The sequence below is a fragment of the Saccopteryx bilineata genome, chromosome 5 (assembly GCF_036850765.1).
Source record: "Saccopteryx bilineata isolate mSacBil1 chromosome 5, mSacBil1_pri_phased_curated, whole genome shotgun sequence".
Classification (NCBI taxonomy): Eukaryota; Metazoa; Chordata; class Mammalia; order Chiroptera; family Emballonuridae; genus Saccopteryx; species Saccopteryx bilineata.
In genome coordinates, this window is record NC_089494.1 from 135,922,807 (window position 1) to 136,211,164 (window position 288,358).

General features: G+C 39.1%; 1 protein-coding gene, 1 long non-coding RNA gene, 2 other non-coding genes and 2 pseudogenes across 7 annotated transcripts; 2 read left to right on the top strand and 4 right to left on the bottom strand.

Moving 5' to 3' along the window:
* Window positions 1-59,932: 59,932 nt before the first annotated feature.
* On the bottom strand, window positions 59,933-217,875 carry ARHGAP12 (Rho GTPase activating protein 12). 4 transcript variants are annotated; one of them, XM_066280414.1, is made up of 20 exons: window positions 217,730-217,875; window positions 188,612-188,650; window positions 186,131-186,882; window positions 141,845-142,108; window positions 126,339-126,479; window positions 124,571-124,651; window positions 110,114-110,239; window positions 106,811-106,885; window positions 106,471-106,485; window positions 98,181-98,242; window positions 91,023-91,104; window positions 77,443-77,544; window positions 69,213-69,311; window positions 67,421-67,523; window positions 65,969-66,085; window positions 64,149-64,247; window positions 62,810-62,887; window positions 62,572-62,706; window positions 62,236-62,338; window positions 59,933-61,456 (listed from the first exon to the last, which is right to left on the bottom strand). In XM_066280414.1, exons 3-20 carry the CDS (start codon window positions 186,803-186,805, stop codon window positions 61,282-61,284), a joined length of 2,532 nt encoding a protein of 843 aa, XP_066136511.1. In that variant the 5' UTR covers window positions 186,806-186,882; window positions 188,612-188,650; window positions 217,730-217,875; the 3' UTR covers window positions 59,933-61,281. The 4 variants fall into 4 exon arrangements, with proteins under 4 accessions (XP_066136511.1, XP_066136514.1, XP_066136512.1 ...); XM_066280417.1 differs by lacking the exon at window positions 126,339-126,479 and having other exon boundaries at window positions 217,730-217,874; XM_066280415.1 differs by lacking the exon at window positions 106,471-106,485 and having other exon boundaries at window positions 217,730-217,874.
* On the bottom strand, window positions 112,704-112,864 carry LOC136306979 (U1 spliceosomal RNA). The gene has a single exon (XR_010725735.1). It is a non-coding gene; the product is annotated as a U1 spliceosomal RNA (small nuclear RNA).
* Window positions 150,626-152,934, top strand: LOC136338250 (nucleolin-like; annotated as a pseudogene).
* Window positions 217,876-217,926: 51 nt separating the features above from the next.
* Window positions 217,927-222,890, top strand: LOC136338253 (uncharacterized). The gene is made up of 3 exons (XR_010731936.1): window positions 217,927-217,967; window positions 222,366-222,532; window positions 222,615-222,890. It is a non-coding gene; the product is annotated as an uncharacterized lncRNA (long non-coding RNA).
* Window positions 222,891-231,066: 8,176 nt separating this feature from the next.
* LOC136306549 (RWD domain-containing protein 1 pseudogene) lies at window positions 231,067-231,774 on the bottom strand (annotated as a pseudogene).
* A 4,788-nt stretch (window positions 231,775-236,562) lies between these two features.
* LOC136307105 (U6 spliceosomal RNA) lies at window positions 236,563-236,668 on the bottom strand. Its single transcript, XR_010725795.1, has one exon. It is a non-coding gene; the product is annotated as a U6 spliceosomal RNA (small nuclear RNA).
* Window positions 236,669-288,358: the final 51,690 nt, after the last annotated feature.

The following is a 288,358-nucleotide window of genomic DNA, read 5'->3' on the forward strand; positions in this document are numbered from 1 at the left end:
CCTTGCCCAGAGCTCTGGGCTCCATTACTGCACTGAGACAGACCACTATCTTTCCCTCCAATGAGCAGACAAAAATCAGACTAATGCAAAATGCAAAGGCTGCGGAAAAGCACTCTCATGGATGTTGGCAGGAACACCAATCATTACAGATTTCCTATTTTTCTGTAGGCAATTTGTAATAAATAAATATTCCCTTTAAATGAACATACCTCTTCTATCAATGGACACCTATCCATATCTTGGCTATTGTAAATAATGCTGCAATGAACATAGAGGTGCATATATCTTTTTGAATTAATGTTTTTGTTTTCTTTGAATAAATGCCCAGAAGTGGAATTGCTGTGTCTTATTGTATACCTATTTTTAGTTTTTTGAGGACTCTCCATACTGTTTTCCACAGCGGCTGCCCCAGTTTGCAGCCCCACCAACAGTGCATAGGGTTCCCATCTCCCCACAAACTTACCAACACATTTGATACAGCCATTGACTGTGATACAGCCTTTCTGACTGGTGTGAGGTGGTAGCTCTCTGTGGTTTTGATTTGCATTTTCCTGATTAGTGATGTTGAGCCTCTTTTCATATGTCTGTTGGCCAGCTGTATGTCCTCTTTGGAGAAATATCTTTCATTATCCTCTGCTCATTTTTTGATCAGATTGTTTATTTTTTTGGTTATTGAGTTGTTTGAGCTGCTTACTGATAGATGAATGACTAAAGAACATGTGATATATATATATATATATATATATATATATATATATATATATATATATATATATGATCTTATTCAGTAATAAAAAAAGAATAAAATCTTGCCATTTGGGATAACATGAATGGATCTAGAAGGATTATGCTGAGTGAAATAAGTCAAGCAGAAAAAACAAATACCATATGGCTTCACTTCTATGTGGAATCTGAAAACAAAACAAAACAGAAACAGACTCATGGAAACAGAGATCAGAAGGGTGGCTGCCAGAAGGGACAGGGTGGGAAGGTGGAAAGGAGAAGGGGATCTAATTAATACTATTGTAATAAATTTCATGGTGGCAGATTACTAGAATTTAGTGAGGTGATCACACTGTAAGATGTAAAAATGTCAAATCACTATATTATACACCTGAAACTAATACAACCAATATAAGATTGTATACCAACTCTACTTGAATAAAAATACATTTTTAAGTGTCCTTTTTGATTAAGCATTTATACTTTTAGGAATCTATCCACATAAGATAAGCAGGGATGTGGCAAAAGAAAAAAAACGGGAAACAACCTAAATGCCCAATAATAGGGATGGAATAGTCTCTTGTACTTTGAGTCAACAGTTACATACCCCTATCAAACATATTTTGAGTACACATCCTGATAAATACATGTGTGTTCATTTATAATAAGGTATATATGGGTACTATTGGACTACAAATGTTATATATGCATTTAAAACATACAATATGAATGTTTTGAGCAATATTTAAATTTTTTAAATTTAATTTTATTCATTAATCCTACAGAAATACTTAAGCATGGCGAGAACAATGTGATTTTGAATATGTTCAATTATTAAAATCTTAGTCAACACTGCTACAATAGTTAAAATTTCAATATATATCTATACTTGCTTATAATAGTTGCCATAATTATAAAGTCAGGTAAAAGATAGGAGAAAAGAATAATTGGACATACTTAATAAATCTAATTTTTCATGCTTATATGCTAAGTATATGAGCTCTTTTTAGACTAAGTAAATTTTCTACTCCTATCATGTCAATCACAGGTCTTATATATTTTATATTTTTAGCAACTATGTCCAAATCACTAACATTTTACTGGAAGGTCTTTAAACAACTTAGAACATTCTGTTCCACGTTTTAAAATGGGCAAATAGAGTTTTTCTATAAAACTGCACTTTTTCTTCAGCAATAAAATCACATAACTTTGAAGTCAAAATTTCTTTCAAAATGCATTATTTTATTATTTATTGAAGGGACAGACCCCATGTATTTATTATGAAAGTTAAGTAACATAATATGGAAAGCCACAAAAACTTCAATTCTTCTTTCTATTTATTAACTCTTTAAAGTAATTTACTGCATGATACACATCCAACTTCTGTGTACATAAGATTTTTTGCTCATTTTCTCTGTTCTTAAAAAATGTTATAAAGATTCTAATATAGTTTTAAAGCTTCATTTTATAAACAAAATAATATGCTGGAATAATTTGTCAATAAATTTGAAGCATGGTGTAAATTATCAACTGGTATTTTGTTGAGCACTAATTATGTTTCGGGCACTTTACATATATTAGGTCATTTAACTTCTGCAGCTACCCATCATGTCGGCACAATTACCATCTCCATTTTACAGTGAGGAAACTGAGGTACCAGGAGGTTGCTAGAAAACTCGCCAAAGGTCACAAAGCTAGGAAGCAGCAGAACTGAAATTTGAACCAGAGAGCGTGGGTCCAGAGACAGTGCAGCTCCCTACCATGCTTGACCATTATCTGCGTGTCTATATTCACTGATGCTCGAGAACCTGTTGCAGCTGAAGCAGGCACTTGACCTGCACTTATATTCACATCACCTTTTGTTGCTGTTTTGACTATCACTGAAAATATCATTTAGCATTGAGAGTATACACCCTTCCATTATCTTTCCTGTAGTGGCTTAGAAAAACATAATTTGTGTGTTTTGTTTTTGAAACAGAATTTAGCAAATGCCTGTATCAGGTTGGAAACATATGTAATTTTGTCCAACTTTGTGTCAAAACGCCCACTCTACATTCTATATTCTAATACTTGCTTCTTCAAACGTTCAGCAAGTGTTTTCTGTGCATCTTCCAATAGGATTTTCTGACACAAGACTATATTTAAACTCATCCTCACATTTTTTTCCATGTGTTCCTTTGACCAGTTTCACCATGGTATGTGGCTTATAAGCTTCTAAACATTGATTAGTAATAGTTTGGTAAAAATCTCTAAGTACTGAAATATTGCATGATTTTAAACATAGGTAGGAAAATGTCAAAATTTGTCTTTGTAGTCTCTTTATATTACATTTTAAATGTCTTGCCTCTGGTGATATTCTCATTGGCTCTCAAAGTAGAATATACACTTTTGGACAAGATCATTATGAATGAAATGGCTAATTTGCCATTATTCTCTCAAAATGTTCATCTTCTCATGATGTTACTATATTTTTGCCTGACTTCTTTTCAGATCTGCTTATATCGTCATTGTTTTAACATCTAATAAGGATGATGATAAGCTCATGCTCGAAGCTGAAGAAGAATCCATTCCGCCATTTTCTTGTTCTTCTCCCATGTTCTGCATTTTCTCGGAAGGAAGCTTTTTAAGTCACCTGTCCATTTTTGTGAGGCTTTCTGGAAATATCCTTATTCAAAAACTATAGTAAATTGCAGTTTTTTAGAAGCAAATAGAGTGTGGGGTGCCGCTGTCCACCTCATGCTTGCCCCGGAGTCCACGGGCACCGCCAGACTCCCTAACCAGGGGCAGCCAGGGTGAGCTCAGGTGTCAGAACATCAAGAAGTCTTCCTTCCTTTCTTTCTTACCTTCGGATAAAAAGAAATATGAGAGCAAGTGGAAATTTTTCTTCCCTTACCCCGGTAGTTTATCTTGCAGGTGCCTGACTCTGAGGACCACAAGGAAATACTTTGCAGTCATTAAAACTTATGTTAAGAAGACTACATGTAAGAGCACAGGAAAGCAGTCACAGTATACAGACCAGAGACAGTCGGGTTCAAAGGCAGAACATACAGGTCAATTTTTATTTTATATATAAAAGCACACACAGCCTGGCCTGTGGTGGCTCAGTGATAGAGCGCCAACCTGGACCACTAAGGTCGCTGGTTTGAAACCCTGGGTTAAATGAAAAACTCAATTCACGAGCTGAAAAACGAGGTAACAAGCTTAGCTAATAGAACAGCCCAGATTGAAGATAGGATTAGTGAAATAGAAGACAAACAACTTGAGGCACAACAGAGAGAAGAAGAAAGAGACTCAAAAATAATAAAAAACGAGAAAGCCCTACAGGAATTGTCTGACTCCATCAGAAAGAATAACATAAGAATAATAGGTATATCAGAGGGAGAAGAGAAAGAAAATGGAATGGAGAATATACTCAAACAAATAATAGACGAGAACTTCCCAAGCCTGTGGAAAGAACTAAAGCCTCAAATTCAAGAAGCAAACAGAACACCGAGTTTTCTTAACCCCAACAAACCCACTCCAAGGCACATCATAATAAAGATGACACAAACCAATGACAAAGAAAAAATTCTCAAGGCAGCCAGGGAAAAGAAGAGTACAACATATAAAGGAAGGCCTATTAGATTATCATCAGATTTCTCAGCAGAAACTCTACAAGCTAGAAGAGAGTGGACCCCAATATTTAAAGCCCTGAAAGAGAGGAACTTTCAGCCAAGAATACTATACCCATCAAAGCTATCCTTCAAGTATGAAGGAGATATAAAAACATTCACAAATACAGAAAAGATGAGAGAATTTATCAGCAGAAAGCCCCCACTCCAGGAAATACTAAAGGGGGTTTTCCAACCAGATTCAAAGAACAAAAGAAAACAACACCACAAGTAACAGCTCCACCAAGAACACAATAAAACCAAACTTAAACTGTGACAACAAAGGAAAAAAAGGGGGGAGAGGATGGAGATTAACAGTAGCAAAGGACGATGAAGTGCAGAAATACTCATAAGATAGGGTACTACAATGAATATGGTAGGTACCCTTTTCATTACTTAATGGTAACCACCCTTGAAAAAACCACCACAAAAACACTTGACTTAAAAAAGGTAGCAACAGAGGAAAGAAGTATGGAACACAAACAAACAAAAACAAATGATAGAAAAACAAAAGAGAAGAATCAAACAAGATACAAAACTAACAGAAAGCAATTTATAAAATGGCAGTAGGGAACCCACAAGTGTCAATAATTACACTAAATGTAAATGGATTAAACTTACCAATAAAAAGACACAGAGTAGCAGAATGGATTAAAAAAGAAAATCCAACTATATGCTGCCTACAAGAAACACATCTAAGCAACAAGGATAAAAACAAATTCAAAGTGAAAGGCTGGAAAACAATACTCCAAGCAAACAACACCCAAAACAAAGCAGGTGTGGCAATACTCATATCTAATAATGCTGACTACAAGACAGAAAAAGTACTCAGAGACAAAAATGGTCATTTCATAATGATTAAGGGGAAGTTGTATCAAGAAGACATAACAATCCTTAATATATATGCACTAAACCAAGGAGCACCAAAATATATAAGACAGCTACTTATTGACCTTAAAACAAAAACTAACAAAAATACAATCATACTTGGAGACCTCAATACACCGCTGATGGCTCTAGATCGGTCATCCAAACAGAGAATCAATAAAGATATAGTGGCCTTAAATGAAATACTAGAACACCTGGATATGATAGACATCTACAGGACACTTCATCCCAAAGCGACAGAGTATACATTTTTCTCTAGTGTACATGGAACATTCTCAAGAATTGACCATATGTTGGGCCACAAAGACAATATCAGCAAATTTAGAAAAATTGAAATTGTACCAAGCATATTTTCTGATCATAAAGCCTTGAAACTAGAATTCAACTGCAAAAAAGAGGGGGAAAAACCCACAAAAATGTGGAAACTAAACAACATACTTCTAAAAAATGAATGGGTCAAAGAAGAAATAAGCGCAGAGATCAAAAGATATATACAGACAAATGAAAATGAAAATACGACATATCAGAATCTCTGGGATGCAGCAAAAGCAGTAATAAGAGGAAAGTTCATATCACTTCAGGCCTATATGAACAAATAAGAGAGAGCCGAAGTAAACCACTTAACTTCACACCTTAAGGAACTAGAAAAAGAAGAACAAAGACAACCCAAAACCAGCCGAAGAAAGGAGATAATAAAAATCAGAGCAGAAATAAATGAAATAGAGAAAAGAAAAACTATAGAAAAAATCAATAAAACAAGGAGCTGGTTCTTTGAAAAGATCAACAAAATTGACAAACCCTTGGCAAGACTCACCAAGGAAAAAAGGCACAGGACTCAAATAAATAAAATCCAAAATGAAAGATGAGAGATCACCACAGACATCATAGATATGCAAAGAATTATTGTAGAATACTATGAAAAATTATATGCCACCAAATACAACAATCTAGAAGAAATGGATAAATTCCTAGAACAATATAACCTTCCTACACTGAGTCATGAAGAAGCAGAAAGCCTAAACAGACCAATCAGCAGGGAGGAAATAGAAAAAACTATTAAAAACCTCCCCAAAAATAAAAGTCCAGGCCCAGACGGTTATACTAGTGAATTCTATCAAACATTCAAAGAAGACTTGGTTCCTATTCTACTCAAAGTCTTCCAAAAAATTGAAGAAGAAGCAATACTTCCAAACACATTTTATGAGGCCAACATAACCCTCATACCAAAACCTGGCAAGGATGGCACAAAGAAAGAAAACTACAGACCAATATCTCTAATGAATACAGATGCTAAAATACTAAACAAAATACTGGCAAACCGAATACAACAACATATTAAAAAAATAATACATCATGATCAAGTGGGATTCATCCCAGAATCTCAAGGATGGTTCAACATACGCAAAACGGTTAACGTAATACACCATATCAACAAAACAAAGAACAAAAACCACATGATCTTATCAATAGATGCAGAAAAGGCTTTTGATAAAATACAACACAATTTTATGTTTAAGACTCTCAACAAAATGGGTATAGAAGGAAAATATCTCAACATGATAAAGGCCATATATGATAAACCATCAGCCAACATCATATTAAACGGCATAAAACTGAGGACTTTCTACCTTAAATCAGGAACAAGACAGGGTTGTCCACTCTCTCAACTCTTATTTAACGTGGTGCTAGAAGTTCTGGCCAGAGCAATCAGACAAGACAAAGAAATAAAAGGCATTCATATCGGAAAAGAAGAAGTAAAGGTATCACTTTTTGCTGATGATATGATCCTATACATCGAAAACCCGAAGGACTCCACAAAAAGATTATTAGAAACAATAAACCAATACAGTAAGGTCGCAGGATACAAAATTAACATACAAAAGTCCATAGCCTTTCTATATGCCAACAATGAAATATTAGAAAACGAACTCAAAAAAATAATCCCCTTCACGATTGCAACAAAAAAAATAAAATACCTAGGAATAAACATAACGAAGAATGTAAAGGACCTATATAATGAAAATTACAAAGCATTGTTAAGGGAAATCGAAAAAGATACAATGAGATGGAAAAATATTCCTTGTTCTTGGATAGGAAGAATAAATATAATCAAAATGGCCATATTACCCAAAGCAATATACAAATTTAATGCAATTCTCATCAAAATCCCTATGAGATTTTTTAAAGAAATGGAACAAAAAATCATCAGATTTATATGGAACTATAAAAAACCCCGAATAGCCAAAACAATCCTAAGGAAAAAGAATGAAGCTGGGGGCATTACAATACCTGACTTTAAACTATATTATAGGGCCACGATAATCAAAACAGCATGGTATTGGCAGAAAAATAGACACTCAGACCAATGGAACAGAATAGAAAGCCCAGAAGTAAAACCACATATATATGGTCAAATAATCTTTGATAAAGGGGCCAACAACACACAATGGAGAAAAGAAAGCCTCTTCAACAAATGGTGTTGGGAAAACTGGAAAGCCACATGCAAAAGAATGAAACTCGACTACAGCCTGTCCCCGTGTACTAAAATTAATTCAAAATGGATCAAAGACCTAAATATAAGACCTGAAACAATAAAGTACATAGAAGAAGACATAGGTACTAAAATCATGGACCTGGGTTTTAAAGAACATTTTATGAACTTGACTCCAATGGCAAGAGAAGTGAAGGCAAAGATAAATGAATGGGACTACATCAGAATAAAAAGTTTTTGCTCAGCAAGAGAAACTGATATCAAAATAAACAGACAGCCAACTAAATGGGAAATGATATTTTCAAACAACAGCTCAGATAAGGGCCTAATATCCAAAATTTACAAAGAACTCATAAAACTCAACAACAAACAAACAATCCCATAAAAAAATGGGAAGAGGACATGAACAGACACTTCTCCCAGGAAGAGATACAAATGGCCAACAGATATATAAAAAGATGCTCAGCTTCATTAGTTATTAGAGAAATGCAAATCAAAACTACAATGAGATACCACCTCACCCCTGTTAGATTAGCTATTATCAACAAGACGGGTAATAGCAAATGTTGGAGAGGCTGTGGAGAAAAAGGAACCCTCATTCACTGTTGGTGGGACTGTAAAGTAGTACAACCATTATGGAAGAAAGTATGGTGGTTCCTCAAAAAGCTGCAAATAGAACTACCTTATGACCCAGCAATCCCTCTACTGGGTATATACCCCAAAACCTCAGAAACATTGATACGTAAAGACACATGTAGCCCCATGTTCATTACAGCACTGTTCACAGTGGCCAAGACATGGAAACAACCAAAAAGCCCTTCAATAGATGACTGGATAAAGAAGATGTGGCACATATACACTATGGAATACTACTCAGCCATAAGAAATGATGACATCAGATCATTTACAGCAAAATGGTGGGATCTTGATAACATTATAAGGAGTGAAATAAGTAAATCAGAAAAAAACAAGAACTACATGATTCCATACATTGGTGGAACATAAAAACGAGACTAAGAGACATGGACAAGAGTGTGGTGGTTACCAGGGGTGGGGGGAGGGAAGATATGGGAGGGAGGGAGGGTGAGAGTTAGGGGGAGGGGGAGGGGCACAGAGAACTAGATAGAGGGTGGCGGAGGACAATCTGACTTTGGGCGAGGGGTATGCAGCATAATTTAATGACAAAATAACCTAGACATGTTTTCTTTGAATATATGTACCCTGATTTATTAATGTCATCCCATTACCATTAATAAAAATTTATTAAAAAAAAAGAAAGAAACCCTGGGTTAGCCCGGTCAAGTACATACGATAAGCACCGAATGAACAGCTGCAGTAAAGCAGCTACTTCTTCTGGTGGCTGTCCCCCTCGCCCCAGGCACAAAGCCTTGAGCCAAAGAAACAACAAAATAATAATAATATCTATAGTAGCTGCGGTGGATTGAGCCCCAATAAAACAGCAGGCACTGCACACACATTCTTTCTTTTAAGCCTATCAGCAGCCTCCAGGGGATAGTCTTTCATTTTCATTTTTATAGATGGGGACACTGAGGCTCCTAGAGGTTAAATAAGTTGCCCAAGTCCTTCCAGCCAGGAAGTGGAAAAGTTGGGACCTGGTGACTCTGCCTGGGAATCCCGTGTTCCCCCCTCTAGGCAGCACTACTCACATTTGACCACACAGCAGGACATTCATTTTAGGGCCCCATTGCGAATTCTGGTCCCAAGGTTCACTTGGGTGGTCACAGAGGAAAGGGGCAGATGGTGAGGCACTTAACAGCCAGGGACTGCCCAACAGAGACACTGCGCACCCACTCTGTATAGTTTCACTCCACAGCCCAGGTGTGCTCTCCTACACAGACACCCCTGGGCCAGGTCTTACCAGGGGCTACCAGGTCTCCCCTGAGCTTCGGTGGGGACTGGGGACTGCGCTGAGATCTGGAAGCAAAGGAGGAGCCGTGAGGGAGGGAACAGAAGCCTGGGCCTGGACAGAAGCACTTCTGAACAACCAATCTGCAAAGAGCCCCGTAAGGCTGACACTCCAGCTTCCTAGACCTCAGAGCAGCCCTCTGAGGCCAATCTGTGCAGGGGACTCTGTGTGTCCATGTGTGGGTGTGTGTGCAGGTGTGTTTTGACGGGAACACTGATTCTCACCTGCCAAGTTGGGGTCTGTACTTTGAGAAACCAAAGGCCAGGGACGTGCTCTGTGCTCTGACCAGCCCTGGAGCCTCTGTCTAAAGCAGCCTATTTTATGGACGCGAAGAAAAGTCCCACACAATGTAAGAGGCCACCCAGAGAGTTATGATTTTTAAGAGCTAATGCTACCACCCACACTCACTGTTTAGGTGAGACATTTGCTCACCATCACTGTGGTACACTGTGTAACACACTGTACCCACGTGGGCCACCGAAGCCCTTGGCGGTGGGCCGGGCTGCGCTAATCAAGGTGTGGGAGGAGAGAGAGCCACCGCTGCCCTGAGGGTGAGGCCGAACAAAGGCCCCGACGCAGCTGGTCCTGCGCAGCTGCTGCCCTCTGCAGAGGGTGACAGATCCCGTTAAGTTATGCAGCCAGGCACACAAGAGGAGCGGTGCTGTAAATCAGCTGCAGGCTGCATCTTCCCGAAGGCCTCTGCAAGCCTGGAGGCTTCAAAGGGTTGGCTGGCTGGCTGAGGAGGGAGAAAACAAAGGAGGAAGGGGGTGTGAGGCTCTTCTGCTACACTGAGAGCAGGGCGCTGGGCGGCAGAGGTGGGGGTGCAGACTCCTGCTCCACCAGAGTCCTGGTGGAGCCAAGGTGCTAGGACCCGAGGGCTGCTGACTGGGGCCCCTGGCCACCAACCCGTGCAGACAGTCCTGCGGCCTGGAGGAAAAACGAGGCCGAGCAGTTTCTGTCCCTGGACCTGCCTCGGCTAAAAGGCACTTCTGGCCAAGAGCCACAATGAGCTTATCTGCAAAGTGGGGCCTGGATTAGTCCCCGCCCACTCTTCCCACTCCTTCCAACTCCCTGGACAGCTGGGAGCGTGGGGTGAGACACCCCTTGACTGGGAGAAGGACCAAGGTCCCTCCACTTGGGGCGCAGAGACAGCCCAGCAGGCACGGAGCCTATCTCCTTCAGCGTCACCAAAAAGCCCAGCGTTAACAAGGAGGCGGAAAGCAGAACCCGAGGACCGCGGTAGCCAGCCCAGTGCCCGATGCAGTAAGATGAGCAGCTCAGGGCTTGGCTATGTGTCTGCAAAATTTCCAAGGTGCACTTACTCTCGGAAACAGTGACACCGAAATCAAACCTAACAGGTTTATAAACTAAAGTAGTGATTGTTTGGTGAAGAATATACATGCCACCTGCTCCAGCTCTTGATATGCTTTGGCTTCCCCACCCCCAGCCTGTCACCCACTGCAGACAAAAGCCCGAATTAATCACTATTATTCACAGAGCAGCAGGGGTCCTGTAGGCAGCCTCCACGCCCTCCCCCCTTCCTTAGGGAGGAGACAAGCGCTTCAGGCTTTATCGACTTCCAATAGTATGGGAACAAAGAGGAGGATGAAGCAGGGGAGGAGACAACACCAGGAGAGATGGGCTCCAAGTCTGTGGCTCACACTCTCCCTTCAACAGCCCACAGTCCCATCCCTCTATTTTATTACAATGCTGTGAAAGTTTACAAAAATCACAAACACTGGGGAACAGCTGACTTCCTTAAGGTAAAACCTTTAGCATTTAGAAAGGCAAAATCGCTTTTAACCATGAATAAAGATCTTTTCAAAACAAATGGGAAAGTTGTACAACAATGTGAAGGAATAATGCCACTAAAATGCACACCTTTAAAGATGGTTAAAATGGAAAAGTTTATATTTATATAATGTATATTTTACCACAATTTTTAAAAAGGGGGGAAACGCTAATGTGAATAAAGAGAAAAGTGTTTAGTTGTGTTCAGATCCAGCCTCTGGAAAGATGTGTAGGTGTAAGCCCGCTGGTGCTCCCTGGAGCACAGAGAAGCCAGAGCTCGGGCTGGGCCGGAGATCAGCACCCGGGGCACACCTTGGTCTGGGGCACCGTGCTTCATCCTCCGGAAAGATGTGTAGGTGTAAGCCCGCTGGTGCTCCCCGGAGCACAGAGAAGCCAGAGCTCCGGGCTGGGCCGGAGATCAGCACCCGGGGCACACCTTGGTTGGGGCACCGTGCTCCATCCTCTGCCCTCACCCCTGGAATCCAGGGCAGACCTAAGGCTCCAGTGTCCAGGTGTCCACAGGGCCAGAGTTAGGTTGTGGCTGAGCTCAGATCATCCATTCCAGGCTGCTTCTGTACTAAGTCTAGGTGGAGTGGGGATTGATTTTCAGGGCTGTGTCCCAAGACCACACCTTCAAAGGGTATGCTAGACTAGACACAGACTTTCCTTACTGAGCCTCCATGAGATGCACGTAAACACTATCTGTGTGGTCAGAGCCAGGCTGGGCGTTATAGGAGCACACAGGAGGGACGCTGTCTCAGAGAGGATGAGGTTTAAGGACCTACGCTGGTAAGGGGTCCAGGGTCATTAGGTCATGTCATAAAAAGTGGCAAAAATACATGATCATTTCCTTCAAAAGTAAAACACAGATTTAATATATGACCCAGCAATTCCACTCCTAGTTATATACCCAAAAGAATTGAAAGCAGGCAATCAGATACCTATACTCCAGTGTTTGTATCAGCATTATTCACAATTGCCTATGTTATAAAGTACTGCAATCCATGGGTTACATAGAGATACTAAGGCAGGTTACAGAAGAAATTTTGAGGAGTTTATTAATTAGCTGGCTAGCTACATGAGGCCCGGTTCCAAATCACGTAGGCTTTCATACAGTTCTGAGCCTGCTTTTATACAAAATCAAGTGCTGGTTGGGGTGGGTAAGGAGGGAGCATGGTACAATAGTCAATTACTAACAAGCTTACAACATCTATCTATAGGATCTATTAAAAGGAAAAAGCATTTCCACATATCAAGACCACAAGATAACACAGTAGTGATAAATGTTTGACATACCTGGCAAAGACATTTCCAAATCTTCTAATATCTACCCCCCATCCCTGTCCTCACAATGAAATGTTTAGCTTAGGATAAGGAGAGAGGCTAAATGAAATCAGCTTTGCTAAAAGTGTTGCTTAGTGTACAAGTTTTATACATATAAAGAATTTCAGAAGGATGATTATTAGAAAGCATACAAAATATTACAAAATACAGGTTCTTCAAGCAAGGGGAGTGGGCTCTTGATCCCTTTGTCTAGAGGTATATGTCACTCTCAGGACGCCAGAAGGGGAGGAATAGTTAGAATCAGTGTAGGAATTTTTAATTAAGATATGTAAACATTGTCTCCTAAAGGCTCTTAAGGAAGGGGAACAGGAAGTTTCAGATAAGTTTTACCTTCCTTGCTCTGTCTAGCAAGTAGTGGACTCAGTCCTTCCAGAGAAGTATAGTTAAACTATGATTAGTTACTAACTAACTTTTGCCCTTTTAATCTCTCTCTTCAGGGGTTTTTTCTCTTCAAAAAGGAGGGGTAAGGGGGGCCTGACTATTCCTTTTAAAATACTAATGTTAACAATTTTTGCAATTCCTTGGCACCTTATCACACCTAAAGGTAGAAACAAGCCAAATGCTCATCAAGAGATGAATGGATGACAAAATGTGGCAGATGGAGATGGAGATATAGATATATAATAGAATTATTATTATTCAGCCATAAAATGGATTGAAACTCTGACACACACTACAACACGGATGAACCTGGAAAACATGCGACACGCAATAAGACATGTATTGCATGATCCCATTTTCTGAGGCACCCAGAGGAGTCAAGTTTACAGAGGCAGAAAGTGAACTAGAAGGTCTCAGGGCTGGCGCAAGTGGGGTTTGAGGGGTTATTGTTTAAATGGGGACAACATTTCAATTTGGGTGAAGAAAATGTTCTAGTGATGGGTACACAACATTGTGAATGTACTTAGTGACATTGAACTGTACATATAATGATTAAAATGGTAAATTTTATGTTATGCATATTTACCACAATAACACTTTTTGTTCAGTTACTGAACTCCTCAAGGGGAAAAACTCCATATCACTCCCAGCTTACATAAGGTCTCCACGGGCTGAGACAGAGACATGCACCAGATTTAGTTGGACCTTTGATTCCTACCGTGGCACACCAGATTTGCAGACCAAACTGCCCACAGGAAAAAAAAACTGGACAAAATGCAAACTCCTCATAAAACATCAATAAGCTGACCAGACAGTAACTACTAGGTTACAATCTAAAGGAAAATGGGAACCCAGAGAGGTGGAGGATGTCAAAGTGTTAAGTTGTTCTTACCCTGAGGGCTGCTGTTAAAATGGGCAAACTAAATGGGCTTTGGCTTTAACAAAGAAACAGAAACCAAGGCCCCAGGCCCCACCAAGACAGGGAAGCTACCAGGGCACCTTCCCACAAGAAGTCCTAACTGCATCCTCTTCCCCAGGTGCACACATGCCCCAGGACTCATTGGGAAAACTGCCAAGGCTGCTAGCAAGGCAAGGAAGGCAAGAAGAAAAAGGAAAGGGAACAATGCGTCCCAGCCACCAGCTCCAGAATGGATTTTCAACCTATATTCACAGGGAAACTGAAGCTAAGGATCTGGTGTCAGGTGGTTCCAGATGGGCCCAGCCTACTTAGGGTTCACAGGGTCAATAAATGTTAGCCACCACCACCACCATGACTGTGACCACCTTCCTATCGTCACCTCCACCCCACATCCCTGCCTCCTCTCTGCCTTTCCTGCCCCACAGTGGCTTCCTCCAGGGTATCAGAAGACACCCTGCTCTCTTGCCCCTGGCCCTTGGGCTCCACATCCTCTCCCTGACAGCTAACTTCTCTCCTCCTTTTGATCTGACTTCACTGGCATTTTTGTAAAGCCAGTTGCTGCAGCCACCATCACAGCAGCCTGGCCCATGCAGGTTCGCATTAGATTCAAACAGACAGTAAAGAAACAACAAAGCCAAAAACTGATGGTCCATCATTTTAATCCTAGCTTGCACCCGGCGGGCAAGTAAAAAACACACACTGGGCTCCAAAACCTACTCATTTAGTGCTCACACAGCTACTGACTTTATCCGAGTTTCCTAGAATCCAAGGTTTCTAGCTCACCAGCCTTATTCACCTCTGTTCCCCATGTCCTTCCTTCTCCCTGCACAAACTCTGCACAAACTGGCTTCTCCTTCAGCACTCCACCATCTCGGCTGCTTCTCCTGGCCTCCTCCACGTGGCCTTTCTTTGCTCTCCTCTCTAATGCTAATCTCAGGAACTGAAAGAGAGCAAGCTCCTGGTCTGTCCCACTTTATAGTGTAGAAACCAAAACCTTTAATCCAATATACAAACAAGGAAGTCTCTAATACAAAGTCACTTCTCTGGGGCATGATGGGATTGCACCACCCCACATCAAAAAAGGTGGGAAAGGATTAGTCCTAAAACCAAGCCCTAGGCTACAAAGATCCTGCCTGCCCACAGCCCGCCCCCAACACACATTAATATCACCTGGGCAACGGGTCTCTACGTGGGCAGCGCCATCTTTAACAAAGTGAGCATAATAAATTTTATCTGCCCAACAATCTACCCCATGCTCACTTTACTACTCACAATCTACATCACCGGGATCCCTGTGTGTAAAGCCAGTAGCCACGGCCGCCATCACAGCAGCCTGGCCCATGCAGGTTTGCATTGGATTCAGACAGTCGGTAAAGAAACAACGGAGCCAAAAACTGATGGGCCATCATCTTTAATCCTAGCTTGTACCCGGCGGACAAGTAAAAAACACATACTGGGCTCCAAAACCCACTCACATTCAGTGCTCACAAAGCTACTGACTTATCCAAGTTTCCTAGAATCAAAGGTTTCTAGCTCATCAGACTTATTCACCTCTGTTTCCCATCTCCTTCCTTCTCCCTGCACAAACTCTGCACAAACTGGCTTCTCACTCAACACTCCGCCATCTTGGCTGCTTCCCCTGGCCTCCTCCACGTGGCCTTTCTCTGCTCTCCTGTCTGCTCTCTCCTCTAATGTTAATCTCAGTGTAAGGCCAGGAGCCGCCATCGTGGCCATTCACATGCAGGTTCCCATTGGATTCGGGCAGACGATAAAGAAATGGCGGAGTCAGAGGATGGGGGGCCATCCTATTTATTGGTGTCTCACCAAGACAGGCAAACCACAAAAGAAGACAAGGGAAAAGCAGAAAACCAGCTCTTCCCATGAAGGGCCAGGGATCAGGGAAGCCCCTGCAATTGTGATAGCAGGAACTGTGTGTCCAAGCTCCTGGTCTGTCCCACTTTATAGTGTAGAAAACCAAAATCCCTTAATCCAATATACAAACAAGGAAGTCTCCGATACAAAGTCACTTATCCAAGGCATAATTGGATTCCTCATGAGAGTGCACCACCCAGATCATACAATCAGTCAAGGGTGTGGGGAAAAGCTTAGTCCCAAAACCAAACCCCAGGCCACAACGACCTGGCCTGCTCACAGGCTGTCCCCCACACCCAATATAAGTCACAAGCGAGCAAACATATATATCATATTTACAAACTTATTTGACCAACACTCAGGAACCAAGAGAGCAAGCTCCCTTTCTGCCCCTTTATAGTGTAGAAATCAAAACCTTTAATCCAATATACAAAATAGGGAAGTCTCTAATACAAAGTCACTTATCTGGGACATGATGGGATTCACCACCCCACATCAAAAAGGGTGGGAAAAGCTTAATCCCAAAACCAAGCCCCAGGCTACAAGGATTCTGCCTGCCCACAGCCCACCCCCAACACACATTAATATCACCTGGGTGACGGGTCTCTACGTGGGCAGCGCCATCTTTAACAAAGTAAGCATAATATATTTTATCTGCCCAACACTGTGCAAGGAAATTAGGCACATTACACAAATTACAAATACATGACAAATCATACAAAGTCAACAATTACAAAGGTACATTTCACCAGTCTCTGAGCACTTTGCCAAAAGTGCAAAATGTCCTCCACCTTTTTTATAGCCATGGGAAAAGCTTCCCGGGGCAGGGGAGTGCTTCCAGCAAAGCTGCCCTCCACCCCATCAGGGTATTTCACAATATCCAAAATCCATAAGTGCATCCAACAAAGGAGCCAGTGCCCATTCCGGTCATAGTCCAGGAAATCAGTCCACACACATGGGGCATCAGCCACCCCCCTCATCCCTGCTGTCCTGGCAGGTCTTACACTGTCCCAAAGAGGAGCACATGGCAATGGCAGTCAGCATTTCCATCTCTGCTCCAGAGAGCATGATGGCACCCACCCCTATGTCCCAAAATTGCAGACCTACCAGGGGCATAGTAAGTACTCCTTGCTGCTGGGCTCTCACCTTCTGGAGACTGCAGATTGCAACTCCAGCGTGATTCTCCTCATCCTTCAAAGAGGAACTGAAAACACCAGTTCCCACTGCCAGGATCGAGCCCCAGGCTGCAGCCGCCTTCTGCTCCACAGACCTTGCAGCCCCAGCCCTGGCCTCAGCTCTGGCCTGCTGCTGGCTCTCCATAACGTCCAGGGCAAGCTGCAACTCACGAACCTGTGATTCCTCCTCCAGCAGCTGCTCCATTTCCAGGTGAATCTCGCAAACCTGGTCGCCTCCTCCTCCAGCGCTTCCTCTAGCTCCAGGGTCAGCATCTCTTTCTCCCTCATTTGCTCCAGCTCCTTCCACTGCTCGGTTTGCAGGTCCCAGGCAGCCTCTTTCACAGAGCTCATGGTTTCCTCACACATGGCTGTAAAAGTCAGCCAGCCTACGGTTCCCAAAAGGACAGCCATGGGGAACCATAACAGCAACCAGTCCTCTACCATGCACATCAAGGGTGGTGGCTCCATACCGATCTCCAAATCCTGCCACAGACTATACCAAATGTAAAGCCAGTATCCACTGCCTCAGGGAAGCTTTCTCTGACTCAAGTCTATGCCAGATCCCTTTGTAAATATACCCATTCAGACCTTGGTGCTTGTTGGTCAAATAAGTTTGTAAATATGATATATATGTTTGCTCGCTTATAGTTTGCATTGGGTGTGGGGGACAGGCTGTAAGCAGGCAGCGTCATTATAGCTTAAGGCTTAGTTTTAAGACTAAGTTTTTCCCCACACCCTTGACTGTTGCATGAGGTGGGGTGGTACACTCTCATGAGGAATCCCATTATGCCTCAGATAAGTGACTTTGTACTAGAGACTTCCTTGTTCGTATATTGGGTTAAAGGTTTTGATTTTGTTGGGCAGATAATATATATTATGCTCACTTTGTTAAAGATGGCGCTGCCCACATGGAAGCCTGTCACCCAGGTGATATTAATGTGTGTTGGGGGTGGGCTGTAGGCAGGCAGGATCCTTGTAGCCTGGGGCTTGGTTTTGGGATTAAGCCTTTTCCACCCTTTTTGATGTGGGGTGGGGCAATCCCATCATGCCTCAGAGAAGTGACTTTGTATTAAAGACTTCCCCTATTTTGTATATGGGATTAAAAGGTTATGAATCTACACTATAAAGTGGAAGCAGAACGGGAGCTTGTTCTCTTGGTTCCTGAGATTAGCATTAGAGCAGAGAGAGCAGAGCAGAAAGCAGAGAAGGCCACGTGGAGGAGGCCAGGAGAAGCAGCCAAGATGGTGGAGTGTTGAGTGAGAAGCCAGTTTGTGTCGAGTTTGTGCAGAGAGAAGGAAGGAGATGGGGAACAGAGGTGAATAAGTCTGGTGAGCTAGAAACCTTTGATTCTAGGAAACTCGGATAAAGTCAGTAGCTGTGTGAGCACTGAATGAGTAGGTTTTGGAGCCCAGTGTGTGTTTTTACTTGCCCGCCCGGTGCAAGCTAGGATTAAAGATGATGGCCCACCAGTTTTTGGCTTCGTTGTTTCTTTACCGTCTGTCCGAATCCAATGCAAACCTGCATGGGCCAGGCAGCTATGATGGTGGCCGCTGACACTGGCTTTACAGATTTCTACACTATAAAATGGGGTAGAGGAGCCCATGCAGGGGGAGAACAGAGAAAGGCCACGTGGAGGAGAGGAGAAGCCGCTAAGACAGCGGAATGCTGAGGGAGAGGCCAGTTTGTGCAGAGAGAGGAAGATGGGGAACAGAGGTGAATCAGGCTGGTAAGGTACAAACCTTTTGTTGTAAGTTACGAAAAAGCTGAAAATTAATATTAATATTCTGGGAGAGAAGGTCAGGCTTTCCTGTCCTTTCTTTGGAAAATGAAGGTGTTGGGCAGATAAAATGTATTATGCTCACTTTGTTAAAGATAACACGAGGAGGCCATCGCCCAGGTGATATTAATGTGTGTTGGGGTGGGCTAAAGGCAGGCGGAATCCTTGTAGCCTGGGGCTTGGTTTTGGGATTAAGCCTTTCCTACCCTTTTTGGTGTGAGGTGGTACAATCCTATCATGCCTCAGAGAAGTGACTTTGTATTAGAGACTTCCCTACTTTGTATATTGGATTAAGGGTTTGGACTTCTACACTATAAAATGGAGGCAGAACGAGACTTGGCGCTTGGTTCCTGAGACTAGTATTAGAAGAGAGAGCAGAGGAGAGCAGAGAAAGGCCACGTGGAGGAGGCCAGGAGAAGCAGCCAAGATGGTGGAGTGCTGAGTGAGATGCCAGTTTGTGTAGAGTTTGTATTTGGGATAAGGAAGGAGATGGGGAACTGAGGAGAATAAGTCTGGTGAGCTAGAAACCTTTGATTCTAGGAAACTCAGATAAGTCAGTGGCTTTGTGAGCACTGAGTGTGACTGGGTTTTGGAGCCCAGTGTGTATTTTTACTTGCCCGCCGGGTGCAAGGTAGGATTAAAGGCTATGGCCCACCAGTTTTTGGCTCCATGGTTTCTTTACTGACTGTCTGAATCCAATGCGAACCTGCATGGGCCAGGCGGTGGCTGTGATAGTGGCCCTGGCCGTGCCTTCTGGCTTTACAGAAGGAAAGGGAATATAGAAGTCTCCTGACTTACAAGGACAACTAGGGTCATTTGGTTTTAAGTTCTCTGAAAGGATTAAGGTTATCTGAAGAACTCCCTTTCTTCCTCAGTAAGAGACAAAATTAATGTACCACCCTACAATGATTTTAGCTCTCCCTCCCTTCCTGGAATCTGAGATTAACGTGTACCTCTAGGCAAAGGAGGAGAGATAGATACTAAAAGGATTTGTAAATGTCTTTGATTGTATTACCTTGAAAGTTAATGTTTCTTGTAAATCCCCTAGAACAATGTTATAATCTTGTTAATGATTGTGTCATGCTGTCATGCCCCCCAACCTGTATGTGGTCAAAGGGTATATAACCAGCCCCTGAAATATACTCGGTGCACACGACTTGGGTCTGCAATTGCTCCGTGTTAGCCATATGCGGCCGGCATATTTAACAAATCTCCTCCTTCAATAAAACTCTTCAAAATTTATCTGGAGTGGGTGTCTCTACGTGGACTCGATGAAGTGAGGTATAGTGCATTTCAGAATCTGGGGTATGGTACTTTATAATACTTTGTTTCTAGGAAAAATCAGATAAATCAGTGGCTTTGGGAGCCCTGAATGGAACGGGAAGTGTTTTCTCACTGTGTGTATTTCTTGCCCGCCAGGTGCAAGCTAGGATTAAAAGGTAATGGGCCACCAGTTCTTGGCTCCAATGTTTCATTACCATCTGTCTGAATCAAATGCGAACCTGCATGGGCCAGGCGGCTGTGATGGTGGCCGTGACTACTGGCTTTACATTTAGCGTAGTCTGTGGCAGGATTCGATACAGATCAGTTTATAGCCTCCACCACCTTTGAGCAGTGAAGTAGAGGACTGGCTGCTGTTATGATTCCTGTAAAGCCAGTATCCACAGTCACCATCACAGCAGCCTGACCCATGCAGGTTCTCATTAGATTTGGACAGATGGTAATAAAACAATGGAGCCAAGAACTGGTGGGCCATTACCTTTAATCCTAGCTTGCACTCAGCAGGCAAGTAAAAACACACACTGGGCTCCAAAACCCACAGCTACTGACTTATCCAAGTTTCCTAGAATCAAAGGTTTCTAGCTCACCAGACTTATTCACCTCTGTTCCTCATCTCCTTCCTTCTCTCTGCACAAACTCTGCACAAACTGGCTTCTCCTTCAGCACTCCACAATCTTGGCTGCTTCTCCTGGCCTCCTCCATGTGGCCTTTCTCTGCTCTCCTCTCTAATGCTAATTCCAGGAACTGAGAGAGAGCAAGCTCCCAGTCTGCCCCACTTTATACTGTAGAAATCCAAACCTTTAATCCAATATACAAATAGAGAAGTCTCTAATACAAAGTCACTTATCTGAGGCATAATGTGATTCCTCATGAGAGTGTATCACCCTACATCAAAAAGTGTGGGAAAGGCTTAGTCCTAAAACCAAGCCCCAAGATACAAGGATCTTGCCTGCCCACAGCCCGCCCCCAACACACATTAATATAATTACACCTATTCCCAAGCAATCACCTGGGTGACGGGCTTCCACGTGGGCAATGCCATCTTTAACAAAGTGAGCATAATATATTTTATCTACCCAACTGTTCCCGATGGCTGTCCTTTTTTTCAGCCGTAAGCTGGCTGACTTTTACAGCCATGCATGAGGAAACCGAGAGCTCTGTGGAAGAGGCTGCCCGGGACCTGCAAACTGAGAAGTGGAAGGAGCTGGGGCGAACATGGGAGAAAGAGATGCCAACCCTGGAGCTGGAGCAAGCACCGGAGGAGGCCAGCCAGGTTCGCAAGATTCACTTGGAAATGGAGTAGCCACTGGAGAAGGAATCACAGGTTCATGAGTTGCAGATTGCCCTGGACATTGTGGAGAGTCAATCGCCATGGGAGGCCAGGGCTGAGGCTGGGGCCAAGGCTGCAGGGCCTGCAGAGCAAAGGGCGGTGGTTGTGGTGGTCTGGGACTCGAGCCCTGCAACGGCAGCAGGAGCTGATGTTTTCAGTTCGTCTTTGGGGGTTGAGAAGAATCGCAATCTGCAGTCTCCAGAAGGTGAGAGCCCAGCAGCAAGAAGTATCTACTACGCCCCTGGTAGATCTGTGATTTTGGGACATAGGTAGGGGTGGATGCCATCATACTCTCTGGAGGAAAGATGGAAATGCTGACTGCCATTGCCACGTGCTCCTCTTTGGGACAGTGTAAGACCTGCCGGAATGGCAGGGATTGTAGTAAGGTACCAAAAAGCTGCAAAAATAATATGGATATTCTAGGAGGAAAAGGTCAGGCTTTCCTGTCCTTTCTTTGGAAAGTGGAGGAAAAAGAATATAGAAGTCTCCTGACTTACAAGGACGACTAGGGTCATTTGGTTTTAAGTTCTCTGAAAGGATTAAGGTTATCTGAGGAACTCCCTTTTGCTTCCAATCAGAGGCAAAATTTACACACCACCCTGCACTGATCTTGGCTCTTCCTTCCTGGAATCCAAGATTAACGTGTACCTCTAGGCAAAGGAGGAAAGATAGACAGTAAAAGGATTTGTGAATGTCTTTGTATTACCTTGAAATTTTTAACATTCTTTGTACATCTCCTAGACAAATGTTATAATCTTGTTAATGATTGTGTCATGCTGTCATGCCCCCCAACCTGTATGTGATCAAAGGGTATATAACCAGCCTCTGAAATATAGTCGGGGCACATGATTTGGGTCTGTTATGCCCCATGTCAGCCATATATACTTGGCATATTTAATAACTCTCCTCCATTAATAAAACTCTTCAAATTCATCTGGACTTCGTGTCCCTACACAAACCCAATTGTAAAGCCAGTTGCCACGGCCACCATCACAGCAGCCTGGCCCAGGCAGGTTTGCATTAGATTCAGACAAATGATAATGAAACAATGGAGCCAAAAACTGGTGGGCCATTAGCTTTAATACTAGCTTGCACCTGGCGGGCAAGAAATACACACAGTGGGAAAACAATTCCCAAAGCCACTGACTTATTCGAGTTTCCTAGAATCAAGTGTTTCTAGCTCACCAGCCTTATTCACCTCTGTTCCCCATCTCCTTCTCTCTGCACAAACTCTATACAAACTAGCTTCTCCTTCAGCACTCAGCCATTTTGGCTGCTTCTCCTCTCCTCCACGTGGTCTTTCTCTGCTCTCCTACAGCATCAGCTTCTCCTAGAACATAATCACTCTTCCTCCCCTCCCCCTCAACAATGTGTTCTCTCTTCCTTTTAAAACCTTTTGGTGCAAAAGTCCTCCCCCAACATATATTAACATAATCACGCCCATCCCAAGCAATCACCTGGGCAATGGGCTTCCACGTGGGCAGCCCCATTTTTAACAAAGTGAGCATAATATATTTTATCTGCCCAACACCAATGAAGTGAGGTATTCAGAATCTGGGGTATAGTACTTTATAACAGGATGAGGGGGGTAGCTGAGGCCCCATGTGCATGGACTGATTCCTGGACTATGACCGGAGTGGGCACTGGCTCCTTTGTTGGATGGACTTATGGATTTTGGACAATGTGAAATACCCTGATGGGGGTGGGGGACAGATTTGCTGGAGGCCCTTCCCCTGTCCCGGGAAGCTTTTCCCATGGCTTCAAAGAAGGCCGAGGACATTTTTTTTTATTATTAAATTTAATGCAGTGACATTGATAAATCAGGGTACATATGTTGAGAGAAAATATCTCTAGATTATTTTGAAATTTGATTGTGCTGTATACCCCTCCCCCAAAGTTAAATTGTCTTCTGTCACCTTCTATCTGGTTTTCTTTGTGCCCCTCCCCTCCCCTAACCCCTCTCTCCTTCTTCACCCCAGACCCTCTCCCCCCACCCCCCACCCCTGTTGCCATCACATTCTGTTCATGTCTCTGAGTCTCATTTTTATGTCCCTTCTATGTATGGATTCATCTTAGTTTTTTTTCTGATTTACTTATTTCACTCCGTATAATGTTGTCAAGGTCCATCCATGTTATTGTAAATGATCCAATGTCATCATTTCTTATGGCTGAGTAGTATTCTATAGTATATATGTACCAAAGCTTTTTAATCCACTCATCCTCTGACGGACACTTGGGCTGTTGTGAACAATGCTGCCACAAACATGCGGGTGCATTTCTCCTTTTCGAGCCGTTCTATGGTGTCCTTGGGGTATATTCCTAAAAGTGGAATAGCTGGGTCAAAAGGCAGTTCGATTTTCAGTTTTTTGAGGAATCTCCATACTGTTTTCCACAGTGGCTGCACCAGTCTGCATTCCCACCAGCAGTGCAGGAGGGTTCCCTTTTCTCCACATCCTCGCCAGCACTTATTCTGTGTTGTTTTGTTGATAAGAGCCATTCTGACTGGTGTGAGGTGATATCTCATTGTGGTTTTAATTTGAATTTCTCTAATGATTAGTGATGTTGAGCATTTTTTCATATGCCTATTGGCCATCTGTATGTCCTCTTTGGAGAAGTGTCTATTCATCTCTTTTGCCCATTTTTGGATTGGGTTGTTTGTCTTCCTGGTGTTGAGTTTTACAAGTTCTTTATAAATTTTGGTTATTAACCCCTTATCAGATGTATTATCAAATATGTTCTCCCACTGTGTAGTTTGTCTTTTTATTCTGTTCTTGTTGTCTTTAGCTGTGCAAAAGCTTTTTAGTTTGATATAGTCCCATTTGTTTATCCTGTCTTTTATTTCACTTCCCCGTGGAGATAAATCAGCAAATATATTGCTCCGAGAGATGTCCGAGAGCTTACTGCCTATGTTTTCTTCTAAGATGCTTATGGTTTCACGGCCTACATTTAAGTCTTTTATCCATTTTGAGTTTATTTTTGTGAGTGGTGTAAGCTGGTGATCTAGTTTCATGTTTTTGCAGGTAGCTGTCCAATTTTCCCAACACCATTTGTTAAAGAGGCTGTCTTTACTCCATTGTATTTCCTTGCCTCCTTTGTCAAATATCAGTTGTCCATAGAACTGTGGATTTATTTCTGGGTTCTCTGTTCTGTTCCATTGGTGTATATGCCTGTTCTTATGCCAGTACCAGGCTGTTTTGAGTACAATGGCCTTGTAGTATAACTTGATATCAGGAAGTGTGATACCTCCCACTTTATTCTTCTTTTTTAAGATTGCTGAGGCTATTCGTGTTCTCTTTTGGTTCCATATAAATTTTTGGAATATGTGTTCTATATCTTTGAAGTATGTCATTGGTATTTTAATTGGTATTGCATTGAATTTATAGATTGCTTTGGGTAATATAGACATTTTAATGATGTTTATTCTTCCTAACCATGAGCACGGTATATGCTTCCACTTGTTTGTATCTTCCTTGATTTCTTTTATCAATGCTTTGTAATTTTCTGAGTACAAGTCTTTAGTCTCCTTGGTTAAGTTTACTCCTAGGTACTTTATTTTTTTGGTTGTAATTGTGAAGGGGATTGTTTCCTTAATTTCTCTTTCTGACTGTTCATTGTTGGTGTATAAAAATACCTCTGATTTCTGAGAATTGATTTTATATCCTGCCACTTTGCTGAATTTATTTATCAGGTCTAGTAGTTTTTTGACTGATTTTAGGGTTTTCTATATACAATATCATATCATCTGCAAATAACGATAGTTTTACTTCTTCTTTTCCAACTTGAATGCCTTTTATTTCTTCTTCTTGTCTGATTGCTGTGGCTAGGACTTCCAGGACTATGATAAATAAGAGTGGTGAAAGGGGGCACCCCTGCCTTGTTCCTGATCTTAAGGGGATTGCTTTTAATTTTTTCCCATTGAGTATGATGTTGGCTGTGGGTTTCTCATAGATGGCTTTTATCATGTTGAGGTATGTTCCCTGTATTCCCACTTTGCTGAGAGTTTTGATCATGAATGGGTGCTGGATTTTATCAAATGCTTTTTCTGCATCTATTCAAATTATCATATGGTTTTTCTCCTTCTTTTTGTTTATGTGATGAATCACATTGATTGATTTACGAATATTGTAATATCCTTGCCTCCCCAGAATAAATCCCACTTGATCATGGTGTATGATTTTTTTCATATATTGTTGGATCCGGTTTGCTAATATTTTGTTGAGGATTTTAGCATCTATATTCATCAGAGATATTGGCCTATAATTTTCTTTCTTTGTGTTGTCTTTGCCTGGTTTTGGAATCAGAATTATGCTCGCCCCATAAAAGGAGCTTGGAAGTCTTCCTTCCTCTTGAATTTTTTGAAATAGTTTGAGAAGGATAGGAGTTAGTTCTTCTTTGAATATTTGGTAGAATTCCGTTGTGAAGCCATCGGGCCCCGGACTTTTCTTTGTTGGGAGTTTTTTGATAACTGTTTCGATCTCATTTGTTGTAATTGGTCGGTTTAGGTTTTCTGATTCTTCCAGATTGATTTTTGGAAGATTGTATGTTTCAAGGAATTTGTCCATTTTATCTAGGTTGTCTAGTTTTTTGGCATACAGTTCTTCATAGTATTTTCTTACAATATTTTGTATTTCTGTTGTGTCAGTTGTTATTTCTCCTCTCTTTCTAATTTTATTTATTTGAGTCCTCTCTCTCTTTTTCTTGGTGAGTCTCATTAAAGGTTCATCGATCTTGTTTACCTTTTCAAAGAACCAGCTCCTAGTTTCATTGATCCTCTGTATTGTTTCTTTAGCCTCTATGTCATTTATTTCTGCTCTGATCTTTATTATTTCCTTCCTTCTACTACATTTAGGCTTTACTTGCTGTTATTTTTCTAATTCTTTTAGATGCAGGGTTAAGTTGTTTATTTGAGCTTTTTCTAGCTTCTGAAAGTGTGCCTGTAGTGCTATGAACTTCCCTCTCAGCACTGCTTTCGCTGTGTCCCATAAATTTTGAGTTGTTGTATGCTCATTGTCATTCGTTTCTAGGAATTTTTTTATTTCTTTGATCTCATTCTTAATCCATTCATTATTTAACACCCTGCTATTTAGTTTCCATGTGTTTGAGAATTTTTGAGCTTTTCTGCTGTGATTCATTTCTAGTTTCATGCCATTGTGATCGGAGAAAGTGCTTGATATGATTTCAGTCTTCTTAAATTTGTTGAGAGCACTTTTGTGCCCTAACATGTGGTCTTTCCTAGAGAATGTACCATGAGCACTTGAAAAGAATGTATATTCTGCTGCTTTAGGGTGAAAGGTTCTGAAGATATCTATTAAATTGAGTTGATCTAGTGTTTCCAATAAGTCTGCTGTTTCTTTGTTAATTTTTTTCTTGAGGATCTATCTAGTGATGTTAGTGGGGTATTGAAATCCCCTACTATTATAGTATTATTATAGTATTGCTGTTGATCTCACCCTTTAAATCCATCAAAGTCTGTTTTATATATTTGGGTGCTCCTATATTAGGTGCATAGATATTTATAATAGTTATATCTTCCTGCTGGATTACTCCCTTTATCATTATGTAGTGGCCTTCTTTATCTCTTACTATATCCTTTGTTTTAAAATCCAATTTGTCTGATATAAGTATTGCTACCCCAGGTTTTTTTTCATTTCCGTTTGCATGAAATGTTTTTTTCCATCCTTTTACATTTAACCTATGTGTGTCTTTTGTTCTAAGGTGTGTCTCTTGTAGACAACATATGTATGGGTCCTGTTTTCTTATCCACGCAGCTACCCTATGTCTTTTGATTGGATCATTTAATCCATTTACATTTAAGGTTATTATTGATATGTAGTTGTTTATTGCCATTTTCTTCTTTAAAGGTGTATTCCTTTTTTTGCTATATTTTTTCCCACTTTGATCTGTTTACAACAGGCCCCTTAAAATTTCCTGCAGCATTGGTTTGGTTGTAATGAATTCCTTGAGTTGTTTTTTGTCTGGGAAGCTTTTTATTTGTCCTTCGATTTTAAACGATAGCCTTGCTGGATAACGTAGTCTTGGTTGTAGGTTCTTGTTCTGCATTACTTGAATATTTCTTGCCCTTCCCTTCTGGCCTCAAGTGTTTCTGTTGAGAAGTCAGATGCCATCCTTATGGGGGCTCCTTTGTAGGTGATAACTTTTTTTTCTCTTGCAGCTTTTAATATTTTCTCTTTATCGCTTAGCTTTGGTATTTTAATTATGATGTGTCTTGGTGTAGGTTTCTTTGGGTTTCTCTTTAATGGAGTCCTCTGTGCTTCTTGGACTTGTGAGAGTTTCTCTTGCATTAATTTAGGGAAATTTTCAGCTATGATATGATTGAACAACATCTCTATTCCTTGTTCCTTTTCTTCTTCTTCAGGAATCCCTATGATGTGGATGTTATTTCTCTTCATGTTGTCACAGAGCTCTCTAAGAGTTTCCTCTGACTTTTTGAGGAAACTCTTTTCTCTTTTCTTCTCTGCTTTTATGCCTTCATTCCAGTTGTCCTCTAACTCGCTGATTCGATCCTCTGCTCTATCTATCCTGTTTTTAATTCCTTCCATTGTGGTCTTTATTTCTGATATTGTATTTGTCATCTCCGACTGGTTCTTTTTTATACTTGCTATTTCTTTATTTAGGTTTTCATAATGACCATCCATTGTTGTTCTAAGATCCCTAAGCATCCTTACAATCATTATTTTGAACTCCGCATCTGGAAGTTTGATTATTTCCATATCACTCAGTTCATCTCTCAAGCGTGTCTCTTGTGGTTTCATTTGGGTTGCACTCCTTTGTCTTCTCATCATGGTGTTTTATTTGTAGAGTTGGTTGAGTCTAGGCTTGGTGTTGTCTGCCTCCAGTTTTCAGTTGTGTTATTTCTAGGTCTTCTTGGGTTGCTATCAGCTATTATTTGTAATCCACTTTTGGATTTGGGCAGCTTTGAAGTCTTGATTTGTTTGTTTTCTTAACAGATGATAGTCTTGTTAACTGATCTCAGCAGGAGGCTTCCTTGAAACTGTAACCAGGAATGCTGTGGGTGTAACCTGAGACGCTGAAGGTCTCTTCCACCAACTAATCTCACTGGGGGCAGGGTTTTTTCTCAGCTTCAGTAGGGGGAGGTGTATCTCAGATCTCCATGGAGACCTGAGTTACTGCCCCTCCTCCCCACTTCTTGTTTTCAGCTGTGTCTTGTTGCGCTGATTGAAGCTGGATAGATGTCCGGAGATCTCTGATCCGGAAGCACTTCAGCTCTGTTTTGTGAAAGGTTCAGTCCCTCCTCCAGCTATGGCCACCTCCAGCATGAATGAGTCAGCTTTTTTATTTTGTTTCTTGCATTCCTTAGCCCCTCACAGTCTGTCCCTCTCCCTGTCCTTTCCACTTGGGAGATAAGCTGGTCTTTTCAACCCACCTTGCTCTCTGGTCGCCAGGTAAGTGGCTGTGAGCAGTAGTTTCTGCTCTTTTTCCTCTGTGAAATCCTCTCTGGGCTCTCAGTCTAACCCCCCCCCCCCCCGTTCCTGTAAGCAGAGGAGATTCAGGCACTCCTTACCAGGATTATTGTGGCTTCCTATTTGCTCCTTGGTTATTGGGAGCTGTTCTTGTAGTTCAGTGTTGGTTTTTCATGCTGATTTTTCCTAAATTGATTTGTATTCCAGTTTGGTGTTGAGAGCTGGGTGTCTGTGCGTCCGCCTACTCCGCTGCCATCTTGGAGCTCCCCCCGAGGACATTTTGCGCTTTTGGCAAAGTCCTCAGAGACTGGTGAAATGCACCTTTGTAACTGTTGAAACTGTATGATTTGTGGTGTTGTAATTTGCGTAATATGCTTAATTTCTTTGTGCAGGAATACCTGTGCTTTAGATTGTGAAGCAATCAAAAGGGGTGGAATGTTGGTCAAATAAGTTTGTAAATATGATATGTAAATATATGTTTGCTTGATTATAGTTTATATTGGGTGTGGGGGACAGGCTGTAAGCAGGCAGGGTTGTTATATCCTAAGGCTTAGTTTTAAGACTAAGCTTTTCACCACACCCTTGAGTGTTGCATGATGTGGGGTGGTGTGCTCTCATGAGGAATCCCATTATGCCTCAGATAAGTGACTATGTGTCAGAGACTTCCTTGTTCATATATTGGATTAAAGGTTTTGATTTCTACAATATAAAGTGGGGTTGAGGAGCCCATGCAGGGGGAGAACAGAGAAAGGCCACATGGAAAAGAGAAGCAGCCAAGATGGCAGAGTGCTGAAGAAGAAACCAGTTGTGCAGAGTTTTTTCAGAGAGAAGGAGATGGGGAACAGAGGTGAATAAAGCTGGTGAGGCAGAAACTTTGATTCTAGGAAACTCAGATAAGTCAGTGGCTTTGGGAGCCCTGAATGGAAACGGAAGTGTTTTCTCACTGTGTGTATTTCTTGTCCACTGGGTGCAAGCTAGGATTAAAGCTAATGGCCCACCAGTTCTTGGCTCCATTGTTTCATTCCTGTCTGTCTGAATCAAATGCGAACCTGCACGGGCCAGGTGGCTGTGATGGTGGCCGTGGCTACTGGCTTTACAGTGCCCTACTTTCAGAGCACTTAAATCCGTTTTGAGTTACTCATTTATTAGTAACTCATTCCTCACTACACTATAAACTCACCAATAGTAGGAAATATATTGGTAACGTTCATCATAAACTCAACTAACACCGCTTACTTGTGCCCTTTATCAAGCATTGATCTTTTTGAAATTTAGTTTCTCTTCTTGTATAATGAATAGTAAGACCTACCTACCTACCTTCTAGGGTTCTTAAAAAGACCAAATAAAAGCCAACATATGAAAAGTTTATGAGAGGATGGTAGCTGGTATAATATCAAATTCTGCTCTGTGACTAACACTGGGTTCTTATAAACTAGGCTCGATTTAAAGTGCGTCAGATTCTGTCATTTAATTCTTATTTTAAAAACTGCAAAGAAGGTATTATTGTCTGAATTCTACAGATGAAGGAACCCAAGTTCTAAAATGTTCAATGTGCTTCCACTCTGATTGAGCAATCTGGGACCTGAACTCAGGCCTCTTTGACCCCAGCACACTCTTAACCCCTTTTCCTGGCCTCATCCCAGAGCTCCACTCTCCCAGGCTGCTCTGAGGAGCAACGGCCCCTGGAAACATCAGAAGTCTCCTTTTCCATGTTCTTCCCATGAAATACATTTAGAGTCACAGAAGCACAGCATCTCCTGGTAGAAAGGCAGTTTGGTCAGAACCTGCATCTGCAAGGGAAACCCAGTTCCATGAAGCATCCTGACGCCTGCCACCCCAGAGTCCTCCCTGTCTTTGGTGATGGAACCACCTGCCCCGTCATGCCCAAGAGCTGTGTCAGCTCATGACAGCTTCACAATCACCCTCCACTCACAGGCAGCTCTTGAGAGTCTAAAACATCATTGGAGGAAGGGATGACACCAGAGGATGTTCTTTTTCAACAAAAGGTTGAAAAAATGATCTTGCAACCTTAAGACCAAAGCCCACTTTAAATTTCTACCACTGTCTCCAGATCCAAGTCCTGTTCCCTAAGTCCATGGAGAGAACTGCACTTCAATGTGCGTTAGAACCAGTATGCCGTTTCCACTCTGTTTTTTGGAAGGCCATCCTGTATTTATGGCCAAGTTGTTTTCAACTTCAGGCACTCATGGAGCAGCCTTTGTCTTTGGTGCCAGCCTAGAAATGGACACAGGTATGCCCCTCAAATCTCTCTGGTGAAAAGATGCAGGGTGATCACCACAGAGTTTCCACGATTGTTCTCTAGGACACTGAGATTAATTATTTTAAATAAGAGAAAAGTCAAAACAGTAAGAGCTTGATGATCATTTTTTGAACATCTATCTAGATCATGAGGTACATAACTATTTTATTTTAAATTTAAACATACTAAGTTTACTTTCTGCAAAGAGGTACTTCCAATGCCTACTTTAAGCTCAAGGAATTTAACCGCCCCCCCACACACACACACGCATGCATGTATACACAACCATCTCAGCCATATTTTCACCAAAAATAATGAACACAGCAGACAAATCCATCTGACAGGTAATTTACCATTGCCAGTTTGACTTTGTCAGTCTAGCCACCATGCATTATGAACCAGGAAAATGAAGTCAAGAGGATGATAGTATCAGAGCTTAATGTTTATTTTTTATTACCTGGCAGCACAATTTTTCTCAATAAAATATAACCATTTTCTAAGAGAAAAACTTGAAGCAGCTCAGTTAATAAAATAGTACTATTAAAGTTTCAAGCAGATTCAACTACCTGGAGAAATAGACCGAGTGCCTTTTATTGACGACTGGTGTGAGAACTGAAAAATCATGCAGATTTCTCTCTCTGTTCAGGTGAGATGAAGGAAAGCAGGGCATTCTCCAAACAAACAACTTCTACTTCACTAAATGAAAGATGTTTTTCTCCTTCTCTCTGAATGACATACAACATGTAGTCATTTATACGATGAGTTGAGTTTTGTTTCTGTTACCCCAACCCAAAGCAGCATAGGACAAGCTGTTGAAATTCTTATGCCAATATGAAGTAGATCAATAATGTCACACACAAATAACGTCACACATACACATTCTCTGCTGCCCTAAGCCCAGTAAACTCATCCAAAAATGATCAATACAAGAGTCTTAATAGAGCCCACCACCTAGCAGAATTTTCAGAAATTGAGTTTTCAAAAACAGGTAAGTTGTTGGAGATTAGCCTTAGACACAAATACCTCGTGTGGGAAAATTTTTCTTCCCAATGATGCTTTGAAAATAAGGAACACAACTTTAAAAAATTTAGATTCCTTACACTTCAAATGTAATTTAGAAGTTCCTAATGTTACTATTACGTCTCCTTTAACTGGCCATCAAGGAGAGCAGCTAAGAATCCAAGAACAGCTTCAGTTTCAAAATCGTGTCTTGAAAGAGGAAAGATAACAATGACAAGAACACCACTTTTACCCCTAAAGAGGGTGAAAGGCAGTGTCTGAAGTTTATAAGGTTAGCCTAGCTCCTCTACCACAAAGAATAAACTGGGGGTCCACATAAGAAGAGGAGGAGGTAATGAAAGGGTGTGATAAGGTGTCAGGGAACTGCAAAATTGTTGATACTGGTACTTCAAACAGAAGAGCCAGGCCCCCCTTATTCCTCCTTTCTGAGGAAGAAAAAAAAACAAGAAGAGGTTGCAGGTGCAAAAATCAGCTTGTCATAGTTTTATAGTTCTCTGGAAGGACTGACATGCTAGACACTTGCTAGACAGAGCAAAGAAGTGCCAGAATTCAATAAGCTTATCAGTAAACGACTTTTGTACCATGCTCCCCCTCCTTTTTCTCCTACAGTGGTTGGCACACTCATTAGTCAACAGAGTCAAATATCAACAGTACAATGATTGAAATTTCTTTTGAGAGTCAAATTTTTTAAACGTAAACTATATAGGTAGGTACATTCCTTATCAGGGTAGCGCCCACATGTAGTATTTTGTGGAAGAGCCACACTCAAGGGGCCAAAGAGCTGCATGTGGCTCACAAACCACAGTTTGTCGACCAGAGCCCTAGCCACTTGTGAGGTTGGCACTGGGGGAAGGTCACATGAGGAACCACCCACACCCATGACTGCCAAAAGAAATGGCCCAGGAGCATTTTGAAACTGTCAGCCAATGAAATTTTACCATGACCTATCACCCCACCACCACCCTACCAACACTACAAATTACCCTCCGGGCAGGAGAAGCTGTGCGACTTCCCTGGCCCCTGTCTTGTGGACCAGCGAACCTCGCAAAAGAGCACTCTGAATAAAGTTTTGCTTGTCCGCACTTGGTGGCTACATCCTTCTTTCTTCCTCGGCAGAAAATACCTTACATTTGGTGCCAAAACGTGGGAGGAGCTTGAGTTCATAAGGGCCGCTCTTCTCCCCTTCCCTCCCGAGGAAGACCAGGACCTCTGACCTCCCACCCACTTCAGCACATGGTGTGGTAAGTCCCCTGCCTCTGGCCTCCCCTCAGTTCTTTCCGACTCCGAGACTCCCTGTCCGTAATCGCAGCTGTGTCAGGGACCTCCTACCCTCCATGTGAGAGTGTGTGCACGTAGAGACATCCTGGACACTCCCACTCTGCCTGACTGTCCGGTGGCCAGAGATTGAATTGCAGGATGCCAGTTCTCATCTCTGATCACCCCAAGGATAAGGGTGGCCGTGGGGGCACAAGAATCTAAACCTGACTCAAAAACACCCCTAGGGTGCCTTATCCGGAATCTCTCAAACATAGATTCCCTCCTGAAAGAAGAAGAAACTGATCTTCTTCTCTGATGTGGCCTGGCCACAGTACCCACTGGATAACCAGACCAGGTGGCCTCCTGAAGGGACTTTTGACTTTAACATCCTCACCAATTTACGGAACTATTACCAGAGAACTGGGAAATGGTCGGAGACCCCTTTCATTCAGGGCTTCTAGTATTTGCGCTCCCGTCCTAATCTCTGTGCCGTCTGCTCTATGGCACAAGTCCTTTTAGCCAGAGAAACCTCAACTAAACCCTCTGCTCCTGATCTTTCCTCCTTTGCCGATCCCCTTGAGGAACTCTCTCCCCCTCCTGCATGACCCTCTCCGCCCTATCGGGGTCCTCCTCTTCCTTTACTGGATCCCATTGCTCATTCACCTGCAGATACCAGTCCCTCTCTCTCCCCTGTCAGTGCTCACACCAGATTTCACTCTGAGCCACAAGAGGGAGACACCTTCTCTGCCCTCTCCGTGATGTGGCCGGAGTGGAAGGAGTTGTTCAGGTTCATCTTCCTTTTTCCCTCTCTGATCCGTCTGCAATCGAAAAGCGTTTAGACTCCTACTCTTCCACTCCTACTGCCTATACCAAGGAATTCCAATATCTCACTCAGGCATATGACCTCACTTGGCATGATCTCTGTGTTATCATGTCTTCTACCCTTACCCCCGACGAATGGGACCAAATCCAGACAGTGGCACAAACTCATGCCCATCAGGTTCGCCTCACAAACGACCAAATGCCAGTTGGAGTACAGGACCCAACATGGACCCCAACTGGGATTACCAGATGGGACAAACAGGTAGTAGGCAACGAGACCAAATGATTGAATGTCTTGTAGCTGGCATGCAAAGTGCAGCACAAAAGGTAGTTAACTATGACAAATTGAGAGAAATCACTCAAGGGCCTGAGGAAAACCCGGCCCTCTTTTTGAACCGCTTCACTGATGTTATGGTCCTCTATACCCATCTAGACCCTGCCTCCGATGCCGGGGCCACTGTATTAGCTACTCACTTTATTTCCCAATCGGCCCCAGACATTCGGAGGAAACTTAAAAAGGCAAAAGAGGGCCTCCAAACCTCTATCTGAGACCTGATGAGCATGGCATTTAAAGTTTTTAATGGTCGGGAGTTAAACGGCCTAGGCTGCTCGCCAGGCCCACATGCAGCAGATGGGTAACGCTCCAAACCCAGGCTCTTGTGGCAGCTCTGAGGCCAGCAGAGCAACAGGGGCAAGGCACAGGAGGTGCCCAACCCAAGTCCAGGTTGCAAAGAGGAATTCCACCAGGAGCTTGCTTTAAATGTGGCAAAGAGGGTCACTGGGCCGGCAGTGCCCCTGCCTGAGGTTGCCCACTAAGCCCTGCCCTGATTGCAAGCAGCCTGGCCACTGGTGAAGCATTGCCCCCTTCGGCTAACAGGCTCTTCTTTGGCGCCTCCACGCGGAGGATAAGCCACCCAAATGGGAGGCCAAGCCAGCCAGGTGGTCCCATCATTTGAACTTCTCAGCCTCATGGACGACTGACGTGGCCCGTACTTGAAGACCCCCCTCACCCTCACTGAGCCCAGGGTAATGCAGCAGGAAGCAGGTAAGTCCATTTCATTTCTTGTGGACATGGGGGCTACCTTCTCTGTTTTGCCATCACACTCTGGACCTTTAGTTCCCTCACAGGTCTTGGTTATGGGAGTGGATGGGATTTTCCTCTTCACACGCCACTCCTGACATGCAGTTTGGATGGAATCCCCTTTTCACACTCGTTCTCAGTCATGCCATCGTGCCCTGTGCCCTTTCTGGGTCGGGACATTCTACACAGTCTCGGAGCCACTATGCAGCTGACAGCATCTTCCCACCTACTCCTACCACTCCTGACTGAAGACTCTCCCACTACCACAGATCTCCCTAACCTGATCACACCCCCTATTCCACCAGATATTGTCAACCCCCAAATTTGGGACATCTCAACCCCAGTGGTAGCGACCCACCACCCACCTGTACACATACGCTTGAAGAATCTTTCCCAATTCCCATCTAGACCCCAATTCCCCATTGTGGTGAATTATCGACAGGGCCTTAAACCAATAATTACCTGCCTCTTAAATCAAGGCTTACTCATCCCTATGGACTCCCTCTGTAATACCCTTATCCTTCCTATTCGAAAACCCTCAGAGGGCTTACCGCCTCGTACAAGACTTACACCTAATTAACGAGGCGGTTGTCCCCCTCCATTCAGTGGTCCCTGATTCATATATGTTACTGTCACACATTCCCTCAGACACCACACACTTCATGGTCCTAGACCTCAAGGATGCCTTCTTTACCATTCCTCTACACCCTGACTCTTTCTGTTTACCTTCACCTGGACTGACCCGGCCACTAATGCAGCCCAGCAGCTTACATGCACCATCCTGCCCCAGGGATTTAGGGACAGTCCACACCTGTTTGGGCAGGTGGTAGCTCAGGATCTAGCTGCATGTGATCTCGAGACAAGTACTCTCAATATATGTAGGTGACCTACTCCTCTGCAGTCCCTCCCTGTCCTCAAGAAGACACACAGCCACCCTTCTTAACTTCCTCGCCGTGAAGGGATATCGTGTCTCCTCTACTAAGGCTCAACTTCATTCTCAGTCCGTAGTCTATCTGGGCATCACCTTAACCCCCACCACCCAAGGTCTCACCCTAGATTGAACTCAGACCCTCCACAGTCTCTAGCCACCTACCACCACTAATCAGATTCTTTCCTTGGTCTAATAGGCTTCTTTCGACACTGGATTTCCCATTTTGCTCTCTTAGCCAAACCCCTCTATGAGGCTGCAAAAGAGATTCCCACGGGACCTCTCACATCCCCAACACTGTTAAAAGAGCTTTCTACCTTTTGAGATGCTCTCATCTCCTCTCCTCCTCTCACTTTACCTACCCAGACACCCTTCCACCTTTTCACTGATGAAAAAGCACGGTACCTCAATTGTCGGGTAAGATGGAAAGGGCCCATGGCATCCTGAAGGGTCAACTAACTAAACTTTCAATTGAGACAAGACTCTCCTGGCCAAACCTCCCCGACCCCGCCGGCACTCACCAGAATCAGAGCAACCTCATGAAACCCCACTAGACTCAGCCCCTTTGAGCTGGTTTACGGTAGACCATTCCTAATCGATCACAACTCACCTGTCAACCCCCCTCCTCTTGCTGCATACCTCCCTTTCTGTCTTTACTCCACCATCTTCTCAAGGAACACGCGGACCGGACTCTCCCTCCCATAGGGGTCCAGATGAAGCTCGTCCAGCGGTCCCCCTCCAACCAGGGGACAAAGTTCTTCTAAGGAAACTTCAACCCGGCTCCCTACAGCCCAGGTGGACGGGACCCCATATGGTAATACTGACTACTCCTACTGCAGCCAAGCTTCTCGGGCAGCGGTTCTCAACCTGTGGATCGTGACCCCGGCGGGGGTCGAATGACCAAAACACAGAGGTCGCCTAAAGCCATCAGAAATACATATTTTATTTAAAAATGTATTGTCTAATATGTATTTTCCGATGGCTTTAGGAGACCCCTGTGTTTTGGTCGTTCGACCCCCGCTGGGATCGCGACCTACAGGTTGAGAACCGTTGTCCTAGGGCAAACACCTTGGTACCATGTTTCCTACCTCAAGCTTGCCCCCATGCAGGACCACTGGCAATCGAAACCACTGGGCCCCAACTGTCTCCAGCTCACTAAAATGTTAGGCCCCACAGATCCTCCTGTACTCCTGTCCCTCCCACGAGGAACCTGCCACCACCTTCTGACCTCCCCTCCCCACCCCAGCAGGAAGTATCCAGATGAATAGCGGAGCCCCTATCTAACATAAAAGGTCGGAATGTGAGGTCAGTTGGCATTGGGGGAAGGTCACATGAGGAACTACCCACACCCATGACCGCCAAAAGAAACAGCCCAGGAGCATTTTGAAACTGTCTTATCAGCCAATGAAATTTCACCATGACCTATCACCTCACCACCACCCCACCAACGCTATAAATGACCCCCCCCCCGCCCCCTGGGGCAGGAGAAGCTGCGCAACTTCCCTGGCCCCTGTCTTGCGACCAGTGAACCTCACCCGGGAGCGCTCTAAATAAAGCTTTTGCTTGTCCACACCTGGTGGCTACATCCTTCTTTCTTCCTTGGTGGAAAATGCCTTACACCAGTATGTGATATTGTCCCTATAAAAGCAGCATGAGGACTATGAGCTGGGCTGCATGATTTAACTATACCCCGTGTATGTTGCCAGCTTAATAATAATAAAACTCCTTCTAAAATTTCTTCTGTAACCTGCCTTGGTGGCTCTATGTAATCCGTGGATTACTCTAGTTTATAACAAGTGGAGGCATTAATAATAATAATAATAATAATAATCTGTATGGAGGGCTACAGTCTACTGGGAAAAAAACACTTACAATTGGAACAATCAAAAGAGGGTGAAACAGACCATATTATTTCTCATTCAACTTCCACCAACTAGTTTAGCAACTACTAGACGATTCTTGCCTGAACCACTTTAACCACTTATTACTTTCATGGTTGCTATTCTCTTCCTTTATTTGTTCAAAAAAATTTTTTACTGTACGATTGGTCTTCTATTTATTATTTATTTATTTATTTATTGAGGAAGGGAGGGAGGGACAGACAGGGATAGACAGACAGGAAGTGAGAGACATGAGAAGCATCAACTCAAAGTTGCAGCACCTCAGTTGTTCATTGATTGCTTTTTCATATGTGCCTTGACCAGGGGGTCCTAGCCGAGCCAGTGCAGTAACCTTGGGCTTCAAGCCAGCAACATTTGGGCTCAAGCTAGTGACCATGGAGTCATGTCTAGGATCCCATATTCAAGCTGGAGACCCTATGCTCAAGCTGGATGAGCCTGTGCTCAAGCTGGTGACCTGGATTGAAATGTGCTCAGCATTTCAAACCTGGATCCTCAGCATCCCAGGACAAATCTCCATTCTACTGCACCACTGCCTGGTCAGGCTGGTCTTTTACTTAACTTCTTAGAGCTCTTTAAATATTAGGGAGATTAGTCCTTTTTTATTTTTTATTTTTTATTTATTTTTTTCTGAAGCTGGAAACAGGGAGAGACAGTCAGACAGACTCCCGCATGCGCCCGACCGGGATCCACCCGGCACGCCCACCAGGGGGCGACGCTCTGCCCACCAGGGGGCGATGCTCTGCCCATCCTGGGCGTCGCCATGTTGCGACCCTCCTGGGTGTCGCCATGTTGCGACCAGAGCCACTCTAGCGCCTGGGGCAGGGGCCACAGAGCCATCCCCAGCGCCCGGGCCATCTATTGCTCCAATGGAACCTTGGCTGCGGGAGGGGAAGAGAGAGACAGAGAGGAAGGCGCGGCGGAGGGGTGGAGAAGCAAATGGGCGCTTCTCCTATGTGCCCTGGCCGGGAATCGAACCCGGGTCCTCCGCACGCTAGGCTGACGCTCTACCGCTGAGCCAACCGGCCAGGGCATTAGTCCTTTTTTAAATAATAGATTCTCTCCTTTGTTTCTTTTGTGTTATTCTTGGTTAAGCCCCACCCCCGGACTTTCTCCATTGTATCTAAATTTTCAAGTTTATTGGCATTATTTCCATAAAATCCTTATTACCTTTTAGCTATTTCTAGAATTTGTGATGTCTATCTCTTTTTATTCTTGATAAGGGTTGTTCATTCTCTCTCTCTCTCAGTATCTAGCCAAAGATTTATTATCAGCTTTATTTTTTTTTCAAAGAATCCTTTGACTTTACCAAATCCTTCTATATTACATTTACTTTCAATTATTTTTTAAACTTCATTTTCTTCTATTTCTTTGGATTTCATTTGCTATTACTGGCTGATTTATTTATTTTAAAATATTTTATTTTCTTGAATTTTTAGAGAATGAATACAGAGAAAGAAAGGCAGGGAGGAATGGGAAGCATCAACTCACAGTAGTTGCTTCTTGTATGTGCCTTGACCCAGCAAGCCTGGGGTTTCAAACTGGCGACCTCAGCATTCCAGGTTGATGCTTTATCCAGTGCACCATCACAGGTCAGGCGTTACTTGCTGACTTACATGATATGAACTGTCATTCAGTTAAAATATTTTTAAATTTACATTTTATTACTTCTTATACCTATTGAGACAGCATAGGGATTTGGACCTAAGAACAGAAAATACTGGGTAACCAGGAAGTCAAGTTAAGACCAGGTGGTCAGAAGGAATTCAGACATAAACCTCACAAACTTTCCACTCCCTACTCAAAAGCACTGGGTTAGCTTTTATCTCCTTTCTAACCGCCAGCTTAAACTACTGACCCTAATCCACAGCTAATCAAGTTCTGACCACTGTATATTCTAAGGGTGATGGTAATGAGTAGTCTACCAACTTGTCCTCACAACACAGGGGCAAACATAGTTACCAGGCAACGTGGCTAGGAAAGGAAATTATCCAAACCTGAAATGAGAAATTCTGCAAGCCTGCCTTTTTCGAAAGAAGCCACCTTTTCACACAAGCCTGCTTTGTCCCCAGCTATAGCACTCTCAAGCAGAGCCAGCCCCCAAACCAGTTCAGAGGACCTTCCTTCTCTCTGTGCTGCCTCCCTTGTGCTCAAGCATAAGCTTAATAAAATCTGTCTGGAAATTCCTCTGGGGTTTCCTCTCAATTTCTATCTTGTGGAATCCAATAACTCAACCTGCTAGCACTATGCATTATTTAAAAGTGTGTTGCTTTGCCTGACCTGTGGTGGCGTAGTGGATAAAGCATCGACCTGAAATGCTGAGGTCTCTGGTTCAAAACCCTGCACTTGTCTGGTCAAGGCACATATGGGAGTTGATGCTTCCTGCTCCCCCCTTTCTCTCTCTCTCTCTCTCTCCCCCCCCTCTTTAAAATAAATAAATAAAAAAAATTTTAAAAAGTGTGTTGCTTAATTTCCAGGCATATGTGGCTTTTAGAGTTATAATTTTGATACTGATTTCTTAACTCCACTAGTCTTTATCATTTGAATCCACTGAAAATTGTTGAAATTCTATTACCCAACCTATGGTCAAGTTTGTAAGTTTACTGTGCACTTTAATATGCATTCTAATATTGTTGGGAGCAGGGTTTAAATTTTTACCACCTTGCCAATATTTTGTAAGAATGTTCTACTAACTATTGAGAAGTATGTTAAAATTTCCCACAATGATCATAGATATGTCTATTTCCTCTATTACTTCTGTCACTTTTAGCTCTCCATATTTTAAGGCTATGTAAAACAGTGCATACAACTAAGAATTTTTGTGTCTGGCCCTTTTATCAACATGAAATGTCCCTCTTTATCTATTGTAATTAGTAACTTGAACAGTTTTCTTTTATTAATGTTTACATGATATATTTTTTTGATTCTTTTACTTTCAACTTTTCTGTATGTGTATATTTAGGGTAGTATATTTGTAAGTTTTGGCTTTGTTTTGTCCAGTACAACAAACTTTTAATTGAAGCACTTAGGCTGTTTGCATTACATGTATTATTTTTATGTTTGAATCTTAGCATGTTTTGTTTTCCCACTCAACCTACATTACTGTTTCCCCTCCCTTCTATTTTTGCCTTTGTTTAAATATAATGCTTTTCAATATTTCATATCCCTTGCTAATTTTTTATAATTACCATAGATTACAAAATGCCTAATTTATTAAATCTAATATAAATTAGTACTTTCACCAATTCCTAAACCATGTCAATAACTCAGAAGACTTTGACTTTACTTACTTGCTTCTCATCATTGTAGCCCTGTGAGCACACACATACACACACACGCAATGGATCATCTTTCCATATTTACCTTTTAGTACTTTTCATTCCTTCCTTAATCTCCATTCTTTCATCTGTGATCCTTTTCCTTATGCCTAAATAACATTATTTTATTTATCAAGAAAGAAAATGACAAATTATCTCTACTTTCATTCTTCTGAAAATTGTCTTTTTCTTCCTTTGTGAAGGATGTTATTGTTGAGAATTAAAAGGATTCTGGGACACAGATCCAATTTGTGGGAAAGAGTTATCTCAGCACCAACAATTTTCAGACACCAACTAGCTGTCCTGAAGTTCAGCTCAATTCTGATACTATCCATTCACATATAGTAGTACATCCCACAGTTGAAGGGTTCAGTCCTACAAGATGCCTCCAACCTTGCTTCAGATGCCAGTGGCAAGCCCAGGTTATCAGCTGGGCTTCTGACAGACCAGCTTTCAGTGACCCCTTGCTTAAGTTCAATTAATTTGTCAGGACAACTCACAGAGGAACATTTTACTTGTTAGACCACTGGTTTGTTATGAATGGAAAGACTCAGGACAGGAAGGTGGAAGACATGCATAGAGCAACGTATGTGGGAAGGGGCACAGAGCTGCCACACCTTCTCTGGGTAATCACTCAGCATCCCCAACTGCTCACCAGACCAGAAGTTCTCTGAGACCTGTCCTTTGAGTTTTAAGGAGACTTCATTACATAGGCATGATTAAACCATTACATTTATTAACTCAATGAAGGGTATAAAATAGGTAATATTTTTTAAATTAGTTGGAATACTTCTATAGAGAGATAGTTTCCTTCATCTGCCATTTAGTTACCTGAGTGCATACAGAAATACCTATTTACCAGCTTAAGATAGTTTGTCTGTTATGTTTTTTTAAGTATCATTATTCATGGGTTAAAACATATTAATGTCTCAATTCACTGCAATCCTTCTCAATATTGTAATTCTATCTTTGGCCAGTTGGAATCCTTTTCATGTTGCCTCCAAGTCTCTTTGACAACACCCTTAATAACATCTGATAGCTTCCTTACTATCTGCTCTAAGAATACCAAGTGTCATCTTGTACAATTCCTGTCGAACACCTGCAATCAGTCATCTCTCTAAAAACCTTTCTTTTCATAAGAAATTACATGTCAAGGTCAAAATTTAGGTACTAGAAATATCTCCGGGGTTGATAATTTTTCTAGGTCTTTTCAGTAGACAGAGTACACATATGTACATATAAAGATATAAACTATCTCATGACTTTATAGATATTCCCAATTCAATTAAGAGCAGAGTTTTTACTTTTTACAGTTGTGACTCCATTCTTCCCTTACAAGAATCCTGATTCTCAAGGGCAAAGGGGACAAAATATCACAACCAGAATATCAACACCAATGATTGCTGAAGACATTAAATTTTTTAGATACATGCTCCCCATTCTTCCTGTAGAAGTTGTATCAAATCTTTATCTGTAAGGGCATATTTGGCCATTACAGACTATATATTCTCTTTGTTGTCCCTCATTTAGTCTATTTCTGTAAGCAATTAAATATTTAATGCTCAACCAGCAGTCCATATGCTGGTTTATTTAGGCTATTTCAATAGCCTAAAATTCATTCTGTAATAGGTTCTTCAAGATCAGATCATGAGAAGTATTTTTTTGAATCCATAAATGCAAGTAATAATCCATGCCTTTTATGCTTGTGAAGGTCTATTATGTTGGACAGAAAATCCTTGACTGATTTTAGAATCTTAAATATATTGCTCCATTTTCATCTGATATGGATTATTGCAGTTAAAAGTTGTCCTTTCTCTTACAAATCATAATCCCTTTTTAAACAGATGCCCAAGATTGGCTTTTTTTTCTTTACATTTCAGTAATTTCACTAGAATGTCTTGGTATTAGCCATTTTAGGTCAATGCTCATTACCGTGTGTCCGTAAAGTCATGGTGCACTTTTGACCGGTCACAGGAAAGCAACAAAAGACGATAGAAATGTGAAAGCTGCACTAAATAAAAGGAAAACTCTCCCAGTTTCATACCTATTCAGTGCATTTCAATGTGGGCTCACGCACAAATTCTTTAGGGCTCCTTAGGTAGCTATCCTGTATAGCCTCTACAGACTCATCACTGACTGATGGCCTACCAGAACAGGGTTTCTCCACCAAACTGCCAGTTTCCTTCAACTGCTTATCCCACCGAGTAGAATGTTATTCCTATGTGGTGGCACTTCGTTATAAATGCACCCATATTCACATTGCACTTTGGTCATGGATTCAAATTTAGCGAGCCACAGAATACACTGAACTTTCCTCTGTACTGTCCACATCTCGACTGGCATGGCCGTGGGCTGCTCTGCCGTATACATGGTGTTATGTCATCATCTGCGCATGCACACATGCTGCCACATCATCCTACAGAAACTGGGAGGGTTTTCCTTTTATTTGGTGCAGATTTCACATTTCTATCATCTTTTGTTGCTTTCCTGTGACTGGTCAAAAGTGCACCATGACTTTACGGACACACTGTATTTGTTGTGCTTTCTCAATACATAATTTCTAATTTCAAGAAAGCATTTCTCAGCCCTGGCAGGCTGGCTCAGTGATAAGAGCGTTGGCCCAGTGTGTGGATTTTCCAGGTTCAATTCCCAACCAGGGAACACAGGAGAAGCGCCCAACTGCTTCTCCACCCTTCCCCCTCTCCCTTCTCTCTCTCTCTCTTCCCCTCCTACAGCCAAGGCTCCATTGGAGAAAAGTTGGCCTGGGCACCAAGGACAGCTCCATGGCTTCTGCCTCAGGAACTAAAATGGCTCTGGTTGCAACTGAGCAACTCCCCAGATGGGCAGAGCACCACCTCCTAATGGGCATGCCAGGTGGAGCCTGGTCAGGCACATGCAGGAGTGTGTCTCCCTGCTTCTCACTTCAGAAAAAAAAGCATTTTTTTTCCTAATGTCTTTTGCTTGCCTTTTCTTCTTTGTGAAACCCTATTAATCCTGTTTTCCTTGCCTATGTAAATGCCACTTTAATATATATCTTTAAAGCTTCCATTTAATTTTTTTTTACTTTTTAAGGCATGATCTATTTATTTTTTTACAATTCTAAAATTTATTTCTAATTCTTTCCTGTTTTGCCATCTAAAAAATTATTTCTTAGATTTATTTTTTTTCATATCTTACATTTCTTAGAGACTTTGAGCTCATTTTGGAAATGTTATAGTTATCTTTTGTGGGCTTGTGTCTCTGGGATGCTTCCAGTTTCCATAGGAGTATTGTTCTATTTCTTGTTTTGTTTGTTTTTTTCTTATAATTTTATATGGAATTTGGCCTTGGTATTATTACTTTACTCCTTTTTATGTTAACTTCCCTAAACTTTTGGAATAAGACAAGATTCAGGAAAGCTTCTCTAAGTTCAGTGATTCATTGTTTTTTATGATTAAAAAATATGGCAGCTTCATCCGGGGACTTTCTGGCTCTAATTCCTCTTTCCTATTGTCCCTATCCTGTCCAATTTTTATTAGACTCAGCAACTTTTCAATGTGAGGTGTCCTAGAAGAGAACTCTGGCAAATTCGTTTTGAGAATTCCTAGTGGCCAGTGTCAGCCACCTTTTTTTTTTTTTTTAACAGAGACAGAGAAAGGGATAGATAGGGTCAGACAGACAGGAACAGAGAGAGAGACAAGAAGTATCAATCATTAGTTTTCGTTGCAACACCTCAGTTGTTCATTGATTGCTTTCTCATATGTGCATTGACCATGGGGCTACAGCAGACCGAGTAACCCCTTGCTTGAGCCAGCGACCTTGGTCCAAGCTGGTGAGCTTTGCTCAAACCAGATGAGCCCGCGCTCAAGTTGGTGACCTCGGGGTCTCAAACCTGGGTCCTCCGCATCCCAGTCCAATGCTCTATGCACTGTGCCACCGCCTGGTCAGGCAGCCACCTCATTCTTGATGGTTATACTGCAGTTCTTCTGTTCTTGGATCTATCAGATGATACCCTATTGCTTCTTGTTCCTCTCTGATACCAGTATCATTGCAGATCTCAGAGCTATTGGTACTTTGTCCCTATTTGCTCATATTTTGGGGGGTTGTGAGGATACCCTCTTACTTAGTTTTGCCGTCACTGTCACCATGTTGTTTTATGGTGGAAATTAAGAAACTATTGTCACCACCACCATGCTCCCAGAATCTTCCATATATTTAATTTTAATACAGGAAGTGTGATGTGGGTTATGTGACCATTACCAATGTTGTTACACCCATGCTTTTTCTGACACTTTACTGAGAATGTTCCACTTCAGATTTTACTCTCTAATGCCAGGATGCTCCATCTGTTGTTTAAAACCAGGCCTTCATCAACTAAAACCATGCTTCATCAAAGTCTTCAACATTTCTTGTATTTGACAAACCTGCCTTATTTCAACTCAATGAGTACTCAAGAATTATGTCATTTTCAACATGCTACACAACTGTTTAGCAGTAAATCTTTGTTCAGTCTCAGTAGGCAAGCATGACAACATGTATAGCTGACTGAAAAGGCACACTAACAAAATTACTGAGATTGACCATTTTGAGTTCACTTACTAAATATGGGTATGTGTCAAAATTAAATATATATTATTTGACATATTACCAATCTCGACTGTAAACACGAAAGAGGGGATTCTGTTTTGCTTACCACTGTATCCCTGGAAGTTGACACTATGACTAAACACCAGAACAAATTCAGTGAATTTGTTGAATAAATGGGATCTTGGTAGATTATCTTAAAGTCTCTTTTCAACCTCTTATTCAGTGGGAGATGTTTCAATACTACTCATTATTTAAAAGAGCAATTTCATATCTGATCCTGGCTTTCTGGAACAATCAATGCCAATGAACAGGCAGTTACGGGAGTGATAAGATGGGTAAGAAGGTTCAGCCATTGTTATTAGCAATGCTTAGGCAATCAATTTGGCTAATAGAATAGGTTGAGAGACAAGGACATAATCAAAATAGCAGTTAATAAGATGTAGAAATATCATATCAGATATGGTTCCCTAACTTAAGGGGTTGAAGTCAGGGAACCTCATAGTCACAACTATGTCATCCAAAGATACTGGATTCCCCTTTAGAAAAGATTTGGTTTTCTTCTCAGCAGAGTGGTGTTGGCTTCTGATTCCTCTTTAAGTCCACACTCTCTAAGACACATGGACACTTCGGACACAAGGGCCTTAATAAGTCCCACTACCATCTCTATGAGAAACCACTCATCTGATGATCTAATGTAAATACCGACTACTGAGACAGGGAGGGGAGGGAGGACAAAGTGAAGGCAGAAGACACAGAAAAAGTTTTTCATGTTTCAATGAGAAGATGAGAGGAGAATTTAGGTATTAATTTTACTAGATGGCAAAGCTTCTGCTAAGTCTTAACTGAAGCACTGTGACAATGAGAGCTATACACTTCCTAAGAATTTTAAGAGAAATTATTTTAGAAATAGAATTTTAATAGAAATTATCAATAGAAAGGCTTTACAACAGGGCTAAAAATACATCAGTAACATCTTCTTCAACCAGAGCATTATGTGTCAAAAATGCACAGAAGTACCAACTCTGAAAGAATTTGGCCTGGATGCCTTAGAATAAACAATTGTTTTGATCATCTTCTCTATGGGAACTATATACCACACCCATCCATCCTTTAGCAGGCAGCTGGTGAAATCCTATGCAGACCTGCCAACATGCTTTGAGACTATCAACTATTTCCCTGTATCCGTGGCTATATTTCAGCTCCCATTTAAAAAGAAATGTTTTGTGTAGTTCTTCAAGATCTCCACTTCATATAGGGCATCATTAAAAATCAAGAGTAAATACAAGGTGAAATAGCTTGGATTCCAAGAGAAAGCTCTAATTAGAACTACATCTTTTATTGTTTAGACACAGTTTCTAAAATAAGATTTCAGAAAATCTTTCCCATCAAATTGAAAACTCCTATTTTTTTTTTTAGGGTCGGGGGGGGGGGAGATAGACACACAGCAAGGGAGAGAGATGAGAAGCATCAACTCATAGTGGCGGCACTTTAGATGTTTACTGATTGCTTTCTCATATGTGCTGTGACTGGGGGGCTACAGCAGAGCCAGGTGACTGACCCCTTGCTCAAGCCAGTGACCATAATGTCATGTCTATGACCCCATGATTAATCAGTGACTCTGCACTCAGGGTGGTGAGCCCAAACTCAAGCCAGCAACCTTGGGGTTTCAAAACTAGATCCTCAGTGTCCCAAGCCACCGCTCCATTTGTGCCACCACCTGGTCAGGCAAAAATTCCCGAAATCTTAAGGTAGTAAGAAGACTATGGGCCTGGCCAGTGGTGGCGCAGTGGATAAAGCGTCGACCTGGAACGCTGAGGTCGCCAGTTTGAAACCCTGGGCTTGCCCGGTCAAGGCACATATGGGAGTTGATGCTTCCTGCTCCTCCCCTCTTCTCTCTCTCTCTCTCTCTCTAAAATGAATAAATAAAATCTTTAAAAAAAAAAAAAAAAAAAAAAGAAGACTATGACATAAACCTCAGAAATATTATCTCACAGTACAAAATTCCTAAATTTCCCAGAGAACAGTATCAACCGAGGCTTTTATAAGGCCAGTTTTGACCTGGTTTGCAACAGACTGCAAGCATTTTGATAGAAGTGACATTGAAAGTCCCACTGCATTTACCACCCTCCCGACCCCCAATGTGAGAGCATACAGCAGGACAAATATTCTAAACTTTGCAGACCTGTAATAAAAATGTATTTCTCTTTTTGCTTTTACTCTCCTCTAGTGTCATTTACTTAAGAGATAAGCATGAAAAAGATTATGAAATATGGCATCAGACTTATAATAGGTCATGCATTTCTTGAAATAATTTTGCATTTTGCAATTGCTTATTCTTCATAACCAGCCTTCTAAGACCAGTACTGTCCAGAATTTTCTGTGAGGATGGAAATGTTATTACATAGCTGCTTTATCTGATATGGCAGCCATTAGATCCATGTCACTACTGAACATTTGAAATGTGGCTACTGTGACTAAATGGGTTTTTATTATTTAATTTTAATGAAATTTAAATTGCCACAAGACAATAGATAATTGTTGCTGCAGTAACAAACACTTGTTCTAGAACACAAATGAAAGCAGATATTCATATTAAACAAAAATTAGTGTATACAATGGTCTGTCCAGGAATGTCAGGGAGTAGAAACAGAACCACTGAAGTCTGGTTATTGGCCAAGGGAGGGAGAATACTGGCTTATTATCTATATACCTAGAACGACAACAGAAAGAAATATCAACCCTCTGTCAACCTGTTTCATTGTAGATTTATATAATATATAAAAAATTAGAAGTTTCAATGTCACATAAATACACTTGATATTAGCCAAAAAGCCGAGAAGCGATAATATACCACATAAATAAAAATTAGCTAACTTGAAAGTAGAAGCCCATAATTTAAGATAAACAAGTTACTTGCATCTTTTTCAAATATTTGAACATGCCAGAATGTTTTACTTACTTAAATTGATCACGAGCTGAATATAGAAATAATGAAATATAGAATATATTTGAATATAGAAATCAAGGCATTTCTTCCTGTCAGCCTTCAGTTTATCATTTGGTGCCACAAACTGACCATATAGTCTTAAACATTCACAGTAATTCTGGCCTCCCATAAAACAAAACTGTGAATGGGAGGGTCCTTATTGGTCCTACTTTATCAGGCGATGAGACTCAGTTTCACATCAGTGTCTAAGACTCCCACTTCTCTTGCCTAAATATAAACCATCTCTCAAAATGCCAGGGAGAAGAAAGGAGTCCTGGAATGCTACACTGAACCCCCGCCAGGTCTTCCACCATGACCTCACAGTGGTTTGGATTCTTCCCACTGCACAGGCCCTGCTACAAGCTTCTACACAGCATCTGGTCGTTCTGATGGCACTGCAGAGTTCATCAGCATTACCCAGCTCATGACATTACATATTTCAGTGCAAGCCACAACTATTAGAACCATGGAAAAGGTTAGGCTATCAGAATTAATAATTAAAAATATTAACCAAAACTCTTTTTCTGAAAATATCAAGGAAGGAAGTAAAATAAAGGGGGGAAGGGTTGATGAGATTTAAAAAAGTGAGGAACCAGACGTTTCTAAATCCGTATCATAGTGGTATGTGAAACAGCCACCTTGTCCTACAAGTGCTCTGCTATGAGCGCACCATGAAAGTGCTCTTTTCTTCCCTTTCTTCCTGTTGGAGAAGGGAAGCAATGAAGGAAATGAAAGAGTTCTTTTACTTGCCATATTCACATAAAGCTAATTGGTAAAAAGCTCAATCCAGCTGAATATATATACAGCCACCACTGGTCCACAAAACTTCAACTGAGAAGACTAATTGAGATTCCACAAGAGAATTGCTTTGTCTTCAGCAGTTACAGAATGCCTCACCAGGCACTTGGTGCCTCCCTCTTCCTCCCCAGAACACGAAAGTCTGACTGCTCGGCTGCGTTTACACTGCGCACTTGTAATAGAGCTAACACACCATTATTGTAAGAATGTTGGTTTTGTTTTGCAGCACTCTTTACACCTTTTCTGTTTCAAACAAAAGTTGCACTTAACAGGACTGATTTAGTTATGTTGGAATATTATTTAAAAAAAAAAAAAAACAGCTTTGCCCCACATCCAGGATTGTAGCATACAGGCTGCAAAAATCCCTATTTAAAACCTATTCTAGACTGCACCAGGGAATTGCTTTCTGTAAGAAAAAATCATTAAAGCTGATGACTAGAGTTCAGAGGCTAGTAAATTCCATAAAATTTTAGTCCCCACCCATTTTCAATTCTATATTTAGATGCAATATTTGAGTATTTGACTTTTATTACATCATGAGAGTGACAGCCATTTAAATATTTTTTTTTTGCCAATTTGGCTATACTTATTTTCTTTTATTAATTTTAATGGGGTGACATTATTAAATCAGGGTACATGTTCAGAGAAAACATCTCCAGATTGCCATTTGATTATGCTGCATTCCCATCACTCAAAGTCAAATTGTCTTCTGTCATCTACTATGTTTTTTTTCTGCCCCTCCCCTCCTCTGACCCCCTCCCTCTCTTCCCTCCCATCCCATATACCCCACACATTTGTCCATTTCTCTGAGTCTCATTTTAATGCCCCACCTATGTATGGAATCATAGTTCTTGGGTTTTTTTCTGATTTACTTATTTCAATCAGTATAATGTTATAAAGGTCCATCCATGTTGTTGTAAATGATGCAATTTAAACATTTCTTATGGCTGAGTAGTATTCCATGGTATATATGTACAAACGCGTTTTCATCCACTCGTCCACTGACGAACACATGAGCTGTTTCCAGATCTACACTATTGTGAACAATACTGCCATAAACATGGGGGTGCATTTCTTCTTTTCAAACACTGCTATGGTGTTCTTGGGGTATATTCCTAAAAATGGGATAGCTGAGTCAAAAGGCAGTTCGATTTTTAATTTTTTGAGGAAACTCCATACTGTTTTCCATGGTGGCTCAAGTGTCTGCATTCCCACCAGCAGTGCATGAGGGTTCCCTTTTCTCCACATCCTCGCCAGCACTTGTTCTGTGTTTTGTTGATGAGCGCCATTCTGACTGGTGTGAGGTGATATCTCATTGTGGTTTTAATTTGCATTTCTCTAATAATTAGTGATGTTGAGCATTTCTTCATATGCCTATTGGCCATCTGTAAGTCCTCTGTGGAGAAGTGTCTATTCATTTCATTCGCCCATTTCTTCATTGGACTGCCTGTCTTCCTGGTATTGAGTTTTACAAGTTTTTATAAATTTTGGTTATTAACCCCCTATCAGACATATTGTCAAATATGTTCTCCCATTGTGTAGTTTGTCTTTTTATTCTGTTCTTGTCTTTGGCTGTGCAAAAGCTTTTTAGTTTGACATAGTCCCATTTGTTTATCCTGTCTTTTATTTCACTTACCGTGGAGATATGTCGGCAAATATATTGCTGTGAGAGATGTCGGAGAACTTACTGCCTATATTTTCTTCTAAGATGCTTACGGTTTTACGGTTTACATTTAAGTCTTTTATCCATTTTGAGTATATTTTTGTGAATGGTGAAAGTTGATGGTAGTTTCATTTTTTTGCAGGTAGCTGTCTAATTTTCCAAACACCATTTTTTGACGAGGCTGTCTTTACTCCATTGTATGCTCTTACCTCCTTTGTCAAATATCAGTTGTCCATAAAGTTGTGTATTTATTTGTGTTCTCTGTTCTGTTCCATTGATCTATATGTCGGTTCTTATGCCAGTACCAGGCTGTTTTGAATACAATGGCCTTGTATTATTACTTGATATCCGGAAGTGTGATACATCCCACTTTATTCTTCCTTTTCAAAATTGTGGAGGCTATTCGTGTTTTTTGGATTCATATAAATTTTTGGAATATGTGTTCTATATCTTTGAAGTCATTATTTTAATCGATATTGCATTGAATTTATAAATTGCTTTGTGTAATATAAACATTTTAATGATGTTTATTCTTCCTAACCATGAGCACGATATATACTTCCACTCGTTTGTATCTTCCCTGATTTCTTTTATCAATGTTGTACAATTTTTCTAAGTACAAGTCTTTAATCTCCCTGGTTAAATTTATTCCTAGGTACTTTTCAATGGTGAAGGGGATTACTTCCTTAATTTCTCTGACAGTTCATTGTTAGTATAAAAATGCCTCTGATTTTTGAGTATTAATTTTATATCATGCTACCTTGCTGAATTGATTTTTCAGGTCCAGTAGTTTTTTGACTGAGACTTTAGCGTTTTCTATATACAATATCATATCATCTGCAAATAATGATAGTTTTACTTATTCTTTTCCAATTTGCGTGCCTTTTATTTCTTCTTCTTGTCTGATTGCTGTAGCTAGGACTTACAGGACTATGTTGAATAAGAGTGATGAAATGGGGCACCCCTGCCTCGTTTCTAATCTTGAAGGGATTGCTTTTAACTTTTGCCCATTGAGTATGATGATGGCTGTGGGTTTGTCATAGATGACCTTTATCATGTTGAGGTATGTTCCCTGTATTCCCACTTTGCTGAGAGTTTTGATCATGAAGGGGTGCTAGATTTTATCAAATGCTTTTTCTGCATCTATAGAAATTATCATATGATTTTTATCCTTCTTTTTGTTTATGTGATGAATCACATTGATTGATTTATGAATATTATACCAGCCTTGCCTCCCCAGAATAAATCCCACTTGATCATGGTGAATGATTTTTTCCATATATTGTTGGATCCGGTTTGCTAATATTTTGAGCATTGTAGCATCTAAATTCATCAGGGATAATGGCTTATACTTTTCTTTCTTTGTGTTGTCTTTGCCTGGTTTTGGAATCAGAATTGTTTGCCTCATGAAAGGACCTTGGAAGTCTTCCTTCCTCTTGAATTTTTTGAAATAGCTTGAGGATAGAAGTTAGTTCTTCCTTGAATATTTGGTAGAATTCACTTGTGAAGCCATCAGGCCCAGGACTTTCCTTTTTTGGGAATTTTTTGATAACTGTTTTGATCTCACTTGTTGTAACCGGTCTGTTGAGGTTTTCTGATTCTAACAGATTAATTTTTGGAAGATTATATGTTTCAAGGAATTTGTCCATTTCATCTAGGTTTATTTTTTTGGCATACAGTTCTTCATAGTAGTTTCTTACAATATTTTGTATTTCTGTTGTTTCAGTTGTTATTTCTCCACTCTCATTTCTAATTTTATTTGAGTTCTCTATTCTTCTTGGTGAGTCTACTTAAACGTTCATCAATCTTGTTTACCTTTTCAAAGAACCAACTCCTGGTTTCACTGATCTCTGTATTGCTGCTTTAGCCTCTGTATCATTTACTTCCACTCTGATCTTTACTATTTCCTTCCTTCTACTACCTCTGGGCTTTACTTGCTGTTCTTTTTCTAGTTCTTTTAGATGCAGGGTTGTTTATTTGACCTTTGTCTAGCTTCTTAAGGTACACCTGTAATGCTATGAACTTCCCTCTCAGGACTGCTTTTGCTGTGTCCCATAAATATTGAGTTGATGTATGCTCATTACCGTTCATTTCTAGAGTTTGTATTTCTTCTTTAATCTCATTATTAACCCATTCATTATTTAATAACATGCTATTTTCCAAGTGTTTTTTTCAGTTTTTCTGTTGTGGTTGATTTCTAGTTTCACGCCGTTGTGATCAGAGAAAATGCTTGATATGATTTTAGTCTTCTTCTATTTCTTGAGACCACTTTTGTGCCCTAACATGTGGTCTATCCTAGAGAATGTACCATCAGCACTTGAAAAGAATGAATGTTCTGCCGTTTTAGGGTGAAAGGTTCTGAAGGCTCCTTTGTACATGAGCGCCTTTTTTTCTCTAGCAGCTTTTAATATTTTCTCTTTACCACTTAGCTTTGGTATTTTAATTATGTGTCTTGGTGTAGATTTGTTTAGGTTTCTCTTTAATGAAGTTCTCTGTGGTTCTTGAACTTGAGACGTTTTCCGGCCTTAATTGAGGAAAGTTTTCATATCTATTAAATCCAGTTGATTTAGTGTCCTTTAAGTCAGCTGTTTAATTCTTTCTTGAGAATATATCTAGTGATGTTAGTGGGGTATTGAAATCCCCTACTATTATAGTATTGCTGTTGATCTCGCCCTTTAAATCTATCAAAGTCTGCTTTATATATTTAGGTGCTCCTAAACTAGGTGCGTAGATATTTAAAAGGTATATCTTCCTGTTGGATTGATCCCTTTATCATTATGTAGGGACCTTCTTTATGGCTTACTATAGCCTTTGTTTTAAAGTCCATTTTGTCTGATATAAGTACTGTTAGCCCAGCTTTTTATTTTTCATTTGCGTGAAATATTTTTTCCATCCTTTTATCTTCAGTCTATGTACATTTTGTTTTATGGTGTGTCTCTTGTAGACAGCATATGTATGGGTCCCGTTTTCTTACACTTGCAGCTACATGTCTTTTGATTGAATCATTTAATCCATTTACATTTAAGGTTATTATTCATATATAATTGTTTATTGCCATTTTATTTTTTGAAACTGTGTTCCTCTTTTTTTTTCTTTTTTCTTTTTTTTTTTTTTTTTTGCTATTTCTGAAGCTGGAAACAGGGAGAGACAGTCAGACAGACTCCCGCATGCGCCCGACCGGGATCCACCTGGCACACCCACCAGGGGCGACGCTCTGCCCACCAGGGGGCGATGCTCTGCCCATCCTGGGCGTCGCCATGTTGCGACCAGAGCCACTCCAGCGCCTGAGGCAGAGGCCACAGAGCCATCCCCAGCACGCGGGCCATTTTTGCTCCAATGGAGCCTTGGCTGCGGGAGGGGAAGAGAGAGACAGAGAGGAAGGCACGGCAGAGGGGTGGAGAAGCAAATGGGCGCTTCTCCTGTGTGCCCTGGCCAGGAATCGAACCCGGGTCCTCCGCACGCTAGGCTGACGCTCTACCGCTGAGCCAACCGGCCAGGGCCTACTCTTTTGCTATATTCTTTTTCCCTTTTGATCTGTTACAACAGGCCCTTTAGCGTTCCTTGCAGCATTGGTTTGGTTGTAGTGAATACCTTGAGGGTTTTTTGTCTGGAAAGCTTTTTATTTCTCCTTCAATTTAAAACGATAGCCTTGCTGGATAAACTAGTCTTGGTTATAGGCTCTTGTTCTGTATTACTTGAAATATTTCCTACCATTCCCTCCTGGCCTCAAGAGTTTATGTTGAGAAGTTTGAAGTCATCCTTATGGGGGCTCCTTTGTAGGTGATAGCCTTTTTTTCTCTAGCAGTTTTTATTATTTTCTCTTTATCACTTAGCTTTGGTATTTTAATTATGATGTGTCTTGGTGTAATTTGTTTAGGTTTCTCTTTAATAGAGTTCTCTGTGCTTCTTGAACTTGTGAGAAATTTTCCTGCTTTATTGAGGGAAGTTTTCAGGTATGATATGTTTGAACAAAGTCTCTATACCTTGTTCTGTCTCTTTTTCTTCAAGAACCCCTATGATGTGGATGTTATTTCTCTTGATGTTGTCACAGAGCTCTCAGTTTCCTCAGACTTTATTCATTTTAGAGGAAAGAGGGGGGAATGGGAGGAGACAGAGAGAGAAGGCTGGAGGAGCAGGAAGCATCAACTCCCATATGTGCCTTGATTGGGCAAGCCCAGGGTTTTGAACCGGCGAACTCAGCAGTCCAGGTTGACACTTTATGTAGTGTGCCACCACAGGTAAGGCCTCCTCAAACTTTTTGAGTCTCTTTTTTCTGCTCCACTTCCCTGCCCTCATTTATCTTATCCTCTAACTCGCTGATTTGATTCTCAGCTTCATCCATCCTTATTTTTTTATTTATTTTTTTGTATTTTTCTGAAACTGGAAACGAGGAGACAGTCAGACTCCCACATGCGCCCAACCAGGATCCACCCAGCACGCCCACCAGGGGTGACGCTCTGCTCACCAGGGGGCGATGCTCTACCCCTCCAGGGCGTCGCTCTGCCTCGACCAGAGCCACTCTAGCGCCTGGGGCAGAGGCCAAGGAGCTATCCCCAGCGCCCAGGCCATCTTTGCTCCAATGGAGCCTCGGCTGCGGGAGGGGAAGAGACAGAGAGGAAGGAGGGGATGGGGGTGGAGAAGCAAACGGGCGCTTCTCCTATGTGCCCTGGCTGGGAATCGAACCCGGGTCCCCCGCATGCCAGGCTGACGTTCTACCGCTGAGCCAACCGGCCAGGGCCATCCTTTTAATTGCTTCCATTGTGCTCTTGATTTCTGATATTGTATTTGTCATTTCTGATTCTTTTTTATTTCATTGTCCTTTTTTATATTTGCTATCTATTTAGGTTTTGTAATGACCATCTATTGTTGTTCTAAGAATTTTGAGAATCCTAACAATCGTTATTTTCAACTCTGCATCTGGTAATTTGGTTATATCTGACTCATTCAGGTCCTTTTCTGGGGATTTCTCGATGCATTTGTGTTGCATTTCTCTGCCTTCTCATATTGTCTGTGTAACAAGTTTTGGCCACTAGAGCCCACTGGGTGTGGCCTCTGTGTTCCCAAGGTGTGGTCTGTCTGCAGGCCCATTACCCACTGTTCTGCTGCCTAGGGCGTTTGGGTATGGGCGTAGCCAGTGCCAGGCCACTGGGGCTGTTGCTCTGGTTTCCGCCTCTCCCTCACGAGAGGGGCTATGATCACGTGCTCGGGTGTACAACCCTCGGTGGTCTTGACCTTTGCCCCGCACCCATGGATGGGGTTATGCTCGGCCCTAAGAGCAGGGATAAGCACTTTTGCTTAGCTGTGGGACTCCGCCTGATTCCGGGCTTTTGCCCCGCCCCTGCAGGAGGTGACCGCTGGCGGAACTGCTACAAGCCTTGGCTCCTCGGGCCGGGCAGGGCTGCGTGTCCTTGTTCAGTCACGGGACACCGCCTGTTCTGGGCTTTCGCTCCACCACCGTGGGAGGAGCCAGCTCCTGCGTCAGGCCACAAGCCTCGGTTCCACGGGCCCGGCAAGGCTTGGCTCTTGCTTCCTTGCTCAATGGCAGGTCTCTGTCCCTTCCAGGCTCCTGCTCTTCCCCCACAGGCTAGATTGCAGGCGGCCTACAACTGGGCTTGACCATATTTGTGCATCTCCCCCCCCACACCGGGCAAGACCAGCTCACACCTGGGCCTCAGTTGTGGCCAGCTGGCTTCTGCCCTTGCTCACAGAACCAAGCTTCCGCATCCCGCCGCCACCCACCCTCGGGTGAGCCATCAGCCGTGTGGGTGGGGGCGCTGCAGCTCAGACCCTACTGTAGTAGTGCATTACTAAAAACCTCCCTCCTTCTAAGCGATTCTGCTCTAAGTACCATGGGAAAGCTTGTTTGGCTGATGTCCTGCTTCTCTTTGCTGGTATTGCTGTTTCCAGGAGAAATATTCACTTCAGATTGAGAGAGTGACTCGTCCCAGGGGATAGGGTGGCTGTCTCTCAAAGTGTTTCTCCCTGTGCCTCCTAGACTACACTCTCTTCCCGCTGCTCCAGTCCTCTCCTCTCTCCCCAACCCCCGGGGCCCCAGCTAAGTGGTTGTGAGAGAGGTTTTCTGTGCATTCCTGTTAAGATGAATCCTGGGACTGAGATATCAGTCTTTCTCACAAACGGTATCCTGATTTGTTTCCAGCTAAATACTGTCTGTACGCCTCTTTTAGGCTCTGGGGCTGCAGTCTGGGGCTTTGTTCTTGGGACTCAGGACCCTCCCCTGTCTGCTAAACTCACTTCCTGCCACGCAAGTCTCTCCCGGCTGCCGTTCGCTCCAGGGGAGCTGGACAGCACTCTCCGCGTTTCTGCTTTTCCTACCAGTCTTGGTGTGGCTTCTTCAGTGTTCCTTGGTTGAAGAGTCCTCTTAGTTTAGTCCAAAGTTGGTTTTTGTAAATGATGGTTCTTAAAATTAAGTTGTAATCCACTTTGGTTCTGGGAAGTGGAAGTTGTTATGTCCGCCTACTCTATCGCCATCTTGTCCGCCTTACTTTTCTTAATAAAATTACATGTGATAGACTCTTGTGTATTTTTTTAATGCATAAAGATTTTGGAGGAATTAGCGGCATGGGAAATTGTAAGTTTACTTTTAATACTTAATTAGAAACCTCTCCCATGAACCTAAAAAAATATTTTGCCCTAGCCGGTTGGCTCAGTGGTAGAGCGTCAGCCTGGCGTGCAGAAGTCCTGGGTTCGATTCCCGGCCAGGGCACACAGGAGAGGCGCCCATCTGCTTCTCCACCCCCCCCCCCTCTGCTTCCTCTCTCTCTCTTCCACTCCCGCAGCTAAGGCTCCATTGGAGCAAAGATGGCCCGGGTGCTGGGGATGGCTCTGTGGCCTCTGCCTCAGGCACTAGAGTGGCTCTGGTCGCAACATAGCGATGCCCAGGATGGGCAGAGTATCGCCCCCTGGTGGGCAGAGCGTCGCCCCTGGTGGGCGTGCTGGTTGGATCCCGGTTGGGTGCATGCGGGAGTCTGTCTGACTGTCTCTTCCCGTTTCCAGCTTCAGAAAAATACAAAAAAAAAAAAATCTCTTGGCATAATTACAGAATAACATTTCTCCCTTTCACTGCTGTTATCTAATATCTAATATTACAAGCTAACAGAAAAGCATGCAAGAAAACCAACAGTATAAATGTCTATAGGTCTCTGCAATTACTATTACTGATGAATCTTCATTTGCATAAAAGCAATGGCATGCATACACATGCATACATTTACACACACAGGGTTGTATGTGTTTGTACTAGATCTGTGTAAGCCTCAAATTTGGTTGCATTATTCCATTTGTGCTTTACACATAAGAACAAAGTATGTAAAGGTTTGCCTCTGTCTAAATGTAACAGTATTTTTTTCAGATATTTCATAATTATTTTTTCAAATAAACGGTAAAATTTCTCTCTGCTTTAAATTTTAAACATTTTCTTCTAATTAGAATGTCATAACATATTTGAATATATTCTTTTCATTTCCAACTACTTTTTTTAATGGCATGCTGAAGTAAATTTAGTAAATGAAATTCCACTGACTATTTCAACCTTTAATATATTTTCTGCTAAAACTCAAGCTATTAAGACAGGAAAGTATTACTGGTTTTGTTATTACAATAAACAAAGTGAGAAATTTTAATTCACAGAAGATGAAAACACAAGACACTGATCTTACTGTACATACACTATTACAACAAACTGATTAGCTGTAAACTATTAAAACATTTAAGACTTCACATACACTTTGAAACAACACAGGACAATATTAATCACTGATATATCCATAACTACCAAGAGAAAAACATCATTAAGTTGAGTCTAATTGTCTTCCTGGTACATGATCACAATATAGGCTATTCCTAAATCATGTTGTAGTGCTAGGATATTTTTAGGCAAATACATACCTTTTCATTTGGGGGTTTATTCTCTCTGTCCTAAACAATTTGCTTTCCCATAGACATCAAGTAGCTTGGTTTTTCATCAGTTTAACAAGATCACAACAACAAATAATAGTTTTACCACGAAACTCAGGTGAGAGGTTTTAGACAGATCATACAAAAAATATTTGTTCCCAAAGAAGGAAAGCTATAAGTTATAAATGTAACTCTATGAAAAAGAGACATGATTACAAAACATTCACTTTCAAATACTGATGAAGAAATTAAAAATGGGAGGAGGGTAAAGGAGGTATTGACATGGAGCAAGAAGATGTGAAATGAAGAAAACATATCTGCCTCAGAAAATAGACTCAGTTGACTTTTTAAAATGAGGTATACCAGTATATGCAAAAAAAACAACCCACAAAAAATTAAAAACCAAAATAAACATTTCCAATGGGAAAAAATATCTCTAAACCTCTTATAGTTTTCTTTATTCAGATTAGACATTTTATATACAGCAGTTAATCTAGAAAAATACATTTTAAAAAATCTTCAACAGACCATGCTCTCTGTAACAAAACCTTCTAAACCCTGTTTTATGATACAAATCAATCTACATTAGTAATGTAAAAAGAAATTCTCAAATTTAGCAATGTCATTTTCTATCTGATATCCATCTAATTTACATATAGGTTTCCACTATTCAACCACAGAGTTAGAATTCTGCAGTAATTTTCTAATGTATTCTGTACATATTAACCTGAAAGACTCCTCTTGTAGTGCATTTACCATTTAGCAAGTCTGTTCAGTATTTTTCCAGTACCATTTGCATTACAGTGATCTGCCTATAAATGTAATTAAAGTCTAAAAGTGTACACAGTTAACTTTAATAATGACCTATTTTGGGAGGAAACCTATTTTCACAGAAAAGATTACCAATATCATGATTAGAAATGTAGGGTTAGAATGTACTCTGAGGCTATACAACACAATTATATACAAAAGCTGAAGGACATTACATCTTCAGCCTATATTTACATAAAATAATGTCCGTTTCCATAGGGTCATACCAAGAACTCTGTATGGCACTAGATATAATTAGGATTGTTAGCTAAATCAGTGTAGCACAGACAGCCCCAAAATACCCTGAACCGACCTATGCTGAACTAAACTCCAGTATATCACAGTGTTTTAAGTAATATTAGTGTGCTTCCCAAACAAGCAACTAAGATATCCTGTAAGGATGCTGTGCCCAGAGCAAAAGACAGCAAGCCTCTGTCCAGGAATTCTATCTAGGTTATATAATCTTTAGCACTTAGACTGCACTGCATGCAAAAACCCTGAAAAAAAATACACAGGTTTCAAAACGGATATACTTCATTTTGTTTAAAATGCCAAGAGCAATTTCAAAATAACTGATAGCAAGTATTGTTCCATAAGTGATGAACCTAACAAATCATGAGTTCTACAGTACCCAGTATGAGGGGGGAAATGTTGTTTTCTAACCAAATTATCCAGTGTATATGACTGGTTATAACGGCAAGTTTTAATTTTTACTGAAATTCAGAATATGAAATACAAACATTCAGGCTAAAATTAATTCATAATTATACACAGATTTATCATCTGGCAACAAAGCAGCAAATATGAGGGCATAATACCCATCTTGACTCTTCCAGTCCCTTTTAATCCCTCAAAAAAAAAAGTGCAAAATCAAAGAGTCACTGCTTGGTCCAAAAACAAAATACATGTCTAATGATTTGAAATCTGATGGCATCCGGCTCCTATTCCACAGGTTATCTTCATTAAGAAATCAGCGTCCGAAGATGGAATTTATTTCCAGAAGAATTAACTCTACAATCTGGTTTTGGTAGACAGTATGAACTGCAATATTACCACTCTCTTTCTCTGGCTTTAACAGAGTGGGACCAAAAACAATTGCTATACTCTGATATGTCATTCGATTTTTTTCTCCATTTTCTATAACTCTAAGGGGGGAAAAATACATTGTTAAAAGAGAAAATTTAAAAAAAGACAAATTCTTCAAATTGTATTATAAACATAAACAGTTTGCATTTAGAAAGGAGAAGTAATGCTGACTTTCCTAAGGTACATAAAAACTATTTGGCCAAGGAGAATTCAGTCCAAATGCCATGTGAAGTTCTCCACTGGATAAACACAGTGGGAAGGTATAACTACATACTCTAACAAACTTAAATATGAGTCACAACTCAGGCAACAATGATAACTCCACGAGGTTGTTAGAGGGAAAATTTCATTAGGGCACAGAGATTAAACTTTCAATTTTACTTATTTTACGTTTTGTTTTGTTTTCAAAATCTCTGAGTCATTTATTTTAGTATTCTCAAGGTCTTTCAGAGGAAAATAAAAATCAGTTATCAAGGTAGCTATGTAGTAACTTAGAGCAATGATGGCTTTATTTTATTAATAACCAATCTCATCTTCATATTAATTTACTTTAGCACAATTTTTGAACACCTACTACATGCTTGGTAGGCAATATATAATTATTTCACATATAATATCTACTTTAATGTATTCTTTATACTAAACCATTTTACCTATGAGAAACTGAGGCTTCAAGGAGCTATCTTTTTCAAGTTGCAAAGACAGTAAGTAGCATAGTTGGGATCTAAACTGGGTCTGAGTGACATGGCCCCAAGGGTACACAAAACCGCGCCCCTTTGCTGTGCAGTGCGATTTTTTGTTTTTCTCATTACTTCTTCTCTTGTGCTGAGACTCTTACCTTTTGAGATGTCTGAAAAGGACCTGCATTGTATCTTGATTTGGCTTTGGCAATTGTCTGATTAGGTCCTTTACAGCAGCGACTCGCTGTCTTGGTTCTTGTTCTGAAAAAGAAAGTTACTTTCTTTTCCATACAAGTACTGCATGGAACTGAAAGCAGAAACAGGTTTGGAACCTGATATTTGGTGATACACAGTGACATCTGGTGGTCACATTTTATAATTTCTGGAGTAAAACAATCTAAAAAAACTTAAAAAGATAAAACAGAATACAGTGACTTAATCTGTAGAGAGGATTTTCAATATCTAGGGGAAAAAAAGTAGTATCACATACTTACTAATTGCATTCACAAAATCATTAAAGTGATTAAATGTAAAAACTGGTTCTGGTAATTCTCGAAAAAACATTTTGAGTGCTCCAGTGATGACATGAATATCTTCCCATTTACTATCATTCAAGTCCAATTTCTCATCTGAAAATAACAGTCGAAAGAGAAAACAATTTAAATACTTTACACTAATTCTAACAGTTTATAGTGATGATTTTGGATATAACAACAGGGAATATGATCTTACCATGATTGACTGCAAACCTCAGTTTCTGAATCACTGCGAGGTTGCCACTTACTCTGTATATCCCATCGACATCCAGACCTGAGGGACAAATAATATTTGTATGTTTAACATACTTGTTTGCCTCTTCTAAAAATGCCCGCATGTCTCAGAGTTCTTATTCATTAACATTAGCCTAAATCAAATGGGCAAATACTCTTTTTCTCTAACCAGCCTTTCATAGATGCTGGGCAGAGAAAGAGGAGTGGCAATGCACTCTGAATTCTGTTTAATAAACAACAACAATTCTATTTTATCAAGTAGCCTGTGAATTATCTCAACGAAGATAATTAATTATCTCATCCCATTCACCTTGAAATACTAACAATTTACAATAGATTTCTACAAACACCTGAGGATAGTCAAGAAAGCCAACTGATAAAATCAGCCCACCCATTTTTATATGCCATCTTATGTGAATGCACATATTAAAGCCCTCTCCTAAAAATGTTTATCATATTAATAATATGGGCTTGTAATAAATAAATTTAATACAAGTTAGCAACTAAAATAATGGTTCCATAAAAACAACTGATAATTTGATAATGTACTAATTTCTTTTATATGTGGAATAGAATCATTTGAAATTCACATTAAGCCTAAAATTCATTAAATGATAATGCTGTACACATTAAACAAAGCTATTCATTTAGCTTCAAATAAAGTCAAGTAGCATTGTGTCTGCACTGTCAGGCTGACTATCAGAGTTAAAGAGATGAGATCTGTAACTGGCAGAAATGACCAATTATCAAATATTTTCATTGTACAGATATTTTCTGATGATATACAGATATGTTAATGTAATTAGTCAAGATATGGTAATTTATATAAAACTAGTAATAAATATTATAAACATGTTAAAATTAACCAAAATAGAAATTAGTTTGTCTTACTTTACAGGAAATGACATAAAAAGGATCAGATAACTATAGCTGATTTAAATTTTAAAATATTATCTCATTTTTATTAAACAGAAGAAACTTTCTCTTAGTAAATAAACACAAACCTCCCATATCTTCTATACTGTCAAGTCATTGTTTAATAAACTGTTTCATAATCACTACTTCCTTCATTTTAAGCAAATGCCAACTCCAAATGACTTCAAAGAATAGCATGCAACCATACAAGCTGAACATTAATTAATAGATGCCTACAAATGTCTTAATTTAAAACAAGTACAAGATTTTTGCAAACAAGATGCTTTCAACATCTTCTAACTATAAGGAACTTTTGGTTGCATCACTCAAAATCATAAACCCTAGGGCTGGTGTGTTCAACAGTTAAAAAAAAATCATTTTCTTACCGTACTGTTCAACATGTTCAATGCATAATTTCACAAATTTTGGCACTGTGCTGTTCTCTCTCTGACACAGATTAGCAAGATTGGCTCCAAATACCTGATCTGAAAGAGATTTGTTTTTAAAAATGAACCACTTTGCTAAAATTTAGCTCAGAAAACAGCTAAACCACTCTTGGTGCAACAGAAGCCATTCAGTGCATCCAGAACAGCTTACCACGCCTTATGCTTTCTGTCATCTGCACTCCGCCTACTCCTTCCACTTTCATGTCAGTTTTCCTTCTTTTCTAAACCCACGAACACCCCAACTTATATTTGCTTAAAAGCCTTATTAGTTTCTACTCCATCTGCAGAAATCAAGATTCCTCTAAATTCGGCTTCTTCTCACCTCATCACTCCTGGTCTCAGCTAAATGTCATCTACATAAGAAAATCCTCTGAACATCCTATCTACCATAACCACTTCCAATCACTCTATTTTATTATGATGTTAGATTCTTCATAGTAGACATTACTCTTAAATTATATTGTCCATCTATCATTTTTTTTCCATCTCTCATTTTTATATATTGTTTTATAAGGGCAGAGACATTCTTGAATACCAATAGGTAGGTATTCATGCCTAGCACTTAGTAAATACTCTAGTATTAAAACAAGCATGTATATGCAGACCAGGTGCCAACACTGATTTCACAAAATATATTTTAAAGACCATTTTTCTCATCTTTCAATCCAAAATGCCACATTTATGGTAACCATTCAGGAAAACAAACCAAATATCTGAAGTAATGAGTAACACCATAAAATGGCAAGTTTATATTTCTCAATGAAAAGACCTGGTGAACAAACAAGTGGCCATTTCAGTTCATTTATTTGTCAGCATTTTTTAACCTCAAAATGCTAAATTCATGTGCATTATCTTGGAGTACTTGTTTGTCTGTAACTCTTAAGGTTGTTAATCTGAACCACTTAGTTACCTGAACTCTTCCTAGAAGTTGTAAATATCTTTTCAAAGAAACCCATTTATGTATTTTAATTTAGATGCTTTGCAAACAGATGTTCCAGTGATGGTCTTTGTCAGAAACTTCATGATTGGAGACAAACAACACCCACCCATCACCCTTTACCTGTATCTTTATTTACAAGTAACTATAGATATAGGTATAACTATAGATATACCTATATCCAGAGTTTGGAGTCATGTATTTAAAAAACTTACCTTTGGAATTAAACATGCTTGTAAAAACTAAAGGTAAATACAGGAATATTATATATTCTTTAAAATCATATTATGTGATTCTAACGAATGCTTTCTTATGAAAACACAATATTGTGCATTATGGTACTTTTAATGAAATAACAAATGTATAAATTAAAGAAGAACACTTTAATTTTTAAATTACCTTAAATGAACACTGAACACAATCAAGAATAAAATTGCTTGTTCAACATTTTTCTTCTTTCTACTGTATTAACGATTGTCTCTTCAAAATTTCTTCTGATTTGTACAACTCAAAACTAAAAGTCTGTCTTCTAAAACTCTGCCACCCACCTGATCAGATGGTGCAGGTAGTTCCTCTGAGATAGGGTTGCTAAAAACTTAGTTTAGTATTTATGTCTGCGCTCAATGCTTTAATTAAAATAAATTCTTCATTGAAAAGAGCCATTTTAATTACTCAAATGTATTTTAATCACTGAACCTAAAAAGCTTTATGAATAAGAATTAAGAACATTTTTATAGTTTGAAAATTTTTCAGTTTTTAATTTACAATGTCTTATTTCTGATTTTGGTCAAAGTTTATTATTATAAATATCACTTCTACCTACCTTTAATATAACCTTTTTCACGAACAGCTTGCAAAGTGGGGCGCCGTGTAAGAAACTTCTTTAAGTTTTTCTTTGTTTTTTTCTGTTCTGAAGAATCGATGCTGGACACTTTCATGGCTTAAATAGATATTAAGCATTTCATAAAATGAAAACCTTTTTGAAAAAGTTTTTTTTACCTAACACTCAAGACATATTAATCTCATATATAAGAATCACAGTATAAAATAAATTCAGTTATTTTAACTTAAATATGGTTTAAGAGTAACATCAAACTAGCACAGACTCAATTTCAAAGTGATAAACCAAACAAAACATTTCATTTTTATAACTAAGCACTGACCACAAACTGTAACTTCTTTGGTATATGTATCAAGGTATTCCTAACTTATTCTAATTTATAGTCACTATTTCATAAATGATAAAACATTTCTTCCTTGACCTTCCATCCAATTTTAGAAGGTTAAAGAGGTACAGCAAAACAAACAAAGAAACCCAAAACACACAAAAACTTATAAAACATAAAAAAAATCCTTCCTCCCTATCCTTACTGAACTGGGGGCAAGGGAAGAAGAAGGAGAAGGGTGGGGGCTCATAATTATCTATAGTTTTGGCTCTCATTATAATTATCTGTACTCTGAACTAGGAGTACTCTGGAAGATGTTCTATATTGCCTTTGATACTGACTTCTATTTTCCTTAATAAAAAAAATTCAGAAAGTAAATTTCTTTAAAAATAATTATATTTGAGGAAACAGTATATTAGTAAAGAATTACAATAAAATTTTTATCTACTTAAACTGTTATACAGTGACAATCAATGTCAGTAATAGGCCTAAACTTCACTGGAATATGAGAGAACAAAAGTAAAACTGATTTTCTAATCATTCAGTTAATTTGAAGGCCCCCAAAATGATCAGTTATATGTGAATTTGTGAAAATAGATTTAACAATGTTCAGAGCCATAACGAATGGCCTATTTGGCAATGTACTTCACAAGGGGCTGCGTTAAGACAATGCTCGCCTGTATCTATAACCTGGAGAGTGAAATAAACGCAGCTGCACGTGCACAGACGTATCCAAGGTGTCAGTATGAAACTATAGTATCTATCCCAAGACTTTTGACTTTTTAAAGTATAAGATTCTATCTAGAATCAGAAACAGTAATTATATATTTTTAAATCAATAATGTTCAGTTTCCCATACACTTTTTTTTGTCTTGAAGTTTCACAATATCTCAAAATTAATATGATGCTCTAGAGATGCCTATGATGAGGTTGAAAAACAATCAGTTAACAAGGAGTACAAAGATGTTGAGATTGCAAGTACTTAATCATAACTTTCTTGAAACATTGGGAGATTTCACTCAGCTTTTACATACTTATTTAAAATCTTTGAAAAGCAAAGAAATTACGCTCATCCAAAACATTAGCCAAACAGAGAAAAAATAACTTACAACGAAGTTTCTTAGGATCCTTATGATCCTTTTCTTTATCATGCTTTTCTATTCCTGGTGACTCTGGTATCTCTTCTTCAACTGCTTCATCAGTTTCTACTGTCTATGGGTTAGAGATTTCCCAAACAAGTATTACTTTTGGTATTACTTTAGAGGTAATGGCATAACTTTCAGAATGACGAGTGACTGACTCTTCTGAATGATTTTAGGGAACCAAATAGTATATGTAGTAAGTGTTATTTAAAGATTTTTATTTTTTTATTTTAGAGAGAGGAGAGAGGAAGGGAGGAAAAAGTGGGGGAGACGGGGAGATGGGGGGACGAGAGGAAAGAGCTAGAAGCATCAATTTAGAGTTGCTTCCTATACATGCCTTGACCATGCAAGCCCAGGTTTTTGAACCTACAACCTCAGCATCTCAGGTTGATGCTTGATCCAGCGCACCACCACAGGTCAGGCAGCAGGTATGATTTACATATTTGATAAATCATTTCAAAATACTTTACCCCCTATATGGCATTAATTCTAAATTTCCAGAAAGAAAAAATTAGATAATTCACAGGAAAATGGATTTACAATGACAATGATGCCATCTTGCCTCTTTATAATCAACTGCATTGAGTAACAGTATTAACAGTTAAAGGGTCAGGCAACAATCTGTGGTACTAGAACAGGATGGAGCTACATTATGATAAAACAGTACAAAATAAAGCTAAATAGTCATTGCTGTATTAATTTTTCACACCAACAGGCTTTTAAAATTATGCTTTGTGTTAATATACTACTGACAGACTCATAGACTTTAGGAATTTTTTTAAACCTTACAGATCTTCATTTACAGCTTAACCATGATCACTTTTACAGGTTAAAAAACTTGACTGAGTTCTCAAACTTGATCTTATTTGCTTTTCACACTGAGGTCTCTACTCCACTGAGAATTTATTTTTGTGTATAATGCAGGGAAATGTTCAAATTTCTTCTTGGATATCCATTTGAGCCAGAATCATTTACTAAAAGGTATATTCTTTCTCATTAGTCTATAGTGCCCTATCTGGACTGAAGTGTTCAAAGGTACAGGGGTCTGCTCTATAGGTGTTTGTATCTATCCCAGCATGGACACCACGCTGTACAGCTTTACAAAGTCCTTACATATGACAGAGCAAGTCCTTGCACTTACTTCTTCTTCAAGAGTGTCTTGAATATTTTTATTCCATTAATTTTCAATATGAATTTTAGAGTAAGCTTCTCAAGTTCCACCAGAAAACCTAATTTTGAACGAGATTCAAAAATCTCAAATCTGTAAATTTATGAATCATTTGGAATTATGGGGGGGGGGGTTACTAGAAAGGTGTCACTAGGAAAGAAACAGTGCTAATTAAGAGACTATAGTCCATTAATTTCACAATTTTGCCTAGGACCTGTTTCCATCAAATAGTACTATTTCCAACTCACTCTGTCATTGAATAAATACTATGTACTAGGCACAAGCTGACTGTTTCTTTGTGTGTCTTTTTTTGGAACTATTTCTTTTTTGGACCAATGCCTCATGTGAAAATTATTTAAAATAATTTAAATATTTTAAATAAACACTATATAAATGTGAATGTTAAATCATCATTCACTAACCCCTGGGAATTACTAAAGTTACCACTGTCTTCTCCACGTCTGTATAAATATATATTAAAAATGTGTTTTTTCACATATAAATTGGAATCTATATATGTAATAGCCAATTAGAAAGTGAAAAAGAAAAGATGCTCTGAAGTAAAAAAATATTCCTAAGTCAAACACATACCTGATTATTGATGGTAGTACTAAGCACTTTAAACCAATCATTAATAACACTATCATTATCAGACTGAATTAGCAGTTCTGTTCCTTGACGGGTTTTCAGCTTTAGAGAAAAGGAGAAAATAAAACAAAGTATGGTTAGTGCTTTCAACCAAATGAATAAATACATTAAAATAATACCAGTTGAATTACTTTATAAAACATGAAGTTTTTCTCACCATAAAGTCTCAGTGTAAATCTAATAATTTAGGATCCCAAACTCCACAACACAAATGCCATAAAACATCCTGAAATCTAATACACTTTACCATTAAAAAAATACGTTCAAAGCTATACATTTTAAATTAGAACTGAAACAATTCATTTGGAAAGAAAAAAACCCTAAAAACCTGTGACATTTACACATAAATCTGAGAAATTTTTCTAAATCTGGTTTAAAAATGTAGTAAAAGAATGTACAAAGAGTCATATTTCATTATTTCCTATTCAACAGGCAAATATAATGGCTCAGTACAGAGCACAGATGATAGATATATGTCACATCCCTTTTGGGCAGAAATATTACTAAAGTCACTAAACATTACTAAACTCTCAAATCATGAATTAAGGATACTACTTTATTATACATAGGAAGACAATACCAAGTTGTGTATAATTTCTTTGGTTCAAAGTTTCTTACACTTGATTGAGGAAGAACTTTAAGAGACTTGGATAAAGCACTCCCCCTCTTTTCTGGTTGATACTCTTTTTCCTACAAGAACACATGGCAACGCTTCCCGAACATTCTGAGACATACGCCTCAAGCACAGTTCCTAAAGTAATATTAAGAAAGGTATTTGACCATGGAATCTTTTTCATTCTGGAATCAGTATTGACATTGCAAGGCTAATTTAGAAAACAGTGACTTCCTTCCCTGCATTTCTTTAGAAAGAGGGTTAAGTCAGTCAACCAATTCTGAATTTACAGCACATGTAAAATATTCTATTATAGGCTCTTAAAGATAAGGGAAAATATAGTTTCTCTGCTAAAGATAACAAAAACCAACTATCATCTAGTGGGGGCAATAACTTACAGATGATCATAACCCAGGTTACACTAAAATGAATGATACTTTAAAAGCACAAAGAAGCAGCGTCAGCATTGTGGCAACTGTTTTTATGGGTCTTAAAAGATTGGTAACATTTGACAAACAGAGACTGGGTCAGTACCCAAGGCAAAATAGTAAAGAGTGAAAATCATAGAGGCAGGAAAACAGCAACTAATCTAATCTGTCTAGACAACAAGATAGGAAAGGACTAACACATGAGGTTATAAAGGAAGACTGGGATCTGAAAAACTGTTTGCAAAGGTAGCCCCCAAAATTTCTCCTACCTCTGTACCCACAACACTCTACTGCAATATGACTTTACTAGTTCTCAATGAACAGGTAGACTCTAGTTCCCCACAACCCTAAATTCTTGGCTGGTCTTCTGACTTATTTTCACCAACAAAATACAGTAGTAGAATGTGAGTGCTATATCTAGGCCTCTAAGAAGCCTTGCAGCTTCCACTGCCCCCCTCTTGGAACCCTGATAACAACATGTACCATGTAAAGAAGCCTGGAGCAGCCTCGAGAATGAGAGATTCTGTGGAGAAAGAGGCTTAGCAAACAGCTGGCACCAACGCCAGACATGTGAACGACAAACCAGATCACCCCAGCCCAGTCAAGCCACTAGATGACCGAAGCCTCAGGAAAGTTTCCACTTGAGATCAGAATTATTCAACTCAGTACGTGCCAAACTGAGCAAACAAAATGATTCTTTTCTTAAGCTGCTGAACTGTGGGTAGTCTGATATGGAGCAGTAAATAACTGATGCAGAATCTCACATTACTGTGGCAGGTTTTTAATGATAAAATGAAGTCTTTATTTCTTAACATTAGATTTCGCAAGTAAAAGAAATCACACCCTTTTTATTTTTGCTGGGGAAGGCAAGATTGTGGAACAAAGGCTTATATATACTGCTCACAAAAATTAGGGGATATTTAAAAATAAAAATGAAGTGATAAAATATCCCCTAATTTTTGTGAGCAATGTGGTAGTCTGAGATATAATAATTATGTAAATAAAGGCCAACTTCTTTTGTTTAAATTATGACACAAACTGACTTAATGATCAAATCTGCCAAAACTAATCATATTGAAAGACCATTTCCTAAATAACTCAAAAAGATTCAAATTACTACAGTTAAGAATGTGAATTAAGAAAAAAAAAAGATGGCAGCGGAATAGAAGGATGCACAGACGCCCTGTTCTCACCACCAAACTGGAATACAAATCAATTTAGGAAAAATCAGCATGAAAAACCAACTCTGAACTGCAAGAACGGCTCTCAAAAACCAAGGAGCAAAGAGGAAATCACAGAAGTCCTGGAAGGGAGCCCTTGAACCTCCTCTGCTTGCTGAATCGGAGGGGGGGGGACTGAGAGCCCAGAGAGGATCTCGGAGGGAGGGGAGCAGAAACCACTGCTCACAGCCACTTGCCTGGCGACCAGGGAGCGAGGTGCATTGAAAGGACCAGCTTATCTCTCAGGTGGAGAGGACAGGGAGAGGGACAGACTGTGAGGGGATAAGGAATGCAGGAGAGGAGCTAAAAGGGCTGACTCATACGTGTGGAGGTGGCCATAGCTGGGGGAGGGACTGAACCTTTCACAAAACAGAGCTAAAGTGCTTCCGGATCAGAGACCTCTGGACATCTCTCCAGCTCCAATCAGCGCAACAACACACAGCTGAAAACAAGAAGTGGGGAGGAGGGGCAGTAACTCAGGTCTCCATGGAGATCTGAGATACACCTCCCCCTACTGAAGCTGAGAAAACACCCTGCCCCCAGTGAGTCTAGCTGGCTAAAGAGGCCTTCACAGTCTCAGGTTATACCCACTGCATTCCTGGATACAGTTTCAAGGAAGCCCCCTGCTGAGATCAGTAAAAGAGACTATCACCTGTTAAGAAAACAAACAAATCAAGACTTCAAAGCTGCCCAAATCCAAAAGTGGATTACAGATAACAGCTGATACCAACCCAAGAAGACCTAGAAATAACACAACTGAAAACTGGAGGCAGACAACACCAAGCCTAGACTCAACCAACTCTACAAATAAAACAAACAAAAAAAAGAAGACAAAGGAGTGCAATCCAAATGAAAACACAAGAGTCACCTTCGAGAGATGAACTGAGTGATATGGAAATAATCAAACTTCCAGATGCGGAGTTCGAAATGATTGTAAGGATGCGTAGGGATCTTAGAACAACAATGGAAGGGCAGTTTGAAAACCTAAATAAAGAAATAGCAAGCATAAAAAAGAATCAGTTGGAGAAGACAAATACAATATCAGAAATAAAGACCACAATGGAAGGAATTAAACACAGGATAGATAGAGCAGAGGATCGAATCAGCGAGTTAGAGGACAACTGGAATGAAGGCATGAAAGCAGAGAAGAAAAGAGAAAAAAGACTCAAAAAGTCAGAGGAAACTCTTAGAGAGCTCTGTGACAACATGAAGAGAAATAACATCCGCATCATAGGGGTTCCTGAAGAAGAAGAAAAAGAAGAAGGGATAGAGACTTTGTTCAATCATATCATAGCTGAAAACTTCCCTAAATTAATGCAAGAGAAACTCTCACAAATCCAAGAAGCACAGAGGACTCCATTAAAGAGAAACCCAAAGAAACCTACACCAAGATACATCATAATTAAAATACCAAAGGTAAGCGATAAAGAGAAAATATTAAAAGCTGCAAGAGAAAAAAAAGTTATCACCTACAAAGGAGCCCCCATAAGGATGACATCTGACTTCTCAACAGAAACACTTGAGGCCAGAAGGGAAGGGCAAGAAATATTCAAAGTAATGCAGAACAAGAACCTACAACCAAGACTACTTTATCCAGCAAGGCTATCGTTTAAAATTGAAGGAGAAATAAAAAGCTTCCCAGACAAAAAACAACTCAAGGAATTCATTACAACCAAACCAATGCTGCAGGAAATATTAAGGGGCCTGGTGTAAACAAATCAAAGTGGGAAAAGAATACAGCAAAAAAAAAAAAAAAAAAAAAAAAAAGGAATACATCTTTAAAGAAGAAAATGGCAATAAACAACTACATATCAATAATAACCGTAAATGTAAATGGATTAAATGATCCAATCAAAAGACATAGGGTAGCTGCGTGGATAAGAAAACAGGACCCATACATATGTTGTCTACAAGAGACACACCTGAGAACAAAAGACACACACAGATTGAAGGTAAAAGGATGGAAAAAAACGTTTCATGCAAATGGAAATGAAAAAAAGCCTGGGGTAGCAATACTTATATCAGACAAATTGGACTTTAAAACAAAGGATATAGTAAGAGATAAAGAAGGCCACTACATAATGATAAAGGGAGTAATCCAGCAGGAAGATATAACTATTATAAATATCTATGCACCTAATATAGGAGCACCCAAATATATAAAACAGACTTTGATGGATTTAAAGGGCGAGATCAACAGCAATACTATAATAGTAGGGAATTTCAATACCCCACTAACATCACTAGATAGATCCTCAAGAAAGAAAATTAACAAAGAAACAGCAGACTTATTGGAAACACTAGATCAACTCGATTTAATAGAGATCTTCAGAACTTTTCACCCTAAAGCAGCAGAATATACATTCTTTTCAAGTGCTCATGGTACATTCTCTAGGATGGACCACATGTTAGGGCACAAAAGTTCTCTCAACAAATTTATGAAGACGAAAATCGTATCAAGCACTTTCTCCGATCACAACAGCATGAAACTAGAAATGAATCACAACAGAAAAGCTCAAAAATTGTCAAACACATGGAAACTAAATAGCAGACTGTTAAATAATGAATGGATTAAGAATGAGATCAAAGAAGAAATAAAAAAATTCCTAGAAACGAATGACAATGGGCATACAACAACTCAAAATTTATGGGACACAGCAAAAGCAGTGCTGAGAGGGAAGTTCATAGCACTACAGGCACACTTTCAGAAGCTAGAAAAAGCTCAAATAAACAACTTAACCCTGTATCTAAAAGAATTAGAAAAAGAACAGCAAGTAAAGCCCAAATGTAGTAGAAGGAAGAAAATAATAAAGATCAGAGCAGAAATAAATGACACAGAGGCTAAAGAAACAATACAGAAGATCAATGAAACTACGAGCTGGTTCTTTGAAAAGGTAAACAAGATTGATGAACCTTTAACTAGACTCACCAAGTAAAAGAGAGAGAGGACTCAAATAAATAAAATTAGAAATGAGAGAGGAGAAATAACAACTGACATAACAGAAATACAAAATATTATGAGAAAATACTATGAAGAACTGTATGCCAAAAAACTAGACAACCTAGATGAAATGGACAAACTCCTTGAAACATACAATCTTCCAAAAATCAATCTGGAAGAATCAGAAAACCTAAACAGACCAATTACAACAAATGAGATCGAAACAGTTATCAAAAAACTGCCAACAAAGAAAAGTCCAGGGCCCGATGGCTTCACAACAGAATTCTACCAAATATTCAAAGAAGAACTAACTCCTATCCTTCTCAAACTATTTCAAAAAATTCAAGAGGAAGGAAGACTTCCAAGCTCCTTTGATGAGGCGAGCATAATTCTGATTCCAAAACCAGGCAAAGACAACACAAAGAAAGAAAATTATAGGTCAATATCTCTGATGAATATAGATGCTAAAATCTTCAACAAAATATTAGCAAACCGGATCCAACAATATATGAAAAAAATCATACACCATGATCAAGTGGGATTTATTCTGGGGAGGCAAGGATGGTATAATATTCGTAAATCAATCAATGTGATTCATCACATAAACAAAAAGGAGAAAAACCATATGATAATTTCAATAGATGCAGAAAAAGCATTTGATAAAATCCAGCACCCATTCATGATCAAAACTCTCAGCAAAGTGGGAATACAGGGAACATACCTCAACATGATAAAGGCCATCTATGACAAACCCACAGCCAACATCATACTCAATGGGCAAAAATTAAAAGCAATCCCCTTAAGATCAGGAACAAGGTAGGGGTGCCCCCTTTCACCACTCTTATTTAACATGGTCCTGGAAGTCCTAGCCACAGCTATCAGACAAGAAGAAGAAATAAAAGGCATTCAAGTTGGAAAAGAAGAAGTAAAACTATTGTTATTTGCAGATGATATGATATTGTATATAGAAAACCCTCAAGTCTCAGTCAAAAAGCTACTGGACCTGATAAATGAATTCAACAAAGTGGCAGGATATAAAATCAATACTCAGAAATCAGAGGCATTTTTATACACCAACAATGAACAGTCAGAAAGAGAAATTAAGGAAACAATCCCCTTCACAATTACAACCAAAAAAATAAAGTACCTAGGAGTAAACTTAACCAAGGAGACTAAAGACTTGTACTCGGAAAATTACAAAGCATTGATAAAAGAAATCAAGGAAGATACAAACAAGTGGAAGCATATACCGTGCTCATGGTTAGGAAGAATAAACATCATTAAAATGTCTATATTACCCAAAGCAATCTATAAATTCAATGCAATACCAATGACATACTTCAAAGATATAGAACACATATTCCAAAAATTTATATGGAACCAAAAGAGAACACAAATAGCCTCAGCAATCTTAAAAAAGAAGAATAAAGTGGGAGGTATCACACTTCCTGATATCAAGTTATACTACAAGGCCATTGTACTCAAAACAGCCTGGTACTGGCATAAGAACAGACATATAGATCAATGGAACAGAACAGAGAACCCAGAAATAAACCCACAGCTCTATGGACAACTGATATTTGACAAAGGAGGCAAGGAAATACAATGGAGTAAAGACAGCCTCTTTAACAAATGGTGTTGGGAAAATTGGACAGCTACCTGCAAAAACATGAAACTAGATCACCAGCTTACACCACTCACAAAAATAAACTCAAAATGGATAAAAGACTTAAATGTAGGCTGTAAAACCATAAGCATCTTAGAAGAAAACATAGGCAGTAAGCTCTCGGACATCTCTCGGAGCAGTATATTTGCTGATTTATCTCCACGGGGAAGTGAAATAAAAGACAGGATAAACAAATGGGACTATATCAAACTAAAAAGATTTGCACAGCTAAAGACAACAAGAACAGAATAAAAAGACAAACTACACAATGGGAGAACATATTTGACAATACGTCTGATAAAGGGTTAATAACCAAAATTTATAAAGAAATCGTAAATCTCAACACCAGGAAGACAAACAATCCAATCCAAAAATGGGCAAAAGAGATGAATAGACACTTCTCCAAAGAGGACATACAGATGGCCAATAGGCATATGAAAAAATGCTCAACATCACTAATCATTAGAGAAATGCAAATTAAAACCACAATGAGATATCACCTCACACCAGTCAGAATGGCTCTTATCAACAAAACAACACAGAATAAGTGCTGGCGAGGATGTGGAGAAAAGGGAACCCTCCTGCACTGCTGGTGGGAATGCAGACTGGTGCAGCCTCTGTGGAAAACAGTATGGAGATTCCTCAAAAAACTCAAAATCAAACTGCCTTTTTACCCAGCTATCCCACTTTTAGGAATATACCTCAAGGACACTATAGAACGGCTCGAAAAGGAGAAATGCACCCCCATGTTTGTGGCAGCATTGTTCACAATAGCGAAGATCTGGAAACAACCCAAGTGTCCATCAGAGGACGAGTGGATTAAAAAGCTTTGGTACATATATACTATGGAGTACTACTCAGCCATAAGAAATGATGACATCGGATCCTTTACAATAACATGGATGGACCTTGATAACATTATATGCAGTGAAATAAGTAAATCAGAAAAAAAAAACTAATTACTACATGAATCCATACATAGAAGGGACATAAAAATGAGACTCAGAGACATGAACAAGAATGTAATGGCAACAGGGATGGGGGGTTGGGAGTGGGGGCGGGGGGATGGGGTGAAGAAGGAGAGAGGGGTTGGAGGGGGGAGGGGCACAAAGAAAACCAGATAGAAGGTGACAGAAGACAATTTCACTTTGGGGGAGGGGTATACAGCACAATCAAATGTCAAAATAATCTAGAGATATTTTCTCTCAACATATGTACCCTGATTTATCAATGTCACTGCATTAAATTTAATAAATAAATTTAAAAAAAAAAGAATGTGAATTATAATTTAGGAAAGTGTTTTACCTCAAATACATTCCTTTTGCTGGATTTATCCTTGGAAGCCATCTCAATCGTCGCCCCCTTAAGGTCCACTGTGAACTCGGGTTTGGACTGATTACTACCAAACTTCATTTTAGAAAAAAAGGAAAAAACATTATGTGATGTTCATATACACATGTACATTCAAAAAGAATTAAGACCAATCTTACATTGTTAATAATAAAATAGGTGATTATCTCAAATGCTTTTCTCTATTATAAAATAATTCCCACTTTAAATTCAAAAAACTGTTGTAAGACATAAATATGAATTTTACAGAAAAATAAATGACTTACCTCTATCCTAAGAAAAATACTAAATAAAGCCACTTTAAAATCTTTTTATACCCAACAGTGTAGCAAAGAGAAAAGAAAATCCCAATGTTTGATGAAAACTGTTGGTGAGGCTATAGAGTAATAATGGGCCCTCATATGTAAGTGGGGCATAAAGTGTAAGAACTCCTGGAGAAGGAAAATTGGTAATTCTCTATTTACAAATTTACAAGCATAGGTACTCCTTGGCTTAGCAATTCCACTCCTTCACATTTATGCTAGATTTAATATGACTATGTAAAAGTGTACGTTCAAAAAGGCAAGACAAAATACAAAAGTAGGATTATAGTTGTGAGTATGCAAAAGTTTATTCTTGTATTATTAATTATTTTATTATTCTTCATATCAACTGTAACCTACTTTTCCCCCACCATGTATGTATACATTATATCTGGCAAATATCAAGGACTTTTCCACCTAATCAACATTCTCAAAATCTTGTTTTGTGATTTCAAGAGTTATTTCCTTATCAACAATTTAGGTTATAAACAACGACCAATAACTTATGAAATAAGAAAACTCTAAGTCCCATCTTCCTCTATTCAGCCTTTGTTAAATTATAACTAAGCCAGATGCTATGAAATCTTAGCCATTTAATGAGGAATCTGAAAAAAACAGAAATATTGTTGATGAGGTTAGTTTGAGAAGAAAAAGCACTTAACTAGATATTATATTTTGTTAGCCAGATGAGAAAAAGATTAGCAAATAGCAGAAAATATATGTAAAGTGTAGACTTACACTGTATTGCACTATCATTAACTTAAACTTTTTAGTCTGTTAACTTAGAAAATACCATTCCTATGTTATTGAAAGGTTTGGAGGTTTTAAATCTTGGAAGGGTTTGAGAAGCTGACAGATCCAGTGCTGGAGGAAGTCATAGCTGTGGGAGGGGTTGATCCTTCCACATAACACAACATTAAAGTGGTTCCAGGTCACCCATCTCCAGATATCTCTCCAGCACCAATCAGCTCAACAAGACACAGCTGAAAAGAAGAAGTGAGGAGGAGGAGCAGTAACTCAGGTCTCCATGAAAATCCAAGATATACCTTCCCCTAATGAAGCAGAGAAAGCACCCCGCCCCCAGAGAGAGTAACTGGCAAATCAGGCCTTCAGAGTCTCAGGTTACACCCACTGCATTCCTGGATACAGTTTCAAATAAGCCCCCTGCTGAGATCAGTAAACAAGACTACCTGGGGTTAAGAAAACCCAGCAGAAAACAAACAAATCAAGACTTCAAAGAGGCTCAACTAGAAAAGCCAAATCCAAAAGTGGATTACAAATAACAGCTGATGACAACCCAAGAAGACCTAGAAATAACACATCTGAAAACTGGAGGCAGACAACACCAAGCCTAGACTCAACCAGCTCTACAAACAATATACCCAAACACACAGATATAATGAAAGACAGAGAAGTGCAATACAAATGAAATCCCAAGAGAAACCTCCAGGAAATGAACTGAGTGATATGGAAATAACCAAACTTCCGGATGCAGAGTTTAAAATAATGATTGTTAGGATGCTTAGGGATCTTAGAGCAACAATGGATGGTCATTACGAATACCTAAAGAAAGAAATAGCAAGTATAAAAAAGGACAATGAAATATTTAAAAAGAATCAGTCAGAGATGACAAATACAGTTATCAGAAATGGATGGAATTAAAAACAGGATGGATGAAACAGGATGAAATCAGCAAGTTGGAGGACAAGTTGAACGAAGGCATGGAAGCAAAGTAGAAAAAAAAAGAGACTCAAAAAGTCCAAGGAAACTCTCCGAGAGCTCTGTGACAACATGAAGAGAAATAATATCTGCAACAAGGGGGTTCCTGAAGAACTAGAGAAAGAACAAGGGATAGAGACTTTGTTCAATCATATCATAGCTGTAAACTTCCCTAAATTAATGCAAGAAAAACTCTCACAAGTTCAAGCAGCACAGAACTCCATTAAAGAGAAACCCAAAGAAATCGATACCAAGACACATCAAAATTAAAATACCAAAGCTAAGTGATAAGAGAAAATATTAAAAGCTGTTAGAAAAAAGAAGGCTATAACTTACAAAGGAGCCCCCATAAGGATGACATGCGACTTCTCAACAAAAACACTGAGGCCAGAAGGGAATGGCAAGAAACATTCAAAGTAATGCAGAACAAGAACCTACAACCAAGACTACTTTATCCAGCAAGGATATTCTTTACAATTGAGAGGAGAAATAAAAAGCTTCCCAGACCAAAAAAACAAAAAAAAAACAACTCAAGGAATTCATTACAACCAAATCAATGCTGCAGGAAATGTTAAGTGGCCTGTTGTAAACAGAACAAAGGGGGAAAAGAATATAGCACAAGAGGAATACATCTTGAAAGAACAAATGGCACTAAACAATTACATATCAATAATAACCTTAAATGTAAATGGCTTAAATGATCCAATCAAAAGACATAGGGTAGAGGGTAGCTGCAGGTATAAGAAAACAGGACCCATATATATGTTGTCTACAAAAGACACACCTTAAAACAAAAGATGCGGCCCTGGCTGGTTGGCTCAGCAGTAGAGCGTTGGCCTGGCGTGCAGGAGTCCCAGGTTCAATTCCCGGCCAGGGCACACAGGAGAAGCACTCATCTGCTTCTCCACCCTCCCCCTCTCCTTCCTCTCTGTCTCTCTCTTCCCCTCCCGCAGCGAGGCTCCATTGGAGCAAAGATGGCCCGGGCGCTGGGGATGGCTCTGTGGCCTCTGCCTAAGGCGCTAATATGGCTCTGGATGCAACAGAGCAACGCCCCAGATGGGCAGAACATCGCCCCCTGGTGGGCATGCCGGGTGGATCCCGATCGGGCGCATGCGGGAGTCTGTCTGACTGCCTCCCCGTTTCCAGCTTTGGAAAAATGGAAAAAAAATAAAAATAAAAAAATAAAAAGATGCACATAGACTGAAGGTAAAAGGATGGAAAAAATTATTCATGCAAACGGAAATGAAAAGAAAAAAGCTGGAGTAGCAATACTTATATCAGACAAAATAGACTTTAAAACAAAGGCTATAGTAAGAGATAAAGAAGGCCACTACATAATAATAAAAGGAACAATTCAACAGGAAGATATAACCATTATAAATATCTACACACCTAAATATACAAAGCAGACTTTGATAGATTTCAAGGGCGAGATCAACAGCAATACTATAATAGTAGGGGATTTCAATACTCCACTAACATCACTAAATAGATCCTCAAGTAAAAAAATTAACAAAGAAACAGCAGATGTAAAGGACACACTAAATCAACTGGATTAAATAGATATCTTCAGAACCTTTCACCCTAAAGCAGCAGAATATACATTCTTTTCAAATGCTAATGGTACATTTTCTAGGACAGACCACATGTTACACACAAAAGTGGTCTCAACAAATTTAAGATTGAAATCATATCAAGCACTTTCTCTGATCACAATGGCATGAAACTAGAAACCAACCACAACAGAAAAACTCAAAAATTCTCAAAGAAGACCTGTGGTGGCACAGTGGATAAAGCATCGACCTGGAAACGCTGAGGTCGCTGGTTCGAAACCCCGGGCTTGCCTGGTCAAGGCACATATGGGAGTTGATGCTTCCAGCTCCTCCCCCCTTCTCTCTCTCTGTCTCTCTCCCTCTCTCTCTCCTCTCTAAAAATGAATAAATAAAAAAATTAAAATAATTTTTAAAAAAATTCTCAAAGACATGGAAACTAAATAGCAGGTTATTAAATAACAAATGGATTACCAAAGAGATAAAAAAAGAAATAAAATTCCTAGAAACAAATAATGAGCATACAACAACTCAAAATTTATCGGACACAGCAAAAGCAGTCCTGAGAGGGAAGTTCGTAGCATTACACGCATACCTTAAGAAGCTAGAAAAAGCTCATATAAACAACTTAACCCTGCATCTAAAAGAACTGGAAAAAGAACAGCAAGTAAAGCCTAGATGTAGTAGAATGAAGGAAATAATGAAGATCAGAACGGAAATAAATGACATAGAGGCTAAAGAAACAATACAGAGGATCAATGCAACTAGGAGCTGGTTCTTTGAAAAGGTAAACAAGATCGATGAACCTTTAACCAGACTCACAAAAAAAAAAAAAAAGAGGACTCAAAAAAATAAAATAAAAAATGAGAGTGGAGAAATAACAACTGACACAACAGAAATACAAAATATTGTAAGAAAATACTGTGAAGAACTGCATACGAAAAACCTATATGAAATGGACAAATTCCTTGAAACATACAATCTTCCAAAAATCAATCTGGAAGAATCAGAAAGCCGAAACAGACCAATCAAAACAAATGAGATTGAAACTGTTATCAAAAAACTCCCAACAAAGAAAAGTGCTGGGCCTGATAGCTTCACAAATGAATTCTACCAAATATTCAAAGAACTAATTCCTATACTTCTCAAGCTATTTCAAAAAATTCAAGAGGAAGGAGGACTTCCAAGCTCCACTTATGAGGCAAGCATAATTCTGATTCCAAAACCAGACATATACAACACAAGAAAAGAAAATCATAGGCCAATATCCCTGATAAATATAGATGCTAAAATCCTCAAAATATTAGCAAACTAGATCCAGCAATATATGAAAAAAATCATACACCATGGTCAAGTGGGATTTATTCTGGGGAGGCAAGGCTGGTACAATATTCGCAAATCCATCAATGTGATTCATCACATAAACAAAAGGAAGGAGAAAAACCACATGATAATTTCAATAGATGCAGGAATAGCATTTGATAAAATCCAGCACCCCTTTATGATCAAAACTCTCAGAGAAGTGGGAACAGAGGGAACATACCTTAACATGATTAAGGCCATCTATGACAAACCCACAGCCAACATCATATTCAATCGGCAAAAATTAAAAGCAATCCAATTAAGATCGGGAACAAAGCAGAAATGCCTCCTTTCACCACTCTTATTCAACATAGTCCTGGAAGTCCTATCCACAGCAATGAGACAAGAAGAAGAAATAAAAGGCATCCAATTGGAAAAGAAGAAGTAAAACTATCATTATTTGCAGACATTATGATATTGTATATAGAAAACCCTAAAGTCGCAGTCGAAAAACTACTGGACCTGATAAATCAATTTAGCAAGGTGGCAGGATATAAAATTAACACACAGAAATCAGAGGCATTTTTATACACTAACAATGAACTGTCAAAAAGAGAAATTAAGGAAGCAATCCCCTTCACCATTGCAACCAAAAAAATAAAGTATCTAGGAATAAATTTAACTGGGGAGATTAAAGACTTGTACTCGAAAAAGTATAAAAAACTGATAAAAGAAATCAAGGAAGATACAAACAAGTGGAAGCATATACCATGCTCATGGTTAAGAAGAATAAACATCTTTAAAATGTCTCTATTACCCTAAGCTATTTATAAATTCAGTGCAATACCAATTAAAATACCAATGACATACTTCAAAGATATAGAAAACATATTCCAAAACTTTTTATGAAACCAAAAAAGAACATAAATAGCCTCAGCAATCTTGAAAAGGAAGAATAAAGCAGGAGGTATCACACTTCCCGATACCATGTTATACTACAAGGCCATTGTACTCAAAACAGCCTGGTACTGGCATAAGAACAGGCACATAGATCAATGGAACAAAACAGAGAAGCCAGAAATAAACCCACAGCTCTATGGACAACTGATACTTGACAAAGGAGGTAAGAGAGAGCATACAATGGAGTAAAGACACCCTCTTTCACAAATGGTGATGGGAAACTTGGACAGCTACCTGCAAAAAAATGAAACTGGACCACCAACTTACACCATTCTCAAAAATAAACTCAAAATTAATAAAAGACTAAATGTAAGTCGTAAAACCGTAAGTATCTTAGAAGAAAACACAGGCAGTAAGTTCTCCGACATCTCTCGCAGCGATATATTTACCAATTTAACTCCGTGGGCAAGTGAAATAAAAGACAAGATAAACAAATGGGACTATATCAAACTAAAAAGCTTTTGCACAGCTAAAGACAATAAGAACAGAATAAAAAAGACAAACTACACAATGGGAGAACAAATTTGACAATATGTCTAATAAGGGGTTAATAATTAAAATTTATAAAGAACTTATAAAACTCAATACCCAAAAGACAATCCAATCAAAAATGGGCAAATGAAATGAATAGACTCTTCTCCAAAGAGCACACACAGATGGCCAATAGGCAGTTGAAAAAGTGCTCAACATCACTAATCATTAGAGAAATGCAAATTAAAACCACAATGAGATATCACCTCACACCAGTCAGAATGGCACTCATCAACAAAACAACACAGAATAAGTGCTGGCGAGGATGTAGAGAAAAGGGAACCCTCCTGCACTGCTGGTGGGAATGCAGACTGGTGCAGCCACTGTGGAAAACAGTATGGAGATACCTCAAAAAATTAAAAATCGAACTGCCTTTTGACCCAGTTATCCCACTTTTAGGAATAATAGCTAAGAACACCATAGAACTTTTCCAAAAGAAGAAATGCACCCCCATGTTTATAGCAGCATTGTTCACAATAGCGAGGATCTGGAAACAGCCCAAGTGTCTGTCAGTGGACGAGTGGATTAAAAAGTTTTGGCACAAAAAAAAAAAAAAGCTTTGGAACATATCAATATATACTATGGAATACTACTCAGCCATAAGAAATGATGACATCAGATCATTTACAATAACATGGATGGACCTTTATAACATTATACGAAGTGAAATAAATAAATAAATAAAAACTAAGAACTATATGATTCCATATATAGATGGGACATAAAAATGAGACTCAGAGACATAGACAAGAATATGATGGTAATGGGGCGTGGGTGGGTGGGATGACACAAAGAAAACCAGATAAAAGGTGACAGAAGACAATCTGACTTTGGGTGATGGGTATGCAACATAACCAAATGTCAAAATAATCTGGAGATGTTTTCTCTAAACATACGTACCCTGACTTATCAATTTCAGCCCATAAAAATTGATAAAATAAAAAATTAATAAAAAATCTTGAAGGGCTGATAAAAATCTAATCTTTAAGTCATTAACATTTCTTACCGGAAATTTCATTTGCTAATATTTATATTTTCAAGTCTAATTAGATTTTTCATTGAAAATGGATCTTACCAACCTTGTGATAACTTATTCACTATTAATAATATCAGCAACTCTACTCAGTGGCTCGACATTTAATAATGGTCAAAATTCATCTTTTTACTTTTACTTCAACTTTGCAGCTAGCAATGTGGACTTAAATAATTACTTGTTTAATAAAATTTAGCATATGAAATTCTTATTAGTAAAGTCATAATCAAAATAATGATGAAACTGTCTTCTACAAATTCTTAGTCTTCTTAAGTACCTTTTGTCATTCAAAAGTCATTTAAATTAACCATAAATATACAATGAGCATAGACAACTTGGAGTAAAAATGATAAATCTCAAAAGTTATCTTAGCCTGACCTGGCAGTGGTGCAGTGGATAGAGCGTTGGACTGGGATGTGGAGGACCCAGGTTTGAGACCCTGAGGTATCCAGCTTAAGCGCGGGCTCATCTGGTTTGAGCAAAGCTCACCAGCTTGGACCCAAGGTCGCTGGCTCAAGCAAGGGGTTACTCGGTCTGCTGTAGCCCCACAGTCAAGGCACATATGAGAAAGCAATCAATGAACAACTAAAGTGCCACAATGAAAAACTGATAATTGATGCTTCTCATTTCTCTCCATTCCTGTCTGTCTGTCCCTATGTATCCTTCTCTCTGACTCTCTGTCTCTGAAAAACAAAAAAAAAGTTATCTTAAATGTACACATTAATAAAATAATAAAAATCTATTTAATTTAACTTGTCATAATATACTCTATAGATGATTCACTACACATAAGATACAAATAACCAACCAAATAAGATGTAGCTACCACATATGAATACAATAACATGACATGAAAGATGCATTGAATATGACTGGGAAAACCTAGGTTTGTTTTTCACTCTTTTTCAATATCTAGTTTCACTTTTCTCTGCTATAATCATTCCTCCAAGCATTTATGGCAAAGAAAATAAATTATTGTGGCAAGGACCATGCAACAAGATCACATACAGTGACAGCTGAAGCAGGATCAGACATTACAGATGTGACAGCAGGCCAACAACTGACAGAATTTTTCCAAGAAGAAAGCAGCGAATGCAAGAGCTCAGAAACCAAGCCCTCTTGGTAGAATGACTTGATGGAAACGGAAGAAAATGATGATGTCATAACACAGCACAATGGCAAAATAACACACAAGAGGAAAGTATAATGGAGCCTAGAAAGATAAAAACAAACTTCTACAAGCAGTCACAAAACAAAGCTGAACTTCCAAATACTTTTGCAAAGGCCCTAATTGTATCTCAGAATATTTTCTAACTTTCTTATTAAATAAATTCTTGTTTTATTTTTAAGACTAATGCTTGACAGAATATTAAACATTAAACAGACTTTCTTAGCTATAATCACAACAAAAAACTTAAGGGAACTCTGATCCTCTTCCATCTGCTCAGCCTTTCCTCAGAAATCCTAAAGTTTCCTTCTTGGGACCTACTGGGCAATGTCCTCTGATACCCCCTTTCCATGTCTTCTTAGATGGCCCTTCTATCTAGGCCGCCTTCCCCTTACTCTAGAAAGCAGTTTCAAACAGAAGCAATTTTGTCCTCCAGGGGACATCTGACAATGTCTGGGGACATTTTTAGTTGTTACAACAAGAGGGATGAGTGCTACTATCATCTGCTAGTCACCCTACCATACACAGGACAGCCACCACAACAAAGAACAATCTGTCCCCAAATGTAACTATTTTTAGAGATTTGAAATCATGTATAAATTTGAATAACTCAATAATTGTGATAATTTTTAAAATACTCAAAGAATATGATGAATGTTATCTGAGAGGAAGCATATGGCACATTGTATTATAACTGTGCATGTGATTTTCCCCATTATAATATAAGCTATGGAGACAGGGACATCATGTGGGGTTATTGCTAAACCCCAAAGTTTAATACAATGCTCCAGACATAGCAGGATTTTGTATTTGTTGAAAAATGATGTGAAATAAGATAAGAAAAAAGCAAGTATAATTTATACTACTGATATAACAAAGCAGTAAATAACTAATATTTTCCAGAACACTAGTGGACTGTGTCTATCCTTATAGAGAAAGAAAGGCTCACTAGGTTTTTGAATGACACAGAATCTATGCAAAATGTATCTCACACAATGGAGGTGCACGCCACATATGTAGGTCTCATTTACTCAATTTCAGTTATCCATGGAACCAAACTAAACACAAAGCATGAATGATTTTGCTCAGCATTCCATCAATAAGAATATGCCCTGGAGGAGTGAGTAGAAAATTTGAACTCACTACTTTCTCAACTAGATCTTGGTTTAGGTTTTTGCCCTGTGTGAATCTAATTTTTAAAGAACTATAATTCTATAACAAGACCCCTTAACATAAACCATCCAGGCTCAACTAAAGGAAAAGCTATCTCTTCCAGCATTCAAGGACAAGACTGACTCTGCTACAGACCAAGCTCTAATAGAGTATCTTCCAAAGAGATATGCAAGGGTAATTTTTATTACAGGTGATTTTTGTCTTTGTGGCTAATATGACAGCATTAGCATCTCAATCCTCAGGTAAGATGTAATTTCACCATATATTCAGGATGCACTTTACCTATAATTTATTTAATTGGTGACCGAGCAAAGAAACAAAACTAGGATTCTTTGAAATCCTTTTTGAACAATCATTACAAAGTTAATTAAGAAGCATCTTATCTGGCATTCTGTAACAGAAAAGTTAGGAAACAACCTAAATGTCTATCCTTAGAACAAAATATAGAACATCCACAAAATGGAATATTATGTAACCCTCAAAAAGACTGAAGGGGCTTGTTATGGGCTGACTCAAGTCATTTTCAATATACTGCTAAGAGAAAAAAGAAGCAAAGTACAAAAGTATATACAATGTGATAGCTTTTGTCTATAAAAGAAAGAAAATGTAAGATATATATGTATTGTATTTGCTGACTTTTATATGATGAAACTCATAAGGGATTAACCAGAAATTAAAATGGCTACAAAAAAGAAGCATCCTGAGTATTTAATCAATTTTTAATATTTATAGTTGTTGTATATGCCAAAAAACATTATACACACTTTTCTAAAGGTTTTCCATTGATTTGAGAGTGAGAGGTGGACTGAATAGGAGGTAGGGACAGAGAGAGAGAAACATCAACTCCTTTTTTCACTTAGTTTTTCACTCACTGATTGCTTCTCATACATGTCCTCATGGGGGGGTCAAACCCATGACCCCTGGTGTGCTGAGAAAATGCTTTATTCACTGAGTCACCCAGCCAGGGCCTATACATATATATACATTCTTTATTTAAATAATCTTACTTGCTTTTACTTAGGCAATTTAAATTAGCTTTCATTTCCTAAGTATGTATTGCACAGGGGAAGAAAACTTAAATGTGCCATGAAATCAACTGAATAACTGAGCATATTACCGTATTTCACATTTGTTTACTTTTACTGAGACAAAAAAAACACAGTGTGACTATATTTACTTGTATAATACCAATCTGAAGTAATTATTGCATATTATTAATAGTATATTAATAAAATACCATTTAAAGGCAAAAATTCAAATAATAAATCTCTAAAGGTCAAATTTTATTAAGAATTCTATAATTTCAATATTGGCTAGCTTAGTGAATTTTAAACTATGTTCTGTGACTGCATTTAATTATACCTAATACACATAAAGCATTCAAGAAGTGTTTGCTATAATTATTTTACAAATTATAATTTTTAGCATTTGTACCACAAATAACTGATAAATAATAATAGTAAACACTCAAATATACAAAAAGCTTCAAAATCCTACAAGTAATGATGTCATTTCTTTTTTTCTCAAAGCTGGCTGACATTATATATAGACATGGACACCTGAATCACTGACAAGTACCAGATCACAGTTCAAGGCAGAGCTTGAAATATGACAACCAATTTTCTGACTAAAGACTTGAAATAGCAAAGTCACAAATAGGAGAACTTCAACATCCAGAAAATGAATCGACAAATTTATTTGTTCTATCATGCCCAAGTAATACACCTACCATTCGTTTAATTGATGACATAGAATTTGTTGATTTTAATACAACTACTAATCAAACTTTTCTAACTAGTCCTCTTCTCTGCCCGATGAGTCAAAATGTATCTTTTATTAAGAAAACTTCAGCCTGACCAGTGATGGCGCAGTGGATAAAGCGTCGACCTGGAAATGCTGAGGTCGCCGGTTCGAAACCCTGGGCTTGCCTGGTCAAGGCACATATGGGAGTTGATGCTTCCAGCTCCTCCCCCTTCTCTCTCTCTGTCTCTCCTCTCTCTCTCCCTCTCTCCCTCTCCTCTCTAAAAAAAAAAAAAATGAATAAATAAAAAATTTAAAAAAAAAAAAAAAAAAGAAAACTTCATTTACTTGAATTTTATTAAATTTATCAGGGTGATACTAGTTAATAAGATTATGTAGGTTTTACCTGATGATCAGGCAGGCGATGGTGCAGTGAATAGTGTCAGCCTAAGACTGAGGACCCAGGTTCAAAACCTCGAGGTCACTGGCTTGAGTGCGGGCTCATCCAGTTTGAGCGCAGGGTTGCCAACTTGAGTGTGGGATCATCAACGTGATCCCAAGGTCGCTGGCTTAAGGGTCACTGGCTCAGCTGGAGCCCCCCAGACAAGGCACATATGAGAAAGCAATCAATGAACAACTAAAGTGATGCAACTACAAGTTGATGCTTCTCATCTCGCTCCCTGTCTGTCCTGCTCACTCTTAAAAAAAAAAAGTATATAGGTTTCAAATGTACAATTCTATAGTATATTGTTTGTGTACTGCATTGTGTGCTCACCACCCAAAGCCAAGTATCCTGTCACCATTTTCCTCTGGTAACCAACACACTGCTGTCTGTGACTACGAGTTTCTGTTTGCTGGTCTGGTTTGTCAGTTTGTTGCTTCTTTACATCCCACATGTGAATGAAATCATATGCTTCTTGACTTTTCCCATCAGACTTACATATTTCTTCATGTATAAGACACACTCTTTTTCAAAATATTTGGGGTCTACTAACTGGGTGTGTCTTATACAGTGGTTGTAATTTTTTTTTACTTGCATGTCCCGCTTTTTCGTTCCTGTATAAATTTTATGATAAATAAAACTGGAATTCAATAACTTTATGTAATACTGTTGTTTTGTTTTGTTTTTTCAAATTTCAGGCCCCAAAATTAAGGTGCGTCTTATACATGGGGAATACGGTACTTCATTTAGCCCAGTGGTAGTCAACCTGGTCCCCACCGCCCACTAGTGGGCATTCCAGCTTTCATAGTGGGCAGTAGCGGAGCAGCCAAAGTATAAATAAAAAGATAGATTTAACTATAGTAAGTTGTTTTATAAAGATTTATTCTGCCAAACAACGAAAATTCGACATAAAGTACTTGATAAGTAATTATTATATGCTTTAAGTTGCTTTAACTCTGCTTTATCAATTTTATAAAGTTACTTCCCTACTTTATAAATCACCATTACTATGGAACCGGTGGGCAGTTAGAAAATTTTATTACTAACAGAGACACAAAAGTGGGTGGTAGGTATAAAAAGGTTGACTACCCCTGGTTTAGCACAATATTCTCGAGATGTATTCATGTTCTCGCAAATGGCATTATTCCATCTTTCCATTTACTTTTTTTTTTTTTTTAAACAGGGACAGAGAGAGAATCAGAGAGAGGGATAGTTTAGGGACAAACAGGAATGGAGAGAGATGAGAAGCATCAATCATCAGTCTTTCGTTGTGACACCTTAGTTGTTCACTGATTGCTTTCTCATATGTGCCTTGACCGGGGGCCTTCAGCAGACCAAGTAACCCCTTGCTGGAGCCAGTGACCTTGGGTCCAAGCCCGCGAGCTTTTTGCTCAAACCAGATGAGCCCGCGCTCAAGCTGGCAACCTCGGGGTCTCGAACCTGGGTCCTTCCGCATCCCAGTCCAACGCTCCATCCACTGCGCCACCTCCTGGTCAGGTTCCATTTACTTTTATTTCCATACTAGCTATAGCTAGAAGGACTATGGAATACTTCATCCACTTAGGTACAATACCATCCATGTAATGTAAAACCTACAAAAAGAAGAAATACGTACCCAACTTGTGCTATTTCCTTGAGTTTTGGTAAAGAGTAAAGATGAACCCTGCAACACAGCCCAAGAAGACAGCCAGCTCTTTCTGTAATTATAAAGATAACCAATGAAAGTTCAACTCCCCAGTTTTTCCTACCAAACTTTAAAAATTAAAGACTATTTAGTTGTTATCAATGTTGTCCACACTTTACCATCATTACCGACATTCTAATTGTTTTTATTGGGGATATAATGCTAATGAAAACTGCGATCATTTCATGGTCCCAACCTGACCATTAAAGGCCCCAAAATCAATGAAGTTAATTAGAGATACTGTCTACCTAATTATGTCCACATGGTACTAATCCAGCACTCTGTATATAGAAATATATAAAGGAAAATCCCATTTATTCTCATTTAACCCATGTCCCAGAGGTAACCAATGTTTACCTTATTAGGGTAATTCAATAGCTGGCAAGCTAAAATTGCTGCCTACTACAGCAATTATTAAAGGAGTATCTTATAGCCAAATATGTGGCCAGCTTTGTGAAAACCCTACAAGCACTCATGAAAAGGTTCACTCTCCATTTTCAGAGTACAGACTTATATTATCATTTTATTTCTTTTTATGTCTACTTAAACTTCAAAGATTAAAAGAAGTGAAATAAAGTTTACTACTACTCAGTCAACTAATATTTGACAAGAATACTCAATGGAAAAAGTCTTTTCAATAAATGGTGCAGGGGTAGTTGGATATTTACACTTAAAAGATAAAACTGGACCAATACCTTATACTATTCACAAAACAATTCACTCAAAATGGATTAAAGACCTAAATGCAGGACCTGAAAGCATGAAACTCCTAAACATAAACATAGAATAAAGCTCCTTGACACGGGTCTTGGTAGTCATTTTTTAAATGTGACAAGTAAAGCACAAGCAACAAAATAAAAAATTAACAAATAGGCCTGTATCAAACTAAAAATAAAAAGCCCTGCACAATGAAAGAAACCATCCACAAAGTGAAAGGACAACCTACAGGATGGGGAAAAAATGTACAAATCATATAGCTGATAAGGAGTAAATAATGTAAAATATATAAACAACTCACACAATTCAACAGCAATAAAAACAACCCAATTAAAAAATAGGCAAAATACCGGAACAGACATTTCTTCAATGGAAATACATATATTAAAGGCTAACAGGCACATGAAAAGATGTTCAACATCACTAGGAATTGGTAAATGCAAATTAAAACCATAATGAGATATCACCTCATACCTGTTAGAATGGCAATCATCAAAAAGACAAGAGTCGACAACTAATGTGGAGAAAGAGAAACCTTGTGCACTATTGATGAACTTATAAATTGGTAAAGCCAGTATGGAAAACAGTAGAGAGGTTCCTCAAAAAATTAAATATAAAACTACTGTATGACCCAGCAATTCCACTTCTGGGAATATATCCAAAGGAATAAAAAACACTAACTCAAAAAGATATTTGTACCTCCATTTTCAAAGCAGTGTTTTATTCACAATAGCCCAGACAAGGAAACAACCTAAGAGTTCACCGATAGATGGATGAATAAAGAAGTTGTGGTATCTATACATATAGTGGTGTATTATTCAGCTATTAATAAAAACAAAAACAAGGAAATCCTGCCATTTGGGACAATATGGACGAACCTTGAAGGCATTACACTAAGTCATATAGAGGAAGACAAATATGTATGATCTCATTTATATGTGAAATCTCAAAAACAAAACAAAACCTCATAGAAAAAGAGGCAGAGGGAAGTTGGGTAAATTGGAGGAAGGTGGTCAAATGGTACAAACTCATAATTATAACATAAATAAGAACTAGGCATGTAATGTACATGATGACAATAGCTAACACTGCTTTATGATATACAGAGAAATTGTTAAAAGAGTAAATCCTATGAGTCTTATCATAAGAAAAAAATGTTTCCCCTTTTCTCTTTTCTTTTTGTTGTATCTATAAGAGATAATGGATATTAGCTGAACCTATTATGGTAATCATTTCAGAATAACATGTAACCCAAATCATCATGCTGTACATCTTTAACTTATACAGTGATGTACGGCAATTATTTCTCAATAAAATGGAAAAAAGACAACTTTAAATTTAAAAAGTTTACTGCTGAGTTTCTATCTTATTTTCAGTTCTTACTGCTTTTCTTATTTTCTGTTCTTGTTGCTTATGGTTGTCTCATGTTTATTTAGTGAATGTCTATTCTTAATGTGGATTTATTCACAGTGCTTTCTCATTTTAAAGTACTCATCTTTGTGATGCTTAATTCTTTTACCCTGAATTGAACTTGTCTGGTATTAAGCCTTTACTTTTTTTTTTTTAACTTTTCTGAATCATTTTTAGACGTATTTTTTTGTATATAATATTTAGTGGGGTTGTTTTGTATTTCAGTCTGAGCACTTTTTACTTTCAATAGATGAGTCAAGTCCATTTACATTTGTTGATACTGACATGATAGATACGTTAAGTGCTTGTTCTGTCACCATTTTGTTATATTTTATTTTACTCTTTTGTTTTCTATAGATGTCTTAAAACATTTTGGAAGAATTTATTTGTAAATTTTTAATATTCCATCTCTGTCCTAAGATAGCATCTACTGACTACGTACACCAGTGGTAGTCAACCTGGTCCCTACCACCCACTAGTGGGCGTTCCAGCTTTCATGGTGGGCGGTAGCAGAGCAACCAAAGTATAAATAAAAAGATAGATTTAACTATAGTAAGCTGTTTTATAAAGATTTATTCTGCCAAACTTAGTGAAAATCCAACATAAAGTACTTGGTAATTATTATTATATGCTTTAAGTTGCTGTAACTCTGCTTTATCAATTTTATAAAGTAAAGTTACTTCCCTACTTTATAAATAACCATTAATGTGGAATCGGTGGGTGGTTAGAAAATTTTATTACTAACAGAGATACAAAAGTGGACAGTAGGTATAAAAAGGTTGACTACCTCTGACCTACACTAAAAAACGCTAAAGTATACTTCCATTTTAAGTAAATTTCAGCTTAACTTTCAAAATAAAAACAACAGAACATATATACGAAAGAATATTAAAATGTGAAAACACTGAATTAAGAGTTGTGTCTCAAGGACTGAAACACTTGTGTGAATGAGTTGCAAGCACAATTAGTCACATTTTTTTCAGGGAACCCAAGTTTTGCCTGAAAAAAAAAGATGAACACATAATGGTTATTTAAACTTGATTATTTGTTAAGTAGACATTATTTCAAAAATAAGTGAAGATCTCAAATTAAGTCTTTTTGTTTCAAAGGCAATAAATAGTAGTGTTTACTGACATGTTAGATGGTTAAGCTGGATTCAAGAAAAAAAAGAGACAGTGAGATCTCACTGTGAACACTAACTGGATACTGGAGGGCCACAAAGAACTTCACAAGAAGGTAAGTCTATGTTTTATAGACCACAGTAAAGCTTTTGAGGGAAGTATAAAGAGCTATGGCTTGTTCTGAAACGGGCAACCCACAGCTGAAACAGTTATGACTCAGTTCTAGATTGTCCTGACCTGTGCGGTGGACTAAAAGTCACTGTCACAGAATATGGACAGACAGAACGGTTTCTTATAGGAAAAGGTCTTAGATAAAGAGCGTATTTTAATCTCCTATTTGTTTACTTTGTATGTATAACAGATCATACAAAAAACTGGGCTAGACTGAAAGGAGTGAAAATTGATGGAATATCCATAATGCAAGATATCAATAACTTAAGATATGCGATGACACCATCTTGCTGGTGAAAAGTAGCAATGACTTGAAACAACTTCTGATGAAGTGAAAGAAGGAAGTTCCAAAGCAGCACTGCATTTGAACACAAGACAATCATCACGAATGCACAACTTTAACATAAGACAATGAAGACACTAAAATTGTTAACAGATTTTGCTTACTTTGCTTCAGTCATCAATTCAAATGGAGACTGTAGTCAAGAAATGAAGAGGAGGCTGAGACTCGGAAGGGCAGCAATAGAAGGATTAGGAAAGATTACTAAGAGCAAAGATGTGTCATTAGAGTCCAAGGCTAAGATTATCCATACCTTCATATCCCAATTTCTGTGTACAGATGGGAAAGTAAGACAGTGAAGAACACTGAGAGGAAAAACTGACTTGAAACATAGTGTTGGGACCACCAGAGACGAACAAGGGGTCCTAGAGTAAATTAAGCGTGAAATACCACTGGAAGCAAAATCTAAAGGTGTCCCAACTATTTCAAGCACATCATGAGAAGGCAGGGAGCTTTGGAAAAGACAATAATGCTGGAAAAAGTAGAAGGCAGTAGGAAAGGAGGAAGACCAATATGAGATGGACTGACTCCATAACAGAAGCCACAGGCATGAGTCTATAGAAGCTGAGCAGGGCTATTGAGGACAGGGCATTACAGATGTCCCTCATTCATCCTGGGTGGCCAGGAATCAGAGCTGACTCAATAGCACATAACATACATTTGTTAAAAATAAAAAAATTAAAGTTTTCAAACAGAAAATAGATTTTGGAAAACTTGGCATATCTGACACTGTGATGCTGGCAATTTTTTAATACTTAATGGTCTTTCTGATATACTGATTTGTGATTCTTTGATATTATAAAATAAAATGCTAAAATTTAAAATCAGCAAACTTAATAAACCAGTATTTTCCAAATGACCTACAAGGTGCTACAAAATTATGCACAGGTAAAAATTCATTCAAATTTCAACACAGACCCATAGATCTTAATGTAACTGAACGTGAAAAGTGTTGTGGACCGTAAAAGGCAAAAAGCCATTGTAGAATCGAGGCTTAGCAAAAGGCTAAGTTCTCCCCCCTTCACCTCCATATTGGCTATGATGCTGAGTATTTGCACCCACTTCACTTGCTTCCTTGAGTTGCTGGAAGCAATTTACATGCCCTTCCTCTTACTCTGTTTGTTCAGATGTTGGTTGATTTCACTTATGCATGGTGGGGGATTCCTGTTTATGCCTTGGGAGAGTTCCTGTTTTAGCCTGGGATGTGTAACTTTGTATCAAGGCCTTTCTTGATTTGCATATGGCTATATAATAAAGCAAACTGGGGCTATGCGGCACTCGGATATTGACATCAGCATTTGAAGAGTCCTCCTGGTCCCATTTTTTCTTGATGAGTATGTTTCCTTAATTCCGCACCGTTATTAGGAGCTGTGCTGGTCCACGGCAGAAAAGTTCTTCAGAATCTTCATTGCATTTAACATTTGTGGAGTTTGGTGAAGCAGAAAAAATATGCACAACCATCTGACAAGGCTATTAAAATATTCTTCCCCTATCCAACTTTAACTGTGTAAGAGGATTTTCTTCATACACTTCAACCAAAAATAGTATGTCACAACTGACTAAGCAGAGATGCAAATCCAGCTATCTTCTATTAAGCCAGATACTAAGAATGTGTATAAAAGTAAAGCAATGCCATGTGTATCATGGACATATTTTTTATTAGAAAATAAAAGGGTTTTTCTTCATAAATATGTTATCCACACTGACATGTTATTAGTTTTGAAGGAGTTAATAATAAATATTCCTAAAATTTGTTTTAATTTCTCACAGTAAATATTTATAAACTATATGAACAAAAGTTCTTTGCAGTAATTATTTTTAACAGTTTAAAGGAGTCCTCAGAACAAAATATATGAGAACCACTGATATACAGGAAATTCAAAGACCACTTTGCTCAAGTCTATGCAAATAAATGTGAAAATGATAAAATGGATGATATGCTTAGGAAAATATAAATCACCAAAAGTATTCCGAAAGAAGTAGAAAACTTAAAAGACTAATTATCACCATTAAACAACAATAAAAACAAAGTGTACAAAGAATTACCTGTACTACATAATTCAAAAGAGAGAAATATATAGACCCAAATTACAAGTGACTTCTACTGAAGAACAGCTTAAGTAATAGATCATTGTAGTATTTGTAAAGCTATTTCAGAGTACTTACAACTTCTAAGGACTAAAATCTGACAAAGACAGTTTAATTAAAGCATAGATTTGATTGCTCAACCACAAAGATTTGAAAGCTAAACTAAATGTAGAATTTAAACATTTTCTTAAACAACAGACTAATCTCATTTTGACTATAAAAACTGGGGAAAATGCAACTTATCTTACAAAGACATTAAACAATAAAGCCAACAACCCAATAAAAAAGCAGAGTATGAACTGACAATTCAACAACAAAAAAAACACAAAAATACAATGACCCCATACACACGTAAAAGTGTGAATGAAAATACCATTTTCTCTCCAATCTCTATTAGCAAGAAGTTGACAACATACTAAACTGGCAAAGGTATGGAGAAATCCACTGCTACTAGGAAGTATGGACTGACTGATTCAGTGCTTTAGAGAACAATTTGGTCACTATCCAAATGACCATTGTATATGGCCTAGCAATTCTATTGTACTTTTGTAAAATCTATTCTACAGGCCTACTTACATACTTGCAAAACAAACTATGCAAAATACTAGGCATAAATTCTATTCATAGAGCAAAAAAAAAAACAACAAACTGTAAATATCCTAAATGTCCACTGATAGGCATATTTACCACATACTTGCAAATAACTAATAGTTAATATGTAACTATGCAGCGGTTAGAAATAATATGGCAGCCCTACAACAAGGAAATGAGACTATCTCCAAGATTAACTGTCAAAAGATTGTGTTTAAAAAAGGAATCTATGCACATATAAAATATATGTTCTATCTCTAATCAAAAACACTAAATCTCATTAGATTTAACTGGTTGCCTCTGGAGACAAGAATTGATAGCTGGGTGACTCACTGACTTTTGACTAAATACTGTTTTTCTTAACTAATATTTATTTTTTATCCTGTACATTTCTTACATATTGAAAAAACTTTTAAATAAAGCAAATCCTTGCTCAGAATCCTCTGCCTCTTCACCTCTGAATTTAATTTCACCTTAATATGTCAAGACAAAGAAAAATTTTCATACATTTCATGATAATCCTATATTAGAAAATATATTATTTGAAATTCTTATGAAACTTTTAAACATTTCTACTAGAATATAATTATATTCAAGATTATTTATTTCAATCATTTGAAATGTCAGATCATTTATGATTTGTGTACTTACCGAACCTTTTTTCCATTTTCAGTAATTTTTGTTACATTTAATAATCCATATTTCTCTTGGCCCTATGAAACAGAATTATCGTATCACTCACAGACAATCAAGTCCACATCTTTAATACGACTGAATCAAAAAATTCTCTTAAAATTAGCTTAAAAGAAAAAATTAGTATGTAATATGATTAAGTTCTTTTTAAGAATATAACTTCTTAATATATCTGTCAAGTTATATATTTTCAGTCATTCTATAATTAAAACTTCCTCTCCTCAATTCACATGAGCCATAGGTATTTTGCTATCAAATCAGATTTTCACATAAATGCCAAAAGTCAGCATTGGAAAAAATATTTATGACTTTCTGTTCAAAGAAAGTGATATAATGCTATAATAAATACCACAAAAAAACAAATTATATACTTTGCTGTTACTTTACAACAGGGGTCCCCAAACTACGGCCTAGGAGCCGCATGCGGCCCCCTGAGGCCATTTATCCAGCCCCGCTGCACTTCCAGAAGGGGCACCTCTTTCATTGGTGGTCAGTGAGAGGAGCACAGGATGCATTCTGGAGTACTGTATGTGGCAGTGCCTCAAAGGGCGGCGTCGCTCACATACAGTACTACTTCCGGTGACGTGGGACGCACGCATCACGGCTCCAGAAGTGCGTCATATCACTTGTTACAGCTAGCAGTGACAAATATAGAACCAGACATTGACCATCTCATTAGCCAAAAGCAGGCCCATAGTTCCCATTGAAATGCTGGTCAGTTTGTTGATTTAAATTTACTTGTTCTTTATTTTAAATATTGTATTTGTTCCCGTTTTGTTTTTTTACTTTAAAATACGATATGTGCAGTGTGCACATGGATTTGTTCATATTTTTTTTTATAGTCCGGCCCTCCAACAGTCAGAGGGACAGTGAAAGTTTGGGGACCCCTGCTGTACAACAATATAATCTGAAAATTACTTCAGATACTAACCCACTTTGTCAGAATGTAAAAGTGAGTAGGGAGAACAAATGCAGTGACTATATTTAATAAAATACTCAAAAGTAATGGCACTATGCAGATAACTGGCCTTAATGTGGCATAAAATATTCAGTATCTCCTTTATTAAATATATTATCAGATGGCAAACTGGGCTTTGGATAAACCAGATATTCTAGTCAGTTGATGTCAAAAATAGTGACATTGCCTGACCAGGCAGTGGCGCAGTGGATAGAGCGTCGGACTGGGATGCAGAGGACCCAGGTTCGAGACCCCGAGGTCGCGAGCTTGAGCGCAGGCTCATATGGTTTGAGCAAAAGCCCACCAGCTTGAACCTAAGGTCACTGGCTCCAGCAAGGGGTTACTTGGTCTGCTGAAGGCCCACGGTCAAGGCACATATGAGAAAGCAATCAATGAACAACTAAGGAGTTGCAACGTGCAATGGAAAACTAATGATTGATGCTTCTCATCTCTCTCCATTCCTGTCTGTCTGTCCCTGTCTATCCCTCTCTCTGACTCACTCCCTGTCTCTTTAAAAAATAAATAAATAAATAAATAAATAAATAAATAAATAATTATATAAAAAAATAGTGACATAGGTTTATCATTAAACACTATGAAGGTAAAAGTCACTGCGTTCAAGTTAAATGCTATCTTAAAAGTCTTCCAGGTGGAACTAAAGCAGCACTTTCTCATTGGTTTAGCTTCCTATAGTCAAATGACCTTAATCAAAATGAGTTGGTGTCTATAGTAACCATCAGCATTGAGAAGCATTGCATGTACATGACAGCAATTTATTGCAACTGAAACACATACACACATACAGTAAAGATTACTCCCAATTCAGAATTTACTTTACTATTTAATTCACACCTAAACTATTTTCTCCATGTGCTTTAATTACACACAAAAAAATCTTTCTTGTATGGGAGATTAACATAATATTAAATATTTTCTCAATCATGTCTAAAAATTAATGTTTGAAAGTTGGCCTGGTCTGATAGAACCTTAAGTCTTTAAACAAAGCTGACACTGCTGTTGACCCACATTTTGGTGACCAGAACTAGGGAAATGCGAAGATTCACTGAAATTGTTTCATAAGGTATAGGTTTTATCTCCTTAGATACACAAGCCTGATACTTTTCATAAGAGCTCTTTCTTGTTTCTCAACAAAAACATCAAGTACACAGTTATAAGTACGCACAGAATGTTCAATAAGACCATGCCTTAACCCTTTGAGTAGTGCAAACGTTCATGTATGTCCTCTAGCCTCCTGACCATCCAATTTTTTTAAAAAATTCAAAATTTATTTTTTGGAAAAAAACCCCCAAAAAACAAAAAACTCACTCCTGGGGGTCAGCAAGCATGAAAAAATCTCACTACTCAAAGGATTCAAAAAATTTCATTTTTTGAAAAAAACCTCACTCTCGGGGGTGAGTAAGCGCATTAAAAAAACCTCACTACTCAAAGAGTTAATTTATTATCAGATGCAGAGAGGGAAAGAAACTTTTAATGCTACAGGAACTAAGTAATGCAAGTCGGGGAGGACGGGTACTGGTTATGTGAGCACAGGAATGGGAGGGGCAGAGATAGGAATCAAGTCTATAAAAAGGGCAAAACTGAAACTGCAGAGAAGCAAAGCAGAGGCAGAAAGGAAACACAAGCGTCAAAGCACGGATGGACAGCCACAGTAACAAACAGCCTATGCTTAAAGATGAGAGACACAGACTCTTTCCTAAATCAACGGATAGACTGAAACTGGTACATAAATGTACCTATGTGCAACATTCAAGGAAACAGTCCAAAATGTTCACTAAATTCTCACAGGGATGAAGACCCGATTACTGATGCTCTATAGAAATATTAAGTACTCTTAACTTGAACATAAAATAAGAACAAGATTTGGCATATCCGCAATGCGCAAATACAAAAATAATGTCCATGCGCCTTGAAAAAAAATGTATCTAACTCAATCTGGGAGAGAAAGGCAGCTTCCTGGAGACTGACACTTGAGCTAAGAAGTAAGAATTGGCTAAACAGATGGAAAAACCAGACAGTATACGCACAGAAGCTAGAGATAGCATGTATTATGTGAGGGCCTGCAAGTTTGCTCAAAGTATTGGGTGAGACAAAATAGCAAGTAATGAAGCAGTGGAAAGAATGAATTAAGAAAGGGTGGCAGACTGGGACCCAGCTAGAACACTATTCTAATAGTTTCCATAAGAGATGGTGAAGGCCTGAGCTAGGGCAATGACAGTGAGAGTGAAGAGTGTCCAACTCAGAGAGATTTGGAGACAGTATGGACGGGGACTGAGTGATGGTGAGAGGGAAGAGTTGAGAGAAACTCCCAAGCTTGAGCCACTGGGTAGTAGGATGGTGCTTTCTCAGCTTTAGTGACACTTTTTTAGATTAGCTTTCCCTGACCACTCTAAAGAGGAGCTCCCCCACCCCTCCCATTATTTACCACTGCCCCCATTTTGTTTCTTTCATAGCACCTAATGCAAAGTACAACTACGTGTCTATTCTTTATTCACTGTCTACTCCATTAGGCTGTATGCTGGGACCACATCAGTTATAGCATCAATGTAAAACCAGTGCCTACTGCAGCATCTGACATGTCCTTCAATACAATTCTGCTGAATAAATCAAGTTAACAATGCTATCACATGAAAGAAATATAAAAGAAGAAAGCTTTAACCATCACATACTGAAGTTTCTGAATCTGACATAAAAATGCCAAGCTGGCAGATGAATAATATAGATTTGGCTATATAGGTGACAGATTAGGGGTGGGGGTGGGGTGGATTAAATCTTTATTTCAAACTATCTGGTGCATTTTTTCTCTACTTAACATGATTCAAAATTAACCAATGTCTTTGTGTTGCTTACTAAAATAACTTCAAAAAATATCATTAATAAGTCCTATAAAAATGCCCATTTTTACACATAAACATATCTTAGTCTAAACACAGTAGACAAACAAAACTTCATAAAATAAGTAGAAGTGTTTTAATAAGGATTAGCAAAATATAAATTTTAACCAAAAGATTTTTTTTTTAATTGAGGCAGGGAGGCAGAGAGACAGACTTCCGCATGTGCCCTGACCAGAATCCATCTGGTAAGCCCACTAGGGAGCAATGCTCTGCCCATCTGGGTCCATTGCTCTGTTGCTGGCAACTGAGCTATTTTTAGTGCTGGAGATTGAGGCCATGGAGACATTCTCAGTGCCTAGGACCAAGTTTGCTCAAACCGAGCCATGGCTGCAGGAGGGGAATAGAGAAAGAGATAAAAAGAGCGAGAAGGGTGGAGAAGCAGATGGGTGCTTCTCCTGTGTGCCCTGGCTGGGAATCAAACCTGGGACTTCCACATGCCAGGCAGATGCTCTACCACTGAGCCAACTGACCAGGGCTCAAGAAAAGATTGTAATAAGATTATTCCATCCTAATAAGGCAAGAAAAATAATAAAATGACAGTTCCATTAAGTAATTTGTGAAAACTTTTAGATTAGAAAACAAGTTCCTAATCACTTTGCAGGCTCCAGAACTTCTAATCAATTTGACATTCATTTAATAAAACAGGCATTTCCCAATTTTGGCTAACAAGTATCATGTATCAAAATCAATACAATCCATCAAAATCATTATCTTCAGTTCATCATATCATAATTATGTAATACTAATATTCTTATAATAGAGAAAAATAAACTTGTACAATGATATAGTGTTGAAAAAGAACCAGAGACTTGCAGAACAGGAAAGTCCACAGAAACAGAAGGCAAACTAGGGGCTGCAGGGAGGAGAGGGAAGGGAAATGTGCACTGACTGCTTAGGGATGTGAGCGTCCCTTAGAGGAACGAGAATGTCCTGAAACTAAGCAGAAGAGGGAGCTGCTCAGTGTAAGCATATATGGAGTGCCTGAAACTGTGTAGCTTGAGATGATTAATGGTTTTGTTACATAAATTTTACTTTAATAAAGTATTTTCAAACCAGTGTTACTAAAATATTATTTAAATTGTTTTAAAAAGGCTTTAAAATAGTATTATTCAAAGAAAAAAAACTACCAAATTTGTCCCATTAATATATTTTTAAAAGACACTGTTGAACCCTGGCCAGTTGGCTCAGTGGTAGAGCATCAGCCTGGCATGTGGACATCCGGGGTTCAATTCCCTGACAGGGCACACAGAAGAAGCACCCACCTGCTTCTCCACCTCTACCCCTCTCCTTTCTCTCTATCTCTCTCTCCCCCTCCTGCAGCCAAGGCTCCATTAGAGCAAAGTTGGCCTTGGCGCTGAGGATGGCTCCATGCCTCCACCTCAGGTGCTAGAATGGCTCCTGTTACAACAGAGCAATGCCCCAGATGGGCAGAGCATCACTCCTTAGTGGGCTTGCTGGGTGGATCCTGGTTGGGCACATGCGGGAGTGTCTCTCTGCCTCCGAGCTTCACACTTTAGAAAAATACAAAAAAAAAAAAAAAAAGAAACTGTTGAAATGTCCTTTCCTCCAAGATGGGTATTGTATTTTAATACCATAATTGAAAATCCACATTGAAAAGCTCAAGTTTCCAAACTGTATATTGTAAAATTTTATTCAGGATTCAGTAATCAAGAAGTTTAAAATGCATATTTTAATAGGCACATTGGGATAAAGAAATGAAGTTCTTAAATCAGCTCAAAAGTCCTATTTATTTAATACATACTGTACTAATCTTGCAGAAAATATAATCTTAAAAAATGTATACACTGACTTTTTCCAAAAGTAATTTGAAGGGACTATAAAAAATAATGTATTTGAAAACTGGAAATGAAATTAAAAAATGAACATGATTAAAATTTATATTAAGAAATGGAATTTTAAATCTGGTTTCATTAGAAGAGATTGAATGAAAATACCATGCTAAGTAAACAAAGCCTTTCAAAAACAACCCACATATTTTATATGAGTTTATAGGAAATGTCCAGAAGAGGCAAAACCAGTGAGAAAAGAATGATTACTGGCTGCTTAAGGCTTTGTTGGCTCAAGGTAGAGAGGTGATATAAAAAAAGGTACAGGGTTTTTTTCTGAGATGAAGACAGTACTCTAAAGTTGACTGTGAGGATGGCTGCACATGTCTGAATATACCAAACAACTGAATTATATACCTTAAATGGGTGAACTGCATGGGATGTGAATTACATTTCAATAAAGCTTTGATTAAAAAATAATAAAATGGTTTGAAGAGGTAGATGGGCAATTTGCAGAGATTTTAAAATGACATCAATAGCTAACACTGTTTATAATTTTCATCTCTAAATTTATAACTTCCTTTTTCTTATCATTTATGGCTTTATACCAACCAAAGTTTATTTCACAAAGAAAGATGGGGACTCCTTGTACTAGCGGGGTAAAGGTAATACCTTGCTATTGCAGGGTATTGCCTGTCCACCAACATAGGCAAGACTTGGTGAACCCTGGGCAAAAGGAGAAGAGAGAGCAGAGGAGAAGTCAAGGAGGGCAGAAGCCTCAGCAAGGAGGGGCTGCCAGCGTGGAAGAGGTGCAGTTTCCAGCATTCCCCATTCCGAGGGAAAGGAGCAGCTCTGTGGAAACAGATTGGCCTCAGGCAGAGTTAATGGTGTTCACTGCTTTGTTTTGTTTGTTCCACTTGAAGATACAAAAAGAATGAAACAGAAGAAACACTGGTGAGCCAGTTCTCTGTGATGGCCATCAGAGGGTCCTGTGAGTGCAGGATGGTGGCTTTCAAACTATTCAGAAAATGGCTAATGCATGGAAAAATAATTGGTCAACAGTCATTTGTAACTCTGTGTAGAATTCCAGGAATTCCCTTCTACTAAAATATAAATAACTTACAAAAATCTTATTAGGAATTATATATTACCTATATTTAAAATAAGTTTAAAAGTGCTTCTACTTTTTTCTAGGTGAACTGACAGAGTATGGTAGCAATAACATCTTAGAGTCATACAGTGTTTCTAACAAAACCAATAAAATTACGTTCACATTTATCTTTATTTAATGTTTATGAACCCAGGATTGTGTTAAATAATGCAAAAGATACAAAGTAGAAACATAGTCCCTATCTACCCTTGAAAGTTTAAAACCTTGGTAGGGTGACAAGGGGACCATGAGGAAACTTTCAAACCATTCAATGTATTAAGTGACTTGGGAGAGTTCAGAAAAAAGATCATTATCATGCTGAGGTTAGTCTGGTGAGGCCTCCGAAACAACCAACACAGATTTTAACTCTAAAGTGTAACTAAGAAAAGCCAAGGACATTGATGGCAGGGGAACAACCTGAGCAATGTCGGCAGAAAATGTGTACAGCTGATGTGAACCATGAAAGACCTGACTAGGTTAGGAAATGGGGAAAGAGAAAAGTCAAATTTGGCACCCCTGGAAATCCTTGGCTCTAAGAAATCAGAAGTATCTTAATAAATAACAGTCTATTATAGTTTCAAAAAATAAGGAAGTAGTAACAAAAGTTTGTTTCAAAAGCTTTAGAAGTTTCATTTATTCATTCCACAAACATTTAATGAACAGCTACCATCTGCCACTCCAATAATTATTGAAGTGACTCCACTGCTACTCTAATGAAGCTTTTCTTTGTCTAGTGGGGAAGAAAGGCATTAAGAGAGGGTTTAAGGTTCCTAGGTGACACAAAAAATGCAAAGAGTGACTTTATTTAATGCAATCAAGTACCATATAATTAAATGCTACAAAGGGTATTACAGGGAAACCTGACCAAATCTAGAGTTGAATAAAATTCTGAGGAAGTAAAGTTTGAACTTATCTCGACTGATTAAAGAGAAGTTCATCAGGCAAAGACATGGAAGAAAAATGTTTCAGTGCAAGGAACGACAGTGCAAGGAGCTCAAGGTGAAAAGCAGACTTCTTTGAGGAACAGACAGAAGAAGGGCAGTGTGGTCAGCAAAAGAGTAGGAGGAAAGACGGAGATCCAGAGTATGAGGGGAGGCTGGAGACGCAGTCAAGAGCCAGAGCATGCACACTCTCGTAGTCCTGATTAAAACTGCTCTCTTTATTCTAAAAGAAAAGGGAAGCCATTGATGGGGAAGAGCAGGATCAACAAATTACCAAATAGACTAGGAGGAACTTCAGATACAGAGAGCAGGTCAACTTTCATTCCAGTTAAGACAGATGTCTAGAGAAAAGTCACTTCGAAGTTTTTCAGTTTAGGGGAAACTTAAAGTGAGTTACATCTCCCCAATATTAACCTTGCATAGACTTGACAATGTATTTTACAGTATAGAAAAAAACAATGGCACCTATACTCATTGAGAAGGAGGGAAATGCTTCTTACCTTTGGACTGATGGCCTGAGGAAAAAAGGTCAAGTATAATTTGATAGCATTCTCCAGAGATTTTTATATTTATTTTTAAAAACCAAATTCATCACTTACAAACATAGCATATAAATTAATCATTAAGATACCATATTTTGCACAAAAAGGGGCTTTCAAATTGATAAAAATCTGATTTTTTAATTTAAATCTATTTTAACTGTAATTATATATATTTAAAAAACAAGGAAATTTAAGAGAAGCCAAAAAATATTTAAACATTATGCTTAGAGAAAACTAATTTATTGAATTGATAGAAGTAGCTGAACTAAATTGTGCTACTATCTGCTATCATACTAACTGCATCTTGGTGCTTTGGTGAAGAGGGAGAAGACTCATTTTCAGGAAAGCAGGGTTTTGAGGCAGGTGGAGATTCCTATAAAAAATAAGTAATGAAAAGTGTTATTCTATTTTATGTAATTATATTTCTCCTTCTACTCATAGTGGGAGAGCTTAAGAGAGGAAGCTAAGAAAATTATTTACCTAGTTATTTTCCTTCTATATTGAGCTCTAGAACTAATATGGTGCTGATCTGAAAACTACAGATAGAAAGTTTATGAAATATGGCATATTTTATACCAATTACAGTTAAATTTAAATACCACATACAGATTTACTCAAAAGAAATGATGCATGTTGCCTTAAAATCATGATGTTACATCAGCTTGAATTAACCATATTTAAAATAGGTAAAATCTAGATGCTTGCAATGGCATTGCAGGAATGGATAGCCAGAATTATGCAAGGAATAGTCACAGGAATTACTTGGCAACTGCCAGAATGAGAAATTTATTTTAGTCAACAGCTATATAAGAAATTAAATTAAATTGTTATTAATGCTTCAAGTAATTTACAGCTAACTTTCCAATTATTAGAAATAAGATTTTTTAAATGCAATAAAGACACTTCAGATTTAAAGGTTAATAATTCACCAGAAAAAAAATTTTAAGGTTTAAGCATATAATGCAATAGAGGCAAACTGTTAATATGCATTTCTAAAGCAATTCTGCTTTGTTAATTATTAAAACATGTTATGTGATTTCTACCACAGATGTTTATATGGCTATTCATGAAGGATAAGACTGAAGAAATACTTTTGGTAGCATTAGCCAAGCTCTATTTAAATTTTCTCCATTCCCCTATGCTTTGAATCATTTCAGGAAGAGAGAATTCAAAAAATCGTATAACAATACCTATTATCAATTTTCCTATAAAACCAAATAATCTCTGACATTCATCTTCACATCTATCTCAAGACACTCTTCTATGCTTATGAAACTGGATAAGGTATGATCAACAAACTTGGAAACTTGTATTAAGTCACAATGCAAAAACTGTTAACATGCTTTTTGGGGAAGTCTTCAGATTTCTATGCTATATAATTTGTAAACATAAAAACCAGGCAGAAAGTAAAAGACTACAGGAAAAACCCTTAAAAAAAAAACAGCCAGGTTTACACTATTAATGAAGAAAATATTATATTCAGACCAAACTCTTTACAAAAAGAAATTACACTTAGTGTCCAAATTTCAGTTTAGCCTCAGTTAAGTACTTTTTTTTATTGCTTCAGATGTTTCACTTTTAATTTCCTAACTTCTAAAAGAATGTCTAATATTAAAACAGTCTGAGAAGAGGAATGATGTGATGATCCACAAACTAGAAAACAAACAAATGAATAAAATGAATGCTAATTATAACTTATTTTTCATACCATATCAGTCCTACAGAAATAAAAACATCAAATGGAGTAATTATATAGTATATAGCAATTTTAATTATTATAAATAAGAAACAATTTTACATTTACTTATGTATACTTATAAATAAATATATATACATATGTAAATACAGCTTGTCTCCAAACAGGTTTTAGTAAAAAATATACACAAGCAGAAACAAACAGATACACCATACATACACACACCTCCCTCCTCCAAGGTTGTCAGTAACAACTAACATCCTAACATTTGCTACACAGTAGCAGGTTTCTATGACTACATTTCAAGTTTTACAAACTTTACCCCTTTTATTAGTCAGCTAATCTGTTCTGGTATAGTCCCTCTTTCATAGCATCTGGTATAGTCCCTAATTTCAAAGGAATTATTAGGTGATGATAATAAAAAGTAAAGCTTACTTAGTGAAGCAATAATCTATGATTCTATTTATAAAGGGTAAAGTGAGGGAGAAGGAGACATTTCTATCAAAAATAAGCCAATCTCTGATCTAAAGAAAATCATGTTCTCACAACTCTGAAATAATTAGATGAAAAAAGAAATATAATAAAAACTTTATGAAAGTTATTCTAATTGACTAAAAATAGATTGCAAAAAATATTTAAAAAGTGTAAGAAATTTTAAGCCTATATTACCAAAATAATCATCCTTTTTGCTCAGTATTAAGAGGCAGTGGAATTGGAGCAACAATGGCTTTTACATTAGAGCATTTATATGGTGTACAAGGAGCTTTCTATACACCCTGAATTGTAAAAGCTGGTTCTTGGAGTATAATGAGTTTTTCTACTAAAATCTCCAGGAATCTTACCTATTCAGATTAACCTCAACCTTCAAGCATTCTTCAATAGCACAAACCCCAGAATTTCAATCCTTTAATATGACTCCACATTCAACTTTACAAAACAGAAATTAGAAACTGAACTACTCCTTTCACTGTTGTTCTATCAGCCCATCTTAAAATGGGTGAAGATAGTTTTTACAGCTCCACAGAAGTCCACTTTTTAACTCCACACAGACCAATTTCAGTCACTTGTAGTACTAAAAGAAAAAAAAAATACTTCCTTTGATCACTTGAGATAATTTATAAAGGAATTGAAGACTGAAAGTATCCAAATATAGAGAAATATGCCTTAGGAGAGTTCATTCTGTTTTCAGTAACAAACATAAAAATGCAGGAAACCTGTCAATTCTATCAAAAAAGAAGACAGTAAATGTTTTTTTTAAATCCCCAATAACAAATATATTTCTAAAATCATTTAGTTAGTTATTGGGGTGTTACCGCCACTTTCACAATTTAACATTAGTATGACCAATGTTCTGCAAGTATAAGTCTGTACTGATTTCCTACTCCATCCTCCAAATGAAGCCGCCATGGAAAGACATAAGTCACAGGAAGTTATAAACTTTATGGCTTTCCCATTCTGATATTTGCATCTAAATTCATCCCCTATTTGAAACAGAGAACATTACTTCTCAGATTGATAAACACTTTTTGTGGAGAGAATTCAGAGAAACAGAGAGTGTAGGATTCCATCCTACCCTGGGTGGCAAAAATTAATTACATGTGTTTACTTATAAAACCTGCTAGAGATGGAAGACAGTGAACAGATATGTGACTTTAAAATAAGGTTATCAAAAAAACCTGTCAACTACAGGCTCAAATATATCAAGGTACATGTACATAATTAAGCTACAGGTTAGCGGGTACATTGTGCAGAAAGTAAAACACTTAACCGAAAACCTACTTCAGGACAAACTGACGCCATATACAATAAAACAGCAGTCAGTAAGGTATGAGATTCAGCTAAGGAGAAAATAAAATAATAAAGAATTTACCAAAATTCCCAACAGAATTTCTCAAAAAGTCTTACCTTGTCATTGGTGTCCAGCACAATGGTGCTATGTCTCCACTTTGTTAATACTATTGGTTCTTGTAGCCGCCTGTCCAGGCTCCTACTTTTAATTATTTCTCTTTGTTGCTGGGATGAAGCATTATACTAAAGAAAAAGAATATACTTCATAAATAACAAACAAAACTAAAATCTAAACAGGTTGGCTCCCAAAGGAAGAGGAAGAGACTGGAGAGGGAGGGGAAGATGAGGGAGAGGGAGAGTAAGGAAAGAAGAAGTGAGAGGTAGAGAGAAAGATTGATTTGTTGTTCCATTTATTTATGCATTCATTGTTTCTTATATGTGCCCAAACCAGCGATCAAATCTACACCATTGTGTACAGCAAGGGTCCTCAAACTTTTTACACAGGGGGCCAGTTCACTGTCCCTCAGACCGTTGGAGGGCCAGACTATTAAAAAAGCTATGAACAAATCCCTATGCACACTGCATGTATCTTATTTTAAAGTAAAAAAACAAAACGGGAACAAATACAATACTTAAAGAACGAGTAGATTTAAATCAACAAACTGACCAGTATTTCAATGGGAACTATGGGCCTGCTTTTGGCTAATGAGATGGTCAATGTGCTCCTCTCACTGACCACCAATGAAAGAGGTGTCCCTTCCAGAAGTGCAGCAGGGGCCAGATAAATGGTCTCAGGGGGCTGCATGTGGCCGGGCAGTAGTTTGGGGACCCCTAGTGTACAGGGACAATGATCCAACCAACTGAGCTACCTGAGCAGGGCCTCCTGCTACTTCTAAAATCACATGAATTCTGCCCTGGCCGTTTGGCTCAGCAGTAGAGCCTTGCCCCGGCATGTCAAGTCCTGGGTTCGATTTGCACACAGGAGAGGCACCCATCTCACTTCTCCACCACTCCCCTTACCCTTTCTCTCTCTATCTCTTTCTTCCCTCCCGGTTGGACCTACCCTTTCTATATCTCTCTCTCTTCCCCTCCCGGTTGGAGCAAGTTGGGCCTGGCGCTGAGGATGACTCCATGGCCTCGCCTTGAGCACTAAAATAGCTGGACTGCTGAGCAACAGAGCAGCGGCCCCAGTGGGGCAGAGCATTGCTGGGTAGGAGGTTTGCCCAGTGGATCCCAGTCGGGGCACATGTGAGAGTCTGTCTCTCTGCCTCCCAACTCTCACTTAATAAAAAAAATAAAATCACATGAATTTAATTTTTGGCTTGGGTTTTTAAAATAATGCTTATATTCACTGTAACAGTATTCTCACTTTTAAAGGGATTTTTTTCTCATTTGTTTTTACTTTTGTTCCCACTTACAGGCTAAACACACTATTTGTTTCTATGAAAGGTAAAATATAACCAAGTATAGGTAGAGTTGATCCTAAGTCTGAAGATCAATGTATACAGAGGCTCAGTAACTAACTGCCAAGAAAATTGCACATAAAATTAAAAACACATTATCCATAGGCATTAAATCATTTAAGTATTTGAAATGGCAATCATATCACTAATCATAAAAATTTGAGAAATGTGAGGTTTAAGTTATGATATTTTACACAAGTAATTTAGTAAAGTATAAATTATAATAACAAAAGAAATCTGATTTTAATGGATACATTCTTCTACTGAAACCAAAAGATCCTTAATATGTATATTGACTATCCTATACCCCGAGAAAAAACAGTAAATATTAAAATTTAATGAGTCTTATTATAATTTCAATGAAAGTATCTTTGGGGATTCTTTTATATTAAAAACTCTTCTAACACCTTTCTCCACAATATGCCGTTTTTTCTCTTCAACATAAGTCCATATAGACCCCTCTCAAATGTTTCCCAAAGCTGTGACTTCATCCTTCACATTAAAATTTGCCAAAGCCAGGCAAATACAAGTGGGTGTTTGCTTAATCTTAAAATGTATCACTGTTCACAAAGGGGTTATTTCTAGAATAAACAAATAAGCTTAAAGGCTACCAAAAACTTCTATGCCAGAAGTTTTAAGTGAAAAGACACCCAATTATTAAACAGGGCTACAGTTTTCTTTCAAAGTAATCATCATTAGCAATAAAGAAAATGAACAATTGTGTGAGAGCTTATATATAAATTTTGTTACCCACCCTAATTTTTGACCTTTATAATTCCCACAACTTTAAAAATCCTTTCTATTTGGCAAAAATAGTGTAAAAATAAACTGTGTAATAATCACAATTTTAAATGTGCTAATTGTTTTACTAGGCAACAGCATTTTCATAAAAGCCAATAAAAAGCATAAATGAAACATGAAATATAAAATCTAATGTAGACAGGAGACAAAAATAAAGTGTCATAGAGAAAAGAAAAATAAGACCCCAGTTAACACACACACACACACACACACACACACTCCCCCTAGTTAAACAAGATGGCTAAAACTTAACATTTTTCTAATTCCTTTAAAAATACCTTTATCCTTTAAAAATTAAATTTTTATTTGAATTATTTCAAGCATATAAAAAAGTTAGAGACTATAATGAAAACCTACCATCAAGCTTTAGTATATTTAACATAAGACATCTGCTTCAGGTACCTTGATTTTTTTCATGTTTTTTGTTTTTTTGTGTTATTTTCCAAGGGAGAGCACGAAGGCAGTTCCCATTAACACAAATTATTCAGTCACATTTCCCACATTGGGGAAATCACTCGGATCAGCACATCTGAAGTGCAACAGATAAGCCTCGCCCTGGGGAAACCACCTTCTGATCATGGTATTTCTCCTGACAGGTAAATATGTGGTACCTTGTTTTTATAAAAAAACAAAATATTACAGACATATTAGAGGCTCTGAATACAGCTTTCAGATTCCATTCTTCTCTCTTCCTCCCCAGCAGCACCACACATTTCAGTGTACATTATTCTCAAGCATTTTATAATTTGATATATACTTATGTATAAACATATACTACTTGCTTTAAAGTTTCTATAAATGGAGTATTACATGCATCGTTCTTCAACTTGCTCTTTTCAATCGACATGCTTTTATTTTAAAAACTTATCTATATTAGGCCCTGGCCGGTTGGCTCAGCGGTAGAGCTTCAGCCTGGCGTGCGGGGGACCCGGGTTCGATTCCCGGCCAGGGCACATAGGAGAAGCGCCCATTTGCTTCTCCACCCCCCACCCTCTCCTTCCTCTCTGTCTCTCTCTTCCCCTCCTGCAGCCAAGGCTCCACTGGAGCAAAGATGGCCCGGGCGCTGGGGATGGCTCCTTGGCCTCTGCCCCAGGCGCTAGAGTGGCTCTGGTCGCCGCAGAGCGACCCCCCGGAGGGGCAGAGCATCGCCCCCTGGTGGGCAGAGCGTGCCCCTGGTGGGTGTGCCGGGTGGATCCCGGTTGGGCGCATGCAGGAGTCTGTCTGACTGTCTCTCCCCGTTTCCAGCTTCAGAAAAATACAAAAAAAAACTTAAGAAAAAAAACTTATCTATATTAGTGAGTATACAGCTCTAATTAATTTACTTTCATGTCTACATAATACCACAATCTAATCATTTGTCTCTAAACAGACATGACCAAAGTACTAATTTACACTCTTACCAGCAAACCATAGTGCCTTGCACTGCCCTACCTGGTATTGTTGAACTCATACTCATTTACATATATAAAATAAATCTATGTACATATGCACACATTTTTAAAAATCTACCTAAAGGGTAAAATGCTATCTCATTTTAATTTACATTTTTCTGGTTATTTGTAAAGCTGAGTATCTTTTCATATAAATATTTCATGTTATTTTCCCTTCTGTGCATTTGCTTAGTCATGTATTTTGCCCTTTCTCTTACTGGTATGTACCAAAAAAAAAAAAAAACCCTCACGAAGTTCTCTATTTTGGAGTTTCTAAACTTTTGTAAACTGTGTGAGTTGAATGTATCTTTTCCTAGTCTGTAGCTCATCTTTTCTCCTTTGTGTATTGTATTTTTTTTACACTGGAAGACATTTTGTTGAATTTTGTAACAGTCACATCTGTCAATCTTTCCTTTCATAATCGTAAGAAATCCTTCTTACTCTGAAGTCAGATATTCTTTGATAAAGCCTTCTATAGCCTTTAAAGTGTAAGGTGAGGTAAGGTCTACATGTAGTTCTTTTTACTTTCATGTGAATAACCAATAATCTTAGCAACATTTATTGCATAGTCTTGTTAAGCTTAATCCAGAGGGACCCAAAACATTGAAGACACGAACAAAGTCCGTCGATTACACACCAAAGCTTTATTGTATAGCTTGGCCAAGCGTCGGCAAACTCCGACAGTGGTCTAAGGGAGCACGTGCTGGCCCTTTGTTCTACTTGGTTTTTATAGTTTTGTAAGTGGGAAGTACAGAAGCAAAAATTGTAATTAGGAGCCCTTTACCACTATTGGTTATAGTCATATGTCCTTTAACATGATAGGACCATGTTCAATTTGCAAGCCATACATCCTTTTGGAGAAAACAAAATTTACAAGTCAACACAATGGCAGAAAGATATCTTTTTACATATTAAAAGGCATTCTCATATTATCTAGTGTTCATCTGCTATCTCTCTGTCCAGAGTCACACGTGTTAACTACACGCATTTACACAGGAGAGGTAGTTTCCTGGGGACAAATGCCCGCAAATGGCTCATAGTTATAAGAAAAGGTTTATTATTTTGGCTTTTCTCTCCCTGCACCTGGCTAGCCATTCACCCCTTTTCCCCACAGGTGTGGTAGAATGTCTGGGAATCCATGTTTTCCTCCCCTTTGCATTTACAATACAATGCCAAGGGCCATCCTGGTTATGCCAATCACACAGTACAGAGACTATTCTCACAATTTCTTTGCACACCTTAACCCAAATTAATAAAATGTTCTCCAAGCTTCTTAAAATATTAATATTAATTCTGTACTTTTTGGTACCTTACAACACCTGTGGGTGAAGTGGCTCAGTGGCTCCTCAGTCTTTGCTCAATGCACTGATCTATAATGTCACATCTGAGCTTCCTATTCAGTTCTGGTCTATTTCTCTATAAGGTGCCCATACTACCCACCCCATCACCATGGCGGGAACCCCATCTGTCACATGTGCCCCTTAATGTGCCCCCATGCACACACATTCTCCCTACTCAGGAATATTTTGCTTCTTCACAGACCTTTGCTTGCAAATAAAACTTAGCATGAGTTACAAAAAGGTGAGGTGGGAGGATAGTAAATGGAAATGCAGTGAATTTTACAGACTAATGAGGATACTTATAAAATTAAACCTCCCAATGCAAGTTGATAATGGTATACTGCACCACTTATTCAGGTCTTCTTTTATGGCCTTCAATTTTATTATGAAATTTTACTTCAAATCTTACAAACTTCAATAGGCATCTTCTTAGTCATGATTCTTCTTGTAGCTGATACTGGTGCTAATGTAAAAAGATGTTTATTCCCACCTCATTTCCAAACTATTTACTACAGAAATGAGTAGTTTTTATGTTGATTTTCATACCCAGCAACTCTACTGAACTCTCATCAGTTTTGAGCTTGCAGTGTCTCTTGATTTTCTGATAATCAAAAAAGCAATTGTAACTTTCAATTGTTACAGCTATCCCCCTCTTTACAAAAGTTCATATTATGCCAGTTCCCTTTTATTAAAGACCTACATTAGTATCTGTTATCACTAGCAAAAAAAAATCCAGAAGACTTTAACTTTTATGAAAAAGCTGCCACTTTATGCCATTTCGGCTTACAAAAGGTTTCACAGGAATGCTCTCCTTTCCAAGAGCAAGATAAGCCAGTATTTCTTTTTCTTTCTTTTTACTGTTGAACAGAAGCAGTGACAGAGAAGTTCTAATATAGTTCCTAACCCTAATGGGAAAGCCTCTGTAATCTCACAATGAAGTATGAGATTTATTGTAGATTATTTGATAAACTCTAGCGTGATATAGTATGTCATTTACATCTGAAGTGATTTTCTTGTAGAAATGTATTGGGTCATGGTTTTTTAACCATTCTGAAAATCTTTTAAAAGATGTGTTCAGAACATTCACAGTTAATGTAATTATGTTAGGATTAAGTCTGGGTTTTTTTTTACTATTTGTTATTTTGTTCTGTTTATTCCTGTTTCTCCTTTTCTCCTTTCATGTAGGCTACTACCATATTTTAATTTATACTGATGCACCCTGGACTTAAAAGGATTACACCCAAAAAAATCCTTTGTAGGTTATACATATCATAAATTGAAAATGTACTTAATACACCTAATCTAGCGCACACCATAGCTTAGTCAAGCCTACCTTAAAAGGTTCTCAGAACAGAATAGCTAAAAATAAGAAAAAAACAAAAACAAAAAACTCTCCAAAAAACTGGCAACACAACACTGTCAAGTATCTGTTGTTTACCCTCATAATCACAAGCCAGATTGGGGCTGCAGTTCACTACCGGTACCCAGTGTCACAAGAGTATTGTACGTTTAGCTCTAGCCCACAAAAAGATCAAAATTAAAAATCTGAAGTACAGGTCTTCCTGAATGCCAACCACTTTCACACTATTATAAAGTGAGAAAAACCATAAATCAAACCATTATAAGTCAGGACTGTCTGTAGTTTCCTGAATGTATCTAGTTAGTTTTTTAGTGCTTACTCTTGGGATTACAATTTACTTAATGTATCACTTTACTAGAATCAACATTTCATTACTTCAAGTAGACTGTAGAAACTTCAATAATTATATCACACTACATTCCTCCCTTATTGATACAGCTGTCTTAAACATCTCTACACAGGAGTGCTACACTTCATAAATGTTGTAATTTTTGTTTTGAATGTCAAACAAATTTTTTAATTCAGGACAAAAGTCTCCTCAGATATTCACCTTTCTATTGTGTCTTCATACCTGACATTTCAAATTTTCTTCAGTTATGATTTATCCCTTTTGTTTGAAAACTTCCTATAGCAATTTTTATTTTTAAGAAAAGGACTGCTAGTGATAAATCTCTTAGTTTACTTTCATCTGAAAATGTCTTTATTTTACTTTCATTCCTGAAGGATATTTTTGCTGGATATACAATTATGGATTAACAGGTCTTTTTTTTTTTTTTTTTTCAACATTTGAAAAATGTTACACCACTTCCTTCCGGCTTCACAGTTTCTAAAAGACATCTGCCATTCAAATCATTATTACTCTGCAGGTAATGTGTTGATTCACTGAGCTGCTTTCCAGACTGGGAGGCTGGGGTGGTGGAAGGAGTGGGGTGGGGGAAGAGTCCTTAGTTTTCAGGAAGTTTATTGCAATGTGCTTAAATGTGGATTTCTTTGGGTCTATCCCCTTTAGTGTTGTTCTATGCTGTTTAGTGTTTATTCATCTTCCAGAATCTGTTGGTTTGTCTTTTGTCAAATTTGGAACATTTTCAAACATTTTTTCTGTATTTTTCAGCCTTGCAAGCCTTGCATTACTGTTTCTACTTTCCTTCTGGAACTCCAATAAAACAAAAGTTAGATCTTTTGTGTTTTCCCACAGATCTCTAAGGCTTTGTTTACTTTTTAAAAACACCTATTTATTCTTCCTGGGACCAGAAAGCTGGCCTGGCATGTTCCTCCCATGGCGACAGCAGAGGTACACAAAAAAGCAAGCTCTGGTACACAAACCCATCTCAGTGCTATGCTAGTGACACATGTGTTCACATCCTATCAGTGAAAGCATATCACATGACTGAATGCAGTTAATGACAGGACAACACAGCCGATTCACAGTGGGAGGCCACCACAAATATACACCACAAAGAGCACAAATACAGGAGTGGGTAAAGAATGGCCTCAATGACTCGATGCAATCTACCCCAGCAGGAAATCTGATCTTTTACCTTTTAATGGCTTTTAAGACTGTCACCAGGCCCTGGCTCATTGGCTTAATTGTTAGAGCAGGGTCAGGATCCTTTTTGGCTGAGAGAGCCATGAAAGACACATTCTAAAATGTAATTCCATGAGAACCATACAATGACCTGTGTACATTATGCATTATCCAATAAAAATTTGGTGTTGTCCCAGAGGACAACTGTGATTGACTCCAGCCACACGCAACCATGAACATGAGCGGTAGGAAATTAATGGATTGTAATACATGAGAATGTTTTATATTTTTAACTTTTTTTTTTTATTAAAGATTTGTCTGCGAGCCAGATGCAGCCATCAAAAGAGCCACATCTGGCTCGCAAGCCATAGGTTCCCGACCTCTGTGTTAGAGTGTCGGCCCAGCATGTGGAAGTCCCAGGTTCGAATTCCGGTCAGAAAACACAAGAGAGCGACCATCTGCTTCTCCACTCCTCCTCCTCTTCTCTTTTTCTCCACCCTTCCCGCAGCCATGGCTCTACTGGTTTGAGTGTATCAGCCCTGGGCTCTGAGGATGGCTCCAAGGAGCCTCCACCTTAAATGCTAAAAATAGTTCAGTTGCTAGCCGCCCCAGATGGGCAAAGCATCAGCCCCAGATGAGGTTGCCAGGTGGATCCCGGTTGAGGCACATGTGGGAGTCTGTCTATCTCCCCTCCTCTCACTTGGAAAAAGAACGGTGTAAAAAAGATTGTCTACCTATACTGAAGCTCTACAGATCCAATAAAGTTTGTCAGTATGTGGACTGATTTTTACCTATTCTTCCTTTAGTTTTAGAAAATGCCGAGTTTTTATTTTTATATATTATTTTTCTGCATTTCCTCCATTCTCTTCTTTTGGAATTCCTAGTATAAGTACAGAAAACTTCATCTATCTTCCATTTCCCTTAATTATGCATTAATGTTAATCTTTTTGTCTTCCTTTTATAGTTTATGCTATTCACTACACTTTTTATTTCAATGACTATCTTTTTTATCTCAAAAATTTCTAATTTATTCATTGCATTTACCTGTCCATGTAACATGTTTTGATTTTAAAATTAATTTCTTGTTCTTTTAAAACAAAAGCCTTCATTTAAATCCCTAAAGATCAACATATTTAAAGTCTCAATGATCTGATTCTTGATTTTCCCATCTTTATGCCAGCATTTAGAGCTCTTCATGTGTTTGGAATTCTGAAGAACAGTCATTTTGAGTGAAAGATGCTTTGTTTGTTTCCTCTCTCTCCATTCATGCTTCTTTATATTTCCCTCCCAATCCTTCCTTCTGTCTAGTGGGCTTGTAGTTCTCTTCACCTATACCCAGTCTAGAATCAGGGATATCTAGTATGTGTGTACATATACTCTTACTTAGCTGTCATATGAACATGCTGCTTCTTTCCAAATTTATAAAACACTCATTGAGGGTCAAGACCATACCCTGTACAGTATCCAAACAACACCTATACAGTACTGAGCATCAAAAATGTATTGAGAAAATAGTAAATTTCCAGTGTCTATATTCAGGGTTACAAATCTACCTGACAGAAGTTATTTAAGACTCACTTTCAATGTTAAATTTCTTAGGGTACAGCCCTGGCCAGTTGGCTCAGTGGTAGAGCATCAGCCCAGCATGTAGATGTCCAGGATTCGATTCCTGGCCAGGGCACAGAGGAGAAATGCCCGTCTGCTTCTCCACCCTTCCACCTCTCCCTTCTATCTCTCTCATCCCCTCCCACAACCAAGTCTCCATTGGAGCAAGTTGGCCTAGGTGCTGAGGATGGCTCCATGGCCTTGCCTCAGTGGTTAGAATGGCTTCGGTTGCAACAGAGCTACAGCACCAGATGGGCAGAGCATCACACCCCTAGTGGGCTTGCTGGGTGGATCTTGGTCAGTCACATCCAAAGAGTCTGTCTCTGCCTCCCCACTTCTCATTTAAGAAAAATACAAAAAAAAATTTTCTTAGGGTACAGAATTTAATCTGCAGTTTTATCATACAGTAACAATCCATTAAATAGTGGTTCTAGACATTTTTTCTTATTTCCTTATTCATACTGTACCCAACTCAAGCCTCCTCTCCACATCAAATTTAATTGGAAGTACAGGATATTGCCAAAACCTTTTGATACTTTATCCTTAATGGCAAATGGAGAGAGAAAATAAGATCACAAAACTAGTAACTCAAAACTGGTCACAATTAGCATCTGTTTCCATTGCTGTAGAACTAACTACCCTTTACAGTTTTGCTATAACTCAATACCTTGCCTCTCTTCATTCTTTCACCCAGGTCATCTCCAGAAGTCCCAAAATAAAGCCTACACACCTTCTGACCAAGGAATGAACAGAAGTTAGTAAGAAACCCAATAGGAATATTTAGCCACCAGTTAAGTAAAGGTTCCAAATTAGCCCTTATGTAAAGTCATTCTGGGAGTCTATCCATTCAGTGGACCCTGATGGGGGGGGGGGGGGGGGAGAATCACTCAAAGAAGAACTTTTATGTTTGATGTCATTACTCCAAGGAATCAGACTAATAGGAGCTACAATTTAAATTTCTCAAGAGGAACACAATGTAACATATGTTTAAATTATTTAATTAGTATTATGTTCATGAAATAGTAGTCTTATATATTCAAAGCCATTTTCAGTGAAACACTTTCAGCAGATTTTTCTTCTGGGTTTTTTTTTAAGTCAAAATCTGATCTCATATTTTATAAACCTAATAGAACCAACCACTATTATATACTTTTCTTTCTCTTTTTCTGAGAGAGAGAGACAGGAACAGCTTCTGTTCCTGTATGTGCCCTGGCCAGGGAATTGAACCAGCAACCTCTGCATTGCGGGATGACACTCCAACCAACCAAGTTATCCGGCCAGGGCTTAATTTTTATTGGTTTTAGAGAGACAGACAAAGAAAGGAAGAGGGTAGGGAAGCATTTGTTTTAACAATCAGTTGTGCATGTTTTGGTTGCTTCCTGTGTGCCCTGACCGGGTCGAACCTGCAACCTTGTTGTTACAAGACGACACTCTTAACAGATGGAGCTAACCAGCCAGGGACAGGTTTCAATACTGGACAGTTATATCCCCATTTTAGGCATCAGTATCCACAGATATTTTCCTTTCCAATTTAATCACTACATACAATTAAATTGTTTTTATAAATGGTACCAGTTGTAAAAAGTAACACTTGACATGATCTTCAAATCCTTTCTAGTACATTTAAAAACCAAAAATATTATTAATCTTATTGTGCATAGCCCTTTTCTCCTAAAAATTTGGAACAGCAATATTAAGCTTGAAATATTAATTTTTCACTTAAAAGTTTTATTGAGACACAATTACATTTTAAAAAGAAAGCTAGATTATTTCTATTCAATTTTTGGAAAATGTAAAAAACAAAATATCCCGCCTGATCAGGCAGTGGCACAGTGGATAGAGTGTCCATCTGGGACACTGAGCACCCAGGTTTCAAACCCTGAGGTTGTAGGCTTGAGCACAGACTCATCCAGCTTAAGCGTGGGCTCACCAGCTCGAGCATGGGGTTGCTGGTTTGAGTGTGGGATCATAGACATAGCCCAATGGTTGCTGGCTTGAGCACAAAGTTTGCTGGCTTGAAGCCCAAGGTTATTGGTTTGAGCATGGGTCACTGGCTTGGCTGTAGCCCCCCAGTCAAGGCACATATAAGAAAGCAATCAATGAACAACTAAGGTGCCACAACTATAAACTGATGATTCTCATCTCTTTCCCTTCCTGTCTATCTGTCCTTCTCTCTCTCTCTTTCTCTGTCTCCAACGCATGTGTATGCAAAAAACAAAAACTCTAATTGTTGCTAGTATATCACTCAACTGATATGCCATTGTTCATAAAATTAGAATATTATAGCCTGACCAGGCAGTGGCGCAGTGGATCAAGTGTCGAACTGGGATGCGGAGGACCCAAGTTTGAGACCCCGAGGTGTCGCCAGCTTGAGCGCAGGCTCATCTGGTTTGAGCAAAGCTCACCAGCTTGGACCCAAGGTTGCTGGCTTGAGCAAGGGGTTACTCAGAATACTGAAGGCCCATGGTCAAGGCACATAAGAGAAAGCAATCAATGAACAACTAAGGTGTCACAATGAAAAACTGATGATTAAATAATGCTTCTCATCTCTCTCCATTCCTGTCTGTCTGTCCCTGTCTCTCCCTCTCTGACTCTCTCTCTGCCTATGTAAAAATAAAATAATAATAAAAAAATAAAAAAATTTTTAAAAGAATATTATAATGATCAGAGGGCTCAGGACAACTTCAATGTTTAAAGAGTAGTATAATATTACCTTCAGTTAGAATCAGATTTAAAAGTACAAATTAATAATAAAATTTTAAAAATCCACAAATGATTTATTAAATTATAATTCATAATTTTAAGGAGTAATAATATAAAACTTTTATTCCTAAAATATGTGAAGAGCAATTTGTGCCACTTTATAAATTTTTTTTTATTTTTCATGGCATTTTTAAATATATATATATTTTTCCCCTGAACTGAGAAGCAGGGAGGCAGAGAAACAGACTCCCACATGCACCCAACAGGGATCCACCCAGCATGCCCACTAGGGGGCGATGCTCTGCCCATCCGGGGCGTTGCTCCATTGCAACTGGAGCCAATCTAGTGCCTGAGACAGAAGCCAAGGAGCCATCCTCCGCACTGGGCCCAACTTTGCTCCAATGGAGCCTTGGCTGAGGGAAGCGAAAAGAGAGAGAGAGAGAGGAAGGAGAGGGGAAAGGGTGGAGAAGCAGTTGGGCGCTTCTCCTGTGTGCCCTGGGCAGGAAGCGAACCCAGGACTTTCACATGCCGGGCCAATGCTCTACCACTGAGCCAACCAGCCAGGGCCTTAAATACATTTTTATTTGAATCTTTCTTCATTCTTGGTACTATTTTATGGTTAACTTTAAGTAAAAACAATGTTACATAAAAAGATCAGTGGTTACTGGGGGAAGGGGGTGAATAAGAAAATAACAGGATTTTTAGGGCAGTCAAAATAGTCTGTATATTATAATGGTAGGGAAGTAGTATTATACTTCTGTCTAAACTCACAGAATGCACAACACCAACAGTGAACCCTAAGCTAGACCACTGTTAGTGATCATGTATCAATGTAGGTTCACCCTTGGTAAAAAAATGTACCACTCTGGTGAGTGACGTTGATATAGGAAAGCCTATGCATGTGAGGGACAGGAGGTACATAGGAAATCTATTTTCCTCTTAATTTTGTCATAAACCCCAAACTGCTCTAAAAAAATAAAGCCTCACAATGTAATAATATCCTCTCAACTCTTTGCACATGGGAACTTTTGTAATTAAAACAATAATCTTCATTAACACCAATATGTTAATCTGCAAATAGTAATTTTAAAATCATATTGTCTAATACCATTTGTATCACTTCTAATTTAGAAAGTATGAATGTAAACAACAGAGTAGTTAAAAATATAAAATAGTTTTATTTCTGCTGAGCTGGGCCAAAAACAAATTACCTATGTAAAATATGTAATAAAATACCAAAAAAAATGCATATTTGAAGTTTTGATAAAGCTTTTTTAACTACGAGAAAATTCTAGAGCTACATACTTAATAGCCAAATTAACCAAAAGAACACACTCCCCAAATCCCATCAACTTTCCATAGTAACAATCTACATTGATCCATAAGATCAATGTAAGTTGACCAATATAACATTTTAAAAGTTATCAGAGTTATAACGGAGGTCTTTAGTTACTGGCTCAATACAAATTTACAAAGCGTTATTCCTAGAAATCAACTACAGGCTGTATATCTTACTCTATGAGTATCAAAGCCTTGTAATTTCATAAAATATTTAAAGGGCAGATTACACTCACATAGGAAAAAAATACTGTTAGCCATAGTTCACTAGATCAGTGTTTCCAAACTCAGTCAATTTAACAACACCTAGTGATTTTTTTCTATATCATGTATATTTATTTATACTAGTAATATTTTTCTTTAAATTGACTTATTTTGGGGGAAAATTTTTTCTTTAAAAACTGAAGTCTGTCTGATAATTGATGCCACAGATATGCTTACAGTCATTTTCTAAAATATCAGAAGGTACCAATTAAAATGTAAATGTTTGTTCAGATATCATTTAAACTCAGTCCTTGTGTACTTACCTGAAAAGATATATCCAGTGACACCCTAGGAGACCTTCTCACCACAGGCTACCTATCTCGGCCAATAACTGACTCAGTTATAACACACATTTCATACAAGAATAAACCTGAATACTGAGTTGTTTTTCTTTCTCTACAAATAAAGATTAAACATAAGACCAACTTCATGCAGGAAACTTAATATATTTGAGATAACTAGATATAAGATGGCATTACTTGAACTGAAAAAGATTCTTATTTCCAGGAATAATGAAAAACCAACTTTAAGTTAAACCAAAAAAAAATTTTTAAGAGGAATGATCAATAATATATAGCAAAGATAATGCACATTTTAGCCAGTCACAGGATTCTCAAGGAATTCTAAAGAAACTGACCTTCTGTTTTTTAAAAGTTGAATAAAAGTTTAAAACTGAATCTACTGAAACCATTTTCATATTATTTCATTTATTTTTAAATAGAAATTCAGTGTTAGGAAGTATTACCTTTGGCAGTTCCCATTCCGACCTAGATCCATCAGCACTGTAGTAATACTGTCTACCTTGACCATCAACATGCTTGAGCCACTACAAAAACAGAAGAGGTGTTATTTTTTAACTTAAAAAAAAGTGAGTTTAGCTTCTTACAACCAGAAATATTAGATAGTGTTCATATGAATTTTATTCTACTTACTTTAGAAAAATGTAAAAAAATTTAATAACCTTATGCTAATAGACCAACAATTTAAGTTTGGTTAAGATTAAATAAACTCAATACTAAATGTAAGTTTATTTTCTCTCTCCTCCAAAGTCAACCAAGTGGTTCAAGAGCCACTTAACAACATAAATATGTAACAAATATACGCAGATATATATGAACATTCGGCCATACTCGGCCTGGAACCAGGATTGAGAAATTGACAAAAGGGGATTTTTCTTCAATCTTTAAGTAGAGAACTACTCAACAATTTAAGTCAACTTTATGCAGCCAAGACATCTTACTCACTATGGTTAAATAATAATAGAAAAACTATTCCATACAATGCAATACAGATAATATGAGAGGGAAAAGACTAAGTATTGCTATACAAATATATGCTCTTGATTGTAATATACATGAATACTGTTTCCTTATGTTCTAGTGTCAAATGATTAAAGCAGAAGTAAGGGGTAAAAGCCTACTTCTATTCATTCCCAAGGGCTTATCCTAAACCAGCCCAACCAACCATTTACCTTCTCTGATGATACAAGATGTAACATACACATAAAATTTCATTGTGAATTCCCAAACTAGTTAATCATAAAATACCAGATTCAATGTTTTTGTTTTACATAACTTGGTTATAAAAGAAAAAGCAGTACAAGAAGTATGGTGGTATATCATAACAACATGCTAAGAAAACTACTCTCAAAAATCTACTCTCCCAAGAAAAATTCAGCTGGCCCTTGGTATACACAGGTTTGCCATCTGCAGATTTAACCAACTGCAGATTAAAAATATACTCCCCAAAATAATCCCAGAGTTCCAAAACATAAAACTTGGGTTGCCATGTGCCAAGCACTACACAGAGTCCAAGCAAATGAAGTGACGTATGGACAGACCCTGCTGTAGTAGTCCATGTGCAAATATGTATAGGTTATAGACAAATAGTATGCCATATTATATAATGTGAGGATTTAAGCATTCTGAAATTATACAATAGTATCTGTGGGGGAAGCAGAGGGTCCTGGGACCAAACCCCTAAAGCAGTGGTTGGCAAACTCATTAGTCAACAGAGCCAAATATCAACAGTACAACGACTGAAATTTCTTTTGAGATCCAAATTTTTTAAACTTAAACTATATAGGTAGATACACTGTTATTAACTTAATTAGGATACTCCTAAACTGACCTTTGCTAAACATTCAAGGGGCCAAAGAGCCACATGCAGTTTGCTAGCCTCTGTTTGCCGACCAAGGCCCTAAGGAAACCAATGGATGAATGTATAAAAAAGTATGTTTATAGAAGTCTAAACAATCACACTCAACAGGCCTATTCCTAAAAAGGTCTGTTTTAAGTGGGTCTGGTACCATGAAAATCAATGTAATTGTAAGCAGTTTAAAAGCATGAGTCAGTAGTCATATTGAGTTTTCATGATGTCAATTGACATGACTACAGAATTTTAACAAAGAATGTTTTCTTGAGTTTTTTTTAAATACTACTAAAAGTTCGGTATACAATGATTTTAATGAGAAGATTCAACCAAGAAAATTAGATGAGAAGAAAAGAATGTACCTTTTCATTAGTATAGTCACTGGTATATAAGGTATGCCCATGTTCATCCAACTCTTCTGACCAACCCCTTGGTGGAGAACCACACTGACTATCTGACTGGCTGTAACAAATCCTGTGGTAGTTTTCTTCTGATGAAAGAAGCTACAAATAGTCAGAAACATAAGGATTTGTCTTCTTTGAATAATACAAGTATGTAGCAGTTGAAAATCTAAGAGACCAACTTTATTTGACTAAAAGTATCACAATATCTTGAATATATTTGAATAATTTTCAAAAGAAACTGTTCACTCTTTTAAATGGTATATTGTAAGTGCTGAGGTAAAATTAATAATAATTATTTTATCACATTAATAAAACCTTAGAAAAATTTACTATAATAAAATTAAAATATATGTTGACAGAAGATGGTTTGACTTTGGGTGATGGGCACACAATGCAATACGTAGATCATGTATCATAGAAATGAACACTTGAGCCTGACTAAGCAGTGGTGCAGTGGATAAAGTGTTGGCCTGGGATGCTGAAGAGCCAGGTTCAAAACCCCAAGGTCTCCAGCTTGAGTGCGGGCTTATTGGCTTGAGCACAAGACAGCTGGCTTGAGCCCAAAGGTTGCTGGTTTGAGCCCAAGGTTGCTGGCTTGAACAACGGGTCACTGGCACTGCTGGAGCTCCCCAGTCAAGAGAGAGCATGAGAAAGCAATCAATGAACAACTAAAGTGCCGCAACTATCAGTTGATGCTTCTCATTTCTCTCCCTTCCTGTCTGTCCCTGTGTCTGTCTGTCTCTCTCTCACCAAAAAAAAAAAAAAAAAAAAAAAAAAAAAAAATATATATATATATATATATATATATATATATATATATATTTATTTATTCCACACAAAGGAAATGACAGGAATCCTCTCCAATAATGGGGAATGTACAGGAATCCCTAATCACAAGCCCACCTTCATGCAATACAAATTACCTATCTACCGATTTCCATATGTATAAGACACTCCCATGTATAAGATGCACCTTAATTTTAAGGCCCGAAATTTGAAAAAAAAAATGTATTACATAAAGTTATTAAACTCAAGTTTAATCATCATGAAATTCAGAGAACTCCTCATCTGCGTGGAAAAGCACGAAATGAAAACAAGAAACCTACAACCACTGTATAAGACGTATCCAGTTTTTAGACCCCAAATTTTTCGGGTAAAATGCATCTTATACACAGGGAAATACGGTAAGTGGCTAGTAAAAATTAGAGCTGAATATTTAGTTTCTAATGTTCACAGAATACTACTTTGCCTGGGCACCTACCTGGCAGGCACAACAGCAAACCCTCTCTGAAAGAACAAACTTCAACCCCTGTATTAAAGAATTTCTATACATGAGTTTCTAAGAATTATAATCTCACGCAGGCACACACACACAACAGGTGACAGCAGAAAAAGACAGTATATCAGACTTTCAAATACATTATGTACTGGAATTATCAAAAGTAAAATAAAGACTAAAAAGAGTTATAACAAATAAGTGCAAGAAATGATCCTTCACTAGAAACTTCACTGCAGGAAAAAAAACTATAAAGGGTATTACTTGACAAGCGCAAGGAACATGGAATATTAACTGTGTATTAAATAATACATCAACATTAAAACTTTTTCTGTGAGAAATTCATCTTTCACCAAAATAATGATATTCCTGGAAAATGTCCATATACTTAAGAGAATAAAATAATTATGCTGTCTGCTCCAAATGGTTCAAAAAAGAGTTACTAGAGGGTGGAGGGAGGAAGAAGATAAAAAGGAAATGTGGCAAAATATTAACAGTTGGTAAATCTGCATGAAGGGTCACTGGTATATGGATGCTCACTGTACTATTCTTTCCAGTTTTCTGTAGGGTAAAAACTTTTCATAGTAAGAGAGGAAGAACAAATAAAAAGAACACTTTTTAAAAAGTCAAAGATTAGTTTAATGTAACATAATGTAGATAAAGAGGAAAATAGTGAACAAGAGCTACACCTAGAAATTATTGAGAATGAAGCAAAGAGACACAGAGATAACATTTTTAAATATTAGGGAAATTAAGAAACATGACAAACAGTGAGCAGACTAAACATTCATCTACTCAAAGTTCCAGAACGAGAAGAGAAAATGGGACAGAAGCTACATACAAATAATGGCTAAAAATTTTCCAGAACTGCTCAAAGATAGGACTCCTGAAATTTAGGGGTCCCAACAAAGCCCTGGCAGAAAACATAAAAGATACCTTCATTTAATCACATCACAGTGCAATTACAGATGGAAGATAGTAAAAGTTGTCAGCAAGAAGACACAGCTACCCTTAAAGGAAAGACAACCAGACTGACAGCTGAACTGTCATCAACAACTGTGGAAGCCTAAAGACATGAGAATAAAATCTTTAATAAATCAGAAAAAAAGCAACAAGTAAATCTTTAACTTAAATCTGTATACTCAGTAAAAGACATTCTTCAAATATAAGAACAAAATAAATAAATTTCCAGATAAACAAAAACTAGGATTCTATCATTAACAGGATCCTCACTAAAGAAATTTAAATGTATGTACTTTAGTAGAAACTATCCAAGATCATCTAATTTGCATTTAAAATGTGATTTTTTAAAAAGTGGTAAATAGGAGGATTAATTTTCAGAGTCACCATGTACAACAATAATAAGGGGACAAAAAATAGAAATAAAATATAAGACAACAGCACAAACAACATGTAAGCAGCTTGTATGGCTCTAAAGAGCAAGAAAATACTAACTTTACACTTTGATAGCATGAGTATTTGAGTTTCTAAGGCAGGGTTTCTCAACAGCAGCACTACTGACATGTAGGACCAGAGAATTGTTTGTAGGCAGTGTCTTCTGTATCACAGGCTATTCAACAGCACCGCTGGCCTCCATCCACTAGAGGCCAGTAGCACTCTCCCAGCTGAACTACCAAAACTGTCTCCATATTGCCTAAACCCCTCTGCCCAGGCAAAACTCTCCCCAGTTTAGAGCGTTGTTCTAGGGTGACTACTAAAATAATTGCCTCTAAGTTAAGATAAAAGACTGAACACTTGTTCCGTCTCCAACTCTACTAAAATAAAAAAAAGTAAGCTATGCATTAAAAAACCTAAACCCACAAGAACAGGGAGAACACAAGAGACAAAAGTCACAAAACTCTGGAAGTTGAGAGGGAGATGAATAACAAAGCAGAATCTAAACTGGTAAAAGTGAAAAGTGGAGTTGTAAAGGGAAGAAGAAGTCCAACAAAATTTAGAGAAGAATCTTTGAATGGCTCAGAAGCTGACAGTATTAGGTATTCTTGGAACTGAAGGTGAAAGCAGGTGTACTAAAATTAGGGCTAAAATTGCCAGAATCCCCTTCTTCATGCCTGTCTGCTGGGCGGGCAGCTCTCTTTCCTGGCAGAAGTACAGGTTTTTGTTCCCACTCAAGAGGAAAAAACAGGATGATTCTGAGTTGGAAGACAATTCAGACAGCATATTTGGGAGATGAGTACCAAACAGAAAGAGGAAGACTAAGGCATTATGTGCAACTTGACTGCAAGACCCCTTGGCAGCCTGAACTTTCTAGAAAAAAAGATTTAAGATTTTCTGGAAACTGATGAATTTAAAAGGAAAGACCTAATGGTTCTAACACTGGGGACTGCTGAACAAGCAACTGACCCAGTCTGCCATAAGGAAAAGTACAAAATGCCTGGCACTTGTGAGAAAAACATGATTTCCAACCAGAATTGCACATTCAGGCAAACTAGCGATTATATACGAGAACACAATATAGACATTTTCACACAGTCTCAATTTTGCCTCTCGTGTACAACCCTTCTCAAAAAGTTACTACAAGATGTGCTCCTGCCCCTTTGGAAATATCTATTTTTATGCAATTTGTGCAGAGACTGGTCATGCAAGCTGAGATTCTGACATAAAAATCATTCTTTAATTTATTGAAATAGAAGCTAAAACACACTGTTAAAAGTTTCTGTGTGGCCTGACCTAAGGTGGCACAGTGGATAAAGCATCGACCTGGAACTCTAAGGTCACCTGTTCAAAACCCTGGGCTTGTCTGGTCAAGGCATATATGGGTGTTGATGCTTCCTGCTCCTCCCCCCTTCTATCTCTCTCTAACTCTCTCTATCTTCTCTTAAAATGAATAAATAAAAATAATTTAAAAAAAAAAGTTCCTGGAGGACCTGAAGATGGCAGTGGAGTAGGCGGACGCACAGACGCCCAGCTCTCACCACCAAACTGGAATACAAATCAATTTAGGAAAAATCAGCATGAAAAACCAACTCTGGACTACAAGAACAGCTCCAAAAACCAAGGAGCAAAGAAGAAGCCACAACAAACCTGGTAGCTAGCGCCTGAATCTCCCCTGCTTACAGGAATGGAGGGGGGAGTGAGGCTGAGAGCCCAGAGGGGATCTCATCTGTTCAGCAGATAAAATGTATTATGCTAACTTTGTTAAAGACGGCGCTGTCCACGTGAGGCCGTCGCCCAGGTGATATTAATGTGTGTTGACAAGCCTTGTAGCCTGAGGCTTGGTTTTGGGATTAAGACTTTCCCACCCTTTTTTGATGTGGAGTGGTACAATCCCATCATGCCTCAGAGAAGTGACTTTGTATTAGTGACTTCCCTATTTTGTATATTGGATTAGAGGTTGTGAAGCTACAATATAAAGTGGGGGCAGAACAGGAGTTTGCTCTCTTTTGGTTCCTGAGATTATCATTAGAGGAGAGAGCAGAGAGGAGAGCAGAAAGAGGCCATGTGGCCAGGAGAAGCAGCCAAGATGGCGGAGTATTCAGTGAGAGACCAGTTTGTGCAGTTTCACAATGGAGAAGGAAGGAGATGGGGAACAGAGGTGAATAAGTCTGGTGAGCTAGAAACCTTTGATTCTAGGAAACTCAGATAAGTCAGTAGCTTTGTGAGCACTGAATGTGAGTGGGTTTTGGAGCCGAGTGTGTGTTTTTTCTTTCCCGCCGGGTGCAAGCAGGAAAGAGATGGGGAACAGAGGTGAATAAGTCTGGTGAGCTACAAACCTTTGATTCTAGGAAACTCGGTTATATCAGTAGCTTTGTGAGCCCTGAATGTGAGTGGGTTTTGGAGCCCAGGGTGTGTTTCTACTTGCAAGCTAGAATTAAAAAAAATGGCCCACCAGTTCTTGGCTCCATTGTTTCTTTACCAACTGTCCGAATCCAATGTGAACCTGCATGGGCCAGGCGGCTGTGATGGTGGCCCTGCCTGCTAGAGATCACAGCAGAGAGCAGAAAGAGGCCATGTGGCCAGGAGAAGCAGCCAAGATGGCGGAGTATTGAGTGAGAGGCCAGTTTGTGCAGTTTGACGCTGGAGAAGCAAGGAGATGGAGAACAGAGGTAAATAAGTCTGGTGAGCTAGAAACCTTTGATTCTAGGAAACTCGGATAAGTCAGTAGCTTTGTGAGCACTAAATATGAGTGGGTTTTGGAGCCCAGTGTAAGTTTTTACTTGCCCGCCAGGGTGCAAGCTAGAATGAAAGATGACAGCCCATCAGTTTTTGGTTTTGGCTCCGTTGTTTCTTTACCAACTGTCCGAATCCAATGCAAACCTGCATGGGCCAGGCTGCTCTGATAGTGGCCCGGGCTTCTGGCTTTACAATTGGCATAGTCGGCAGGATTCGATACAAATCGGTATGGAGTCACCACCACCTTTGAGTGGTGGAGTAGAGGACTACTTCCTGTTATGGTTCCCCATGGCTGTCCTTTTGGGGGCCATAGGCTGGCTGAGTTTTACAACCATGCGTGACAAAATGGAGAGCTCTGTGGAAGAGGCTGCCCAGGACCTGCAACCTGAGCAGTGGAAGGAGCTGGAACAAATACAGGAGAAACTGATGCTGACCCTGGAGCTGGAGGAAGCGCTAGAGGAGGAGGTCAACAAGGTTCGTGAGATTCGCCTGGAAATGGAGCAGCTGCTAGAGAACGAATCACAGGTTCCTGAGTTGTAACTTGCCCAGGACATTGTGAAGAGCCAGCAGCAGCGGGAGGCCGGGCAGAGGCCACGGCTGAGGCCAGGGCTGGAGCTGCAAGGTCTGCGGAGCAGAAGGCGGCAGCGGCCTGGGGCTTGAGCCTGGCAGCAGGAGCTGATATTTTCAGTTCCTCTTTGGAGGATGAGGAGAATTGGGCTGGAGTTGCAATCCACAGTCTCCATAAGATGAGAGCCCGGCTGGAAGGAGCACCTACTACAGCCCTGGTAGGACTATGATTTTGGGACATAGGGCTGGACGCCATGTGCCCCTCGTTGGGACAGTGTAAGACCTGCCAGGATGGCAGGAATGAGGGGGGTAGCTGACGCCCTATGTGCGTGGACTGATTTCCTGGACTACGACTGGAGTGGGCATTGGCTCCTTTGTTGGATGGACTTACGGATTACGGATTTTGGACAATGTGAAAAACCCTGATGGGGGTGGGGGATGGCTTTGCTGGAAGCACCCCCCTGCCCGGGGAAGCTTTTCCCAGGGCTAGAAAGAAGGCCGAGGACATTTTGCACTTTTGGCAAAGTGCTCAGAGACTGGTGAAATGTACCTTTGTAATTGCTGAAACTGTATGATTTGTGCTGTTGTAACTTGTGTAATGTGCTAATTTCCTTGCACAGGGATGCCGGTGATGTAGATTCTGGGTAGTAAAGTGAGCATAGGGGTGGATTGTTGGGCAGATAAAATGTATTATGCTAACTTTGTTAAAGATGGCGCTACCCACGTGAGGCCATGGCCCAGGTGATATTACTGTGTGTTGAGAATCCTTGTAACCTGGGGCTTGGTTTTAGGATTGACTTTCCCACCCTTTTTGATGTGGAGTGGTACGATCCAATCATGCCTCAGAGAAGTGACTTTGTATTAGAGACTTCCCTATTTTGTATATTGGATTAGAGGTTGTGAAGCTACAATATAAAGTGGGGGCAGAATGGGAGTTTGCTCTTTTTTGATTCCTGAGATTATCATTAGAGGAGAGAGGAGAGAGCAGAGAGGAGAGCAGAAAGAGGTCTTGTGGCCAGGAGAAGCAGCCAAGATGAGGGAGTATTGAGTGAGAGGCCAGTTTGTGCAGTTTGATGCTGGAGAAGGAAGATGGGGAACAGAGGTGAATAAGGCTGGTGAGCTAGAAACCTTTGATTCTAGGAAACTTAGATAAATCAGTAGCTCTGTGAGCACTGAATGTCAGTGGGTTTTGGAGCCCAGTGTATGTTTTTACTTGCCCGCCAGGTGCAAGCTAGAATTAAAGATGACAGCCCATCAGTTTTTGGTTTTGGCTCCGTTGTTTCTTTACTGACTGTCCGAATCCAATGCGAACCTGCATGGGCCGGGCTGCTCTGATAGTGGCCCTGGCTTCTGGCTTTACATCACCCCAGAAAAAAGAGCAGAAAATACTGCTCACAGCCACATGCCTGGCAACCAGGGAGCGAGGTGTGTTGAAAACACCAGCTTATCTCCCAAGTGGAAAGGAAAGAAAGAGGGACAGACTGTGAGGGGCTAAGGAATGCATGGGGACGACCTAAAAAAAAAATACGGTGACTCATCCGTGTTGGACGCTCCCTGGAGGAGGGACTGATCCTTCCCCACAAAACAGTACTGAATTACTTCCGGATCAGAGATCTCCAGACACCAGATCCAATCAGCGCAACAAGACACAGCTGAAAACAAGAAGTGGGGAGTAGGGGCAGTAACTCAGGTCTCCATGGAGATCTCAGATACACCTCCTTCTACTGAAGCTGAGAAAACACCCCACCCCCAGAGAGATTAGCTGGTGGAAGAGGCCTACAGAGTGTCAGGTTACACCGATCCCATTCCTGGATACAGTTTCAAGAAAGCATCCTGCTTAGATCAGTAAACAAGACTATCACCTGTTAAGAAAACAAACAAATCAAGACTTCAAAGCTGCCCAAATCCGAAAGTGGATTACAAATAATAGCTGATACCAACCCAAGAAGACCTAGAAATAACACAACTGAAAACTGGAGGTAGACAACACCAAGCCTAGACTCAACCAACTCTACAAACAAAACACCCAAACACACAGATATAATGAGAACACAAAAAAGTGCAATCCAAATGAAACCACAAGAGAAATCTACAGGAGATGAACTGAGTGATATGGGAATAATCAAACTTGTAGGTGCGGAGTTCAAAATAATGATTGTAAGGATGCTTAGGGATCTCAGGACAACAATGGATGGTCATTATGAACACCTAAATAAAGAAATAGCAAGGATAAAAAAGAATAAGTCGGAGATAACAAACACAATATAAGAAATAAAGATCACACTGGCCAGGGCACACAGGAGAAGCGCCCATCTGCTTCTCCACCCCTCCCCCTCTCCTTCTTCTATGTCTCTCTCCCTCCTGCAGTGAGGCTCCATTGGAGCAAAGATGGCCCGGTTGCCGGGGATGGCTCCTTGGCCTCTGCCCCAGGCGCCAGAGTGGCTCTGGTCGCAATAGAGCGACGCCCCGGAGGGGCAGAGCACCGCCCCCTGGTGGGCGTGCTGGGTGGATCCCGGTTGGGCGCATGCGGGAGTCTGTCTGACTGTCTCTCCCTGTTTCCAGCTTCAGAAAAATACCAAAAAAAAAAAAAAAAAAAAGAAAGAAATAAAGATCACAATGGAAGAAATTAAAAACAGGATAGACAGAGCTGAGGATCGAATCAGCGAGTTGGATGACAACTGGAATGAAGGCATGAAAGCAGAAAATAGAAAAGAAACTCAAAAAGTCTGAGGAAACTCTTAGAGAGCTCTGTGACAACATGAAGAGAAATAACATCCGCATCATTGGGGTTCCTGAAGAAGAAGAAAAAGAACAAGGGATAGAGACTTTGTTCAATCATATCATAGCTGAAAACTTCCCTAAATTAATGCAGGAGAAACTCTCACAAGTTCAAGAAGCAAAAAGTACTCCATTAAAGAGAAACCCAAAGAAACCTACACCAAGACACATAATTAAAATACCAAAGCTAAGCAATAAAGAGAAAATATTAAAAGCAGCAAGAGAAAAAAAAGCTATCACCTACAAAGGAGCCCCCATAAGGATGACATCCGACTTCTCAACAGAAACACTTGAGGCCAGAAGGGAAGGGCAAGAAATATTCAAAGTAATGCAGAACAAGAACCTACAACCAAGACGACTTTATCCAGCAAGGCTATTGTTTAAAATCGAAGGAGAAATAAAAAGCTTCCCAGACAAAAAACAACTCAAGGAATTCATTACAACCAAACCAATGCTGCAGGAAATGTTAAGGGGCCTGTTGTAAACAGATCAAAGTGGGAAAAGAATACAGCAAAAAAAGGAATACAGCTTTAAAAAATAAAATGGCAATAAACAACTACATATCAAAAATAACCTTAAATGTAAATGGCTTAAATGATCCAATCAAAAGACATAGGGTAGCTGCATGGATAAGAAAACATGACCCATACATATGCTGTCTACAAGAGACACACCTTAGGACAAAAGATACACATAGATTGAAGGTTAAAGTAGGGAAAAAAGCATTTCATACAAATGAAAATGAAAAATAACCTGGGGTACCAATACTTATATCAGACAAATTGGACCTTAAAACAAAGGATATAGTAAGAGATAAAGAAGGCCACTACATAATGATAAAGGGAGTAATCCAACAGGAAGATATAACTATTATAAATATCTATGCACCTAATATAGGAGCACCCAAATATATAAAACAGACTTTGATGGATTTAAAAGGTGAAATCAGGAATACTATAATTGTAGGGGATTTTAATACCCCACTAACATCAATAGACAGATCCTAAAGAAAGAAAATTAACAAAGAAACAGCAGACTTATTGGACACACTAGACCAACTCGATTTAATAGATATCTTCAGAACCTTTCACCCTAAAGGAGGAGAATATACATTCTTTTCAAGTGCTCATGGTACATTCTCTAGGATAGACCACATGTTAGGGCACAAAAGTGCTCTCAACAAATTTAAGAAGACTGAAATCATATCAAGCACTTTCTCCGATCACAACAGCATGAAACTAGAAATGAACCACAACAGAAAAGCTCAAAAATTCTCAAACACATGGAAACTAAATAGCAGCTTGTTAAATAACGAATGCATAAAGAATGAGATCAAAGAAGAAATAAAAAAATTCCTAGAAACGAATGACAATGAGCATACAACTCAAAATTTATAGGACACAGCAAAAGCAGTACTGAGAGAGAAGTTCATAACACTACAGGCACACTTTTAAGAAGCTAGAAAAAACTCAAATAAACTTCACCCTGCATCTAAAAGAACTAAAAAAAGAACAGCAAGTAAAGCCAAAATGTAGTAGAAGTAAGGAAATAATAAAGATCAGAGCAGAAATAAATGACATAGAGGCTAAAGAAACAATACAGAGGATCAACGAAACAAGGAGCTGGTTCTTTGAAAAGGTAAACAAGATTGATGAACCTTTAACTAGAATCACCAAGAGAAAGAGAGAGAGGACTCAAATAAATAAAATTAGAAATGAGAATGGAGAATTAACAACTGACACAACAGAAATACAAAATACTGTAAGAAAATACTATGAAAAACTGTATGTCAAAAAACTAGACAACCTAGATGAAATTGACAAATTCCTTGAAACATACAATCTTCCAAAAATCAGTCTGGAAGAATCAGAAAACCTAAACAGACCGATTACACCAAATGAGAACAAAACAGTTATCAAAAAACTCCCAACAAAGAAAAGTCCGGGGCCTGATGGCTTCACAACTGAATTCTATCAAATATTCAAAGAAGAACTAACTCCTATCCTTCTTAAAATATTTCAAAAAATTCAAGAGGAAGGAAGACTTCCAAGCTCCTTTTATGAAGCGAGCATAATTCTGATTCCAAAACCAGGCAAAGACAACACAAAGAAAGAAAATTAAAGGCCAATACTCTGATGAATATAGATGTTTAAATCCTCAACAAAATATTAGCAAACCGGATCCAACAATATATGGAAAATATCATACACCATGATCAAGTGGGATTTATTCTGGGGAGGCAAATCTGGTACAACATTTGTAAATCAAGCAATGTGATTCATCACATAAACAAAAAGAAGGAGAAAAACCATATGATAATTTCAATAGATGCAGAAAAAGCATTTGATAAAATCCAGCACCCATTCATGATCAAAACTCTCAGCAAAGTGGGAATACAGGGAATATACCTCCTCAACATGATAAAAGCCATCTATGAGAAACCCACAGCCAACATCATACTCAATGGGCAAAAATTAAAAGCAATACCCTTAAGATCAGGAACAAGGCAGGGGTGCCCCTTTTCACCACTCTTATTTAACATAGTTCTGGAAGTCCTAGCCACAGCAATCAGACAAGAAGAAGAAATAAAAGGCATTCAAGTGGGAAAAGAAGAAGTAAAACTATCATTATTTGCAGAAGATATGATATTGTATATAGAAAACCCTCAAGTCTCAGTCAAAAAACTACTGCACCTGATAAATGAATTCAGCAAAGTGGCAGGATATAAAATCAATACTCAGAAATCAGAGGCATTTTTATACACCAACAATGAACAGTCAGAAAGAGAAATTAAGGAAACAATCCCCTTCACAAGTACAACCAAAAAAATAAAGTACCTAGGAGTAAACTTAACCAAGAAGACTAAAGACTTGTACTCAGAAAATTACAAAGCATTGATAAAAGAAATCAAGTGGAAGCATATACCGTGCTCATGGTTAGGCAGAATAAACATCATTAATATGTCTATATTACCCAAAGCAATGTATAAATTCAATGCAATACCAATTAAAATACCAATGACATACTTCAAAGATATAGATCACATATACCAAAAATTTATATGGAACCAAAGAAGAACACGAATAGCCTCAGCAATCTTAAAAAAGAAGAATAAAGTGGGAGGTATCACACTTCCTGATATCAACTTATACTACAAGGCCACTGTACTCAAAACAGCCTGGTACTGGCATAAGAATAGACATATAGATCAATGGAACAGAACAGAGAACCCAGAAATAAACCTACAGCTTTATGGACAACTGATATTTGACAAAGGAGGTAAGGAAATACAATGGAGTAAAGACAGCCTCTTTAACAAATGGTGTTGGGAAAATTGGACAGCTACCTGCAAAAACATGAAACTAGATCACCAGCTTACACCACTCACAAAAATAAACTCAAAATGGATAAAAGACTTAAATGTAGGCTGTGAAACCATAAGCATCTTAGAAGAAAACATAGGCAGTAAGCTCTCCAACATCTCTCGGAGCAATATATTTGCTGATTAATCTCCAGGGGGAAGTGAAATAAAAGACAGGATAAATAAGTGGGACTATATCAAACTAAAAAGCTTTTTGCACAGCTAAAGACAATAAGAACAGAATATAAAGACAAACTACACAATGAGATAACATATTTGACAATACATCTGATAAGGGGTTAATAACCAAAATTTATAAAGAAATCGTAAATCTCAACACCAGGAAGACAAACAATCCAATCCAAAAATGGGCAAAAGAGATGAATAGACACTTCTCCAAAGAGGACATACAGATGGCCAATAGGCATATGAAAAAATCTCAACATCACTAATCATTAGAGAAATGCAAATTAAAACCACAATGAGATATCACCTCACACCAGTCAGAATGGTGCTCATCAACAAAACAACACAGAGTAAGTGCTGGCAAGGATGTAGAGAAAAGGAACCTTCCTGCACTGCTGGTGGGAATGCAGACTGGTGCAGCCTCTGTGGAAAACAGTATGGAGATTCCTCAAAAACTGAAAATTGAACTGCCTTTTGACGCAGCTATCCTACTTTTAGGAATATACCCCAATGACACCATAGAACGGCTCCAAAAGGAGAAATACACCCCCATGTTTATGGCGGCATTGTTCACAATAGCGAAGATCTGGAAACAGCCCAAGTGTCCGTCAGGGGACGAGTGGATTAAAAAGCTTGGTACATATATACTATGGAATACTACTCAGCCATACGAAATGATGACATCGGATCATTTACAATAACATGGATGGACCTTGATAACATTATACAGAGTGAAATAAGTAAATCAGAAAAAAACTAAGAACTATATGAATCCATACATAGATGAGACATAAAAATGAGACTCAGAGACATGAACAAAAATGTGATGGCAATGGGGGTGGGGAGTTGGGGGAGGGGGGAGGGGGTGAGGAAGGAAAGAGGGGGTGGGGGAGGGGAGGGGCACAAAGAAAACCAGATAGGTGACAGAAGACAATTTTACTTTGGGGGAGGGGTATACAGCACAATCAAATGTCAAAATAATCTGGAGATGTTTTCTCTCAAGATATATACCCTAATTTATCAATGTCACTGCATTAAATTTAATAATACAAAAAATGTGAACACCGGGCCCTGGCCGGTTGGCTCAGCGGTAGAGCGTCGGCCTAGCGTGCGGAGGACCCGGGTTCGATTCCCGGCCAGGGCACACAGGAGAAGCGCCCATTTGCTTCTCCACCCCTCCGCCGCGCTTTCCTCTCTGTCTCTCTTGTCCCCTCCCGCAGCCAAGGCTCCATTGGAGCAAGGATGGCCCGGGCCCTGGGGATGGCTCTGTGGCCTCTGCCCCAGGCGCTAGAGTGGCTCTGGTCACAACATGTCGACGCCCAGGATGGGCAGAGCATCGCCCCCTGGTGGGCATAGTGTCGCCCATGGTGGGCGTGCCGGGTGGATCCCGGTCGGGCGCATGCAGGAGTCTGTCTGACTGTCTCTCCCTGTTTCCAGCTTCAGAAAAATGAAAAAAAATTAAAAAAAAAAAAATGTGAACACCAAAAAATAAAAAAATAAAAATAAATAAATAAATCAAGTTCCTGTGTGTGCTTTAAATTTCTTTAAATTATTCTTTAATTTAGCCTTTTCCTCAGTTCTCCCAAATTACAAGACTTTATTGTTGATATACAGGATAATTAATTTTCAAATCTTTCTAGATCTACAATTCAAATAATTTTCCTACCACTTTCATATTATAGTAACCAGAAACAATTTCTCTCAGTATTCTCAACTCATTCTTGAACACTAAAAGTAAAAGAGAGCACCAAACCAAAGCTATAAATAACTGAAAAACAGGACAAGACGAGGGGTTATTAACTACAAAAAGCTTTTAGTTCTGATAAACACAGGAGGTGTTACCTGATTTTTCCAGCTCCTGGAGTTCTGTTTTTATTGTACAAGCCTGCTGTCTTTTAAAAGAGCAAGGTGCCCATGCAGGTGCAAGGCCCCAGTTGATTTAACAGCAAGATTTAACACCCTTACATCAACCCCCGGTCTCCTACCTCTACCCTTCTAACTATCTACACAGCTGGGCAATTCACTGCATACCCTTCAGTAAGTGTGGGGAAAGGTGAAACTAAGGGCAGTCAAGGGGAAGAGTGTATAAACCCTGTTACAGAAAATAATGATTTTAAATGAACTGTCAGATTTATAGCATGATCCATTTGTAGCAGATATTAATTCAGTGTTCTTCAATCGCCAGTCCAGACTGGTCCACCAGAAATTTCATGCCAGTCCGCAAAAGTTAACCACCCTGACGATGTACGAAGATTACAGACCCAATGATCTTAGTCAAATTTACTTACACTCAGGGTGATTCCTGCCTTAGTGGTTCCCAAAAAAATTCTCCTATTTTCACTCGTCCCCAAGAGTAAAAAGGTTGAAAACCACTGTGTTAGATTATATTTCCCTTATATATAAATTAAAAGTGATCATTTAGGCCCTGGCCGGTTGGCTCAGCGGTAGAGCGTCAACCTGGCGTGCGGAAGTCCCAGGTTCGATTCCCGGCCAGAGCACACAGGAGAGGCGCCCATCTGCTTCTCCACCCCTCTCCCTCTCCTTCCTCTCTGTCTCTCTCTTCCCCTCCCACAGCCGAGGCTCCATTGGAGTAAAAGATGGCCTGGGCACTGGGGATGGCTCCTTGGCCTCTGCCCCAGGCGCTAGAGTGGCTCTGGTCGCGACAGAGTGATGCCATGGAGGGGCAGAGCATCACCCCCTGGTGGGCATGCCGGGTGGATCCCGGTCGGGCGCATGCAGGAGTCTGTCTGACTGCCTCCTTGTTCCAGCTTCGGAAAAATACCAAAAAAAAAAAAAAAAAAAAAAAGTGATCATTTACCTCTAACAGAAACTCAGAAGTAGTCCTTTTTCTAAAAAAAAAGTCAATGCCTGGGCAATAACACTGTCAATTAGCACATTAGCAATTGAGGGAAACCATTGGAACTAGGCAATTTTAATCCAGTTAATTCTGTAATTAGTAATAACACTAAGAAGTTATCTGTCTACTAGTTAGAGACTAGGTAGTAACTTGCATTAACAATAAACATTAGAAAGATTTGCTATGTTACAGAATTCAAATGTTCTACAATTTCAATTCTAAGATACAAACCTATCCACTCCTGTCTCTGAATAATGAAAAAAAAAGGTTCATAACTCACTGGTAAACTCCTAGACTATTCATACCTCTTGATCTCCTGGACTTTGTAAATCTCCTTTGCTGAGGCTTATATCCCGAGTCCATCGAGGGGGTTTCCAAGTTCTTTCTTGTGTTCCTCTGTTATAGTAAAAGCTACGCCCTGAACTATCTTTATGAGTTTCCCACTCTCCATTAATTTGAACCGCTGGGCTCCCAGGAAGCGGGGGAAGAGCAGATTGGGATATTTTCAGTTCTTGTAGATTAGCATAGACGGGAGAATCTGGACGTCCTTGATTCGGAGGTGTCATTGCCTGTGAAAAATTTGAAGTATTCATGTTTACATTGGCATAAGATTTATAAACACACATACTAAAATTTATTTTAAAACACATACAGTTGTATGTATTCTAAAGAAATCACAATTCAACAGCTTTAATATTCATAGTTTGAAAATATTAAAGACTCAAATAAAATCTGAAGGATAATTAACTTTCCCTCACCACAAAGCATGCACAACTAGAAGTCAGAGGCTATGGATTCTAGTTCAAGATCTGACACTAACAAGGTGTATGACATTGAATTGTATCATTTCACCTCTCCCAAAATTAATTTTTTAACACTTGGAGAAAACTATATTAAACAACCAAACTTTGGTTCTAAATGATTTTAAATAATTTTTAAAATCTAAAAAGCCTTACACATGAGTAACTCAGCAATTATTCATAAAACCATCAAAATATACATGTATTTCCTTTTTATTGAATTTATTGGGGTGACACTGGTTAACAAAATTATACAGGTTTCAGGTGCACAATTCTACAACACATCATCTGTACTCTGTATTGTGTGTTCACCACCTCCCCAAGTCAGTTCTCCTTCTATCACCATTTCATTTATACCCCATATACCCTCCTCTACTTACCCCTCCTCCCCCAATCATCACACTGTAGTCTATGTCCATGAGTTTTCCCTTTTTGCTCAATCCTTCCACACACCCTTATAAGCCCCCCACCCAAACCTCGCAGCTGTCAGCCTGTTCTCTATCTATGAGTTTGTCTCCATTTTGCTTGCTAGTTCATTTTGTTCACCATATTCCACATATGAGTGAAATCATATGATACTTATCTTTCTCTGACCAGCTTATTTCATTTAGCATAATGTTCTCCAGATCCATCCATACTGTCGCAAAAAATAAGATTTCCTTTTTATGGCCAAGTAGTATTCCACTGTATAAATGGACCACAAAGCTTTTTAATCAACATATCTAATGATGGACATTTGGGCTGCTTACAAATCTTGGTATTGTAAACATGCTGCAATAAACATATTCTTTCAAATTAGTGAGTTGTGATTCTTTGAATGAATTCCGAGTGGAATTGCTGGGTCATAAAGCAATTACATTTTTAATTTTCTAAGGTACCTCCATACTGCTTTCCACAGTGGCTGCACCAATCTCATTACCACCAATAGTGGGACATCCTTGTCAACACTTGCTATTTGCTGATTTATTGATAGCCATTCTAACAAATGTGAGATAGTATTTCACTGGTTTATTTCTCTTATGATTATGGACATTGAACAGCTTTTCATATGTCTACTAGCGTTTTGTATGTCTTCTTTAGAGAAGTGTCTATTCAGGTCCTTAGACCATTTTTTAATTAGACTGTTTTTTTGTTTGTTTTGGTGTTTTAAGTTCTTTATAAATTTTGATAATTAACCCCTTTTATAATGTATTGGTGAATACATTTTCCCTTTAGTGGGTTGTCTTTTCATTTTGTTGATGGTCTCCTTTGCTGTGTAAAAACTTTTTAGTTTGATATAGTCATATTTAAAAATTTTTCCTTTTGTTTCCCTTTCCCGAGGAAAAACATCAGAAAAAACATTGCTACAAAAATGTCCAAAATTTTACTGCCTATATTTTCTTCTAAATTATGGTTTTGAGTCTAAAATACATTTTGAGTTTATTGTGTATGGTGTATGGTAGTGATATAGTTTATACTTTTGCATGTATCTGTCCAATTTTCCCAACACCATTTATAGACTATTTTTACCCTATTATATGCTTTTGCCTCCTTTGTCAATTATCAATTGACTATAAAGGCATGTGTTTATTTCTGAGCTCTCAAATTACATGCCATTGATCTATATATGTCTGCTTTTATGTCAGTAAAATGCTGTTTTGATTACTATTTACTATGGCCTTGTAGTATAGTTTGATAACAGGTGTGTGAATTCTTCAACTTTTATCTTCTTTTTCAAGTTAGCTGTAATTATTCAGAATCTTCTGTGGTTTTATATAAATTTTTAGAGTATGTGTTCTAGTTCTGTGAAATACTACATTGGTTGCATGATAAGAATTGCATTGAATTTACAAATTTTGGGGTACTATGAACATTTTAAGGATGTTAAATTCTTCCTATCCATAAAACTCAATATGTGCTTCTGCTTATTTGCATCTTCTTCAGTTTCTTTCTTCAGTGTCTTATAATTTTCTGAGTACAGGTTTTTCATATCGTTTGTTAAATTTATTCCTAAGTACTTTATTATTTTTGAAGGAATTGTGAATAAAATTTTCTTAGTTTCCTGATAGTTCACTACTGGTGTAAAAAAAATGTAACTGATTTCTGGATATTCTGTATCCTGCTAATTTACTAGATTCATTTATCAGTTTTTGTAGTATTTTGGTGGAATATTTAGGGTTCTCTACATATAGTATCATGTAATCTGCAAATAATAAGTTTAACTTCTTTCTTTCCAAATTTGATGCCTTTTATTTCTTCTTCTCTGACTGCTGCTGTACTTAGAGGACTTCCAGTACTATGTTGCATAAAAGTGCTGAAAGCAGGTATCTCTGTCTTATTCCCAATCTTAAGGAAAATATTTGTAGTTATGGGTCATTTAGTATGATGTTGGCTGTGGGTTTGTCACATATGACCTTTATTACATCAAAGTATGTTCCCTCTATTCCCACTTTGGTAAGAGCTTTTATCATAAATGGGTGATGGATTTTATCAAATGCTTTTTCTGCATCTATTGATATGAACATGAGGTTTTTTCCTTTACATTGTTTACAGAGTGAATCATGTTTACTGATTCGTGGATATTATATACCAACCTTGCTTCCCCAGAATAAATCCCACTTGATCAAGATGTATGATGTTTTTAATGTATTGTTGGATCTGCTTTATTAATATTTTGCTGAAAATTTTAACATCTATGTTCATCAGGGATATTGGCCTAGTTTTGTTTCTTTGAGGTGCTTAATCTGCTTTTGAAATTAGGATTATTCTAAAGTGGTAAAATGAGCTTGGAAATCTTCCCTCCTCTTGTATATTTTCAGATAGGTCGAGAAGGACAGGTGTAAGTTCTTCTGTGAATATTTGGTAAATTTCACCTGTGAAGCCATCTGGTCCAGTATTTTTATTTCTTGGGAGTTTTTTTTATTACTGTTCCAATTTTAATAGTAGTAATGCTATCTATTCAGTTTCTGATTGTGTGGAAGATTATATACTTCTAGGAATTTATCTGTTTCTTCCAGATTGTTCAATTTATTGGCATATAGCTGTTTGTACTATTTTCTTACAATCCTTTATACTTTTTTGGTGTCAGTTCATACTTCTGTTTCACTTCTGATTTTATTTGGATCCTCTCCTTTTTGTTGATGATTTTGGTTAAAGGTTTGTCAATCTTGTTTATGTTTTCAAAGAACCAGCTTTAGGTTTCACTAATCTTTTCTATTGCTTTTTTAGAGTATTTTATTTATTTCTCTGATCTTTATTATTTCCTTCCTTCTACTAACTTTTGACTTTGTTGTTCTTTTTCAAGCTCCATTAAGTGTAAAGTTAGATTGAGATTTTTCTTTTTTCTTGAAATAGGTCTGTAATGCTATGACTGTCCCTCTAAGGACTACTTTTGCTGTGTTCCACAGGTTTGGGGTTGTTTTGTTCTCATTTTCGATTTTTTTAAATCATTTGTTTCAAGGTATCTTGATTTCTTCCTGATGTCATAGTTAAGTCAGATGTAGAAGGTATAACAGGAAAACATAGTATTTAAGTCAATGAGGCCCTGGCTGGGTAGCTCAGTTGGTTAAAGCGTTGTCCAGATACACCAAGATTGCAGTTTTGATCCCCCATCGGGACACATACAAGAAACAATCAATGAATACATTTCTCTCTCTCCCAAATCAATAAATTAAAAAAGAGTCTAAGAAAAGGAAAATTTTAAAGGAGAGGTGAGTTGACAGTACCAATCCAAAAATTCAATATAAAGGCTCTGAAACAATCCCTAGATTCAGCAATTAAGAGGTCATCATAAAACTTCAGCTTCCATCTACAAGAATCCAAAATTATTTTCCTTTCATAAAAAACCAGAAAAATCAATAAAACACAGAGAATTATTTTCCTGCATTGTACAACAAGCAGCACAGGTCTGTTTCCTGAGAAAAAAACAAAGGATGTAAACTTGCCACTCCCATGCTTTCTGCCTAGAGGTGGTTTCCAGAACACAACCCAGGGAGGAGGAGCCCAAGTAGAGCCTAGCAAGCTCAGTAAGTGAAAAGGACAGTGCTACAGGTTTACATTTATTGCTTAATGCAACAAATGACATACTACAAGAAATGAAAATCAGTATCAAACACTACAGAAAGAAAAAGAAAAGAATGGTCCCCACTATTTTTTTTTTTATTTTTTTGGAACAGAGATAGAGAGTCAGAGAGAGGGACAGATAGGGACAGACAGACAGAAAGGGAGACAAATGAGAAACATCAATTCTTCATTGCGGTTCCTTAGGTGTTCACTGATTGATTTCTCATATGTGCCTTGACCGGGGGGGGGCTACAGCAGACTGACTGACCCCTTGCTCAAGCCAGCGACCTTGAGCTCAAGCTGGTGAGCTTTGCTCAAACCAGATGAGCCCACGCCCAAGCTGGCAACCTCGGGGTCTCGAACCCGGGTCCTCCACATCCCAGTCCGACACTCTATCCACTGCGCCAACACCTGGTCAGGCTGGTCCCACTGTTTTAGATCAGAGAATTTTTAAAGTTGGTATTCTTCAAAATTGATGAACCAAGAAATACAGGCAATAGTGAGTCTGAAATCAAGATTTATAACAGTAATTCTAAATAGAATATGTAATTAAAAGTAAAAAAGGTTTATTGGAATTGAAAAAATGCTAAAAATTTTAACATTTCACATTCTCACTTTCTACCGGTTAAATTTTTTGACAGATGGCCATTTGATATATTGTTCATTTATTATTAGAAACAGTTTCTAGTAGAAATAAGAACTTTGTTTTCTTAATTTGACTTCATACTTAAAATCAGCTTAAACTTTGAATAAGAGTGTGTGGGAAGAGACAGAAAAACATTCAGCATTTTTGTTAACGCTCTCATCTCTGGCAAAAAGAAACTGTCTTAGTGGCAGAGCGTTGGCCTGGCGTGCAGGAGTCCCAGGTTCGATTCCAGGCCAGGCACAACCCTCCCCCTCTCCTTCCTCTCTGTCTCTCTCTTCCCCTCTCACAGCCAAGGCTCCACTGGGGCAAAGTTGGCCCGGGCACTGAGGATGGCTCTGTGGCCTCTGCCTCAGGCGCTAGAATGGCTCTGGTTGCAACAGAGCAATGACCCAGATGGGCAGAACATCGCCCCCTGGTGGGAATGCCGGGTGGATCCCGGTCGGGCGCATGCGGGAGTCTGTCTGACTGCCTCCCCGTTTCCAACTTCAGAAAAATAAAAAAATTTAAAGAAAAGAAACTGTCTTTATTATCAACAGCTCAGAACACTGAGAAACCTTCAAAGTAATTACCATTAGTTGATCACTAATGATTCTTTCCTCAAAATTCTTGAAATACAAATTCTTGATTAAAAAAAAAACTTAGTATAAAATATCAAACTGATTTTTACATATACACAAAACATATTAACTACAACAAAATGGTTGAGCAATTGTATACCATTTTGTCTAATGAACCAAAAATGAAGTTTGTTAACAAAAATATTCAATGCTAATAAAGATATAATGTAACAATTTTAGTTTACTGCTAGTAATTTTAATTAGCTGAACCTTTTTGGAAAACAGTTTGGCAGTATGTTTCAAAAGCTTTTAGGCCCTGGCTGGTTGGCTCAGTGGTAGAGCATCGGCCTGGCGTGCAGGAGTCCCGGGTTTGATTCCTGGCCAGGGCACACAGAAGAAGCGCCCATCTGCTTCTCCACCCCTGCCCATCTCCTTCCTGTCTCTCTCTTCCTCTCCCGCATCCAGGGCTCCATTGGAGCAAAGTTCGCCCGGGCGCTGAGGATGGCTCTGTGGCCTGTGCCTCAGGTGCTAGAATGGCTCTGGCTGCAACAGAGCGACACTCCAGATGGGCAGAACATCGCCCCCTGGTGGGCGTGCCGGGTGGATCCCGGTCAGTCGGGCACATGTGGGAGTCTGACTGCCTCCCTGTTTCCAGCTTCAGAGGAAAAAAAAAAAGCTTTTAAAAATATTTTAGGATCCTCAGCCAAGTGCGGGAGGTAATCTTAGATACCAAAAAGTATTTTCCCACAAAAATGTACATTCTAATGTTATTTATAATATATAAATTGGAAACTATCTAAAATCCCAACAGAGGAATGGTTAAGTAAATCATGACCCAATTTGAGGCAAAACTATACCAGCACTGAAAATGTTAATTTTTTTGTATTAACATGAAAATTTGTTGAGGTCAATGAGAAAAGGAGAATATAAAACTAGTTCTAACTTCCAACTAAACTCTAACTAAAAGGGATTGATTATATATGATACTTTTCTGTGTGTCCTATTTCCCAATTTTGTTAAAATGAGACTTATTACCTTTAAAGTTTGATCAAGCCGTGGCCGGTTGGCTTAGTGGTAGAGCATCGGCTTGGCGTGCAGGAGTCCCAGGTTCGATTCCCGGCCAGGGCACACAGGAGAAGTGCCCATCTGCTTCTCCACCCTCCCCCTCTCCTTCCTCTCTGTCTCTCTCTTCCCCTCCGCAGCCGAGGCTCCACTGGAGCAAAGTTTGCCCAGGCGCTGAGGATGGCTCTGTGGCCTCTGCCTCAGGCGCTAGAATGGCTCTGGTTGCAGCAGAGCTACGCCCCAGATGGGCAGAACATCACCCCCGATGGGCATGCCGGGTGGATCCCGGTCAGGCGCATGTGGGAGTCTGTCTGACTGCCTCCCAGTTTCTGGCTTCGGGGAAAAAAAAAAAAGATAAAATTTGATCAAGGTAAGAATCTGGGGCACCTATCCAGTCCAATAATTCATAAAAGTGAGATCAGCCCCTGGCCGGGTGGCTCAGTTGTTAGAGCGTCACCCCAATTCACCAAGGTTGCAGGTTCAATCCCCAGTCCAGGGAACACACAAGACTAAAGCAATGAATGCATAAATAAGTAGAACAACAACGCCCTGGCTGGATAGCTCAGTTGGCTAGAGCATCATCCTGCAGAGCAGAGGTTGTCGGTTCAATCCCTGGTCAAGGCACATACAGGAAGAAACTAATGTTCCTCTCTCACTAATGTTCCTCTCTCTCTCCCCCTCCCTCCCTTCCTCTGTCTCTAAAATCAATAAAATAAACATTAAAAAAAATAAGTAGCACAACAATTCTATCTTTCTCTACCTCTCCCAAATCAAATATATTTTTTAAAAGGTGAGAGCAATAGGATTAACACTAGTATTTCTTAAGGGATGGTAAATGGCTCATCTATACCACTCACCTGGGTACTTATTAAATTTCTTGGGTTATATCCGACTTACTGGGTGTAGGTGGGGGAGACAGTGCTGGGGTTATAGTCAAGAAACGGTATTGTTAAAATACCTTATGTGAGTATACTATTAATCAAAACACATTAACAGACTTCAATTTTCCTGAATGGACTTACGGGAAACTGGTTGCCCTGGCTTAATAAATTTGTATTATAAAATATATAAATACTTAAAGACAATTCTGAAATCCATACCATTGATTAGTTGATTCTTATTCTGCACATAAATCACAGGAAAGAGTTAAAAAAAAGTATTTATAATAAATGAATCAAATAAAAACTACTTTTCTAATACTTATAAGTATTCTGCACTTAAATTGAAGAACCTTGTTTATTTTCACCAACAAAAATAATTATATTTTACATACCAAAAACAAAAAAACCACCAAAACCTTCCAAAGGAGAACAAAAAGTTAATTTTATGGGCCTTATCTGTCATTAATTAACAAATGAATTGGGACTAGTACCTCTGTACATGACCCAATTTTATATTTAAAAAAAGACTTGGCCTGTTTCACTTTATCTATACATAGAATAAAATAGCCCTCCCATTATCCACAGAAAGGAAAAATTGGGGAACCACATATAAAAAGGTAACTTTCAACTTAGAGTATGCTTGAATCATTACTTTTTTAATACCACAAAGAGATTTGTCCACTTTTTACTTTTGACACATGTAGTTCAAGAACTGCTTCTAAAATAAACTTTAGAGAACAGAATACATATCATACTAAGGAGCTACACCTCACATCTTAACTAATTATGCTGATACTCAGTATTAATTCTTAGGTATCTGACTTACTATAAATGCAAGATTATACTTATATTACATATATTATGAATGATTAATATAAGTCCCGACAGACTATAATTGTAGCTCTGATTAAGATTTATGGGAGAAAAAGTTTACCAAAGTATCAGACTCCAAATCAAAATTTAAATTATTTTTTAAATTCTATTTTAATTCGAGTCTCGAGCTGGCAGCGAGACGTATGCGCTCCAGCTTTTCAGTACCAGCGGCCGCTATCGACGTCGTTCGGTTCTTCTGGTCTCTGCGCGGTCATCAGCCGCCATCATGGTGAAGCTCACAAAGGCTGGTAAAAATCAAGGTGACCCCAAGAAAATGGCTCCTCCTCCAAAGGAGGTAGAAGATAGTGAAGATGAGGAAATGTCAGATGACGAAGAAGATGAAAGCAGTGGAGAAGAGGTTATCATTCCTCAGAAAAAAGGCAAGAAGGCTACCACAACTCCAGCAAAGAAGGTGATGGTTTCTCCACCAAGAAGGATTATGGTCGTCGCACCAGCCAAGAAGACAGTTGTCACCACTGGCAAAAAGGCAGCGGCTATGCCGACCCCTGGCAAAAAGGCAGCAGTTACACCAGTCAAAGCAGTAGCCACACCTGGCAAGAAGGGAGGCACACTAGGCAAAGCGTGGGTAGCAACCCCTGGTAAAAAGGGTGCAGCCAACCCTGCCAAGGGAGCAAAGAATGGTAAGAATGCCAAGAAGGAAGACAGTGATGAGGAAGATGATGAGGATAGTGAAGAGGATGATGAGGAGGATGAGGATGAAGATGAGGATGAATTGAAGCCAGCAGTGATGAAAGCGGCTGCTGTTGCTCCTGCCTCAGATGATGAGGATGATGAAGACGATGATGAGAACGATGAAGATGATGAGGATGACGATGAAGAAGATGACTCTGAAGAGGAGCCTATGGAGCTGGCACTAGCCAAAGGTACAAAAGCTCCTCTAAAAGCTCTTCTTGTGAATGCCAAGAGCACAGCTGAGGATGAAGATGAAGAGGATGATGATGATGAAGACAATGACGATAAAGAAGAGGATGATGAGGAAGATGAGGAGGAGGAGGAAGAGGAGGACAATGAAGAGGAGGAAGAGTCAAAGAAGCACTTGGAAAACGAAAGAAGGAAATGGCCAAACAGAAAGCTGCTCCTGAAGCCAAGAAACAGAGGGTGGAAGGCACAGAACCAACAACAGCTTTCAATCTCTTTGTTGGAAACCTGAACTTCAGCAAATCTGCTCCTAAATTAAAAACGGGTATCAGTGATGTTTTTGCTAAAAACGATCTTGCTGTTGTGGATGTCAGAATTGGTGTGTTCAGGAAGTTTGGGTATGTGGATTTTGAGTCAGCTGAAGACCTGGAAAAAGCCTTGGAACTCACTGGTTTTAAAGTCTTTGGCAATGAAATTAAACTAGAAAAACCAAAGGGAAAGGATAGTAAAAAAGATCGAGATGCAAGAACACTTTTGGCTAAAAATCTGCCTTATAAAGTTACTCAGGATGAATTGAAAGAAGTGTTTGAAGATGCTGCGGAGATCAGACTAGTCAGCAAGGACGGAAAGAGTAAAGGGATTGCTTATATTGAATTTAAGACAGAAGCTGATGCAGAGAAAACCTTGGAAGAAAAACAGGGAACAGAAATAGATGGGCGATCTATATCCCTATTTACACCGGAGAGAAAGGTCAAAGTCAAGACTACAAAGGTGGAAAGAACAGCACTTGGAGTGGTGAATCAAAAACTCTGGTTTTAAGCAATCTCTCCTACAGTGCAACAGAAGAAACTCTTCAGGAAGTATTTGAGAAGGCTACTTTTATCAAAGTGCCCCAGAACCAAAATGGCAAATCTAAAGGGTATGCATTTATAGAATTTGCTTCATTTGAAGATGCTAAAGAAGCTTTAAATTCCTGTAATAAAAGAGAAATTGAGGGCAGAGCAATCAGGCTGGAATTGCAAGGACCCAGGGGATCACCTAATGCAAGAAGCCAACCATCCAAAACTCTGTTTGTCAAAGGTCTGTCGGAGGAGACTACAGAAGAGACATTAAAGGAGTCTTTTGATGGCTCTGTTCAGGTAAGGATAGTCACTGACAGGGAGACTGGCTCTTCCAAAGGGTTTGGTTTTGTAGACTTCAATAGTGAGGAAGATGCCAAAGCTGCTAAGGAAGCCATGGAAGATGGGGAAATTGATGGAAACAAAGTTACTTTGGACTGGGCCAAGCCTAAGGGTGAAGGTGGCTTCGGAGGCCACGGTGGAGGCTGAGGTGGCTTTGGACGGTGAGGCGGCAGCAGAGGAGGCTGAGGCGGATTTGGTGGCCGAGGTTGGGGTGGTTTTGGAGGTCGGGGAGGCTTCCGAGGAGGCAGAGGAGGTGGCGGAGACCACAAGCCACAAGGAAAGAAGACGAAGTTTGAATAGTTTTCTTCTGTCCCTGTCTTTCCCTCTTCCATTTGAAAGAAAGGACTCTGGGGTTTTTACTCTGTTACCTGATCAATGACAGAGCCTTCTAAGGACATTCCAAGACAGTATACAGTCCTGTGGTCTACTTGGAAACATGCATAGGTAACATTTCAAAGGAGACACCCTGTTGGTTTTGACTGGATATTCATATACACATCTTAAAGAGAATAGTGATAGAGCTAACCCTTATAGGTAACTTTTGAATTTATACTTTCTTCCCATGTACAAAACCACTTTTTTTCCTACAAATAGTTTTTTTGTGTGTGTGTTGGGAGTCTAAAGGAGAGTAGAATGTTTTATCATGATTTTGCTTAAGCAACTTTGGGGACAAATTAAAAGTCCTAAACTCTGGGGGGGAAAAATTCTATTTTAATTCATGTGGAAAAAAGTCATTTATGTGCCTTTGGTAATTTATCTGCTTAAACTCTGCCTTATCATAACAATTAATTATTATAACATTAGGCCACTAAACAGAATAAAGGACAAAAAAAATTTTGTCAACAAGCCAATATTCAGTTAAAAGATTAAAATTTTAGTTTCACTCCTGAAAATTGCATATCAATTTTAACTGAAAAGTACTGTATTTCCCCATGTATAAAATGTATCCTTTTTGAAAAATTTTGGGTCTAAAAACTGAATGCATCTTATACAGTGGTTATACATTTTTTTACTTGCATTTCCTGCTTTTTCACACTAGTTTTTGTGCTCGTTGAATGAAGACTGTGATTCGTCATCGCACAGAGGACAAGCTAATTGATGGGAGTTTTGACAGTGATAAGGAGTTGAATGAATTTTATGAAGAAAACTTGAGTTCAGCCCTGGCCGGTTGGCTCAGTGGTAAACCGTCAGCCCTGTGTGTGGAAGTCCCAGGTTCAATTCCCAGTCACGGCACACAGGAGAAGCGTCCATCTGCTTCTCTACCCTTCCCCCTCTCCTTTCTCTCTCTCTATCTTTTTCCCTTCCACAGCCAAGGCTCCACTGGAGCAAAGTTGGCCTGGGCGCTGAGGATGGCTCCATGGCCTCCACCTCAGGAGCTCAAGTGGCTCTGGTTGCAACAGAACAATGCCCCAGATGGGCAGAGCATCACCCCCTGGTAGGCATACTGGGTGGATCCCGGTCGGGTGCATGCGGAGTCTCACTGCCACCCTGCTTCTCACTTCAGAAAAATTAAAAAAAACGGAACAAAAGATAAATCTCCCCTCCGAGACCAAGTCCACACCTCTCCAGAGGCATTTTCTGTAAGCACTCAATGTCCCTGAGTATACCCTTCTCTCTCTCTTTCAACTTTTATTTTCCATAACACATCATCCTTGCATGTTCACCTGTTCAAATAATAGCATCATAAAATACTCACTTGAAAATTTCAAAGTCAGCCCTGGCTGGATACCTCAGTTGGTCAGAGTACTGTCGTGTTACACCAAGGTCGCTGGTTAGATCCCCGGTCAGAGCACATAAAACAATCAACCAATGAATGTATAAATAAGTAGAACAACAAATTAATCTCTCTCAAATCAATAAATCAAAAAAAATTAATTTCAAAATCATCTTCTGTCTCTTCTTTTTACCCCAACAAAGTTCTACTAATCTTCCCCCTAATTTATCTTCAATTCCTTCTGCTTTTATTGTAAGATAGCCACATTCATCTAGACCCATGATGGCGAGCCTTTTTATAAAAACCGCCCACTTTTGCAGTGCTGGTCAACCTGGTCCCTCCTGCCCACTAGTAGGCATTCAGCTTTCATGGTGGGTGGAGCAACCAAACAATGCCATGATTGGCCCACCATGAAAGCTGGACCACCCACTAGTGGACGGGGACCAGGTTGTCCAGCACTGCAAAAGTGGGCGGTTTTATTTATTTATTTATTTATTTATTTTTGTATTTTTCTGAAGCTGGAAACGGGGAGAGACAGTCAGACAGACTCCCGCATGCGCCCGACCGGGATCCACCTGGCACGCCCACCAGGGGGCGATGCTCTGCCCCTCCGGGGCATCGCTCTGTTGCGACCAGAGCCACTCTAGCGCCTGGGGCAGAGGCCAAGGAGCCATCCCCAGCGCCCGGGCCATCTTTGCTCCAATGGAGCCTCGGCTGTGGGAGGGGAAGAGACAGACAGAGAGGAAGGAGAGGGGGAGGGGTGGAGAAGCAGATGGGCGCTTCTCCTGTGTGCCCTGGCCGGGAATCGAACCCGGGACTTCTGCACACCAGGCCAACACTCTACCACTGAACCAACCGGCCTGGGCAAAAGCGGGTGGTTTTTATAAAAAGGTTCACCATCACGGGTCTAGGTCCTCTTCATCTTTTTTGCTAAATGATGAATGCCTCTATTTTTCTTCACCTCATCCAACTGGTCCTTCACAGTACCAACAGTTTTTCTCTAAAAACATATCTGACTGTATATTACTCACAATTCTATTAATATCAGGCTGTCCCTTCCTCCCAATTATCTTCAAATATTAAATATTTTCTTTATCCCTCTTAGATATCTCATCCCTAACCACCAACCAGTAAATCACATATAAAACCATAAAAAGCTGGGTCAAACATCACTTTCTTTTGAAGATGCTCCTCTCTTCTTTAACAGCATAATTCACAGGTTTCCTGTGCATCCAGAGCAGCACTAACACAAATATAAACTGAGAAAGGTAACTGCTTTTCCAATCCATAGACTATTTTAAGAAATAAAAAGTAAAGGAGATAGCTGCTATAAAATAATATTTATTGGTGAAATTTCATTATTAATTTGTGTTGCAAGTATTCAACCAGATATGTTTGTCCTTGTTCGGTTAAGCTAAATTGAGACATTATGCTGAAATAGCAAGATTCACTATTTTACGCTGATGAATCAACATGCAAAGGCCTGGTACACTGCCATTATTCTGAATCTCCCTCCCTCTAGACTTGAATGGTAACTGTATAATCAGCATTCAGAGGATGACCTGAAATTTCTAGAGTAAAAAGTTCATGGTACAATTACAAATAAAAAAACTTTTGTGTTCACTTGTTGAAAGCACATATACTCAAGTGTAAGTTTAGAATTTGAGATTTCTGGCAATGGTAACATAATAATGAATTTCAAAAAGATACAAATTAAATAGCTGACAAACCACCCTTCCATCCTTCCTCTTCTTTTCTGATAAATGACTACTCTTCTTTTTTTAGTGACAGACAGGAGAGAGATGAGAAGCATCAACTTATAGTTGTATTACTTTAGTTGTTTACTGATGGCTTCTTATATGTGCCTTGACTAGAGGCTCAAGCAGAGCCTGTGACAAACTAGCTCAAGCCAGCGATCTCTGGGCTCAAGCCAGCAACTTCTGGGTTCAAGCCAACAACCATGGGATCATGTCAATGATCCTACAATAAAGCCAGCACTGCCATGCTCAAGCCGGCAAGCCTGTGCTCAAACTGGCTAAGCCTGTATTCAAGCCAGCAACCTCAGCATCCAAGGCTGACTCTCTCTATCCATTAAGCCACCACTGTCAGCCATGACCACTCTTTTTTCTTTGGTTCATTTTTCAAAAATAGGATTCTGAAATTACACTTTGAAAACCTCCAAAGAAAGAATTTATAAACTGTCAGCTTCAAATGAACACACCCAAAAGAATGTTTCTAATTTACCACATGTAGCAATTCATTAGCAAGTTACATGACAACACTGTAATACAGTTACTTGGATAATCTATTATTATATTAATTCCTAACTGGTTGTGTAGTTATTATAAGGTTTAAAGCATTATTTCCTTAAAGTGATACTGAAACCTTATACAAACTACATAAAAGTAAATGATTTTCCATCATTTTAGTGGCGATTTTACACTAAAAGAACAAATACTTAAGCCACGAATTCCTTTAAAATATTCAAAATAGTTACGTAAAAACATAGTAAGAATCAATAAATGTAAAAAATATTCATACATGTACAGAAATGAAAAAAATCAAAAGTCTATGAAAGTTTTTGTAACTTATTTCATGGAAGTAGAACTGATTCTGTTTTGTTTTTGTTTGTGTTTTCTAATTTATTCTTCAATGAATGCATGTGTTTTGAAGTGAGAGTAAAATGAAAAAAGCATTAGTTTTAAAACCACGTAACAATTTTATAATGATCCTTAAAGTTCTACAACCTAAGCAACAGAGGTAAGAACACATGATACCATGGAGGCTAATACCACACTCAAGTTTACCAAGAAAAATCTAGAGTAGGCAAGAAGGAAAGGCTGGTTCAAAGACACAAATACGTTAGGTTCATTGTAAACCAGAAATGTAGTCACTGTGCTTAGAATTATAATCCTCATAATAAGCCACGATGAGAATACCATTACCATTATCAAGTTCTCCAAACTGCTAACTGATAAAAGAGAGTAGGGTAAGAAAAGGTTAAGATAGGTGAAATACAGTGGGACTGTGCTATTATGATAGTGGTCAAAAGTCTAGCACCTCTTTGAGCATTTCATCTAAAGTTTCAGAAATGGACCTATCTAGACACTAATCATCCCCAGCTCTTTTCTCTTTGCAACCATCACCACCATCCATCTCCAGAATTGTTTCATCTTGCAAAACTGAAACTCTGCGAACATTACCCTATAAAGTCCCCATCTCCCTCTGTCCCCCAGTTCCTGGCAACCAATAATCAACTTTCTGTCTCTACAAATGTGACTACTCTAGGTGCTTCATATAAGTAAATCATATATTTATCCTTTGTGAATGGTTTATTTATGTCCTCAAGATTCATCCATGTTGTAGCTGTTGTAGCATGTGTCAAAACTTCCTTCCTTTTTAAGGCTGAATAAAATTCCATTACATGTACATATCATATTTTCTTTATTCATCTACTTGGGATGCTTCCATCTTTTCGCTATTATGAATGATGCTGCTATAAACATGGACATATGACTACCTGTTCAAGTCACTCCTTTTGATTTTAAGTATTGTGATGATTTTGTGTGTCAACTGGACTAAGCTAAGAAAATGCCCAGAGAGCAGAAAAAATATTATTTCTGGGTGTGTTTTAAGGGTGTCTCTGGAAGACATTAGCATTTGAATAAGTAGACTCAGTAAAGAAGACTGTCCTCACCAATGCAGATAGACACCCTCTAATAAACAAAATGCCTTAATAGAACAAAAAGGCAGAGGAAGGGCAAGTTCCCTTTCCCCACTTGAGCTGAGACATCCATGGCCTCTGCCCCAGGACATTGGCTCTTCTGGTTCTCAGGTCTCAGGACTCTCTCTAACAGGGCCTTTCCCCAAGCCCACCCTAGTTTTCAGACCTTCAGACTAGGACTAAACTACACTATGGCTTTGCTCGTTTACATGCAGAAGGCAGATCGTAGGACTTCTCAACTTCCATAAGTGCATGAGCCGATTCCCATAATAAATCTTCTCTTATATATCTCCTACTGGTTCTGTTTCTCTGGAGAACCCTGAGTAATACAAATTTATACACAGCGTCCTTTTCTTTTGAAACTCTTCAAGTAAAAGCTACCATTAATTCTAAATGTCATCAATAAAAACACACACTGATAATTTACGTTTTCCACTTCACAACATATTACATATACACTAAAGACCATTAATACAAAAGGGGGGGGGTGAGCAGCTAAGTTTAAAAGCAATTTAATTTTGTTCCTCATGACCCCTTCATATATTCCTAATTCACAGGGAGAAAAATATAAAACATCTACTTTTATTTCAAAGTGCTGGAAACAAAAGCATCTAATAAACATACTGCAGTTCTATAAAGAGTTATTAGAGTTAGTCAAAACTGCAGCTTGTTTTCCAATATCTCAGTCTCCTATTAGGGCCCCTCCAAATTCTCTTCCTCATCAAAACTAGCTCTCAGTTCAGAATTTTTAGAAAAGATTCTTAAATACACAGATACGTTTCCCATAAATCATATTAACTCCTGACCTTCCTTCTCTAAAGACTCAGAATTACTCTACTCTCTTCCAAAGCTCACTAGAGACATGTTGACTTCCTGTGGTTCCAAATCAGTTATTTATATGTTTGTCCCTTTCCATCAGGTATGTGAACATTCACAAGAGCAATAAAATGGTTTTTATTCAGGCTTCAAAAGTCTCTACAGATAAAACAGAGACATGAGAAAATCTGTGACAGAGATCTAAATTCAGGTAAGATTTACTAACTTTTAAACTAGTGTCCTTTCGGGGTACTGCTGCTCTTCAGAATGAAACATATCTAAAGTGTCATAATAATGCCTGGTTCCTCTTAATAGAAGAAAGTACTAGCCATGGGAAGAAACAAGTCTGCTTATCACAATTTTCAGTCTTCATGTCATATTTTAGTGAATGAACCAACAGAAAAGCTATTATGTATCAATAATAATATATCAGAGTAAGTTACTCCTGTAAAAGTATGTACTGTTTTTCTAATTACATTTAGTTACGAGAAGAACATCCAGATTTATTAGTTCCCATTTAAATCTTTAAATCTGTATCTCAAAAATTAAAAAGATCACACTCTTTTCCACTTGACTATGCCTAAAGAAAATCTGGCTATGTTGTTATAACTGATAAACAGATTTTTCGGGAACTCATTTAAATTGTAGTAAACTGTCAATGAAGAAAAATTACTTTGATATGTGAAATAGTTGGTTTTTCTATAAAAAAAAAAGTTCTAATCCCAATGTATATGTTGGCAATACCATTCATATAACATGGGGCTTTAACAATGCTTTTCAGTAATAAGCATGATACATCAAATGAAGGAAAATCTGACATAGTACTTAAGGGATATTTTAGCAGATAATTAATAAAACTTTGAAACAACACTTTACTCCCTAGAAAAGTGACGCGTTAAAAGCTGTCCAAACCTGGTCTATGGTGAAAAAGTGGATAAAGCGTCGACCTGGAATGCTGAGATCACCGGTTCAAAATCCTGGGCTTGCCCAGTTAAGGCACATGGGAAAAGCAACTACTACCAGTTGACAATTCCTGCTCTTCGCCTGCCTTTCTCTCTCTCTCTTTTCTTTCTTTCTTTCTTTCTAAATAAATAAATAAATAAATAAATAAATAAATAAATAAATAAATAAATGCCGTACAAAATGTTAGATTTGCTCTTCTTTAAATTATGAAGTATAGATACAAAAGACCAAAAAGGTACTCTTCTTTTTTCAAAAAAAACTGGACAACAGAATAGAGTTAAAAGAAAAAAACCTCCAAGATTCTACTACTCAAGTGATACCTTTTTTTTTAAGAGCTTACAGACAGAGGGGGGAATGGCAGGCAGCAAGAAGTATCAACTATAGTTATAGCTTCAATTTAATTGCTCATTGATTGCTTGTCATATGTGCCTTGACCAGGGAAGCCCAGGGCTTCAAACTGGCTTCCAGGTCGATGCTTTATCCACTGCACCACCACAGGTCAAGCCCCTGTTGATATCTTGAATGAAGTTTTAACAATAGATATAGGCTGTGAACCTTTACTTTAAGAGTTTTAACTTTGAAACATCTTGCACTTCCATAATTTCATAAGAAATTCCTGAGATTCCTTTAATATAAAAATCTGAACTGTCTTATACCAGCTAATAAACTCAAATAACAGCAACAATCCTCTCAAAAGTCTAAGGTATTATCTGTATGGCAAAGCTTCCACAATTTTGTATTTCAGCATTCTACTGTATACACTTATTAAAATAAGACAAAAGATGAAAAGTGAAATAAATAGTACAGCACTTCTCTATATTTTCTTATAATTATAGGGATAGGCAAACTCTGGTCCAGATCGAGACTGTGGCCTGTTTTTGTAAATAAAGTTTTACTGAAACACAGCCATATTCTTTTCTGTGCGTATTGTTATCTTTGACTACTTTTAAGCTACAAGGGTAGAGTTGAAAATTTGTGAGAGATCGTGTAGATCTCAAAACCTAAAATATCTGGTTCTTTACAGAAGAAATTTGTCAACTCCCATGAAAATGCTCTCCCCATTTAAAGCTAGATTTTATTAAAACTACGGAAGAATTATATGTATTATACTGCATTCTTCCAAAGTAATTACTTTAAATAGTTATGATACTGAGATCCCTTAAACACAGGCATTACTACTCTTCTATAAACCTCAGAAAAGATAAACAGAAAATGCTTTCTTCAATTATGTAAAAATGTCACTTTCATGTTAACAGTGAGTTTTCAACTGATTTTCTTAATTGATCTGCAAATATTAACACCTATTTAAAAGACAAAATATTTCTTTTGCTTAACTATTGAAACACTTACCACAAAGAACTTTAGTGGTTTCCTTTAAAAAAGAAAAAAGTTAAGGTCCTGGCCAGTTAGCTCAGTTGGTGAAGAGTGTCACCCCAAAACAACAAAGTTGCAGGTTTGATCCCCAGTCAGTGAACACATGGGAAGCAACACATGAATGCATGACTGAGTGGAACAACAAATGAATGCTTCCCTTCCTGTCCCCTCTCTCTCCTTTCCTACTCTCTCTAAAAATCAATCAATAAAACCCTAGCCAAATGACTCCATTAGTTGGAGCATGATTCTGGCACAGAGGTTGCCAGTTCAATTTCACAGTCAGGACACATACAAGAGCAGCTCTATGATCCTGTCTCTCTTTCTCCCTGTTTTCCCTTACTTTCCAAATAAAAAATAATTACAATATTTAATAATATGTATGAAAAAATAAAAGTTTTTTTAAGCCCCTATAATTCATAATGGATATTTAAAAATATTGTTTAATTTGATGGGTTCAAGCTTCTCTGAAATACAGGCAGATTCTATTTTCAAATACATGTTTTGTTATGGTCTCAGAAAAATGCTCATCTAGAACAAATGGCCTCACATCACTTCATATAAGTATCTACAACAAATTATCACCAGTAATTAATAAAGTTCTACTTTTAATACTTCAAGTATATAGATCACTGTGCTTCTATGACCTTTATAAGTCATACATTCACTTGCTAAGTAAACTTTATTTCCTAAGTAAATATTAAGATAGTCAAGCCTGGCCAGGTGGTGGCGCAGTGGATGGAGCGTTGGACTGGGACGTGGAGGACCCAGGTTTGGGGCCCTGGGGTCAGCAGCTTGAGCGCAGGCTCATCTGGTTTGAGTGGGACTCACCAGCTTGAGTCTAGGGTCGCTGGCTTGGGCAGGGGGTCACTCAGTCTGCTGTGCCTCCCCCAAGTCGGGGCACATGTGAGAAAGTGATCAATGAACAGTTGAGGTGCTGTAAAGGGGAGTTGATGCTTCTCATCTCTCTCCCTTCCTGTCTGTCTGTCCCCTGTCTGTCCCTCTGTCTCTGTCACTAAAGGAAGAGGAAGGAAAATAAAAAATATATATATTAAAATAGTCAAGCTATTTTTCCTTTCTTCTCTTTTTAATTAAAACATCAAAATTATATAGTGCTATCTATTATGTCTGACATGAAGTAACAAGATTGTAAATCTAAATCTATACAATAATAAAAACCACTCACATAGTATATTTTGTGAACCAGGCACTATATTAACTACTTATACTAATTCATTTATCTTCCAAAAAACCCTATGACATGAGTACTACTATCATTCCCATTTTACAGATTGAGATTGAGTTCCAAAAATATCTTGAGTACCTGTCTAGGACCAAACAAGTAGAAAGTGACCAATCTGGACCTTGACCGCAAGCAATCCAGCTCCAGAGTCCATGCTCATGTTTCTGCCTCTCTTGTAGTATGCTGTCTTTATACCTTATCAAAGTTATAAATGTAACATAGTATTGTTTTTATAAAGGGTTAACAGTTATAAGCTATAGAAAGTAAATCACACCAAATTCAAGTCCTCTTTAGATGTATATTATAGATTAAATTGAAAAAAGAACAAGACCTGTGCCAGTAAAACAAAATATTTGTTTGACAATGTATACTATTCAACTTAGGAAACAACTCAAAAATCACACTCTTTAATGTCATCTTTTTATTTTTTAGTAGCTTTTTATGCTCTCTTTCATTTATTTTTACATTCAACAAACAGGCAATACATCCCTGATTGAAAGGATTGAAAAAAGTAGTAGACAAGTCCCTATCCTTGAGAAGACTCAAAGCAGTCAGGTGTATGTCCCAGACTTTCACATCCTAAGTTCCCCCCATACTTATCACACCAGTTTTCTGTAAGAATATTAAATCTGACAAAGGATTATAAAACATGATATGAATATAGTGAGCAATGTTATGTTAAAAAAGTTTTAAACTTGATTAAACTATATATTATCAATAAGACAAGAAATAGTAAGTGTTAAGAAGAGGATATGGAAAAAAGGGTACCCTCGTACACTGCTGGTCCCGGGAATGTAAACTGGTGCGGCCACTACAGTATAGAGGTTCCATCAAAAAATTAAGAATAGAATTATCATATGACCCAGCAACCCCTCTCCTGGGTATCTACCCGAATATACTTATTCATAAAAAAATATATGTACTACTATGTTCACTGCAGCATTATTCCCAGTAATCAAGACATAGAAACAATCTTAAGTGTCCTTTGACCAATGACTAGATAAAAAGGATGTGGTACATTTATATAATGGAATAATACTCAGTCCTATAAAAAAATGAAATTGCCATTTTCAACAACATGGATGGATTTTAAGAGTATCACTAACTGAAATAAGTCACACAGAAAAGGATTAAAACCACGTGACTGTACTCACATTTGAAATATAAAACAAAAAGCAATAAACAAATTCAGACACAGACAAGAGTATAGCTAATCAAGGGGTAAAGGGGTGAGGGAAGGATAAAGAAAGTAAAGGGGATCAAACATATGGTGACGAAAGGAGTCTAGACTTTGAGTGGTAAGCATACAATGCAGTCAGTATCCAAGTGTTGTATTACAAAGTTGTACATCTGAAACTTACAGTTATTAAACCAGTGTTACCTCCAATATACTGAATTTAAAAAGAAAGAAACACTTGCCTAAAGCAGTAACATTATTCATACAGGTTAAAAACAAAACAAAGTCTTGGGCCCCCAGATATATCACAAGAGGTGTAATACAGTACACAAACTACATAAAATACCCATCCAAACAATTCAATTCTAAACTAATATACTAACTTTACATTTTAAACTTTTTGCTTGCCTCCTTAGAGGTTAGAAAAGCTCTTTGGAGAGTCTAAAATTGAAATTCACAAAATTCCCAACTGTCTTTTTTTTTTCAGTAAAATTTTCCTTCGACCGTAACAAAAATAATACATAGCAATTAATACTTATTAAACACATACTGTTTGAGGCACCTGACTTACTCATTTCGTTAATCTTCTCAACACCCCAGGAGTTAATTATTCCTTCCCATAAGGAAGTTACAGAACCAAAATTCGTAACTGTGTCTATTTGATTTCAAAGTTCAGGCTATTACTCACTAACTATGTTGTCCCTACCAAGTAGAAGTTAATAGTAATCATTTCTTAAAGCTACGTTTAATAAATATTTTTGTTACTACAGTTGTAAAATTATTCTCAAATTTAAAAATTGACACATTCTTTCTTCCTGAAGCTACAAAAGAAAAAGTTAAAAATATTAAGTGTTAAGTGTTAACTTTAATTCCAGTCTGCCTATCTTTTAGTATAAGATTTAAAAATGTCCTGCTACTTCCTAAAACATACCTGGCATAGCATAATTAATCAATAAATATTATAAATAATTAAATAATGTGATCCTTTCTATGAGAATGGCAACTACCCAGCTCAGTTCAGATTTAAAATATTGTCTCCTCCTGTACCCAGAAGTACATTCTCACTTCTCACACTCATCAGAACAAATGTTCTAATATTTGGTTTGGGATTTATAGAGACGTTCACTTCCATGACACAACCCAGAATCCAAGCTCAAAATGTTTCTAACTCTCCAACTGATTGTGCTATGCAAAATAACAGTGCAAAAGTATGTTCCACTAGGAAACTGATTATTTGCTCCAATACAGAGTCATCTAACTTTAGTACCTGTAAGTATACGGAAGTAGGGAGTTTAAAGCAGAAAAAAAAATTCTCAACATTAATTCTCATGGTTCTTCAGAACTTTGAAGTAACAAAAAGAAATCACTCAGAAATGATAAAATAACTGCTAACGACACACCCACCAATTTCTTTTAAAATGAGCTTCAAATTCATTTTTGACTAGAGCACTACACCTCTGTCTGTTCTCTCAAAGTAAGGAATAGGACACCCTCCCATGCAATTAGTTTCTCCGAGAGGGGGAGAAAGAAAAACTCCAGTATTGTGAACCTTCCAGCTAGATTATCTTCTTGGTACTTAGGCGACTTTAACATTTCCTATGGTCTTCATCTGTAGAGAAGCTACGGATACAAAGATAAAGAAAGGCAGATGTACCCTCTGGGTGTTAAGGGGCCAAGAATGATAGATAAAATTCAGAGGATAGAGTTACTAAAATAAAACTATAAGTCTACACCCATAGAATTTTAAATAAATGTCATAAATAATAAACTTGCTAATTAAGAGTTCACAGAATAAGGAAACAAGTGTTTCCAACTTAGAAAGTAGGGAAAACAAGTTTTTTGTTGTTGTTGCTTGGTATATTTTCTTTAATCAGATTAACAAAAAAGTGAATGTCTACATTAAAAAAAATTATAGCAGTCAAAGCCTACCTAACAAAAACTATTACCTAGAATTTTTCAATATCTGAATTTTAAGCAAGTTAGGCAATGATACTTAATAGTATAATTTTTAGTTTTTCTCCAAAGGTAACATTGAGTATGTCCTGTCGACACTAATAAATATACTACTATGAAGAAAACAGGAGAGTGTACTAAAATACACTAAACTATAAGCTCTTTAAAGGTAGGTTGAAACTGGATAAATCTTTGCACTTTATCTAGCTTTATTGAAAGCCTTCAATAAGCAGTAAATGAAAATTAAATATTGGATATCCCTGTTTTACTGAGGGAATTTCAATTAGGCAACAATTTCTTTCCCCAGGAAAACTGAATGAGGTTTCACTGCATTAAGAAATGTTTATTCCTGCTTGACCAGGTGGTGGCACAGTGGATAGAGCATTGGATTGGGACGCAGAGAACCCAGGTTCAAATCCCTGAGGTCACCAGTTTGAGCATGGGCTCATCCAGCTTGATGACAGGCTCACTAGTTTGAGCACAGAGTCACTAGCCTGAGCGTGGGATCATAGACAGTACCCCATGGTAGCTGACTAGAGCCCAAAGGTCACTGGCTTCAGCAAGGGGTCACTCACTCTGTTGTAGCTACCCACCCTGGTCAAGGCACATATGAGAAAACAATCAACAAACAACTAAAATGCCACAGACAAGAACTGATGTTTCTCATCTCTCCCTTCCTGTCTATTCCTATCTGTCCCTCTCTCTCTCTGTCACAGACACACACAGACACACACACACACAAAAATGTTTATTCCTTAAGACTTAACATTAATTATCCCCTTCCCCAAACTTGCTTCAAATTTTAGTTCAACAAGCTCAACAGATAAAAGCAGAGAAACTGTGTTAATTCATTTTATAATCTAAGTATCAAAAAAGAGTTCTATCCCTATAAGATATCTCTCACACTGCATACAATATGTGGCTTAAGGAAGAACCAATATAGTAGGCAATCTTTATTTTTCTTGGTAAGCTTTCCATTTTCTAACTTCAGCACAAAAAATATTTAAAACACTGACTACAGGAAATGTTTCCTTCCTCTTTCCCATCCTTACTACAGACATAAATCACTTCTTGTCATTTCTTTTTTGCTAATTCAGGGTTCTCAGATCTCAAAACTGAGCACTTTCACATTGTGCCTGCCTTAAGGGATGTGACTTTTTGACATAAGTAGTAACTTTTTCTAAGGCAAGAAATCCCCAACATTGTAATATCATTACAGATCATAAGACTGCATGTTTACAAGAAAATTAAATTCCATGTATTAATAAAAAACCACTGACATGTTTTCCAAATTAACACAGATTTTAATAAAGAAATCATCTACCAGTTACCTCCTCTCAAAAAGTTTAGCCAAAAAAATTTAGCAAAATTTTAAAACATTTTTATCAAAAATTTTTATCCTCATCAATCACTAACCCACTAACATATATGCCCTGTATGTACATAGAGGGATTTAATCCTACAAAAAAGAATATTGCAAGACCTCAACTAAATGCCACTTTCACTCAGCCAAAGCAGACAGTCTCACCAAAACAGCAATTCTCAGTTTTAGTCCCAGAGCCCCTTTACACTCTTAAAAATCACTTGGGACACCAAATAACTTTTGTTATATAAGTTATCTACTGAGCCTGCCCAGGCGGTGGCGCAGTGGATAGAGCGTCGGCCTGGGATGCAGAGGACCCAGGTTCAAGACCCTGTGGTTACCAGCTTGAGCGTGGGCTCATCTGGTTTGAGCAAAAGCCCACCAGCTTGAACCCAAGGTCACTGCCTCCAGCAAGGGGTTACTCGGTCTGCTGAAGGCCCGCGGTCAAGGCACATATGAGAAAGCAATCAATGAACAACTAAGGTGTTGCAATGCGCAATGAAAAAAAAAAACCTAATGATTGATGCTTCTCATCTCTCTCCGTCCCTGTCTACTCCTCTCTCTGACTCACTCTCTGTCTCTGTAAAAAAAAAAGTTATCTACTGATATTTAGCATTCAAAGTTAAAACTAAGAAATTTTAAAACTATTTGTGTGAAATTAATTTTAAAAATAATAAACACATTACATGTTAACATAAATGTATATTTATGCAAAATGATAATGTCTCCCAAAAACACATTAGTGATAAAAATTGCAGTTTTACAACTATAATCTAATTGTTTCATTGTCTGGATTTTCATATCTGCTTCTACATTAAATCTGTGGCCATTTCTTGTTTTGGTTGAAGTACAATACATAAAGAAAAAACGGCCTTATGCAATAAAAGAGATAATTGTGGACATTCTTCTCTGACATAACAGCAAAACTCAAGTGATAAATTTCTTAAAGATCACTTGCAATGTATAATCTAAAATCACATTAATTAGCTATCTGTACTCTGTCACATAAAATTCATTGGTCTATCTTGTCTTTGAATGACTGTTGTACTCATAATTCATTGGTCATTTGAGAAATAATTCACTGAGTTACTTTAATTTTATCTTCCAAATGCTGAAACATTTCATTATACAAAATCAAAACCAAAAAACAAAACAAACTGAATATCACCACTATTTTCACAGGAAAAGTTTTGGGTGATCAGCTGTAAGCTCATGGTAGCAGATAAAAGTTTTCAGAATTCTAATTTTCACCTGAAAGCATAAATTCAATTATTTGCAACAAAAAAATGAATTGTTTTCCTAAAAATGACAGACTTGTATTGTTTATTTCTGACAAAATGTCTAAAAATGTCCCAGTATGAATAACCTAGTGTTCCATGATAAAAGTGACTAGTTTAACTTAATCAAATGAGAATGTCAAAAATTTTATAAAATTTTTTTTTTAGCAAGAGGGGCAGGAGGGACAGACAGGGACAGACGGACAGAAAGGGAAAGAGATGAGAAGCATCTACTCACAGTTGCAGTACTTTAGTTGTTCATTGATTGCTTTCTCATGTCTTGACTGGGGGGCTCCAGCTGAGCCCATGACCCCTTACTCGAGCCAGTGACCCCTTGCTTAAGCCAGTCACCTTTGGCTTCAAGCCAGCCACCTCTGGGCTCAAGTCAGCAGCCATGATCCCACGCTCAAACCAGCAACCCCATCCTCAAGCTGGTAAGCCCACACTCAAACCAGCGACCTCGAGGTTTTGAACCTGGGTACTCAACATCCCAGGCCAACGCTCTATCCACTGCTCCACTGCTGGTCAGGCTATAATTATTTTTTACAATACAAATTTCTTCCCTGACTCTTCCAAGAATAAGAAATTGTTTCTTCAGTGTAAAAAAAAAAATACATATAAGCCTACCATAGAAAGCAGCTGTGAGGAAACCATGCATGTCAGCATCTATTCACCTGCTTGACACTAAAGATTCTCAACAACGGTTAGTTCCTTTCACCATGCTCTCACTATATTAGTTATTTTGATGAATATCCTCTGGTCTTTCATTTCTCTATCTCTCATTAAAAACCAAGTTGTCACTTACCTATTGTCCAATTACTTTCAAGTGACTCAATGCACTCTGCTATGAGACAGAAAGGCAAATAAGTATGTAGCATTTAACTGTAGTTTACAAAAAGAGGGCTTCAGAAGTTCAGTATTTTGTAGACTGGCTAAGACAAATTTCTCTGGCTCACAAACCTAGTCTTGCACCTTTTTCTCTAATGTACCAAGCTGCAGTCATTCTTTTCCAGAAATGTGAGCTCTAGTGTTATACCACATTCAAAGTAATTGAGTAGTCATTCTGAGTTTAAACCATCTGTCTGCACTTACTAAAGCAATTGCTAAAGATATTCTATGCATACAGATGAGATTTTCTTAACAAAAATGTTTCTACCATCTGTTGTTTTTGTTGATATGTCACCTAGATTAGCAAATTTTTTCCCAGGACAAAAACAGGGTGAAAACACAAAACATTTTAATATACACATTTTTTTAATGACTCTATTAAGATTCTGCCATCTTTTCAAACATCTCTTCTATTGCTACTCTACTACAATCATACAACAAATATATATGTGTGTATTTACACATATATGTCGAGAAAGAGAAGCAGAGATGGAGAGAAATTACCCATGCCTCAAGTTAACTGGCACCATGATTTTAATCTTTAAATATAACGTATAAGACTTTTTGAAATCACAGACTGAAATATTCATGCATTTAAGTCTATCAGAAGCTGGCTACAGATGTGAAGAAATTTATATGCAACTGACCTTACACAGTATCCAAGAATTCTGAAACATAAAGAATACATTCAGCCCTGCCGGTTGGCACAGTGAGAGAGCATCGGCCCAGAGTGTGGATTTCCCAGGTTCGATTCCCAGTCAGGGAACACAGGAGAAGCAAACATCTGCTTCTCTACTCCTCCCCCTCTCACTTCTCGCTTCTCTCTCTACTCCCTCTCCTGAAGCTATCTATGGCTCAACTGGTGCAAGTTGGCCCTGGGTGCTGAGGAGGCTCCATGGCCTCTGCCTCAGGCGCTAAGAATAGTTGGGTTGCTTAGCAATGGAGCAATGCCCCAGATGGGCAGAAAATCCCTGTAGGGGGCTTGTCAGGTAGATCCGGGTCATGGCGCTAGCAGAAAGCTGTCTCTGCCTCCCCTCCTCTCACTTAATAATAATAATAATAACATTCATTCAATATTCAAAAAGCAAGATAGATCCCAATGTACAGCAAATAATTGTGCTAAATGACCATTTATTGTTCTGACTTCTGACTGCCTAGCATTCCTCCTTTTCAGGTACCAGCTACAACACCATTCCTTTTGTTGGTTTATCTGCCCTCCCCCAAATGATGTGCTTCTGATGGGACTGCCAACCACAGAACCCTGCACACATCACACTTTCTCTGTGAAGGAATTAGCACAAAATATAAATTGGCACAAAATCTGAAAAACCAGTGTTCAACCTTCCTACTGGAGTAACTGGCCCAGAGATGAGCATGACTTAATTAAGCCGGGCTGATACATCCCTAAGAAAGGATTTTAAGGCCCTGGCCAGTTGGCTCAGCGGTAGAGCGTCGGCCTGGCGTGTGGGGGACCCGGGTTCGATTCCCGGCCAGGGCACATAGGAGAAGCGCCCATTTGCTTCTCCACCCCCACCCCCTCCTTCCTCTCTGTCTCTCTCTTCCCCTCCCACAGCCAAGGCTCCATTGGAGCAAAGATGGCCCGGGCGCTGGGGATGGCTCCTTGGCCTCTGCCCCAGGTGCTAGAGTGGCTCTGGTCGCGGCAGAGCGATGCCCCGGAGGGGCAGAGCATTGCCCCCTGGTGGGCGTGCCGGGTGGATCCCGGTCGGGCGCATGTGGGAGTCTGTCTGTCTCTCCCCGTTTCCAGCTTCAGAAAAATACAAAAAAAAAAAAAAAAAAAAAGAAAGGATTTTAAAGATAAACTTGAGGCCTTTCTTTTGGATCTAAGAGTAAGGATTAAAGCCTGGAGCAGTCAGAGACTATACCCTGTGTATTAGTTAAGGTTCTCAATAGAAACATATACAGCCAAAAGTACATGTGTGTGTGTGTGTGTGTGTGTGTGTGTGTGTGTGTGTGTAGAGAGAGAGAGAGAGAAGAGAAATTATTTTAAGGAACTGGCTCATGCAGTTGTAGAGGTGTGGCAAGTTCAAAATCTTCAGGGTGAACAGCCAGGCAGGCTGGAAAACAATGAAAAAGGCGCAATTAAGAGTTCAAAAGCAGCCTGACTAGGCAGTGGCACAGTGGATAGAATGACAGACTGGGACAGAGAACCCAGGTTCAAAACCCCAAGGTCACCAGCTTGAACACGAGCTCATCCGGCTTGAGCATGGAGTCGCTGGCTTGAAGCTCAAGATCTCTGGCTTGAGCAGGGGGGTCACTCGCTCTGCTGTAGCCCGCCGGTCAAAGCACATATGAAAAAGCAATCAATGAACAACTAAGAAGCTGCAACAAAGAACTGATGCTTCTCATCTCTCTCCCTTCCTGTCTGTCCCTAACTGTCCCCTCCCTATGATTCTCTCTGTGTGTCAAAAAAAAAAGTTGAAAAGCAGTGTGGCAGCAGAATTCCTTCTTACTGAAAGGAGGTTCAATTCTCTGCTTTATTTTAATATATACACAATCTCCACTATACAGATTATTCACTCCATTATTTGTGGTCAAAGTTTGCTAGCAGAAATAGGACACAATCTTTGGCTTTCAAGACTATATCCTAAAGAGAACAAGACATGCACAAGAGAATATTAGTTTGCTATTTCTATTTCACAGCACACATATCTCCTTTTTACTGGAAATATGGATCCTACAAGCTTCTTATGCTGAACCAGAATCAGTCTGGGAAAATGTCCTTGCAGCTCTCTCCTTGGCCTTCCTAGCAGCTGATGTCAAAAACAGACCTGGTAGAGAAGAAGTATAACATGGAAAGACTTTGAGACTCTATGTCAGAAAACAAAGATATGGTGGACAACTCTTACTTTGATGCCAGGCATCTCTTCTTATTCTGGGAAAAGCATATCTACTTCTTTGAGGAACTGACGCCATCTAATTCCAACTATGCAGTTTGGGTAGGTTCCTGTTATGCCCCTGGCCATAGTATTAGCATATCCCCAAGCCAAGCCAGATTCCTTCTCTAACATTTTCTGAATTAGAACAAAGGGAAAAAAAGTAGATACTCTCACAGAAAAACTAAGGATGTGATCCTAGCAGTTACCAGCAACTTGTCTACAGCCATATGGAAAAATTCTGTGTGGAAGAATGAGATAACGAAAAAAGAATTAGAGAGAAAAGTAATCCTGACAGCAAAACAGACCCTAGGTCCAATCACCCATAATGCCTAGATCAGGGGTAGTCAACCTTTTTATACCTACCGCCCACTTTTGTATCTCTGTTAGTAGTAAAATTTTCTAACCACCCACCAGTTCCATAGTAATGGTGATTTATAAAGTAGGGAAGTAACTTTACTTTATAAAATTTATAAAGCAGAGTTATAGCAAGTTAAAGCATATAATAATAATTACCAAGTACTTAATGTTGAATTTTCGCTAAGTTTGGCAGAATAAATCTTTATAAAACAACTTACTATAGTTAAATCTATCTTTTTATTTATACTTTGGTTGCTCCGCTACCGCCCACCATGAAAGCTGGAATGCCCACTAGTGGGCGGTAGGGACCAGGTTGACCAGCACTGGCCTAGAAGAATAAACCTTTCTTGTAGTTGGGTTACAGGAGTCAATAAATTTCCCTTTTGCCTAAACTAGTCACAACTGGGTTTTTACCACTTACAACTAAGTTTTAATACACATAGCTTAAAGCACAAAATAGAAATAAATGAAAAATAAAATAAAGCAAAATGCATCTAGGAACATGCAGAGGATGACGATTTAAAAAGGTAAAAAAAAAAGCAACTTTTCTTAGAAAAGAAAAAGGTGAGAAAAGGGTCTGGAAAAAGGTGAAAGGGAAGTTGTTGGGCAGATAAAATATATTATGCTCACTTTGTTAAAGATGGCGCTACCCACGTGGAAGCCATTGCCCAGGTGATGTTAATGTGTGTTGGGGGCGGGCTGTGGGCAGGCACGATCCTTGTAGCCTGGGGCTTGGTTTTAGGACTAAGCCTTTCCCACCCTTTTTGATGTGGGGTGGTGAATCCCATCATGTCTCTGATAAGTGACTTTGTATCAGAGACATCCCTATTTTGCATATTGAATTAAAGGTTTTGATTTCTACACTATAAAATGGGGGCAGAACGAGAGCTTGCTCTCTCGGTTCCTGAGATTAATATTAGAGGAGACAGCAGAGAGGAAAGGAGAGAGAGGCCACGTGGAAGAGGCCAGGAGAAGCAGCCAAGATGGCGGAGTGTTGAGTGAGAAGCCAGTTTGTGCAGTTTGTGCAGGGAGAAGGAAGGAGATGGGGAACAGAGGTGAATAAGGCTGGTGAGCTAGAAACCTTTGATTCTAGGAAACTTGGATAAGTCAGTAGCTTTGTGAGCACTGAATGTGAGTGGGTTTTGGAGCCCAGTGTGTGTTTTTACTTGCCTACCAGGTGCAAGCTAGGATTAAAGATGATGGCCCACCAGTTTTTGGCTCCGTTGTTTCTTTACTGACTGTCCAAATCCAATGCGAACCTGCATGGCCCTGGCTACTGGCTTTACAGAAGTGGACACAAGAGGAGTTTTATGTTGAGCATGAACCCAATGAAACTGTGTGCCTGAATATACAAGGTATTTCTCGGAAAAATGGCCTATGGCAGGGGTCTCCAAACTTTTTACACAGGGGGCCAGTTCACTGTCCCTCAGACTGTAGGAGGGCCGGACTATAAAAAAAAACTATGAACAAATCCCTATGCTCACTGCACATATCTTATTTTAAAGTAAAAAAACAAAACAGGAACAAATACAATATTTAAAATAAAGAACAAGTAAATTTAAATCAACAAACTGACCAGTATTTCAACAGGAACTCTGGGCCTGCTTTTGACTAATGAGATGGTCAATGTCTGGTTCCATATTTGTCACTGCTAGCCGTAACAAGTGATATGACATGCTTCCAGAGTTGTGACGCGTGCGTCCCACATCACCAGAAATAGTACTGTACGTGAGTGCCGCCGTCGCACTTTGCAGCGCCACCACATACAGTACTCCAGGATGCATCCTGTGCTCCTCTCACTGACCACCAATGAAAGAAGTGCAGCGGGGCCGGATAAATGGCCTCAAGGGGCCGCATGCGGCCAGCAGGCTGTAGTTTGGGGACCCCTGGCCTATGACTTTCACTACATCTTCAAAAAGGTCACAACCACACAATTAAGGAGGATGGGGCCTGATAAAGAAATCTATGCTAAAACAAAATAGGCTCTTTGTGTTCAGAAACAAGCTAAGTATTGATAACAAAGCCTTTGCTTTCTAATATCCGATTGTTTCTAAGAAAACACGGCAGTTATAACCAGGTGCTATTTTCCTGGAGAACACGTGTGCCAAAGAGGGTCAAATCAGTCATCCTAAAATATCTCAATCAATTTTGCCTTCAGATTTGACCCAAGTATAATTTCAGGTTGATCTAGTTCCTCTCCAGAATTTCTACCTACCAAGATATTTGTGCCTAAATTTCCTTAAAGATTTTAAAGTTTTACTTGACAATTACTGGCACCAAACTTTCACTTTAAGAATCTAGGTTTCTGAGTATCTTGAAATTACAGCAAAATTATGTGTATATGTACACTTCTTTAAAAAAAGGATTTTGTATTTTTCATCAAATTGTAACAGTTCTGTAACTTCCTGAATATGAAATTAGTCAATCAAATAAAAACAAAATTTTTTAAAAATTTTTTATTCTTTCCTGTTTTGAATTGGTAGCAAGAGTTGACAAGATGATCCCAGGAAGCAGAAAGAGAAGATGATGACTTCGAGATTTTACACAGGGAAGTAAAATACAAAGAAAAGTTTAAGGCTACTAAACAGTTTAAAAGCTTCACAATTGTATCTAAATGTGGTTCTTTTGGTCCCGATTAGCTGGCTCATTGGTAGAGTGTTGGCCCAGCGTGTGGATATTCTGGGTTCAATTATCAGTCAGGGCACACAGGAGAAGCAACCATCTGCTTCTTCACTCCTCCCCTTTCCCCTGGCTTGACTGGTAGGAGTGCATTGGGCGAGGCAGGAGGGGGAGATGCTCAGGATGGCTCCATGGAGCCTCTGCCTCAGGTGCTAAAACAGCTCCCCTGGGAACATGGCCCCAGATTGGTAGAGTATCGGCCCCAGGTGGGCGTTGCTGGGTGGATCCCAGTCGGGGTGCATGTGAGAATCTATCTCCCCTCCTCTCACTTGGAAAAGAAGAAAAAAACATTCTGGGAAAGATAGAACTACACAGAGTAAAAGAATGAATGGTTTCAGAGGGCTGGAGGGGACAAGGGGAGGCAGTGAACAGATGAAGCACAGGGCATTAAGGCAGTAAAACTATTCTGTAAGATACTGTAATTGTGCCTAACACACTGTGCATTTGTCAAAATCCACTGAACTTTAATCACAAAGAGCAAACCTTGATGTATGCAATTTTTTAATGCAGAAATACAAGGTGAGGTAGAAAAATCCCAGGGAAACATCAAAACAGAATATGACCGGGGGGGGGGGGGGGGGTTACTTTATTACAAATGTATGAAACAAGCTCATTAAAACAGGTGAGGATAAAAGATGCTGATCAAAGAAAATCTGAAAATGAGTAGTCTATTAAGACAAAAAAACAGCACATGAAGTACTATATTCTAGCTGATAAAGTTGTACTCCACATGGGTACAAGTTAATATTTCTAATACTCCATACATGTATACTTAAATTAAACAACTATGCAATGACGGTGCATAGTGGGAGCTAAGTTTTTCAATGTTGGAGTGAAAGTTTATAGATAAGCAATGATCCATTGTGGTTATAGATTACAGTTGAAGACATAAATATGAACTCATGTTTAGTTTAACATAGATGCAGATAGGTGCAAGTGAGAATATTTATAGGTTATGTGTATATACACAGGTTAGCATACCAATGTGTATTCCCTGCTCTATCATCTGAGAGGGCCTAGAAACTATCACATCACGGTAGCAATGAACACACTAGCACAGATCCTAGTTTCTAAATACCATTCTCCAGGTAAGCGAACAAAGACTCCTTGGAGAAATAGCTGATTCTAGACAGGGGTAGAAAAATATACAAGATGTGCATGTAGACCCAGAAAATAGGGCAATGCTAAAACAGATAACGTGAATTCCCAAAAGCCAAAGCTCACATAATTGAGCAGCAAAATATAGTAATATTGGACTGTAATCCAAGGTAAAAACAAACAAACAAAAACCAAAAAACAAGCCCATGAGTCTATACAGACATAAATAATTGAATAAATAAACTATAAGATAAAAGGCTCCCATATAGCCTGACCAGTGGTGGTGTAGTGGGTAAAGCATCTGGAACACTGAGGTCCCAGGTTCGATACTCCAAGATTGCTGGCCTAAGCACAAGGTCACTGGCCTGAGCACAGGCTTATCAGAGGTCGCTGGCTTGAACAAGGGGTCACTGGCTCAGCTTGAGGGAGCCGCTGCATCAAGGCACATACTAGAAGAAATCAATAAACAACTGAAGTAAAGCAACTAGGAGTTGAGGCTTCTCTCTTTCTATCTCTCTCTGTCTCTCAAAATCAATTTTTAAAAAATCTCCCATACAAAATAATTCCAAATAATTTATGTAGAAATTATACCCTCAGTGAGGTGAGGTATAACACTCCTTTATTTTTTTTTTTTTATTTAAACATTCACTTAAGCATGGTTTGCATATAATGACCTCTTTCCACAGATTATATGGTGTGGAAAGGGAGAAATAAAAGAGTAACTTTACAGAGAAAAATTTTGACAAAAAAAATACCTTATGGTCCTGGCCGGTTGGCTCAGCGGTAGACGTCGGCCTGGAGTGCGGGGGGGCCCGGGTTCGATTCCCGGCCAGGGCACACAGGAGAAGCGCCCATTTGCTTCTCCACCCCCCCCCTCCTTCCTCTCTGTCTCTCTCTTCCCCTCCCGCAGCCAAGGCTCCATTGGAGCAAAGATGGCCTGGGCGCTGGGGATGGCTCCTTGGCCTCTGCCCCAAGCGCTGGAGTGGCTCTGGTCGCAGCAGAGCGACGCCCCGGAGGGGCAGAGCATCGCCTCCTGGTGGGCGGAGCTTCGCCCCTGGTGGGCGTGCCAGGTGGATCCCGGTTGGGCGCATGTGGGAGTCTGTCTGACTGTCTCTCCCCGTTTCCAGCTTCAGAAAAATACAAAAATACAAAAAAAAAAAAAAAAACCTTACCAGGTGATCAAGGTCAACATTAAAAGTGATTAATCCTGTCGGTAATTTATACTTTTGATATGATGTGATTAAAAACACTTTGTGTCTGTGCTCTATCTCCCAAAAAACTATAACCACAGTCCAATCATAAGAAAAACATCAGGGAAACTCCAACACAAGCTCATTCATTCTACAAAACCTGACCCATCTGCCTCCAAACCGTCAAAGTCATTAAAATACAAGGAAAGCATGAGAAGCAAAGCCAGGAGGAGACTAAGCAGACATGACTACTAACTGTAATGTTATATCCTGGAAGAGATTCTTGAAAAAGAGAAACGACAAGAGGTAGAAAGTAAGAAAATCTGAATAAGGTATTGATTTAGTTAATAATATATCAACATTGGTTCATTAATTGTGTAACATAAATGATACTAATATAAGATGTTGATAATAGGGAAAACTGAGTGTGCGGCATGGAGGAACTCTGTACTTCCTCACAATATTTCCGTAAGTCTAAAATTGTTCTTTAAAAAATTTCATTGAAAATCAAAATAAAAAGAAATTAATTGTATTTCCTTATTAGCCATGAATGTGTGAATACAAAAAAATTTTTTTTTAATTATCATATTTCCCCATGTATAAGATATTCCCATGTATAAGAAGCACCTTAACTTTGGGGTCCAAGATTTAGGAAAAAAATCTATTATATAAAATTATCAAACTCAAGTTTTACTCATCATAAAATTCATACATATCCTCATCACGTCAAAATTCCCATCCATTAGGCTTGTATCTGATGATGAATCACTGTCTTCAACAATGAGCACAAAAACAAGCACAAAAAAGCGGGAAATGCAAGTAAAAAATATCTACAACCACTGTGTGAGATGCAACCAGTATTTAGACCCCATTTTTTTCAGGAAAAGGTGCATCTTGTACATGGGGAAATGTGGTAAGTGAAAGCAGGGGAAGCAGAGACACAGACTCCTACATGTGCCCTGATGGGGATCCACCCAGCAAGCCCCCTATAGGGTGATGCTCTGCCCCCTACAGGGCAATGATCTGGGGTATTGATCCGTTGCTCAGCAAACGAGCTATTTTTAGCACCTGCAGCAAAGGCTCCACTGAGCCATCCTCAGCTCCTGGGGCATCTTGGTCAAATCAACCCAGCCATAGCTGTGGGGGTCAGGGGGAGAAGGAGAGGGAGAAAAGGAAGAGAGGGGTGGAGAAGCAGATGGTCACTTCTTTGTGTACCCTGACCGGGATCAAACCCATGACATCCACACACCAGTCAGATGTTCTACCAATGAATCAACTGGCCAGGGCCGTGAATACCAAAATTATAAACAGATTATCACTTAAAATTGTTTCAAAAGAATTTAAATACTCAGATATAAATCTAAGAAAACCACACAAGATTTATGCTGAAAATTACAAGCGCTGATGAAAGAAATATAAAGAGATTTAAATAAACTGAATGACACACAATATACATGGATTGGAAGAATTAATATAGTAAAAATGTCCATTTTCTCCAAAATGACATACAGGTTAATGCAATTCCTAACAAAATCCCAGGCAAAATGTTTTGTAGATATAAATCAAATTATTCTAAAATGTATGAGCAAGAACAAAGGAACTAGACTAAATGTGATTAGTTTCCTATGGATGTGTTAACAACTTACTACAAACAGTGGCTTAAAAAAATGAAAACTTATTCCCTCCCAGTTTTAGAGAGCCAAAATCCAAATCAGGATCACTGGGCTAAAATCAAGATGTTGACAGGGCTGCACTCCCTCCAGAGGTTCTAGGAGAAAAATTATTTCTTTGCCTCTTTCAGCTTCTGGTAGCAACTGGCACTCCTTGGCTTGTGGCCACGTCACTCTTATTTTCAAGGCCAAAATCTTTAAAAATTTTCTTGGCTTCTCCTTCACACAGCCTCCTTTTCTCTGTATATTGGTGCCCCCTCTGCCTTGTGAATGACATCTGTGATTGCATGTAGGGTCCAAAACAATGTCCTCATCTCAAAACCCTTAACTTAATCATATCTACAAAGACCTTCTTCCCAAAAGAGCTAACGTTTACACATTCCACGGATTAGGACCCATTATCTTTGGTGGATATTATTCAGCCTACTACAATAGCTAAAACAATTTTGAAAAAAAATAATAATAAAGTGGGAGAAATCACTCCACTCAATATCAAGACTTATGATATTAGCTACAATCATTGCTGTGTGATATTAGAAAAGGGACAGACATACAGGGAAGGACCAAAGTAGGCCTACAGTTGTTGAGTACATGAAATAGAATTTACTCTTGTATTATTTATTAATTATTATTATTTTCTAAACGAACAACTATAAACTTACTTATGCCCAACCTTGTATATGAATGAAAGAGAGACAGACCTACACACATATGGCAACTGATTTCTCACAAAGTATACAAGCAATTTATTGTAGCAAAGATAGCCTTTTAAACAAATGGTACTGTAATGATAAGATATCCACAAGCCAAAACATTTAATAAATAAACCTTGATTTAATCTCACACCTTATACAAACATTAAATTCAAAATGGATCAGATCCAAGTGTAAAACGTGAAACTACAGGGGGAAAATCTTCAGATTCTAGTCTATTGTAATCAACTCAGCTGGGCCAGATATTTGGAACATTATTCTGGATGTTTCTGTAAGGGTGTTTTTGGATTTATAATTAACTTTTAAATCAGAGGACTTTGAGTAAATCAGATTGCCACCCCCCTACCCCCATAATATGGTAGACCTCATCCAATCAGTTGAAAACCTAAATATAACAAAAGACTGACCTCCCCCATGTAAAAATAAATTCTTTCAGCAGATCTTCAGATTTAAACTTCAACAATAGCCCTTCCCTGGTCTCCAGCATACCATCCCCCCCCCCCCCCCCGCAGATTCCAGCCTTCATAATCACATAAACCAATTCCTTAAAATAATACTTTCTCTCTATTCTCTCTCTGAACCTTTCTCTCTCTCTCTCAGTTCTGTTTCCCTGAGAACACTGACTAATACAGCTATGCAATGAGTTCTTACATTGACACAAAAGCATGATCCATAAAAGGAAATATAAACTAACCTTTGCTCTGCAAAAGGACCTGATTAAGAGGATGAAAAGACAAGCTACACATTATGATAAAATATCTGCAAACCATGTGTCTGAGGAATAACTAGTAGATTATTTGGAGAACTCTTCACTCTAATGTACAAAAACAGTCAAATTAGAAAATGAGCAAAAGGCCTGACCAGGTGGTGGCGCAGTAGATAGAGCGTCGGACTGGGATGCGGAGGACACAGGTTCAAAACCCCAAGGTCACTGGCTTGAGTGTTGGCTCACCACCTTGAGCGAGGGCTCGCCTGCTTGAGCAAGGGGTCGCTACCTTGAGTGTGAGATCATAGATGTGACTCCACGGTGGCTGGCTTGAAGCCCAAGGTCGCTGGCTTGAGCCCAAGGTCACTGGGGCTTGAGCAAGGGGGTCACACACTCTGCTGGAGCCCCTCAGTCAAGAAACATATGAGAAAGCAATCAATGAACAACTGAAGAGACTAAGGAGCCACAATGAAGAATTGATGCTTCTCATCTCTCTCCCTTCCTGTCTGTCTGTCCCTATCTGTCCCTACCTCTGACTCTCTCTCTCTGTCAAAAAAAAAAAAGAGATCTGAGCAAAAGACATGAAGAGACATTTCAATAAAAAAGATCCACTGATGGCAAATAAGTACATGAAAAGATGTTTGACACCATGAGCCATTAGGGAAATGTTAATTAAAATCATGAGATATTATACACTTATCAGAATAGCTCAAATAAAAAAATGACAACACCAAATGCTGGTGAGCATGCAGAGAAACTGGATCGCATTGCTGATAGGAATATAAAATGATAGAGCCACTATGGAAAACAGTTTGGTTATTTCTTGAAAAATTAAACATGAAACTACCATCAGCAATTATATTCATGGGCACTTATGACAGAAATAAAAATTTATGTTCACACAAAAACCTGTGCAAAAATGTTTATATATAGCAGCTTTGTTTGCAATAGCCAAAAACTGGAAACCAAAATATTCTTCAATGGGTGAAAAGCAAAACAAAGTATGGTAAAGTCATAGCACAGAATGCTAGTTAGTCAGCAACAAAAAGAACACTGATACAACAACCTGAATCAATCTCCAGAGAATTATGCTGAATGAAAAAGCCAATCCTAAAAGAGTATATAACATACAAGTGCATTAAGATAACATTCCTGAAATAACAGAATTTAAATTTTTTTTCCCATTGATTTGCAAGAGAGACAAGGGAAGAGGGAGAGAGAAAAGAGGAGAGGGAGGGTGGAAAGTAGGAGAGGGGAACAGAGCATCAACTCTTTGTTCCACTTAGTTGTGCACTCACTGTTGTCCTAGCAGGAAATTTACCATTTTAAGCTCCTCATACTTCAGAAGTTGAGCACAATTTTTCTATCATTATAATCTTCTCGCAGATGAGTTGAATAACCAATTGGAATCACTGCATAAACATTATCATTGTGTAGGAGAACACATTTCAGACTCCATTTAGAGCTGTCAAGAAATAGCCGCCATTCTGTTGGACTGTAAGTGGTAACTCCTAGCTGGCTGAGAAGACTACTGATATCATGACAGTAAACAAAGGGTATGTCTTCGAAAAAAAGTCCACAAAAATTTGTTCATGCTTCCTGAAATGGGATACTTTAGCTGACCAGTGAAGTACATTCTTTTCTTGAAGCCTGGAGGCTAATAACTCAGCTGCTTTCTTTGATAGGCCCAAATCTCTTTAATAAGTCGTTCAATTCGGGTTGGCTAAACTGCTGAGAGGTTAATGACTGCTTGGCATCAGAAGAAGACCCTTCAGATTCTACAACCATTTCCTCATGCATCTTATCAAAACACACTTGATCACCATGTTCACTTTCTTCATCCTTAGAAGAAATAAAACCATTGAAAACTGGAACCTGGAGTGTCTCAGAGTGTGGGATAGGTCGTATTGCTGAAGGAATATTAGGATATGTGATCATATGCCATTTTTCTTGCCGATGCCCTTTGTATGGATCAGACAGAAATAACAGTCACTGCTATGGTCCTTAGGTTCACACCAAACCATGGGAATACCAAAAGGCATTCCTCTGTGTTTTCCTTTTGTCCAGTCACAAAGCATTTCCTCACAATTATGACACACAATATGAGGAGCCCAATTCTTGTCTTGATCGCCAAGAGGAACTTGAAAATAGGCAATATATGCACGTGTCACAAATGATGAAATACTGCGCCTTTGACGTTGAAGTGTGTAACAGCCATATATGTAACAGAAGGTGTCAGGACTATTCTAACATTTACATCTACTCGAAGAAGCCATGATTCAATCTTAAAACAAAATAAGAGCGTATTTTTATCAGATAATAATTTTTTACATTTAAAAACAACTACAATTATGTAAAAGTGATGTTTGTAAAACATTAATTGCCTTGTAGTTATGTTCAATCCAAGAGTCGTTGCCCTCTAACTCCAACTTAAAAACCAATGCATGCCATTAACTGTAACAAAAAGAAATTAAAATTGCATAAAAACTAGAGCATGCCTGACCTGTGGTGGCGCAATGGGATAAAGCATCACCCTGGAATGCTAAGGTTGCCAGTTCGAAACCCTGGGCTTGCCTGGTCAAGGCACATATGGGAGTTGATGCTTCCCGCTCCTCCTCTCTCTCTCTCTCTCTCTCTCTCTCTCTCTCTACCTTTCTATCTATCTCTCTCCTCTCTAAAAATGGAATAAATAAAGTCTTAAAAAAAACAAAACTGGATCATGCACCAAAAAATGGATTTCAGATTTGGAATCAGCGATGCAGAAATATATAGAAACAGTTCTAAAACCTCATGCAACAGAAAATAAAAAAAAAAATTGTTCCCCAGTGTAATCTTTAGAAAAACGTTTGTGGAAGAAAGAGAAAAGCAAATATAAAGAGACTGCCCTCTGATAAGAGAGCTAACACTTGCATTATACTGGGGGTAAAGATGATTGCTGATACAGGTTACTTATCAATTTGATGGTGGAAATAATAATAGAAACAACAATGACAAAAATAATAATGACAGCTATATAACTTATTGATAAGGTGGCTCCAACGTTCTCATATCCTGATGTTTACACCCAATGTAGTCTCCTCCCACAAAGAATAGAGCTGAACTGTTAATAAGAAACGACAGTGTGCAACTTCCAAGATTCGGGCAAAAAAGACAATGCAGCTTCTATCTTGTTCTCTAATGCACTGCTCCTTTCGAGGGAAAGCTAGATACAACATTCAAGCATATGTGAAGAGGCCCTACTAGCACCACATGAGTAAACCGCCATAAAAGCACCCCCAGCCAAGCCTTCATAACACTGCAAACTCATGAGAGACCCTAAGTCTTTAAAACTACCCAACTAAGCTGCTTCTGAATTACTGACCTATAGAAACAGTGAGGTAATCAATGTTGACTGTGTTAAGCCACTAAAGTTGGGAGTAATATAAATGACATACTTATGTGTCAGGCATAGTGCTAAGCATATTAGATATAGTAATCCACTTAATCCTCAAAAACCCCATGATCTGCTATTTAAAATGAAAAAACTGAGACACACAGAAGTAATTTGCCCCAATTATCAGACAGCTGGTAAGTGACAGAACTATGGAAACCATAAAGTGAAACTTTACAAACTCCAGATTCAAATCAAAAGCTCGTGCTAGTAACTGTTGATGAGTGCTATTAACACTTTCCCAAAGCTGAAGCAATTTCTACCCTATGACTTTTATTTTTGCTGTGAAACAGAAGGAAAGGTTACCTAAATAGAGAACAGGAAAAATAAGGTGAATCGGAGGACTGAAGATAATGGAATAGGTTTGAACGGTGGCCATGAAGAATGAGGAAGAGGACTGGCTAGAGAAATCTAGTAAAATTTCCAAAAGGTTTTAAGGTCCCAGGAGAAGTAAAGAGCCATGAACTTGCATGCCATGAATTTAAGATGACCATAATGAAGAGAGCATAGGTAGGCCAGTGTACCTACATAAAAAATGTAATTTGAACTGTAAAACAGTGGTGATGGTAAGATGAAAGGGAAAAAGTATGTCTTTCCCAAATCATCCTAGCTCAAAAAAAAAATTCCAAGAAACACTATATATTCTAGGTCAAAGTATCACATAGAGAAAAGATAGCTGGCTCTGGCTGGTTGGCTCAGTGGTGGAGCATCGGCCTGGTGTGCAGGGGTCCCGGGTTCGATTCCCGACCAGGGCACACAGGAGAGGCGCCCATCTGCTTCTCCACCCCTCCTCCTCTCCTTCCTCTCTGTCTCTCTTCCCCTCCTGCAGCCAAGGTTCCACTGGAGCAAAGATGGCCCAGGCGCTGAGGATGGCTCTGTGGCCTCTGCTTCAGGCGCTAGACTGGCTCTGGTTACAACAGAGCGACTCCCCAGATGGGCAGAGCATCGCCCCCTGGTGGGCATGCTGGGTGGATCCTGGTCGGGCGCATGTGGGAGTCTGACTGACTGCCTCCCCGTTTCCAACTTCGGAAAAATACAAAAAAAAAAGAAAAAAAGAAAAAGAAAAGAAAGCTTACTGAGAGGACTGATAAGCTAACAGTGCTACTTTACATAACTGCCTTGATCTCAAACAACGAAAGTTTTTCTAGAGAACCTTCCCTTTTTCCTATTTCCATCAAAATGTCACGAGAAAAATTAAAACTCAGAAAAAGAACATACTTCCATTATAACCAGATCACACCTTAAGAGCAGCCATAAAATTATTCACTGATTTAACTTGATGTGTAAATCTTCCAACAGAGCTCTAGGTTAAAAATGTATTATTTTTCAAGTTTCACTTTAAATTAGACTTTTCCAAATACATTTAAGTTTCAATTTCATGCAGGTGCTTTAAAAAAATACTTCACTTTACCTTAATAATAAACTGGCATAAACTAATCTGAAAATAAAATTAGGTTAAAAAAATTGTTTTTAAACCAAACCACAGATACATAAAATTTTTTTCCAAGCAATGCAAGTAAGCATGGATACTTAGACATAAGATACAAAAGTGCATGAATGGACATAAAGGTTTGTGAGCTCTGTATTTCTGTTAATACTCAAGGTTAATACACAACTTTCAAAGAACAAGAGTTAGTGGCTAACATTCCAGTGACATATATCCATTATTGCCTAGAGACTTATCAGAAACAAGTCAAAATGAGTACCTATAGAAAACGACCTTTTTCTAATAAAAGAAACATCATCACTAGGTAAATTAAGTAAGTCCTTTCTACCTCATGCATAATCAATAGAGATGAAAAAAATTTTCCATACTTGAAGTAGTTCTAACCCTGTAAAGGTACAAGAAGAATTATAAAAACCATAAAGTCGGTAGAGCATCGGCCTAGCGTGCGGAGGACCCGGGTTCGATTCCGGCCAGGGCACACAGGAGAAGCGCCCATTTGCTTCTCCACCCCTCCGCCGCGCTTTCCCTCTCTGTCTCTCTCTTCCCCTCCCGCAGCCAAGGCTCCGTTGGAGCAAAGATGGCCCGGGCGCTGGGGATGGCTCTGTGGCCTCTGCCCCAGGCGCTAGAGTGGCTCTGGTCACAACATGGCGACGCCCAGGATGGGCAGAGCATCGCCCCCTGGTGGGCAGAGCATCGCCCCTGGTGGGCGTGCCGGGTGGATCCCGGTTGGGCGCATGCGGGAGTCTGTCTGGCTGTCTCTCCCTGTTTCCAGCTTCAGAAAAATGAAAAAAAAAAACAAAAAAAAACAAAACCATAAAGTAAACCGAATTATTTCACATATTCTCTATCTCTTTAATTCAGGATAGGATGCATTTATTCTAAAAACATAAAGCAAAACAAACTATTCTTAACTTATAAAGATTTTTTTAATTAAAATCTGTAATTAATATTTTTATTAAGGTACAAATGCTTCATTGTTCTACTTTTAATCTTACCCTTATCTGTTCCGTGGAGCTGCTGCTAAGTTCATCACCAGACTCAGAATCCTGATGCAGCTTTTCTGAGCCTTCTCCTGCTGAATCTCCACACTGTTCCTGGGAGAAGCTAGTTTTCTCTACATCCAAGAACTCTGGACCGGGAAAGTGACCAAATAAGCGTGTTCTGTTCTGGCCGGAAACTTTAGGAGAAAGTGAGTCACTGCTAAACTTTCCATTATTGTGGGTCAGGTCTAGGCTTAGGTTGACAGTCTGACTTGGATTAAAATTGGGTCCAAAATTTTGATTGGCATCACGAATAAGACCTGTTCCCTGAACAGACGACGGCTTCCCAAAACTTGAAAGCTCAGGCAATCTGTTCACATTTTCTGTTGATCTCTGAAGATGAAAATTCTGTATCATTTTCATAGAATTATTCGGCAGTCCAACTGCCTGTTTAGCAGGTGGCATCAGAGCTTTGCGGGTGACTTCTTTAACGTACTGTGCTGGCACATAAAACGCTTTGGAATTCTCATCTGGTTTGACTTGCCACCAGTCATCATTGGTCTTTTTCACAAGGATATATCGTTCTCCTTGTTTTATCACAATCTTTCTGTCCTTTGCTTCATATTCATAATCATATTCCACTTCAATATATACTTGTCCTGTAACAGTCTTGCCACTTCTGTCAGCCATTTTTATTCAATAATATTCAACTCTCAAAAAGGATGGTACGCCACATTATGGCTTTATGGTCTGTTGTATTAATACGGCTATTTTTATTTTAATAGAAGAACAGAATGAAGAAAAAAGTTAATCTGGATCCTTAATATTTACTCATAAGCATCACATAATTACAAGCCATTTTTAAAGAATAATCTTCAAATCTCAAATTCAAAAGTAAACATGGGTCTGGTTTTCTATTGTTCTACATTTAAAAACTCTCAAAATGCTGTAATCTACATTTTTCAGTCATTTATGACCAATACCAAATCCATGACTGGAACAGTAAATACACTAACCAGCCTGACACAAGACTATCAAAAATAAGCAGTGAGAAAAACTTTGCTTCTTTTCATGACTATCTCAAACCTCCTTCACTTTCTTAGAAAGGCTCCCTAATAATAACTAATGTGTATTAGGCACTTCCCAAGGGTCCAGGCACTGAGATCTAGTTTCACTATATGCCTTATCTAAAATCATCTTTGAAGTTGAAGCTGAATTTCAATGACCCTATACTCTCTCTCTCCCCCTCTTTCTCTCTCTCTCTCTCTCTCTCTCTTTAATAATCAAGAGCATTAAGGAGCTTGTTTAAAAAAAAAAGTTATACATAACATAAGTTTCATTCCCTAAGATAAAAAGAATAGCATTGTTATTGTTAGGCAAAAGACACTGATAAAGACACTTTCTGTTTACTTTGTTTCCCCATCATGTCTACCTCTGGAGGGCCATGATTCTTATTAGGTTGAATCCCACAAATGCCAACAAATAACCAGGCTTTGTATTTGGAAATGTTAAAAACTCACACATACACACACAGCATTTGAAGTCTATTAAAAATAGCCCTAAACTGGATTAAGAAATCTAGTTTTCACTTTAATTTCTATACCAATTCCAAAACATTTTGTACCTCATACAACACAGCAAGCATTCAAGCTTCAAAATGATCAAAGCATCTCAATATTCCTATAACTCAAGTCAAGCTCTAACCACTGTGGGATGAAGTATGTTCCCCAAAAAAGTTTATGCTGAAGTCCTAATGCCAGGACCTGCCAAGGTCTTATTTGAAAAAAGGGTCTGTGCAGATGTCATCCATTTAAGATAAAGTTATACTTGATTAGGGCAAGTCCCCAAATCCAGTAACTACTGCCTTTTAAGGAGAGGGAGATTTGAAAACAAAGAGACACAGAGGAACAAAGCCCACAAAAAGACAGAGGCAGAAATTGGAGTGATTCAGCTAAAAGCCAAAACGCCAGGGATGCAGACACAACCAACCAGAAGCTAGTTGAGTGTGAGGCAAGAAAGAATCCTCCCTGAGCCAGCCTTCAGATGAAGCACAGATCTACTGACACCTGTATTTTGGACAGCTAGCCTTCAGCACGTGAGAGAATGAGTTTTTGTTGTTTTAAGCCACTCATGTGTGGCACTTTGTATAGCAGCCCTAGGAAGTCAGTACACTCAACACAGTCAATGCTCAGGGATCATAAAGCCAATCTAAGCAATTGTGAGCATTAAGTGTATCAAAAAATGTTTATCCACAGTTTCATGACACTGCCAATTTTCCTGAGCACCTAAATACTGGGCATGATATTGTTGTAAGCTATACTGCAGCAACTAACAATCATTCCCCTGAGGACAATTATTCTGTAACAAAAACCCATAAGCCCAAGTGATAAATTAGTGATACAATTTCAGTAACTAAAATTTACTTTCTAGCCAAACTACTCCAATAACAAATTTAATATACTAATGTTGTTTCAAAAAAATACAAATAAAACTTACCGTAAAAGGAGAAATAAATATCCAGTACTACATTTAAACCTATTAAAAAAAAAAAAGAAGTTAATTAATTCCAGCCAGGTCTGCTTAAAGAAAGTTACAAATACAATGTTGCTCACATTTTAGAAGCATAAACTTCATGGTTATGGGGAACACAGTACTGTGAAGAGAGGAAAGATCATGCAGATTTGCCAGGGCAGATTTACCATATCTCACCACTGTGCCAACACCACCCCCCCAACACAAGTATGCTTTGTTACTGCCTCTCCTACTTTATTTCCACATTGTCTCCACTTCATTTCTACTTATTTTCATTCTGACAGAATAGCTTTATAAACTTCCAATACCTCAACTTTTGAAAAATTATTAAAACGACAGAACTGTTTTTCAAGTTTACAGTACTAAGTTGGTAAACAGAACAAAAACTAATGTTAAAATAATTGGGAGCCCTAATATAATCCCCCACAGATTACTTACTAATTATAAAAGGGGGAAATATACCTTTACAATAGAAAAATCTGTCAGTCAGGAGCTTAACCAGTGGTCAAATCTAGGCAGCAAGGTTTACAATGTCACATACGTTGTACTTTTGTCAAAAAACATGTTTATTTAATCGTAAGCTAATTATTAGGCTACAAACAAATCCAGAATATGAGATATAGTATTAAACAACAGACATGAATTCTTTTAAAAAAATTAATTACATAAAAAAATGAAAAAAAGAGGGAGATTCTTCTAAATTAAGTGATGACATACACACAACTGTCAAATCCACCTTTTAATAAGATAGCTACAACATACCATATCCAAAATCCACTTATCTCTGCCCGACCTGAGCCCTGGCAAATCTGCAAGATCTTTCCTCTTTTAGAAAATAGAAATTCTAATCTTCCAAATCTCCAGCCTTTACTTTCACACTTTACCAGGACATTAGTCACTATGTGATCTAATCCTTTTACCTACATAAATTTTTCCCAACAAATTTTCAAAACTTCACACTGAAATATTTACCATTGACTGTTTTTTTCTTTCTTTTTTATTGAATGTATTGGGGTGACAGATTTCAGTGCACAATTCCATAATACATGATCTGTACCCCATATTGTGTGTTTACCACCCCAAGTCTATTTCTACCATTTACTATCCCCCTAAACCCTCTTTCACCTGCCCCCATACTTTATGCCCCACAATCACCACACTATTAGCCATGTCAATGAGTTCTTTCCCAACTCCCAACCCTAACAGCTGTCAACCTGCTATCAATGAGTCTTTTTTTGGCTTGTTAGATCATTTGTTCATTAGATTCTACATGTGAATGAAATCATATATTTGTCTTTCTTTGGCTTATTTCACTAAGCATAATGCTCTCCAGGTCCATCCATGCTGTCACAAAAAGTAATTATTTCCTTTTTTATCCACTCATCTACTGATAGGCACTTAGGCTGCTTCCAAATCTTGGCTATTGTAAACACCAACACAATGAGCACAGGGATGCATATATTCTTTCAAATTAGTGTTTTGGGTTTCTTTGAATAAATTCCCAGAAGTAGAATTGCTGGGTCATAGGCAATTAAATTAATTTTTTTGAAATAACGCCATACTGTTTTACAAAATAGCTGCAGCAACCTATATTCCCACCAACAATGCACAAGGGTTCCCTTATCTTCACATCCTTGATTTACTGATGATAGCCATCTGTAGCAAGTATGAGGTGATATCTCATTGTGCTTTTAATTATTTATTTCACTGATGATTGAGAATCTTTTCATAGTAGCTATGCTCATTAAGGATATCGACCTGTAACTTTCTTTCCTTGAGTGGCATTATCTGATTTTGGAATAAGAGTAATCCTGGCCTCCTACAATGAATTTAGGAGTCTTCCCTTCTCTAGGATTATATGGAATAGTTTAAGGCGGCTAGGTGTTAGTTCTTCTGTGAATGTTTTGGAAAATTCACCTGTGATGTCATCCAGACCAAAAGTCGTATTTATTGGAAGTTTTTTGATTACTGCTTCAATTTCATGAGTTGTAACCTGTCTATTCAGATTATATGATCTTCCCTGATTCCGTTTTGGAAGATTGTATGTTTCTAGGAATTTATCCATTTCTTCTAGATTTTTCAATTTGTTGGCATATAGTTGTTCATAATTTTTTTTACAATCCTTTGTATTTATTTGGTGTCAGTTACTTCTCCTCTTCCATGTCAGATTTATTTGGATCTTCTACTTTCTTCTTGAGTTTGGTTAAAGGTTTATCCATCTTGTTTATATTTTAAAGGAACCAGTTTTTTGTTTCAATGATCTTTTGTTTTATAATCTTCTGTATTTTTTTAGACTTTATTTTGTATATTTCTGCTCTCACCTTTATTATTTCCTTACTTCTACTCACTCTGGACTTTGTTGTTCTCTTTCAAGCTTAAGTGTAAAGACTGAGATTTTCTTTTTTCTTGAGAGAGAGAGAGAAGCCTGTAATACTATGAATTTTCCTGAGGACTGCTTTCACTGTGTCCAATAGGTTGTGTGTTCTCATTTTCATTTGTTTTGTATCACTTGTTTCAAGGTATCGTTTTCTTCCTTGATCATCATTGTCAAGCTATTCATAGCTTGGAGGACCCTCAGGCTGGCTAGTAACATTTAGCTTCCACTGACTTCGTGTGTTTTTCAGGTTTTTTGTATGATTGATTCCTCGTTTCATACCATTATGTTCAGAGAAGATATTTCATACAATTGCATACTTCTTAAATTTACTGAGACTTGTTTTGTGTCCTAACATGTGGTCTATCCAAGAATATGTTCCATGTGCACATGAAAAACATGTATGTTCTGCTGCTTTGAGTTGAAATGCTCTGAAGATACCAATTCCAACTGATGTATTCATCATTTCCTTGTTGATTTCCAATATGGAAAATCTATCCATTGGTATAGATTTTAACAAGGTATTAAAATTCCCTACTATAAAACCATATAGTCCCTTTATGTCCATCAAAATTTCATTCTATGCTGAGTACATAAATGTTTACAAGGGTTATATCCTCTTTTTGAATTGTTCCCTTTATCGTTATGTAGTGTCCCGTTTGACTCTTATGATAGCCTTTTTTCTTTCAAGTCTATTTTGTCAGATATAAGTACTGCTATCCCAGCTTATTTTTTCCTTCCCATTTGAGTGAAATATTTTTTCCACCCCTCACTTTTGGTCTGTGTATCTTTCATTCTGAGATGGTGTCTTGTAGACAGCATATATATGGGTCTTGTTTTCCTATCCATTCAGCTATTCTATGTCTCAATTGGAACATTTAAGCCACTTACATTTAAAGTGACTATTATTAATAGGTACATATTTATTGCATTTTGATCTTTTAAACTATGTTCCTCTTTTTTTTTTCTTCTTTCTCAGAGCAGGCCATTTAATATATTTTTTTGTAATAGTGGTTGGGAGGTAACAAACTCTTTTAGCCTTTTCTTGTCTGGGAATCTCTTTATTTCTTCTTCAATTTTACATAATAGTATTGCAGGGTAAAGTAATCATAGTTTTATGTCCTTGTTTTCATCACTTTGAACAGTTCATGCCAATTCCTTCTGGCCTGCAACATTTCTGTTGAGGAAATATACTAACAGTCTTATGGGATCTCCCTTGTAGGTAACTTTCTCTGGCAACTTTTAAGATTCTTTGTCTTTAACCTTTGCCATTTTCATTGTGATGTATCTTTGAGTGGGCCTCTTTGGGTCTATCTTGTTTGGCACTCTCCACGCTTCCTGGACTTGTGTGTCTTTTTCTTTCACCAAGTTAAGGAAGTTTTCAAACATTATATCTTCAAATAAGTTTTTGATCACTCGGCCTCTTCTCCTTCTGGTTTCCTTATGATGCAGGTGTTATTACACTTCATCCTGTCCCAATGGCAGCTTAAACTATTTTTTTTTTCTCATTTTTTCCTTTTGGTGTTCTGATTGGATGTCTCTTCCTACTTTGTCTTCCAAATCACTGATTCAGTCCTCTGCTTCATTCAACCTACTGTTTATTCCTTTCAGTTGTATTCTTCATTTCACATATTGTATTCTTTACCTCTGACTTGTCCTTTTTTCATGGTTTCTATATGTCCTTTTCATACTGTTGAACATCCTTAAAACCACTGCTTTGAACTTTATATCTGCTAAATTTTATGTAGCTCTTCTTCTAGAATGTCCTCCTGTTGTTTCATTTGGGGCCTGTTTGTCCCACCACTATGGCTGCCTTTGTGTTTGTTTCTATATATAAGATAGATGTGCTATCATTACCAGTCTTCATGGAGTGGCTGTATGTGGCAGGTGTCGTGTGGAGTCCAGTGGTACAGTCTTCTTGATCACCTGAACTGGGGACTCCAGGAATGTCTTTTGTTGGGATGTGAACCCTCCTGTTGTAATTGAGTCATGACTGCTATGGCCAATTCATGCATGGGATGGCCCTCAGGCTAGCTGACTGGGAGGCTTAGCCCAAACACAGCATGTAAGCTGCAGTACAGGTGTGGACCACACACACAAAGTGGATTTCACTTCAGCCAGGTTTGGTGCCTGCTGAGATCTCCCTCTTGTTATGCAGTTCATGAAGCTCACTGGATCCTGTATGGTGGGTGGCTACCAAGAGTCAGGAGGAAGAGGCTGCCAAGAGTTGAGGATGGGGCTAGTTGAACTTCTGAAAAGGGGAAGTGCCAGTTAGGTTTCAGGGAAGGTATGGATGGACCTTATCCCAGATCCACACTACTCAGTCTGTCCCAGATTTTGCCCCAAACTTGGCTTGGCAGGGCAGAGCCATGAATAGCCAGGCAGTTGGGGCCTCCAGAGGATCCTGGGGGGTGCATCTGCCTGAAACTCAGAGGGTATTTCTAGCAGTTTTCCTGTGAGGAGGAAGTAGCAGTCAGGTTCACGGGAATGTAGGGAGAACGACCCCACTCCAAAGCCACACAACTCAGTCACTGACACCTCCTTGAGTCTGCCCAGACCTCTACATCATGCCCAAGGCAGGTGACTCCTGAGTAGGGTTTAAGCTACACAGGGTATGGTGAGAGCGAATCCAAAGGATAGGACTGTCACTTTCCCCCGGGCTGATACCACAGAAAGAAGTGCTATACTCAAGAAAGTTGGCATCTGCCGTATAGGAGAATGACAGCACAGTAATCATGGCAACAGTTCCTTGAGTACCCTTCTAAGATCCACAAAACTCAGAATCTCCTCATAAAACTCTAGTCCACTCTGCCCTTCTTCTAGCCAGAGCCCAGGGTGAGTGGCTGCAAACAAAATTTTCTGTGTTGACCCTTTAAGAGAATGTCTTTGTCTCTAGTAGACTCCAGACTCTCCCTAGAGAACAAAAACTTCACCGTTTTCCATAGTCAGATATGTGCACACCTCTTTCTAGCTTTGGTACTCTTACCTGAGGAGCCCAGTTGGAGTTTAGACCCCACTATTCTGGAGAAATCCCCCACAGCTGAGATATTCTTCTGGAACTTCAGTTGCCATGGTGGAAACAGAGCCAGCCCTTTTCACATCTCCATTCTTCCTACCAGTCTCAATGTAGCTTCTTCTGTAAATCCTCCTTTATAAGATTTCCCTTCAGCTAGTCTTCAGTTGATTAATCAGAATGATTGTTCTATAATTTAGGTGTAATTAATTCCAGGTTAGACCTGGGAGGAGACGAGTATATGTTCCACCTACTCTGACAAAATCTTGAATCCTGTTTCATTCTTTTCCTTCCCAGAAAATAATAAAATAACTTCTAAAATACTGTTGAAGGCCCTGGCTGGTTGGTTCAGTGGATAGTGTCAGCCTGGCCTGTGGTGTCCCAGCCAGAGCACACGTGAGAAGCGATCATCTGCTTCTCTTCCCCTACCTCTCGTTTTTCTCTCTTCCCCTCTCACAGCCAGTGGCTCAGTTGGTCCAAGCATCAGCCCTAAACACCGAGGAAAGCTCAGTAGATTCAATCACTGGCCCCAAACAAGCATTGCTGGGTGGATCCTAGCCATGGTGCATGCACAAGTCTGTCTATCTCCTCCCCTCTTACTTAAAAAAAAAAAAAAGAAAAAGAAATAGATATATAAAATACTGCTTAAGATAGTGAAACAAAGGAATCTGCAGAAGATTACGGCAGCTCAGACATACTATAATTGATCAGACAGGTACCCATAGGAGTGGAGAAACATATGAAGTATAATAAGTAAACTATAATTGCATGCTATTTAGAAAGAAGCTATGATACAGAGAGTAAGAATGGTTCAAAGGCCAATCCATGTTTTGTTTCTTTCACTGCCAAGCTTGATGACTACATGTTCCCCAATGACTAGCAGGTAAGTATGAAGGAGGTGTTAGAAAGAAAAATAAAGAAGTCTGTTTAATAAGTTCAACATGAGACATCCAATCTAAAGTTTTACTTAAATGCAATGAGAATTGGGAAGACAAGGAATACAGATAAGTAGTCATAAGACATCTACACAGCCCTGGCTGGTTGGCTCAGTGGTAGAGCGTCGGCCTGGCATGCAGGAGTACCGGGTTCGATTCCCGGCCTGGGCACACAGAAGCGCCCATCTGCTTCTCCACTCCTCCCCCTCTCTTTCCTCTCTATTTCTCTTTTCCCCTCCTGCAGCCAAGGCTCCCCTGGAGCAAAGTTGGCCCAAGCACTGAGGATGGCTCTACGGCCTCTGCCTCAGGCGCTAGAGTGGCTCTGGTTGCAACCAGAGCAATGCCCCAGATGGGCAAAGCATCGTCCCCTGGTGGGCATGGCAGGTGGATCCCAGTCAGGCATATGTGGGAGTCCGGGAGTCTGACTGCCTCCCCGTTTCCAGCTTCAGAAAAATACAAAAAAAAAAAAAGACATCTACACATATTAAAAAAGTAGTTAGATATGAAGGCACATTACATAAGCAAGAGTGGGCACAATGGAATAAGAGAACAGGAGCTGACATAGATTTCCCAGTAATACTGGGATGGACGACGAGGAATGAAACTGGGAAGCCCCTACTAGAGACTAATAAAATTATAAGCTGCTAGAAAATCACACAGTAGCAATTATGCATTATAATCCAAGGTTTGAAAAAGTTAGATAAAATAAAAATGAAAATAAAAGCCTTTTTATACACTACGGAGCCAAAAAAAATTAAGAACTTAGATCTAAGTGAAAATTATCTGCAAATGTGCGAATAACTGATGTTGCCTATTTTTATTTAAAAACATAAGCTAGGCCCTTGCCGCTTGGCTCAGCAGTAGAGCGTCCAGCCAATGTGTACAAGTCTCGGGTTCAATTCCCAACCAGGGCACACAGGAGAAGCGCCCCCACCCTTCCCCCTCTCCTTCCTCTCTATCTCTCTCTTCCCTTCCCACAGCCAAGGCTCCATTGAAGCAAAGTTGGCCCCAGCACTGAGGTCGGCTCCATGGTTTCCGGCTCAGGTGCTAGACTGGCTTCAGCCGCAGGGAGTGAAGTCTCAGATGGGCGGAGCATTGCCCCCTGGTGGGGATACTGGGTGGATCCCGATCGGGCGCATGGGAGAGTCTGACTGGCTCCCTGCTTCTAACTTCAGAAAAATACAACACACACACACACACACACACACACACACACACACACACACCAAAACATAAGCTATATTGAAATAAATGCTGATAGTTTTAACTTTAGCCTGTTTCTTCGGCTATTCCCCAAATTTACAGATTTTTCTCTTTAGATTAGGTTGAGAACTGTTCATCCTGGTAGCCTCTCAAGGATTCTGGTTACTCATTCAACTATAGCACTCACTGAGAACACCACTCTAATTGAAATATATTCTGGGCCCTGGCTGGTTGGCTCAATGGTACAGCATTAGCCTGGAGTTCTGGGTTCGATTTCCAGTCAGAGAACACAAGAGAAATGACCACCTGCTTTTCTACCCTTCCCTCTTCCCCTTCTTTCTCTCTTCTCCTCCCACAGCCATGGTTCTATTGGTTCAATCCAGTTAGCCCCAGGCACTGAGGATGGCTAGGTGGAGTCTCCAGGCCTAGGCACTAAAAATAGGTCAGCTGGGTTGCTAAGCGACAGCCCAGGATGGGCTGAGTATAACCCAATAGGTGACTTGCCTGGTGGATCCCAATCAGGGTGCATGCTGGAGTTTATCTCACCTCCTGTCACTTAAAAATATATATCTATTCTGTCCTCATTACCACATTCCTGCATCTATACTCATTATACACACACAGTAACAACTATTAAATACCTAACCACCAGTACATTTAATGTGTTTGCATATCTACTGCCCAGGACCAACCAACTACTTTTCTTTGCAATTTCAAAAATACCCCTATATTCTGCTCACAAAAATTAGGGGATACTTTATAACTTCATATTTGTCTTGAAATATCCCCTAATTTTTGTAAGTAGTTATGTTTTTCACACCTCTTACCAGTCTTCTTCCTAATGTTTCAACAATAGATATAGATAGACACATAACAATTGCTTATTTAGTAACTCTAATATTACGAACAACAAAATGTTACAACACCCTCACATGTCAATTTTAAGCAACTTAAAAATACCACAATTTAAGTACTGACTCTCTTATACAAAGTTGTCCAAGCAGTTTTAAAAGTATTTTTTTCAAATTAACACTCCTTAAACAAGTCTCTGGTAAAGAAATCAATTAAACTTAATGAGCACAACAAAAACGTTAAGAACAATTACAGTAAAAGAAATTCTCCACGAAATAATTCTGTAAACTGTACAGTTACCAAGACAGCATAGACCACTACAAGGCACTTAAAAGTTTTTCTTGGCCCTGGCCGGTTGGCTCAGTGGGAGAGTGGTGGCCGGGCATGTAGATGTCCCAGGTTCGATTCCTGGTCAGGGCACACATGAGAAGTGACCATCTGCTTCTCACCCTTCCACCTATCCCTTCTATCTCTCTCTCCCTACCACAGCTAAAGCTCCACTGGAGCAAGTTGGCCCAGGCACTGAGGATGGCACCATGGCCATCCTCAGGTACTAAAATGGCTCTGGTTGCAATGAAGCATCGCCCCCTAGTGGGCTTGCTGGGTGGGTCCTGGTCAGACGCATGAAGGAGTCAGTGTCACTCTGCCTTTCTACTTCTCACGAAAAATACAAAAAAAAATTTTTTTCTTAATTTATTATCCCTGTTTTCAGAGAAAAAAAATACACACACACATATAAAAGGCATTTCTTTAGCCCTAAAAAAGTAAAAGAAAATATAGTGATTAATATTATAAACTATTCTGGCCATAAAGAAATAAAGAATCTCTCACTGTCAAAAATACAATCATACTTGGAGACCTCAATACACCGCTGACGGCTCTAGATCGGTCATCCAAACAGAGAATCAACAAAGACATAGTGGCCTTAAACAAAACACTAGAGCACCTGGATATGATAGACATCTACAGGACATTTCATCCCAAAGTGACTGAGTATACATTTTTCTCCAGTGTACATGGATCATTCTCAAGCATTGACCATATGCTGGGCCACAAAAACAACATCAGCAAATTCAGAAAAATTGAAGTTGTACCAAGCATATTTTCTGATCATAAAGCCTTGAAACTAGAATTCAACAGCAAAAAAGAGGGAAAAAATCCCACAAAAATGTGGAAACTAAACAACATACTTTTAAAGAATGAATGGGTCAAAGAAGAAATAAGTGCAGAGATCAAAAGATATATACAGACAAATGAAAATGATAATACGACATATCAGAATCTATGGGATGCAGCAAAAGCAGTGATAAGAGGGAAGTTCATATCACTTCAGGCATATATGAACAAACAAGAGAGAGCCCAAGTGAACCACTTAACTTCACACCTTAAGGAACTAGAAAAAGAAGAACAAAGACAACCCAAAACCAGCCGAAGAAAGGAGATAATAAAAATCAGAGCAGAAATAAATGAAATAGAGAACAGAAAAACTATAGAAAAAATTAATAGAACAAGGAGCTGGTTCTTCGAAAAAATCAACAAAATTGACAAACCCTTGGCAAGACTTACCAAGGAAAAAAGAGAAAGAACTCATATAAACAAAATCCAAAATGAAAGAGGAGAAATCACCACGGACATCGTAGATATACAAAGAATTATTGTAGAATACTATGAAAAACTTTATGCCACTAAATTCAACAACCTAGAAGAAATGGATAAATTCCTAGAATACAACCTTCCTAGACTGAGTCAAGAAGAAGCAGAAAGCCTAAACAGACCTATTAGTAAAGAAGAAATGGAAAAAACCATTAAAAACCTCCCCAAAAATAAAAGTCCAGGCCCAGACGGCTATACCAGCGAATTTTATCAAACCTTCAAAGAAGACTTGGTTCCTATTCTCCAGAAAGTCTTCCAAAAAATTGAAGAAGAAGCAATACTTCCAAACACATTTTATGAGGCCAACATAACCCTTATACTAAAACCAGGCAAGGATGGCACAAAAAAAGAAAACTACAGACCAATATCTCTAATGAATACAGATGCTAAAATACTAAACAAAATACTAGCAAATCGAATACAACAACATATTAAAAAAATAATACATCATGATCAAGTGGGATTCATCCCAGAATCTCAAGGATGGTTCAACATACGCAAAACGGTTAACGTAATACACCATATCCACAAAACAAAGAACAAGAACCACATGATCTTATCAATAGATGCAGAAAAGGCTTTTGATAAAATACAACACAATTTTATGTTTAAGACTCTCAACAAAATGGGTATAGAAGGAAAATATCTCAACATGATAAAGGCCATATATGATAAACCATCAGCTAACATCATACTAAATGGCACAAAACTGAAGGCTTTCCCCCTTAAATCAGGAACAAGACAGGGTTGTCCACTCTCTCCACTCTTATTTAATGTGGTACTAGAGGTTCTTGCCACAGAAATCAGACAAGACAAAGAAATAAAAGGCATCCATATCGGAAAAGAAGAAGTAAAGGTATCACTTTTTGCAGATGATATAATCCTATACATCGAAAACCCCAAAGAATCCACAAAAAGACTTCTAGAAAAAATAAGCCAATACAGTAAGGTCGCAGGATACAAAATTAACATACAGAAGTCAATAGCCTTTCTATATGCCAACAATGAAACATCTGAGAATGAACTCAAAAGAATAATCCCCTTCACAATTGCAACAAAAAAAATAAAATACCTAGGAATAAACATAACAAAGAATGTAAAGGACTTATACAATGAAAACTATAAACCATTGTTAAGGGAAATCGAAAAAGACATTATGAGATGGAAGAATATACCTTGTTCTTGGTTAGGTAGAATAAATATAATCAAGATGGCCATATTACCCAAAGCTATATACAAATTTAATGCAATTCCCATCAAAATTCCAATGACATTTTTTAAAGAAATGGAGCAAAAAATCATCAGATTTATATGGAACTATAAAAAGCCCCGAATAGCCAAAGCAATCCTAAAGAAAAGGAATGAAGCTGGGGGCATTACAATACCTGACTTCAAACTCTATTATAGGGCCACGACAATCAAAACAATATGGTATTGGCAGAAAAATAGACACTCAGACCAATGGAACAGAATAGAAAGCCCAGAAATAAAACCACATATATATAGTCAAATAATTTTTGATAAAGGGGCCAACAACACTCAATGGAGAAAAGAAAGCCTCTTCAACAAATGGTGCTGGGAAAACTGGAAAGCCACATGCAAAAGAATGAAGCTGGACTACAGTTTGTCCCCCTGTACTAAAATTAACTCAAAATGGATCAAAGATCTAAACATAAGACCTGAAACAATAAAGTACATAGAAGAAGACATAGGTACCAAACTCATGGACCTGGGCTTTAAAGAGCATTTTATGAATTTGACTCCACAGGCAAGAGAAGTGAAAGCAAAAATTAATGAATGGGACTACATCAGACTAAGAAGTTTCTGTTCAGCAAGAGAAATTGATAAGATAAACAGACAGCCAACTAATTGGGAAATGATATTTTTAAACACCTGCTCAGATAAGGGCCTAATATCCAAAATATACAAAGAACTCATAAAACTCAACGACAAACAAACAAACAATCCAATAAAAAAATGGGAAGAGGATATGAAGACACTTCTCCCAGGAAGAAATACAAATGGCCAACAGATATATGAAAAGATGCTCATCTTCTTTAGCTATTAGAGAAATGCAAATCAAAACTGCAATGAGATACCACCTCACACCTGTTAGACTAGCTATTATTAACAAGACAGGTAATAGCAAATGTTGGAGAGGTTGTGGAGAAAAAGGAACCCTCATCCACTGTTGGTGGGAATGTAAAGTAGTACAACCATTATGGAAGAAAGTATGGTGGTTCCTCAAAAAACTGAAAATAGAACTACCTTATGACCCAGCAATCCCTCTACTGGGTATATACCCCAAAAACTCAGAAACATTGACTTGTAAAGACACATGCAGCCCCATGTTCATTGCAGCATTGTTCACAGTGGCCAGGACATGGAAACAACCAAAAAGCCCATCAATAGATGACTGGATAAAGAAGATGTGGCACATATACACTATGGAATACTACTCAGCCATAAGAAATGATGACATCGGATCATTTATAGCAAAATGGTGGGATCTTGACAACATTATATGAAGTGAAATAAGTAAATCAGAAAAAACCAGGAACTGCATTTTTCCATACGTAGATGGGACATAAAAGTGAGACCAAGAGACACTGATAAGAGTGTGGTGGTTACGGGGGGAGGGGGGAGAGGGAGAGGGATGGGGGAGGGGGAGGGGCACAAAGAGAACTAGATAGAGGGTGACAGGACAATCTGACTTTGGGTGATGGGTATGCAACATAATTGAACTTTAAGATAACCTGGACATATTATCTTTGAATATATGTATCTTGATTTACTGATGTCACCCCATTAAAAATAAATACAATAAAAAAAAAAAAGAAATAAAGAAAGTAGAAACTGCGGAAAGGATAGGATACAGGAAATAATTGGTTAACTGGAAATCAGCAGAGAACAGAGTCAAGTGAAAACTGGTAAAAGAAACTCAAAACCAATATTTAAATCAGAAACAAAAATGAAGAATCAAAGTGTTTGAGGAAGCAGGTATATTTCAATAAAATTTACATTTGCATGAGGTATTTTAGGAAGATTTGTGCCATGAAGTCTTTCTTAGTCAGAAATGAGTGAACATGACTTTTTCTTGGATTGTTATAAGAATGGAGAAATATTTCAATTTGAAGGGAAAAAAATATGACCTTAGAATTGGCAATGAATTTTTAAATACACCTACCACATGGAAATCCATGGAAGAAAATATTAAGTAGAAATGTATTAAAATTTTAAAACTTTTGCCCTGTGGAAAAATGAAAACACAAACCACAGAAGGAAAAATTTTTGTAAAAGACATGATGCAGGACTTGTACCAAAAATATACAAAGAACTCTTAAAATAACAAGATGAACCAAAATGTTTACATAGAAAAAAGATCTGATGTCTGACCAGGCAGAGGTGTGATGGATAGAGCATCGGACCCAAGTTCAAAACCCCGAAGTTGCCAGCTTGAGTGCGAGTTCATCCGGCTTGAGACCAAGGTCACTGGCTTAAGCAAGGGGTCACTGGCTCTGCTGTAGACCCCACCCTGGTGAAGGCACATATGAGAATGCAATGAATGAGCTAAGGTGCCACAACTATGAGCTGATGCTTCTCATCTCTCTCCCTTCCTGGCTGCCTCTCTCTCTAAAAAAAATAATAACAACTAAAAATTATTTTCTTGAACAAAATAGTTAATTTCCTTTTCCTTCATATTCTATTTCATCAAAAACTACTACCCATATGGATAATAGCTTCACAACCTTTAAAAACACTCTTTTATAATGATCATTCTGCTTCTAAACTTTTCAGCTTTCTTCCTAGTAAATTGATTCCAATTAATTGATTCTTTCTTCTATGTCCTCAACATGCAAGTGCTATATTTAAATTTCTTAATAAGAACTTTTTAAAACAATCTGTCCAAAGTTTAATAGAATTTCTAAACCTCTAACAATTTACTCTAGACGAAAAACATCATTCACATCACAACTGCCCAACTCTACTGGTTACCCAGGCATAACCATTCCCACAAACCCCTTCAGATATTCCTCTAAAACTGCACACCACATTACACTCTCAAAGAAAAAATCTTTAAAATGACGTTGGGCAGATAAAATATATTATGCTCACTTTGTTAAAGATGGCTCTGCCCACATGGAAGCCCGTTGCCCAGGTGACTGCTTTGGGATGGGCATGATTGTATTAATGTGTGTTGGGGGAGGGCTTTCGCGCCAAAAGGTTTTAAAAGCAAGAGAGATTCCATTGTTTGGGGAGAAGAGTGTTTACGTTCTAGGAGGAGTCCATGCTGTAGGAGAGCAGAGAAAGGCCACATGGAGGAGGCCAGGAGAAGCAGCCAAGATGGTGGAGTGCTGAGGGAAAAGCCAGTTTGTGCAGTTTGTGCAGAGAGAAGAAGATGGGGAACAGAGGTGAATAAGTCTGGTGAGCTAGGAACCTTTGATTCTAGGAAACTCGGATAAGTCAGTAGCTTTGTGAGCACTGAATGAGTGGGTTTTGGAGCCCAGTATGTGTATTTCTTGCCCGCCGGTGCAAGCTAGGATTAAAGAGGACGGCCCACCAGTTCTTGGCTCCGTTGTTTCATTACCAACTGTCCGAATCAAATGCGAACCTGCATTGGCCAGGCGGCTGTGATGGTGGCCATGGCTACTGGCTTTACAAATGACTACTTACACTCAAACACTTTCAAATGTTTACAAAATCTCATGGTTTAAAAACATATATATCCCACTAAAAAAAAGGCAAATACATCTACAAATGTGGTGATTATTAAGGTCTGACCCTTGCCAAGTACTAGTCAGATATCAGTAACTTACCATATTTTTTGCTCCATAAGACATACTTTTTTCCCCCCAAAAGTGGAGGGGAAAACGCCTGTACATCTTATGGAGCAAATGTTCATTTTTTTTTAGCTGCTGCGGGGTGCTGTGCCAGTAACTATATGTAAAATGAACACCAGCTCATTAGCAATGCCTTAGATGGCACTGAAGATGGTATCATAGATGAAAATAACGAAGAAAGTGATACCAGTGATTGTGAGCGACTGAGCTCCTTAAATTCTGACACTAATGATGAGATCCTGGGGTTTCTAGATAACTAGAGACTATCTTAACATTAAAGTATTTTCTTATTTGTTAATAACAGTAGTAATGGTTGCTAATACTGCTGTTGAGTTTACATTGTTGAAATATTGTGGTATATTTTATTAAATATTTCAACACACCATTTGGTTCAGAATATTTTTTTTCTTATTTTCCTCCTTAAAATCCTAGGTGTGTCTTACGGAGCGAAAAATACGGTACTTAAAAACAGAAAAAAGTACGTATTCTTCGTAGTGCTTATATCATGCCAATCTACTTCAAATTAACATTGAGAAAAGAAATAGCACTCTAGGCAAAAGATGTGAATACACCTTTTTCCAAAGAAGATACACAAATGGACAATAAACACATGAAAAGATGCTCAACATCAATAAGAATTAGGGAAACACAAACGGAAACCACAATAAGAAACCACTTTACTCACATTAAGATGGCTATTGTAAGAGGGGAAAAAAAATAACAAGTGTTGGTGAGAAGGTCGAAAAACTGGAATTCTTGTGCATTGCTGCTGGGAATGTAAAACAGTGCAGCCACTGGTGGAAACAGCATACAATTTTTTCAAAACATTAAAAATAAAATTACCATATAACCCACGAATTCCACTTCTAGATAAACATCCAGAATTATTGAAAGCAGGGACTTGAACAGATATATGAACAGCTATGTTCATAGCCAAATAATTCACAACAGCAAATTTAATGTCCATAGGTGGATGAATGGCTTTAAAAAAATAGTAGTATATACCTACAATGAAATATTACAGGTATATATTGCCACATTAAAGTCACTGGAAGCCCTGATCAGTTGGTTCAGTGGACATACCAGTCAGGGCACACATGAGAAGCTATCATCTGCTTCTCTCCCTCACAGTCTCACCCTTCTCTCTCACGGTCTCACCCTTCTCTCTCTCACTGTCTCACCCTTCTCTCTCTCTTCCCTTCTTGCAGCCAATGGCTCAACTGGTTCCAGCATCAGCCCCAGGTGCTGAGGATAGTTCAGCTGATTAAAGAATAGGCCCCAGACAGGGGTTGCCAGGTGGATACCAGTCTGGCACATGCAAGAGTCTGTCTCACTATCTACCCTCCTCTCCAAAAAAAAAAAAAAAAAAAGAGACACATAATGAAGAATGCCATTTAAATCACCTTATACCTGTCTATCCAAAACCCACAAACGTCACTAAAATTCTCACCTATATGTATTTTACAGATCCTCCTTCAATGTAAATACTGGATTAATTTATTAAGACAATTTACCAAAGCTTGCTTATGAAGAAGCAGATAACCCTAGCAACCCTGTATCTATTAAAAATACTGAACATGTCTTTAAAATTTTTTTCCACAAAAAACCCTTGCCCTGATGGCTTCACTGCTGATTTTACCAAAAAATGTAAAGAAGATAATACACATTCTGTACAAACATCTCAAAAAAACTGAATGCAGTGTGGACAAATACAATTTTTTTTAGGAAATCAAGATGCAGCCACAAACTGAGCCTGGCAGGCTCTGGGAGGATCTGCAAGGTGACCTTGCAAACTCAGGGAACTAAGGTAAACACAGGATGATCTAAATCAAACCTAGCTGGAAGCAGTTTATGGTGGCTAGTCATATCCTAGGGAGGAACTTTCTCTAAGCAAAGGTTAATGCTTGCTTTTGCTCAAGCCTGTCTGCTGTCTTTTGTATCTACAATAATACACCTGATGACATGCCTTTGGAATGCAAGGATCATCTTCCTTCTTCATCAGGCCAGCCATCCCACCAGAGCAGAAGCCAATAAACCCCTCATTGTTATTATTATGTAAACTATTAACTATTAACTGTCCTGTTCCTGCCTCTGTAAACCTTTCAACATATACATTTTCACTTTTAACAAATCTGAGATATTCCCCCCTTGCCTTCTCCTGCCTACCTAATCTATCACCAATGAATTTCATGTAATAACCCTCTTACATATTCTCCTTTGATTCTGAAGTATAAAATAAGTGGTGGAACTGCCATTTTCCAGACACTTTTTCAATTCATTGAGACTTTGCTTCTTGGCAATTGTCAACAGTTTGGCTCAAATAAACTCATAAAAAATTCTTACAGGTTTGGAAGTTGTTTTTATATTGACAGGGAAACATCGCAGGTCATTCTATGAGATCAGTGTTATCATCATTCCAAAACCAAATACATTATAAAAAAAAAAAAAACTACAGCACAATATCCTTCATAAACAAGGATCTCCAGTAACGCAAACCAAGAATTACGGAAGTCAGTAACACAAATAGCCCAATAGAAATGGGCAAAAGTATACACAGGTACTTATGCAATGTAGATGATAAATCCATAAAAAGTTACCCCAAATCCTTGGTTATTAGGGAAATGAAAATTAAAACCACTAAGAAATAATACTACATGTAAAGCCAGTAGCCACGGCCACCATCTCAGCAGCCTGGCCCATGCAGGTTCGCATTGGATTCGGACAGTCAGTAAAGAAACAACGGAGCCAAAAACTGATGGGCCTTCATCTTTAATCCTAGCTTGCACCCGGCGGGCAAGTAATACACACAGTGGGCTCCAAAACCCACTCACTTTCAGCGCTTACAAACCTACTGATTTACCTGAGTTTCCTAGAATCAAAGGTTTCTAAGCTCACTAGCCTTATTCATCTCTGTTCCCCACCTCCTTCCTTCTCCCTGCACAAACTCTGCACAAACTGGCTTCTCACTCAACACTCCACCATCTTGGCTGCTTCCCCTGGCCTCCTCCATGTGGCCTCTCTTTGCTCTGCTCCCTCCTCTAATGCTAATCCCAGGAACCAAGAGAGCAAGCTCCCGTTCTGCCCCATTTTATAGTGTAGAAACCAAAACCTTTAATCCAATATACAAAATAGGGAAGTCTCTAATACAAAGTCACTTATCTGGGACATGATGGGATTGTACCACTCCACATTAAAAAGGGTGGGAAAGGCTTAATCCTAAAACCAAGCCCCCGGCTACAAGAATTCTGCCTGCCCACAGCCCACCCCCAACACACATTAATATCACCTGGGCGATGGCCTCCACGTGGGCAGCGCCATCTTTAACAAAGTTAGCATAATATATCCTATCTGCCCAACAATCCACCCCATGCTCACTTTACTACCCACAATCTACATCACCGGCATCCCCGTGCAAGGAAATTAGGCACATTACACAAATTACAACATGACAAATCATACAATTTCAACAATCACAAAGGTACACTTCACCAGTCTCTGAGCACTTTGCCCAAAGCGCAAAATGTCCTCGGCCTTCTTTCTAGCCACGGGAAAGGCTTCCCGCGGCAGGGGAAGGGCCTCCAGCAAAGCCACCCCCACCCCCATCAGGGTATTTCACATTGTCCAAAATCCATAATCCGTAAATCCATCCAACAAAGGAGTCAGTGCCCACTCCAGTCATAGTCCAGGAAATCAGTCCAGGCACATGGGGCGTCAGCTACCCCCCTCATCCCTGCCATCCTAGCAGGTCTTACACTGTCCCAAAGAGGGGCACATGGCGTCCAGCCCTATGTCCCAAAATCGCAGACCTACCAGGGCCGTAGTAGGTGCTGCTTCCAGCTGGGCTCTCATCTTATGGGGACTGCGGATTGCAACTCCAGCCCGATTCTCCTCATCCTCCAAAGAGGAACTGAAAACACCAGCTCCTGCTGCTGGGCTCGACCCCGGGGCCGCTGCCGCCTTCTGCTCCGCAGACCTTGCAGCTCCGGACCCGGCCTCAGCTTCAGCCTCAGCCCTGGCCTCCTGCCGCTGCTGGCTTTCCACAACATCCAGGGCAATCTGCAACTCACGAACCTCTGAATCCTCCTCCATCAGCTGCTCCATTTCCAGGCGAATCTCGCAAACCTGGTCGGCCTCCTTCTCCAGCACTTCCTCCAGCTCCAGGGTCAGCATCTTTTTCTCCCACGTTTGCTCCAGCTCCTTCCACTGCTCGGTTTTCAGGTCCCGGGCAGCCTCTTCCACAGAGCTCTCGGTTTCCTCACACATGACTATAAAAGTCAGCCAGACTACGGTCCCCAAAAGGACAGCCATGGGGAACCATGACCGCAGCCAGTCCTCTACTATGTACATCAAGGGTAGCAGCTCCATACCGATCTCCGAATCCTGCCACAGACTAAGCCAAATGTAAAGCCAGTAGCCAGGGCCACTATCACAGCAGCCTGGCCCATGCAGGTTCGCATTGGATTCGGACAGTCAGTAAAGAAACAACGGAGCCAAAAACTGATGGGCCTTCATCTTTAATCCTAGCTTGCACCCGGTGGGCAAGTAATACACACAGTGAGCTCCAAAACCCACTCACTTTCAGCGCTCACAAAGCTACTGATTTACCTGAGTTTCCTAGAATCAAAGCTGGTTTTCTAGCTCATCAGCCTTATTCACCTCTGTTCCCCATTTCCTTCCTTCTCCCTGCACAAACTCTGCACAAACTGGCTTCTCACTCAACACTCCGCCATCTTGGCTGCTTCCCCTGGCCTCCTCCATGTGGCCTCTCTTTGCTCTGCTCTCTCCTCTAATGCTAATCCCAGGAACCAAGAGAGCAAGCTCCCGTTCAGCCCCATTTTATAGTGTAGAAACCAAAACCTTTAATCCAATATACAAAATAGGGAAGTCTCTAATACAAAGTCACTTATCTGGGACATGATGGAATTGTACCACTCCACATTAAAAAGGGTGGGAAAGACTTAATCCTAAAACCAAGCCCCCGGCTACAAGGATTCTGCCTGCCCACAGCCCACCCCCAACACACATTAATATCACCTGGGCGATGGCCTCCACGTGGGCAGCGCCATCTTTAACAAAGTGAGCATAATATATCCTATCTGCCCAACACTACACATCTACTAGAAGGGCTAAGATTTAAAAGACTGATCATACCAGTGTTTTTGAGAATATGGAGCAGCTGGAACTCACACACTGCTAGAGAAGATGTAGAACAGTAAAAGCACTTTGGAAAACTCCTAGGTATTTATCCAAAAGAAATGAAAGCACATGACAACATAAAGACCTATATGTGAAAGTTCACTGCAGCTTTATTTGTAATATATAACTATATGGCCAGTGGCCGCCGCTGTCGTGGCCATTCACATGCATGTTCACATTGGATTCGGGCAGATGGTAAAGAAACAGTGGAGCCAAAAACTGGTGGGCCATTCCTTTATTAAAGTCTCGCACCGGCTGAGGAGCAAACACATAGGGAAAACACTTCCCTTTCACTCAGTGGTGTATGGATATACTACTATTAGTTTATCTACTCATCTGTTGGACATTTGGGTTGTTCCCAAATAGAAATAATATGTATTTGTAATTGTTAGGCAAATGAGTTCGTAAAATTTGTATTTTTTGAGTTTCCTCACTTTTAGTCTTAGAAAATGGCGCTGGGCAGCCGTGTGTGTGCTTGCCCTCAGAGCAGGGCAATTCATTGCAAATTGCTGATTGCATTCCTGCTAGGGAGGGGCCACTGTTTTACTAATGTTTGCTGGCAGAGGAGTCTTTTTTTTTCTTTTCTTTTCTTTGCAGTTTTCGCAGGGAGAGAGAGGGTGTGCAGATGAGGAACCAGAGCTGAGGGACTTTGAGAGTTCCACTGAGGCTGGTTGGGGCCTTTGATTCTAGGAAGAACGGAGAAGATTCTCCTGGTTGTGGAATCAGAGAATGCATCAGGGCTTTGGGAGCCCTGAATGAAGGAAAATGTTTTCCCTGCCTGTTTGCTGCTCCACCAGTGCAAGACTTTAACGGAATAGCTCACCATTTTTTGGCTCCACTGTTTCGTTCCAAATCCAATGTAAACGTGCATGGCCACGACAGCAGCAGCTGCTGGCCTTACAATGGGTCTATCATTCACCAATAAAAAGGAATAATCTATTCATACACACAAAAAACTGGATGAATCTCAGAATAATTTTGCCAAGTGGAGGAATTTTTAGTAATGTTATAGTAATTAAATATATAGAAATATAAAAAACAAAAATATGGAAGATATATAAAGGTAATTAAAATATAATATTAAAAATAATTATTAAAATTAAATAAAGTTATGCCTTCTGGATAGGAATTAATATAGTGGGTGCAGATGTGATAAACAGACTCTGACTTTCGAGCAGGGCCCAGTTAGTGTGTGTGTGAAGTTATACATAGATAAGAAATGGCTTGGTGTCATAACTTTGTAAGTTAACGTAAATAAGAACATCTTAAAAAGTGATTTGATGTAAACATTTCAGTAGATTAACATAAAAGGAGTTCCCTACTAGGAACTCCCAAAAACGTGGTTTGAGGTGATAATCCTGTAGATTGACACCTGTTAGAAGGCGTTGGCCAGAAAAGATACCTGCTGCACCTTTACTCCAACATGAACGTGGACTGTTTCCAAGCAACTCTGACCAAAGAAAGCAGAGAGGAGCACACCAACTAGGCCCTCTTAAGCTGTACCCAGGCACGCCAAAAGGATTTTTGAGTAATAAATTGCTTGTGTGATTATTGCAATTAACTGTGTCGGTCGTGTTTTTCCTCCGGTGGCAGTTAGTGTCGGCACTGATCAGTAGAATCCTCATAGCTGCCTCAAGAGTCGTCTCAAAAAGGCTGCCAGGCCTGCTGATAAACAGCAGGAGTGTCCCACTGCACGGGGAAGTCGAATCAGGGACGCCTGATCGACATTGAGCATGGGCTCTACTGGGACAAGAAAAAAAAAAAGACAAGAAAGAGCATACAATACATAAAGATTCTATCTTCAAAAAATTCTAGAATATATAAACATCTATAGTGACAGCAGAGCAAGAGTCACCAAGGAAGGCTCTGGCCAGGTAGCTAAGCTGGTTAGAGCATTGTCCCAATATCCCAAAGTTGTCAATTCGATCCCACGGGCACATACAAAAATCAACCAATGAGTGCAGAAATAAGCAGAACAACAAATTAATGTATTTATCTCTATCACTTCCTCTCTAAAATCTGTTTTAAAAAGTCACCAGGTGTTGGGCAGATAAAATGTATTATGCTCACTTTGTTAAAAATGGCGATGCCCATGTGAGGCCGCAGCCCAGGTGATATTAATGTGTGTTGAGAATCCTTGTAGCCTGGGGCTTGGTTTTGGGATTAAGCCTTTCCCACCCTTTTTGATGTGGGGTGGTACAATCCAATCATGCCTCAGAGAAGTGACTTTGTATTAGAGACTTCCCTATTTTGTATATTGGATTAAAGGTTGTGAAGCTACAATATAAAGTGGGGGCAGAACGGGAGCTTGCGCTCTTGGTTCCTGGGATGATTAGCATGAGAGAGCAGAGGGAGCAGAGCAGAGAGCAGAAAGAGGCCATGTGGCCAGGAGAAGCAGCCAAGATGGCGGAGTGCTGAGTGAGATGCCAGTTTGTGTAGTGTTTGTATCTGGGATAAGGAAGGAGATGGGGAACTGAGGAGAATAAGTCTGGTGAGCTAGAAACCTCTGATTCTAGGAAACTCGGATAAGTCAGTAGCTTTGTGAGCACTGAATGTGAGTGGGTTTTGGAGCCCAGTGTGTATTTTTACTTGCCTGCTGGGTGCAAGCTAGAATTAAAGACTATGGCCCACCAGTTTGTGGCTCCGTTGTTTCTTTACCGACTGTCCGAATCCAATGCAAACCTGCATGGGCCAGGAGGCTGCTCTGATGATGGCCCTGGCCCTAGCTCCTGGCTTTACACCAGGGAACAAGGGCTATGAATTACAAAGAAAAACTTTCCTTTTGGAGAGAAGTGTAAATATGTTCACTACCTTAATAGTGATGATAATGATATACACTTCCCAGATACATATACACACGTGAAAACTCATCAAATTGCACACTTTAATATGCAGTTTGTTATACAGTAATTATACATCAATAAGGCTGTTAATAAAACCATAATAATGCAAATTAAAATTCCCAGATATCACTATCCTGCTAACGAGAATGGAATTAAACATATATATTTGTATTCAGTAAGGATAACATCCCGAAACTCTCATTCATTGCTGCTGGGAACGCAGAGTGATACAGCCACTTTGGAAAAGCATTTCAGCAGTTTCTTCTAACGTTAAACATATATTTACCATATAAGCTAGCAATTCCTCTTCTAGTAGTTCACCTAAGAGGAAAAAAAAAGTTCACGCATAGGCCTTACATGGACATTCATAACAGCTTTATTCATAAGAATCAGAAATGGTAAACAACCCAAAGACCTATCATCTGGTGAATGCCTAAACAAATTGTGATACATCCAACTGTAAAACAACAAACAATACAAATCTCAAAAAATCCTGTGAGAGGCCCTGGCCGGTTGGCTCAGTGGTAGAGCGTCGGCCTGGCGTGCAGAAGTCCCGGGTTCGATTCCCGGCCAGGGCACACAGGAGAAGCGCCCATCTGCTTCTCCACCCCTCCCCCTCTCCTTCCTCTCTGTCTCTCTCTTCCCCTCCCGCAGCCTCTGGGGCTCCATTGGAGCAAAGATGGCCCGGGTGCTGGGGATGGCTCCTTGGCCTCTGCCTCAGGCGCTGGAGTGGCTCTGGTCGCAACAGAGAGGACGCCCCAGAGGGGCAGAGCGTCGCCCCCTGGTGGGCGTGCCGGGTGGATTCCGGTCGGCCGCATGCGGGAGTCTGTCTGGCTGTCTCTCCCCGTTTCCAGCTTCAGAAAAATACCAAAAAAAAAAAAAAAAAATCCTGTGAGAATAAAAAATGTGGAAAGAAAAGGTTAACTATAAAGTATCACACTAAATATTGCTTAGTCAAGGAAGCAAAACTGTGTCAGAAAAGTAGTCATAAATTATAGTGTGTAACCTATGTCTGGCTTGTTTCACGTAGAATGATGCTCTTGAGACTCTGTCATGTTGGTGTATATATCTGTACTCTTCATTGCTGAGTGTCAGTGTACTTCAGTACATACATTATACTGCAACAAAACTGAATCTTTAAATAAATCACTAATATATAGCAAAATACAGGTAATTTTCAGCAAACTTTTAAAGATATCCCTCAACCTTCAAAATGTAGTCTAAATTCTCTTGTAATAAAGGGAAAGAACAGAGAACTTAAGTGTTAGAGGCCTGAAATGTATACCTAGGACTTGCCTTTTTTTTTTTTTTTCCATTTTTCCAAAGCTGGAAACAGGGAGGCAGTCAGACAGACTCCCACATGCGCCCGACCGGGATCCACCAGGCATGCCCACCAGGGGGCGATGCTTTGCCCCTCTGGGGCGTCGCTCTGTTGCATACAGAGCCATTCTAGCGCCTGAGGCAGAGGCCACAGAGCCATTCCCAGTGCCCAGGCCAAACTTTGCTCCAATGGAGCCCCGGCTGCAGGAAGAGAAGAGAGAGACAGAGAGGAAGGAGAGGGGGAGGGGTGGAGAAGCAGATGGGCGCTTCTCCTGTGTGCCCTGGCTGGGAATCGAACCCAGGACTCCTGCACGCCAGGCCGACACTCTACCGCTGAGCCACCGGCCAGCGCCCCTAGGACTTGCCATTTATCTGCTCTCAGATCATGAGCACTTTAACTTACCTGAAAAACAAAGGAAACAAGACAAACCTCAAAAGATCTTTATGAGAAACCCAAGAGAAAAAGTATTTTATAAACTATAAGGAATTATACAAAGTATCAACACTAATCACTGCTTACTCAAAGCAGCAAAAGTTGTGAAAGTAGAAAAATACAAATGAACTGATCACTTACACAATTACTCCCTCCTCAAACATCAGTCTCTGCCTCTTGCTAGCAACGTGACCTAAGTCACAGCCTCTGCTTTTTTCTATTTGTAAAACAACTCATTAGAGTAGACATGTGTGAAGCACACGGTATAATGGCTGGTACATGTAAGTGCTTTATAAGTTTTAGCTCTTATTACAAAAATTCTATTATTATTACCCTACCAGATTTAATACTAGCCTCTTATCCCACCCACCCAAGCTGCAGTAGTGTAGGTCATATTAGTGATCTAAATCAGTGCTTTTCAACCATCAGTCCACAGACCAGACCACAAAAGTTAACTACCCTGATGTTGTATGAACATTATAGATCCAGTGACCTTAATCGAATTCACATAATTATGCTCAGGATAATTTCCACCTTAGCAGTCCCTGAAATAATTCTCTTACTTTCACCAGTCCCCAAGTGTAAAATGGTTAAAAACCACTGATAGTGATCACTGTTGCTCAAAATTTTAGTGAGCAATGAAATCACCCAGTGAGCTGCTTGAAAAAAGAAATAAACTTTATTTGTGATGAATTTCAAATTTACAGGACTACTGCAAAAATAGAACAGAGTTCCCTGTCCACAATTTCCCCTACTATCTAACATTAGGGGAAATCACAAGTTACTGAAACCCAGATATTCTAAAGAGAGTAAGTATGAGGTAGGGCCTCAATTTCCCAAAGACTGTATTCTAAAAATACACTTAAAATAGCACTGATACAGATTCTAGACTCCAAACCTGTTCTGTTCAATACAGCAGCCACTAGCCAAATGTGGCTACCAAGAATTTGATATGTGGCTAATCCAAACTGAGATGTGTGAAGTACACACAAGATTTCGAAAACTTAGTCTTAAAAAGAAAATGTAAAATATCTCATTAATAGTTTCATATTGATTACATGATAAAATGATAAAAACTTACTTGGGTTTTGTTTTTCTTTTTTTGTTTGTTATTTTACTTTTTAATTTTTATCATGGAACTACTTAAAACTTCAAAATTACACAGGTGACTGGCATTTATTTCTAACCAACAGCAGTGTACTATGTTCTGGGCAGAAGACCAACCATGGAGGGCTCCCACATACAGTGCTCCTCTCACTGACCACCAATGAGAGAGTTGCCCCTTCTGGAAGTGCTGCGGGAGCTGGATAACGGCCTTAGGGGGACGCCTGACCTGGGGGCTTGTTAGAGGTCAGGTGATTGATTCTTTTCCCCTCCTCCCACAAAAGCACTAAATTACCAATAGGGGAGAGGCACTTAAAAGAATTAGCAGTTCAGCCTGACCTGTGGTGGCGCAATGGATATAGCATCGACCTGGAAATGCTGAGGTCGCTGGTTTGAAATCCTGGCTTGCCTGGTCAAGGCACATATGGAAGTTGATGCTTCCAGCTCCTTCCCCCTTCTCTCTCTCTGTCTCTCCTCTCTCTCTCTCCTCTCTAAAATGAATAAATAAAAAATTTTTTAAAAAAAGAATTAGCAGTTCAGTTCAAAGAAAAAGCTGTATCAACAGCAAACTGAAACTGCAGAATTTTTAATAAGTCAATAACAGTAATAGGAAAATGGCTGAATCACTGCAAAGCCATCCACAAATGAGAATGTGGCACAATTAGACCAGTTAATAATTGAAAAAATGAAAAACCACAAAGATAGTGGCCCAATGGGTTCCTCAAAAGAGCAGGGTTTGAAGTACAATGATGCTACATGGTACCATTACACCTTTTTATATCTAATTCATTCCCCAAAATAGTGCATATTTGCAATGTTTGCAACACAAAACTAAAATTGTTATAAAAGTCCAATTTCACTTTTCTCTCTATTTATAATAAAATTATAATACCTGTTTTAGGCAGATTCACCTTAAGCTGATTTTTCCTAGTACCAAATTTTCTCAGATAAGCAAAACATTAGTACTATCAGTTAATAATTTTACACATGCCATATTCACTCTTAGTTAAAATTTTTTAGCCTTTTATTCTCAAAAATGTCAACAGCATCAATTAAAGTACTTAAATTTGTAAAGCCCAGTTTCTAAGACCATTTACAAAAAGCTCTAAGCAGTTATTTTCTAATTAATGTTAGTGCCCTGGCCAAGCAGTAGAGCGTCGGCCTAGCGTGCGGAGGACCGGGGTTCGATTCCCGGCCAGGGCACACAGGAGAAGCGCCCATTTACTTCTCCACCCCTCCGCGGCGCTTTCCTCTCTGTCTCTCTCTTCCCCTCCCGCAGCCAAGGCTCCATTGGAGCAAAGATGGCCCGGGCGCTGGGGATGGCTCTGTGGCCTCTGCCTCAGGCGCTAGAGTGGCTCTGGTCGCAACATGGCGACACCCAGGATGGGCAGATTATCGCCCCCTGGTGGGCAGAGCGTTGCCCCATAGTGGGCGTGCCAGGTGGATCCCGGTCGGGCGCATGCGGGAATCTGTCTGACTGTCTCTCCCTGTTTCCAGCTTCAGGGAAAAAAAAAAAAATGTTAGAAAAGCCACATGATCAACTACAAATTATATGCTGTTTTTCTACAGGATTTACATACATGCACATGTGTGTCACAACAACCAGTGTAGTAAGTTAAAAAATGTATGAAGTTATGTAAATAGTGACCATACACGAACTGATGAATACAGATGACACTGAGAATCAGTGAGCTAGCAATCTTCTTCAACTCCTATGACTGATAAAATACAAAGAGACCTATCAACAAAGGCTGGAGCATATACTTACACACATAACACACACCCACAGTATGTTACATTTTTTCACCACTGAGGAACACCGCCACAGCAACGGAGCTACGTGGAACTATGGGACACGCCTACATGCCCAGCCTGTCTGGCTCTTGAGGTTCGGCGGCTCCTGGTCAAGTCTTCTCAGCCTGCTCTTAGGCACTGCTCCGGGCTCCCTAATTCCTGCTCTAAAACGTCTTCAGGAGCATTTTTAGAACAAAGAGAAAGAAAAATACTGACAACAGCCAGGCCAGAAAAGGTAGAGAAAGATGACCATTCTTTAATACACCTTCCTGTAGATCAGATAAGGAGCACTGGACACGGACAACTACATATCCAGGCAACCATTTTCCAACTTTTAAGTATGAAAGAGATCTGGCTGGGGACTATATACTTTTTAACAACCTCTCATTGTAACACCCAGTCTGCAAGTTCTCACCTTAGAAATGGGCGGGATAATCTGAACCAGAACCCAAGTGACTCCTCATTCCACGCTCCTTTCTCATTACCTCCCTTCAGTAATACATAAATGGTCAATAACATCTACATCCACGTCATTCTTAACCATAAAGCAATGCAAGTGTGAACAGCCTTTACCCACAACAAACCCTTCACATTAGAACTTCCATAAAGTCAGGCTGTAAACATTTTGCCTTTCTGGCCTTTACAAAAGCATATAAAACCGCTGCAGAAACCAGAGGCAACATCACAGGCCTCGAACCGAAGGCATGCCTATTTCTCGCACCATGACCTGTGGGCATGTCTTCTCAGGGGTCGGCAGCAACCTCAGACACAACACACCCAGGGTCAGTGACTGTCGTGGAAAACACCCGAGTTCCCTAAGACGGGAGGAGGGCGGCGGCTTGGACAAGGACGGTTTCAATTCAAGGACTTGGAGGAGACTGCCCCCAGGAAAGTGGGGGAGAGCAGACACCCACTGCGCAGGGGCGGCGCCTCCAGACCCAGAGCGGCCAGTGCCCGGGTTCCGGCCCACAGTCCCGCGTAGGGGCCCGGGGGCTCCCCGGTGGACGGAGGTTCAACACCTGCAGCAGGCAGGGGGCCGCACCCAACGGCAGGAGGCCGGGCGGGCGGGCGGACCAGGCAGCCTGTAACACTCACACCACACTCACTCACACACTCACACACTCACACACACACACACACAACACACAACACGCCCAGACACCAGGCGCACACGCACCACACAGACACACGCACAAACCCCACACACACCCTCCCTCCCGGGGCGGGGCGGGCACTGCCCTCACACAGGAAGTCAGGAAACCCGGGGGGCAGTAGCGCCACAACCTCCAGCCATTTAAACCCTGTCGCCCACGTCAGCCCCGGGCGGGCTGCAGCGCCTCCAACGCCCGCGCCCGGCCAAGCCCTCGGCCCCACCTCGCGCACCTGGGCACCGACGCCCCTCCCGCACACACCCTCCCCAACTCCGTCGCCCTCAGCGGGCGCAGCCCCGGCGCCCGAGCGCCTTTGTGCAGCGCCCCGCTAATCGCCCGTCGTCCACAAGACCCGCGCCCATTTCCTTACCGAAGGCCCGGCGGACTCACAAGGGCAGCACCCCCTTCACCTAGCACCGAGCCGGGGATGCCGAAGCGACAGGAGGGCGCTCACTCCTCAGCGGCCGCCTCCGGCCGGTTCCTGCGGGCGAGTCTCCACAGGAGGGTAAGTTCCAGGGCACGTCGGAGCGCGCCGGCGCGGGGGCGGGGCGGCGGCTCACGTGATGCGGGGGCGGGGCTCAGGCCACGTGACGGCGGGGCAGCGCGGGGTGAGTCGGCCTTTGCTGATCCGGGAGAGGGCGGGAGAGCAGAGGGAACTGCGGTGAGGGCGCTGCTGATTTAGTGGGTGTGAGCACTTGGTAAACACGGAGGGGGAAGCGCTGAGAAAACGCTCAGTGGGAAATGAGGAAAGGCCGAGCGGGAAACGGACCCAGCTCTGGGGAGGCAGAATTGAAGCCCCAGCTGAGATAGTGGGGCGGTGGCCCCCGGCCCTCCCGTCCTCTGCCCCCTGGCCTATTGGGAGCTGCTGCTGGGCTAGGTTAGGCTTCTGGCCCGAAATCCCGGGGAGACTCAGAAATAAGTGTCATGTGCTACCTCAGTGCGTTGAAATGGAACTCTGGAGACTCTTAAGTCCACTACCCGGCCCATGCGGAGCCGTCATTTGCCGGAACCACTGGAGCAAGGGTGCGGGGCCAGCTGTGCTCACTCAGGGCCACTGGAGGCCCCTGGGTACCCAGGCCAGGCCCTAGGGTCAGGTGCTTCAGAGCAGCACGACCACTCTTTCAGCATTTAGCCATCCACGGGTCTGCCGTTTACGGTTCCCTCCTATGGGCCACGGTGACATTGCCCAAAGTCATCCCAGTATGCAGTGTGGCAGCCCAAAAGTCAAAGGCATTAAAGGCTTTTCATGGTGATCCTGCGGCAGAGTTCTGCTGGACTGGAAATCTAGAAAAGGACCTGGCTTCTGCCATTGTCACTCCACCCTTCTCGACCTCAGCTATCAAAGAAACTTGTTGATTGAACTCAAAGGCTCTTTTTTCTGGTTCTAAAATTCAATGACTGACTGAAAACATAACTGATAAGTATTAGGATTTCAGAAACCACCCATGTAGTAACCAGTTGTTGATTGTGGCTGTTAAGATGCCAGGATGAAATTTTAATAATGGGGGTGGTGGGCAGCCAAAACATGAATCAAGAGCCACTCCCCACAATTAGCTCTTTTCTGTTCTTCACCTCATACTTGAAGATGGCACTGTGTCTGGCTTTCTTATCACAAAGTTGAACTCCCAATTGCTCTTTAAAGGCTGCAAGGAACCCACTAGAATATTGGCAAGACTTGAAGAGCTGTAGTTTACGACCCTCTTTTAAAATTGAATCTAATGGAGGGCTAAGGTTTTAAAATTCTCCTTCTTCAAAGGAAAAATACTTAAAATGAGCCTGACACCATACTGTCTCTTTCTTGTACTTGTTACCACCCTTTCCAGGGTACCAGTGGTCTTTTCTGTCTCCCTCAGTTTCTAACTCGTTGCCTTTTCTGTTCCCTCAGTATGTTCAGCATACCCACTATTGCTGCTGTATGCTTCTGAAACTATTTCTTGTTGAATTCCCTTGTGATCTGTTTATAGAATCAAAACAAGGACAGACTGCAAAAGGGAAACTGTGCCTTGATGGGAATGTACTGATAACCTTATCTTGCCTACTCTAAACCTGAATTGGATATCCTTGGTTTCAGCAACAGTCTACATGTACTTGCTGATCTGCCAGTAACTCCACTTCCTATTTCACAACCTAATCTCAGATGATACCACAATTTGCTGATCACTACCCACAGCAGATGGAGTCAGATAAAAAGATCTCATCCAAGTGTGGTTTTAAAAGGACCTGATGGAGAGCTGTGAAATCATAATGCAACAGTGACTCTAGTTAGATTTTTGTTGTTGTTGTTGTTGTTTGTATTTTTCTGAAGTTGGAAACGGGAGGCAGTCAGACAGACTCCTGCATGCGCCCGACCGGGATCCACCCAGCATGCCCACCAGGGGGCGATGCTCTGCCCATCTGGGGCGTTGCTCTGTCGCAACCAGAGGCCATGGAGCCATCCTCAGTGCCCGGGCCAACTTTGCTCCATTGAAGCCTTGGCTGCAGGAGGGGAAGAGAGAGACAGAGAGGAAGGAGAAGGGGAAGGGTGGAGAAGCAGATGGGCGCTTCTCCTGTGTGCCCTGGCCGGGAATCGAACCCGGGACTCCTGCATGCCAAACCGATGCTCTACCACTGAGCCAACCGGCCAGGGCCTCTAGTTAGTTTTTAAATAACAGTGATAGCATATGGGCCCCTGTGCTCAGAATCTCAGCAGTTTGTGTTCAGGATATTGACATTTAATTGGCTTCTTATGAAGTAGCATAGAGTTCCAAAGTGTAGAATTCAAATATAAGCTCCAGCCTGGCCTGTGGTGGCACAGTGGATAAAAGCGTCAACCTGGAAATGCTGAGGTCGCTGGTTCAAAACCCTGGGCTTGCCTGGTCAAGGCACATATGGGAGTTGATGCTTCCTGCTCCTCCCCCCTTCTCTCTCTCTGTCTCTTTTTCTCCTCTCTTCAAAATGAATAAATAAAATCTAAAAAAAAACAAAAAACAAAAAAAATCAAATATAAGCTCCAGAAAGGAAGAGATTTTGAATTTGTGTGTGTGTGGTTGATTACATATCTCCCAAGTTCCTAAAAGCACTTGGCATGTACAATAAATTTCTGTTGAATGTGTTTTTGAGGGAAAATGTAGTCTGTAAATTGCTGGATAAGCTTATCCTGCCTTCCTTTTCATTCTTTAATAGGTAACCCATTTTTCTTTGTTCATTTCTAAATGAAAAAGCATAAAATTATATCTGGCATCACGGCTTTGGCTACACTATAAAAAAACAGTAATTTGGCAGTAGCTATCAAATTTTCAAATGTATGTGTACTCTAAACAAAACCTCGAATTTCACTTCTAAAAAATGATGAGGTACTTCTTGTATTGCTGAAAACAGCAAATTATTGGGAACAACCTAAATATCCATCAACAGGACACTAGTTAAATTATGATATATCAGCCCTGGCTGGTTGGCTCAGCAGTAGAGCATCAGCCCAGCGTGTAGGAGTCCTGGGTTCGATTCCCTGTCAGGGCATACAGGAGAAGTCACCATCTGCTTCTCGACCCTCCCATCCTCTCCTGCAGCCATGCCTTGGATGGTTCAAGCAAGTTGGTCCCGGATGCTGAGGATGGTTCCATGACCTTGCCTCAGGCACTAAGATAGCTCAGTTGCGGAGTAACAGAGCAGTGGCCCCAAATAGGCAGAACATTGCCTGGTAGGGGGCTTGCCAGGTGGATCCCAGCTGGACGCATTTGGGAATCTGTCTTCACATAATAATAATAAAAAATTATGATATACTTATACTTTTGAATATGTGCTATATAGCTGTTAACAAAAAAGACAAATTTTACTATGTATAATATTAATATTACCAAGATTTTTTTGTTAAATGAGAAATAAGAAGAAAAATGGTGCCAAATAATGTATTGGCTTATATATGCATTAAACTAGGATAAACTAACTGTTGAGGTATGAGAAATCAGTGGATGGAAGACATAGGAAACTTTTCACTGTATTCATATTTAAACTTTTTATATCCAAGCCATGAGAATGATTTACCTCTCCTCTTTTGATGGCTGCATCTGGCTCACAGACAAATCTTTAATAAAAAAAATTTTTTTAAAACGTTAAAAATATAAAACATTCTCATGTATTACAATCCATTCATTTCCTACCGCTCATGTTCATGGTTGCACTCACAGCTGTCCTCCGGGACAACACCAAATTTTTATTGGATAATGCATAACGTACACAGGTCGTTGTATGGCTCTCACGAAATTGCATTTTAAAATATGTGGCGTTCATGGCTCTCTCAGCCAAAAAGGTTCCTGACCCCTGGCCTAACACAAGAAAATTTGTAATTGGCCTTACAATTTAAGCTATATAATTAGCTAATTAATAATTCAGATATCTTTTAATTGATAATTTGTTTTGCTTATACCCTTTAAATTAAATATGCATTCATTTCAGTTTTATATATAACTCAAACATAAATATATTCACTATGGAAATGACCCTCAAATTAGTAAAATCAATAATCAGTAATTCATTAGCCTAGTTACACTGCATGAAAAACTGTATTTGCCACAATTAGGCAGCAGTGCAAAGTTTCCATGTGAAACACAGGTAAGACAGAAATAATATTTCTTGATTTAAAAATAAAGATACTTCCCTAACTTTGGAAATAAGGCAAGGTGATCTGCTTTCACCATTTCTAGTCAACATTGTACTGGTGGTTTTACCAGGTATCCAGCAACAAGTAAATCTGTAGATAAACTTTATGTAAATTTTAAGTAAAAAGATAAGTTATATCTTAATATGGTAATCTATCTAGTTAAGAAAAAAAAGACATTACCAATTTTTAAGTCAACTTTGCATAGTAACTGACAATCTTTAAGGATTAAAATTACTGAGATTTTGGAAGGGAAAAAAATTCAACTTCCAGGGAACACTATACTACAGCTGTTGGTATTATCATGATAGCATTTAGGTAGTTGTCATGGCAATCATAATGCAATCTTTCATTAATGTCTTGAAACACCCAGGAAGCAAGAATAGTTCATCAGGAGGCATGCTGCTGTCATGTGCTTCAGGAAAATACCAATGCTCTCATTCAGTGTTGTATAGGCATCATCAAATGAGATGTAAAGTGCAGCCACTATGTGATCTGTGACATTTAAAGAGCAAGGTGTTGGCTTCATTAAATATTCCTGTAAGTCGATTTTCATTGATTTTGATACAAATTTTTACTTTATGCTATTGTGCAGCCTTTATTTCTCTTTTTTGTCTTCTAGGCAATCTACAATATATTCTTCACTTTCATCTTTTGGATGCAGGGTCAAAGAGAAAGTAAAACACTTCTTTTGCCACCTTACCAGTTTTGTTTGAAAGCAAGAGAAGAGATTGAAATTAATGGCTAATTGGCTAAAACGAGATCACTTTTGTCTTCATTTTCTGCTATAATATCACACAGAATCTAAAATTGTCAGAACTACCAAATTCAAGTCTAAGTTGTGGTTTAAGCTCCTGTGCTCTTTGCATATTGTACAAAATCCGTAAAATCAGAATAAACTGTCTAATGATCTGAAACATGGAGTATTCGCAGTGTGCTAAGTTCAAAGATTTATTTTAATAAAAGGAATTAAAATAAGCAACAGGCAAATAATACAGCTACTCTAAAAACTCACCAAAAAACTTCTTGCCCTGTTGTAGAACCTTCTTACCATTTTTTTCTGTTTAACTTATTTTTTGCCAAATTTCATTGGTAGTATGTGTGTCTATGTGTGGAATGAAAAAGAAGAGAATTTTTTCTATCTAAGTCTATATTAAATCCTACTTAGGTTAGGGAAAATATAAAAGAAAGCAAAAGTTCTTTAATAGTGAAAAAAGGTACGGAAGAAAAACCCTCTCCCCTTGATTTGGCAAAGTTAGTTTCAGCTTTGCTAACACCACTTATTATTTCATGTCTGAGTTCTTGACAATTTAAAAGTATCTACTAATAAAATTTCCAATAGCTTCACAAATATAGCAACTTGCTGCCTGTTTTCGCAGTCCTTGATAAAGAGGGTTCTCCAAGGTATTGATATCCAGTTTCTTTATTGCAACCCACAGTATTTCTGCAGAGAGTTTACACACACTTCCACTTAGCTGAAAATAAGGGTGTGTTCTCTAAAGTCACAAAGATTCCAGAGCCCTCTTCCTTAGTGGCTAACAAATTTATTTCTTCTCATATTAATCAATCTGTTGAAACGAGATTGCACACTCTCTGTCAAACTGGTTCCACTTCATTTTAGTGCCCTTCATTCTCCTGTGGGTTTGCAGCACCTCACCACCTGATAGAGAAAAGTATTGTGCTGCAAGTGGTATAAGCCTTCTGCTTTTGATTAAAACCTGCTCTCTGGTGCTTAACATTTTAGACATATAATGTTTTACATTTAAATAAATCCACATTTACCCTTGCCAGATAGCTTGGTTGGTTAGAGCATCATCCTGATGTGCAGAGTTTTCAGGTTCAATCCCCAGCCAGGGCACATACAGGAACAGATGGATGTTTCTGTCTCTCTCTCCTATCTTCTATCTCTAAAATCAATAAATAAAATTTTAAAAAATAAATTCACATTGTATATCAGAAAAATTTATGTGCCTATTTTAGTCTATTGAACAATTACTTTTACTATAAACAATTTTTTTTTAATTTTATTTATTTATTCATTTTAGAGAGGATGGGGGGTGATGGGAGAGAGAGAGAGAGAAAGGGGAGGAGCAGGAAGCATCAACTCCCATATGTGCCTTGACCAGGCAAGCCAGGGTTTTGAACTGGCCACCTCAGTGTTTCCAGGTTTACGCTTTATCCACTGTGCCACCACAGGTCAGGCTATAAACAAAATTTTTAATTCATAGACATAAAGGGGCCATTGGAAAGAGTTTCTATTAAAGGTGATAAGGAAATAAAACTGAATTCTTTACTTGATGGTTCTTAGTAACTCTCTACCTATAGGATAGAAGCAAGGGAGGCAGCGGAATGATTTCTTGAGGGCATTTAAGACTCCCAGATTAGCATTCTTGCTGTCGTTAATTAGTAGTATCATGTTGTACAAGCGTCGTATTAGATCAGGGGTCCCCAAACTTTTTACATAGGGGGCCAGTTCACTGTCCCTCTGGCCGTTGGAGGGCCGGACTATAAAAAAAACTATGAATAAATCCCTATGCACACTGCACATATCTTATTTTAAAGTAAAAAAACAAAACAGGAACAAATCCAATATTTAAAATAAAGAACAAGTAAATTTAAATCAACAAACTGACCAGTATTTCAATGAGAACTATGCTCCTCTCACTGACCACCAATGAAAGAGGCGCCCCTTCCAGAAGTGCGGTGGGGCCGGATAAATGGCCTCAGGGGGCCACAGTTTGGGGACCCCTTTATTAGATGATACCTCTCATAGCCTTCTTCCTCTATCGAATGAGAGTTGGCTTGTATGATTCTAAGATCCTATTCATTCCCAATATTCCTTGATTCTATTTATGACCTCAAGATATTTGACACAGGAAGTCATTTTTGGATTCTGAGTTATATTTTAAAATAATATTTACCACAATATAATGGTACTTAATGCTCTTCCTTTTAACCTCAAAACATTTTTTATTACCTAATCTTTAAAATATCCCTTGGATAAGAAGCAGAACTATTATAATCCATTTTTTAAATAGGGAGATAAAGGGAGGTTCCTTATTTGACCAAATGGAACAAAAACAGAGATCCATTCTTAGCCATTGCATCCTATTTAATGGTGTTGAGCCTCCCATTGCCAGTTATTTGAGCCTGAGTCTGGTTAGTCACCAGCTCAGCATGAGGCTAGTTCAGCTGGTCCACCAGCAAGACTACACTGAAGTCCCCTTCTGGCCCTAGCTCTAATTGTATCCATAAACAAAAGTAAACATGCAAGTGCCAGCCTTTCAATAAGTGGCTACAGAATAAAAGATGGCACTCTAAGGTCAATTAAATTAAGTCACATTTAAGTAAGTGATTTTAAAAGATGACCCTGGAATGGCAACATTTTGGGAACTAGCATGGCTTTGCGGTGACTCGTGCTGAGGTGTATTCCTGGTGTATCATATACAATGGATTGCTAGGTAAGTGGTCAAACATACTGAATGCAGTATTAAAATGAGTGCTGGGTTGAGTAAGGAACAGTGTCATTTTACATGGTAACACAAATCGTTTTCCTTGTTCAGCAGAGAGAAATATATATCACTTAGTTTTCTTACTCTTCTTGGTTGTCCCTTTGTGTTGCTACTCAAATGCTGTCTGGAATGATTTCAAGGAGAGGAATTCCACAGCACAGCATACCGAAGGCCTTCTCTGGGCTGTGCTTGTTAATCCTCTTGGTAATGGGGATAACAAAGACCCCAAGATATGAACAAATAACATAACTAAAGGATTCGCAAAAGAGGAAATTCACCCATTTAACATACAGTGGGAAATGGTTCCATTTCACTAGTCATCCAATGTATGTATTGAATAAATTAAAGCCCTAATGAAAGACTTTTAGCAAAGCGGTGGTGTTTTATGGTTCTAGGCAATGGCATCATTTGAAAGCTGCTGTCCTGCACGTTGCTTGTAGCACTGGAAACCCATTCAGCTGTTCAAAAGAAAATTGTCAGTAATGCAAATCAAAATTAAAGGATCAAAATCTTTTGTGATTTTTGAACGAGTAATTTCACTCTTGGGAACTCACATTCTAAGCCTAAATGTAGAAAATATTTTGTATATACTAACACATTTATCACAGAGCAATTTTAATACCAGAAAGGAGAAACTGAGTAAATGTCCAACAAAATGTCAAAGGATGGCTCATCCTTACCAAAACACAGTAAAGCAATTCAAGTTATTTTTTAAGGGTTTCTAATTCCAAAGGAAAACACATATGTTATCACGTAGTGTGAGAAATCAGTTTATACAAACCATGGACCAACCATGAACACAAAAACAGATTTTTTTATATATATATTTTTTGTATTTTTCTGAAGCTGGAAACGGGGAGAGACAGTCAGACAGACTCCCGCATGCGCCTGACCGGGATCCACCCGGCACGCTCACCAGGGGCGACGCTCTGCCCCTCCGGGGCGTCGCTCCGCCACAACCAGAGCCACTCTAGTGCCAGGGGCAGAGGTGAAGGAGCCATCCCCAGTGCCCGGGCCATCTTTGCTCCAATGGAGCCCCGGCTGTGGGAGGGGAAGAGAGAGACAGAGAGGAAGGAGAGGGGGTGGAGAAGCAAATGGGCGCTTCTCCTACGTGCCCTGGCCGGGAATCGAACCCGGGTCCCCCGCACACCAGGCCGACGCTCCACTGCTGAGCCAACCGGCCAGGGCCAAAAACAGATTTTTTTTAAGATGGAAAAAGAAAAACTTATCTCCTGAAAAAAAACCTTTGGAAGAAGTATACTACCAAAAAGGTTAATAATAGTTGTTTTCAGACTGAGATTTAAAATTCAAATCTCAGCCCTGTTCCGGGTGGCTCAGTTGCTTAGAGCATTATCCTGATACACCAAGGTTGCACTTCCATCTCCAGTCAGGGCACATACAAGCGTCAACAATGAGTGCAAGAATAACTGGAACAACAAATCATGTTTCTTTCCTGCTCTAAAATCAATCAATAAAAAAATTGTTTAAAGAAAATGCCTTTAAAATAATTTGAATCCATATCTCACAAGCTAGAACTTTTTTAAAATATTTAAGTGACCATATTGTTATTTTTCAAGAAGAAAGGAAAACAGTTTAAAAAGTGATAAAAGTAGGTACTATTAAGACTCATAAAGAACAGTATGGTCTCTGTTAGAGGAGTGTTCAGTATTTAGAAAAAAAACCCAGAGGAAAAAATGGCAGATATTTTGTGGGGGAAAAGTCCTTTCTCATAAAGTCTGTCAAGAATAGAATTGTACAGGAATTTTGGTCTATACCACGTTGTAAATTATTTGTATGCAATAGCATAACATTGCGTTGGATTTTTATGATAACACCTAAAATCAAAATCAAATAGGTATATCCAATTAAACAGATTTTGAAAGACCAATGAAAAGGTGTTAACAGGGTTCTTCAATAAGTCATGGTAGAGAAATGCCCTTCAGTTTTCAACCATGGTTCCTGATGATTCCTTTCCTCCTCTTTTTTCTTAAAATACTCTGAATTTGTGATTTCTGTTAGAACCATACAGTGTCTCTTTGCTGCTGAATTTGACTAATTCTACTTGAATGTCAACAACTTCTCTACTCTATGAGCTGTTCTTTAATATATGATTCTGAAAACAAAAAAATGTCACAAATGGAGCAACTTGTTTTAATCTTAAATTTTATCCTAATAAAGATGAATGATATGATCCTTTTATGATGGTGGATGTTAGCTCCCAGCATGCCAGATTTAGCAACCCATTATTTATCCTCTTCTCCCAGGAATCATTTTCCTACATGACCACATTGAGAGCTCACGCCTTGTGTACATTCCATTCATCCTGCTCACCCATTATGGATTATTGCCATCTGGTGGAAGAACAGGGTTGACTACCAGATGTTCGTTTTGAAATTTTCAGAGGTAAAATGAAGTGGTTTTCATCAGCAGAAAAGGTTTTTTTAAAGTACAGATTTCTTTTCTTTCATGCATAATCTGGGGTTCTAAAACAACAAACATTTCCCACTCCATCTCACTTGGGGGGAGTGTACTAGTTCAGCTGCTGAGTAGAGGAAAGAGTTGACCTTCCATAGTGATCACGCAAGAATAGTGTTTGTGAAAAAATTGGACCAGAGTCTTAAGAAACCCTATGACTATAAAACAAAACTGACAAACCAGAGCTAAAATGTCTCAGTTGCTTGTTTCTTCATCAGGGAAAAATGCAGTGTTAGATATTTTCCACTTACAAGTTCTGTCATAGCACACTTGAGTCATTGAGCAATTTTCAGGTATATTAGCGTATAAAATGCAATTCATGCCTGACCTGCAGTGGTGCAGTGGGTAAAAGCATCGACCTGGAACACTTAGGTCGCCAGTTCAAAACCCTGGGCTTCCCTAGACAAGGCACATATGGGAGTTGATGCTTTCTGCTCCTCCCCCCTTCTCTCTCTCTCTCTCCTCTCTCTAAAATGAATAAATAAAATCTAAAGTTAAAAAAATATTAAAAAATAAAATGCAATTTATTCATATTCAAAATTTATCAGAGTCTTTAAAGTGTCAGGATGAATAACATTCCAAAATAATGAGGAGTTTCTCTTTCCCAAATTGACATTAAATTTACTAACACTAATGCAATTGATAAGCCAACATTGTGGATTTGATCTAGGGCACACACAAGAATTAACCAATGAATGCATAAAGAAGTGGAATGACAAATCAATGTTTCTCTCTCCTTCCCCCTCTCCGTCTAAAATCAATAATTTTAAAAAAATCTAATTAAGCAAGATAGCAACCCTGAGCTCCTTAATATTGCCAACATTATAAAATATAGTAATAGAAAGGAGATTATTTCAGATAAGAGTGATTCTTGAATGGATTGTGATTCTAGAAAAAGAAATGAATAATTAGAGAAATTTGAATGTGAGCTTTATATTACCTAATATTATTGTAGCAGTATTAAATTTCTTAGGTGGGATGCTATTGGGGTTATATAAGAGAAAGTGATTTTCTTGGGAGATGCAAAATAAATGTTTAGCTATGAGATTTACTTCCAAATGGTTGATAAATGTATGTAGGGAGATAAAGCATATGTAGCAAAATATTAATTTGTGAATCTAGGTGAAGTACTATTTTTTTCATTATTTAAGTTTTTTCAAATTTTCCATAGGCTATACATTTTTCAAAATAAAAAGTTGGAAGGAAAAATATCCAAAACTGAAGAGAATAGTCTTTTTAAAAACTTTAAAGGAAGAGTGCTTCTTTGGTAGCACATAATACAAAAATGTTACTAATAAACAGTGGCTAACTAACTGAGTGTATTACTCCAATTATATAGGCCTGTTTTATTATTAGGTATCAGACTATGAATAAGGTCATTTTAGTAGAGCCAAAAAACATAAAGTAGTTTCTGCTTCCGGCCACGATAGAACAAGAATTGGATTTACCCTCCCACCTTAACTAAGAAATTGGAAAAATATATAAGACACAGGTTCACAGATTCTGGACATTGTTTCTTAAAGAAGAAAAGCAAATGAGGTGGGCCCTCCTGTTGTCCCAGCTTGCTGTCTGAAGTTTCCAGGCTATAGCTCAAGGAGGGGGACACACAAAAGTACCCAGTGGGTTTCCTTAATTGAGGAACCAGAACTGAACATGACAGAGTCTAGGCAAAGGGAGTTAGAATGTGCTGGGTGGAACGTTGGAGAGAAAACTGCACAGAAGGAGAGCTTCAGAGAGCCATGGAGGGCTCCGCTCAGCTCTTCAGCTGATTATCGACCAGCACATACCTGTGGGAAACTCCTTGAGACTAGAGAAAGACACAAGAAGAGAGGAGGCAGAATAATCCTCAGAGGTCAAACAGGGTTGGGAAGAGGATGTATTCCCACCAGCCAAAATGAAAACCTCATAACTATTAGACATGAAATACACTCAGTACTCAGAAGGGTATTGCCTCAGGTTAGGGCCCAAATAAGCTGTCAACTAAAGGCTGTTTTGATTTCCTCTCACAAAGGGTAAAAGTAAGCCTCAAAAGAATCAAATAGTGCCTGACCAGGCAATCACACAGTGGATAGAGCATCGGACTGGGACAGTGGAGGACCCAGGTTTGAAACCCAAAGGTCGCTGACTTGAGTGCAGGCTCATCAGGCTTGAGTGGGGGCTCTCCGGCTAGGGTGTGGGATTATAGACTTGACCCCATGGTCACTGGCTTGAGCAAGGGGGTCACTAGCTCTGCTGGAGCCCCCCCCCCCATCAAGGCACATATGAGAAAGCAATCAATGAACAACTAAGGAGACTAAGAAGTCACAATGAAAAATTGATTCTTTCTCATCTCTCTCCCTTCCTGCCTGCCTGTCCCTATCTGTCCTTCTCTCTATCTCTGTCATAAAAAATGGTTGCCAAAATGCTTACTTGCATCCCAGGTCAAAGCTCAAAAGATATTTATAGGGAAAAAAAGTAATGGAAAATTCACAAAATCTAGCATCTAAAAATTATAGCATAAAAAAAAAACAAAAACAAAAAAACAGGAGGCCCTGGCTGGTTGGCTCAGTGGATAGAGCGCCGGCCCCACTGCAAACCTACCAGGTTTGATCCAGGGTCAGGTCACACATGAGAAGCAACCATCTGCTTCTCTTCCCCTCCCTCTCCCCCTTCTCTCTCTTGGCCCCAGGTGCTAAAGATAGCTCTGTCAATCCAGGATCTGCCCCAAACTGGGTTGCCCAATGGATCCCAGTTGGGGTGCATGTGAGAGTGTTTCTCTCTTTCCCCCCTCCTCTCACTTGAAAACAAACAAACAAAAAAACACCTTAAATAGACAGAAATCTTCTCAGAAATAATGCAAACTAGAAAAGAATACAGCCATATCCTTAAAGCAATGAAAATTTAAAAAATAAGAACAGCCAACCTAGAATTCTTTTTTCTTTTTCTTTTTTAAAATGTTAAGGTCAGTTTATTAAGTTCAATAAGAAAAACTATCAGAAAACTACCTGAAAATTGTATTTTCTTAGAAAAAAAAGGAAAAATCAACACCTCTCAGCACAGCCACATATGCTGTGGCAATCAAGCCTCTCTGCAGACAGGGATAGTCCATTAGCCTGACAAGTCATCATCTGGCTCCACAGGATTGTAGCTGGACCATTGTCCTCATCCCCCAGCGACTTGTCATCTGGTTCCTGGAACAAAGGCTCATCAACTACCTCCACGTTGTTTCCAGCATCCTCCAAGAACTGGAAAGATGTCTCAAGATTATGACCTGTTTCAGATAGCTGTTTCTCACTTAATTTATTTTTTCCTGCTTGTTCTTCTTTCATTTGTTTCTTTTTAATTTCCAAGAATTCTGCATCAAATTTGGCTTTCGAACTGTGTTCTCAGTTGTAACCGGAGTGCCATGAAATAACTGCTTTTCAGCTTCTGCTTTTTGTTTGTTTGATTGTTTCTTCTTTCCACTTTTTATTTGTTCCACTATTTCTTTAATTTTTCTTGCATATCTGTCACTGAAGATCATCACCATACCAAGGTTTTCTTCTGCCTTTAATGCTAATAATTTTTAAATGCCTGACACATCATTATCTTGTAGACTTTCCTGGGAGAATATTTCACAAAGGGGGGTGCCATCTGGGTATTTCTCTCTGTATGTAAACTGAGGGCCATCTGGGCAGTTCCATCATTTTCTCCAGCCTCAGCTGTCACTGTAGTAATAGCAAAGCTGGGAGGACTGTCTGATGATACTGTCAAGGAATTACTGCAGATAGACTCCAGCTCCTCCAGCTTGTGCTACTCCTCGCTGTAATCTGCCATTGGGGCCCTAGCTGCTGCCCACGGAATGCCTGGACACCCAGGCGGGTGCTGCAGTGAGGCCTCAGCCAACTGGAACCACAGCCCAACATGAAGCAGACGGGGGCGGGGGCATTGGCCCAAGGTCCCCATCAGGGGGGCAGCAGCCTGTGCAGGCCTCTGATCGCTACCTAGTGTGGTAGAGTTCTTTACTTACTGAAGAGATCTTGCACAGCACTAGGTAAAATAAAGACATTCTGAGACCTGGAAATGCTGCCAGCTGACCAACACCTCAGGAAATGTGAAAGGACTTTGTTTTCTCCCTTTGGTATTTTTAGGCTGGTAGAACACCATTAACACTTGTGAAATTGATTTGCTAAATGACCATGGTACCAAATTGGCTTTGTAACAGGCATTTAAGGTGTTATTATTGCTTTTACTTTGGAAAACTTTTAGAAAAAAAGAATATTATATTCTCCTTTTTCATTTTTTTCATGTTACTTGCATGGGTCTTAAAGGACCTTCTATTTAAAGGAGTCCTCTGCCTGCTTTCAAGGGGTAGATTCTTAGAGAATTACCAGGCTGATGCACTGGTCTCTCTTCTTGGTCATTTCCACAGTCTACCTGTTCAGCACATAGCCATCATATCACTTACCTGTTTAAAACCAGCTATTATCATTCATTGTCTGTCTCCTTGACACGGTGTACAAGAACGTTCTTCATTATGCACTAACCTTGCTGTGACCTTCACCACCAAACTCTTTCCCTCATGAGGCACCCTGTGTTTCAGTAGCATCTGAAACTTGGCTCTTTGAGTATGTCTGTTCTTTCTGATTCAAAAACTCAGTCTTCCTTTAATTCCCAGCTCAAAATTCACTTTGTTATGTCTTCTTTTAATTGATTTTTCCTTATTTTATGTGCAGTGTGCAAATCACTTTTTAAAAAATTTTTGTTAATTTTAATTTATTGTGTTAACATGGATTCAAGTGTCCCACTGAATATAACTCCCTCACCCCCCACCCCTATGTCTCCCATTACACCCTCTTTGTCCCCCTCCCCACTTACCTCTGGGATTTGCTGTCCTGTTATCTGTATCTCTGTGTTATGTATATATAATTTCACTAATTCCTTCACCTTCTCTGATTCCCCTCCCCTTATCCCCCCTCCTTCTGACAGCTGTCCTTCTGCTCCCTGCAACCCCGCCTCTGCCTCTATTCCGTTCCTCAGTTCATGTTGTTCATTAGATTCCACATATAAGTGAGATCATATGATATTTGTCTTTCTCTGCCTGGCTTATTTCACTTAATAACCTCCAGGTCCATCCATGCCATCACAAAAGGTAAGATTTCTTTCTTTTTCACAGCTGTGTAGTATTCCATTGTGTATATGTACCACTGCTTTTTAATCCACTCGTCCACTGACGGACACCTGGGCTGTTTCCAGATCTTGGCTATTGTAAACAACGTTGCAATAAACACGGGAATGCATATCTTCTTTTGAATCAGTGATCTTGAATTTTTAGGACATATTCCTAAAAGTGGGATAGTTGGGTCAAAAGGCAGTTCTATTTATAATTTTTTTTTTTTGTATTTTTCTGAAGCTGGAAACGGGGAGAGACAGTCAGACAGACTCCCGCATGCGCGCGACCGGGATCCACCTGGCACGCCCACCAGGGGCGATGCTCTGCCCACCAGGGGGTGATGCTCTGCCCCTCCGGGGCATCGCTCTGCCACGACCAGAGCCACTCTAGCACCTGGGGCAGAGGCCAAGGAGCCATCCCCAGCGCCCGGGCCATCTTTGCTCCAATGGAGCCTTGGCTGCGGGAGGGGAAGAGAGAGACAGAGAGGAAGGAGGGGGTGGGGGTGGAGAAGCAAATGGGTGCTTCTCCTGTGTGCCCTGGCCGGGAATTGAACCCGGGTCTCCCGCACGCCAGGCCGATGCTCTACCGCTGAGACAACCGGCAAGGGCTATTTATAATTTTTTGAGGAATCTCCATACTGTTTTCCACAGTGGCTGCACCAGTCTGCATTCCCACCAGCAGTGCAGGAGGGTTCCCTTTCCTCTACATCCTCGCCAGCACTTATTGAGTGTTGTTTTGTTAATAAGCACCAGTCTGACTGGTGTGAAGTGGTATCTCATTGTAGTTTTACCATATCTTTCACTCCATAAGATGCACCTGACCATAAAACACACCTAGGGTTTGAAGGAGGAAAATAAGAAAAAAAATATTCTGAACCAAATAAAATATTTAATATACGATAAAATACCATATTTTTTGCTTCATAAGACTCAGGCATTTCTCCTCCACTTTTTTTGGGGGAAAGTGTCTTATGGAGCAAAAAATCTGGTAATTTGCATTTCTCTATATTTAGTGATATTGAACACTTTTTTTCAGAGACAGAGCGAGAGTCAGAGAGAGGGATAGATAGGGACAGACAGAAAGGAACACAGAGAGATGAGAAGCATCAATCATCAGTTTTTTGTTGCGACACCTTAGTTGTTCATTGATTGCTTTCTCATATGTGCCTTGACGGGGGGGGGGGGCTACAGCAGACCGAGTAACCCCTTGCTCAAGCCAGTGACCTTGGGTCCTAGCTGTGAGCTTTGCTCAAACCAGATGAGCCCATGCTCAAGCTGGTGACCTCGGGGTCTTGAACCTGGGACCTCCGCATCCTAGTCCAACGCTCGATCCACTGCGCCACCGCCTGGTCAGGCAATGTTGAACATTTTTTCATATGTGTATTGGCCATCTGTATATTCTCACTGAAGAAGTGTCTATGCAGTTCCTTTGCCCATTTTTAATTGGATTGTTTACCTTTCTGATGTTGAGTTTTAGAAGCCCTTAAAATATTCTAATGCAATGAACTCAAAATAGCCATGTTTTCAAAAATATAATATTATATCTGTTTAAGAATAATTGCTTGCTTGCAGAATTTCTGTGCAATGTTTGCAACTTGCTGTATTTTGGCAGGAATAACAAAGCCAAGTGTGGAAAACTTCTCTCAGACTGAATAGTGCACTTTTAACAATCCATCTTTAGGATCTAATTCCATATTAGCCTCGATGCTACAAAACAAAATGAATGACTTTTTAAGTTTCATGTTCTCACTCTTCTGACAGATGAAAACAATAGTGTTTACAACTTTTCTGTAAATATGAAGTCAATTCAAAGTAAATATATATTTTAAATTAAAATAAAAATAGAAATGTGAAAGAAGTCCTTCAGGCAGAGGAAGATTTCATCCACATGCAAATCAGGATGTACACCAAGGAGTAAAGAGAATAGGAAATGGTAAATATATGGGTAAACATTTTTAAATTTCTTGTTCATGTGTTTTACTCTTAAAGTGTAATAAAGAATGTTGGTGCTTATAAGTGCATATATAATGAATAACCATAATAGTGTAAAGATTGAGAAAAAAGGAATGTAGATAAGTTGTTATGATTCTTAAATTCACAGGAAATTCTGTTTGAAGGTAGAGTGTCATAATTTAAAGATGTATGATAATTTCTAAACCGTAATAAGAAACACTAATAATACAAAATATAGCTATGCCAATAAGCCAATAAAGAAGTTAAAATGGAAGGATAATAACATGGAAAAGGGAGTGAAGAACAGATGGAATAAATTTATAACAAACAGCAAGAAGGAAGTTTAAACCCAAAATAAGTTTAAAATTTCATTAGCTGTAAATGTTCTAAACAACCAAAATAAAAGGCAGCATTTAAAATATAAAACCTTTATATACAATTTAAATATAAAAACATAGTTTAAAAGTAAAATGATGAAAAAATAGTATTAACACTAATCACAAGAAATATGGAGTAACCATGTAAATGTCAGGCAAAATAAATTACAGAGCCAAGAATATTAATTGGAATAAAGAAGGTCATTTCATAATAAAAGGGTCAATAAATCACAAGGATATAAAACTCTAAATGTGATGTAGCTAATATCAGCGCTTCAAAATTCATGAAGCAAGAAAACTGACAGACAGCAAAGAGAAATAAATAGATCCACAACTTTAGTCCAACATCATGTAGATGGCAGTGTTCATCTCTCACTAATTGATAGAACAAGTAAATCAGTAAGAATAATGTACACTAGAACAACTTTCAACAAACTTAACCCAAGTTATAAACCAGTACACTGAACCATGGCCAAAAACACATGCTTTTAAAATAGCACAAGAAACATTTCTCAAGAGTTACTATAACATAGGCTGTGAAACAGATTTCAATAAATTCAAAATAATTCAAATCATACAAACATGGTTATTTTTTCTTTTTCTTTTTCTTTTTTTTTTTTTAGCAAGAGAGCGATACACAGGGACACACAGACAGGAAAGGAGAGAAATGAGAAGCATCAACTCATAGTTACAGCACCTTAGTTGTTCATTGATTGTTTTCTCATATGTGCCTTGACCAGGGGGGCTCCAGCCAGTGCATTTCTCATTTTAATTATAATGCGTCTTATTGTGGGCCTTTTGGCATTCATCTTTAATAGCACTCTCTGTGCTTCTTGAACTTGTGTGACTTTTTCTTCACTATGTTAGGGAAGTTCTCAGCTATAATATCTTTAAACAAGTTGTCTATCCCTTGTTTATTCTCTTCTCCTTCAGGAACCCCTATGATGTAGATGTTGTTTTGCTTGATGTTTCAGAGGGCTCTTAGACTTTCCTCAGCCTTCTTGTGACTCTTTTCTTTTTGATGCAGTGTTTCTGTGCTTATAATGTTTATCTTGTCCTCCAAATTGCTGATTCAATCCTCCATTTCATCTAACCTTTTGTTGATTCTTTCTAGCGCAGTCTTATAAGTAAGGAATACTTCAAAAATTTGTGTGTCATCTTGTTCAGGGACCATGCTAATCTTCTCTGTATCGTTCCCATTTTAGTACATGTGCTGCTTAAATTAACACTTCTGTGTATTTTTAGTTATGATATTTCTTTTCAGCCAGACTTCAAGTGGTTCTCAATGATGGTTGTTTTGAAGTTTAGTTGTAATTTTGATGGGAGCATGCTAGTATCATGTTTAACCACTTTGCCATCTTGATCTGAAGCCTCAGGGTTTGTCTTAATGAGTGTCTGAATCTACAACATTTTACAGTTGTGTTAAAGGGTTTAAGCTTAGATAATAAATCATTTGTTTTCAGTAAACACCTTTACAGCATTCAGAATTTCAGGTGACTATAGCTGCACATGCTAGGTCATAACAACAAATGTTCCTACTTAAAGGCACCATTGCTTGCCTTGGGAATAGAGTTACTGTACATTTCCCCAATTACTCAGGAATGTTTCAAGTCTCTGATAAGAGCAGTGTCCTTAGCAGTTCCATTAAGAAACTGGCATGGTCCTTATTATTTATTTATTTATTCATCCATTCATTTTGTGACAGAGACAGAGAGAGACAGAGAGAGGGAAAGATATGGACAGACAGACAGGAAGGGAGAGAGATGAGACGCCTCAATTCTTCATTGCGGCACCTTAGTTGTTCATTGATTGCTTTCTCATATGTGCCTTGACCAGGGGGCTACAGCAGACCAAGTAACCCCAGTGACCTTGGGCTCAAGCTGGTAAGTCTTACTCAAACTAGGTGAGTCCATGCTCCAGCTGGCAACTTCATGATTTCGAACCTGGGTCCTCTGCATCCCAGTCTGATGCTCTATTCACTGTGCCACTGCCTGGTCAGGCTCCTTATTATTTATTTTTAAAGTTTATTCATATTTTATTGCTTGTTCCTTATTAACACACAATGTACAGGTAAACAGTCAGTTGCTTAAGAGTTTTACCTGCCCAATGTATTTTAATGTAGCAGAGCAATGGTTAAGACCAGTGATTTTCAACCTTTTCATCTCATGGCACAAAAACTAATTAAAATTCTGTGGCACACCAAACAATGTTAAATTTTTTTGCCAATCTAACATAAAATAGATGTAATTTTGATTCATTTACACTGGACAACTATTGCTGGTTTTTTTATTTGACAATCTAAGGGAAGAGAGGTAAGTGCCTCTGATGGAATAGTCAGGTATCCCATGCTGTTCAAGTTCTTGTGGTGCACCAGTTGAAATGTGCTTCTTTAAACTTTTTGCTTGATTCTATAGTCATTGTCCTTTCTACTACTTGAAAATACCAGAGAAGAAGAATAATTTTATGCTTTTGCTTAATTAGGGGAAACAGGTAATTTATATTAAACAAAAATTTAAAAACTTATGTTGAATGTTTTCTTAGAAGAGGTGAGTATTAGGATTATTAAAACTAATCATCACTAAAATGAGCTCAGTAGAAACATTAATCCATGAATTCAGTTATATAGCACTTATTATAATGGTTTGTCTCTGTGATTTTTACACATATACAATCTTTCTCAAACTCATTAGCAGGATGCTTACTGGAGCGGTAATGGAGAGGAAAAACATAAAGCCAAGTGCAAAAAGAACAAAGTCTTTATAGATTAACAGAAAATTTAAATTTGAACTCTGCTCTTTTGGTGAGAGCTTCAATTATTTTAAGATATGACATGTGAAGCTGAAAATTAATGTGTGTGTGTGTATATATATATTACATTACAATTATATAAGTTAAAGTAACTTTTTTTAAAGGATCAGGCTGTCTCTGATAATAATACATATGCTTTAAACAAATTATTTTAAAATGTAAACCATCACAGGCCCTGGCCAGTTGGCTCAGTGGTAGAGCGTCGGCCTGGCATGCAGGAGTGCCGGGTTTGATTCCTGGCCAGGGCACACAGTGATGAGCATCGCACCATCCTGCCTTCTCCACTCCTCCACCCTCTCCTTCCTCTCTGTCTCATCTCTTCCCCGTCCTGGCAATGCCCGGGGCATCACATTGTGGAGCAAGAGGTTTGGTCCGGGCACTGGGGATGGCTCCGTGGCCTCTGCCTCAGGCACTAGAATGGCTCTGGATGCAACAGAGCGACACCCCAGATGGGCAGAGCGTCGCCCCTGGTGTGCATGCCGGGTGGATCCCGGTCGGGCGCATGCGGGAGTCTGTCTGACTGCCTCCCTGTTCCAGCTTCAGAAAAATAAAAAATAAAAATAAAAATAAAAATAAATAAAATGTAAACCATCACATATTTTTTTCTTTTTTTGCGAGACAGAAAGAGGTATAGATAGGGACAGACAGGCAGGAATGGAGAGAGCCAAGAAGTATCAATTCTTTGTTGCAGTACCTTAGTTGTTAATTGGCTGCCCTCATATGTACCCTGACCAGGGGGCCTCAGCCAAGATAGTGACCCCTTGCTCAAGCCAGTGACCTTGGGCTCAACCCAGTGACCTTGGGTTTCAAGCCACCAACCTTGGGCTTCAAGCCCGAGACCATGGGATCATGCCGACAATCGCATACCCAAGCCAGAGATCCTGCACTCAAGCTGGTAAGCCCGGCTCAAGCCAGTGACCTGGGGGCCTCAAACTTGGGTCTTTTGCGACCCAGGCTGATGCTGTATCCACTGCATCACTGCCTGGTCAGGCCATCATGGGTTTTATTATAACTGAACGAGCTGTTAAAATTGCTACAGTGTATCATGCCTAAGCTTTCAGTACTGTACAATATGTATGTAGGATGGTGGGCAAGGGGAAAGGTCACGTGAGACACCAGACCCGGGAACTTGGCTAGAACCACCCACATCCATACGCGCCAAAAGAAACTTCCCAGGAGCCCTTTGGAAAAAAGAGACTGTCAGCCAGTGAGATTTCACCACATTACATTAGCTCGACCACCCTAGAGACCCTTTAAATATCCCCCATGTGGGTAACCCTCTGAGAATTCCCTGGCCTCTGTCCCCAGGACTAGGGAACCTCGTCAGGCAGGAAGCACTGTACTCAATAAAGCCTTTTATTATTCCACACTTTGTGGCTCCGGCCCCTTCCTTCTTCCTCGGTGGGGAAAAATACCTTACATTTGGTGCTGAAACCCAGGAGGAGTCAGAAATCCACAAGGACTGCTCCTCTTCCCTTTCCCTCAGAGAAAGAACCAGGACCTCCAACCTTCCACCCACTTCGGCACACGGTGCGGTAAGTCCCCTGCCTCCAGCCTCCTCTCAGTTCTTTCCGCTGAGACTCCCTGTTCGAAACTGCAGCTGCATCAGGGACCTCTTTCCATTCCAAGTGCGTATGTGCCCGACCGTCCCGAGTACATCTACTTTACCTTATTCATCGGTGGCCAGAGCTTGAGTTGCGGGATGCCAATGCTCAACTCTGACCACTCCGAGGACTGAGGGCAGCCATGGGTGCTCAGGAATCTAAATCTAATCCAAAAACACCCCTGGAGTGCCTTATCTGAAATCTCTCTCTCCCTAAAGAAGAAGAAACTATTCTTCTTCTTTGCTGTGGCCAGGCCACAGAACCCACTGGATAATCGAACCAGGTAGCTTCGATGTTAACTAAGGGACTTTCGATGTTAACACCCTCACCAATTTAACTGTTGCCAAAAGAACTGGGAACTGGTTGGAGATCCCTTACATTCAGGGCTTCTAGTTATTCGCGCTCCCGTCCTAATCTCTGTGCCACCTGCTACATGGCGCAGGCCCTTTTTTAGGCCAGAGAAACATCACCTAAACCAGGGGTCTCAAACTCAACTCAGCATGTGGGCCGCAGAGCAAGATCACAGCCGTTGGCAGGCCGCACTAGGTCTACAAAAGGCAACTGTTACGCAACACTTTTCTCACTGCAGTTGAAAACAAAAAAAAATCAGTACAACAAGCACAATCATACATGCAGTTTACTCAGTGTCACAAAACGACCAGAAACTGTAGTTCGCATCACAACTGCTGTTACTAAAGCTAATATCTAGCTAGGATGCTAGAGAAATGAAAAATACAAGTAGGCCCCTAGGCTTACTTAATTTTATCCAAAATATTTTGAACTTCGTGGATTAGTCTGCTGGCCGCACAAAAAAGGTGGGAAAGGCTTAATCCCAAAACCAAGCCCCAGGCTACAAGGATTCTCAACACACATTAATATCACCTGGGCGACGGCCTCACGTGGGCAGTGCCATTTTTAACAAAGTGAGCATAATACATTTTATCTGCCCAACATGGCTGAATATTTCCACCCATCTTTTATTAATTTTGATGTGTTCATTTTTCCATTGTATTAATTTTTCAAAATTTAAATATACATTCAGTCTTCTAATTTTTTCATGGAGACAATTGTCGTCTATTTTGATGTCTGGCATTTCTTTAGAGAAAAACTCAAGATGAGATTCAATATCTGTCCAATATACTTGCAGTGAAGTATAAAAACACCATTGAAAACTATTATTTCTCGTGATGTTTGTTTCAGACCATTCTTCAATATATTGAAAACATGTCTGGTAAATATTCTGCACTTCTTTGATAACGTTTTCTGTTATGCCCGGATTTGATTCCTCTAAGTCTGACAATTTTCTTTTTATAATTAAAGGAAAAAATTTTTCTTCAAAATGAGATTTATATTGAAGGATAAAGTCATTCAAAATAAAAATAATTTCTGTAGCTGAAATGTGTTCACCTTCAATCTTTTGAATCGTTCTGTGAAAAATAGATGCTTGATTATGTACAAAATACATTAATATCTCAGATATTTTATTATTGCAAAACAATTCCAGAATTTTAGGACATTTGTCTAAACATTTGGATTCTCTGACCTCCCCCCACACCTATAAGGAAGCAAGTGAATACTAGCCAGGTGCAGAAAGAGAAAGATTAAATTAAACCTTTTCTTATATTGATGGCCATTTACAGGCATTTGTCCCCATGGAAGCTAGCCCTCTCCTCCTGAAAGTGTGAAGTTTATACATATATAAACTTCAGATATATATATATATATATACATATATATATATATCTGAACAAAGGAATGGCAGGTGAACACTAGGCTCAAATACTTGTAGAACATGCTCTATAGCAGGTGTTAGGCAAGCCATCTAACTTTTGAATATCCTAAAAGTTTTTGTATTCAATATTGGCTTTTTCACAAAATTGTTTTAAAGTAGCAACATGAATAGTAAAATGACTAAAATGCAAATAAATTGTAGTTATGTTATAAAGTACTGCACCCCAGATTCTGAAAGGTACCATACTTCATTTCATCAAGTTCACGTAGTGACACCCAGTTCAGATGAATTTGGAAAAGATTTATTGAAGGAGGAAATTTATTAAATATGCCAACCGCATATAGTTTACACAGGGCAACAATCCTAAATCATGTGTCTGATTATTATTCTAGGGGCTGGTTATATATCCTTAATTATACATGGGAGGAGAAAAAGCCTGACATCACGGCATAAGCTTATAACCATTGTTTTCACCTATACAGGTTTGGGAAAAGAATGAAGGGGAAGTGGGACACAATTTATTAGCAAGTTTATAACATTTGTCTATAGCAGGGGTAGTCAACCTTTTTATACCTACCACCCACTTTTATATCTCTGTTAGTAACAAAATTTTCTTTCCTCTTTTTTTTTTATAATATCAGACATTCTTTTTAAAAAATTTTTTTAAGACTTTATTAAATTTTTAGAGAGGAGAAAGAAAAAGGCAGGGGGAGAGAGAGAGAGAGAGAGAGAGAGAGAGAGAGAGAGAGAGACAGACAGACAAGGGGGACAAGCAGGAAGCATGAACTCCCATATGTGCCCTGACCCGGCAAGCCCAGGGTTTCAAACCGGCAACCTCAGTGTTCCAGGTCGACACTTGATCCCACTGCGCCACCACAGGTCAGGTGAGTAGTAAAATTTTCTAACCGCCCATCAGTTCCACAGTAATGGTGATTTATAAAGTAGGGAAGTAACTTTACTTTATAAAATTAATAAAGCAGAGTTACAGCAAGTTAAAGCATATAATAATAATTACTTACCAAGTACTTTATGTTAGATTTTCGCTGTTTGGCAGAATAAATCTTTATAAAACAACTTACTATAGTTAAATCTATCTTTTTATTTATACTTTGATTGCTCCGCTACCGCCCACCATGAAAGCTAGAATGTCCACTAGTGGGCAGTAGGGACCAGGTTGACTACCACTGGTCTATAGGATTCATAAAAAGACATTTCTACACATTAAAACTTACAAAGTAACACAATAGCAAAAATGTTACTCTACATACTAAAAGGTATTCCTATATTTTCTAGTGTTCACCTGCCATTCCTTTGTTCAGATATATATATACATTAACTACATGCTTTCAGGAGGAGAGGGGTTCAGTAGTTTCCATGGGGACAAATGCCTGTAAATGGCCCATCAATATAAGAAAAGGTTTAATTTAATCTTTCTCTTTCTGCACCTGGCTAGTATTCACTTGCTTCCTTATAGGTGTGGGGGGAGGTCAGAGAATCCAACTCTCCTTCCCTCTGCATTTCAATACAATGCCATCGGCCATCACGGTTTTGATGCTAAACACACAAGTACAAAGATCATTTATAAAATCTCTCCGCATGCCTAGCCCAAATTAATAAAATGTTCTTTAAGCTTCCTAAAATATTAATATTAATTCTGTAACTTTCAGTACCTTACAACAGTTATTATTACTTCTCCATCAATTGTCATGGCATATGATGCTGTGTTAATTGCATTTGATAAAATATGTGCATTGCAACCTATGCTTAGTATTTTCTTTTGGAGTAACTCTTGTAATTTTACATACACATTATTCACCCCTTTGCGTCTTTGCCCATCAAATTTTGTATTTGTATTATCAGCCGTTAGTGCAACAACTTTGGATTTCAAATTGTTTTCATTTATTACTCTGTATAGATGGTTTGACAAAATTCAGAAGTTTTGCCCTCAATGAATTCTAAATTTGAAATTTTTACTTGAATGCCCTTGGTAACATTAAAATATCTTACTATTATTGGATACAATTAATTTCATTATGATTTGATGCATCAGATAAAACTGTTACAAATGCTGCAGTTTCCAAGTCCTCTATAAGTATTTTGTCACACAGTAATTTTTAAATACTAATTTCAAAATAGCCTTGTATTTTGTCCTGGCACATGAAAATTTTGCATTGTTTTTCAATAATTTAGTTGCATAATCCATACTACGAAAACTTTGATTGTGAATTATGGTATGAAATGCAAATGTTCCCTCCATTGCAGCCAACTGTTTTTAATCTTCAGAATAATTTAAAGTTTTACAAAAACTTGGTACTTTACAACTGGAAGCTGAAGCATCTAATGATTGCTTTTGTTTGTTGGTGGTCAAGTGTTTCGTTATCACAGCTCTGCCCCCAACTGCAATGCAAAATTCTCTGCTGCAAATATTCTAGAAAACAATGGTATCTTTCTTTGATATGAGGAATGGAAATTCCTTTTTTCAATTTATCGTTGAAATGGCATTTTCTCTTTTTTTTTTTTTTTTTTCACCCTTAAATGAAATTTAAAATTAAAAATAAAATATAGAGCTACATGAACAATGCAAATACATTAGGAACTGAAAATGTTACATCATAGTAGGCAAATTTTTTGGAAAGTAAATTAATAAAATGAAATATCAAACAAAACCACTAATATGGAGTGATATTCGGGTGTATTTATCATTTTCCTTTTTTTTATTGTATTTATTTTTAATGGGGTGACATCAGTAAATCAAGATACATATATTCAAAGATAACATGTCCAGGTTGTCTTAAAGTTCAATTATGTTGCATACCCATCACCCAAAGTCAGATTGTCCAGTCACCCTCTATCTAGTTCTCTTTGTGCCCCTCCCCTCCCCCTTCCCTCTCCCTCTCCCCCCTCCCCCCGTAACCACCACACTCTTATCAATGTCTCTTGGTCTCACTTTTATGTCCCATCTACGTATGGAAAAATGCAGTTCCTGGTTTTTTCTGATTTACTTATTTCACTCCGTATAATGTTGTAAAGATCCCACCATTTTGCTATAAATGATCCGATGTCATCATTTCTTATGGCTGAATAGTATTCCACAGTGTATATGTGCCACATCTTCTTTATCCAGTCATCTATTGATGGGCTTTTTGGTTGTTTCCATGTCCTGGCCACTGTGAACAATGCTGCAATGAACATGGGGCTGCATGTGTCTTTACAGTCAATGTTTCTGAGTTTTTGGGGTATATACCCAGTAGAGGGATTGCTGGGTCATAAGGTAGTTCTATTTTCAGTTTTTTGAGGAACCACCATACTTTCTTCCATAATGGTTGTACTACTTTACATTCCCACCAACAGTGGATGAGGGTTCCTTTTTCTCCACAACCTCTCCAACATTTGCTATTACCTGTCTTGTTAATAATAGCTAGTCTAACAGGTGTGAGGTGGTATCTCATTGCAGTTTTGATTTGCATTTCTCTAATAGCTAAAGAAGATGAGCATCTTTTCATATATCTGTTGGCCATTTGTATTTCTTCCTGGGAGAAGTGTCTGTTCATATCCTCTTCCCATTTTTTTATTGGATTGTTTGTTTGTTTGTCGTTGAGTTTTATGAGTTCTTTGTATATTTTGGATATTAGGCCCTTATCTGAGCAGGTGTTTAAAAATATCATTTCCCAATTAGTTGGCTGTCTGTTTATCTTGTTATCAATTTCTCTTGCTGAACAGAAACTTCTTAGTCTGATGTAGTCCCATTCATTAATTTTTGCTTTCACTTCTCTTGCCTGTGGAGTCAAATTCATAAAATGCTCTTTAAAGCCCAGGTCCATGAGTTTGGTACCTATGTCTTCTTCTATGTACTTTATTGTTTCAGGTCTTATGTTTAGATCTTTGATCCATTTTGAGTTAATTTTAGTACAGGGGGACAAACTGTCGTCCAGCTTCATTCTTTTGCATGTGGCTTTCCAGTTGTCCCAGCACCATTTGTTGAAGAGGCTTTCTTTTCTCCATTGTGTGTTGTTGCCCCTTTATCAAAAATTATTTGACTATGTATATGTGGTTTTATTTCTGGGCTTTCTATTCTGTTCCATTGGTCTAAGTGTCTATTTTTCTGCCAATACCATATTGTTTTGATTGTCGTGGCCCTATAATAGAGTTTGAAGTCAGGTATTGTAATGCCCCCAGCTTCATTCCTTTTCTTTAGGATTGCTTTGGCTATTTGGCTTTTTATAGTTCCATATAAATCTGATGATTTTTTGCTCCATTTCTTTAAAAAATGTCATTGGAATTTTGATGGGAATTGCATTAAATTTGTATATAGCTTTGGGTAATATGGCCATCTTGATTATATTTATTCTTCCAGCCAAGAACAAGGAATATTCTTCCATCTCATAATGTCTTTTTCGATTTCCCTTAACAATGGTTTATAGTTTTCATTGTATAAGTCCTTTACATTCTTTGTTATGTTTATAACATAGGTATTTTATTTATTTTTTGTTGCAATCGTGAAGGGAATTATTCTTTTGAGTTCATTCTCAAATGTTTCATTGTTGGCATATAGAAAGGCTATTGACTTCTGTATGTTAATTTTGTATCCTGCGACCTTACTGTATTGGCTTATTGTTTCTAGAAGTCTTTTTGTGGATTCTTTGGGTTTTCGATGTATAGGATCATATCATCTGCAAAAAGTGATACCTTTACTTCTTCTTTTCCGATATGGATGCCTTTTATTTCTTTGTCTTGTCTGATTGCTCTGGCTAGAACCTCTAGTACCACATTAAATAAGAGTGGAGAGAGTGGACAACCCTGTCTTGTTCCTGATTTAAGGGGGAAAGCCTTCAGTTTAGTGCCATTTAGTATGATGTTAGCTGATGGTTTATCATATATGGCCTTTATCATGTTGAGATATTTTCCTTCTATACCCATTTTGTTGAGAGTCTTAAACATAAAATTGTGTTGTATTTTATCAAAAGCCTTTTCTGCATCTATTGATAATATCATGTGGTTCTTGTTCTTTGTTTTGTTGATATGGTGTATTATGTTAACCGTTTTACATATGTTGAACCATCCTTGAGATTCTGGGATGAATCCCACTTGATCATGATGTATTATTTTTTTAATATGTTGTTGTATTCGATTTGCTAGTATTTTGTGTAGTATTTTAGCATCTGTATTCATTAGAGATATTGGTCTGTAGTTTTCTTTTTTTGTGCCATCCTTACCTGGTTTTGGTATAAGGGTTATGTTTGCCTCATAAAATGTGTTTGGAAGTATTGCTTCTTCTTCAATTTTTTGGAAGACTTTCTGGAGAATAGGAACCAAGTCTTCTTTGAAGGTTTGATAAAATTCGCTGGTACAGCCGTCAGGGCCTGGACTTTTATTTTTGGGGAGGTTTTTAATGGTTTTTTCTATTTCTTCTCTACTAATAGGTCTGTTTAGGCTTTCTGCTTCTTCTTGACCCAGTCTAGGAAGGTTGTATTGTTTTAGGAATTTATCCATTTCTTCTAGGTTGTTGAATTTAGTGGCATAAAGTTTTTCATAGTATTCTACAATAATTCTTTGTATATCTATGGTGTCCGTGGTGATTTCTCCTCTTTCATTTTGGATTTTGTTTATATGAGTTCTTTCTCTTTTTTCCTTGGTAAGTCTTGCCAAGGGTTTGTCAATTTTGTTGATTTTTTCGAAGAACCAGCTCCTTGTTCTATTAATTTTTTCTATAGTTTTTCTGTTCTCCATTTCATTTATTTCTGCTCTGATTTTTATTATCTCCTTTCTTCGGCTGGTTTTGGGTTGTCTTTGTTCTTCATTTTCTAGTTCCTTAAGGTGTGAAGTTAAGTGGTTCACTTGGGCTCTCTCTTGTTTGTTCATATAGGCCTGAAGTGATATGAACTTCCCTCTTATCACTGCTTTTGCTGCATCCCATGGATTCTGATATGTCGTATTATCATTTTCATTTGTCTGTATATATCTTTTGATCTCTGCACTTATTTCTTCTTTGACCCATTCATTCTTTAAAAGTATGTTGTTTAGTTTCCACATTTTTGTGGGATTTTTTTCCTCTTTTTTGCAGTTGAATTCTAGTTTCAAGGCTTTATGATCAGAAAATATGCTTGGTACAACTTCGATTTTTCTGAATTTGCTGATGTTTTTTTGTTGCCCAACATATGGTCAATTCTTGAGAATGATCCATGTACACTAGAGAGAAATGTATACTCAGTCACTTTGGGATGAAATGTCCTGTAGATGTCTATCATATCCAGGTGCTCTAGTGTTTTGTTTAAGGCCACTATGTCTTTGTTGATTCTCTGTTTGGATGACCGATCTAGAGCCATCAGCAGTGTATTGAGGTCTCCAAGTATGATTGTATTTTTGTCAGTTTTTGTTTTAAGGTCAATATGTAGCTGTCTTATATATTTTGGTGCTCCTTGGTTTGGTGCATATATATTAAGAATTGTTATATCTTCTTGATTCAGTGTCCCCTTAGCCATTATGAAATGGTCATTTTTGTCTCTGAGTACTTTTGCTGTCTTGTAGTTAGCATCATCAGATATGAGTATTGCTACGCCTGCTTTTTTGTGGATGTTATTTGCTTGGAGCATTGTTTTCCAGCCTTTCACTTTGAATTTGTTTTTATTCTTTTTACTTAGATGAGTTTCTTGTAGGCAGCATACAGTTGGATTTTCTTTTTTGATCCGTTCGGCTACTCTGTGCCTTTTTATTGGTGAGTTTAATCCATTTACATTTAGTGTAATTATTGACACTTGTGAGTTCCTCATTGCCATTTTATAGATTGCTTTCTGTTAGTTTTGTGCCTTGTTTGATTCTTCTCTTTTGTTTTTCTATCTTTTGTTTTTATTTGGTTGTGTTCCATACATCTTTCCTCTGTTGCTATCTTTTTTATCTCATGTGCTTCTGTGGTGGTTTTTTCAATGGTGGTTACCATTAAGTAATGAAAAGGGTTCCTACCCTGTTCATTGTAGTGCACTATTTTGTGAGTACTTTTGCCCTCCATTGCCCTTTGCTACTGTTAATCTTCATCCTCTCCCCCCCTTTCTTATTGTTGTCACAGTTTAAAGTTGGTTTTGTTATGTTCTTCTTGGAGCTTTTACTTGTGGCTTTGTTGTTGTTGTTTTTTTATTCTTTGTATCTGATTGGAGAACCCTCTTTAGTATTTCCTGGAGTGGGGGTTTTCTGGTGATAAATTCTCTCATCTTTTCTGTATCTATGAATGTTTTTATTTCTCCTTCATATTTGAAGGATAGCTTTGATGGGTATAGTATTCGTGGCTGAAAGTTCCTCTCTTTCAAGACTTTAAATATTGGGGTCCACTCTCTTCTACCTTGTAGAGTTTCTGTTGAGAAATCTGATGATAATCTAATGGACCTTCCTTTATATGTTGTATTCTTCTTTTCCCTGGCTGCCTTGAGAATTTTTTCTTTGCAGTTGGTTTGTGCCAATTTTATTATGATGTGCCTTGAAGTAGGTTTGTTGGGGTTAAGAAAACTTGGAGTTCTGTTTGCTTCTTGAATTTGAGGTTTTAGTTCTTTCCACAGGCTTGGGAAGTTCTCATCTATTATTTGTTTGAGTATGTTCTCCATTCCATTTTCTCTCTCTTCTCCCTCTGATATACCTATTATTCTTATGTTATTCTTTTTGATGGAGTAGGATAATTCCTGTAGGGCTATCTTATTTTTTTTAATTTTTGAATCTCTTTCTTCTTCTCTTTGTTGAGCCTCAAGTTGCTTGTCTTCTATTTCGCTAATCCTCTCTTCTATCTGGCCTGTTCTATTAGCTAAGCTTGTTACCTCATTTTTCAGCTCATGAATTGAGTTTTTCATCTCTGTTTGATTTGTTTTTATAGTTTCAATTTCCTTGGAGATATACTCTTTGTGTTCATCGAGTTGTTTTCTGAGCTCCCTAAATTGCCTTTCTGTGTTTTCTTGTATATCTCTGAGTATTTTTAGGATTTCTATTTTAAATTCTATGTCGTTTAACTCCAAGGTTTCCAATATCTTAAATTTTTTCTCCATAGATTTTTCCTCATCTCTCTGTGTTACCTCTCTTTCTTTTGTATCCATGATATTTGATTTTCTCTTCTTTAATGGCATCTGAGGGTGGTTTTCTTGATAGTATTAATGAGATTTTATAAGGAATAAAAGGATAAAAAAATAAAAATAAAAATAAAAAATTGCATTTTTTTAAAAAAAATTAATCATTAAATAAAGAAAAATAAAATAAGATAAAAATTTGAGGAAAAAAAGGGAATAATTCCTTCCCCTCCTTTTTTCCTCTCCTCTCCTCTCCCCTCTTTTTTGAGAAAATCTTGTGATGAACTGTGAATTATATTGTACTAAATAGAACAAACAATACCTGTAGTGGAGGGCCTGAATTGGGGAGAAGTAATATAGGGGTAAAGGAAAAAGAAAAAAAAAAATTTATATATAAAGAAGGGGGGGAGCAGTATAGACCCACAAAAAGCAAATTAGAAAAAAATTTGGGTCAAGAATAAAATTATTTGCTTTTAGGTGTTGGCTGACTCAGAGTTATGATGAGAGGAATAAGAGGGAAACAGGAAAAAGGGGTGGAAAATTAAAAAATTACTATTGTATTTAGTGGAACAAGAACTAGATAAAATGGAGAGCCAGGGATGGGAGCACTGCTAATGTGTTAAAAAGGTGAAGTAAAAACCCTCCAAAATGCCACAAACTTAAGTTTGAGTCCCAGATAAGATAATTTGTTCATTATTGAGGTTTGAATGAGAGAAGACGTAAAGGAGAGAGGAAGAGACTAATATAGAGGGAGAAAAGAGAGAGAGAGAGAGAAAAGATGGAAACACTTAAAGAAGAAAAAAGAAAAAGGAGGAGAGAGAAAGAGAGAGTTAGGGGTTTTGGATTGCAACCCTCATAGAGAGAAAGGAGGAGGAAAGAAAAGATAATGGGAGATGTAACACTTATGGGTAGTGTAGTTCAAGGAGAGGAAAGAGTAAGACCGGCAGAGAGTTAATCGGCCAAATTGGAGGAAGAAAAAAAATATCAAGAATGAAGATAAGAGAAACAAATGAACAAATATAATAAAATGGGATAGGTTATAAAGTCTGCAGATTATTCTTGATTTTGAGAGGTTGTCGTCTTGCTTTTTCTTTTCTGTCTTTCTGGTTGGTGACTTTGTACCCCGGGTTCTGCCCCTGTGGCACACTCTGGAAGAGGTTTGCAGTTGATAATTCTCTATGGCGATGTCATGTATTGGGCTTCAGTCTCGTTGGCAGTCGAGGCTCATTAGTGTTTATAGGCTCCAACAGTGAGAGGATCTCTCACTGTGAGAGTGTTCCTGGAGCCTCTCTCCTAGTCTTTCCTTCCACAATTAGAAGCCTGATAATCCAGCTATGGGGTTGCTGCTGCCTCTGCCTGGATAGTAAGAGTCTCAAAGAGCTGGCAACTTTCCACTCTATTCCCACTCAGCACAGGGCTCTGAGTAAGGCTCAGTCAGTCAGAGCTGCTAGCATAATCAGGCGTGGCTTCCTCCCACTCAAAGACCTGTGGCTCTGCCCCTCTGTGGGATAACTTGAGTGACCACTCCTGAGGCGTTCAGAGGAATCTCTTGCCCACTCTCCCTGCGCACCCACCAGGATGTCAGACCAGACAGGTCACACTTCGAGTGAAATCCCTACCCACATGGAAAAGATCGAGCTTTGGAATTGGCTTTCGCTCTATCCCCGTGCGGCTTTCCCAAGGGGCTAGGGCTGCCTGAGATTCCACTCCTGGCCCACTCACAGACCTCTGACTCTGCTCCTCTGTGGGAAAAACACGGGCGCCCACCCCTGAGGAATTTGGAGGAATCTCCTGTCCACTCTTCGTGCGTGCGCCCTGAGCAGAATATCAGGCTCAGGCGGGACGCCTCTCACTCCGAGAAAGCCCTCTGGCCACACGGAAAAGTTACTGGGTTAGAATTGGCTTTCGCTCTGTCCCCGTGCGGCTTTCCCAGGGCACTGGGGCTTCCGCTCCTGGCCCGCTCACAGGCCTCTGACTCTGCTCCTCTGAGGGAAAACACAGGCGCCCACCCCTGAGGAGTTCGGAGGAATCTCCTGCCCACTCTGCGTGCATGCGCACTGACCAGATTATGAGGCTCAGGCGGGACGCCTCTCACTCCGAGAAAGCCCTCCTCCCGCACAGAAAAGTTCCGCCGTTGGAGTTGGCTCCAGTTCCCTCCCCGTGCCCGGTCCCCTCAGGGCGCTGGAGCTCCTAGGAGATGCTGCTTTTTGCCCACACAGAGGCCTCTGACTCTGCTTCTCTGTGGGTTAGCACGGGCTGCGCCTACCCCTGAAGTGTTCGTAGGAATCTCTTGCCCACTAACCACGTGCGCGCCAACCAGGAGATGCAAAAAATGGCTGCCCCACTTGTCTTTCTTTGTCTGGGTTTGGCGCGCGTGTTAGCTTGAATTGCCCAGGTTTTTCCACGGCTTGGATCTCCGTGCCACAGCCTGGTTTGGCTGTTTGTACCGTGGCCTGGATCTATTCACTCCCTATGCCCGCCTTAGTTTCTATATTCTCAGTTCTCAGTGAAAGCCATCCTGTTTGGATTAGAGAGGAAGGCGGAGCATTTCTTACTCCTTATTTCCCCCCGGGGTTTGACCATATATTTAGCCAATCTTTCGCTCGATCCTACCTTCGGGTGTGTTGTGAAGCATCTGAAGACTCCAAGGATAGGTTTTTCTGTTTCTGGTTGAAGAACTTGTTGAGTTTATGGGGAGATTTTCGGTATCGCTTCCTACCGTGCCATCACTGTGACCAGATTGCTTCTATCATTTTCTAATTTAAAAACATCTGTTTTATGCAACTATTTAATCAAAGTGCATTATTAATAGATATGGTTTAAGGTTAGATTTCCATTTTAAAACTTGAATTTTGGGAAAATACTTGTAAATAAAATTATATGTATTTGGAAATTATTAAATAGATAATGAATTAATGCAATGTGAATTGTGCTTACCTGTCTATGATTGAATATTTACTGAGAAAGAAATAATCGTGAGTCTACAATGTCGTATGTGCCATGTCGTGTTTCAGTAAAAAGTACACAGCCATTTGCACCCTTGGTATGTCCGTATATTGCTCAATCTCTCAAAGTCTCCCGTGCAGAGCACATGAGTCTCAGAATCACATCTCGTAGCACTGTATTGATCCTTCATGAATCATCATGTCAAATACAGATATGTCACATCACACGCAATGTATCGACTCTGTGTCGATTGAATACGGACATTTACAGATTAGTCTTCCAATAGCAAAAAGGAGGACATGTAGCAGGACACTTTTTGAGGGAGGACAGAACTTACAAAAGAAGGACTGTCCTCCCTAAAGGAGGCTGACTGGTCCCCTTAACATTGAGGACATGTGTGACACATTCTCTTTGTGGTTCTTTGACTTCCGTGATACCACTAACTTGCATCTTCAGCCCTGGCCGGTTGGCTCAGCGGTAGAGTGTCGGCCTAGCGTGCAGAGGACCCAGGTTCGATTCCGGCCAAGGCACACAGGAGAAGCACCCATTTGCTTCTCCACCCCTCCGCCACACCTTCTTCTCTGTCTCTCTCTTCCCCTCCCGCAACCAAGGCTCCATTGGAGCAAAGATGGCCCGGGCGCTGGGGATGGCTCTGTGGCCTCTGCCTCAGGCGCTAGAGTGGCTCTGGTCACAACATGGCGACGCCCAGGATGGGCAGAGCATCGCCCCCTGCTGGGCAGAGTGTCGCCCCATGGTGGGCGTGCCGGGTGGATCCCGGTGGGGCGCATGCGGGAGTCTGTCTGACTGTCTCTCCCTGTTTCCAGCTTCAGAAAAAAAATAAAAAAAAATAAATAAATAAACTAAAAAAAAAATTTAAAAAATCTTCCATCTTTAAGATACACCAAATCTCCAGCAGTACAGTCACATCTGGGATCTTTACGGCTTCCACTTACAAAATCCCAATTGTGGTCATCTCTTTAACCATATTTTTGATACCTGTCATCTTTCCTATTTCTTTCTACCTACTAAAATGAAAACATATTGATATTTAGTGCCTAGATATAACCTTGCCTTTCAATCTTTTATTCATAAGGCAACAATATAGACATTGACAAAAATGAAGTGGCAATTAAGGCCATAAATAGTTAAAAAGAAAAAAGCAATGAATCTGAGGAAAACATTGGAAAATGACTATGTAAAGCCAGTAGCCACGGCTACCATCACAGCCATCTGGCCCATGCAGGTTCACGTTGATTCAGACAGACAGTAATGAAACAACGGAGCCAAGAACTGGTGGGCCATTACCTTTTAATACTAGCTTGCACCCAGCGGGTGAGAAATACACACAGTGAGAAAACACTTCCCTTTCCATTCAGGGCTCCCAAAGCCACTGACTTATCCGAGTTTCCTAGAATCAAAGGTTCCTACCTCACCAGCCTTATTCACTTCTGTAAGGTTGGTGGATAATGGGGAATGGTCACATGGGGAACCCAGACCTGTGAACTTTGGCTAGGACTGCCCACAACCAAGCGCCCCAAAAGAGGCTTCACAGGAACTCTTTGGAAAAAAGCACCATCTGCTAGCCAGTGAGATTTCACCATGTCATATTAGCCTAACTTCCCTAGAGGAACCCTTTAAATATCTCCCACACGGTTTAATCCTTGTGACTTCCCTGGCCTCCATCTGGCCTCCATCTTTCCTCAGGGCCAAGGAACCTCACTGGGCGGGATGCGTGCTCTGCACTCAATAAAGCCTTTTGTTATTCCACACTTGGTGGCTCTGGCCCCTTCATTCCTTCTCACCGGGGAAAAATAATACCTTACATTTTGGTGCTGAAAACCCGGGAGGAGTTTTCACAAGGACCGCTCCTCTTTCTCATCCCTTCTGCGAAAGAACCAGGATCTCCGACCTTCCACCCACTTCGGCACACAGTGCAGTAAGTCCCCTGCCTCCAACCTCCCCTCAGTTCTTTCCTCCGAGACTCCCTGTCTGAAACCGTAGCTATGTCAGGGAAGTCTTTTCCGTCCGAGTATGTGTGCTTATGGAGACGTCCGGAGCACATCCACTTTACCTTTTCCGTCCGTGGCCAGACCTTGAGTTTTAGGATGCTGATGCTCAAATCTGACCACTCTGAGGACTGAGGGCGGCTGTGGGGGCACAGGAATCTCCCTCCTCAAAGAAGAAGAAACTGTCCTTCTTCTCTGCTGTGGCCAGGCCACAGAACCCATTGAATTAGCCTCCTGAAGGGACTTTTGGTTTTAACACTCTCACCAATTTAACTATCAACAAAAAAGCTGGGAACTGATTGGAGATCTCTTACATTCACTTCTAATTATTCACGCACCCGTCCTTAATCTCTGTGCCTCCTGTTCCACTGTGCAGGTCTTTTTCTGGCCATTAAAACCTCACCTAAAACCTCCACTCCTGATCTTTCCTTCTCCGCGGACTCCCAACTCTCTCTCCCTCCCATCTGACCCCGGGGGTGCCCCTCTCTCGGGACTTTTCTCTGGCCCCTCTGCGGACCTCTTTTGTGCTCGGGTCTCTTCCCTCTGAGAGCCCCCTCCCCTCCCTTCACAAAAACCTGTTTCTTATTCACCACTACCACTCTCTTTCTCCTCCCCTGCTGGTCAGGGGCCCTTCCCTCTCCACTGTATTCTTAAACCCCTCCTCCGTCAGGCCATTCTCAGCCTGGCATTGGCTCTTATACTGGTTTTCAGGACGTCCAACCCCAATTTTCTTGCAGGAAATTCTGGCCCTGTCCTGCCTTTGGCTCCAGCATTTCCTGTGGGATTTGGGTGCCGGGCTCTGCACAAGCCCCCCTCCTCTTATTCTCAACCCCCCCAACCCCTATCCTGGACCTGTGAACATGGCATTTAAAGTTTTTAATGATCTCAACTAGTAGAAACAGGCCAAGGCTGTTTGCCAGGCCCATGTGCAGCAGAAGGTAACTCTCTAAACCCCAACTCTTGTGGCAACCCTGAGGCCAGTAGAGCCACCAGCAGCTTGCTTTAAGTGTGGCAAGCAGGGCCACTGGTCCCAGCAGGGCCCCTGCCAGTGGCTGCCCACTGTGCCCTGCCCTGACTGCAAACAGCCTGGTCACTGGCAGAGTGATTGCCCCTTTGAGCATCAGGCTTTTCCTCAGCACCTTTACGTGGAGGACAAGCCGCCCGAATGGGAGGCCAATCCAGCCAGGTGGGTGCATCACTCAAACTCCTAGGACATGGCCTGGACTCAGAGAACCCAGGGTATGCTGCAACGAGTGGGTAAGTCCATCTCATTTCTTGTGGACATGGGGGCTACCTTCTCTGTTTTGCCATCACATTCTGGACCTCTAGTTCCCTCACAGGTCTCGGTTATGGGAATAGATGGGACCCCTTCCTTTCCCCTTTTTATGCCACTCCTGACATGCAGTTTTGCCTCAAGCTTGCCTCTATATAGGACCACTGGCAGTCAGAACCACTGGAATCCATTCATCTCCAGCTCACTAAAAGGCTGGACCCTGCAAATTCCCCTATTACTCTTTTTTTTAAATCCTTACAGGACCGCATCCGCAAAGTTTATCAACTCACAGCCACACAGATGTTCCTCCTGACACCTCTCAAAGCCACCACCTTCCAATCTCCCCCTCCCCACAATGCCCCTAATCAGCAGGAAGTAGCCAGACGAATAAACGGTGCCCCTTTTTCTATTTAACACAAAAGGTCAGAATGTAAGGTCAGTGGATAATGGGGGATGGTCACATGGGAAGCCCAGACCCACGAACTTTGGCTAGGACTGCCCACAACCAAGCGCCCCAAAAGAGGCTTCACAAGAACCCTTTGGGAAAAAGCAACCATCTGCCAGCCAGTGAGATTTCACAATGTCATATTAGCTCAACTTCCCTAGAGGGACCCTTTAAATATCTCCCACGTGGTTTAATCCTTGCAACTTCCTGGCCTCCATCTTTCCTCGGGGCCAGGGAACCTCGCCAGGTGGGATGTGTGCTCTGTACTCAATAAAGCCTTTTGTTATTCCACACTTGGTGGCTCTGGCCCCTTCATTCCTTCTCAGCGGGGAAAAGTACCTTACAACTTCTGTTCCCCATCTCCTTCTCTATGCACAAACTGGCCTCTCTTTCAGCACTCCACCATCTTGGCTGCTTCTCCTCTCCTCTACGTGACCTTTCTCTGCTCTCCTCCATCATGGGCTCGTCCTAGAACCGTGATGGCAAACCTTTTTATAAAAACCGCCCACTTTTACAATGCTGGTCAACCTGGTCCCTCTGCCCACTAGTAGGCGTTCCAACTTTCATGGTTGGCCATAGTGGAGCAACTAAACAGCACCACGATTGGCCCACCATGAAAGCTGGAAGGCCCACTAGTGATTGTTTCTTTACCAACTGTCCGAATCCAATGCGAACCTGCATGTGAATGGCCACTAGTGAAGAACATAATCACTCTTCCCCGGAACAACGTGATCTCTCTTCCTTTTAAAACCTTTTGGCGTGAAAGCCCTCCCCCAACACACATTAATATAATCACGCCCATCCCAACCAAGAAGCGTAACTAATATTATCACCTGGGCAACGGGCTTCCATGTGGGCAGTGGCATCTTTAACAAAGTAAGCATGTAAGGCCAGGAGCCGCCATCATGGCCATTCACATGTAGGTTCACATTGGATTCGGACAGTCGGAGCCAAAAACTGATGGGCCATCATCTTTAATCCTAGCTTGCACCCGGCGGGCAAGTAAAAACACACACTGGGCTGCAAAAAAGCCACTCACAATCAGTGCTCACAAAGCTACTGATGTATCTGAGTTTCCTAGAGTCAAAGGTTTCTAGCTCACCAGACTTACTCATCTCTGTTATGCCCCATCTCCTTCCTTCTCTCTGCACAAACTTGCTTCTCACTCAGCACTCCACCATCTTGGCTGCTTCTCCTGGCCTCTTCCATGTGGCCTTTCTTTGCTCTCTGCTCTCTAATACAAATCTCAGGAACCAAGAGAGCAAGCTCCCATTCTGCCCCCATTTTATAGTGTAGAAATCAAAACCTTTAATCCAATATACAAAATAAGAAGTCTCTGATACAAAGTCACTTATCTGAGGCATAATTGGATTGTACCACCCCACATCAAAAAGGATGGGAAAGGCTTAGTCCTAAAACCAAGCCCCAGACTACAAGGATCCTGCTTGCTCACAGCCCGCCCCCAACACACATTTATAGCACCTGGGCAACAGGCTTCCATGTGGGCAGCGCCATCTTTAACAAAGTGAGCATAATATATTTTATCTGCCCAACAGACTATAAGACAGGAAAGAGTTGTGTGCCTGTATTGGGGGGGGGGGGGGCGTGGTGGGTTTGGAAATCTATACGTCTACAGGTTGCTTTTTTCCTAAACCAAAAGACTGGTAGGAAAAATAGCAAAAAGAATTTTTATTTAGAAAATTTATTTATCCTTTAATTGTTCATAATAAATATTGGAGTATGGACTTCTTTAGAGTTACTTGTAGCAACTCTTAAACTTGATATCAGCAAGATGTGATGTGATGCTTTATGACTCTCTCATCAAAGCTGTTTATTTAAACGAAATCTACAGAGGAATTCTAATCCAGGTTTAGCTGAACAAACAGTTGATCTATAAGAGTGAGGAAGGAGACCCCCTTTAAATAAGAGGCTTCAAGGATAGTTTATAATTTAGGCCAAGAGTTCAGAAAGAGTTTGTAAATATGATTTTTGGGGTAATTTACAAAATCTCAAGATGGCCAATTATATTCCTGCTTAGGAAGGGCTGTTATAATGTAAATAAAGAGGTTTTTCATACTTGGAAGGTTTTGAATAGAAGGAGGCAGTAAGCTTGGACCCCCTCCCTTCTCCACACTTGGATGAAAGAAGGTAAAACAGCCAGGAATGGGGGAGGGGGAAGAGAGCCTTGAATAGCCCTTTCCTCTCCCCTTTCTTTCTCCTTAATGGGCGATTTACAAATGCTTATCCTTGGTATCTTTTAAGGCCCCTTCCATCCTGAAATCATGTAATTAACGACAGAGGAATCAAGGGACCCATGATTGTGAACTTATGTTCTGTAAAGGGTATATAAGATGTAAGAAATCTAATTTCGGGGACCACGTGTCTTTGGAGCTATAGTACCATGTACTTCGCTGGCTTAATAAATTCTCTTTTTTCCTCTTATAAGTTGTCTGAATGTCAATCTTCCAAGGTTTTGCTCTCCTGCAACAAGAGTACACAGGTTTTAGGTAAACATCTCTATAGTATTTGAACTGTTGATTATGTGTGTACACATCACCTAAAGTCAAATCATTTTCTGTCACCATATACTTTTCCCTCCTTACTCTCCTTCCCTGACCCCCCTCCCTAACAACCCCCTCTCCCTGGCAACCACTTCACTTTTATCTATGTCCATGAGTCTCAGTTTTACATCCCACCTATATGGAAGCACACTTTTCAAAACACTCCGGTTTCACCTTGCAAACTGACTCCTTGAGATCAATGCCTCCAGGCACAGGATTTCTGAATTGCTTTTTGGGGTTTTGGGCTTGAAATAGCTTCACAAACATATTTCTCTACCTCAAACCAAGAATGTGCCATTGTTTTATATATATACAGAAGAAAGCACACGTCTTGTAGGTTGGTTAATAATGTTCTAGCACCTTTCTATGGGCAATGACTCTTAAAACTCTGTGTATAAGCCATATGAATCCACAAGTTGGCCCTCTGTAGATTCCTCTCTTGGCTCTGAATTCAGTTTAAAACCATATAAAACAGGGGAAGCCAAACCACACCTCTACATACATCTTAAAATGCCCTTACACACTTGTGTATGACATCAGTGTAGTTTGACTAAAGCTGTAGTAATCTAAATTCTGAAGCCAGTCTGCTTGGCACCATGTCTATCCTCACATTGTGTAAGACATAAAGTGTTAGCCAGGAATCATTAGAGGATAGAAAGAAAAACAAATTTGCCACAATCAGATGGCATAAAATAGTGTGCTGCAAACTTCTAAACCCAGCCCTATAAAAGCCCTAGACTCTGAATATTATTTTGTTCCTGCTATATGAACCAAAAACAAATTGGAAATTTTTTGAAGTAACCAAAGTTCGGGGTAAAGGTGGGGAATAGATCATGTTCAAAGATGGAACAGTTGAAGAGCCAGGTTCTCTACAGTAGTTATGGAAGCCAGAAGCAGCAGAACGACATCTTTCCTACCATCAAATACAACAGCCACCAACCTAAACTTCTCTGTGCACTCAAAACGTATGCCTCAAGTAAAAGAAGTAAGAACATTTTCAAACAGAGATTCATGGCCCAGGTGTTCTCACTGATGAAAATTTTGAAGGTTGTACACTACCAACAAAAGGAAAATTATTTCAGATAGAAATAAAAAATGTTGATAAATTTAAATGAACATTGACTTTTTAAAAAATATTTTTATTTTTAAATTATATTTATTTATTTATTTATTTATTTATTTATTTATTTATTTATTTATTTTAGAGAAGAGAGACAGAGAGAGAGCGAGAGAGAGAGAGAGAGAGAGGAGAGGAGAGGAGCAGGAAGTGTCAACTCCCACACTTACCTTGACTGGTCAAGCCCAGGGTTTTGAACCCGCAACCTCAGCGTTCCAGGTCAATGCTTTATCACTGCGCCACCACAGGTCAGGCTAAATGAACATTGTCTCTTCACAAAAACGTTATAAGTATGTCTAGTGCCTTTTAAAAGTACAAGTCAGAATTCAAACACAAAGTAACAATACAGAGAAGTCTGGAGAATTATAAACGAAGTTGAGCATTACAAACTCTTTGTATTATCATTACTCATGAACAGAGAGGGAAAAGTCCTCACCAAAATATTAGTGTATCAAAAGCATCAATGTATAAAACAAAACCAGCAACAACAAAAAATCATAACCAAGGTCAGTTTTCCTGAGAAATACAATGTTGGCTTAAAAAGAAAAAATAATGTAATTCACATTAACAAAATTTTTTACAAATCTTAATAAATGCAAAATATACATCGAGTAAAATTCAACATTCAGCCTGACCAGGCGGTTGCGCAGTGGATAGAGCGTCGGACGGGGATGTGGAAGACCCAGATTCAAAACCCTGAGGTTACCAGCTTGAGCGTGGGCTCATCTGGTGTGAACAAAGCTCACCAGCTTGAGCCCAAGGTCGCTGGCTTGAACAAGGAGTCACTGGTTCTGCTGTAGCCCCCTGGTTAAGGCACATAGGAGAAAGCAATCAATGAACAACTAAGATGCTGCAATGAAAAATTGATGCTTCTCATCTTTTTCCCTTCCTATTTGTCTGTCTCTATCTGTCCCTCTCTCTGCCTCTCTCTGTCTCTGTCGCAAAAAAAAAAAAGAAAAACTTTTAACACTCACTCATGATAAAACTCAGATAACTGGTATTGTAAGTGAACTTCCTTAACATAATTGTAGTAGAAGGACCTAATAATAGAATGACCTCCTAATATCTGCCTTTTGGTGTTCCCATCCATTAAATCCTTTTCCCTTGACTGTGGGCTGGTCTGTGACTTCTCTCTAGTCATTAGAATATGACAACTCTAAAGAAATATTGCAAATGTAATTAATTCAGTTGATTTTATATTAATCAAAGGGGGAATTATTCTGATGAGCCTGATTTATTTATTTTAATTTTTTTTTTATTCATTTTTAGAGAGGAGAGAAAGAGGGAGAGAGAGAGCCAGAGAGGGAGAGAGAGGAAAGAGAGACAGAGAGAGAGAAGGGAGGATGAGCTAGAAGCATCAACTCCCATATGTGCCTTGCCCAGGCAAGCCCAGGGTTTCGAACCGGCAACCTCAGCATTTCCAGGTTGACGCTTTATCCACTGCACCACCACAGGTCAGGCTGATGAGCCTGATTTAATCAGGTGAAAACCATTAGAGAACACTGAGCCCTCCCTGCAGTGAGAGAATCCTTCTGCTGGCCTCATGAAGTAGGCAGCCATATGGAGTGAGCCCATATGGTCAAGAGCTTGAATGACGTTGCTGTATACCAAATGCTTGTATCTTTTCCCCACGCCAGAATTCATATTAAATTCTAATGTCCGATGTGATCATATTTGGACGTGGAGGCCTTGGGAGATGTCATGAACAGGATTAGTGCCCTTATAAAACAGGCTAAGAGAGATCCCTAACTCTCTGCCATGAGCCACGGAAGATTGGTCTCCATGAACAGGGACGTGGGCCCTCACCAGACACAACCTGCCAGTGCTTCATCTTGGAATTCCCAGCCTCCAGAACTGTGGAAAGTCGATCTCTGTTGCTTATAAGTCTGTAGTACTTGTCACAGCAGTCCACACGTCCTCAGACAAGCCTCTCAGGAGCTGTGGCGACCCCTGTGACCTGAGGGCAGCCTTCACCCAACAGCCAGCAAACAAATGGGAAGATACATATATAGTCCTGAAATAATAAATTCTGCCAACAAACTAAATGAGCTTCGAAGCAGTTTCTTCCAGTTAAGACTCCAAATGACAAAGCAGCCCGGCTGACCCTGAGCTTGACTGCAGCCTTGTGACCCTGAGCTAAGGACCCAGCTAAGCCACGCCCATAGTCCTGACCCATGAAAGTATGAAGGAATACATGTGTGTGATTTTAAAATGCTAAGTAGTTGGTGATCTGTCATAGAGCAAGAGAAACTAAGGCACTAATAAAGAATTATACTTTTTTTAAATTCACTATTTACATAATTATAGAATTATATTCAGTTTCTCCTTTGCAATTTTAACAAGGTGTGGATACTGATGATCCCCACTGTTTTGAGACCTTTCTTGCAATGGGAAAGAAAAAGAAAACTCTATGAACTGGAAAAGAAGAAACAGAACTATCACATATTACATGTTTTACATATATTACATATATTACATGTTTGTTTATGTTGAAAATCTGAAAGATAAAATATTTAAGTTAAAAAAATGAGTGTTTAATAAGATAGTGAATCCAAGCTCAAAATGCAATGTAGCAATTTTATTCCTAAAAGCCAGCAAAAAAAAAGACAATAGAATTTTGAAAGGACATTTATACTAGGATCAAATGTACTAATAACTGAAAATAAATCTAAAAAATGTATGCAAGATGTCTCAGTAATATTTTAAATGTTGAGAATTAATGAGAAAGGCTATTAAATCATTTGGAAAACAGTATCATTAAAGCCCTTTCTCCACAATTTACTTATACAAGTCCAGTGAAAATTATTGCGGTGTATTTGTAGAGCCTGCCAAGTTGATTATAAGAGAGAGATGGAGCCCTTTCCATTTTCTTCTTTCTCCTTCCCAAGCATGTCAGTTCAAGGGCATGTGGACAGTAGCCGGATGGGGGGTGGCCCAGAGTGAGGCGCTGGAGCCTGGCAGGAACGAGGCACGGGTCAGTCTGGGAGCCCCTGGCTCTGCTCGGTGTTGGAGCTCTAGTCAGAGCAACCCTGACAGGCGAATGACATAGGATGAGAGGTCAAGGTCAAAATGAGGTCAGGAGGCATCCAACAGGGACAGAAGGACCGCCCAGCTTGGGTTTCCAGAGCCTCGCAAGGGAAAATCATCTGCAGAAGAGCTGGCCTGGCACAGGGTGTCTGGGAAGAGATGGGGTGAAGGGGGCGTATACTTGAAAAGGACAGCAGTGGAGACAACCCAATGTGAGGGGTTGGAATCCAAGTGGGAGTGAGACAGACATGTGCATAGGGGCCGGGACAACAGACACTGGTCACAAACAAGAAGATTGAACAAATAACTAACCTACTGCTGATGGGAGCCAGCTTACTCTTGGGGAGGTAGATATTGAAAGAAAAAACTAGAATGAACCGTGTGGGATTGGATCAGAATGGAAGTATTGGTAAAAACCTCATCTTTTTAATATTGATTCAGAACTACAGATTAATGTGTGCATGTGTGTATGTGTATTTATGTGTATACACACGATTCCCTGCTGCTCACTGAGGGGGCTTGTGAGCAATGACAGCCCCTAACGCAATATGCACACCTACCACAACTCTTGCCTGGATCTTGGTTTCTAAATATCACTCACCCCTGAAAGGAATCAGGGCTTCTATGAAAAGTGGCTGACTCCGGGGCTGGGGCAGAAAACTATAAGATGAGCTCAGAACATCCTGTTGTCAGAGTAAGGATGTGCTCAAGGAATAATGTGGACAGGTCAAAAGACATGAAGTCAGCTCGAAATGGCTACCACTGGCCAAAGCTGGGGGACATTAAGCACCAAAATAAAGTTTTCCAATCTCCCCCATTGTTTGGTTGGTTTGACTTTATGTGTTTAGCAATCCAGGAGGAAGGATACAATAACATCATTTGGGCAAAACCGTAATAATAATAATTGATTCAAGCAAGAATCAGCAATGGATACTAAATCTACAATGGGGGCGGGGGATTCTGAGGCCAAACCGAGTATTGACAGAGACTCAAAGCCCCTCCTCACGAGCATTTGTTAAATACAGCAGGTGAACAGTCATCTCACTGTGGGCGAACCTGGCAGACACTCTTACCCCATGACCAGACTCAGCACTGCCAGCGATGGAACCGAGCTCCTGCCTCCAGGTGTGCTGTACTGGGAACTCTCATTGCTTGTGTGAGGTTCCCGCCCGAACAGCGTAATGGAGGAAACTTCACACAAACCTAACCTGAGAGGACCTCTACAAAATCACTGGCCTGTTCTCTTCAGAATGTCAACACCCTGAAAGCCAGGGAAGCAAACCTAAAGAACTGTCCCTGGTTGAAGGAGACTAAAGGAACAGGACAGTTGGACACAAGACGTCATCTTGGATGTTCTTTGACTATAAAGTGTATTATTGAAACTGTAGGAAAATGTGAATAAGATCCAAGGTTAAATATTAATACTGAACCAATTTTAATTCCCTGCTTTTGATAAAATATTCTACATTATGTAAGGTAATTTCTTTTTCTTAGGAAATGCACACTAAAGTATTTAGGAGAAAAGAGGCATCATGTCTACAACTTACAAATGGTTCATATATACATATATATAACCTACCTGCATTTATATTTATCTAGAAGGAGAGAAGAAGGGTGAAAGGATTAAAACAAATACAGTAAAATGTTAACATTTGGGGATCAGCATTCAGGAATTGTTTATACTATTCTTGCAACTTTTCTAGAAGTCAGAAATTGCCAATGCAGAATATTTCTAAAAACAATAAATTAAAAAAAATTTAACAAACTATTACCCATTGAATAAAATAAACCATGAATCCATTTTGATTTAGAAAAATCAAAAGTTTATTAAAGAAGTATTTGCATAGTGTCGAAGTATTTTCTTATACAACATTAATTGATTGCAAAGTGAAAGAGAAAACCCTACAGAGGAGAAACCCGGCCAGTACTACCTTCAGTGACCAATAGTCACGTCACCAAGAACGGCACATTGGAAAGTGCGGGTCACATCACAGGAAGCAATGAGAAGAGTACAGGACCACTTCTGTGACGCTTTTGCTAAAAACGTATGATCTGAATCTTATCTTAAGGAAACATCTGAAAAATACACATTGAAGGCCATTCTACATTACTGGGTCTTACTCTTCAAAAGATTCATACTCATGAAAGTCAAGGAAATACTAAGAAACTGTTACCAACTGAAGGAGACAAATGGACATGACAACTAAATGGAATCCATGGATCTGACCAGGATAATTTGCTATAACCCATACTATGGACAGGTGGCACACTGAAAAGACTGTGAGGATGAAATAATGGGATGTACTAGTGTTAACCCTCTGACTGTGAGGGTGGTGTGCTGGGCGGCTGTACTGACTGGTAGGAAGTAGACACCATAGGATCAGGGGCGGCGGCATAGAGTCAGAGATTTGCTCTCAGATAGTTTGGGGGGAAAGAGTTCCCTTTACCTAAACGTAGAACTTCTAATTTTTAAAACTGTTTCAAAAAAATAAATAAAAAATCAGTAGGTCCATAGAAAAGGTGAAAATACTTTGGCAAACTATTCCTCCACGAGGAAAGATCTATGAATCAGTGTTTTAAATTACATATAATAAGTCTAATGGCACTATAAACATTTTAATCCTGCCTGACCTGTAGTGGCACAGTGGATAAAGTGTTGACTTAGAATGCTGAGGTAGCCAGTTCAAAACCCTGGACTTGCCTGGTAGAGAGGCACATATGGGAGATGATGCTTCCTGCTACTTCCCCCTTCTCTCTCTCTCTCTCTCCTCTAAAATAAAAATACATTTTAAAAAATTGTAATCCCTCCAAACTCTGATGGTAGCCAATGCAGCAGATATTAAAAGGAGGTCTAAATCTTTAGGACCAAATATAGAGGTAAAATTGGAATATATTAAAAAGCTATAAACTAACAGCACTAAAGTATGAATGACAATTTGGTTATTTGGGTGTGGTTTAAACAGCTGGTATTAAATTGGGAAGTTGGAGTATATAAAACTCTATACTGCTGGCTTTCATTAACAAAATCTGCTTAAAACAGATGCCAAGAAACAGTTTAAAATACTATATAAGTTTACATCACATACATATGCCCCAAAAGATTTTTCTTTATTAAAATTTTCTACATGTGATGCGTTTAATAGAAAACAATTAAAATGTGATATAAACAGTAAATTTGTTTTACTATTTGTAATATATGATACTATTTGTTTTATGTCATATAATTTTCTTTAAAATCTTTGAAAATTCTTGTTTTGCTTTCAAAAGTCGATCTTCATTTGAATCACTGATAGCACTGTCTTGCATGATATGCTATATTGCATTCATATTCAAATTCAGCCACTTCTGGAAATAAAATGAAAGAATTATATTCTTTATTTAAAGTAAGTGTTAAGAAGAAGGAAAACAATGGCTACAACTCACAGCACAAGATTACTAAGATACAAAATCTGCCCACGGTTGCACACTGAATTGATTGCTATTGTGGCTGAATCTCAGAGCTTCTGGTTTTCTTTTCCTTCTTTCATTTATTCAACAACCATGTGCTAAGGTTGACAAGTACTGGAGTTATAAGATAAAGATGACATGTTTCACCCGTGAACAGTCATGTACTATAAACTGAAAAGACAGGGGAACCGGGAATTTCCACTCAGTGTCATATATACCAGGACAAGTATAAAACGGGGCACTGTTGGAACACACAGAACAGACACCCAGGTTTGTGTCAATGTTGTCGGCTTTCTGGTGGAGGTGATGTGTAAGCTGACACCAGAAGGACAAAAGCTTCCTGGTGGAGGTGATGTGTAAGCTGACACCAGAAGGACAAAAGCTTCCTGGTGGAGGTGATGTGTAAGCTGACACCAGAAGGACAAAAAAAGGAGTAGCCAGAAAGAGAAATGAAGCAGACCCCCAGACGGGAGGTGAGGGGAACACCGGTGCTATCAGAAGTCCAGTTTGGTGAGATGCTAGCAAAGGGGCAGAGGAGGGGCAGCAGCAGGGAGAAGGCTGACTTATTTGCCAAGGACTATGTATTTCTGTAGTTTTACTTCATGCAAAGGAATTTGGAGTTTTTCCTGGGTGTCAAAGGTAAACCAATGACAGAGTCAATGACTGGAGATTTAAATGTCGCCCCTCGGGTGACAGCTACATGAACTGAAACTGCCAGACTAAGTGTTACTAGATGAGTCTGGTTATTAGGCCTGTGTCACTAGCAAGAACACGGGAGGTGGATGGAGCCAGTTTTCTGACCAGAGCTCCGTGTGCAGGTTGACTGGCGTGGGGAGGGGAGGAAGGGACAGCCAGGAATGAAAAGACGTACATGGACTTTTGAGATTTTTAGAAAGCTATGGAACGTGATGAATTAATTCACAATAACTGTATCTTCCTTATGAATGTTTATGCTTTCATATTTCTCATTCACTATATATAAGGAAGTACTATTTCACACAGTATCTGTTGTCCAAACATGGAAAGGATACAATTTACTCTCTACAGTTTATATCAGAAATCATGCCCTCTAAATTTAATTAATAAATTATGGAAACATACCTTGTTTTAATTCTTTACTTAGAAACTTTTGAAACTCCTGCCATATCTGAAATAAGTCAAATATCATTTGTAGTATTTGAGTTAAACAAGAGACATTATTATAAGAATTAGATACAACTTATAAAATATGTCATTTAAAAAATACTTTCAGGCCTGACCTGTGGTGGTGCAGTGGATAAAGCGTCAACCTGGAAATGCTGAGGTTGCCGGTTCGAAACCCTGGGCTTGCCTGGTCAAGGCACATATGGGAGTTGATGCTTCCTGCTCCTCCCCCCTTTCTCTCTCTCTCTCTCTCTCCTCTCTCTCTCTCCCTCTCCTCTCTAAAATGAATTAAAAAAAATACTTTCAGAGACTAGACCTAACTCAGGGAATGTGTAAAGAAAAAAATAAACTCATAAATAAAATAAATCAATTCCTATTATTAAAATTTTAGATAATAGAGAACATATATATGTAATGCTATTTAATTAATTTGATAAAAAATACAATTAATATTGGTCTACTGAATAAACATAACTTCAGGAAAGTAAAAGTAATGTTTGATACCCTGGTTCAAACAAGTTTAAACAAGTCAAGCCATATTTGATACCAAATGCATTAGTTTGCAATTATTAGACAAACTACACTATATAAAAGTTTAATTAATTATTTTACTTTAATGGAATTTTCTTTAAAATGAACTTCTTGTTATACTTTTAAAAATTAAAATCTTAAGGTATGTTCTATGCTATTAATTTTTCAGCCTAAAATAATGAAAGTGGTACTGTCAAAAGGTCGTGTAAAAATTCCACTGGCAAAAAAAACCCTAAAACTATTTTGCTGTCCGTGTTATAACTGAAACACTTTATTCATGTGGACACAAAGATTTCAGAAAATATTTGATTTGAAGAACAAAAACTGTAATTCTTTAATTTTAATTTTGCTTATTAGTAATTTGAACTAAATTTGGAAACATTCAACTAATTATAATTATAGTCTACATAATTATGAAATGTGTGGGAGTATTACAAATTATATTACAAATGTCCCGATTGAGATTGTTCTGATTTAAACCATTCTTATAAAAGGTATCCTCTTAAACAACCAAGACAGGGTTTAAATAGTATACTGAATTTATAAAACACCGATGACAATGACAATGACAGTATGACATCCAATGTCTTTACAAATTTTAGGTGTGAAGACAAATTTGTTGGATAACATGTTCCCCAATGTTTTCAGAGGCTGCTCTTCATAACACTTTTTTAAACAAAGCATTATAGACAGGCCTTATAAAATGAATAATGTGACAACATTACTAGACAGGCCTTGTAAAATAAATAACTCAATACTAACTAATAGGCCTTTATTGAATCAATTTTCTGTTTTAATTAACAAACACTATGTATAAAGTAAACCACATTTTTATACAACATGAAGAAACTACCAATATAACATTGTTATCATTCCCCCCAAAAGCTCTTTAACTAAATATTTACTTCTGTGATGTTTATGTTTATTTCTAGGTAAGGACTGTTCAAACAATGGAAGTAGCTTGAAGTCCAACGATAATAAGGAGAACACATCTGTAATTTCATTTTTCCATTTATCAAAAATATAAAAAGGTAAGAAAATTATACACATAAAAAATGGATCAGGAACTTTTAATTCATAGGATTTATAATTAGGTCTTCTCATCACTGGTAGTTCCCCAGCTGTGCCCATGGGAAACATCCCCCGGGGAATCCTGCAGGATCACAGAGGTTTGGTCCCCATCCCCCTGCAGCTAGGCAGCTCTATTCGTCTCTGGTCTCTATAATACTGTTCCATGCAAAATTAAAAAATGAAAGTCTTGTCTTTAAAAAAACCCCAAAACTTCAAGGTATGAAAATCACTGATTTAGTTTAAGTGCCTAATTTTACATAAACGGCAATAAATGCTCAGAGAGATTACAGATTGCCTGAGGTCACAAAACCAGTGAGCTGCATGGCAGACATGGCCTTTATGTCTTCTTACTTCCCCACACTCAGGAAAAATACATAGATTTTTAACTCTAACTCAGAGAACATGTATACATACAACCTTGTCATGTAGCTCCATAATGTTTAGGCATGAGAAACAAAATATTAGCTTTCTAAGTAAGTTACAAGTTTTAAAGTCATGAAAAAAATAAAGGAACAGAAATTAATATCATAACTCTTATTAGTAGGAGTCAATACACTCCAGTTAGAAATCACAAATTTTTTCTAAACCACAGAATAAGAAACGTGGAGAAAATCTTTTGGTTAAAACAAGCAAATTGAGATTGAGAAAATACTTCTTTTTGTGTGTGTGTGTATTTTTCCAAAGTGAGAAGGGGAGCAGGGGCAGCAGACAGACAGATTCCCGCATGTGCCCAACCAGGATCCACCCGGCATGCCCACCTGGGGGTGATGCTCAGCCCCTCTGGGGCATTGCTTTGCTTCAACTGGAGCCATTTCACCCCCTAAGGTGGAGGTCATGGAGCCATCCTCAGCGCCCGGGCCAACGTTGTTGCCATGGAGCCTTGGCTGCAGGAAGGGAAGAGAGAGATAGAGAGGAAGGAGAGGGGGAAGGGTGGAGAAGCAGATGGTTGCTTCTCCTGTGTACCCTGGCTGGGAATCGAACCCGGGACTCCTGCACACCAGGCCGACGCTCTAACACTGAGCCAACCAGCCAGGGCCGAGAAAAAAACTTCCTTAAAAGAACTATTTATTTCCTCCAATTAAAACTTGGTTTACCCAAATCAATCAAAAAATGAATTGATGTGTGGGTTTTCTACAGTAAAATTTAAAACACAAAACAGATTTTTTCTTACCATCTAGTGTACTTCTGTCCATCTCTCATCCTTAGTTGGTGTGTACAAAAGACATGAGCTTAATTTCGGTTATGATTTAAACCCAATCAGAAATGAGTGCCTTCATTTCTCTGTCCTCCAGTTTCCACATGAGGACTTAGACTCTCCCTATCTTCCTCATAAGAGAAGCAGAGGTTTACCTGATGGGTGAATTTGAGAGAAGGAACTAAGAATGCTCGCCTGGTTCCAAATCTCTCCTTTGAAAAGCTGCATCTGCCCACAGTACCATGAATTCGGGTCTGCTCTCCTCTGTACAGTAAGCAGCCTGCCCCTGGACAGGGGCCAAGCATTTCTTTCCTCTGCTGACACCTGTGCATGGAAGTGCCTCCCTTGGGATAAGTGTTCAGAAGCCCACTGTGGCCTCACATGTAAACCTCATCCTCCAATGCATCACTACGCATTGGTAACCAGGCTAGTAAGTTCATCTCCATCTACCTGACTCCTGTGTTCTCATCTCAGAAGGGGAGTCATTTTGTCACCTACACCACGACAGCTCCAACAAGGGAGAGGACTACACAACACTTAAAGAAATGTTTTTTCTTCCTTCCCTTTATACTTAATGTACATTGTTCAAAACAACCCCCACTTTAAAGAAGGGAAAAGTTACATTTTAGAAAGAGAAAGATAGTAAAGCCAATAACAACAGCAAAGCACAATAAATAATATATATTTTCATTCACATCACACTAATTTATTGACAGGCTACTGTTAAATTATATTTGAGATTACAGGTTCAAAAATGATGTTGCATTCTTTCTTTAAGACCAATTTGATAAACACATACACTCTTTCAAATTTAATATATTTCAGTAACTATTGATACTTTCAAGTTAAAATTTGATACCATTCTTATTTCACAAGTTTTAGAAAGAACTGTAATATAAAAAATAATAAAATCAAGTACATTTGCCCATTTAAACCACTGTATCCAAGTATAATTTATCCAAGTGTAAACAGATTAAATGTTAGAAGAAAATATTGATTAGTTTTTAAATATTAAAATATGTATTTTGCTGCAGAGAACAGGACTGAGAAAAAATTTGTTGATCAAAGAGCTAAAAATTTAGTTACAGAGAAAATGAATAAAAGAAAAAGTTGAGCAATTATCTGTATCCCTCAAAAAATAAAATGACTACAGGGTATTTGTCAAAGTGGACAAAGTGAAGTAGGGACATGAGGAATTATATAGAGCATATCATTGTTACAATAAACAAGTTTAATAAACTCTGTCTCTGCCTTAGGAGAAAGCAGCACACCTGCTGTGATGGTTTGATTGCATTAATATTCAGAGTAGAGAAACACTGCCTTGGGGATGGAAATGTGAAGACTGTTTTCAGTTGGGAAGAAGTATGACTCCAAATTCTGTTGAGACACAATGTTCTGTCTGCCATGTAAGACTTTAAAGTCTTAGGGCCACTTGAGAGAAATGGCAGCATGAGAGATAACCCTGATTTCTCCCCTTGAAATTTCAACAAATTGAACAACTATAATGGAGAGAAGGAACCCCAGCTGAGCTCACAATAGTGCCTGAAAGATCCACCTACAGAAGGGACTGAAGGTGGGATGAGTTTAAAAGGGTGGCAGAAAATAGAATGCATTCCCAGTAGACTCTGGAAAGGAGAGAAGCTAGCAGACCAAATTTTTCTGTTTCCTTGATGATCTGAGGGAGTGAGACACATTCAGCATGGGTTTTGTTTTGGAGAAGGGAGAAGTGGAGAGACTGAGGGGCAGAAGGGAAGGAGCTGAAATAAGTTTGGGTGACCAATGGCAGGGACACGCCCAGGGTTCCTGTAGCCTGTCTGCATCACTGGGTTTCACTTAAGCTCCCTGCACCTGGGTGCACACACAGCCTGCAGTGTGCCCTCAATCTGCTCCTGCTTAGCCCAGCAGAGTTCCGCCTATGCAGCGCTGAGGCATGTTCAATCTGCACTGGGTTGGCCTGCTGAGTTCCGGGGGTGTGATGCTTGGTGCCATCAGTTCACAATGGGCAGTCCCAGCTCTACACACGTTCTGCACTTTGGGGAGAGGACCAAAGTGTGGCTCTCCAGCTACCCAGGTGCCGCCTTACTCCCCTTATTAGGAGGAGTGGCCATGGCAGATCCACCACAGCTGACTCTCTGGGGCCACTCTCTCCCCTGAGAGGCAAAGGGGCCTCTGCATTGGTCTGTTGGGACCTGTGGAAGAGTGCCCAGGATGGTCATTGCTAGAGCCATAAAACTGCAAAGCCACTGCTAAAGCTGTAAAGTGGAAACTGTAAAGTCCTAACAAGCAGCCCCACCCACAAACACTACTGTGGCCCTACGTATATCATTAGAACAGCAATGCCATAGCAGAGGTCTGCGAGAATCTCACAGAGCCAAAACTTGTAGAACAGCGACACCTACTGGAAAAAGAAAAAAGTACCCTCTCAAAACAAAAAAAATACTTTTTTATTTTTCTTGATTTTTCTCCTTTCTTTTTTCTTTTTTCTCTTTTTCCCATATGAATTTCATTATCCTTAGTTTTTATATTTATATTCTTATTTTATGTGAGGATTTTATTTTTGATACTTTTTAAACCTTTTTTCTCTCTTCCTTTTTCTTTTCTCTCATATGAAATTCATTTTTCTTAAAATTATTGTATTTTTACTCTTTTTGTGGTGTTTTATTTGTTTTTTATTTCATTTTTCTCTTTTTTATTATTTCTCAGTTCTTGCTCTATGTTCTCTATAGCTTTTTCTATTTATCTGTTTTAGAATTTTTATTTTTTCACTGTATTTTTTCAGTTTTTATTTTTAATTTCTTAATTGTCTCTTGTTAGTGTTATTAACAATACCACTTCAGGAGATGACGTCAGAGTAATGGCAGGGTAGGAAGCCATACCGATAAATCTCCCCCAAAACTCAACAAGATCTTCAACCAGAAACAGAAAAACCTATCCTTGGAGCCTCCAGATGTTTCACACTACACCCGAAGGTATGGTCGAGCAAAAAATTGGCTAAATATATAACCAAACCCCGAAGGAAATAGGGAGTAAGAAATGCTCTGCCTTCCTCACTAACCTAAACAGGGCGGCTTTCTCTGGGATCTGTGAATATAGAAACTGAGGCGGGCAAAGGGGGTGAATAGATCCAGGCCGCGGCACAAACGACTGAACCAGGTTGTGGCACGGAGATCCAAGCCGAGGAAAAACTGATCCTGTGGCAACCCAGGCAATACAAGCTAACACTCTCACCAAACCCAGACAAAGAAAGACAAGCAGGGCAGCCATTTTACCCGATCTCCTGGTCGGCGAGCACAGATAGTGGGCAAGAGATTTCTTCCTAAGCCCCGGGAGTGGGTGCCTGTGTTACCCCACGTGTTATTTTTAATTTCTTAATTGTCTCTTGTTAGTGTTATTAACAATACCACTTCAGGAGAGGCAGAGGCAGAGGCCTTTGTGTGGGCCGAAAGCGGAATCTCTGGGCAACCCCAGCGCCCTGGGAAAGCCACGCACGGGAGGGAGCGAGAACTAATTACAACGGTGGAACTTTTCCGTGCTGGTAGGGGATTCACTCAGAGGGAAACGCGGCCGGCCTCATATCCTGGTCTGCGCGCGCAGATAGCGAGAGATTCCTCCAAGTGCCTCAGCAGTGCGTGCCCGTGTTATCGCACAGAGGGGCAGAGTCAGGGGCCTTTGTGTGGGCCAAAGCAGAATCTCTAGCCACCCCAGAGCCTTGCAAAAGCCACGCACAGGGACGGAGTGAGAGCCAATTCCAACGCAGGAACTTTTCCATGCGGTTGGGGGTTTCACTCAGAGCGTGAGACTGCTGGCCGGATATCCTGGTCTGCACTTGCAGAGAGTGAGCGAGAGTATCCTCCAAGCGCCCCGAAAGTGGGCGCCTGCCTGTGTTACCGGACAGAGTGGCAGAGCCAGAGGTCTTTGAGTGGGCAGAAACTCCGCCTGATTATGCTAGCAGCTCTGACTGACTGAGCCTTACCCAGAGCCCTGTGCTGAGTAGAAATAGAGTGGGGAGTTGCCAGTTCTTTGAGCCTCTTACTATCCAGGCAGAGGCAGCACCAACCCCATAGCTGGATTATCAGGCTACTAATTGAGGAAGGAAAGACTAGGAGAAAGGCTACAGGAACATGGACTCTCTCACTGTCGGAGCCTATAAATGCTAATGAGCCTCGACTGCCAACGAGACTAAAGCACAATACATGATATCGCCATAGAGACTTATCAACTGCAAACCTCTACCTGAGCATGCCAAAGGGGCAGAACCTGGGGTACAGACTCACCGACCAGGAAGAGGGAGAGAAAAGAAAAAGCAAGAAGATAACCTCTCAAAATCAAGAATAATCTGCAGACTTTATAACCTATCCCATTTTATTATATTTGTTCATTTGTTTCTCTTATCTTCATTCTTGATATTTTTTTTCTTCCTCCAATTTGGCCGATTAACTCTCTGCCGGTCTTACTCTTTCCTCTCCTTGAACTACACTACCCATAAGTGTTACATCTCCCATTATCTTTTCTCTCCTCTTCCTTTCTCTCTATGAGGGTTGCACTCCAAAACCCTTAACTCTCTCTCTCTCCTCTTTTTTCTTTTTTCTTCTTTTAGTGGTTCCCTCTTTTTTTCTCTCTCTCTCTTTTCTCCCTCTATATTAGTTTCTTCCTTTCTCCTTTACATCTCCTCTCATTCAAACCTCAATAACAAACAAATTATATTATCTGGGACTCAAACTTATGTTTGTGGCATTTTGGGGTTTTTTTATTTCACCTTTTTAACTCACTAGCAGTGCTCCCATCCCTGGCTCTCCATTTTATCTAGTTCTTGTTCCACTAAATACAATAGTAATTTTTTAATTTGTCCCCCCATTTTTCTGTTTTCCTCTTATTCCTCTCATCATAACTCTTAGTCAACCAACACCTGAAAGCAAATCATTTTATTTTTGACCCCAATTTTTTCCTTATTTGCTTTTTGTGGGTCCATACCCCCTTCTTTTTTCTTTTTTTTCTTTTTTTTGCCCCTTTATTACTTTTCCCCAACTCAGGCCCTCCATTACAGGCATTGTTTGTTATAATTCACAGTTCACCACAAGATTTTCTCAAGAAAGAGGGGAGAGGAGAGGAGAGAAAAAAAGGAGGGGGGGAATAATTTCCTTTATTTAAAATTTTTATTTTATATTATTTTTCTTTATTTCATTATTAATTTTTTTTAAAAAAACAACTCTTCGATTTTTTATTTTTTTAACTTTTTATTCTTTATTAAATCTCATTAATACTATCAACAAAACCACCCTCAGATGCCATTAAGGAAGAGAAAATCGAATATCATGGATACAAAAGAAAGAGAGGTAACACAGCTAGATGAGGAAAAATTTAATATATTGGAAACCTTGGAGCTAAATGACAGAGAATTCAAGATAGAAATCCTAAAAATCCTCCGAGATATACAAGAAAACACAGAAAGGCAATTTAGGGAGCTCAGAAAACAACTCAATGAGCACAAAGAATATATGTCCAAGGAAATTGAAACTATAAAAACAAATCAAATAGAGATGAAAAACTCAATTCATGAGCTGAAAAACGAAGTAACAAGCTTAGCTAATAGAACAGGTCAGATAGAAGAGAGGATTAGTGAAATAGAAGACAAGCAACTTGAGGCACAACAGAGAGAAGAAGAGCCTCAAAAATTAAAAAAAATGAGATAGCCCTACAAGAATTATCTGACTCCATCAAAAAGAATAACATAAGAATAATAGGTATATCAGAGGGAGAAGAGAGAGAAAATGGAATGGAGAACATACTCAAACAAATAATAGATGAGAACTTCCCAAGCCTGTGGAAAGAACTAAAGCCTCAAATTCAAGAAGCAAACAGAACTCCGAGTTTTCTTACCCCCAACAAACCTACTCCAAGGCATATCATAATGAAATTGACACAAACCAACAGCAAAGAAAAAATTCTCAAGGCAGCCAGGGAAAAGAACACAACATATAAAGGAAGGCCCATTAGATTATCATCAGATTTCTCAGAAGAAACTCTACAAGCTAGAGAGTGGACCCCACTATTTAAAGTCCTGAAAGAGAGGAACTTTCAGCCACGAATACTATACCCATCAAAGCTATCCTTCAAATATGAAGGAGAAATAAAAACATTCACAGATACAGAAAAGATGAGGGAATTTATCATCAGAAAACCCCCACTCCAGGAATTACTAAAGGGGGTTCTCCAATCAGATACAAAGAACAACAACAACAACAACAAAAAAACAGAGCCACAAGTAAAAGCTCCAAGAAGAACACAATAAAACCAAATTTAAACTGTGACAACAACAAAAAGAAAGGGGGGGAGAAGATGGAGATTAACAGTAGCAAAGGACGATGGAGTGCAAAAGTACTCACAAAATAGTTCGCTACAATGAACAGGGTAGAAACACTTTTCATTACTCAAAGGTAACCACCATTGAAAAAACCACCACAGAAGCACATGAGATAAAAAAAGATAGCAACAGAGGAAAGATGTATGGACTACAACTAAATAAAACAAAAGATAGAAAAATGAAAGAGAAGGATCAAACAAGACACAAAACTAACAGAAAGCAAGATATAAAATGGCAATAGGGAACTCACAAGTGTCAATAATTACAATAATGTAAACGGATTAAAGTCACCAATAAAAAAGCACAGAGTAGCCGAATGGATTAAAAAAGAAAATCCAACTGTATGCTGCCTACAGGAAACTCATCTAAGCAACAAGGATAAAAACAAATTCAAAGTAAAAGGCTGGAAAACAATACTCCAAGCAAATAACATCCAAAAAAAAAGCAGGTGTAGCAACACTCATATCAGATAATGCTGACTACAAGACAGCAAAAGTACTCAGAGACAAAAATGGCCATTTCATAATGGCTAAGGGGACACTGAATCAAGAAGACATAACAATTCTTAATATATAGGCACCAAACCAAAGAGCACCAAAATATATAAGACAGCTACTTATTGATCTTAAAACAAAAACTGACAAAAATACAAACATACTTGGAGACCTCAATACACCGCTGACGGCTCTAGATCGGTCATCCAAACAGAGAATCAACAAAGACATAGTGGCCTTAAACAAAACACTAGAGCACCTGGATATGATAGACATCTACAGGACATTTCATCCCAAAGTGACTGAGTATACATTTTTCTCCAGTGTACATGAATCATCCTCAAGAATTGACCATATGTTGGGCCACAAAAACAACATCAGCAAATTCAGAAAAATTGAAGTTGTACCAAGCATATTTTCTGATCATAAAGCCTTGAAACTAGAATTCAACTGCAAAAAAAGAGGAAAAAAATCCCACAAAAATGTGGAAACTAAACAACATACTTATAAAGAATGAATGGGTCAAAGAAGAAATAAGTGCAGAGATCAAAAGATATATACAGACTAATGAAAATGACAATACAACATATCAGAATCTATGGGATGCAGCAAAAGCAGTGATAAGAGGGAAGTTCATATCACTTCAGGCCTATATGAACAAACAAGAGAGAGCCCAAGTGAACCACTTAACTTCCCACCTTAAGGGACTAGAAAAAGAAGAACAAAGACAACCCAAAACCAGCCGAAGAAAGGAGATAATAAAAATCAGAGCAGAAATAAATGAATTAGAGAACAGAAAAACTATAGAAAAAATTAATAGAACAAGGAGCTGGTTCTTTGAAAAGATGAACAAAATTGACAAACCCTTGGCAAGACTTACCAAGGAAAAAAGAGAAAGAACTCATATAAACAAAATCCAAAATGAAAGAGGAGAAATCACCACGGACACCGTAGATATACAAAGAATTATTGTAGAATACTATGAAAAACTTTATGCCACTAAATTCAACAACCTAGAAGAAATGGATAAATTCCTAGAACAATACAACCTTCCTAGACTGAGTCAAGAAGAAGCAGAAAGCCTAAACAGACCTATTAGTAAAGAAGAAATAGAAAAAACCATTAAAAACCTCCCCAAAAATAAAAGTCCAGGCCCTGACGGCTGTACCAGCGAATTTTATCAAACCTTCAAAGAAGACTTGGTTCCTATTCTCCAGAAAGTCTTCCAAAAAATTGAAGAAGAAGCAATACTTCCAAACACATTTTATGAGGCCAACATAACCCTCATACCAAAACCAGGCAAGGATGGCACAAAAAAAGAAAACTACAGACCAATATCTCTAATGAATACAGATGCTAAAATACTACACAAAATACTAGCAAATCGAATACAACAACATATTAAAAAAATAATACATCATGATCAAGTGGGATTCATCCCAGAATCTCAAGGATGGTTCAACATACGTAAAACGGTTAACATAATACACCATATCAACAAAACAAAGAACAAAAACCACATGATCTTATCAATAGATGCAGAAAAGGCTTTTGATAAAATACAACACAATTTTATGTTTAAGACTCTCAACAAAATGGGTATAGAAGGAAAATATCTCAACATGATAAAGGCCATATATGATAAACCATCAGCTAACATCATATTAAATGGCACTAAACTGAAGGCTTTCCCCCTTAAATCAGGAACAAGACAGGGTTGTCCACTCTCTCCACTCTTATTTAATGTGGTACTAGAGGTTCTTGCCACAGCAATCAGACAAGACAAAGAAATAAAAGGCATCCATATCGGAAAAGAAGAAGTAAAAGTATCACTTTTTGCAGATGATATGATCCTATACATCAAACACCCCAAAGAATCCACAAAAGGACTACTAGAAACAATAAGCCAATACAGTAAGGTCGCAGGATACAAAATTAACATACAGAAGTCCATAGCCTTTCTATATGCCAACAATGAAACAATTGAGAACGAATTCAAAAGAATAATCCCCTTCACGATTACAACAAAAAAAATAAAATACTTAGGAATAAACATAACAAAGAGTGTAAAGGACTTATATAATGAAAACTATAAACCATTGTTAAGGGAAATTGAAAAAGATATAATGAGATGGAAGAATATACCTTGTTCTTGGCTAGGAAGAATAAATATAATCAAGATGGCTATATTACAAATTTAATGCAATTCCCATCAAACTTCCTTTGACATTTTTTAAAGAAATAGAGCAAGAAATCATCAGATTTATATGGAACTATAAAAAACCCTGAATAGCCAAAGCAATCCTAAAGAAAAAGAATGAAGCTGGGGGCATTACAATACCTGACTTCAAACTCTATTATAGGGCCACGACAATCAAAACAGCATGGTATTGGCAGAAAAATAGACACTCAGACCAATGGAACAGAATAGAAAGTCCAGAAATAAAACCACATATATGTAGTCAAATAATTTTTGATAAAGGGGCCAAGAACACACACAATGGAGAAAAGAAAGTCTCTTCAATAAATGGTGCTGGGAAAACTGGAAAGCCACATGCAAAAGAATGAAACTGGACTACAGTTTGTCCCCCTGTACTAAAATTAACTCAAAATGGATCAAAGATCTAAACATAAGACCTGAAACAACTAAGTACATAGAAGAAGACATTGGTACTCAACTCATGGACCTAGGTTTTAAAGTATATTTTATGAATTTGACTCCACAGGCAAGAGAAGTGAAGGCAAAAATTAATGAATGGGACTACATCAGACTAAGAAGTTTTTGCTCAGCAAGAGAAATTGATAACAAAATAAACAGAAAGCCAACTAAATGGGAAATGATATTTTCAAACAACAGCTCAGATAAGGGCCTAATATCCAAAATATACAAAGAACTCATAAAACTCAACAACAAACAAACAATCCAATAAAAAAATGGGAAGAGGACATGAACAGACACTTCTCCCAGGAAGAAATACAAATGGCCAACAGATATATGAAAAGATGCTCATCTTCTTTAGCTATTAGAGAAATGCAAATCAAAACTGCAATGGGATACCACCTCACACCTGTTCGATTAGGTATTATTAGCAAGACAGGTAATAGCAAATGTAGGAGAGGCTGTGGAGAAAAAGGAACCCTCATTCATTGTTGGTGGGAATGTAAAGTAGTACAACCATTATGGAAGAAAGTATGGTGGTTCCTCAAAAAACTGAAAATAGAACTACCTTATGACCCAGCAATCCCTCTACTGGGTATATACCCCCAAAACTCATAAACATTGATATGTAAAGACACATGCAGCCCCATGTTTATTGCAGCATTGTTCACAGTGGCCAAGACATGGAAACAACCAAAAAGCCTGTCAATAGATGACTGGATAAAGAAGATGTGGCACATATACACTATGGAATACTACTCAGCCATAAGAAATGATGACATCGGAACATTTACAGCAAAATGGTGGGATCTTGATAACATGGTACGAAGCGAAATAAGTAAATCAGAAAAAACCAGGAACTGCATTATTCCATACATAGGTGGGACATAAAAGTGAAACTAAGAGACATTGATAAGAGTGTGGTGGTTACGGGGGGGGGGAGGGGGGAAAGGGAGAGGGAATAGGGAGGGGGAGGGGCACAAAGAAAACAAGATAGAAGGTGACAGAGGACATTCTGACTTTGGGTGATGGGTATGCAACATAATTGAACGACAAGATAACCTGGACTTGTTATCTTTGAATATATGTATCCTGATTTATTGATGTCACCCCATTTAATAAATAAAATTATTAAAAAAAAAACCAATACCACTTCAAATGCCATCAAAGAAGGAGAAATCAAATATCATGGGTACACAAGACAGAGACATAGCTCAGCTAGATGATGAAAAATCTCCAGAAAACATCTCAATTACATGGAAACCCTGGAGTTAAATGACAGAGAATTCAAAATTGAAGTTATAAAAATACTCAATGAGATACAAGAAAACAATGATAGGCAATTTAGTGAGCTCAAAAAAAAAATTAATAGACAAAAAGAGTACTTTACCAAGAAGATTGAAAGTATAAAAAATAACCAAACAAAGATGAAGAAATCAATATATGAACTGAAAAATGAGGTAGTAAGCTTTGCTAATAGAACAGGCCAGATAGAGGAGAGAATTAGTGACAACAAAGACAGGCAAGTAGAGATACTACAGAGAGAAGAAGAGAGACTCACGAATTTAAAAAAATGAGACAGCCCTACAAGAGTTGTCTGATTCCATCAGAAAGAGCAATATAAAAATAATGGGTATATTAGAAGAAGAAGAGAAGGAGAAGTGGATGGAGAGCCTATTCAAACAAATAATTGATGAGAACTTCCGAAACCTGTGGAAAGAGAACTTCAAATCCAAAAAAACAAACAGAACACTGAGTTACCCCAACCCAAACAGATCTACTCCAAGGCACATCATAATGAAACTGTCACAAATCAATGACAAAGAAAGAATTCTCAAGGTAGCTAGGGAAAAGAAGAATATAACAACATAAAGGAAGGCCCATTAGGTTGTCATCAGATTTCTCATCAGAAACTCTACAATCCAGAGGAGAGTGAACCCAAACATTTAAAGTACTGACAGAGAGGAAGTACCAGCCAAGAATACTATATTCATCAAAGCTATCCTTCAAATATGAAAGAGAAATAAAAATATTTACAGATGTAGAGAAGATGAGGTTATTTATCACCGGAAAACCTCCACTGCAGCAAATACTAAAGGGGATACAACCAGATACAAAGAAGAAAACAAAACAAAACAACAAGTAAAAGCTCCAACAAGATCATGATAAAAACAAGGATAATCTGTTACAACAATAACATAAGAGGGAGAGGATAATGACAAGCAGTAGCAAAGAAGGATGGAGTGCCAAAGCACTCATGAGATAATGGATTCTTTAATATGACAATTTTCTTTTAATAACCCAATGGTAACCACCCACGTAAATGCCACTAATGAAACATATAGCATAACAAAAGAAAAAACTGGGGGAAAAAAATGGAATACCACCAAAAAACCCCAAAACAAAACAAACTGACAGAAAAACAAAAGAGAAGAACCAAATGAGACACAGAGCTATCAGAAAGCAATATATAAAATGGCTATAGGAAATCCTCAAGTGTCAGTAATTACTCTAAATGTAAATGGATTGAATTCATCAATAAAGCGACACAGAGTAAAAGATGGGATCAAAAAGAAAAATCCAACCATATGCTGCTTTTAAGAGACACAACTAAGCTGTAAGGACAAAAATAGATTCAAAATAAAAGGTTGGTAAGCAAATAGTATCCAAAGAAAAGCAGGTGCAGCCATACTTATATCTGACAATGCTGACTACAAGACAACAAAAATAACCAGAAACAAAGATGGTTATTATACAGTGATAAAGGGGACATTGTATCAAGAAGACATAACACTTCTTAATATATATGCACCAAACCAGGGAGCACAAAAATATATCAGACATCTACTAACTGATTTAAAAATAGAAAAATACAATCCTACTTGGAAATCTCAATACACCATTGATGGTTCTAGATCATTTATTCAAACAGAAAATCAATAAAGAGATATTGGCCTTAAATGAAACACTAGAAAAAATGGACAAAGTAGACATCTGCAGGACATTTCATCCCAGAACTTCAGAGTATACAGTATTCTCCAGTGTACATGAAACATTCTCAAGAATAGACAATATGTTGGGCAACAAAACTAACATCTACAAATTCAGAAAGATTAAAATTATACCAAGCATATTCTCTGACCATAAGGTATTGAAATTAGAATTCAACTATAAAAAAAGAAGTAAAGAAACCAACAAAAATGTGGAAATTAAACAAAACACTTCTAAAAAATGACTGGGTCAAAGAAGAAATAAGAGCAGAGATCAAAAGATATATACAGACAGCTCTAGCTGGTTGGCTCAGTGGTGGAGCGTCAGCCTGGCATGCAGGAGTCCTGGGTTCAATTCCCAGCCAGGGCATACAGGAGAAGCACCCCTCTGCTTCTCCACCCCTCCCCCTCTCCTTCCTCTCTGTCTCTCTCTTCCCCTCCCACAGCCAAGGCTCCACTGGAGCAAACTTGGCCCGGGCGCTGAGGATGGCGCTATGGCCTCTGCCTCAGGCACTAGAATGGCTCTGGTTGCAACAGAGCAATGCCCCAGATGGGCAGATCATCGCCCCCTGGTGGGCATGCTGGGTGGATCCCAGTTTGGCGCATGCAGGAGTCTGACTGCCTCCCCGTTTCCAACTTCAGAAAAAAAAAAAAAAGATATATATATAGACAAACGAAAATGACAACATGGCATATCAAAATTTCTAGGCCTGACCAGGCAGTGGCATCGTAGAATGGGACACAGGAGACCCAGGTTCAAAACCCAGAGGTTACTGGCTTGAGCACAGGTTCATCCAGCTTGAGCATGGGCTCACCAGCTTGAGCATGGGGTCACTGGCTTGAGTATGGGATCAGAGACATGACCCCATGGTCACTGGCTTGAGTCCAAAGGTTGCTGGCTTGAAGCCCAAGGTCACTGGTTTGAGCAAGGGGTCACTTATTCTGCTGCAGTCCCCCAGTCAAGGCACATATGAGGAAGTAATCAATGAACAACGAAGGAGACTAAAGAGCCACAACAAAGAATTGATGCTTCTCATTTCTCTCTCTTTCTGTCTGTCTGTCCCCATCTCTCTCTCTCTCTCTCTCTCTCTCTCTCTCTCTCTCTCTCTCTCTCTGTCACACACACAAAAAAAATTCTTGGATGCAGCAAAAGCAGTAATAAGAAGGAAGTTGATATCATTACAGGAAAATATCAAGAAACAAGAGAGAGCCCAAGTAAACAATACTATATCTTAAGGAACTAGAAAAAGAAGAACAAAGGCAATTTAAAACCAGCAGAAGAAAAAAAAATAGTAAAAATTAGAGCAGAAATAAATGAAATAGAGAACAGAAAAACCATAGAAAAAATTAATACAATAAAGAGCTGAGTCTTTGAAAAGATCAATAAAATTGACAAACTCCTGGCAAGACTCACTAAGGAACAAAGAGAAAGGACTCATATAAACAATATACAAAATGAAAGAGGAGAAATTACCACGGATATCATAGATATACAAAGAATCATTGTAGAATACTACGAAAAACAGTATGCCACTAAATTCAACAATCTAGAAGAAATGGATAAATTCCTAGAACTATATAATTTTCCTAGACTGAGTCACAAAGAAGTGTAAAGCCTAAATAGACCCATAAGCAAGGAGGAGATAGAAATAACTATCAAAAATTTCCCCCAAAATAAAAGTCTAGGACCAGACGGCTACAGTAGTGAATTATACCAAATATTCATAGAAAATTTGGTTCCTATCCTTCTCAATGTCTTCCAAAAAAAATGAGGCCAACATAACACTCATACCAAAACCTGGCAAGGACAATACAAAAAAACAAAACAAAACTATAAACCAATATCACTAATAAATACAGAAGCAAAATCCTAAACAAAATACTAGCAAATCAAATGCAACAACACATTAAAAAAATAACATATCACGATCAAGTGGGATTCATCCCAGAAGCACAAGGATGGTTCAATATACATAAATCTATTTGCCTTACCTGTGGTGGTGCAGTGGATAAAGTGTCGATTTGGAAACACTGAAGTTGCCAGTTCGAAACCCTGGGCTTGCCTGGTCAAGGCACATATGGGAGTTGATGCTTCCTGCTCCTCCTTTCTGTCTGTCTGTCTGTCTATCCCTCTCTCTCTAAAATGAATAAATAAAAAATATAAAAAAAATTAAAAACATAAATCTATTAACGTAATACACCATAACAAAACAAAGAACAAAAGTCACATAATCCTATCAATAGATGCAGAGAAGGCATTCGATAAGATACAACATTCTTTAGTGTTTAAAACACTCAATAAAATGGGTATAGAAGGAAAATACCTCAACATAATAAAGGCCATATATGACAAATCACCAGCTAACTTCATACTAACTGGTGAAAACTGAAAGCTTTTTCTTTAAAATCAGAAACAAGACAAATATGCCCACTCTCTCCACTCCTATTCAACATAGTCTTGGAAGTTTTAGAGCAATCATACAAGAGAAAGAAATAAAAGGCATTCATATGGAAAAAGAAGAAATAAAGGTTTTTTTTTTTTTTGCAGATGACATGATCTTGTATATAGAAAACCCCAAAGACTCCACTGAAAGACTCTTAGAAACAATAAACCAATACCATAAGATCTCAGGATACAAAATTAATACAGAGGTACCTTGAGATAAGAACAGATCAACATAATTTTTTTTTTTTTTAAGATATGAGCTGCAACTCAGTCCATATTTTTGTTTGAGATCCGAGTGAAATTCCGAGATACGAGTCCTGATTTGGGAAGCTGCCACTGGTAGGTGCATTGGCGCACAGGTCCAGTATCGGCAGTTTGATATACGAGTTGACTGGCTTACGAGCTCGGTTATAGAATGAATTAAATTCATATCTCAAGGTACCACTGTATACAGAAGTCTATTGCTTTCACATATGCCAACAATGAAACTTTGGAAAATGAACTAAAAAAAATAATCCCTCTTACAATGGCAACAAAAATAAAATAAAATACCTAGGAATAAACATAACAAAGAATGAAAGGATCTATATACTGAAAACTACAAAGTGTTATTAAAGAAAATCGAAAAAGACACAATGAAATAAAAAAATATCCAGTGTTCTTGGATAGGAAGAATAAATATAGTTAAATGGCCATATTACCCAAAGCAATATACAAATTTAATGCAATCTCTATCAAAATTCCAATGTTATTTTTTAAAGAAATGGGACAGAAAATCACCATGTTTGTATGGAACCATAAAATAATCTCCAATAGTCAAAGCAATCCTAAATAAAAAGAATGAAGCCAGAGGCATTACAATACCTGACCTCAAATTATATTACAGAACCATGATAATCAAAACAGCAAGGTATTGACAGAAAAATAGACACACAGAACAATGGAACAGAATTGAGAGCCCAGAAACAAAACCACATATATATGGGCAAATCATCTTCAACAAAGAAGCCAAAAACAGCCTGACCAGGTGGTGGCGCAGTGGATAGAGCGTCAGACTGGGATGCGGAAGGACCCAGGTTCGAGACCCCAAGGTCACCAGCTTGAGCACGGGCTCATCTGGCTTGAGCAAAGAGCTCACCAGCATGGACCCAAGGTCGCTGGCTCCAGCAGGGGGTTACTCGGTCTGCTGAAGGCCCGCGGTCAAGGCACATGTGAGAAAGCAATCAATGAACAACTAAGAAGTCGCAACGCACAACGAGAAACCGATGATTGATGCTTCTCATCTCTCTCCGTTCCTGTCTGTCTGTCCCTGTCTATCTCTGCCTCTGTAAAGAAGCCAAAAACACACAAGGGAGAAAAGAAAGCCTCTTCAGTAAATGGTGCTCTGAAAATTGGAAAGCCACATGCAAAAGAATTAAACTTGACTATAATTTGTCCCCTTGCACCAAAATTAATTCAAAATAGATCATAGACCTAAATATAAGATTGGAAACAATAACTCACATAAATGAAAACATAGGTACTAAACTCATGGATCTTGGCCGTGGAGAACATTTTATGAATTTGACCTTAAAGGCAAGGGAAGCAAAGGCAAAAATAAATGAATGGGACTATATCACACTAAAAAGCTTCTGCACAGCAAAAGAAACTGACATAAAAACAAACAGACAGCGAGGCCCTGGCCAGTTGGCTCAGTGATAGAGCATTGGCCTGGTGTATGGATGTCTCGGGTTCAATACCCAGCCAGGGCACACAGGAAAAGCGTCCATCTGCTTCTCCACCCTTTCCCCTCTCCTTTCTTTCTATCTCTCTCTTCCCTTCCTGCAGCCAAGGCTCCATTGGAGCAAAACTGGCCCCGGGCACTGAGGATGGCTGGCTCCATGGCCTCTACCTCAGGCACCATTTGCAATGGAGCAATGACCCAGATGGGTAGAACATCGCCTCTTAGCGGGCATGCCAGGTGGATCCTGATTGGGCGCATGCGGGAGTCTGTCTCTCTGCCTCCCTACTTCTCACTTCAGAAAAATACCAAAAACAAAACAAAACAAACAAACAAACAAACAAAAAACAGCCAGCTAAATGGGAGATGACATTTGCAAACAACAGCTCAGATAAGGGGTTAATATCCAAGATATAAAAGAACTCACAAAACTCAGCAACAAACAAGGAAACAATACAGTAAAAAAATGGGGAGAGGATATGATCAGACACTTCTCCTAAGAAGAAATACAAATGGCCAACAGATATGTGAAAAAATGCTCATCTTCACTAGCTATTAGAGAAATGCAAATCAAAACTACAATGAGATACTACCTCATCCCTATTAGATTGGCTATTATCAACAAGAAAGGTAATAACAAGTTTTGGAGGGGCTGTGGAGAAAAAGGAACCCTCATTACTGTTGGTGGGAATGTAAATAAGTACAACCATTTTGGAAGAAAGTATGGTGGTTCCTCAAAAAATTAAGAATAGAATTACAATATGATCCAGCAAACCCTCTACTGGGTATATACCCTCAAAACTTGAAAACACTGGTACATAAAGACACATGCACCCCCATGTTCATTGTAGCATTATTCACAGTGGCCAAGACATGGAAACAACCAAAGTGCCCTTTGATAGAGGATTGGATAAAGAAGATGTGGTACATATATACAATGGAATATTACTTAGCCATAAGAAATGATGACATAGTATCATTTACAACAACATGGATAGACTTTGATATCATTATACTGAGTGAAATAAGTAAATCAGAAAAACCTAAAAACTGTATGATTCCACACATATGTGGGGTACAAAATTGAGACTCACAGACATAGATAAGAGTGCAGTGGTTACCAGGGGGAGGAAGATGTGGGAGGGTGATTGGGGAAAGGATAGAAAGAGGGACAAATATAAGGTGACGGAGGATGATTTGACTTTAGGTAATGGTTATACAACATAATCGACTGTCCAAATGATGTGGAGATGTTTACCCAAAATCTATGTACTCTTGTTGATCAATGTCACCCTGTTAAATTT

Coding starts and splice junctions, on each gene's coding strand:
- ARHGAP12 (XM_066280414.1), bottom strand. CDS start 186,805: ATGGCTGACAGAAGTGGCAAGACTGTTACAGGACAAGTATATATTGAA. Junction 66,086..67,420: donor GGATCCTAAGAAACTTCGTT/GTAAGTTATTTT, acceptor TATCTATTTAAG/CCATGAAAGTGTCCAGCATC. Junction 62,888..64,148: donor TGAACATGTTGAACAGTACG/GTAAGAAAATGA, acceptor TTTGTCCCTCAG/GTCTGGATGTCGATGGGATA.